The sequence below is a fragment of the Capra hircus genome, chromosome 3 (genome assembly GCF_001704415.2).
Source record: "Capra hircus breed San Clemente chromosome 3, ASM170441v1, whole genome shotgun sequence".
Classification (NCBI taxonomy): Eukaryota; Metazoa; Chordata; class Mammalia; order Artiodactyla; family Bovidae; genus Capra; species Capra hircus.
The window spans coordinates 69,140,502-69,386,938 of NC_030810.1; the positions used below are offsets into that span (position 1 = coordinate 69,140,502).

Sequence of the window (246,437 nt, forward strand, 5' to 3'; positions counted from 1 at the left end):
ATAATTTTTTTTTTTTTAAGATTTATTTACTTCTTTGGCTGGCTGCACTGGGTCTTTGGGTCTTAGTTGTGGCACAAAGAATCTTTTTTTTTTTTTTAAGTTGCAGCATGCTCCTGCATTGGGAGCTCAGAGTCCTAGCCACTAGACCACCAGAGAAGTCCTCCTCTATGAAGAAGTGAAAGTGTTAGTCACTCAGTCATGTCCATCTCTTTGTGACCCATGTACTATAGCCCACTAGCCTTCCGTCCATGAAATTCTCCAAGCAAGAATACTGGAGTGGGTAGTTGTTCCATTCTCAGGGATGGAACTGGAGAAGGCACTGGCACCCCACTCCAGTTCTCTTGCCTGGAAAATCCCATGGATGGAAAAGTCTGATAGGCTCCAGTCCATGGGGTCACTAAGAGTCAGACATGACTGAGCAACTTCACTTTCCTTTTTCCCTTTCATGCATTGGAGAAGGAAATGGCAACCCACTCCAGTGTTCTTGCCTGGAGAATCCCAGGGATGGGGGAGCCTGGTGGGCTGCCGTCTATGGTGTCGCACAGAGTCGGACACGACTGAAGCAACTTAGCAGCAGCAGCAGCAGGGATGGAACCTGCGTCTCCTACATTACAGGCAGATTCTTTACTGTCTGAGCCACCAGGGAAACCCTCCTAATTATTCTAAACCTTTTCACCTTCTAAACCTCCTTCTTGCCTTCTCCCATATTCAGTCTGGATTGTATTTTGAACTGTACAATAAACTTCCTATTCAAAATCTCTACCCATGCATCTTACAGGCACCCTGAATTCATCGCATTAAAAACTGCACCAATGCTCTTCCCTCTGTCTCAAATTTGCTCTTCCCTCCTACAATTCCTTTCCCAGTAAATGGTGCATTCCTTAAGCCAGAAACCCCAAATCATCTTTATATCCAATCTAACACCAAATCCTGTGAAATATACTCCCAAATTAATTCATTCTCCATATTTTTCATTCTGCAACCATTTTGTTTTTTAAAAAATAAACACTCAAATCTGGTTTTGTCACTCTCCCTATCCACCCCTACCCTTAATTTAAATGGGATTTTGTCACAGTTCTTAGAAAACAGCAGGATCAAGGGCTAATGTACTCAAAGATAATACACTTTAGAGCATTTTGATATTTTGCACTCATTGTGCTTACTGTCTAGTGGGGAAAATAAGACATGAAATATACCAGTGGCTATATAAGTACAATCTAGTAATAAGTGCTATATAATTAAGTTGTAATGAGAGTGCCTTAAACCGGAAGATACAATCTAGTGGAGGCCTCCTTGAGGAAGTGACTTTAGGTTGACATCTGAGTGTGGGATGGAAGGAAAAGAGAGAAGAGTTCATTACAGAAGCAGAGAGAGAGAGGAAATAAGGCACCTACCAAAAGGAAGCGGCTGGAGATGGGAGCACTGCAGGAGGGGAGGTTGGAGCTTAACATAGATAAATCACATAAGACTTTGTAGTTCATCTTAAGAGTTTTGATCTCTATCTTTAAATAATGGGAAATAAGTGAATGATTTTAAGAGTGTTAACATGATGAGATTTAGCTTTCCTAAAAAAGATCACTCGGTTTCTCTGTGGAGTATGCTTTTATTCCTTCCACTGGTTCTCAGGAGAAGGAGAGCCACAAACATGACAGTGAGCAAGATTTGCACTAAGTCACTCCTGGGTTTTATTTCCTTTGACTTCTTTCTCTTAGCTCTTTCATGGTGATGGTCACACCAGAGGTCTATACCTGGGTTACACCCTAAGTCTTACCTTTTTGCTGCAAGATGAGATCTTTTACAGTAAAAACAAGTATTAAATCTAAATAAAGTAAATGCTGTGGTATTCTCTTCCATACAATTCTTGGTCATTGGGTTATTTGGAAACAAAGACTAAAACAAGCACAAAAAAAAAAGACGACTTTCTTTGAGTAAGAGTCTTTCTAATGTAAAAATGCCTACAATTCTTTATGTTGACCTCTAGTAGTTGTGACTTTCTTGGGAACACTTGGTCCTGATGACCTTTACTCTCACATAAAAGAGACTGAATCTCGTGGAAGTTGTTAATCACCCTCAGATTTACGCTTCAGGAAACTGGAGGTTGATTGGGTTTTGATGGGTTTATCAGACAGTTCTCAGCTGTTTTTTCTCCTCTCCTCCCTCACCCACTCTTCCATCTAGGACTGAATACTAAGGAATTTAGAAACATTGTTTGCAATTGGATCCAAAGGCAACTACTGTGCTGAATACAATTTTTGAATTCACTCCCACAAATAATGAGGAGGTACTGACTGGCCAAGACTCTCAAAATCCAGACTGTCTCCTTACCCAGTTCTTGTGAAATAGATCATTAAGTGCCATTTTAAACCCAAAGAGCTCATATTGGCTCCAATTTCAGCTTTTACCAAATGCTCTGTGGGGTCGCATAGAGTCGGACACGACTGAAGCGACTTGGCAACAGCAGCAAACACTACTTTCAAGAGAATGGAGTTTTGGGGAGGGTAGGAGCAAAGTATAAAAAGCAATGAAAACACAGCAAGTCGAAACTCATGAAACCTCATGACAACAGGAGCTAATCCGTTGCTTTGTTTTGACGGTACACGCCTTTAGGGCGGCGCTCCAACTCCTATATCCTTCGCTCTCTGTACCAGGCCTGGCTCTCAGGAGGAAGCAAGCAGTCGGCAAACTTGCAGTTGGGTGTGTGAACCACCCAGGCCCCAGCCACCCTTCCAGCGGTCTGGAGCCGGGCTGAGTCACGTGACGCGCTCCAGCCAATGGGCCCGCAGCCGGCGGAGCGTCGCGGATAAAGGCGCCTGTCGCTGCCCGCTAGCGGCCGCCATTGTGGTGGGAGCTGGCGGCGACGGACTGTGGAGAACTGCTTCCCTGCACCGCTTCATCTTGTGCAAGCTGAAAGGAGCGATCCGAGAAGTCCTTTCCACAAGGGGTAAGGGAACCCCAGCGGGAAGCACTGCTCTGGGATCCAGGCCCTCGCTGTCACCCTGGGTAGGGAGTAACCGTTGTTCTTTTTTCCCCCATCTCCTCCCCTCCCCCATCAGCATTGTGCGACAGTAAAGGCAGTTAGAGAGGCCATCCCAGTGTGTGGCTGCAGCCCAGGTGAGCTGCCAGTTCCTTTCCTTTGGTCTTACCAGCAGCAAGCTCCTTCCCCCAGTGGACCTTCTAAAAAAAACAACAAAAAAATTTTTTTGGCTATTCTGTTAAACGCTTGGTTCTTTTTTTTTTTTTTTCCCCCCAAGGAAGGAGTGGGAAAAGGGAGGTTGGGCGAGGGGTTAGGGGTCTAGTTGTGCAGCCTCCTTCCATTTTGAAAAACACTCATGTTCTTCGTAGTTATCATAGGTCTTGGATTGGTGGATCGCTGCTTGTACTGTAGTTTCGTGAATGCAGGAGAGAGCAAGGAGCTTTAGATGTAGCTGACGTTTTAGTTGTGTTTATTCTGGGTGTCATCGTTTGGGACAGGAGATTCCGTCCTTGATTCATTAATTCATTCAACTTAACGTTATTAAGTAAACCCTTGGAACATATTAAAGCCTCTGCTGGATGTTGTGGAATCTGGAGATGGGCGGCGGCTTGTGTTAAGAATTAAAATGAGGTATGTACAAGGTGCTTTGGCACCTGTGGGAAGCGCCCCTATGGTTGGAAGGCAGTAGGGGAGGCTTCTGGGTTGGGGATTACTGATCTGGGTCTTGAGACCAATACAAGTTAGTTTAAAGAGTGAGGGGAACTCTGATGAGAAATTTTGCAGAGGCTTGGACATGGTGTGAGTACAGAGTAGGGTGGGACAGTGAAGGGCAGATTTTTGAATGTGGCTGGCACCATGTTGGGAGAGTAGCAAGAGATGAGTCTAGTGAGGTAGGCAAGGGGCTGTAAGAGGATTTGTCTGTGTATCATGAAAGGCTATGGGTTGAGCAGTATGATCTTAAGTGGCTGAACAAAAAAATCAAAACATCCCCATTGGCATTAATTCAGGTGGGAGATTATAAGTGATTGAACGAAGGAAGTGGTTTGGAGATAGAAAATAGGAACACTTACATATATTCTGAATATGTAAATTTATATTCAAATAAATTATTTAGAGGTATTTGATAAACTGCAAAAAGAGAGTAAACAAGACCTCTGGGGGATATTAATGGGTTAAAGAAGATGAGATTATAATTCCTTTGGAATTCTAATCTGACCCACCTACTTGTTCCCTTAGCACCCTCTTAATCTCCATCACAGCAATAATTATATGTATCCTGTTGTAGTTGCCTGTTTATAAATCTTTGTGAAGAGATTACTGTATCCCCATTTCTGCTCAGTCCACCATTGTAGGTGCTTTGTAAATATTTAATAAGTGAACAAACAGAATCTGGGGAAAGTGGTATCCTGGAAACCAGAAAAGAGTTTCAAGAGAATCACAATAGACTGATGACAGATATAGCTGAGAGGTCAAGTAAGGTATAAAATTCAAAAAGTATCCATTGGATTAAACAAGTGAATATGGTAAGTATTAACTTTAGTGTAAGGGCAGTTTTGGGCTTCCCTTGTGGCTCAGCTGGTAAAGTATCCGCCTGCAGTGCAGGAGACCTGGGTTCAATCCCTGGGTTGGGAAGATCCCCTGGAGAAGGAAAAGGCTACCACTCCAGTATTCTGGCCTGGAAAATTCCAGGGACTGTAGAGTCCATGGGGTCGCAAAGAGTCGGACACGACTGAGCGACTTTCACTTCACAAGGGCAGTTTTAGAGGAATGGCAGGAAAAAGTAATGTTTGAGGTGAGGAGTAAAAACATCATTTTTCAAGGTGCTCTGCTGTGAGATACAGAAGAGAAGATAGAGACGCCAAGGAGAGAATAGGATCAAGAGAGGAATTTTTAAAAATTGAGAAAGTTTATCTGGATGGTAAGCTAGTATAGAAATACTTAAGATGCAGGCAAAAGAAAGCAAGTGTTATTCTAGAGTATCTGGGGAAAGAGTTTAGCAAGAAAATTGAGGGACAAGCAGATGAGAAGATTGAATTGTTGTGAAGAATATACATCATCTACAAATCACCTGTTTGACCTTATTAAATGAAGCCTGAAGAAACCATTTTCTCCCTTGAACTGGAGATGTCTAGTTTGAAAGTCAGTATTTGAGCTCATCACAAGGGCAGATTACTTTTGACCTGAGTCCTAGAGGCATCAGGTGTTCAAAATCCAAACTTCGCCCCCCCGACCACCACAATTACCATCACTTTTACTCAGGATATACAGGAGATAAGAGTGTTTGAAAAAAACTAAGAAATAAGCAGCCTTTCACAAAGCTAATAAAGACAGAAAGCCCAAATACAAAAAAAGAATGCTTTGAGGGATATAACACTAGAGCTGTATAAGCAAAAATAACTTAAAATAGGGAAGGAAAGATAGCTTAAATTTAAGGTATACAGTGTAATGATTTACTTTATATACATCATGAACTGATTATCACAATACATTTAGTAAACATCCATAATCTCATATAGGTACAAAATTAAAGCAATAGAAAAAAATTTTTTATTCTCATGATGAGAACTCAACAGAATCCAAGTTTTTTATGCTGTACTGCTTCCTTGCATGTGTGAGATCTGTGAACTCAACCAGAAGTGTCACCATGCAACAAAATAACTTATTCTCTGACATTTATCAAAATTGAAAATATTTTTAAACAATCTTTATTCAAAGCATCAAAAAATTTCAACTCTATTTTAAATTGAGAAGTAAAAAAAAATAAAAATTAATAAATTGAGAAGTAAGTGTGAAAAAACAGTTTCTAAAAGGATACACAAGAAGTTGCTAAGAGTTTAGGGAGGGGCATCTGGTTAACTGGAGGACAAAAATGGGAAACTATTGTGTACTGTTCAAACCATGGGGATGTTAAAATTCAAATAAACTTCATTTTTATGAAATCCATAACATGGTATATTGTCTTAAGAATTTCTCCAGAATTCCCAAGATTATTTTATAATGGGCAAAAGGGATCTGATTTTCAGGCAACTTGCTGATGGAACCATAGGAATGATGGACAAGGTGGTGCTACATTATTTTGTGATTATCAGAGTAAACCAGAATTCATAATCATTGATGATACATTGTCTTTGAGCAGTTGTGATTGGTAGTTGTTAACACTCAATTCTTAGTGATATGGGATTTCATCTGCCCATGCTATCTGTATATCTTTGTAGAAATATATCCATGTTGAAGTATAAGTGATTTTAGAGAAGAGTGGTTACCTTGAAGTAACCAATCTATTTAAGTGACAAATTACTTCTGATACCTTACTGATTGTGACCTACCATTATGTCAATTACAGTAAACCTTTTGGAGGCTATGTTGCTAGACCATTCTGCTGGAATTTTCTGTTTACTCTTGGTTATTAAGAGTAAAAGCTGAAAAGAATAAACGTCTTCAGAGAATGCAAAATAAAATTGACAGCTATCTGACAGAAATTGGCCAGTTATTTTTTAAAGCCACATGAGCTCCTTTTAAAAAGTTTTAAAATAAGGAACAAGATAGGGATTGGCTTCCCCAGTGGCTCAGCTGGTAAAGAACTTGCCTGCCAGTGCAGCAGATGCAAGTTCTATCCCTGGGTCAGGAAGATCCCCTGGAGAAGAAAATGGCATCCCACTGCAGTATTCTTGCCTGGGAAATCCCATGGACAGAAGAGCCTGTTAGGCTACAGTCCATGGGGTCACAAAGAGTACAAGCACACACACAGGGAACTCCCTGGTGGTCCAGTGGTTAGGACTGTCACTGCTGAGGGCTCAGGTTCATCCCCGGTAGAGGCTGAACTAAGACCTCACAAGCCTTGTGGTGTGGCTGGGAAAAAAGAGGATTAACATAACGTTGAACACCAAGACTGGGATAATTATAAAGCAGTTTTATAAAGGGGATAATTCCTAGTCCTCTATTGCTGGATAGTTTCACCTCATACTAGAAACCAGGACCTCCAGCCAAGTAATGCAGAGCACTTCTGAGATAATTATCAGATTACCAAATATTAGCTATTCTTTTGCCCAGTGATGATTATCAGAGCTTTTGTCCATGGTCAGTCCATCTGCAGCATTAAGTCACAATGTACTTTATTATCAAAGATTGCTTATATAGAAAAATGGATAAAATAGTACAAAGGACCCCTGTATAACACCAACAGCTGTCAACATTTTGCTGTGTTTGCTTGTCTATACAGGTTTTTTCCCCAGAATCTTTAAACATTTCATAAATGTGGCTGTTCACACTGAAGTTTTTATTTATTTATTTTTTAATTGAAGGATAATTGCTTTACAGAATTTTGTTGATTTCTGCCAAACATCAGCATGAATCAGCCATAGGTGTACATATGTCCCCTCCCTCTTGAACCTCCCTCCCATCTCCCTCCCCATCCCAGCCCTCTAGGGTTGTTACAGAGCCCCTGTTTGAGTTCCCCGAGCCGTACAGCAAATTCCCATTAGCTGTCTGTTTTACATAAGGTAATGTAAGTTTCCGTGTTACTCCGTACATCTCACCCTCTCCTCTCCCCTGCTCCCAACTTGCGTCCGTAAGTCTGTTCTCTGTCTGTCTCCACTGCTGCCCTGTAAATTTCATCAGTATCATCTTTCTAGATTCCATATATATGCATTAGTATATGGTATTTTTCTTTCTCTTTCTGACTTATTTCACTCTATATAATAGACTGTAGGTTTATTTACCTCATTAGAACTGACTCAAATGCATTTCTTTTTATGGCTGAGTAATATTCCATTGTATATATGTACCACAGCTTCTTTATCCATTCATCTGTCAATGGACATCTAGGTTGCTTCCATGTTCTAGCTATTGTAAATAGTGCTACAGTGAACAGTGGAGTACATGTGTGTTTTTCAATTTTGGTTTCCTCAGGGTGTGTGCCTAGTAGTGGGATTGCTGGGTCACATGGTGGTTTTATTCCTAGTTTTTTAAGTAACCTCCATACTGTCTTCCATAGTGGTTGTATCAGTTTACATTCTCATCAACAGTGCAAGAGGTTTCCCTTTTCTCTACACCCTCTCCAGCATTTATTATTTATTGTTAAAAGTAGACTTCTTGGTGATGGCCATTCTGACTGGTGTGAGGTGACATCTCATTGTAGTTTTGATTTGCAGTTCTCTAATAATGAGCAATGTTGAGCATCTTTTGATTGTTTGTTAGCCATCTATATGTTGTCTTTGGAGAAATGTCTGTTTAGGTCTTTTTCCCACTTTTTGATTGGGTTGTTTGTTTTTCTGGTATTGTATGAGTTGCTTGTATATTTTGGAAATTAATCCTTTGTCAGTTGTTTCATTTGTTATTATTTTCTCCTATTATGAAGGTTGTCTTTTTACCTCCTTTATAGTTTCCTTTGCTGTGCAAAAGCTTTTAAGTTTAGGTCCCACTTGTTTATTTTTGTTTTTATTTCCATTAGTATAGGAAGTGGGTCACAGAGCATCTTGCTTTGGTTTATGTCATCAAGTGTTCTGTTTTCCTCTAAGAGTTTTACAGTTTCTGATCTTACATTTAGGTCTTTAACCCATTTTGAGTTTATCTTTGTGTATGGTGTTAGAAAGTGCTCTAATTTGAGTCTTTTACACGTAGCTGTCCAGTTTTTCCAGCACCACTTATTGAAGAGGCTGCCTTTGCCCCATTGTGTATTCTTGCCTCCTTTATCAAAGATAAGGTTCCCATAGGTGTGTGGCTTTATTTCTGGGCTTTCTATCTTGTTCTGTTGGTCTATATTTCTGTTTTTGTGCCAGTACCATACTGTCTTGATAGCTGTAGCTTTGTAGTATAGTCTGAAGTCAGGAAGGTTGATTGCTCCAGCTCTGTTTTTTTTTTTTTTTTTAAGATTTAAAATGTTTTATTTTTTATTTATTTATTTTTTAAATTTTAAAATCTTTAATTCTTACATGCATTCCCAAACATGAACCCCCCTCCCACCTCCCTCCCCATAACATCTCTCTGGGTCATCCGCATGCACCAGCCCCAAGCATGCTGTATCCTGCATCAGACATAGACTGGCGATTCAATTCTTACATGATAGTATACATGTTAGAATGTCATTCTCCCAAATCATCCCACCCTCTCCCTCTCCCTCAGAGTCCAAAAGTCCATTATACACATCTGTGTCTCTTTCCCTGTCTTGCATACAGGGTCGTCATTGCCATCTTCCTAAATTCCATATATATGTGTTAGTATACTGTATTGGTGTTTTTCTTTCTGGCTTACTTCACTCTGTATAATCGGCTCCAGTTTCATCCATCTCATCAGAACTGATTCAAATGAATTCTTTTTAACGGCTGAGTAATACTCCATTGTGTATATGTACCACAGCTTTCTTATCCATTCATCTGCTGATGGACATCTAGGTTGTTTCCATGTCCTAGCTATTATAAACAGTGCTGCGATGAACATTGGGGTACATGTGTCTCTTTCAATTCTGGTTTCCTCGGTGTGTATGCCCAGCAGTGGGATTGCTGGGTCATAAGGTAGTTCTATTTGCAATTTTTTAAGGAATCTCCACACTGTTCTCCATAGTGGCTGTACTAGTTTGCATTCCCACCAACAGTATAGGAGGGTTCCCTTTTCTCCACACCCTCTCCAGCATTTATTGCTTGCAGATTTTTGGATCGCAGCCATTCTGACTGGTGTGAAGTGGTACCTCATTGTGGTTTTGATTTGCATTTCTCTAATAATGAGTGATGTTGAGCATCTTTTCATGTGTTTGTTAGCCATCCGTATATCTTCTTTGGAGAAATGTCTGTGTTTTTTTTATTTGTTTCCAGCTCCATTCTTTTTTCTCAAAATTGCTTTGGTTATTCAGGGTCTTTTGTGTTTTCATATGAATTGTGAAATTTTTTGTTCTAGTTCTGTGAAAAATGCCATTGGTAATTTGATAGGGATCAAGTTGAATCTGTAGATTGCATTTGGTAGTAGTCATTTTGACATTATTTATTCTTCCAACCCAGGAACATGGAATATCCCCATCTGTTATTGTTGTCTCTGATTTCTTTCATCAATGTCTTATAATTTTCTGTATACAGTTCTTTTGTGTCCTTAAGTAGGTTTATTCCTAGATATTTTATACTTTTTGTTGCAGTGGTCATACTAAAATTTTTGAGCATGTATTTAAAGTAAACTTTTTTCCCTTACATAATTGTCCTACTGTTCTCACACCTATTGAACCAATTCCCTCATTGTCCCCCAAAATGTCTTTTTTTTTTTTTTTTTAACTATACCCTACAGCACACAGGATCTTAATTTCCCAACCAGGGTTGAACCTGTGCACCCTGCAGTGGAAGTGTGGAGTCTTAACCACTGGACCTCCAGGGAACTCCTCAAAAATGTCTTTAATAGTTGCTCTCAAACCAAAATTTTATATAGGGTAGTAACTTGAGTTCTGTTATTATGTCTTAATTCAGAGCAGTTCCTGATTTTCTTTAAGTCTTGAGTTTTTATAAAAAGATGGGCCATTTGTCTTATAAAATATTCCATATTATAAATTTGTCTCATGGCTTTTGTTTTATTCTAGCAGTGTCAAAAAACTTCTCTGCTGTGATGGCAGTGTTCTGTAGCTGCACTGTCACATGCAATAGGCACTAGGAATATGTGGCTATTAAGCACTTACAATGCAGTTGAATTTTTTTAATTAATTAATTTTTTGGCTGCACTGGGTCCTTATTGCTGTATGTAGTCTCAGTAGTTGTGATACATGGGCTTAGTTGCCCCAAGGCAAGTGGGATCTTCCCCAACCAGAGACTGAACCCATGTCCCCTGCATTGTCAGGCAGATTGTCAACCACTGGACCACCAGGGAAGTCCCGAGGCTAAATTTTTAATCTTGGTAATTTTGGTTAATTTAAATTTAAAGTTGTACCACAGCCTTGTCTAACTCAATGAAACTAAGCCATGCCCGCGGGGCAACCCAGGGCAGGCGGGTCATGGTGGAGAGGTCTGACAGAATGTGGTCCACTGGAGAAGGGAATGGCAAACCACTTCAGTATTCTTGCCTTGAGAACCCCATGAACAGTAGGAAAAGGCAAAATGATAGTATACTGAAAGAGGAACTCCCCAGGTCAGTAGGTGCCCAATATACTACTGGAGATCAGTAGAGAAATAACTCTAGAAAGAAGGAAGGGATGGAGCCAAAGCAAAATCAGTACCCAGCTGTGGATGTAACTGGTGATAGAAGCAAGGTCAGATGCTATAAAGAGCAATATTGCATAGGAACCTGGAATGTCAGGTCCATGAATCAAGGCAAATTGGAAGTGGTCAAACAAGAGATGGCAAGAGTAAATGTCGACATTCTAGGAATCAGCGAACTAAAATGGACTGGAATGGGTGAATTTAACTCAGATGACCATTATATCTACTACTTCAGGCAGGAATCCCTCAGATGAAATAGAGTAGCCATCATGGTCAACAAAAGAGTCCGAAATGCAGTACTTGCATGCAATCTTAAAAACGACAGAATGATCTCTGTTCATCTCCAAGGCAAACCATTCAATATCACAGTTATCCAAGTCTATGCCCCAACCAGTAACGCTGAAGAAGCTGAAGTTGAACAGTTCTATGAATACCTACAAGACCTTTGAGAACTAACACCTAAAAAAGATGTCCTTTTCATTATAGGGGACTGGAATGCAAAAGTAGGAAGTCAAGAAACACCTGGAGTAACAGGCAAATTTGGCCTTGGAATGCGGAATGAAGCAGGGCAAAGACTAATAGAGTTTTGCCAAGAAAATGCACTGGTCATAGCAAACACCCTCTTCCAACAACGTAAGAGAAGACTCTACACATGGACATCACCAGACGGTCAACACCGAAATCAGATTGATTATATTCTATGCAGCCAAAGATGGAGAAGCTCTATACAGTCAACAAAAACAAGACCAGGAGCTGACTGTGGCTCAGATCATGAACTCCTTATTGCCAAATTCAGACTTAAATTGAAGGAAGTAGGGAAAACCGCTAGACCATTCAGGTATGACCTAAACCAAATCCCTTATGATTATACAGTGGAAGTGAGAAATAGATTTAAGGGCCTAGATCTGATAGAGTGCCTGATGAACTATGGAATGAGGTTCGTGACATTGTACAGGAGACAGGGATCAAGACCATCCCCATGGAAGAGAAATGCAAAAAAGCAAAATGGCTGTCTGGGGAGGCCTTACAAATAGCTGTGAAAAGAAGAGAAGCGAAAAGCAAAGGAGAAAAGGAAAGATATAAGCATCTGAATGCCGAGTTCCAAAGACTAGCAAGAAGAGATAAGAAAGCCTTCTTCAGCGATCAATGCAAAGAAATAGAGGAAAACAACAGAATGGGAAAGACTAGAAATCTCTTCAAGAAAATTAGAGATACCAAGGGAACATTTCATGAAAAGATGGGCTCAATAAAGGACAGAACTGGTATGGACCTAACAGAAGCAGAAGATATTAAGAAGAGGTGGCAAGAATATACAGAAGAACTGTACAAAAAAGATCTTCATAATCCAGATAACCACGATGGTGTGATCACTCATCTAGAGCCAGACATCCTGGAATGTGAAGTCAGGTGGGCCTTAGAAAGCATCACTACAAACAAAGCTAGTGCAGGTGATGGAATTCCAGTGGAGCTATTTCAAATCCTGAAAGATGATGCCGTGAAAGTGCTGCACTCAGTATGCCAGCAAATTTGGAAAACTCAGCAGTGGCCACAAGACTGGAAAAGGTCAGTTTTTATTCCAATCCCAAAGAAAGGCAATGCCAAAGAATGCTCAAACTACCGCACAATTGCACTCATCTCACATGCTAGTAAAGTCATGCTCAAAATTCTCCAAGCCAGGCTTCAGCAATACATGAACTGTGAACTTCCTGATGTTCAAGCTGGTTTTAGAAAAGGCAGAGGAACCAGAGATCAAATTGCCAACATCCGCTGGATCATGGAAAAAGTGAGAGAGTTCCAGAAAAACATCTATTTCTGCTTTATTGACTATGCCAAAGCCTTTGACTGTGTGGATCACAATAAACTGTGGAAAATTCTGAGAGCTGGGAATACCAGACCACCTGACCTGCCTCTTGAGAAACCTGTATACAGGTCAGGAAGCAACAGTTAGAACTGGACATGGAACAACAGACTGGTTCCAAATAGGAAGTATGTGAAAGCTGTATGTCACCCTACTTATTTAACTTATATGCAGAGTACATCATGAAAAATGCTGGACTGGAAGAAACAAGCTGGAATCAAGATTGCCGGGAGAAATATCAATAATCTCAGATATGCAGATGACACCACCCTTATGGCAGAAAGTGAAGAGGAACTAAAAAGCCTCTTGATGAAAGTGAAAGAGGGGAGTGAAAAAGTTGGCTTAAAGCTCAACATTCAGAAAATGATGATCATGGCATCCAGTCCCATCACTTCATGGGAAATAGATGGGGAAACAGTGGAAACAGTGGCAGACTTTATTTTGGGGGGCTCCAAAATCACTGCAGATGGTGACTGCAGCCATTAAATTAAAAGAGGCTTACTCCTTGGAAGAAAAGTTATGACCAACCTAGACAGCATATTCAAAAGCAGAGACATTACTTTGCCAACTAAAGTCCCTCTAGTCAAGGCTATGGTTTCTCCAGTAGTCATGTATGGATGTGAGAGTTGGACTGTGAAGAAAGCTGAGCGCCAAAGAATTGATGCTTTTGAACTGTGGTGTTGGAGAAGAGTCTTGAGAGTCCCTTGGACTGCAAGGAGATCCAACCAGTCCATTCTGAAGGAGATCAGCCCTGGGATTTCTTTGGAAGGAATGATGCTAAAGCTGAAACTCCAGTACTTTGGCCACTTCATGCGAAGAGTTGACTCATTGGAAAAGACTTTGATGCTGGGAGAGATTGGGGGCAGGAGGAGAAGGGGACGACAGAGGATGAGATGGCTGGGTGGCATCACTGACTCGATGGACGTGAATCTGAGTGAACTCCGGGAGTTGGTGATGGACAGGGAGGCCTGGTGTGCTGTGATTCATGGGGTCGCAAAGAGTCGGACATGACTGAGCAACTGAACTGAACTGAGAGGCTATCATACTGGACAGCACAGCTGTAGCCACTGAATTTTCTGTTACAAAAATGTTAAATCTACAAGCTTGTTAAACATTTTTGGCAAAAATTCTTTATAGACGCTATGTAGACTGTATTTTGTCTTGTCTGGACATATATGTATGTGTGTGTGTGTCTTTTATCCCAATACATAGTATTTAAGTTTTACTAGTTAGTACTGTTTTCCTAAATAATACAAAAGCCTCAGTTTTGGATTTGACTGATTTGGTACAGATGTCTGATTAAAATACCACGATTAAGAAGATGTGGACAAGTGTTGAAATAAAATGGTCATATGAGGACGTGGTATGAGTAGTTATGTGTGCATTGGGTGCTAAAGGGAACAATTTTAAGAGTGTTGCTAGCCATTGCAAATACTACAGAGTCTGAGGAGATAGCTGAGGAAGGCCAGTGAGGGAGTTGGAATATTTCAAAATACTTTAGTGATCTTGGGAGAGCAATTTCAGAAGAGAGCTGGAGAAAGCGGATGGATATATTTGACCTTCACAAAATTTTTTGCACACCCAAGGGTTGGTTTTTTTTTTTTTAAGAGCAGCTTTAGGTTCACAGCAAAATGGAAATGTACAGAGGTTTCCCATGTATTTCCTGCCCCAACACATGCATAGTCTCTTGTTAGGAGCATCCTGAAACAAAATGGTATATTTGTTACAATAGATGAACAATTTTGTTCATCTCTATACTTTCCAATTTTGTTGACACAACATTGTAATTTAAAATCTGTTGTTTGCATTAGGGTTCACTCTTTGTGTTATTCTTCCTAAAGATTTGGACAAATGTATAATGGCATGTATCCATCATTATCGTATCATACAGAGTATCTTCATTACCGTAAAAATTCTCTTCTCCATTTTTTTCATCCTTTTCTATCCCTACCTCCTGGCAACCAGTGAGGTTTTTACTGTCTCCATAGTTTTACCTTTTCCAGAATGTCATATGTTGTTGTTGTATTTAATATTTCTTTATGTCTTTTTGTGGCTGTATAAATCATATCTTTTTAGCACTAAGTAATATTCCATTGTCTGACTGTTGCTTCACAGTTTATCCATTCTCTCGCTGACGAACATCTTTATTGCTCCCAAGTTTTGGTAAAAATGAATAAAGCTACTATAAACATCCACATACAGATTTTTGTGTGGAAAGGTGTTTTTAAGAAAAACAATTTTAAGATGCTGATTAGAACATGTTTGTAGGCAGAGATATCAGCAGAAGTTAATAACAGATAAACACAGAAAATGAAACCTTACGATAAAGCAGGAAGCAGAACCATGTGTTGCATAATCTTTATTTAAGTAGAGGAAAACCTTCATAAACATAATTTAAAAAGAAACATACAATAATGGAAATAAAGAAATACTGAAACAATAGGTTTCTGGAAAAAGGGAAAGAAGACCCTTATGGAAGAGAGGTGAGGGACTTATGAAATAAGAGGAAATAGACTAGGGAATAAAAGAAACGAAGAGGTTAATGTTTAAATAAAGTTTCTTATAAACTGAGATCATTTGCAAATGGGTATAATGAGGCTGAGGTGTTTTTTTGTTTGTTTTTTACTGTCATGTCCCAGCTGTAGCATGTGGGATCTTAGTTCCCTGACCAGGGCACAGACTCATGCTCCCTGCATTGGGAGCCCAGAATCTTAGCCACTGGACCGCCATAGAAGCCCTGAGGCTGATATTCTGAGGAGTGGAACAAATTTGAAAATGGTGTTTTATAATTGATATACATTCATTCATTCATTATTATTATTTTTTGAAGACAGATTCCTGAACAGCAGGAACTAACTTAGATGTAAAACATTCTTGATTTCTCTCCCCACTTCTCCCCATATAAACAAGTCACATCTGGTCTATCTCTAACATAAAATTCAACCTGAACACTTTAATTCAGCGTATGTGGGCTCTGTCTTATGCATTGAATCAATGCAAACAAGGTCCATAAGCTGAAACAGTATTTACATTTTGGGGATTAGGGGGAGGGTTGGATTGGAAGACTGACAGTGACAAGTAGGTAAAAATAATAGTAGTGAAGAGGGTATTAGCTGATAAATTAGAACTGGGGAGAAGCTAGTTAAGTATGCCTATTTAAAATGAAAATGTGAAGGAAAAGTCACTCTAAGGAGTTGACAGTTTTGAATAGGATCTAGAAGAGCATTTCAAGCAGAGTGTAAAGGCCCAGAGACCAGAACTGGCTTGATGCAAAGAACTGAAAAAAGAGGATGGCTGGTGTGAAGTGATTGAGCTGGGAGAGTAGGAAAGGAGGTGGAAGGAACAATGAACCAGACCTTGGAAGGTTTCAGCTCAGTCTGGCGGTGATGGTGTTAGTCTTTGTTAAAGGATGATCACTGGGGCTAGGGTCATAGTGGTGGAAGAAGTGAGAATTTGAGATGTGTTTTAGAGGAGGGATCATCAGAGAAATAAGAGAGATAAAATCAAAATCACAGTGAGATGCCATCTTACACCCACCAGAATAGCTAAAATGCGAGCTGTCCATAATACCAAATACAAAGATATGGAATAACTGGAATTTTTAGACTATTGTTGTGTATATAAATTGGTACATTTTGGAAAACTGGTGATATCTACTAAGGTTGAACATATACATAACCTTTGTCCCAACAAAGGGTTTATACCCTTTGTTAAACCCTTCTGGGTTTATACCTAACATAAGGCATGTACATGTACACTAAAGGATTTCATGGCATTATTTGTCATAGTTAAATATTGGAAAACCTAAAAGTCCCAATAGGAATGGATAAATTTTGATATGATTTTTCAATAGAATACACAGGCAAAAACATAGATAAATCTCAAAAACAATATTGGTAAAAAAGACAGACACAGTGTAACACATAGTAAACAATACTATGCTGCTAAGTCGCTTCAGTTGTGTCTGACTCTGTGCGACCCCATAGACAGCAGCCCACCAGGCTCCCCCATCCCTGGGATTCTCCAGGCAAGAACGCTGGAGTGGGTTGCCATTTCTTTCTCCAGTGCATGAAAGTGAAGAGTAAAAGTGAAGTCGCTCAGTCGTGTCCAACTCTTAGCGACCACGTGGACTACAGCCCACCAGGCTCCTCTGTCCATGGGATTTTCCAGGCAAAAGTACTGGAATGGGGTGCCATTGCCTTCTCCAAAACAATACTATATTTATGTAAAATTCAAAAAAACAGTCACAATTTAATGTATGGGGATAGAAGTCATCCTAGTGGTTATCTGTGGAGGAGGAGGATGCAGTGATTTGGATATAGGTAGGCTATATTTGGAAAAGGTAGGCTACCTTTAAATAATTGCAAAGCCAGGATAAGAGCCAGTTTCAGTTGCAACACTGAAATAGCACCTTCTTTCTTCTCAATGACTTTTTATTGAGTTCTAGTGCATATTTGTATAAGATGAGAAAAGTGAAATGATGAGATAAAATTGTAAGACTGATAATCATCTCCAAGTTAATTCATTTTAATGTAGTGGTTCTTTTGCTTAGTGGCTCAGTTGTGTCCGACTCTTTGTGACCCCATGGACTATAGCCTGCCATGCTCTTCTGTCCATGGGGATTCTCCAGGCAAGAACACTGAAGTGGGTTGCTGTGCCCTCCTCCAGGGAAACTTCCCAACCCAGGGATCAAACCCAGGTCTCCCTCATTGCAGGCAGATTCTTTACTGTCTGAGCCACCAGGGAACCCCTAGAATACTTGAGTGAGTAGCCTATCCCTTCTCCAGGGGATCTTCCTGACTCAGGAATCAAACTGGGGTATCCTGCATTGCAGATGGATTCTTTATCAGTGGAGCTACCAGGGAAGCCCCAGTAGTGGTTCTTAATCTTAACTATACATCAGAATGTCCAGGGAACTTAAAAAAGAAAACTGATTCTCAAGCCATATCTCCAGGGTTTGGGACCTAGAAGTGGGTTTATTTAGATACACATTCTGTAGACAGTGATTCTCTGAAAAGGCAAGATGACCTTGGGAGAAATACACTCCACAGACAGTGGGTGGGCTATCTCAGAAGGGCATTGGTATTTTTTTAAATGATCCACAGTGCCTCACACCCATTACAATGGCTGCTATTAATCAAAAGAACAGAAAATAGCACATGTGAGGATGTGGAGAAATTGGAACCCTTAAATGGTAGGAATGTAAAACAATGCTGCTGCTGTAGAAAACAGTATGAGATTCCTCAAAAAATTAAAAATTTCCATACGATCTAGCAATTCCACATCTGCACTTGTGGGGATATACCCCTATGAATTGAAAGCAGGGCCTTGAAAAGGTATTTATTTGTTGTTTAGTCACTAAGTCATGTCCAACTCTTTTTGTGACCCCATGGGCTCACCGGGCTTCTCTGTCCATGGGATTTCCCAGGCAAGAATACTGGAGTGGGTTGCCATTTCCTTCTCCAGGGGATCTTCCTGACCCAAGGACTGAACCTGCATCTCCTGCATTGGCAGGTGGATTCTTTACCAGTGAGCCACCTGGGAAACCCATATATTTTTTTTTTTGTAGCAGCACTATTCATAATAACCAGAAGGTGGAAACTACTCAAGTGTCTGTCAGTGAATGAATGGAGAAACAAAACGTGTATACATACAATGGGATATTAAGATGAAGGAAATTCTTACACATGCTACAATACGGATGAACCTCAGACCTTATGCTAAGATAGATAGTGAAGTGAAAGTCACTCACTCGTGTCCAACTTTTTGCAACCCCATGGACTATACAGTCCGTGAAATTCTCCAGGCCAGAATGCTGGAGTGGGTACCCTTTCCCTTCTCCAGGGAATCTTCCCAACCCAGGGATCGAACCCAGGTCTCCTGCATTACAGCCGGATTCTTTACCAGCTGAGCCACCATAAGCAAGTCACAAAAAGACAAATACTGTGTGATTGTACTTATATTGTACAAATACTTACATTGTACAAGTACTGTTTGATTGTACTTATATGAGATTGTACTTATATAAGATTACTAGAGTAGTGACATTCGTAGAAACAGAAAGTTAAACAGTGGTTGCCAGGAGCTGGAGAGAGGGGAGATTTAGGAATTGTTTAATGTGTATAGTATGGAATTTCAGTTTTGTGAGATACACAAGTTCTGATAAACAAGATGAGATAAGTTGCTCAAAAATATGAAAATACTTAATGCTTTTGAACAGTATGCTTAAAAGGAGTTAAGATAGTAAATTTATACTGTATGTATTTTGCCACAATTGTACAGCAAGAGTTGAAAACACTGCTTTAATGCAATATGTGTGTGTGTTTGTGCATATACTGGCTAAATGTTAACTCTGATCTCTGAAAATGGACAATTTATTTAATTATCATACTTTTCATTTTGCTGATACACTTGGTAGTACCTTTGCTCTTTTATCCTTAAAGTAATAATGTTGTCTAGGGATGTTACATGGGACTTGCCTGGTGGTTCAGACGGTAAAGCGTCTGTCTACAATGCGGGAGACCTGGGTTCGATTCCTGGGTTGGGAAGATTCCCTGGAGAAGGAAACGGCAACCCACTCCAGTACTCTTGCCTAGAAAATCCCATGGATGGAGGAGCTTGATGCAGGATACTGTCCATGGGGTCGCAAAGAGTCAGACATGACTGAGCTACTTCACTTGGTCACTTGGTCACTTGGGATGTTACATACCATCTCTCTGAAATATTTATGAAACTCTAAACTATTCTTTGTTAGTTTTAGTAATATGCACTGAACAGTACATTTTAACATTAGTCATTTTTCTTCCTAATATTTCACTTTTAAAATAAATCACTTTAAATTAGCCAGAAAAATTCCTTTGCCTTTCTCCCTTCACTAATTAATAGTTGTAGAATAAACTGTATACTCACATTACCTTTAACATTCCCTATTACTTCTTTTTTTTTTTAAACCAGGAATTTATAGACTTTTCCTGCTAAGACCTCAATTTGTGTTTAAGAAAGGCAGAAAGAAATTACTGTAAAACATTGGAGTAACTTAAATCACCCAAAACGAAGGCATACATAATGAAACAACTTTTAGTACTTATATAGAAAAAGGTTCGTGTTTGTTTTTCAAATTGAATAATTTGTGTTTTTTTTTCTCTTGCTGTCCTAATCATGATATGCTTTAAAATATGAAATCTACTTTTGAAGGAAACTTTTCTGTTCCGATAGAAACCATTTTAAAGGTGCTTTGAAAATAACTCAGTTTTTGTTGTTGTTCTGTTTTGTTTTGTTTTTAACAGGATATGTACCTGTAGACAACACTAGAATATAAGGATTTGAAGCAGTTGAGAATGTCTCTGCCAAGTCGACAAACAGCTATTGTTAACCCTCCACCACCAGAGTGTATAAATACTAAGAAAAATGGGCGATTGACGAATCAGCTGCAGTATCTACAGAAAGTTGTCCTGAAGGCTTTGTGGAAGCATAGTTTCTCCTGGCCTTTTCAGCAGCCTGTGGATGCTGTCAAACTAAAGTTGCCTGTGAGTGTGTCTTATAATTATGTTTGTTTAAAACAAATAAAGCCCTGTAAATGTCCACTGACAGACTAATATTATGAAATATATTTAATAAATTATTCGGCACCACTAAAGAATATCCCAATGAATATTTTTTCCTTAGCAAAAAAACTTATTTTTCTGAGGATTGAAATTCTCATTTTAGCAATTTCTGGTAAATTATAAGTATATGGTTTCTTGTTTATAGCATATGTTCTTGATTTTTGACGTAAGGTTGTCTTAAATGTCCCCTTCACACACAGAATTCAACTTTAGGTCTTATATTAGAAATTTTTGTGCATGCTAAGTCGCTTTAGTTGTGTCCAACTCTTTGGGACCCTATGGACTGTAGCCTGCCAGGTTCCCCTATCTATGGGATTTTCTAGGCAAGAATACTGGAGTGAGTTACCATGCCCTCCTCCAGGGGATCTTTCCAAGCCAGGGTTCAAACTCAGATCTCCTGCATTGGGAGGCAGATGCTTTACCACTAGCACCACCGTTTAGCCATCTGATAGTAGAATGCTTAAGAATTTGTAATATAACTAGTAAACTGTGGAGCCGAGATTGTACTCATAAATCCTAGTTTCTTTTTCTTCATGCCGTTTACTTGTTATTTTCCAGGATGGTTCTACTCTTTTATTATTTTGTTATGCATTCTATTTTGTTATTGGCTTTTGATTTTCTTCTCTCTGAAGAAAAATGTCATGGTAATCGACTTTGTTTCTAATCACAAAAGGTTTTATTTCCATATTATGGCTTTTAAAGGTAATCAATTTCTGTCTCTAATTACAGGTGTATAGTTTCTTAAAATTCTTTATGTACCAATTGTTGTGAATTCATTCTTACAACTAACATTTAGAATTTCTTCTTATACCATAGGATTATTATACCATTATAAAAAACCCAATGGATTTAAATACAATCAAGAAGCGCTTGGAACATAAATATTATGTGAAAGCTTCGGAATGTATAGAAGATTTCAATACAATGTTCTCAAATTGTTATTTATACAACAAGGTCTGTAAGCCTTATGCCATACATGCTAATTCTTTGCTCTTACATAGAGGAGATGTATATAAATAAGTGTGTTGATTTCAAATTTCAAGTCTTGATTTGGGGTACATTACATATTTGTCAAAATACTGTTTTTTACTTGATTTTCTAATTTTCATGTAGCAGTATTTGTCCATTTTGCTATAATTTTGTCTGAATAGCTGTAATGGCTTATTATGTTTTTAATCTGTGAGTAAAGCGTTATTTCAAAATGTTCTCATCTGCATTTCTGCCATTTTAGTTATAAGATGAATGATAAATCTTATTATACACTAAACTTAGTTAAATTTTTATGGTATGGATTGCTAGCTATAACCTAAGAAGCCAAATGAATGATGTACTTCTAAAATTCATACAAATTAACTTAAACTTCAGACATGTTCTGTTTTCTCCCAGCAGTAGTATTTGTATTTGTGTTAATGTGCTAGCCTGTATGATAATATATGTGGACATTGTGAGCTGAATCTTCACTTTTATTTTCATCCATAAAATTGGATTTGTGTATTCAGTTTTCCTCCATATAGGATTCCTGTTTCCCTGAGTACAGCATCTTTTTCAAATGGTCCTATCATATCTAGAAATTTTTAATTTATATCTCATTTATTCAGAATCACTAGTGACACTGAAATGTAATAGAAATGTTGGTTTGAAAAAAAAAATGTTGGTTTAGTTTCCAAGGTAATCATCAGTGCCACCTTATATGTAATAGATTTAAGACTATAGTCAGTATGAATTTTTAAAAAAATCATAACTAATAGTGTTCTGACAATACCATTGGTAAATTCATTTTAACAATTCTAAAGAGTCCACTTACATTTAATTTTTTAAAAGAAAGTTCAGTAATTTTCCTTAACTGTTAATAGCTAACTTAGAAATGTGTCTCCACTTTAGGCTTTTGCTTTGTAATTTACTTTTTTCTCAGTAGTCAAGTAAAGCAAGTTGAAGACTTCTAAGCAGATAGTTAAGATTTAAAAACTTAGTTCTACAGTGTCACTTTATTGCTTAGTTAATTGAAAATTGAATCACATCAAGTCAAACCATGAGGTACTTTCCACAGCCATGAATATGTTTTGTTTGTAATGTATTTGTAAGGTGGAAATTAATACTTTTGTGTATAAGTAAGATTGGTTGGATTATAACCCTCTAGTGCTCAGAAAGGCATCCCCAGTCCTTTTTAGAAGTTAAAGGGGTAGGATGATAGAATTTTAAGCGTGAGCCGCTGTACTGTTTTCTAAACTTAATTTAGAAGCAATAAATACTGTTTAGTAAATACTGGCTAAGAGTACTATCAAATTTGATACAGTGGCCATACTGTGTAAACTTACATTGCATTTTGTGTATTTTCTAGCCTGGAGATGACATTGTTCTTATGGCTCAAGCTCTAGAAAAGCTGTTCAGGCAGAAATTATCTCAGATGCCACAAGAAGAACAAGTTGTGGGTGGTAAGGAAAGAATAAAGAAAGGTAAGCAAGAAAAAGTTTATGTTCTCTTTCTTTCTCTGTCATATATATTTGAATGCTTGTGTGTGTGTGTATAAGTATAATGACTGGAACTAAATAGTAAATCCCTGGGAATTCCCTGGTCCAGTGGTTAGGATTTGGTGCTCTCACTGCCAGAGGAATGAGTTTGATCCCTGGTGGGAGAACTAAGATCTTGCAAGCAATGCAGTGCTGCCAAAAGTAAATAAATCCCTGAAAGGAGATAGACATCTAGAAGTCCTTTTACATCCCCTTATATTGGTATAAAATGTCCCTTTAAACAATCTGAACCTTGAGCACAAAGATGGCTGTCATAATGACTGTCATACGAGATTAGGATTACATAGATTATGGCCTTGCAGCCAGGTTTCCTATAGAATAGTGCCATTCACATTGTTATTGTTGTTGGTTAGTTGCTAGGCTTCTTTGTCCATGGGATTTCCCAGGCAAGAGCAGTAGAGTGGGTTGCCTTTTTCTTCTCCAGGGGATCTTCCTGACGCAAAGATTGAACCCACATCTGCTGCATTGGCAGGTGAGCTTTACTGGGAAACCCTATGCCGTTCACATTGTGGGCACCAAATAAATCCTAGTTGCAATTGCTGTTTCAGTGGATCATGTATCTGTGTTGTATTAATTAAGAGGGCCAAAATTGCCAATAATTTCTGTACCAAAAGATCCCCGAGCTAAGAATGAAAAGTTGCTGTTGGGTTTGAAAATTCTCATTTTCTAATTCTTAACTCAAAACTCTAGGAGGGAGGGGAATTTCCCTGGTGGTCCAGTGGTTAAGACTTTGCTTTCCAGTGCAGCAGGTACAGGTTTGATCCCTAAATGGGGAGCTAGGATCTCACATGTCTTGTGCCCAAAATAACATAAAACAGAAGCAATATTATAACAAATTCAATAAAGATTTAAAAGTGATTCACATAAAAAATTTTTTTAACTTTAATGGGAAATGTTTTACAGCTAATATCATAATATTTAAATAAGAAGTTATAAAATTAATCTTAAGTGTTCAGAAAGGTTATTGAAAGAGGTAAACCAAGATTGTCACAGTTCAAATGTTGGTTTATCTTTGGGTCACTGAAACTATAAATCTTGGTTAAGTTCTGTAATCATTCCATGTTTCTTCATCTATGATATCTGGAAATGATTTAGTTTTCATTTTTATAAATATTTGTAAAGTATATGTTAAGTGACTGGGACATAGGAAACTTGTTTCACTTCAGAGGACGGTTGCGGTTGTTTTATTGATAGTATGATATACTTTTTTCCTAGTTGTTAATAGATCTTTAGGGTGGATCATAACTTATAGCTTACTTTGGTCCATCCTGTGAGATAGATACTTACTGATTAATAACTTATTATTTTATTCTTCTTTTTGAAGATTGATCTTAAGTCTTACAGAATAAGCCTAAGCATTATAAAACTTCTTAAAATAATAAGGCAGTGCATTAGAAAAACCATCAGGTAAAATTAGACATAGCATGTGCTGTGGTTCGAGTGAGAAATTGACTTGCACTGGAAAAGCTGCAGAAGGCTTTAGAGGTGATAGAACTCAGGTTTGGGAAGGTGTAGATTTCCAAGTGACTTTCAGTAGAAGCTCTCTATTGCTTAAGTCATGTTATTTTTTTTTAATGCATGTTGGTAGGTAAACTGCCATATGATGGTAGCTAGTCTAAATAATGTGATTACATGTTGATACTTTATGGCAAAGAAAAAACTTTGCCATAATTGAATTGGTGTTGATTTATTGATTGAACAGATATTTAGGTACTTCTTATGTACCAAAACACTATTCTGTATTAGAGTTTACATTTTAGTAGTGAAAGAGATACATACATGATAGGTTCAAAGAACATTCCAGACAGAGGGGTCAACTAGGGCAAACTCCTGTAGCACAATCCTTTTCTCTTTTGTTACTTTGGGCCATTGCCTTCATTTATGATCTGAATCTTGCTTCCCTCCTTACTTTCTTAAGGATTTTATTGCTTTGGTTATCCTGTTTCATGCATCATTAATCTTTCATGCTCTATCAGGTTAGTTTTATTATGCTATAAATATGCTCTAGTATTTTATCTTTAAAACTCACCTTTTCCCTGTATCCTTCCTGTTTTTTTGTTTTCTTCTTACATACTCATGAACACACTTCAGTATAGGTTCTAGCCATACTACATACATCACTAAAAAGGTTCTTATCAGTAGTCTTTATGTTGTGAAATTTAAGTAATATTTTTCTATTCTCATTTGTCAGTGTTTGCTTTAGAAGGCTACTGTCTCTTGAAATGCCTTTGTTTCTTGGTATATATTAGTTCTGTGGGTTTGCTTTCCATTCTGTAGTCCTCTTGGCCTTATCAATCTCTATTGAGGTATTTTTCAGGGCTTGGTATTAGGTATACTTTTCCTAAATTCCATCTGTGTTCTATTAACTCCTAGATTTATAGGATTTGGGGAGTTAGAGATTCTTATATATTGTATGTCAAATATGATAATAGCATGGAAAAAAGTGAACTAGCGACTGGTGGAATAGAGAAAGGGGGTTGTTTTATATAGGTTGGCTGGAGAAGGGAAGGTCATATTTGAGAATTTGAGTAAAGCCTGAAGGAAATGTTGAAGTGAACCATAAGGCTGTCTCCTGACCGGTGGAACAAATAGTCTGCTTATGCTTACCAAACTTGAGGACAGCAGGCCAGTAGTCCGGAGTGAAATAAGTGAAGCGGGTAGGATGATAGGAAAAAGAGGTTGGAAGGAGAGCAGACATATGGGGAAAAGGGTAGAGAGGTCTTATGGGGTCCTGAGAAACCATTGTGAGGACTTTAGCTTTTAGTTGGAGGAAAAGTTAGAAACCAGTGGGCATTGAGCAGAAGTGTCTCAATCTTATTTGAATTTGATTGTTATTTTTGAGAATAGAATACAAGATGTAAAAAGCAGAAGGAAAGAAGGCCTCTTAGGATGCTAGTGCAGTAATGCAGGGTTATTACCACCTGTAATACTTGAATTCTGGATAAGAAGATAGAGCAAAAGTTTGCTGATGGATTGGAAATGGGGTTTGAGAAAGAGAGTGGAGTCACAGATGACTCCAGTGTTTCTGACCTGAGCAATTAGAAGAATAGAGTTAATCCTGATGGAAGGATGGGCGTTTGAAATATAGTCATGCCTCGAAATCATGAGGGACAGGTTCCAGGACCCCTCCGTGGATACCAAAATCTTTGGATGTTTGGGTTCTTTATATAAAATGGCGTAGTACAGTGGTCCTTCATATCCATGGGTTGCATCTGAGCATTGTATCCAAGGAGGCTTGAATCCGCATGTGCGGAACCTGTGGATCCTGGGTACTGATTGTAATAGATTTCAGAGCAATGTGATCCAGATGTCTCCAGTTAGCACTCTTTGGGAACATACAGGACAACAAAACATGTACAGATATTCCTTTGATGAGAGAATCATGTTCACATCCGTTCTGTGTCAGCCAGTGATGGACTAACATGCAGAGCATTCTGAAGACCTCACACAGTACCATGTAGTTGTCTCCAGTGTGTCTGAAATTTTTGCTCAGGTTTACAGCTACGTAAAGCTAAAATCACAAAAGTTGAACTAAATGTATTAACGTAGGATGCTAAGAGAAAAATTGCTTTATGTCTTACTCAGATACTGGCTCTTGTTCACATTTTACTAGGTACTCAACAGAATATGACAGTTTCTATTAAAGGAAAACAGTCCCCCAAAGCGCTGGGAAAACTGCTTACACAGCAAGTAATTCCTTCTGTATTTCCTGAAATATCTGTTTCTCCTTCAAACCTGGCACAAGGTGCTCCACTCAACACTGTCTCACAAACAGTCACCCAGGTAAGTTTACTTTCACTTTAAAATGTTTCAGCGTAAGTTTTTTTTTGTGATCTATACCATTTTTTGAAGTTTATAGAAAAATTGGTCTTAAGCATATAGCAGTTGGACTTCCCTCATAGTTCATTTGGTAAAGAATCTGTCTGCAGTGCAGGGAGACCTGGGTTCAATCCCTGGGTCGGGAAGATCCCCTGGAGAAGGAAATGGCAACCCACTATAGTATTCTTGCCTGGAGAATCCCATGGACAGAGGAGCTTGGCAGGCTATAGTCCATGGGGTCGCAAGAGTCAGACACGACTTAGCAACTAAAGACAGAGAGAGATACAGCAGTCAAAAGTCTTTTTGTCTGTACACATTTTGTAAACAGAGACCTGGGGTGCAAACCAGATTCTTAGGTAGAATCTGAACTGATTTATTATCTCTGTAGTATTAGTATCAGTTGTCTAGCTACTTTTTGGTGTGTGAGGGGTGTAACTTTTATTGGTTCACAACTTGGTGAGTTAACAATTTTCTTTTTAAAATTGTGTACCCTAGCTGATTTCAGGTATTCAGAAACTTTTTTTTTTTTTTTTAATATAACCATGACTTTTCCCCACCTTTCATTGGTCTCAGAGTTGACCAGACAATTCTTTGGGATGTGGGAAGGAAATATTTGAACTATTTATTTTACCTGTGAATGAAAATTAACTTTTCCTAAAAACATAGATGACCTGGTGCTAAATATCATTTCATTTTTTTAACTGATAAGGGTAATGATCATAGTTTGAAAACTGTTGCTCTGAATGTCACCTTAAATATAATCTTGTTTTCAAATTGTTTCACTTTAGGTTACAAAGGGTGTGAAGAGGAAAGCAGATACAACAACTCCTACAACTTCAGTAGTTAAAGCAAGTGGTGAATCTTCCCCAACACTTACAGAAAAAAAATCAGGGAAAATGCCACCTATAAAAGAAAATATGCTAAAGAATGTTTTGCCGGATTCTCAGCAACAATATAAAGTTGTAAAGAATGCTAAAGTAACCGAACAATTAAGGCACTGTAGTGAGATTCTTAAAGAAATGCTTGGAAAGAAACACTTGTCATATGCATGGCCCTTTTATAATCCTGTTGATGTTAATGCTTTGGGACTCCATAACTACTATGATATTGTGAAAACCCCAATGGATCTTGGAACCATCAAGGTAAATGCTGTCTTAATAAGAGGAACTTCTTTTCTTGACTATAAAAGTAATCTTGTCATCATAGAGAAATTTAAAATTCAGAAAAAGATAAAAAATCACCAGTCATACCACCTGAAGTAAATGATGGGAACATTTTTAAATAATGGGAACATTTTAAAGTGTGTCTTCTTATTTTCTTCAGTTCAAGCACATTCTTGGTTATTTTACCACAGTGTTTGAGTTATAGAATGTAATATAACTCTGTACCCTAAACTTTCACTTTGTAGATATTTTATTGTTATATATTTAAAATATTTTTAATTTGCATAATTATAATACAAAAAAGTTTTTTGGCAAGGCATTTATGTAGTTTCCAATTCTCTGCCAGGTAAGTTTTCTTTATTGCTGATTTGGAAACTTTAAATTACTGGAAAAATTTAGTTTTTAGTTAGTATTTTAGTTCGTATTTTAGGGAAACTACTAAAAGAATAGAACTATACCATTTTCAAAATGATGCATTATCTCAGTGTTCTTCCTAAATAACTACTCATTGTACTCCCTGTTCTTTATTATTATCTGGAAGTTTGGTTCTTCTTTTATTAAATAAACACAGTTTTATTTTATTTCATCATCAACATTTTTTGTGAACATGTTACTAACTTTTGTGCTCACCCTTATTTCTTGCTTCTTACTCTTTGCTGTCTTGGTTTTTCTTTTTGCTGAAGTGCAAGCTTTAGTGGTTCATCCATGAGTATTTATAGGTAGTAAACTCTTAATAGTTTTTTCTCTGAAAGTATCTGTGCTTTGTCTATTCTTGAATGGTTCCTTAACTATGACATTCTAGAACTAGTTATTTTCCCCAGCACTAGGACAGTATCTTTTGGCATGTATTGTTGTTGTTAGGAAGTCTGCTATCAGTCTGCTTGCATCCCTTTGTAGATAATCTCTTTCCTCTCTCCAACTGTGTGTTTAATTGTATTCTTCTTGATTGGAAATTAGCACTTTCAAGATGAAGCTCATTTTTTAAGTTCTGAAAAAACAACTAACCATTCAATTCAGTTCAGTCGCTCAGTCGTGTCTGACTCTTTGCGACCCTGTGAATCGCAGCACACCAGGCCTCCCTGTCCATCACCAACTCCCGGAGTTCACTCAGACTCACGTCCATCGAGTCAGTGATGCCATCCAGCCATTTCATCCTCTGTCGTCCCCTTCTCCTCCTGCCCCCAATCCCTCCCGGCATCAGAGTCTTTTCCAATGAGTCAACTCTTCGCATGAAGTGGCCAAACTACTGGAGTTTCAGCTTTAGCATCATTCCTTCCAAAGAAATACCAGGGCTGATCTCCTTCAGAATGGACTGGTTGGATCTTCTTGCAGTCCAAGGGACTCTCAAGAGTCTTTTCCAACACCACAGTTCAAAAGCATCAATTCTTCAGCGATCAGCCTTCTTCATAGTCCAACTCTCACATCCATACATGACCACAGGAAAAACCATAGCCTTGACTAGATGGACGTTTGTCGGCAAAGTAATGTCTCTGCTTTTGAATATGCTATCTAGGTTGGTCATAACTTTCCTTCCAAGGAGTAAGCCTCTTTTAATTTAATGGCTGCAGTCACCATCTGCAGTGATTTTGGAGCCCCAAAAAATAAAGTCTGCCACTGTTTCCCCATCTATTTCCCATGAAGTGATGGGACAATTCAAAATACGCTTTTCTACTTTCCCCTAATACTTTAGCTAATTCAGACTGAAAGGTCATGAAACAGTACCTGAAATAGGTAAACCTGAGCTGTCTTAACGGGTAAGTAGGACTTAGTAAGTTACAGGACATTTCAGGCAGGGGAAGCAACTTGGAATGCCCTGAGGTAATTAAAAAAAAAAATTCCAGAATACAATATTTAAGCCAACATGAATGTAATATAAAAAAGTGATTAGGAGGAAATGAGTCTGGAGGGAAACTGGGACTTGAACATGAAAAGCCCTCATCGTAGAGGCCTAGAACTGGCATTAAACGTGAGGGTTATGTCCGCATATTTGTTTCCTATAATGACTTCTCTAGTAACAGTGTGAAGACTGGGTGATGAGGCTATTAAAGAATTCCAGGGATAAGAAGATAGTGACTTTAATTTAGTTCTTTGAAATCATTCCAAATTGCCAGTGATCTGAGTGGTAGAAAATTATGCTTCTTGTTTAGTTTTGTGTTTTTTAAATTACAAATAAAGTCTGGCACGCTATATTTGTTTATTGGCCTTTTGTATTTGTTCATAGATTTTATGTTAATATACACTTATTTTTCCCAGCAGTTTATAGGATTTTCTTATCTGATCATTTTCATTTTATAGTAACTGCCTGACTGGCTACTCTACATCCTCACTGTTCTATCCACTTTATATGCAGCTACCTAAAAATGTAACCCATCCTGATATTTCTCCTGTTCAGTTTTTAATGTCTTTCCATCCCCAGGAGAATTTTAATATTATAAACCTTTCATTTAGATGTTCAAGGCTGATTTAAGGAGTTTATTTACTCATTGTTTTGCTATAATCAAACTAGTCTATCCTAGATTATCTGGAAACACTCCATTTTCCCCCTGCTTTTGTGATTTTTGTTTCTGTTCTTTTCTTTACTTGGAATGTCCTGCTTCATCTCTACTTGTCAAAATTCATTGGATCTTTTTCAAAGTCTAAAAATACAAAACATGTAGCAGAGTTTTAATTTTGTCAAATCTGGATGGTGGGTATCTGGTTTTGGTATTACCTATTATTCTATTCTATGTTGGAATTATTTTATAATATAAACACTTAATATAGGTGCCCAAAATTCTGTAATTTTTTAATTTAGGCAAAAATGGATAACCAGGAATATAAAGATGCATATGAATTTGCTGCAGATGTTAGATTAATGTTCATGAATTGCTATAAGTACAACCCTCCAGACCATGAAGTGGTTACAATGGCAAGAATGCTTCAGGTGAGTTTTTACTTGCGTTCTGAAAGTGAGTTTCCTCTGAACATAGCTTAAAATGTTTCATAACTCAAGAGATAAAAAATAATACCCCTCACCCCCACCAAGTAGTAAAGCATAATTTGTACTTTTAAAATTGTGGGGGTGGGTTGTTTGCTTTATGAGGTATAGTATCCATTAGTAGTGAATGTTTTAATGAAGCTGCCCTATATATAGAAGACATTGGGGAAATACTAGTGAAGAAAGGACAGTAGATATCTGAGACAGAGTTGACTGGAGTCAGTGTCCCATTCAATGAGCCTGAACAGAAGGCTCAAGGACTTTTGAGGCTGAGTCATTGGGAATTAGTAGAATGATGCAGTCACAGGGCAGGAGATCTGAAAAGAAGTCCCCCAGTTAATCTGAAAGATCTGTCTTACCTGGAAAAACACAAAAGTTGCTAAGATTGGTAGTCAGGGAAGCATGAGGTCTTAACTATATTTCTGGTAAATCTTTTTTTTCCTCCACTTTTATAGGGGTATAATTGACACTGCATTAGTTTAAGGTATATAAGATTATGGTTCAGTATATGCATACACTGTGAAATGATTACCACAAAGAAAACAGAGTTCTCATCAACATATGACACTGAGGGAATTCCCTGGCAGTTCAGTGTTTAGGACTCCACCACACTTTCACTGCCAGGGGCTAGAGTTCAGTCCTGACTGGGGAACTGGGATACAGCAAGTTGCACAGTGCAGCCGAAAAAAGTGACACTGAAATGTGCATTTTCTTAAAAGATGTTCTTGCTGCATTAAATCAGAAATGCAGAGCCCTTAACAGTGTCATTTTCCATTATAGGATGTTTTCGAAGTGCATTTTGCAAAGATCCCAGATGAACCTGTTGAGAGTATGCCTGTATATTACATCAAAACAGATACCACAAAAACCCTTGATAGAGAAAGCAGTAGTGAACCTTCTTCTGAAGATAACTCTTCTGGTGATTCTGAAGATGAACGAGTTCAGCGTCTTGCAAAGCTTCAGGAGCAGGTAGTTCACTTTACTGATAGAAGTTTTTATATTCTTTCTATGAGCTGCTGCTGCTTGCTGATGATCTATTATAAAATCCAGTTTGTAGATTAAAAGTAGATTAAAAGCTGTTATATCTAGATCGCTTAGCAACTGTGACTTTACTTATTGGCATATACTTAATGTTTAATAGTTTTTTCTACTAAAAAATCTATACATCTTAAAATTCTGTTATTTATATTACTAACCACAATGAGTTGATTCTTACTGAAACATTTATATGACATAACCTTGATAGTTTATGGGTGGGATCTTTATTTAACATTTGTTACCTTTCATGATAAAATGTTAACCTGCTATGAGTTCAATCCTGAAAAATCAGTGATTTAAGACTTAAGACTACCTGGAAAAATAATGATTCTTTGTCTGTTTTTAGATGAATATTTAAGTTTATGGGTTAAATATATAATATTCTTTGAAACACACCCTTCAAAATAATGAATTTCTGAAATGAAATATCAGTCTGAAGTAAATGAATTTCATAAAGGATACTGTTGACTTTTGAGTGCCTTCATTTTTTTCTCCTCTCTTTATTTAGAATCATTAATGCTTAAAGCATTTTTCCTTTATTAGCTTGAAGCTGTTCATCAACAGCTACAGGTTCTGTCCCAAGTACCTTTTCGTAAGCTAAAGAGAAAGAATGAGAAGTCTAAAAGGAAAAAGAAAAAAGAAAAGATTGATAACAGAGATGAAAATCCAAGGAAAAAGTTTAAGCAAATGAAACTAAAGGAAAAACCCAAGCGCAAGTAAGTATCTTTAAATGATGCCTTATTAAGATAACATTTCTGAAATACTTTTGATTAAATTTAACTTTTGTTACAGTCTGCCAAAGAAGAGGAAACCACAGGTCTTCACTATGAAATCTGAAGATGAAGATAATGCAAAACCTATGAACTACGATGAGAAAAGACAGTTGAGTTTGGATATAAACAAACTCCCTGGAGATAAACTTGGGCGAGTCGTTCATATAATACAATCCAGAGAGCCTTCATTGAGAAATTCCAGCCCTGATGAGATAGAGATAGACTTTGAAACACTGAAATCGTCAACACTGAGAGAACTGCAAAAATATGTTGCTGGATGTCTAAGGAAAAGATCACTAAAACCTCATGGTATGTATTAGGAAGCAGTCTAGTATTTGTGTTGTACTCACTCTTTTGGTTGTACTCACTTTTTTTTTTTCCTTCTAAATCACATAGGTAAGAGAACAATGAAGTCAAGAGAAGAACTTCATTCAGAGAAAAAACTAGAATTGGAAAAGCGGTTACTGGATGTCAATAATCAGTTAAATTCTAGAAAACGTCAAACGAAACGTAGGTATCTGTTTTTTGCTTGTTTGGTTTTTTAATTTACTTATTTATTTTTGGCTTCACTGGGTCTTAGTTGCTGTGCATGGGCTTTCTCTAGTTGCAGCAAGCTAGAGCTGCTCTTCTAGTTGTGGTGCATGGGGCTCTTATTGCAGTGGCTTCTGCTGTTGTGGAGCACAGGCTCTAGGCACGCAGGCTTCAGTAGTTGTGGCTCATTGGCTCTAGAGCTCAGGCTCAGTACACAGTTGTAGTACACAGACTTTAGTCACCCCGCAGCATATGGAATTTTCTGGAACCAGGGATTAAACCTGTGTCCCCTGCATTGGCAGGTGAATTCTTAACCATTGGACCACCAGGAAAGTCCACGTAGCAGTTTTTAAAATGTTCCTGTGACAATTTAATATCTGCCATTTTTAATGTCTTGTCTTCTTTTGTAGCTGAGAAAACTGAGTCATCCAAGGCCATTGGAAGTGGTTCCCGACTGAGTGAAAGTAGCAGCAGTAGCAGCAGCAGTAGTTCATCAGAGTCTGAAAGTAGTAGCAGTGATTCAAGTTCTTCAGACAGCAGTGATTCCGAATCAGGTTAGCTTACTTCTGCTTGTGGGAAAATATTTCTCTTGTAATATTGAGACTTATAGTGTGAAAAAATGTTTGTTACTTAACCCAGAATCTATGGTGGGATGCCACAATTATTTAATTGCATGTTGACAGTCTTACAACTTTTTCTTAAAAGAGATACTGTGTAAAGTGAAACTTCTTATTATACATATGTGACCTACAGGCTTGTAATATTGCAAATAGGCTTGTACTGTTGAAAATAATTTACTAAAGGTGGGATAATATCAATATATAATTCAGATCTTAATACCAAAAATATCAAAAAATAAAATGCTGATCTTCTTTTAATAAAATATTATTTGAGGACATCTTTTATTTTGCTATATCAGATCACTCTAATGTTGCAAAGTGTGCAGTGTTGTGACAATACATTCTGAATTGGATAATCATTTTGAATTAAGAAACCAGTCATCCTAGAAGTGGTGTAAAGCAGATTTTTTTTCACTTCAGTGTTTTCTTCACTGTAGGTTATCTTCTATTTGTAGAAAAATATACCTTAACTTCAGATTCTCAGTTATGCTAAAGTATGATATTACCTTATAGAGTTTATCATCAACTATACCAAGCTTAACTCAAGCTTAATTCATGTTTTGTTTGTACTCTTTCATTGACAGTTATGTAGTTGACAGGTAATTGTTGCCCTCAGGATATGGTCTTGGCAGAGGCATTCCAGCATTGTTCACCAAAAGGCATATTCAAATATAGGACACTTACAGGCCTCAAATTTTGCTTTATGTTAAATAAGACATTTCTCGTTTGTCATGAGATTCAATTCTTTTTAAAACATCCCACACAAAATGTTGTCACATCAGGAATTCTTAGCATTTGTAAGAATATCCTTCTTATTTTGGTCTGGTATTAAGAGTCTGCTGCCTTGCAGTACATTGTTTCACTTCTGGTTCTTTTTAGTTTGTAGTGCTGATGGCCTCATGTTGTTTAAGATTTATCAAGTATATAGTGGTAAACATTTTTGTTAGAATAAACAGAATTTTTACTTTTATTGAAATTTGTCATCCTAGAAAATTTTTTAATAATTTAGGACTCCGTATACATTATTTCCTTGTAGTTGACTTTTAAGCAAAACATGCTGGAAAACTCTTTAAAAGTATTTTAAATTGTGACTAGCATTTGTAATTTCATCTAATAAAGCATTTATTGCCTAAGAAGTTAGAGCACTTTGTCTTTTATTTATAGGATAAAACTCTTATTAAATTATCTAATTTTATATTGACTACTGATCAACAAAGACTTGAGTATTAGCAGACAAGTACTTCAGAGTGCTTCAGTGAAGTACTTTAATTTGAATTATCAGTTTCTAATAGAATCTTACAATATGTTGCTTGAAGGAAAGAATGTCATCTACTGTGTTCTTAAAATAGTATATTATGTGTTTTCCTAACTTTCAAACAGGATAACTCAGCCTCAGAATTCTAATTTTAAAGCACTATTGAATTTTTATTTTATGACTGACATTCTTGTTTGATGTCATCTTTTTCAAATAACGAAGTGTTTTTAAAAACACCTGTTAAAATCAAAGAAGCAAATTTTTACATTTCAGTCTACTGTATGGAGAGTGTATAGATTTATGACACTAAGGTCAGTTTGTCTTCTAAAATGATAGGATAATAAGAGTTTTTGTTTATGTTTGAAATTTTCATTGTTTTATAAACCAACTATGTACTTCATTGGAAAAACATATATAAGTTGCAAATGCAGTGCTTAACTTATGCAGTAATTAACTTTGCTTAATAAAATAGTAAATGAAGCAATAGGACCTTTTCTCCTTTTAACTTCAGTTGTACCCTTAAAAATACTGTAAGACTCTTGATTTCTAGTGTATAGGTTAACATTTTCTTTTAACTTTCCTGAGAACAACAAAAACTAAGTAAAAGCACTGCAAATTGTGAAAAATAATTAATTCAGGCTATATCATTAGCTATACCTATTATAAAAATAAGCAAAGCATCTGTCATTCTTAAATTATGCACATGATGTTATCAAGAAACAGATGGACAAACCCCAAGTCTTAAGTTTCACGGTGAGGGGAAATGGAGATCTAGAAAAAAAATAATTTGTGAAAATTGGGTATATTAGTAAAAGTTAACTGAAAATATAAGTAAGACTTTGTAACTTTAAAATTTATTGTGATTTGTCAAGAGCTGAGACTTTAAAAAGGAGTATCTCAATTATCAGAACTTGGGTTAAATAAGAGTTTGGATTATTCAAAATAGGCCATATGCATATAATTTCATTTCTTCAAAATTTTAGTAGTGGCATCTTTTCTGAAAGCTTTTGTGAGAAATTCTTCTCTGGTCTACGGCCATACCACCCTGAATGCACCTGATCTCATCTGATCTTGGAAGCTAACCAGGGTCGAGCCTGGTTAGTACTTGGATGGGATAATTTCTTCTCTGATAGAAGAATATTGATCTCCAGTAATTTTTCTTAATCTATTTTTTAATACTTGTCTTTCTGGATTTTTATAGCAACTTCAGACCATATGCAGTTTTCTTAACCAAGTCACAATCAATTTGTTATCAAGGACAGATTTCTAAATTAATAGATCTCTAAATTAGATCTCTAATTTCTAAATTGCTTAACAGTATTGACTTAAAGTTCTCCTTATAGCTTTCTTGTATTATTAGTTGCTTTCTTTACTGCTGTATTATTCTGTTCTAGGTATATTAAAATGTTTTAACGGTGACATCTGAAAAACATTTATATGTTATAGATAGTGGTAGAGCTGTTTATTCCACATTAAATTGTTACGTTCTGCTGCTGCTGCTAAGTCACTTCAGTCGTGTCCGACTCTGCGACCCCATAGATGGCAGCCCACCAGGCTCCCCAATCTCTGGGATTCTCCAGGCAAGAACACTGGAGTGGGGTGCCATTGCTTTCTCCGTGTTATGTTCTATGTAATCTTAAATCTTATTTTATGCATGTTTGAAAAAATGGACTAATTCTCCTTGGGCTAATTAAATTGGATTAATTAAATGGAAGAGGAGTAAGTTACAAGGAAAGATTTAATAATTCTTTATTATTTCAAATGAGATATTAAATCAGTTCTAAGAGCTGTCATGAAATTCCGTATCTTTGAAAAACGTAAGCAAGAAATCTGTTGGCTGGAAGCAGTACTTAATTGCAAATTTCAGTGTGACAATATTGCCATTTAAATTATCTTCTTGAGTTACATTGGCATATGCAAATTATCATGTGCTGATAAGTCAAGAACAATGACGGGGAATTCCCTGGCAGTTCAGTGGTTAGGCCTCTGCACTTTTCACTGCCAAGGGCCTGGGTTCTATCCCTGATCAAGGAACAAGATCCCACAGCCATGAGGCATGGCCAAAAAAATTAATAAAATCCTATCCTATTTATATTTATGCCAGTGATTAAACATTGGCATAATATAAAACTTTTCTATTTTTCATTACCCAAAATATCATCAAATGGCAGATCAAAAGATACAAATAGGCTTGACAATATAAATGAATTCCAGATGCATATATCCTGTGTTAACTAGGCTGTACTAGAATGTACACACAAGCAATTGAGTTTTTTTAATATTCAACAAAGATTGGCTATCTTGAGTGATACAATGAGGAGTATTAACAGATTTAATAATACTGAGAAACCATCAGATGGAGCAGCTCATAGATAATACTGCTTTTTTTATTCTAACTTTGTAGGAAATAGCTTCAGGAACTGTCCAGATGTTAGCTCAAATACCTGACTAGCGTGGAATACAATACTTTTCAGGAATGATTACCATTTCAATTGTCAAAACAGTTATATACAAAGAAATTGAATGGTTATGGCAACAGTTCTTTACCTGATTAAGACAAAATGAATCTGTCACTTCATATTTTGGAATTTTTGCTTTTATTGGCTTTAGTGTAATGTTCTGAAAGTGAAATTTATGAAATTCCTTAAGTAACAGTTGTTCCTTTTTTTTTTTTGAACTTTCTTAGTTACACTGACTTAAAAGTAGGAATAAAAGAATCATTTCTCATTTTAGCTATATAAGCCAGGTCTTCTGTAGGAGTGACAATGATGCAGTTTTTTTTTTCATGCAAGGAAGAAAGGAAAAACTTGATTAAAGTTTAGATTTTAGTTTACCTTTTAAGGGGGAGGATGGTTTAGTAAATATAGGAAGTATGAAATGATGGATTCTTTACGAGCTGAGCCACAAGGGAATACTGAAGTGGGTAGCTATCCCTTTCTCCAGTGGATCTTCCTGACCCAGGAATCAAACCAGGATCACCTGCATTGCAGGCAGATTCATTACCAACTGAGCTTCAGGGAAGCCATGAAATGACAGTTTGGAGTAATTTTTCACCATTCAAGCTAGAAAGTTTAAGAGAAATGATTAGTATTCATCATTTAAGTATTTTAAGCTTTCATTAATTTCTTATCAATTAAAGTGTTTTTAAAGCCCCAGAAGGATAAATTCAGGGACCCAGACTTGCTTAAAAACTTGTACATATTGAGGTCTGTACTTGAGCCAGGAGTCTTAGAAATAGGACAAATTGTCATGTGCATTTTAAAAACTGGGTCTTACTGAATAAACAGGCTGTATAGAATAATGTTTTTCAACCTTGGCAGCAGTACATTAGAAATCACCTGTAAAACTTTAAAAACAGTGTCCAGATATGAACTGGAGAGTGGGACCAGATAAATACAGTGTCAAAGGATCCATGTGACTATAAAGTGCTGCCATGTTTGAGAACCATCAATCTAGGTGGTTTTGTTTGTTTCCACTTTCTAACTCTAGTTAAAATGACTTTGGTAAAAGGAAGAGATAGCTTATAATCAGTTTGTTCTATATTAAAATAAGTACCACACACTTAGATGAAAATGCTCAAAACATTCTTTGAAAGGGGCAAAATTTTTTTGTTCAAAGTGCTTGATTTTTATTTGTAGAACATTAGATGATAAACTTGGGTAGATTATTTAACATCTCTGGATATGCTTTCTTTCCAATAAAATAAGGAAATGACCTCCAATCACTTTTCTGTACCCAGTCCTTTATAACAGAAGTGTGATTTGTTTTTCTAATTTAAAAATCTTCAGTAGTTTTTTTCTGCTATAATGGTATTACATTCTGGTTTTATATTATGTATGGTATTATATTCATTTTCAGTTTATCAAGTTTTTAAGTCAGTATTGGCTTGCTGATAATATTTGGTATCTCTGGAGCATTGATCTCAGTGCTTTGATAGATGATGGATATTATTAACAACTCCTTCAATCAAATAGTTAACTCCAGATCTCTCTTTTTGATTCTGTGATTAAAATTTGTTTAGTTGGAAGTGAAAACTTTCAATCAGTTTTATATTGAAGTTTTTAGGGAAATATGAAAATAGCACACATTATATACTGTGCAAAATATTCATTTGTTCAGTAGTTAACATATGTTATCCAATTGGATCCTTATAAGGTAGGTATACATGTTATCACAGTTCCCTGGAGAAGTTAGTTGACAAACGGATATGTTGTCACTGCAGTGCTTGGTTTTATTAAGACCTGACAGGGCTTCTTCATTTATTGAAATGTGGTCTTAAGCTTGATAGTGAAAATATATATATTTGCCTTTTAATTCCAAAGGCCAGGAACTTATAAACAAACAGAAATATGCCCTTTTGTTTCTAGAAAGTCAACTATGTAAGAATAGAAGGAGAAGCAAAATACTGAGTTTTAGGCTATCATTATTCATGTATCTATAGTCTGTAAGACTTGTTTGAGGCATCCTATACTTGGTGTTGGGTTTTTTTTTTTTTAATTAAAATTCTTTGATGCCTTTTGCTCATGTTTTTAGATTTTGAGGTGATAGTTTTTTAATAGTTGTGAGCTTTAGTTTTATATCAGAAAACTAAGATAATGCCCTTAAATTTTTCATCACAACACTAATGTATTTTTATTATAGGTAAGAGTTTATATCATTGAATAATTTGTTTAGGTGCATATTTGGATAATTAAGATAGATATATGGATGTATGTATATGATCATATTAATGAAGTCTATTTTTTGTTTTTGTTATTTTGTTCAAAGCTGAAATCATAATTTCTCTCCTAAATGTGAAAGCTACCTGAATCTATACCCTCAGTCTTTGCAGTCTGTCTTCTTGCCTTCCCTTTCCACCTAACCCCTAACACTTAAAATAATATTTAGTGGAGTGACATTAAGATGGTTCATGTCATTTTAAATACTTAAAATTTTTAAATTAAAGCACGTCCTTTAGCATTTAGCAATTTTAACAATGTCCAGCATCAAACATTTTAGGAAAGAACAGTAACACATCCAGTGGAAACTGATGGCATTTCAGGAAGCAGAAGGTAACTATTAAAATTAGAATGTTAAGCTTGAATAAGATTTGGTGTTGACCAGCTTTGGTGCTCTGAAGCCTGAAGCAGATGATGCTGAGGTGGCTCATGAAAGCTATCTTGGAGAGATGGATCAAGGCATTAACTACCAGTTTGGTGCTTTACTACATGACTTAGGCTTGTGATTGGGGAGGATAGCGCCAGAGTGAATTGTAGGATCAAGAAAGAGGAACCTATGAACACCATGTCAGAGAGATCTCTCTTAATATCTACTCTACTGCCAGTGTCACCTGTAAAGGTATTTCTAAAGGTAAAGGAGGTACTATCAAACCCATTTGTTGCTGTGTAGTTGAGGCTGTCAAATAGCTCAGAAGTAAATAGAGTATTAATTAGATGGGATCTTTCTTATAATGCTTAGCAAGCAGAGCAGACTTTTATCATGCCTAATCAAATAGCTTCACTTTTAATAAGACTGTATCCTCTCAGATACATTCCTTTCTCTTATAGTAAATTCTTAATTAAGCCTCTTAATGGCTATTTGGTAAAAGGTGGTTTTAGTATAAATGCTACTGCTTGTTTAAACCCTTATCTCTGCTGTAACTTGTTTCTTTTTAAACTTTCACTTATTCAAGCGGTTTACTCTAAAGTAACACATCATTCTTTTTGCCTAATAATCCAAGTTGAAATTTGTGAGGAGATATTTATTCCATTAGGTAGAAAAGAAAGTATCCCTTTTCAAAGCAAGTATCTCTTTAGAAATTTTGACTGATTCCAAGAGGGCAGAAACCTGGTAAGTGTAAGAATTTCTTGATTTAAGAAGTTGACCATTTTCTTAAAATCACTTTATTTCTAATATGCAAGACCTACAATTTAAATGATTTTTAAGTTGGCAAGTATTAAAATATTTTTATATACATTTGCAGAAATGTTTCCTAAATTTACTGGAGTCAAACAGAATGATTCTCCTAAAGAGAGATTACAGGTAAGTTAATTCTTCATTTTACCTTAGAATTTTAAGATTATATGGGTTATAACTAAATGGTTATAATTGTTTGATTTTATTTAAATGAAGAGTTGTCACTCATTTTTTAAAAAGATTTTTTCTTATTTTTTTGTGTTGTCACCCATTTTTTCACTTAGATGTTCATAGATTTCTTCATAAAAAAAGATTGAATAGTGAAATGATTTGGCTGCATTTTTCTAATAGATTTTTTTTTTTTTAAGTCAAACTGTAAGTAGAACAAGTCATAGTTTTGGCTAAGTCTTAAGGCTCTAAATACAGGAAGTCTTGGTGTTCCCATATGCATGCAGTAAGGTGTGCACAGTAAAGTGGAATTTCTCCCCCAAAAGTAGTAGGGCGGTGGTAGTCAGAGTTTCTAAAGCTTATAATTACCATTTATTGATTTTAGCACATCTATGTTTGATTTGTAGTTGCCATGCTTTGCTTTGAAAATGGTAAAAGTAATTTTATCTTTTACTACTAATTCTAGTTGTCATCCTCATAGAACTTTTAATCCTTTGTACCCATTTCAAATACAGAATTATAGGTATATACCTTTTATTATTCCCCTGGAGAAGAGAATGGCAATCCACTCCAGTATTCTTGCCTGGAGAATCCCATAGACAGAGGCACATGGCAGGCTACAGTCCGTGGGGGTCTCAAAGAGTTGGATACAACTGAGTGACTAACACACACCTTTTATTAAGGGCTCCTGGTAACTCAGACAGTAAAGAATCCACCTGCAATGCAGGAGACTGGGGTTCAATCCCTGGGTTAGAAAGGTCCTCTGGAGAGGGGAATGGCTACCCACTCCAGTATTATTGCCGGAGCATTCCATAGAAAGATGAGCCTGGTAGGCTACCGTCCATGGGGTTGAAAAGAGTCAGACCCAACTGAGCAACTAGCACAAATACCCCTTTTATTAGATCATAAGCTTATGTAAGAACATCTAACTCCAAGGGGAACACAATATAATACTATCTTGAAGGACCTCTTAAGAAGAGAGATAATCACACAGTTAAAGAGATTGGATGGCTAAGTGCTGTAATCATCTATATTCATAATTTATTGAGAAAATGAAGGAGGAATATATATCTATATATACACACACACACTACATGAAGGAGGAAATGGTTAAAATGGGTTTTAAATTACAGAGAAAGGGAAGAAATGGTTAGGTATATTGACATACTGATTAGGGACTTTTTTAAACAGGTAGTAGCATGAAGCGAGTCAAAAAGCATAGGTGTGTTCAGGGAAATATGGTAGCAGATGGTGTTTGTATGGGATTAGTTGTCTTTGGAGATGTAATGGGGGGGCTTTGTACACCTAGATAAAGTGTTAATATTTAATTTGCTAGGTAAGCATTAACTCTCAAAGGTTTTTGAGTAGGAAGAAGATCCAGATGATCTGTCTTGCCATAGGTATTAGTGGAAACAGAAAATTATGTCAAGTTATAAACAAACTTTGGAATAATTCTCAATATAGCACATAGAATCCTATCTTTATGATCTGTTTGTGACCAAGTTTTTCTCAGTGTCACTCACTGAAGAATTTAATGCTCATTCAAGACATAAGAAGAAAGTATATTTATAGAATAATGAATAAATGTACATACTTAAATGTTTCAGAAAGTAATGTTTTGCTGATTTAAATCTCAGCATTTGACTTTAAAACTTTGGGCTTGGGTCTCTATTATTGTTGAGATAAACATTCCTATGGCCTTAATTTTATTCAGGCTAGCCTAAGTATTCATACACTTCGATTATGCCTTATCAACTGATAATAATCCTAACCCTTTTATTCAGTGGAGGGGTCTGTAGTTTAGCAGATAAGGTACCTGGGCTTGGGCACTGTAACTTATCTTGCCACTGAATAAATATGAAAATTTAAGTTACATCTAAGTCCTGTTGTCAACTATGAAAATGAAAGTCACTCAGTCATGTCTGACTCTTTGTGACCCCATGGACTGTAGTCCACTAGGCTCCTCTGTCCATGGAATTCTCCAGGCAAGAATACTGGAGTGAGTAGCCCTTCCCTTTTCTAGGAGATCTTCCCAACCCAGGAATCAAACTCAGATCTCCTGCATTGCAGGCAGATTCTTTACCATCTGAGCCACCAGGCAAGCCCTCTGTGAACTATAAGTGGGGATAATAACTATATCAAACTCATAGGATTATTGGAGAAGGAAGTGGCAGTCCACTCCATTTTTCTTGCCTGGAGAATCCCGTGGACAGAGGAAACAGGTGGGCTACGGTCCGTGGGGTTGCAGAGTTGGAGACCACAGCAACTAACATAGGATTATGGGCATTCCTAGTAGCTCAGCTGGTAAAGAATCCACTTGCAATGCAGGAGACCCTGGTTTCACTTTCACCTTCTTTCTTTTCATAGGATTATTGTGAGAATTAACTATATAAAAGGCTCACCCAAGTATTAAATAAATATTTATTATAATACAGTTTTTCTTAATAAGTAGTTAGTGAAGTGAAAGTGGCTCAGTCCTGTGCAACTGTTTGCAACTATACAGTCCATGGAATTCTCCAGGCCAGAATACTGGAGTGGTAGCCTTTCCCTTTTCCAGGGGATTTTCCGAACCCAGGGATTGAACCCAGGTCTCCTGCATTGCAGGCGGATTCTTTACCAGCTGAGCCAAAAGGGAAGCCCAATGAATAGTTAACAGAATACTCAATCAGAATTTGTTGATAATCTGTGGGTCAACCACCATGTGATTTTTTTTTTTAATAAACACACCCTCCATTTATATCTCTAATTCACTAAGGAAAAGGAGGTAAAGAAAGTGGATTAGTCTCTAGATTTGGTATAAAAGCTCAGTTTTTATTTTCAGTAAGTCACAGGAAAGCATTTGAAAATAGACAGCACTGTTTAATAACATATGTGTTAAGTCTGTGTATGCTAGTAACTTAAGACCATAGACTTTGATGACTGACTCTACTTAAAAGCTATATAATGGCCAAGTTGTTTAATCTTTCTAAACCTTTTCTCATTTGTAAGATAGCAATAATTATACCTTATGAATTTGTGACTTTAATAACATATTCAAAGACAGTGTTGTTATATTCTGTTCTCTTGTATTTTTATTTTGTCATACTTATTCTGTGATTAAAGCTCTGAAAGATTTGTTTAACTCTGTCTTAACAGGTAAAATCTGTGCAAGATATAACCCCTGGGGTAACTAGCCTGGTTCATCAGACTGCATGTCCAAATGGAACACCACCAAACCACCACCAATTAGTATTTAATCATCAAGAACCAGAACATTCACAGAGTGTGGAAAACATCTCACCTTTACAAATTCTGCCTCTTTTAGGTAAGAAATTAATGAGTAAATAGCTGTGATTGAACAGTTGACTTCTAAATGAAAATGCCAAGGTCATCCTAAATATTATGTATCTGAAATACTGAAAATCATAACTAGTAAATTCCAGGGTAGAAATAATCCCTGAAGCATATTCCTTTATGCCCAAAAGTATTCATTACATTTGAATGAAAGAAAATTGTATGTATAGTTCACACACAACTTACTTTCATACAGAGTGTATACACTGGCATATGGACCATACACAAAAACCTGTCACTGCTGTAGTTCATGGGCTTCCCTGGTGGCTCAGAGGTTAAAGCGTCTGCCTCCAATGCGGGAGACCGGGTACGATCCCCGGGTTGGGAAGGTCCCCTGGAGAAGGAAATGGCAACCCACTCCAGTATTCTTGCCTGGAGAATCCCATGGATGGAGGAGCCTGGTAGGCTACAGACCACGGGGTCGTAAAGAGTCGGACATAGCAAGCTCTGAGCAGACTTGTGAAATGTTGCTCTAATTTCCATGATGTTTTTGTGGGTTGGAAAAGTAGACTAGAATGGGGAAAAGATTGTTAGAGACTCTAGAGGTAGAGAACTACTTAGAAACATTAAAAACAGTTTACAGTTAAAGAAACTTGAGCTAGAAATACTTGCCTAGTGGTAGTTCCCATTTACCAAAAACATCTTGCAAAACTGGAAATTTTTATAGTTAGATTCATTTGACTTTATAAATGTCTCATTTGTTACATCTTGTCAGAAGTGAAGGTATCACCTTTCTCACCATGGTTCTCCCGGGGATGTATGACACAGGGAGATGCTTCTCTGAGTGGTAAGCCCACCTAATGGGGTGCCTGAACCTTGACACAACACAAGGCCTAGACTAGGAGCAGATGTGAACATACCATGTCCAGGTCTCCTTCTGTCTAGACTGCTCTCTGGTTTCCATTTGACCTTCCAAGGGCAGAAGTTTCTCCAAAACAGAAGAAATTTCTAAGATGTTTTACTGAAGCACAGATTAGGAGGAACACGATGATCCTCCTTTATTGCTTCCAGTAAAAGCTCCCTACTATTCTGTGTTAGAATATTCCATTTTGTATTTAACTTGAGTTACAACTCTTGACTGGAGGAGTGGAGATAAGGGAGAAAATATCAGAGGCAACACTGGGATGTATCCCAGGAAGAAGAATAAATAAAGATCCAAAATATGAAATATTTATATCCATTCTTTTTAGAAAAAATATTTTTAAGGTCTTCAGGAGAGTAACTGAAGATGTAGTTGTTCTAAGTCATATATTGTCTTAAATACCATTGCTACATTTGGATCTTTTATTTTGCACACAATGAGCAGGTTCAAACAAGAGCTTGACAAAATCAAATTTTACATTAGGAAGAGATTGCTGCTTGCTATATAGGGGAAGAACTAAGATGAAGATGCTCTGATATAGTTGGGACCAAGTAAAGAAGCTGAGTGCTGTAGTCTAGGAAAGAAACTATGATGACCAAAACTAAGGCAGTAAGTACAAAAAGGATGTGGCTAAATTAGATATTTCTGTGGCAGAATTACTAAGCTTTATTAGAATCAGTGTCTTACCCAGAGTATTATCCAATAGCTGGCTTGAAAATAAAAGGGATTTTTCATTTTGGACATGTTTGTGTGCTGAGTCGCCTCAGTCATGTCTGACTCTTTGTGACCCAATAGACTGTAGCCCACCAGGCTCCTTAGTCCATGGGATTCTCCAGGAAAGAATACTGGAGTGGGTTGCCGTGTCCTCAACACTCCAGGGGATCTTCCCCACCCAGGGATCAAACCCACTTAAATTTAAGTCTCCTGCATTGGCAGGCAAGTTCTTCAACACTAGCGCTATCACATTTAAGATATTGCAGAATATCTAATTGGAAATATATAATTAGAAATAGTTTTCTGGAACTAACAGGATGTAACAAGAACTACATTTAAGAATATATGGAAGCTGTTTGAAGCCATAAGAATGAAGGAAAAGATGCAGAGCAGGAAGAGAAAGATCAGTAACAAATTCTAGGTAACCAGACTCCCTCAGTAAAAGTAGAAAAAATGAATAAGTTAAAACAAGACGTAATCACAACCTAGAGGAAAAGGGAAAATGGTATAATAGAAACCCAGCAGATACATTTTAGGAGGAAATCATCACAGTTATCACGTCCTTGTACAAAGCATTAAAGTACTGTGAGGAATGAGGAGAGAAGGTTATAATTGGCAATGTGATATGCTGGGTTTTTTGTTTTTGCGTTTGCTTTTTTTTTTGCTTTTACAAAAGCTTCTTTTGTGGCCATTGTGATTGGGCAGAGGCAGATTCTTGTAAATTGAGAAGTAACGGAATCTGAATGTAAACCAGTCTACTAGGAAGTTTGTTGGTGAAGAGAATGGGAAGATGGCTGTGGCTTTAAACAGGAAGATAGGTATTTTGTTTTTGTAAGACTAGAAGAGAGATTGCTTTGTTTTGAATTTTGAATGTGAGAGATTTGAATATGTCTGAATGTCAGAGGGATAGGGAAAGGTTGTTTTCATTATAGCAAATTCATAGAGAATGGTGGGGATAGCTTTGAAGAAGAACAGACACTGAAAAATAATGGAAAGAATGCAGTCTAAATGGTCTTTGGAGACTTCCCTGGTCGTCCTGTGGCTAAGACGCCATGCTCCCAATGCAGGGACCTGGGTTCAATCGCTGGTCGGGGAACTAGATCCCACATGCTACAACTAAGACTTGGTGCAGCCAAATATATATATATATGTGGCTGTGGGTGTGTGGGTATACATTTATATTTAACATTTATATTTTGTTCCTATTTTAACATCCTATCTATAAAATGTCAGGCTTTGACTAAGTCTTCATTTGGATCAGTTTCTAGTATTTTCTTCAATTTCTGCTTTTTTGTGATTGTTTAGTTCCGTGGCTCAGTCGTGTCCAACTCTTTGCAACCCCATGGATTGCAGCACGACAGGCTTCCCTGTCCATCACCAACTCCCGGAGCCTACTCAAACTCATGTCCATCAAGTCTGTGATGCCATCCAACCATCTCATCCTCTGTTGTCCCCTTCTCCTCCCACCTTCAATCTTTCCCAGCATCAGGGTCTTTTCAAGTGAGTCGGTTCTTTGCATCAGGTGGCCAAAGTATTGGAGTTTCAGCTTCAGCATCAGTCTTTCCAATGAACACCCAGGACTGATTTCCTTTAGGATGGACTAGTTGGATCTCTTTGCTGTCCAAGGGACTCTCAAGAGTCTTCTCCAACACCACAGTTCAAAAGCATCAATTCTTCAGTGCTCAGCTTTCTTTATAGTCCAACTCTCACATCCATATGTGACTTCTGGAAAAACCATAGCTTTGACTAGATGTAAAACCATAAAAACTAGTAAAACCATAGCTTTTACTTTGTTGGCAAAGGAATATCTCTGCTTTTTAATATGCTGTCTAGGTTGGTCATAGCTTTTCTTCCAAGGAGCAAGTGTATTTTACTTTCATGGCTACAGTCACCATCTACAGTGATTTTGGAGCCCAGGAAAAGAAAGTCTGTCACTGTTTCCATTGTTTCCTCATCTATTTGCCATGAAGTGATGGGACCAGATGCCATGATCTTCATTTTCTGAATGTTGAGCTTTAAGTCAACTTTTTCACTCTCCTCTCTCACTTCATCAAGAGGCTCTTTAGTTCTTCTTCATTTTCTGCCATAAGGGTGGTATCATCTGCATATCTGAGGTTATCGATATTTCTCCCAGCAATCTTGATTCCAGCTTGTACTTCATCCAGCCTGGCATTTCACATGATGTACTCTGCATATAAGTTAAATAAGCAGGGTGACAACATACAGTCGTGACGTACTCCTTCCCCAATTTGGAACCAGTCTGTTGTTCCATGTCCAGTTCTAACTGTTCCCTCTTGACCTGCATACAGATTTCTCAGGAGGCAGGTCATGTGGTCTGGAATTTTCCAGTTTGTTGTGATCCACACAGTCAAAGGCTTTGGCATAGTCAGTAAAGCAAAAGTAGATGTTTTTCTGGAACTCTCTAGCTTTTTTGATGTTTCAGCAGATGTTGGCAGTTTGATCTCTAGTTCCTTCTGCCTTTTCTAAATCTAGCTTGAACATCTGGAAGTTCTCAGTTCACGTACTGTTGAAGCCTGGCTTGGAGAATTTTGACCATTACTTTGCTGGAGTGTGAGATAAGGGCAATTGTGCAGTAATGTGAACATTCTTTGGCATTGCCTTTCTTTGGGATTGGAATGAAAACTGACCTTTTCTGTTCCTGTTGCCACTGCTGTATTTGCTGGCATGTTGAGTGCAGCAGTTTCAGAGCATCATCTTTTAGGATCTTAAATAGCTCCACTGGAATTCCATTCCACCTCCACTAGCTTTGTTTGTAGTGATGCTTCCTAAGGCCTATTTGACTTTGCATTCCACGATGTCTGGATCTAGGTGAGTGATCACACCATCATGGTTATCTGAGTCATGAAGATCTTTTTTGTATATTCTGTGTATTTTTGCCACCTTTCCTTAATATCTTCTGCTTCTGTTAGGTCCATACCATTTCTGTCCTTTATTGTGCTCATCTTTGGTATAAAGTAAAAATATTTTGCCCTAAAAGAAATGAAAGTAAAATTTAAGGAGGTGAAGAAGGCGGAAATTACCTGCCTTGAAAGATGAATATTTCTGTATTTGTTGTTGTTTAGTCACCAAGCTGTGTCTGACTCTTTTGCATCTGCATGGACTGTAGCCCACCAGGCTCCTCTTTCCATGGGATTTTCCAGGCGGGGCTACTGGAGTGGGTTGCCATTTCCTTCTTGAGAGGATCTTCCTGACCTAGGGATGGAACCAGCACTGGGATTAACCTGGTCTCCTGCATTGCAGGTGGTCTCCCCACCATACCAAAGACCAGTCTTCATCCAGAGAAGGTGATGTTGTATATGTGGTGGGATTGGAAGGGCATCCTCTATTTTGAGCTCCTTCCAGAAAACCAAATGATTAATTCCAAGGAGTACTGCTTCCAGTTAGACCAACTGAAAACAGCACTTGACAGAGTGTCTGGAATTAACATATAGCACACACGTGCATGTGTGTATGTGCTCAGTTATGTCTGCCTCTTTGCAATACGATGGACTGTAGACTGCCAGGCTTCTCTGACCATGGAATTTTCCAGGCAAGAATACTGGAATGGGTTGCCATTTCCTACTCCGGGGGATATTCCCTACCGAGGGATCAAACCCTCATCTCTTGAGTCTCCTGCATTGACAGGAATTCTTTACCACTGTGCCACCTGGGAACCTCAGAAAAGACATGATCTTCCATTTATTTTGGTCTTTACAAAATTCTCTTAATGGAAAAAATTTCAATTCCCTGTAAGACTATAAAAATAACCTGGAACAGTTCATTGTTCCAAAAAGATAAAAAGTTTTGGGAAGATGAAATTATGAACTCACCTGAAAAATGGTAGAAGGTAGTAGCACAAAATGGTGAATATGTTGTTCAGTAAAATTCATGGTGAAAATGGAAAATGTCTTCTATTTTTACTTGAAAACCAAAGGAACTTTTTGGACAATAGATTAGGTGCAGGTCATAAAGAACCTTGATTTCTAGAGACCTTGGACTTAATTGTAATGGTATAGTTAGTGGGGAACCAATGAAGGTTTCTGGAACAAAGTCTGTGCTTAAGTCCAGTTAATCTGCCAGTATTGTGTTGGAGGGATGGGGAATAGAGACCAGAGAAGAAGGCTAAAAATTAAGCTATTAAAGTAATAGAGAAAAACTAAGTGATAGAAAAAAGGAAAAGTTGAAAGAAAGCACAAAGGTTGAGTGAGCAGGTCTTCAAAAGATGAATATATGCCAAGTTTTAATAACTAAACTTGTATATGCTTTGGGGCTCAGTCCATAACCCAAGACTGGATATGGGTCCAGTTTGAGAGACCTGGAACACAGATGAATAACAGATGTCTGATGAAGGATGAGTTTTATAGTGTTTTAAGGTTCCAGAGGGCATTCCTATGAAGTTGTTTTTCAGTCAGATCCTTGATATACTTGGCTTCTTTGACACTGTTCTCTTGATCATTACATCTCTGAATGTTCTTTACAGATACCTACATTTATCTGCCTGCTGTATATATTGATAGTACTCTGAGTTACATCCTTAAGCCTTTATCATTTTACTTTACTCCAGGCTTTTCTAGCCAGATTCTGAAGCACAGGCTTACTAAAGTAGGATCCCCTCTATCCTCAGCTTTCAGCAATAGGCTTGGAGCAGACTTCCTATTTACTCAGGTATGCCATACATTGATCATCTTCCACTTATTATGGCATGTAAACCCCTTCATGGATCACAGCCTTGTCGTGGCGAAGGGGCTTGTGTAACTCAATGAAGCTATGAACCATGCCGTGTAGGGCCACCCAAGACGGACAGGTCATAGTGAAGAGTTCTGACAAATTGTGGTCCGCTGGAGGAGGAAATGGCAACCCACTCCAGTATTCTTGCCCTGAAAACCCCACAAACAGTATGAAAAGGAAAAACGATATGACACCAGAAGATGAACCCCCCCAGGTCAAAATGTGTCCAGTATGCTACTAGGGAAGAACAGAGGCCAATTACCAATAGCTCCAGAAAGAATGAAGCAGCTGGGCCAAAGTAGAAATGATACTCAGTTGTGGATGTGTCTGGTGGTGAAAGTAAAGTCCAGTGCTATAAAGAACCATATTTCATATGAACCTGAAATGTTAGTCCATGAATCAAGGTAAATTGGATGTGGTCAAGCAGGAGATGGCAAGAGTGAACATCGACATCTTAGGAATCAGTGGACAAAAATGGGCAGGAATGGGCGGATTTAATTCAGATGACCATTATATCTACTGCTGTGGGCAAGAATACCTTAGAAGAAATGGAGTAGCCCTCATAGTCAATAAGAGTCCGAAATGCAGTACTTGAGTCAATATCAAAAATAACAGATGTTTTCGATTCATTTCCAAGGCAAACCATCCAAAATGTCAGCTATACTTTATGTTTACTACCCCCCACCCAGCCAAAAAAAAAAGAAGAAGAAAAAGAAATACAGGGAGGTAAAATTTCAAGTGAAAAATGTTTATTTTACAGTGTTACAATTCTCCAACTAACGATACCCCAAAATTAAGAAGCATAAAAAAACTTTGTTTTCGTAGTTTCTAACATAGAAAGGGGGGAAATGTCAAATTGTGTAGAATCAAGATGAAATATATTAACTTGACTGTACTGTTGTAAAAATGTGTGCATCTAGATGATTCTGAACAACTGCTGAATGGCCTAACGGTGATGCCTCAGTCCAGTGATAATGACACAGTAGTGATAGAATCAGAGTATCAAGGTCAAGTTCCAGTGCAAAAGGTAAGAATGATGTTATTTTTTTCTCACAGATCTTGAAGAAATTTACAATTGAATATAGAAATGGCACAGAGGTATTTTAAGTGCTAATTTGAATGAATTTTGGATCTCTTAAGACTAAGTTTTGCCTATTTGTTAAAAAACAGAAGTTAAACTGTGAGCAACACCTTTCCCCACCCTCTACCATCAGTCCTCATATTTGTGTTTAATTTTAAATTCTAGAATGCTGGTATTTGCCAGCTATCCTTATTTTAAAACATGTTATAAAACTAGCTTTTACAATCTATTGTAGGTGATTTCCTCATGGAGTCTTCTGTGCACTTAATCTCAGACCACACATTGATCAGTCTTTCAACAAGTATTCTAGATGTTTGGGATACATTAGATACATCAGGTACTATTCTAGACATTTGAATATAGTTGTTGTTTTCCAGTCACTAAGTTGTGTCTGACTCTTTGTGATTCCATGGCCTGTGGCACGAAGGCTCCCCTGTCCACTATGCCCCGGATTTTACTCAAATTCATGTCCATTGAGTTAGTGATGCTATCTAACGATCTCATCCTCTGCTGCCCTTTCTCCTTTTGCCTTCAATCTTTCCCAGCATCAGAGTCTTTTCCAGTGAGGTCGGCTCTTCACATCAGATGACCAAAGTATTGGAATTTCAGCTTTAGCATCAGTCCTTCCAATGAATAGTCAGGGTTGATTTCCTTTAGGAGAACTGGTTTGACCTCCTTAAAATCAAAGTGACTCTCAAAACTAATTGTCAGAAACTGACCATGAATGAGATATTCACATATGCCCTCTTTTTCTCTCCCTTCCTTCCTTCCATTATTTCCTATTGACATTTTGGACTGGATAAGTTTTTGTTGAGAGTATGGTCTATACATTGTAGGATGCTTCACAGGGACCCTCACTTCTACCCACTAGATGTTAGTAACACCCTTTTCTTCACCCATATGTGACAACCAAAAACTTTACTGACATCACCATATGTCTTCCCTGGGCAAAGGAGAATCACCCTCAGCTGAAAAGCAGTGCCTTAATTTTACCTCGAATCTAGCTATTGCCCCATCCCTGTAATTTGCCCTATCAGAAGAACCAATGATGTCTAAAATTGCTGCATCCCTCCAAAAGTGTTGATGGTGTGAGGAAATCAGGGTCTACTTCTGAACTACTTCTCTGAACATCCACTGTGGTGATTTCAGTTACAGTCTCTCTGCAGATGACTCAAATATATACTTCTAGACCTGGCATCCTGTGAGTTTTAATCCTTTTTGATTTCTCAGTCTCCTGAAGTCAAGAAATTGCTAAACTCTGGGTTTTATTTTCAAGATGTTTCCTTTTCCACTTCTACCTCATAGACCAGGCCTTATTGCCTTCAATGTAAGCTCTCCGTAATATTTATAACTGCAGACAAATTTGAAACCCTCCTTGTTTGAATCTGTTTTTATTTATTTATTTTTGGTTGTACTGGGTCTTCATCGCAGTGCCCAGGCTTCTCATTGCATTGTCTTCTCTTGTTGTGGAGTACAGACTCTAGGCACATGGGCTTCAGTAGTTCCAGCATGCAGGCTCTGTAGGTTACGGCATGCAGGCCCTAGGGCATGGGCACGGTAATTGTGGTACACGGCTTTAGTTGCTCTGTGGCATGTGGAATCTTCGCAGACTAGGGATTGAACCCATTTCCCCTGCATTGCCAGGCAAATTCTCATCCACTGTACCACAGTGAAGTCCCCATTCTGCTTTTAACATTCTTTAAACTGTACTTTTTGATGTACTGCTCTGATCATATAATTATTATAAATGAAACTTTCAATAGTTTCTAGCTTTGACTTCAAAATGAAGATTAAGCACCTTTACACTGTGACTCCGATTTAGCTTTTCAGTCTTAAGCATATGCCTATGTTCTTCCTTCAGTGAGGAATGCTTTCCATTCTCACGTCAAAATCGTATTCTTCTCTGTAATATCTGAAAAACTGTCCCATACTCCAAGCCCAAATATGAACTTTCCTGTTTTAGGATCTGCCAGAATTTTATTACAGTTAAATAGACATTTTAAGGACAAAACCAGAGACCACGGTTTCATCCTCCCTTTATTTCCTACTAAGAAACGCTGGACTGGAAGAAACACAAGCTGGAATCAAGATTGCTGGGAGAAATAAATAACCTCAGATATGCAGATGATACCACCCTTATGGCAGAAAGTGAAGAGGAACTAAAAAGCCTCTTGATGAAGGTGAAAGAGGAGAGTGAAAAAGTTGGCTTAAAGCTCAACATTCAGAAAACGAAGATCATGGCATTCGGTCCCATCACTTCATGGGAAATAGATGGGGAAACAGTGGAAACAGATGGTGATTGCAGCCATGAAATTAAAAGATGCTTACTCCTTGGAAGAAAAGTTATGACCAACCTAGATAGCATATTCAAAAGCAGAGACATTACTTTGCCGACTAAGGTCCTTCTAGACAAGGCTACAGTTTTTCTTGTGGTCATGTATGGATGTGAGAGTTGGACTGTGAAGAAGGCTGAGCACCGAAGAATTGATGCTTTTGAACTGTGGTGTTGGAGAAGTCTATTGAGAGTCCCTTGGACTGCAAGGAGATCCAGCCAGTCCATTCTGAAGGAGATCAACCCTGGGATTTCCTTGGAAGGAATGATGCTAAAGCTGAAACTCCAGTACTTTAGCCACCTCATGCGAAGGGTTGATTCACTGGAAAAGATTCTGATGCTAGGAGGGATTGGGGGCAGGAGGAGAAGGGGAAGACAGAGGATGAGATGGCTAGACTGCATCGTGGACTTGATGGACGTGAGTCTGAGTGAACTCCGGGAGATGGTGATGAACAGGGAGGCCTGGCGTGCTGTGATTCATGGGTCGCAAAGAGTCGGACACGACTGAGCAGCTGAACTAAACTGATACTACCATGTATTACCTGTTAGGTTTCATGTCCCTATCTGAAGGCAATATTCTTTAACTGACTCAGTAGAAAAGTGAAGTGTGAAACTAGTATTTAGCCCATTCCATGGGTAGGAACAAAAACAGGCTTTATTGGCAACATATAAGAAAGACTTCATAAATACAACTGGGTGACCAGTGGTAAAGGTGTGTGTGTGTGTGTTAGGGGTGAAGAAGGATGTTTGACTCCTTTAATAAAATAAATTATTAAAAGTTTACTTTTTGAAAAAACTGCAGTACCGGAAGATTTTCAACTGCATACATTTCTGTTGGTCAGCCACTGATCTTTACCTTGGCCTGTCTCAGTTAAGAACAGCGATCACAAGCAGTTAATTCTTTTCTTCATACCAAAGAAGGGAAAACAAAGCTATGTCAGAGGGTTTTCAACAAATACTGTACCATTCTTCTTACAGTCTTTTTGCCATCATCTTACTTTGCCTCTGATTAATCACTTGTATACCTGCTTTTATTTTTTGCATAGAATTATAATTTTTTTTAAGATTGTAACTTAATTTTTGTATTGAAATATAGTTGATTTATAGTGTTGTGTTAATTACTGCTGTATAGCAAAATGATTCATATATACATATATATATATAATACATACACACACACATTTTCCATTATGGTCATAGGATATTGATTATAGTTGTCTGTGCTATGTAGGTCCTTGTTCATAAATGTCTTGATTACAGTGACCAGTTAATTTTTATATTCCTTATAGATTTCATACCCTTAACATATGTTTCATATTAAATTGAAATAACTGTCAAGCATGCTGTTTTAATTTGGTCTTAGATGAATAACTGAATTTAGCTAATCTATTATCCTATTTTTTTCTACGTTAGTAACCTTTAACTTTAGTAAAATTACCTAAAGCTTTTGGAATCTTTATTTTTAATTTTTATCAAAAATAATATTTTTCTTTCAAATAGTTGACATCTTTAGATGTATACTGAATCAAATATTTGTTTTAGGATATAAAGATCAAGAATGCAGATTCTTGGAAAAGCTTAGGCAAACCAGTCAAAACATCAGGTGTACTGAAATCATCAGATGAGCTCTTCAACCAGTTTAGAAAAGCAGCAATAGAAAAGGAAGTAAGAGCTCGAACACAGGAACTAATACGGAAGCATCTGGAACAGAATACAAAGGAACCAAAAGTATTTCAAGAAAATCAGAGGTCTGTAATTATTTGGATTAGTGTAGATTTTGGGAGATACAGACATGTATTTTAAATATATTAAATTTCTTTTTTGTAAGTGACTATATTCAGCTATTTAGTAGACCACAGAGCAAATTATATTTAGAAAAGTGAATTTTTACTGATTTTTAAAAAATTAAGTAGTAATACCTATTTTAAAGGGGATATAAATAATCAAGTGATTAAAGAAGCTATTAAAAATACTAATATTACTAAATTATAATGGTATCATTATTTTCCAGAAATGTCTTAATATTGTTTCCATTCTATGTATAAGAAGATAATGGTAAACTTTGGTCATAATTTTCCAAAACCTTCTCTTTGTTAACATATATTGCCCTATGTAAAATCTGACTTCAGAAATATTAAAAAATAATGTCATAACATATGAAGAAGGACATCTAGAACACTGCTTTATATTTGTCGTTTGACAATGTATCTTCATTATAAAAAGTTTTAAGGAACTTGAAACCTACTTTTCACTTTACTATTTCTTAAGGGACCATGGCTTCACTCTAGAATCTTCTCCAAATAAAATGCAAAACAAGTGTCTTGGAGAAGAACAAAAAGAAGATCAGCAGTCACAGGAAGCTCAAGATAAAGGCAAACTGTGGCTTCTGAAAGACCGAAATTTAGCACGAGAGAAAGAGCAAGAGCGGAGGAGAAGAGAAGCAGTAAGTGAATTTTAGTTTACTGAATCTAACAAAGGAAAGATTTAACAGAGCAGTGTCTTTACATGTTCAAAGATGTATTCTAGGTGGTTCTTCAGTAACAATTACCTCTTCAGTGTGAGGAGTTAACTTCTTTAGTGAGGATCAAGTTCATTCTAAAATTAAGAGAGTAAAATTAAAATCTCATAGTCAAATGACACAAGCATAGTATAATAATAGAGTATCAATCCTCAAGCCTTTGGGTTCAAATCCTGGTTCTTCCATTAAATAGACCTCAGAGCCTGGGCTATTCATTTAACCTCCTTGTGCCTCAATTTCCTTATCTGTAAAGGTAAAAGGTGAAATGAATTTACTTGTATTAAGCACATTTGAAAATGCCTGGCACAAAGGTAGAATCACTTACTGTTGTTATTCTTGAAAAACCTATAAACTACCTGTGAATTGTGGCCAAAAGATATGCCATCTTAGTCAGTGTTTAGTTCAACTCTGCATCAAGTTATATGTCAGTTATACCTTGATGAAACTGGAAACCAAAAAAACCAAAATTTCTGTTTAAGATGTCCTTAATATATAAAAAGTGTAGAATTCTTCCTTTTATCTGTGGATTATTTAGAAGTGTGTTATTTAGTTTTCCAAATATTTGGAAATTTTCTAGCTAGTGAAAATAATAGAAAATTAGTGATTTCTAATTGAATTGCATTGTGGTTAGAGAACACACAACATCTTGAATTGTTTTAAATTCACTAATAAGACTTGTTTTATAGCCCAGATTACGATCTACCTTGGTAAATATTCTGTATGCACTTAGAACAATGTGCATTCTGCTTCTGTTGGGTAGGGCATTAAACAGGACAAATTGGTTGATAATGTTTTTTCAAGTCTATTGAATTCTTGCTGAATTTCTGCCTGTCTGTTCTATCAACTATGGAGAAAGGGCATTGGTACCTATGATGATATAATTATAGGCTTGGCTTTTTACCCTTGCAATTCTATCAATTTTATTTCCTGTATTTTGAAGTTGTTCTTAGGTACATAAACATACAGGACTGTTATATCCTCTTGATTAACTGACCCCTTTTCATTATAAAATGACTTTTTTTATTCCACATAATATTGTTTTCTCTGAAATATAACAATTTCACCTTTTTTAAGACTAGTGTTGGCATGGTGCAAAATTTTTTTCCTTCCTTTTAATTTATCTGTGCTTCATATTTTAAATTATTTTCTTGCAACCTATAGTGTAGTCTTGCCTTTGGAAAAAAATCCAATCTCTGCCTTTTACAGGAATGTTTAACCAATTACACTCAATACGATTATAGATATGGTTACATTTGAGGCCATCATCTTATTTTTTATGTGTCATCTATTCTTTTTTTCTCCGCACTCTGTTAGATTAATAAGCATTTTTATGATTCCTTCTTTTTCTTTATTGGCTTATTATAACTCTTTGTTACTTTAGTGGTTGCCTTATGGTTTATCATATATATTGATGGTTTTGCTTGTCACAGTCTTCTTTCAACTTATATTACATCACTTCACATTTAGTATAATATCCTTAAAATAGTGTAGTTCCACTTCCTCCCTCCCAGCCTTTAGGCTGTTGTTTAAGCAGTCAAATTATCTCTCAAATTTTAAATGACATTTTAAAAAAACTTGTCTAGTTACCGTTACCAGTGTTTTTCATTCATTTAGATCTAGATTTCCAAATGGTATGATTTTCCTTTTCCTTTAAGGACTTCCTTCTAACATTTCTTGTGGTATAGGTCAACTGGTGATGAATTTTTCCAGCTATTTTACATCTGAAAATATCGTTATTTGGCCTTTGTTCTTCATTAATTTTGGTAATTAGTACTTTCTTTTTAAAATGTTTTAGATTGACAGCAAAACTGAATGAAAGTAGAGTTCCCACGTTTCCCCTTTCCCCTACCAATACACAGTCTCTCCCACCGTTAACATCCCACATTAGTGTGGTACATTTGTTACACAGTCTATGAATTAACATTGCCACACCATTGTCAATCTTGGTTCACCAAGCAGAGTCCATAGTTTGCATCCGAGTTCACTCTCTGTGTTGTAATTTATGGGTTTTGACAAATGTATAATGACATACTGTTCTCCTTATGTTCACCCCTCCCTCCTAAACCTTTACAGCCACTGATCTTTTTACTGCCATAGTTTTGCCATTTCCAGAATGTTGTATAGTTGAAATCTTTAGTGATTCCAGTTACTTTTGTGTTAGACCACTTGAAGTTGTCCCATCTCAGACATTATAGTCATCATATCTAGAAGTTTGATTTGGGTATTTTTAATGTTTTTAGTTAACTCGATTAATCTTTTGAACAAATAGAATACAATTATCATAATTGTTTAATGGGTTCTCTGCTAATTCTAATATTTGTCACTTGCATGTTGGTTTCAATTGATTGATTAATCTCCTTTACAGATAATGTTTTTCTCTTTCTTTACCTAACCTGGTAACCATTGATGCCAGATATAAATTTTATCTTGTTGACTGCTGGATATTTTTATAATCCTGGAAAGGTCATGTGAATTCACAGGTCATACAGAAATACTAGTTCCAGAAGAAAAAAGTCATTGGCTTTTGTCTGTAGTGTTGACTGGGCTTACCAGATGGCTCAGTGGTAAAGAATCTGCCTGCCAATGCAGGAGACACAGGGTTTGATGCCTGGGTCTAGAAGATCCCCAGGAGAAGGAAATGGCAACCCACTCCAGTATTCTTGCCTGAAAAATTCCATGGACCAGGGGAGTCTGGTGGACTGCAGTCCATGGGGTCACAGAGTCAGACATGACTAAGTGACTGAGCACACAGGCACACAGGTGGTATTGGTTATGATACAAATGAATTTCCTAGGAAATAAAACACAAGTTTTATCGGTTTATTTATAACGTGAAGACAGAAACAAACTGTGTTGACCAGTGTTGTAACATATGATGGAGTTTGCTTTAGAGCAGTATGCTCTTATACAACAGCAGTCCCCAGTCTTTTTGGCACCAGGGACTAGTTTTCTGGAAGACAATTTTTCCAGACTGGGGTGGGGGTGGGATGCTTACCAGATGATTCAAGTGCATTACACTTACTATGTACTTTATTTCTATTATTATTACACTGTGATACATAGTGAAATAACTGTACAGCTCACCAAGATGCAGAATCAGTGAGAGCCCTGAGCTTGTTTTCCTGCAACTAGATGATCCCATCTCAGGGGATGGGAGACAGTGACGTCTGAAGTGTGTTGCTTATGTCCAGTCTACTCCATAGTCTCCAGTCTGTGACCTGAGGGTTGGGGATCCCTGTTACAGAACTTTCTACAATTATAGGAATGTGCTTTACTCAAGCAACTATAATAGCAGCTAGTTACATGTTATTAAGGGCTTAAAACGTGGCTAATACAACTAAGGAAGTTAATTTTTCATTTTATTGAATTTTAATTTAAATAGCAAATTTATATATATATTTTTGAAGTTCCTTATTAAAATTTAAGTAGTACTTTACTAGAAGTATTTCTCTAGTGACCTAGGAATTTTTCCTTTTGGTATTCACAAGAGCCTGACTGTAGCTACCCACAAGTGATATCTCAGCAACCTTCCTGCTACCCAACAACCCAACTAGGTAATCTGGTATTTCTAAAATCCAAGCATTTTTCTGGAACCCACTGAAACGTGACTAGAAGTGCCACCTCTAGCAGCTTGACAATTAAAAACTTGACTTTGGAGCTACCTACTATCATTCTTGACACTCCAGACTCTTAGGCTGTAGCTTCTGGACCAGACTGGTGTGTAAATGGTAGCAATAACTTGACATCTAGCATAAGCTCCCTAGGAGAGCCTCTCCTCTGCCAGTTCCCTTGACCCAAGTTTTGATCTTAAGTTTGAATGGCTGAAGTGTATATTAGGACCACCGAAAAAGGAATATCCAGGTTATAGAGTCAGCTGCAGAAAGCTTTAATATTTAAATTGTGGTATCTAAGGTTAATTGGTACAGGCAGTATCCAGTTTGACATCAATCAATATCCACAAATTCAGATTTAGTCAAGATGGAAGATAATCTAAAATAAAGTGCTTTTAAATAAAACAAGTTTCATTACATATTTTTGGAACTTTGTGGTAAGTCTGGATACTTAGAGATAAGAGTATCAGTGATATTTAAACCAGGACAGTGTATCCAACATTCACTGGAGCATTAAAATAGAACTTCTGAGGACTATTAGCTTGGGCTAGACATTTTGTATCCTAATAGCTGGCACTAGAAAAATAGCTGGGGTTAAGATCTAAGAATTTACCCTTGCCTCTAAATCATATTTAAAGACATTTTCATAGTTTTTAAGAATCACACAACTTATTATTAAATAATATACTTTTGGTAGCCAAGTCATAATTTCAAATCTCCCACATAATCAAAGAACACTGATTCTCATCCAGGATGTCAACCAGCTGGTTACAAACTGGTGCTACTACTGTGAGCTGTTACTGTTCACTGGTGTTAAAAAAAAAAAAACTGAACTTTCATAGTTGGTGTCATTTTACATGTGGCAAAAACTAACTTGTGTCTCACGGACATTTAGAGAAGTCTTCAGAGTATAGTAAGAAAACATTTGTTTCTTTTGTCTTAATTTAGCTTTTCCTATACTTTAGCTTATTTTATTTAGTTTTTTAGCATTTAATAAACAAAACTGTGCTGAATGTTATACATTCAGTCGGGTTGCTCTTCATAAATACCTGTATATTAAATAAACTTGGTTAGATAATTTGCCTTAGGTTACACAGTATTAGGCAGAATCATGACTTTAACATTACATTATTATAGTTCTTTCACAGGGGTAAGATACTAGTTCATTCAGAAAATAATTCTGTGTGTCTAGTCCTGTGTTGGTTAGAGAGATACATCAAACCATGTAATCTTAGTTCATGTGTAGATTAACACTGAGAACTTTCTTACTTGGAGAGATAAGTTAAACTTGTTCTTTGTGCTCTTGTAAGTTTTAATTTTTATTTATCATGTGAAAGATATTTTAACAAAAATCAGTAGTTGAACAGAAATTAGAAGTTATGTACAAACTCATTATGTTAAATGAAGTACATTCATTTTCTGTGTTCCAAATATTGCATTATCATTTTCTTATATAGATGTAATACAATGAAGGCATAAACTTTTTAAGTAACATTTATATTTTCTCTTCTTTTCTACAGATGGCTGGTACCATTGATATGACTCTTCAAAGTGACATTATGACAATGTTTGAAAACAACTTTGATTACAACTCAGTTTTTTGATTAACGATCAACTTAAATGAATTATAAAAGATTAAAAAGCAAATGGTAAAATGATTGCTTTCCAACACCAAGATACCAACTTATATTGTATTTTGACTGCTCTAAGATGATTAAACAATTTTCACTTACATTTTTTGTTAACTATACGTTCATTTTTTTAATGACATAATTTATAGGAAATTTTATAGTTTGGGATACCTAAAAATTGAATAAACTCCCAAATGTTATTCATTTTACCAATATTCTACTATATATTATAGGTCCTATCTAAGCAATGAAAATCCCAAAAGATGGTCCCTTCTTGTTTCAAAGATGGTCCGTTCTTGTTTTGATATAGAGATCAAAAAAAAGTTCTTGTTGAGTTTCTAACTTTTTTTTTTTTTTTTTACAGGGAGTTGTCCTTTAATGGAGTTCAGGCCTCTTTTTGGAGTATAGGACCCTTTTGTAATGTAAATAATGTTTCAATGAGCCATGATTCTGCCTGGGTTTCTTTAAATGACTCTGGGTGGCAAAATGTGGGGCCTACAAGAGGGGTTGTTTTGTTTTGTTAATTTATTATTTTATTTACTTTTTAAAATTGAAGTATAATTAATCTGTAATACTGTGTTAGTTCCAGGTGTACAACATAGTGATTCAACATGTCTGTATATTACAAAATGATCACCATGAGTTTGTAACTTTTAAAACAGATATTTGTCTGCCTTCAGAAATATTTAGAACCTCTAACAAATAACACCTGGTTTCTTTGAGTGTCAGATTTCATAAGATTCTCTATTGGTTCTATATTCAAAATTTATATTTATTATCTATGGTTTGAAAGATGTTAAATTTGAGACAAAATAACAGTGAATATTAATTATGTATGTGTCTTTAAGAATCTATACATTTCTTAATATGCATGTGATAGCAATGGATGTCTAAATTTTTACTTTACTAAGTATTTAAATCTGTGAAATATTTTGTTTCATCACCCTCAAGTTGGAATTATGTATAAATTATGTATATCAGCTTCATGTATTTTAAAATTTGGACTCTTGTAACATTCAGGCACTATTCCAGTATCATCTAAAGTAAAAATTCAAAGTGTATATGTATTATAGAGAGAAAGAGAAAGTTTTCTTGGCTTTATTTATTTTTATAATCAATATGATAATTTCTTGAAATATCTTTAAGCTGTCAACCATTTTAAAAATACGATTAACTAGAGGCTGAAATGGTGGTGATACCTTCATGAAACAGCCAGAATAAAAGTCATAGTCATACATATTATACTATATTTTTAAACAAGAAATTAGTATGTATATATTAAACAGTATGCATTGTTATTTTCCTAAAAGAGCATATGGACTTATCTATATATTCTAATTTATATTTATATATAGTCTAATTTATATATATATATATTCTAATATATATATGTAGTCTTAGATACATCAGAAATGCATAGTGGTTACCTCTAGGTGATGGGGTTATAGGGTTTTGTTTTGTTTTCTTTTCTTTTTCTTTAGACCTTTCAATATTTTCTGGTTCATTTAAATATTTATTATGTAATGCTTTTAAGATCTATGGGAAATTTTCCATTTTTAAGAGAATAAAAATACTAAATACTAAATAAAAATACTAAAGAATTTACTCTGTCAAATACACATTAACTCTTTCAACAACTGCCTTTAAATAATAAAACTGCTCAGTGAATGATCTTTGTCTACATCCAAAAAGAAAGTTCAGCTTCATTAATATCCTTTTACATTAAATGGTTTACTTGAGGTTTTTCTATAAACCTTTGGAACATCCCTTACAGAGAGCTATGTTATGGTTATCAGTGTTTAGTTTAACCAATTTAACATTTTAACCTTTGCTCAATCAGTAAGAGATCTGGCACAATGTGGATAGTCAACAAAATTTTGGTAGGCTTGTTTAAGTCAGTTTTGCAGAGAAAATACTGATGTATAACTGATCCTTCCTCAATTTGTACATTACTTCTTAGTAAAAAAACGCTTGACTTCTCTTAACTTCTTGCATGGATTTTACTTGTTAACAACATTATCTATATAATCAACCTTTTTGCCTTTTTTTTCTTCTTTTTTTCTTGAGTTGTTCTGGAAGAGTGGTCCATGGACCAGCTTCATCAGCACCATTTGGGAACATGCAGATTCTCAGACTTAAGACTCACTAAATCAGAACCTCTGGTATGGGGGCCAGCAACCTATAGTTGAACACTGAAGTTTGAGAACCACTGCTCTAACTGAATCCTGGGTGTCTCCTGCAGGCTCTCACTATTAGCACCTATTTTTTCACTAACAGTTTTCTTGCCTTTGTAGTGCTACTATTCTTTCCTTCCCTAAATACCCCAGGTTTTAAGTTTTTCATGATCATCCGACAGTACTACCCATAGTCACTTACCATCCCTGGTTCACTCCTCCTTATTCCCCAGAGATCTTAGTCTCTGTTTCACTGTCACTCTCTTAGTTGACAACTTCTCAGTCCCTTGAGTTCTCTGCTAATGATCTTGATAGCTCCTCAACTTTAGCCACTCCCTTGTCATTGCCAACAACTGTAACTCTTCTTAGTCTCAACTTCAAGCATCCTAATTCCTCAATAATTGCTCTTATCTCTTCTTACTTTGGATAGGCTGTGACTCTAGCAATAACAGTCCTTTAATCCTAGTGCCTTTCATAGTATTTCTCCCCCTCTCTCCCTCACTTACCCAGAGTCTATAGTATATTATTATTAACAATCGCTCCCTTGCATATACTCTCAACTCTGTTGCTCCATTCTTTGTTGAATTACTTGGCAAAACTCGTCTTTATTAATCTTATTGCCTGCTCTGCAGCCACGAAGTTGGTTAGAGAAAGGCATAAACCTCCAAGAAAAAGGCACAAATCACTACAGATCCTACAGTCACTAAAAAGATTAAAGGGGATACTACAAATAACTTTATATTCATAAATTTGAAAAAACGGACCAATTCCTCAAAAAACATAACCATCAAAGCTCAATATGAAATCATCTAAATAGCTGTATACCATTAAAATTTTTTTAATTCATAATTAATAGCTTCTGAAAAAAATCACCAAGCCCATATGATTTCACTGAAAAATTATACCAAACATTTAAAGGATTAGTACCAATATAAAAGATACTCTTACAGGAAAAAAATCTATTTCAGAAAATGTCTCTTCCAGAAATAGGCCTATTCTTTATTTTTGTCAATAGGACAAATTCTATCAACAAGGATACTTCCCGAGAAGGAAATGGCAACCCACTCCAGTGTTCTTGCCTGGAGAATCCCAGGGACGGCGGAGCCTGGTGGGCTGCCGTCTATGGGGTCGCACAGAGTCGGACACGACTGAAGCGACTCAGCAGCAGCAGCAGCAGCAGCAGCAGCAGTGAGGCCAGTATTACCCTGACAGTAAAATCAAAGACAGTACCAAAAATAAGTAAAAGCTGCAAACTGTTATCTCTAATCTTCAGCAAAACACTAGCAAACCAAATCCCACAATGTATGGAAAGAATTATCAACCCCCAAACCCAAGTCATACAAATTGGAAATGAATAAAACTCTTGTTTTTGGTGTGGTTTTTTCCTTAAATTTCTTTAGCTTAAATTTTCCAAAATATTGACTTTGGTGGTATGTACACAAAGCTACATAATACATATATGACATAAATAAAAGCGAAAAATACACTGGATAAAATATATGCAAATTCTGTTTCTCTTATGACGATATGAATACTCAAAACTAAAAAAAAATAACACTGTGGTAATCATTTCACAATATATACAAATACCAGGTCATTGTGTTGTACACTTAAAACTAATACAATGTTATATGTCACTTATATCTAAATTTTCTAAAATTGGGGAATCAGGCTTCTACTTGGGATCTAGAAAATGGAAAAAAGCACTTCTCACATCATTACAATGAATTAAAAAGCCAGAAGTCTTTACATTTGCAACTTTTCTTACATTAATCTGAGGGCTAATACTGCAGGGTTACCTGAAAGTTAAGAAGATAAATGCACCAAAGGAGAGACATGACATAAGCACTGGCTTACCTGAGGTCAGTTCAGTCGCTCAGTCGTGTCCGACTCTTTGCGACCCCATCAGTCGCAGCACGCCAGGCCTCCCCGTCCATCACCAGCTCCCGGAGTTCACTCAGACTCATGTCCATCGAGTCAGTGATGCCATCCAGCCGTCTCATCCTCGGTCGTCCCCTTCTCCTCCTGCCCCCAATCCCTCCCAGCATCAGAGTCTTTTCCAGTGAGTCAACTCTTCGCATGAAGTGGCCAAAGTATTGGAGTTTCAGCTTCAGCATCAGTCCTTCCAAAGAAATCCCAGGGCTGATCTCCTTTATAATGGACTGGTTGGATCTCCTTGCAGTCCAAGGGACTCTCAAGAGTCTTCTCCAACACCACAGTTCAAAAGCATCAATTCTTCAGCACTCAGCTTTCTTCACAGTCCAACTCTTACATGACCACTGGAAAAACCATAGCCTTGACTAGACTGACCTTTGTTGGCAAAGTTATGTCTCTGCTTTTTAATATGTTATCTACATTGGTCATAACTTTCCTTCCAAGGAGTAAGTGTCTTTTAATACCACCAAATGCTACATAACCTGGCAACAACAACAATAACAGATCATCTGAAAGTTGTAACAAATTGCTAAAGTCTGGGTGTGTACTAGCTTGAGAATATAAAACCTTTGGGAGCACAACAGAAATTTGTAATCACTTTCAGGCTCTTCTCCACAGACCTCCTCAGTACTTACAGAAAAGATTTAGGAGGGGACAGGACAGGATGAGGGTTCTGAGTAAGCCATCCTCTTGATGCAGGCCTAGAAGAGCAGAGCAGCAGATGCAGGAAAAGCACAAAGACTGCCCAGAACCTTTTCCCCCATTTTCCCTAAAAATTATAAAGCTTAAGCTTCTGGAGGAAGACTAGCAAACTCTTAACAATTTTAAGGCATATATGAAGACTCCCTGCAACTGGTGGAAAGGAAATAGAATTAAAACTTGAAATCTTGGGAAGATGTGCAGGAAATCCATTGTGGGTTCAGACCATTAGAGATATCCTATCACTGAGGGCAGGGAAGGATCACTGAGAAGGCATCACTGATATCCAAAGACATAGTACCTGCAGACGTGGCTTAATTATAGGACAGCAGAGAATGCTCCTCACTTCCCTGTGCTTCTTACCATTAGGATAAAATGCACTCAGTAACAAGTAAAAGCAGTCTACTGCAATCAGAGGTGCAAGAGCATAGAGTATAACACTAAGCATAAAGACTTAAAGGCAAGCATGTAGCAGCTGTTGAGAAAAAATCACTGGCAAACCAAGATCTAGCCTCATGGTACCACCAGAGACTATTAAAAATCTGTGGTGTGCTTAGGATAACTGTAGCAACAATAAAATTCAATTCCAGCTCAACTTCTGACTCGACTGATTTCACCTCCACAGTTAAGGCTAGCAAAAGAAAAAACTGTCCCTTTCCAAGCTTAAATATATATATACTTTTGTCTCTTGCTTTATACAAAATGTCTTTCAACAAAAAATTATGAGGCATTAAAAAGAAGCAAGGAAAAAAAAAATCCTACTGTTAAGAGACAAAGCAATCAACAGAATCAGACTTAAAGATGACACACAGTTGACTAGCAGAAAATTTTAAATGACTATGATTATTACAAGCTGTAGAGGAAAAATAGACAATGTGTGATCAGATAGGTAATTTCAATAGAAATTATAGGAAAAAGAAAACACAAGTGCTAGAAAATAAAAAACATGGTAATAGTTATGAGGAATGACTTTGAAGGCCTCATCAATAGAATCAACACAGCCAAGGAAAGAATCAGTGAAGCTGAGTTTAGACTAAAAGAAATTACTCAAACAAAAAAGCAAAGAACCTAAAAAAGTGGTGCATGGTAGGACCAACACAACAGAATATCCAAAAGCTGTTGGGCAATATTAAAGTCTAACATATGTCTAACTGGAATCTCAGAAAGAGACGAGAGAATGGGAATGGAGAAATATTTGAAGGGACATCAGCTGAGAATTCTCTAAAATTAATTTGTATTGAGAAAAAAGAAAAACTAGTTTTTCCTTCTCTTTAGTAGGGAGAAACCCTTAGCTCTTCCTGCTGTGTGTCTAATCACCAAATGTGTGTGGGATTCCCTACAAATGAACAATTCTCTGTGACCTCGTCCAGGTGTCCTACAATTTAACTCAATTCTTAATGTATTGATATCCACCTGGAGATAGTATCAGATTCCATGGGTTAAGGGCTCAGTCCCACAAGACTGATACACATTTCAGATGCCAATCATAAGTAGCAGATCCCTACATTACCCACAGCTTGTCTGAGGTAGACAAATCAGATTCCCATGGATTCAGATATTTGCTAGAGCAGCTATAGAACTCAAGGACACATTTATGTTTACCAGTCTATAGTAAAGGACACAAATGAAGAACCAGATGATGAGACACACAGGGCAAGGTCTGGCAGGGCCCCAAGCACAGTAGTCTCTGTCCCTACGGAATTGGGGGTGCATCACCTTCCTGTATGTAGATATGTTCACCAACCTGGAAGTTCCCCAAACGCCTTCATCACAGAGGCACGATCAATTATTAGCTCCATTTCCAGTCTCTTTCCCCTTTGGAGGAGGGAGATAGAGCTGAAAATTCCAAGCTTTTCATCACATTTTGATCTTTCTGGTGACCAGCCCCCATCTGGAGCCATTCCGGAGCCCACTCAGAATGTCCTCATTAAAACAAAAGATCCTCCTGGGGCTCTTATCACTAGAAGTTTACAAGGGTTTTAAGAGCCCTGTGTCAGATACGAGTCAGAAACCAAATATTAGACTAACACATGCTCTTAGTGCTCTTATCACTTAGAAAATTACAAGGGTTTCAGGATTTATCCGTCAGGAACCAAAGGCAAAGACCAATATATTAATGTATTTTCTATTGTCTAACATAATGACAGGCTCAAAAGCACAAATTCAAGAAGCTCAGAGAATGCTAAATAAGATTTAAAAAAAAAACAACACTAGATATATCATATCTAAACTGCTGAAACCAAAGACCAACAGAAAATCTTGAGGCACCCAAAGGAAAAATAACACAATAGAGAGGAAAGAAGAAAAGAATATAGCAAACTTACAAATTTCATCAGAAATTATAAAAATCATGAGTGGAGTAACGTCTTTAAAGTTCTAAAACAAAACCCTGTCAACTAGAATTCTATATCTATTGGAAATGTTATCAAAATTGAAAGAGAAATACTTTTTCAAGCAAACAAAAAGTGAAAGAAATTTATTGCCAGCAGACCTTCACTACAAGAAATGTTAAAGAAGGTTCTTCTGGTGAAAGGGATGTGATTCTAGAGGTCTCACCTGTATCTGTACAATGAATAAAGAACACTAGATATGGCATTTGTTGTTGTTCAGTCACTAACTCATGTCTGACCCTGTGGCCCCGTGGACTGTAGCATGCCAGGCTCCTCTGTAGTCCACTACCTCCCAGAGTTTGCTCAGTTTTAGTCCATTGAGTCAGTGATGCCATCTAACCATCTCTCATCCTCTGCTGCCCCCTTCTTCTTTTCCCTTCAATGAAAGTAATTATTAAATTCATTTTTATTGTTTATAAATGCTCCAAAAGATAACTGGCTAAAGCAAAACCGGTAGCACTGACAGAAGAGAAATGGGCAAATCCACCATTACAGACAGATTTCACCATTCTTCTCTCAGCATTTGATAGAACAGTAGGCAGAAAGTCAGTAAAGATCTAATGGTCCTGAACAACACTAACCATCTTTAACTAACTGACATTAATGTTACACTCTCACTAAAAACAGCAGAATACACTTTTCAAATGCAGTTGGAACATTCACCAAATAGACTATATTTAGAGGGATAAAGCAAACCTTGACAAATTTACAAGAATAGGTAGTTCATAAGCTGCTGCTGCTGCTAAGCTGCTTCAGTTGTGTCCAACTCTGTGCAACCCCATAGATGGCAGCCCACCAGGCTCCCCCATCCCTGAGATTCTCCAGGCAAGAACACTGGAGTGGGTTGCCATTTCCTTCTCCAATGCATCACACCAGATTTAAAGTAGAAATTAATACTAAAAAGATATCTGCAAAATATTTGGAAATTAAGCTTTTCTAAATAACCCATCTTAAAAGAAGAGAAAAATCACAAGAATAATTAGAAAGTATTTTGAATTGTATGAAAGTTAAAATGCAACACATTAAAATTTATGGGATGCAGTGACAGTGGCATTTAGAGGAAAATTTTTACCACTCAGTGTTTATGTTAAAACAGAAGAAAAATCTCAAATCAGTTACTGAAGTTTCTACTTTAAGAAACTAGAAAAATCAAATCCAAAGCAGAAGCAAGAATAGGAAGAGGAGAAATCATTTACATTTAAATTTAAATGAAATCTTAAGCAAAAAAAAAAAAAAGAGAGAAATCAAGGAAACCAAAAGCTGTTTCTTTTTTTAAAAAAGATAATAAAATTGATAAGCCCTCTATCCAGACCTCCCATATAAAAATGAGAAGATGCAAATTGCAAATGTCAAGTGTGAAAGAGAATATTACAGATACACACACACACAGATCTGCAGACATTCAAAAAATAACAAGGACATATTATGAAGAACTCTATGGCCAGAGATTCAACAACTTACAAGAAATGGATAAAACTCTTAACAAATACAAACTGTCAAAGAGGAAATAGATCGTATGAATAGTTCTGTAAGTATTAAGTAAATTGAATTGTATTTTAAACCCTTTAAAAAAGAATTTAAACAATAATAACAACTCCAGGCCTACATGCTTTTTTGCAGAATTCTACCAAATATTTAAGGAACAAATAATACCAATTTTATATACATTATTCCATAATATAAGAAAAATATAGATGCAAAAATCAACCAAATATTAGCAAGCTGATTCCAGCAATATAGTAAAAATACACTATTTCATGATCAACTGGGATTTATCCTGGGAATGAATGACTGGTCCAACATAAAAAACTTATAGGTAACCACATCAGTAGATTAAAAAGGAAAAATTATGATTATCTCCAGAGAAACAGAAAAACCTTTTACAAAATTCAACCCCCATTGTGGGGAGAAGAAAAAAAAACAACCTCTCAGAAACTAGAAATAAAAAGGAACTTCCTCAATATGATAAATAGCATCTTAAAAAAAAATCTTCAGGGAATTCGCTGGTGGTCCAGTGGTTAGGACTCCCTGCTTTCACTGCCAAGCGTGCAGGTTCAATCCCTGGTCCCAGTACTAAGATCCCAAAAGCTGTGCAGCATGGAAAAAAAACAACTTAAGCTAATAGTCTGCTTAATAGTACATAACTGGTTTCCCCTTATGACTGAGAACAAAGTAAAAATTAACTGTTTCTACTCAGTATTGTATTGGAGGTCCTAGTTAGCATAATAAGTGAAGAAAAATAAAAGGCAAACATATTGGAAAGGAAGAAATAAAACTGTCTCTATTCACAAATGACATGATGATATATATAGAACATCCCAAAGAATTTTTCAAAAAGCTACCAGCACTAAAAAGTAAATTTAGCAAGGTCCAGGATCTAAAACCAAAAAAAAAAAAAAATCATGTAAGTACATAGAATTAGTAAGTAACTGGAAATTGATAAAATAACATTTATAATAATATATTTTTTAAAAGAAATACTTAGCTATAAATCTTACAAAATATGTCCAGTATCTGTATGTTTAAAACTATGAAACACGGATAAAATAAATCAAAGACGATTCTAAATAACTGCAGACATGTATGTACATGGGAATCCTGGCGAGCTGCAGTCCCTGAGGTTGCAAAGAGTAGGATATGACTTAGCAACTGAACAACAATGTTCTGAATAACTCAATATTGTTAAAATATTAGTTCTCTCAAAATTGATTAACAGATTCAATGGATTCCATCAACAATTTTTGTCAAAATTGACAAGCTAATACTAAAATCTGTATGGAAAAGTAACTAGTCAAAACAATTTTGATAAAGAAGAACAAAGCTGAAGGACTCATACCACATGAGTCGTAGACTTACTATATTACTTTACTACTTTTGACAAGTGCATATTAGGATTTCCCTGACAATCATACCTGTCCCCCAATGCAGGAGGCACAGACCAGGTTATTAAAACCCTTCATGGCTCCTCACACAGCCACAAAAAGGCAACTGTATACTGCAGAAGAAGACCCTTGAGAGTCCCTTGGACTGCAAGGAGATCCAACCAGTCCATTCTGAAGGAGATCAGCCCTGGGATTTCTTTGGAAGGAATGATGCTAAAGCGGAAACTCCAGTACTTTGGCCACCTCATGCAAAGAGTTGACTCATTGGAAAAGACTCTGATGCTGGGAGGGATTGGGGGCAGGAGGAGAAGGGGACGACAGAGGATGAGATGGCTGGATGGCATCACGGACTCGACGGACTCGATGGACGTGAGTCTGAGTAAACTCCGGGAGATGGTGATGGACAGGGAGGCCTGGCGTGCTGCGATTCATGGGGTCGAAAAGAGTCGGACACGACTGAGCAACTGAACTGAACTGACTGATACTGCAGAAAATATAGACATATAGATCAATGAAACAGACTAGAGGGTTCAAATATAGTCCCATATATAAAGTGATTTTCAACAGAGGTGCAAAGGCAATTTAATAGAGGAAGAATATTCTTTTCAACAAATGATACCAAAATAATTGGATATCTACATGGGAAACATTAATGTCAACCCATACTTTGCATCTTATGCAAAAATTAACTCAAAATGAATTATAGACCTAAATACAAAACATAAAATAAATTTTTTAGAAGGAAACACAGGTTGGGGGGCACTTGCTGACCTTAACTTAGGTAGAGATTTCTCACATGCAAGACCAAAACTACTACATATCAAAGAAAAGTGATAAATTGGATAAAATCAAAATTAAGAAATTGTGCTCTTCAGAAGTCCTTAAAAATGAAAAGACAGACTAGGAAAATATTTGCAAATCACATGATGTATGATAAAGCATTTGTATCCAAAATACGTAAGGAACTTTCAAACTCAGTAAGAAAATAAGCAACTCATTTTTCTAAAAAATTGGTAAAAGATTTGGACAGTTGCTTTGATAAGAATAATATATTCAAGTGGCACGCAAGTATATAAAGATTCCCAACATTATTATTATTGGGGAAATGTGAATAAAAATTTCAATGAGATACCACATTACACAACTCTTAGAATGGCTAAAATCAGGAATTTTTTTTTTTAACACTATTAAGTGCTCTCAAGAATAGGACCTAACAATAACTCTCACACATTGCTAGTGTGAATTAAACTTGCAGCCACTCTGGAAACCAGTTTGATAGTTTTCTATAAAGTTAAATGCATACCTACCTGACCCAGCAATCCCACTTCAAAGTGTTAACCCAAGTGAAATGAAAACTTACATCTTCCCACCAAAAACTTTACATCAGTGACTTTATTCATAACCACCAAAAACTGGGAAAAAACTCAAATATACCTCAACTGTGAACTGTTCCGTAAGCAAGTATGGTACATCCATCTAACAAAAGACGAATAATAATAATAATAAAACAATATATGTAACAGTATAGTTGAGTCTCAGATACATCATGCTAAAAGAAAGAAGCCAGAAGCTAGAAGTTGAATAGTACATGACTCTATTTACACAATCTTCTTGCAAAGGAAAAAACCAGAGGGACAGAAAAAAGACCAGGGATTGCCAGAGGCTTGACTTTATAACCAGACACCTAGCTGGTCAGATAACGACTCAGAACCTACTTGGAGAATAGCAACACCTTCAGATGAGCTTTGGGAATGAATGAAGAAATGTCTTTCGGGTGGTATGAAAATCGTTTACTGCTCCCCCTCCCCCATGCGCCCCATAATTCCACGATCCAGAAAGAAGGCCTTAAAGTGGGGGTGGGGGGAGGGGAAGCAAGAAGAGGATATGAACACTGGTCAAAATGAATGGCTCTTCCTCCCACAGTATCTAGGATGGATTGGGAAAGTCTCACCTTCATTTCCCCCACAGTTTATCTGTTTTGAAATGGGGCTTTACTCCTTGCGGAGGAAGGTCGGCTCTCCACCCTTGCCTACCCGGTGCGGACCTCGCAGCGCTTGGGGTCCGCGGCGCGCCGCTCCGGGGCTGGGCGCGGCCGTCCCGAGCGCTCACCGTGAGGGTGGTAGACCGGGGCTGTGACAACGGACCCGAGCCGGGCGCTGCAGCACGGGGACCCGCGGGGAGGCGTGCGCGGGGCAGGCGACCGCGGACCGGCTGGCGGGTCTGACGCACCGCCGCGCTCGCAGTCTCGCTCAGACTCCAGAGTGCGCGCCGCTGCTTCCCGTGCCTCGGAAGCGTTGCGTTGCGTTGCTGGCCGCGCCGCTGCCGCCGCCCGATGGCGAAGCTGCGGGATTGCCTGCCCCGCCTGATGGTCACGATCCGGTCCCTGCTCTTCTGGTGCCTGGTCTACTTCTACTGCGGGCTCTGCGCCTCCATCTACCTGCTCAAACTTTTGTGGAGCATCTGCAAGGGACCCACGCAGACCTTCCGGCGGGTCGCTCGGGAACACCCCCCCGCGTGCTTGAACGACCCCTCTCTGGGTACCCACTGCTACGTGAGGATCAAGGTGAAGGCGGGCGCGGGCCCGGCGCTATCGCGAGGGAACGTGACGGCCGTGAGAGCAGAGGCTGATCTTTGCATGACGCCCAGCCCAGCGTGCCCTAGTGTTCTCGCGGCTAGTAGGGCGCGCTGCAGGGACGGAGAAGATGCCCGGGGGTTGCTAGAGGGGCGAGGCGCCACGGGAGAGGGTCAGGGGGTTGTGTGTGTCGTTATGGTCCTTGCGTGTGTGTGTGTGAGAGAGTCTAATAATCTGGGTCCTGTTATTACTGTCCCCTACTCCTCCACCGCAACAACCTTCTCCAACTGTAAGGGGAAGCGGTCGTCTGTCACCTTTTTGCCCTTTAGAGCTCAGATAAGCTGTAGGGAATTGTTTTTGGTGGCGCCCTACTGTCTCAGGAGACGGTCCTTGCCCAAATTTTAGAGATTGGAACAGTAAATAGAATAAGTCATTGCAAATCAGGAGTTTATTCAGATCAGCAGAATGGAGCATTCACAGATGACCTAAGCAACATCAAACAATAAATAAATGGTGCATGTTTGTGGAGAAGGAAGCAGCACTATGATGCCAGAGACCAAAGGAATGGCACAAAAAGTAAATGTCAACTATTCATGCAAACTCGTTAATTGCCCATGCTTGTCCCAAGCTTTCTTACAGCCCACGATTATTCTATTTCCTGAGGCTCCAGGTGGTGAAGGGAGATGGCTTTTTGTGATGCACCCTACAAGTCTGACTCACAGGCCTTTCAAAAATAGCCTCCATGAAGGGATAGTTTTGTCACCAGGTCTGGGGTTCCTGTTAAGAGCTAGATTGCCCTGCAGCTCAGACCACAGAAGTGCATGTCCTTTTTACCCTGCAGTTGACATGAGAATTAAATGAGTCAATATTTGTAAAAAACAAATAAGCTAAAACCAAAAATCTTATAACAGTGCCTGGTACATAGTAAAATGAAATGAAATATTTATTCACTAAATGCAGTCAAGTTCCTACAGCCTTTCATCTTCCAAGACTCACCACCAATAAAAGAAGTTATTGAACTTCCAGGAAGGCATTCTGCAGTAGAGGGTAGAAGTCAGAGTTGTTATGTTCATCCTACCTGAGGGGGAAAATCAGTTTAAGAATCATTCAGAATTCATCACAATGACTCTCTTCTGACTTTGGCCACTTAAAGAGTTTCCCCAGAGACCTAGAACCAAGGAATAGAAAGAGCGTTGTCCTGGGCAGTAGGACAAGATGGAGGTTCTAGCCACAGTCCTGCTCCCAACCATCTTAATGACCTGTAGTAACATCTTTGGACCTCAGTTTCTAACACTGCAAAAATGATAGGGTTGAACAAGATGAGCTTTAAGATTTTTTTCATGTCTGGAAACCCAATTACTTGGGTTATCTGATGTAAAACCCGGTCAGTCTCTGGGTTTTGGTTCTTGTTTTTTTACCTTACTTCCTTCTGAGTTTTTGTGTTTCTTTCTTGCCCCACTTTCCTTTCTTCTATTTGCTTTGTATTTGCTATATTTCTGTCTCATTTCTGTGATTTTTGTTTCCCTTGGGCAATCTTGTCTCACATATGCAGAGCAAAGGTTTGAGCACTCAGAGCATTTGGCTGTTAGACATACACTGACATGACATGAGGAGCAGGCAGCCAGGGGAACTGTGCATGCAACTCTCAACTGAAAATAATGTGGGAGGGAGATAACTAAAAATAAGGAAAGGAGGTGTGAATTATATAACTGATGGCACAGCTCTTGACGGGCAAGCTGAGAAAAGTATATGACTAGGAGGTAAATAATGGCAGGAATATAAATGCAGATCAGAATTATTTACTTGCTCTGCAGAATTTGAGTGAGATGAAGTGTGACACATCACTAAGAAAATTATGACTGTTTCAGAAGCTCATAATATAGATAAATTGACGTTGGTAATAGAAGGTAATGTCAACAAAAGCGAATCTGTTAATTTACCCCGCTGATAAACAGTGGTTATTTTTTCTTTCTGAAAACTAATAATACTTATCTCTTGATATTAAAAATAATGCAAGTGAAATTTTTTAATGGGATGGAAATTGTACTTTTATAGTCAACACAAAGCGTCACTGGAGTCTCATGCACTCTATTTCCTACTGCAGGATTCGGGGTTAAGATTTCATTATGTTGCTGCTGGAGAAAGAGGCAAACCACTTATGCTGCTGCTTCATGGATTTCCAGAATTCTGGTAAACTTAACAATAACTTTTTCTTTTGCACTAAAGATTTGGCTTACCATAGTGTCATTTTCTTGTAGTGATTTTTAATAGACCCCATGCTATGATCAAGTGCTGGCCTAGAGTTATTACTCCTAAGTGTTCCTCCATCACAAGAATGATATTCCTTCTGTTTTAAAGAAACATGCATATTGTTATCCTAAATTTATTTATTTTTGAGAATTAAAACAAGTATCATTTAGTGTTTCAAATTTTTGAAACAGTCAATTGCAAAACACTTTTTAACTTTTTATTTTATATTGTAATATAGCCAGTTAACAATGTTGTGATAGCTTCAGGTGGACAGCAAAGGGACTCAACTATACATACACATACATCCATTCTCCCCCAAACTCCTCTCCCATCCAGGCTGCCACATAACATTGAGCAGAGTTCCCTGCACTGTACAGTAGGACTTGGTTAGTTATCTATTTTAAATATAGCAGTGTGGCTCAATGTTGTGTGGCAGCCTGGATAGGAGGGGAACTTAGGGAAGAATGAATACACATATATGTATGACTGAGTCCCTTCATTTTTCACCTGCAACTATCACAATATTGTTAAAGACTAAATTAGTATAGCAGTGTGTACATATCAATCCCAAACTCCCTGACTATCCCTTCTCCCTATTTTTCCCCCTTGGCAATCATAAACCAGTTTTTATAGTACCTACTGATGGACATGAGTTTGAGCAAGTTCCAGGAAATAGTGATGGACAGGGAAGCCTGGCATACTGCAGTCCATGGGGATGCAAAGAGTCCGACATGACTGAGTGACTGAGCTGAACTGTGGACAAAATGCAACACTGGGTGGTAAAGGAGGTTCGAAAGAAACCAAAGAATTAGAATGCCTGTTACCTGGCAGCCTTTGGTAAGGCTTGGGTGAGGGGAAGGCAGGAGGAGAAGAGGGCTCATGGAAACTGAAAAAGGACTCTTTCCTATGTACATAGTAACAGGCTCAGATGAATTCAGGACAAATTAAGGATCAGAATATTTCATCTGGAGAAAAAACCTACAGCCAAAAATACACAGTTGCTAGTTACCTACGGGAAAATACTCGGTTCCCCTTTGAACCCCACAGAACCAAATAAGTACAGATGAAACAACACATGATGAAACTTTAAAAAAATGAATAGCTTTTAAAAGATGGTAGATATTAAGGTGGTAAAAAGAAAATCAGATTTTTTGCTAGCTTAGGGTTATGATCTTGGAATGGAAAAATGGACCAAAAAATTATATTCTCTAAACTGACTTAAATGTAGAATGTGTGGTATGTTTTTGAAGTTCTAGGACAATGCCCTGTCCCCAAATTTCTCCTTTTCTTTTGCTCTTAACACCTAGAATTCCACATTACATATTCCTCACTTCCTTTAGAATTTTAAAGATTTTGTGTGATCTGAATTCCTAATTTAAAATGCATCTAGCTCTGAAAAAATATTTAGTTAATACTTTTAGAGTAAAAGCCCTTTATTATAAATACTTTGAGATTGCTAGTGCACCAGGAAGTGTTAGGCATTGAAGAAGAGAATGGAGGAGGGCAAAACCCCATCTAGCCCATCATTTTTCTAGAGCAAAAAGTCTATGACATGCAAGCATGCTAAGTCGCTTCACTCGTGTCTGACTCTTTGCAACCTCATGGATGGTCGCCCACCAGGCTCCTCTGTCCATGGGATTCTCTAGGCAGGAATACGGGAGTGGGTTGCCCTGCCTTCCTCCAGGGGATCTTCCCGACCCAGAGATAGAACCTTTGTCTCTTACATCTCCTGCATTGCAGGCAGGTTCTTTACCACTGGCACCACCTGGGAAGACCCTACGACATGACTGGCTTACAGATAAAATGTTAGTCTAAAGTATTAATCAAATCTGCATAAAGTGATGTGGGCAGTGAATTGGCTCAGCCGCTTAGTTGCTGAGACTTCTGTTTGTGTAAGTCATACCCTAAAGTGAGATCTCTATGTTGACATTTTGTCTTTCCTTCCAAATTACCACTGTTACTCGTTATGCAATCTAGTCAATTCCATTCATGAGCTCCATTCAGGAAAAAGTCAGTTCAAATCAGAATTTAGGATAATGGTGTTTTGATTAAACCACTTCAATCTCTCTCTCTTAGACTTTCCTTTTTCTGTCCCCAAAAGCCCTTTCTCTTGCACTTTTCCCCTTTTATGCTTGCATGCTCAATCTCTCTGTCGTGTTCAACTCTTTGCAACCCTGTGGACTGTAGCCCACCAGGCTCCTCTGTCCATGGAGTTCTCCAGTCAAGAATACTGGAGTTTGTTGTCATTTCCTCCTCCAGGTGATCCTCCTAACCCGGAGATCAAATCCACATCTCTGGGGATTCCTACATGGGCAGGCAGATTCTTTACCCCTGAGCCACCTGGAAGGCCCTCCTTTTATTTTCTTTTAGAGCCAAAAAGCTTTGGCATTTTGAACCAATTTCAATTTATATTGCCCATGAAATATCCCTTTATTAATCAAGTTTTGCCTAAATGCACATCAGTTTATAATATTATAGATCAAGCAGGTCAGATTATTTGATACAGTGAAAACAAAATAATCATAAACTGGCAATGTATGTAAAAATGCTTTTTAAACAGAAAATCATTATACAAATATAAGGTATTATTTGCATTTATCATCATTAACTAAGAACAGCAGTTGAGATTTGGTGAAATTTAATATATACTATTAGATGTTACACAGAAACAATAAAATTCTGGGTCTTCTTAAAATATAGAGGAAACATCAAACAATATACAGATCTAAATTAGTGCCAAATAAGGCTGTCACAGATGATTTTCTCCCCCTCTATCTCCACCTCAATTTGCATTTCTTTTAAAAATATTTTGAGCTGATGCAAGCAGTTTCTGGCAATAACACCAGCTGTATGGGACACACTCGTCATTACTCAAGTGCTGAGGCAAGTAAGGGCTCTTCATGCATACAGCTGAGCACGGAGCCTGATGACTGTGGCTTTTTCTCCATTGTAAAAGGGAAGAGTATATTCTGCATCTCAAAGAGGCTAGCCTGGTAAACTAGGAGCCCTCCTTGTGTTAAGAATAGCTAAGAAAGAAGTTGCTTTTTCTGAAGTGTCCTCTGCTTGAGCTTCCCAGGTGACTCAGTGGTAAAGAATCTGCCTGCAATGCAGGAGACTCAGGTTCAATCTCTGGGTGGGGAAGGCCCCCTGGAGAGAGAAATGGCAACCCACTCCAGTATTCTTGCTTGGGAAATTCCATGGACAGAGGAGCCTGGTGGGCTATAGTCCATGGGTTAGCAAAGACTCAGACACGACTGAGCAACTAAACAACAAAGCAACTGGGTGGGGGAGGAGGGGAACAGTGTGGATGAAAATAGCTAGTTTTGTTCATTTATGATATTTTCAAGAGTTACTGATTTTATGTTTCATTTTTGTATCAAGGGAGTTATTTTGTTTAATTCATGTGAATGACAAGCTCATCAGTCTATCACTGGGGTGATTTCTTTTTCAGTTTAGAGTTGTGTAAATCAAATATGCTTTATTTATGAACTCTAGGAAGATTACATTTAAAAATTATTTTGTAATTTATTAAGATAGCAGTTGCAGCCTTTAAATATTCCTAGAAATGTTTAAGATATTGTTTGGCTCCACTCATTGATAATAGAAATAGTTGAATTTATTTGGAAGGCAATGTAAATTATTAATAGCATAATAACATGCAGGTATTATGTTTACATTAAATGTAAAATGCTATAAGATTGTACACATTATTTTGAGTCAAATTTCTACCTTGACATCTCTACTTAAATGAATTCTAAACAAAGACACAGGTACTTAGGATATTAAAACAATGCATATTTTAGTAGAAATTGAATATAAATTCTCCAAGAGGAATCTGGGAACTTTAGTTCAGAGTTGTCTCAAGGTTTGAACTGGGACAGAGTTTTACTAAACAACTGGTATTTCTAGCACTATCATAATTCAGTGCTTTCCTTTTTCCATTGTTTCACTCAGTCAACAAATCTTTATTGAGCACCTTCACATCTGCCAGGCAATTCAAGGAGCTCACAGTCAAGTGGAAATGCCAGGCACTCACAGATTAGTATAAAGCACATGCCCAGTGCACTGAAAAGTGTGCAGACAAATCGAAGAATATGGAAGGGGCCACCCAACCCACCTGTGAAGGAGGGAACCTGGGAAGTCTCCAAGAAGAGAAGATGCCCAGCAAGAGAAGTTCAGTGAGGGGTGAAAAGACAGGGGTTGTGGGGAGTAGGGAAATGCTGAGGAGCCATGATGTTTCAGAAAAAGGAAATTATGTAAACAAAGTCATAAAAACGAGACCCATGTTTATTCACTGCAAGCAGATAAGTGCTGCAGGGGCAGCATAGCATGGATTCTCAGGCCAGACCACCTGGGTTTGGATCCTGGCTCTGCTATTTGCTAACTCTGTGACTTTCAGCACGTCCACAAACCTTGGTTTCTTCATCTGTAAAATGGGGATAATAATAGTACTTACCTTATACTACTATTTTGAAGATCAGCATCACTATATGTGAAGCACTTTAGAATTGTGTGCCTGGCCTGTAATAAGACAGATACAGATGTTAGCCCTTTTTTTATTATATAGCAAATGACAGAGGGTATAAGGTAGTTAAGCTGGAAGATTAGGAAGGTCAAATCTTAGAGGTTTTATCTGCCAAAATAAAGTGCTTGGGCTTCATGTTGTGAGTAACTGAGAGTCAAGAAAGTGTTTGTGTTTTTATTACGTCACTCTGGTTTTATAGAAGATAGAGCCAAGGGGAACGAAACAGACACAATTAGACCAATCGATGGCTGCTGCATAAATGGATGCCTGGATGAAGGTAAGGATATCAGGGATGGATAGGAAAAGTGATTCAGTTCAGTTCAGTTCAGTTCAGTCCTCAGTCGTGTGCGACTCTTTGCGACCCCATGAATCGCAGCACGCCAGGCCTCCATGTCCATCACCATCTCCCGGAGTTCACTCAAACTCACGTCCATCGAGTCGGTGATGCCATCCAGCCATCTCATCCTCTGTCGTCCCCTTCTCCTCCTGCCCCCAATCCCTCCCAGCATCAGAGTCTTTTCCTGTGAGTCAACTCTTTGCATCAGGTGGCCAAAGTACTGGAGTTTCAGCTTCCAAAGAACACCCAAGTAAATATTAACATTTAAGAGGTTAAATTTACCGAACTTTATTGATTGGGTATGAAGGATTATAAAGAAGAAAGAATTAGGCTTCAGTTACAAAGACATTAAAAAAAATCAATTCAAAATATTAAGTAAGGCTATGAGAAAATAGGCGGGAGTGGTTCAGTGGTAGAATTCTCGCCAGCCACGTGGGGGGCCCAGGTTCTATTCCTGGCCCGTGCAGCCACAGCTCCCCTTTAGGGCTTCCCTGGCAGCTCAGAGAGTAAAGAATCGACTTGCAATGCAGGAGACTGGGAATACAAACTCCTGGAGATGGTGAGGGACAGGGAAGCCTGGTGTGCCGCAGTCCATGGGGTCACAAAGCATCAGGCAAGACTGGGCAACTGAACAACAACAACATGGAAAAATAAAATCACATGTGTTGACAGATGAGTATCTTTTAAGGAATCAAACTGCTTCTGTTGTTTATTACAACCCGGAGAGATTATCAAGATTGTTAAGAAAGACACTTTTGTTAAAGTTTTCAAATCCATGTTCATTGGCAATGCTTTTGCAGATTTTCACAAATCATAGATATCCTAGTAACAGACCAAAGACTCTATCTATCCATTCATGAATCCTAATGTGTGTCTGACACCTTTCCTGATAATCTAGCTGTTGATGTAAAGTGGTCGATTTGTTTCTTCCTTTTCATTGTTTTGTGTTATTGTACATTGCAGTCTCCCTTCATTATTGGTTTATAATCTCAGATCACTCTGTTCTCCTTCCTATTATGCTCCAAAAATCTTTCCAGACAATGATCTACCATTTGTCAGATAATTTTATACTGTGTTCCCATGAACAGATGTGCACGTAGATGCTTTCAATGCATATTCTGAGTTCTATAACACAGGGAGTCACTTTGAAAAATCCAAGTCTCTTTTTCTGTTATCCGTAATGTTTTTGCTTCTTAGAAGAAGGAACTCTCTTGGAGCTCTGTGTTTCAATTAATTCTGCAGTTTTATTATCAAGCATACGGGGAACACCTGGTCTAGCAAGCTTCCAGGACCTGGCTATCACTGTGGCCATTCTAATTGATCAGTGCCTGGGCCATTTTGGTTGTTAAATGTTTGTTTGTTTTTTAGTTTTTTATTTTTTTAATTTTAAAATCTTTAATTCTTACATGTGTTCCCAAACATGAACCCCCCTCCCACCTCCCTTGTTAAATGTTTTTAACCACTCACTTGCATGTCTTTTTAATTCGGGCTCTTCTCCTTCGAAGAATTTTGTTTTAGCAAGCAGAGGTTTATCTTTTTTCTTTTCTTTAAAATTCATATATTTATTTTTGGCTGTGCTGTGTCTTCATTGCTACGCGTAGGCTTTCTTTAGTTGTTGTGAATGGGGGCTGCACCCTGGTTGTGGTGTCGGGGCCTCTCATTGTGGTGGCTTCTCTTATTGTGGAACACGGGCTTAGTTGCCCCTCAGCATGTGGAATCTCCCCAGACCAAGGATTGAACCTGTGTCTCCAGCACTGACAGGCAGATTCTTTTTTTTTAATATAAATTTATTTATTTTAATTGGAGGCTAATTACTTTACAATATTGTAGTGGTTTTTTCATACACTGACATGAATCCACCATGGGTGTACATGTGTTCCCCATCCTGAACCCCCCTCCCACATCCCTCCCCATCCCATCCCTCTGGGTCATCCCAGTGCACCAGCCCCAAGGACCCTGTCTCATTTACCACTGGCTCTCCAGGGATGTCTCAGAGATTTATCTTAAGTAGTTGTTTTATTGGAGAAGGCAGTGGCACCCCACTCCAGTACTCTTGCCTGGAGAATCCCAGGGACGGGGGAGCCTGGTGGGCTGTTGTTTATGGGGTCGCACAGAATCGGACACGACTGAAGCGACTTAGCAGCAGCAGTAGCAGTAGAAGCGACTTAGCAGCAGCAGCAGCAGTTGTTTTATTGGATTCTTCCAATTATCATCTTTTAAAAAATCATCAGACTTTTTCATCCATGAGTAACTGTTTTTATGAATGAAAACATTGAGTCCTATTTGACATATAGCAAGCTGAGTAAAATGCCCCTTCTAGGAAAATACACTTTCATCTTGCAAGTTTTTTGAAAGAATCAAATGGTACAATATACAGAAGCACTTATAGGCACAGACTAAGTGATAGTGGTAAGCATTATTTAAGCAAAGCTTAGAAAATTGACTTCTTAGGTACATTTCTTAAGGTTTTAGTATCTGGTATTTTGTAGTTTCAGTAAATCCTTGCCCTTTGTTACATTCCCACTGGAGCTGGTAAAAAAAAAAAGTCAATTTCAATAATGTGAGTGCTTTCTTTTCAAACAGGTTTTTTCTTTCCTGCCCACACATGGCTACATAACCTTTCTCAAAAATGAGAAGCTACTTACAGTTTTCCACTTAGACAATCTGTAATGGTATTCTTTATATTCGTTACTGTGGTATTTTTAACATATCTTATTTTCTGCAGGTATTCTTGGCGTCACCAACTAAGGGAATTTAAAAGTGAATATAGAGTTGTAGCACTGGATTTGAGAGGCTATGGAGAAACAGATGCTCCTGTTCATCGAGAGAATTATAAATTGGACTGTCTAATTACAGATATAAAGGATATTTTAGACTCATTAGGTAGGTTTTAAACAAATAGTATTAATTATTTTTAATGGACTGACATTCAACAAATTGTGAATTGATAACCTCATTTCTCGGGAGGGTGCTTCCATTTACCTGAGCTGTTATCTGGATCCTGTCATTTGGTGTATATCTATAGAAGGAATTTAAAATAATACATCCAGAATAACTATTCAGTTACCATCCAAAGTGACTCTCAAAATTTGGTTTTAAAAATTGACTTAATGTATACTATTTATTATTTTCAGAACTAATTATTAGAAATTTGATTCTTGTTCTCAGAAAGTTTATTTCTTCAGAACCCACACTTAAATATTCATTTAAACATATTGTTAGATGCAGAAACACTTGCATTATCTTTTATTGACCAGTTAGTGCCACAATAATATTGTGTAACAAACCACCCCAATCTCAGTGACGTACAGTCAAAGGCATTCATTCCTGTGCTGGATCTGCAGGTCAACCTTAGGCTGAACTCTTCTGGGTCTTAGCCTCAGGCCACAGGTCCAGCTAGGACTGACTTCTCAGAGTGAATTGGGTTGCAGCCCCAGCTAAAGGAGAGAAGCTACCTGGGGGAAGCTCTTCTTCTCACTGTGGTTGAAGTGGCAAGAGGATGAGCCCCATAGCAAAACACATTTCAAGTTTCTGGTCACTGCTCATTGGTCAAAGCAAGTCACATGACTGAGCCCCCAGATCAAGTTATACAGCCACCAAGAAACCAAAGCAAATCACACTGCCAAGTCTAATATGAAATGGATAGTAAAAAAACTTCCCTGGTGGTCCAGTGGTTAAGACTCCATGCTTCCACTGTGGGAAGCATGGGTTCTATCCCTGCTGGGGAAACTAAGATCCTGAATGCCTCAGGCCGAAAAAGGTGGGGCGGGGGCGGGGGCGGGGGGTGGGGGTTGGTGGTAAAGTATACTACCTCTATGCATTGGGAAGAGGGGAAGAGGGAGTAAATATTTTTTAGCAATAATCTAATCCACTACATCCCTTTTGACTAAAACCCAGTGTTTATAGAGCCAGTATAGTGAGAAACCCATGAAATCAAAGACCCATTTCTACAAGAGTCTAATGAGAGCATAGATCAGGTCAATATTTTTAGAGGAGAAAAAATGGATGCAGTTAGGGGGTGTCAATGCAGCATTGTAATTTAGTGTGATTACAATAAAATCAGAGACACTGATTTCCAACAGCCATATATCATATTTTGTGGTAATTCAGTCAGACTTGGCCTAATTTTGTCATCATGCAATTTTCTGGTCAAGTCAATATGTAATCTTGCTTATGACCTAGGTATGTGTAGTCTTTACCATGGTTTTTCAAACTCAGGTTTATGTAACCAGAGCTGAACTATTTCAGATTTTTTCTTTAAGTATAAATTCCCAAGAGAAGTTCTGAATCTTTAGGTCTATAATGGACCTGGGCATCTAAATTTTTGGAAAAAAAAAAAAAAACTACACTAGTAGATTCAGACATACAGGTTTTGGAAACACCAAACTCAATATCTGCAGAAAGTACATAATTATGGTAGGAGAGTAGAAAGGTTAGTTTTAGAAACATATCTAGTACATATGCGGTAATGATGCACGCACCTGTTTATTTTCAGTGATGTCAACATTCATTTCTCAACTACAGGGTATAGCAAATGTGTTCTTATTGGCCATGACTGGGGAGGCATGATTGCTTGGCTGATTGCCATCTGTTATCCAGAAATGGTGATGAAGCTTATTGTTATTAACTTCCCTCATCCAAATGTATTTACAGGTGAGTTTAAATTTCCATTAAGACATCTTTGATAGTATGACAACTCACTGTTGTCACTGACACTTTGGATTAAAAACAGTAAAAGTCAATTAATGTAATATTTTTTAAATTAAGTGACTAAACTATGATATTAGCACACAATAATATCAGTTATCTTGGCTTTAAATGTTCCTGAAGAGTCAAAGGAAGTATAGCTTTATATTTGCTTGCATAATCTTATTTTTTTAGAAGACATTTTACTGCTAACTTGGGGAGAGTTAAAGGAAAAATGCAGTAACATTACTTTGACAGTAAAGAATCTTGACAGCCTAGAAATAAATTTTCCTCTTGCTTGACTACTTTGAATATCAAGAATGGCAGCATTCTTTAAAGCAGCAGTTCTCAAATTTTTGGTCTCCTTTATACTTTTAAAAATTATTGAAGACCCCACTGAGCATTTATTTATACGAGTTATACCCATATGCATTGACTGTATTGGAAATTAAAAATGAGAAATTTCTAAATGTTTATGTATTCATTCATTAAAAAATAATTAATCCAGTACATATTAACATGTATAACATTTTATTGAAAACTAACTACATCTTCCAAAACAAAATTTTAGAGAGAAGAGTGTCATTATTTTACATTTTTGCAAACCTCTTTAATTTTTGGCTTAATAGAAGACAGCTGGATTCTCAGATCTGCTTCTACATTCAATCTGTTGCAAATGTTTGAATTGAAGTATATGAAGAAATCTGGCCTCACACAGATTTGTAATTGGAAAAGGGAGGAGTATTTTAATAACCTTTTCAAATAAGTGTGGATATTCTCCTTTAATACTACACCAAACTCAAAAATTGGTGATTTCTGAAAGGTTAGTAACAATGTGCAATCTGATGTCATATTAATGAACTTTTCATATTCTGTCACATTAAAATCCATTGGTCTCTCTAGCCCTTTGAATGGATTTTTTTAACCTATGCATGATTTTGCAGTCATCATGCATTGAAAGATATTGGTTCATTGAGCTATTCAGGTCTTCCATAAATTGACACATTTCATTATATGATATCAAAGAATCACTTTCATTAATATCACCCCAGTTTCATCAAAAAAGTCTTTATAGAAAAGCTGTCAAGCTCACAGTAGCAGACACAAGTTTCCAAAATTCTAATTTTCATTTGAAAGCTTGAACTTGGTAATTGACAACAAACACTGATTGTTTTCCCCCAAGTGACAGGCTTGCTTTGTTCATTTTCAGGAGACTATCTGCTCAATACCCAAGTCTGACTGATGATAGTTTGTTAGTCATTCTCTCAAGTAAAAGAGATATTTTATTAAAAAGGCAGCTAATTCAACTTAACAGCTGAAGAATTGCTTTTCCTCTAGATAATCGTTGATTTTGGTATTCAACAGAACTGCCTTATATATATTTTCTAACTGCATCACAAGACACATACAAAAGGTAGAAATTCAAGAAAATTAATAATTTTGTCTATTTCATCAAACACATTCATAAGTGAAACTGCCACTTCATTTTATGTATTTATTATTTACAGCAAGTGTGTGGTGTGAGGAATACGATGGATTATAAACAGTGTGGTATTGTTTAGTGCCACAGCTTTGATGTGTGCTCAGGCATCAATGGCTTTATCTACTGTTGCCTTTGCACCATATGTGCAAATGTCAAAAAAATGAGAAAAACTAATAGTATTGTCTTGAAATAGTTTGACCACCTGGATCTTTTGAAAGGGTCTTGAGGATCCCCACGGGTCCACATGGGATATGTTTCAGAACCTCTGCTATAAACAGAACACTTAAAAGAATGATTTAAAACAAACAAGCAAACAAAAACAAAACAACAAGCACCTGTGGAAATGGCTAGGCACATTTTTATTTGGCTTTGACATGTTATGATTTCGTCCTCTTGAACCATGCTTGTCAAATTTTCTGAGGTTCAGTACTGTCACAATCCACAGTAGTCCCCCCAAGGAAAAAAACTCAGACCAACATATTTTTATTTCTTCTTCAAAATTGGAGAAGGTGAAGGAGAAATTGAACATGACTACATAAATATTGTATGAATATGTATAAAAGTTAAATTTTAGATACATATCCAATTTTCCTCTCTTGGTAATATCAATCTGAGGTTCATCATATTTCTCTCAGTTGCGTTAGGCAATAGAAGTTGTGCTACATGCTTGTTTAGTAGATCAGGACCCTAGAGTAAATGTTATTTTGGTGGTACTGCTATACGGGAGCCTCCCAGGTGGCACTAATGGTAAAGAACCACCTGCTAATGCAGCAAACATGAGAGATGTGGGTTCGATCCTTGGGTCGGGAAGATCCTCTGAAGGAGGGATGGCAGCCAACTCCAGTATTCTTGGAGAATCCCATGGACAGAGGAGCCTGGCAGGCTACAGTCTATTGGGTCGCAGAGTCAGACAGGATTGAAGCAACCCACGTACTGCTATTGTCCATACTGTAATTGATCATTTCAGTAAGAAAATACTTGAATATTTCTGGAACTATTAATAATAGGTTCAACCCTGGTCGGGTCAATATGAGGTCTTCAAGTAATATGAATACATTTTCCCCTTAATGGTATTGATATCTCTTAATGCAGGGCTAAGTAAATCTTACTCAATGACGACTTTACAAAAAGTATGAGCATAACAGTGCTCTACTTATCTGAGAAATATAATTTTTAAAACTCCAACCATTTTGAGTACAGTTACAATATTAGAAATGAGGGGAAAAAATCACCTCTATAGTGAGGAAAATTTAGTACGCAATACACAAGGATGCACATTTAATGTGTGTGTGTGTGTGTGTGTTAGTCGCTCAGTCGTGTCCAACTCTTTGTGACTCCATGGACTGTATCCTACCAGGTTCTTCTGTCCATGGAATTCTCCAGGCAAGAACACTGGAGTGGACTGCCATTTCCTTCTCCAACATTTAATATGTATGATCACATTATTCCCTAGTTTTAAAACTTCAGTGTCTTCCCAAAGCACTTAAAATCATTATCATTCTGGCCTTACCTAACTGGGCTTCTGCTTTTCTTTCTGACTCCTCTCATACCATCTCCTCTCCTCATTCACTACACACCAGCCACCCTGGCCTTCTTTCTGCTTCTTTAATGTGCCAAGCACAGGACCTACTTTCTGTTCCTTCACACTCTTCCTACATCCCCAGAGAAGCGTATTTCACCACCTTTACTAAATAATAGTTCCTCTTCCACACCACCGAACCATTGCTTTCAATCAGATTACCATGTTTAATTTTCTTTATGGCATTTTTGCTAACTAAAATGATCTTTTAAATATTCATTACTTATTTATTATGTAAGTTCCTGGTAAATGGGAACCTCTTTTCTCTTGTTCACACTAAATCCCCTCACACATAGTAGATATTCAAAAATTCATTAAATGAAGGCATTTTCTAGATACATGAATGAATTTAAAGGAAATGCTTTGGTTTCTGTTGAGGCCAAATGAATAAGATAGTTAAATCAGCCTGCCAGGAAAATCTTTTAAACAATAGACAATTATTTCCCCCATGTATCCTTAGGGAAGGTATTAAGTCACTGATAATAACTTTGGAGAAGAGGCAGTGTAGTTTGAGTTTTCTTATTCCTTTTGAGTCCATACTTCATGAAGTGGAACTTTCTTTTTATTCAAAGTGCTATAAATATTTAAAATACCCAAAATATCCAAAATAAAATGTAAGAACATAGAAATTGTTCCCAAGAGAAATATACAGAAGCCTTATTTGTGAATACTTTCATGGGATCATCTCAAAGGTGAAATTGTCTTAAAAAGAAGTTACTTCAGTAGTAATTCATATCACTTGGATAAGGTCTAACATGGCATTTTAATTTCAGAATATATTTTACGACACCCGGCCCAGCTGTTCAAATCCAGCTATTATTACTTCTTCCAGATACCATGGTTCCCAGAGTTTATGTTCTCCATAAATGATTTCAAAGTAAGTCAAATATGGTGATGGATATTAACCAGACTTATTGTCTATGATCTTATTGTTTATTATTTTGAAGTATATACAAATATTGAATCATTATGTTGTACACTTGAAACTAACATAATATGATATGTTAATTATACTTCAATTAAAGTAAGAAAAGACTGGTGCTCAAGAGGATAACAAATTAGGAAGTTAAGAATAAAACAAAGATAGACTAAAGCACTGAAAACAAACCAAAAACCCAACAAAACCGGTCCTCCTTATGTTGTTCTGATTTTAAATAATCATTTATTGTATATCTGTTATATGTTATGCACTCTTAGGCCTCTCCTCCGATGCAAAAAAAAGAAATGTCAAACAAATGTATTGTATTAATGTAATATAATGTAATAATGCATTATTATTAATGAAAAACCTTTTAAATTAAAATCCATCTTTAAGAAGAAAAACAGACAAATGCTAAAACTTGATAAATGTTTCTAAGGTTTCATTTATAGGCATACACATTTATTTTTACAGTCTGTTTATATGGTTGAATGCCTGGCTGTTAATTCAAATTTTTGTGAGAGCCTGTGCCCCTAAAGGCACATCTCTTTCTAGAGAACATTCCATGCAGAGATAAATGATATGAATGCCAGATGAGAGAGGGTGACAGTAGTGGAAGCGGAAGCCCTTGGGGGTAATGAAACCCCAAGACAAAGTCAAACCTGCAGGTGTTGGTGCACCATGTCCAGTGACACCAAGAGTCAGGTGTAGTGTCTGTTTCTTCAGTTAATTGGGTGCTTATTTGTCCAACATGGTGTTAAGTATTTAGGGAGGTTAAAAAAGACATAGTATGTTTTAACTGGAAATGATTCTGCATATACCTCTGACGATAAGGACTTTAAAAGAAAACATAACTCTATGCCATTTTCAAACCTAAGAAAATGAACAACTTCTTAATATCATTTCAGTTCAGTTCAGTTCAGTCGCTCAGTCATGTCCGACTCTTTGCGACCCCATGAATCACAGCACGCCAGGCCTCCCTGTCCATCACCAACTCCCGGAGTTCACTCAGACTCACGTCCATCGAGTCAGTGATGCCATCCAGCCATCTCATCCTCTGTTGTCCCCTTCTCCTCCTGCCCCCAATCCCTCCCAGCATCAGTCTTTTCCAATGAGTCAACGCTTCGCATGAGGTGGACAAAATACTGGGGTTTAAGCTTTAGCATCATTCCTTCCAAAGAAATCCCAGGGCTGATCTCCTTCAGAATGGACTGGTTGGATCTCCTTGCAATCCAAGGAACTCTCAAGAGTCTTCTCCAACACCACAGTTCAAAAGCATCAATTCTTCGGTGCTCAGCCTTCTTCACAGTCCAACTCTCACATCCATACATAACCACAGGAAAAACCATAGCCTTGACTAGATGGACCTGAGTCGGCAAAGTAATGTCTCTGCTTTTGAATATTAGTATATATAGGTATATCTAGGTTGGTCATAACTTTTCTTCCAAGGAGTAAGCATCTTTTAATTTCATGGCTGCAATCACCATCTGCAGTGATTTTGGAGCCCAAAAAAATAAAGTCTGGCACTGTTTCCACTGTTTCCCCATCTATTTCCCATGAAGTGATGGGACCAGATGCCATGATCTTCGTTTTCTGAATGTTGAGCTTTAAGCCAACTTTTTCACTCTCCACTTTCACTTTCATCAAGAGGCTCTTTAGTTCCTCTTCACTTTCTGCCATAAGGGTGGTGTCATCTGCATATCTGAGGTTATTGGTATTTCTCCTGGCAATCTTGATTCCAGCTTGTGTTTCTTCCAGTCCAGCGTTTCTCATGATGTACTCTGTATATAAGTTAAATAAGCAGGGTGACAATATACAGCCTTGACGTATTCCTTTTCCTATTCGGAACCAGTCTGTTGTTCCATGTCCAGTTCTAACTGCTGCTTCCTGACCTGCATATAGGTTTCTTTAGAGGCAGGTCAGGTGGTCTGGTATTCCCATCTCTTGAATTTTCCACAGTTTATTGTGATCCACACAGTCAAAGGCTTTGGCATAGTCAATAAAGCAGAAATAGATGTTTTTCTGGAACTCTCTTGCTTTTTACATGATCCAGCGGATGTTGGCAATTTGATCTCTGGTTCCTCTGCCTTTTCTAAAACCAGCCCGAACATCAGGAAGTTCACAGTTCACATATTGCTGAAGCCTGGCTTGGAGAATTTTGAGCATTACTTTACTAGCATGTGAGACGAGTGCAATTGTGCGGTAGTTTGAGCATTCTTTGGCATTGCCTTTCTTTGGGACTGGAATGAAAACTGACCTTTTCCAGTCCTGTGGCCACTGCTGAGTTTTCCAAATGTGCTGGCATATTGAGTGCAGCACTTTCACAGCATCATCTTTCAGGATTTGAAATAGCTCAACTGGAATTCCATCACCTCCACTAGCTTTATTCATAGTGATGCTTTCCAAGGCCCACTTGACTTCACATTCCAGGGTGTCCGGCTCCAGATTAGTGATCACACCATTGTGATTATCTGGGATGTGAATATCATTTTTGTACAGTTCTTCTGTGTATTCTTGCTACTTCTTCTTAATATCTTCTGCTTCTGTTTGGTCCATACCATTTCTGTCCTTTATCGAGCCCATCTTTGCATGAAATGTTCCCTTGGTATCTCTAATTTTCTTGAAGAGATCTCTAGTCTTTCCCATTCTGTTCTTTTCCTCTATTTCTTTGCATTGATCACTGAAGAAGGCTTTCTTGTCTCTTCTTGCTATTCTCTGGAACTCTGCATTCTTAGTAATTTAATGTCCTCCAAATTCTCTTAACTGTCTCAACTGTCTTTATACACTTTATTTGAATCAGGAATCAAATAAGAACTAAACATTGTATTTGGTTGTTAAGGCTTTTAAAATCATTTAACAGTTCTTGTCTTCTTACCACCACTTTTTTTTTGTAATGAAGAAATTTGTTGTTCATATGTCCTGAGGAATGGTTCATATTCTGGATTTGACTGACTCCTTCATCATGGTATTATTTAACTAGTTCTACCAACCCTTGTCTTTCCTACTTCATAGGTGCTACTGCTCTAGAGGCTTGCTGGTTTAATTTGACAAGAATTATTTTATAGGTAGTACTGTATATTTCCTAATGCATTATGTCAAAAAAGCACAAAATGTCTAGTTGTCCCAGTTTTAGTAATGCTAATACTAATCAGTGGGCTTACAAATTGTCGGGCTATCCTAATTGCCTAACAACATTTCACCAAATAATTCTAGCAGACCTTGATCATCACTGCCTAGGTTCATTTAGAAAATAGTGATTTTCTAGTTCTTTTAGTCTTTCTGCTTTTATTAACTGGAATTCTTCTATAAAGAAGAGTTTTCCACATTCGTATTTGGTTATTCTGAAATATAGTTCCCACAAGAATGGCAGGATAAATGCTTCATAATTTCCCTTTATAAATAATGCCCAGAGTAAAGAGTTGGTGCCCTCGAAGCCCCCAATGATGACCAATGCAGGTTTTTTTCATATTATTATGAGTTCATGATTTTTGAAAATCTGTTTGCTATGGATGGGCATCACCAACTCGATGGACACGAGTTTGAGCAAGCTCCCAGAGTTGGTGATGGACAGGGAAGCCTGCCGTGCTGCAATCCCTGGGGTCACAAAAAGTCAGACATGACTGAGTGACTGAACTGAACTGAATTGATATATCAACTGATCATAGTCTTTATTTTCTTTGATATCCAGATTGTTACAAGTCTGTGTCCCCATGACACAAGAGCCCTTTAGTCAGTAGTAGCTTGCTTCCTTAACGTCCTAAGTTCATTATTTATGTTCTGTTCCAGATCTGGAATCAGTCATTTACTGAAGGAGCTCTAGCTCCTATTAGCAGGATATCGTATTTAGAGACCATGATTTAGGTAATCCTTGTTACTGAGTTTTCATTGCTTCTGGATCTTTCCATTGGACGTGATTTGGACATACATATTTTTTAGACAGAAAAAAAATTATGAGTTCTTATCCACAATTCCAAAGCAAATTTAAGACTACAGAATTTTTACATAACTTCTGTGATGTTATATGAAACATACATACGGTTTTAAGTTAAAAGTCTAATAAAACAATGTACATTCAGAGGAGTCTTACTTATCTCTGTTTCTCTATCTCCATCCTATTTCTTCTTTCTCCCATAGAAAACCATTTTGGCTAGTTTTGTTTCATCTTTTTATTTTTTCTATCAAAAACATAAGCTAATGTGCATATATTTGTTTTCTCCTTTTTTCACAAAAGATAACATACTATTAATATAAACACTGTTCTCCACCCTTGCTTTGTTTTGCCACTTAACGATATATCCTGCAAATTACTCCATCATCATCATACAGATTGTCTCCATCTTTTCTTAGAGTCCTAAAAACTCTAATATGCCATTGTGTGGCTATGCCATGGTTTATTCAACCACCACTACCCCACCCACTGATAAACATTTGTTTCCATTCTTTTTCTGTCACAAATAACGTTCCAATGAATCACTTCCTGCACATGTCATTTAATATTTTTGCAAGCATGTTTTGGGGTTGAGGGTCTAATTTTAAACTAGAATCCCAAATAGCCAGTGGAAATCTACTGTATGACTCAGGGAGCTCAAACCAGTGCTCTGTGACAACGTAGAGGGGTGGATGAGGTGGGAAGTGGGAGGGAGGTTCAAGAGGGAGTGGACATATGTATACCTATGGCTGATTCATGTTTTTATATGGCAGAAACCAACACAATATTGTAAAGCAATTATCCTCCAATTAAAAATAAACTTTTTACAAAAGAATCCCAATAATTCTGATTTAGCTAGTTAAGAGACACATTTTGAGAAATGCAAGTATAGAGATTTCAGATTGTAGGGGGGACCCATTTGTGAGTCATGATGTAAGTTTTGCAATTCAGTAAAGTGACTTGCAATTTGAATTCTTAAATATAAAGTAGAACAGAACTGAAGATATCACTACATGCTGTAATAAGTATAAGAATTATTTCTTTAAACTTTTGTTTTAGAAATATATATGTAGATCTATGAACTGGATCACGATATAAAATGTGTTTGTTACTCTAGGTTGTGGTCAAAAAGAAGTTCAAACAGGAGGTGGTGATGGATTGGTTGTCAGTAAACAGATATAACAGTTGTTAGCTGGAACATTAGGGTAGGCTTTAGGATAGAGATAGTACTTAGCTCAGCAGAATGTGAATAGACACCAAGAAGACAGGATACTTTTCATAAAGGTGAAGTGTGGGGAAAAAAAGGTGAAGTGTGCATGGGGGACTAAAGGGAAGAATATCAAAAATAAAGCCAGGTCGGCAGAAATGTATAAAATGTGCTTGTAAACAATGAGGTCTCCAACCTGGCTACAGCAGAAGTTGGGAGCAATCACTGCACACTGACCATCATTCTCTTTCAAAAGCCAAATATTTAGTTACTGTTAAGTAGCTGAAAAGTCTCAATTATTCTTTTCTCACTTACCAGGCTTTGAAACATCTGTTTACTAGTCACAGCACTGGCATTGGAAGAAAAGGATGTCGACTAACAACAGAAGATCTTGAAGCTTACATTTATGTTTTTTCTCAGCCTGGAGCATTAAGTGGTCCAATTAACCATTACCGAAATATCTTCAGGTCAGTATAATTTGTTCTTTTTAAACAAAATATTCATTCCACACAGAGCCAATATTTGATTTTTAAGATTAAGTTCACCATTTATCCAGATACTCAAATTATTTTGGTTTTTATAAGTTGCATAATCTTTTTTTATAGAATATTAAACATATGGAAAAATAAAGAGAATAATACAGTAGCTATCCCATGTAGGTGTAACTTGTTTTATCCATAACTCTATCCACATCTGTCCCCTTGGATTTTGAATAGATGTATATTTTTAGTTATATTTTTAAATAATCATTTAAAAAATATCTGTTAAGCACTTTCTATATTCTGGACTATGCCAGCACTCAGAATACTATAATGAGCAAAATGAGACAAGGTCCTTGATCTCACAAAACTTGTAGCTGAGTAGAGAAAACAGCATCAAGCAAACAACTGCAGTAATGAATGTATGGTTATAAACTAACATAAAGACTTTGAAAGAAAGGGATGAGAATGGAACAAATAACGCTTGAATGAGGAAATTAAGGATGAGTTTGGTATTGACTGGATAGTTTGGGGTAGGGAGACTGGCATTCCAGAGAAAGGAAACAGCCTCTTCCAGGGCTTTGCAGGAAGATGGAAGGCCATGGTTTTAAGTAACAAAGTGGCATAGCCAGAAAGTGAGGATGTAGAGAAGAGAAGGGAATGAGAATGAGTCTGAGAGGTAGGCAGTGGCTGGTCAAGCAGAGCCTGGGAGACCATATTAAGAGCCGTGAACGTGAAGCCAGTGAACGAGAGTTTCAAGCAGAAAAATGATCCGATTTGTATTTGGATATAGTCACTCAATATGGAGAATGCGTTGAGAGAATGAATGTGGTGAAACTTCAGAAATCCAGGCTGAAGAAGATGGCAGCTTGAACTATTCCAAAAGCAATAGAGATGGGGAGAGTGGGTAGATTTAAGAGCTATTTAAGAGAAAAGTTGACACAGTTGGTAATGGGTTGGATGGGGAACTGAGAAGGAGAGAGATGTCAAAGATAACTCCTGAATCCCTGCCATGAACAACTCTACAGATACTCAGGCCAATCACTGAGACAGAAAGTACTAGAAAAGAACTCATTTTGAGGTCATAAATTGTATTGACCTTAGACTAGTTGGGTTTGAAATGGTGCCTTAGATTATTCAAATAGTCAGTAGGCTACGAGGGTCTGGAATTCAGAGGAGAGAATCTGGGGTGAGGATATGTGATATCTTGGAGTCACTAACAGATAAATGAGGCTTTTGTTTCAGAAGATATTGTCTAGAGAGAAAATATAGTGTGAAAGATAAGACATGGAAATTTGTTTGAGTTTGGACTCTACATAGGAGAAAAAAGATTCTCTTTCAGTATTAGCAGCCACAGACTGCCTTAAAAATGTTTAGGGGTTTGAATTTATGCTACTACCATAATACTAGAAGTCTTAGGGGAAAAGTTCTATTTTAACATCATCATAGGCTGGTAACACTCCCTAGGAAACCTAGCAGAAACAAAGACAGAATCTCTCTGGAAGATACACCTCAATTCAGGCTCACAATATCCCCACAGATAAGGTCCACTGAAGATGAGCTGATAATCCAAATTACAAAAAATACCAACCCATCAATAGTGAGTCAGAACACAATTGTAGCAGAACTCCTAAAAATTTCCAATAATAGAAGTAATAAAGACTGTAAAGTAAGTTTAAATTATTAAATATATGAAAGAATAAAAATATGAGTAAAGAATAAGAAAAATATCATGACAGGGTGGAAAGGGCTGGAAAAGAACAGAAAGAACTTCTAGAAATCAAAAGTATGTTATTGAAGTCTTAAAGTCCATAAGTAAGTTAAAGAGCAGGTCAGACAAGCTAAAGAGCATTATGAATTGGAAGGCAGATCTAAAAAGAATTACCTAGAATATAATTTAGAGAGATAAAGAAATGAAAATATAAAAGACAGGTTATATTTGACATGTATAATAGAATTAGAAATCATATAGATAGATAAATGATAGCTAGATAAAGTTGGAAATCACTCACATATAATATATATGTAATAATTTGTTTTCTAATAAAATAAAATAATAGAAATAGAATGTATTGTTTCCAAGCCAGTAGAAAGGGACTAGAAAACTATCAATTCAAAAGAAGGCAGGAAAGGAGAGAAAGGAAGCAAAGCAGGGTAAATAGAAAGCACAAAATAAGATGTCAAAAACAATTTCAATATGTCAATAAACACAATAAATATTAATGTGTTACACCTACCAGTTAAAAACCAAAATGTCAGATTTGATGGAGACACAAGTAAATCACAAAGACACAAAAAGGTTGAAAGTAAGAGGATAGAAAAAAGTTGTAGCAGGTGTTACTTTAAATGAAACAAAATCTCTCAAAGTCTTTGAATATGAAATCCATGAGACTATATGAATGAAAAGAGAAGTAAATCCCATCTTCTTTTTTGACTAACAACAATAACAAAATATACAAGTGTAAAAATATATGTGTATTTTTTGCAAAATAGAGACGTTGATTTAAAAGGTACTTGTAATAGTCACTCAGTCGTGTCCTGGACTCTTTTTGACCCCATGGACTGTAGCCTGCCAGGCTCCTATCTCCATGGAATTCTCCAAGCAAGAATACTGGAGTGGGCTGCCATTCCCTTCTCCAGGGAAACTTCTCAACACATGGATCCAACCCAGGTCTTCTGAGTTGCAGACAGATTCTTTACCCTCTGAGCCACCTGGAAAGTCCCAAAAGGTACTTGTAGGTAATAATTTATCAAGCAACGTAGACAGACATTGCAAAGGCTACAGGTTACATTTTATAGGATATAGCAACATTTTCTGAAGTTCATGTTTTGTCATTTGCTTTTCACAAATAACATTTAAGAGAGTTATTGTGAGAGAAAAATACATTTTCACACAAGTCTAAATTGTGGACAGGAGATATGAATGCTGGTTTTAAATGTTCTCAATTTATCCCTTTATCAGAGGGATAGCTTTGTGATGCAAAATAGTATGTTTTAAGTAGCTATAAGGAAAGAGGGAAAATATTCTCATATTTTTGAGATTCTTTTACTAACAATTAATCATTCATTAAGGAATGGCACCCCACTCCAGTACTCTTGCCTGGAAGCAGTCCATGGTGTTGCAAAGAGTCGGACACGACTGATCGACTTCACTTTCACTTTTCACTTTCATGCACTGGAGAAGGAAATGGCAACCCACTCCAGTGTTTCTTGCCTGGAGAATCCCAGGGACAGGGGAGCCTGGTGGGCTGCCGTCTATGGGGTCGCACAGAGTCGGACACGACTGAAGTGATTTAGCAGTCATTCATTAGGAGGACTTGCACTCCCAAGAGTAAGCTCTAGAATCCTGTTAATTAGCTTGGAGAGAAAAAACAAAACAAAACAAAATGGAGGCCTGTGAAGTTCAAAACTGACAGTTTTACCTAAAGGCAAAAGATAATTTTGAACTAGATTGTTATAGATTAATGTTAGTTGCTCGGTCGTGTCTGACTCTTATGCGACTCCATGGACTGTAGCCTGCCAGGCTCCTTTGTCCGTGGAATTCTCCAGGCAAGAATACTGGAGTGGTTTGCTGTTCCCTTCTCTAGGGTATCTTCCGGACCCAGGGATGGAACTTAGGTTTCCTGCACTGCAGGCAGATTCTTTACTGTCTAAGCCACCAGGGAAGCCCCTGGTGTAGGTTAAATCTAGCTCAAACCTTCTGAAAGCTCAACTGATCCTTGACTCTTTTTACATACAGTAATTAAGGTAATACAAAAAAGTAATACAAAAAAGATCTTCATGACCCAGATAATCACAATCGTCTGATCACTCACCTACAGCCAGACATCTTGGAATGTGAAGTCAAGTGGGCCTTGGGAAGCATCACTATGAACAAAGCTAGTGGAGGTGATGGAATTCCAATTGAGCTATTTCAAATCCTGAAAGATGATGCTGTGAAAGTGCTGCACTCAATATGCCAGCACATTTGGAAGACTCAGCAGTGGCCACAGGACTGGAAAAGGTCAGTTTTCATTCCAGTCCCAAAGAAAGGCAATGACAAAGAATGCTCCAACTACTGCACAATTGCACTCATCTCACACGCTAGTAGTAATGCTTAAAATTCTCCAAGCCAGGCTTCAGCAATACATGAACTGTGAACTTCCAGATGTTCAAGCTGGTTTGAGAAAAGGCAGAGGAACCAGAGATCAAATTGCCAACATCCGCTGGATCATCAAAAAAGCAAGAGAATTCCAGAAAAACATCTATTTCTGCTTTATTGACTATGCCAAAGCCTTTGACTCTGTGGATCACAATAAACTGTGGAAAATTCTTCAAGAGATGGGAATACCAGACCACCTGACCTGTCTCTTGAGAAATCTGTATGCAGGTCAGGAAGCAACAGTTAGAACTGGACATGGAACAACAGACTGGTTCCAAATAGGAAAAGGAGTATGTCAAGGCTGTATATTGTCACCCAGCTTATTTAGTTATATGCAGAGTACATCATGCGAAATGCTGGGCTGGAGGAAGCACAAGCTGGAATCAAGATTGCTGGGAAAAATATCAATAACCTCAGATATGCAGATGACACCACCCTTATGGCGGAAAGTGAAGAACTAAAGAGCCTTTTGATGAAAGTGAAAGAGGAGAATGAAAAAGTTGGCTTAAAGCTCAACATTCAGAAAACGAAGATCATGGCATCCGGTCCCATCACTTCATGGGAAATAGATGGGGTAACAGTGGAAACAGTGGCTATTTTCTTAGGCTCCAAATCACTGCAGGTGATGATTGCAGCCATGAAATTAAAAGACGCTTACTCCTTGGAAGGAAAGTTATGACCAACCTAGACAGCATATTGAAAAGCAGAGACACTACTTTGCCAACAAAGGTCCATCTAGTCAAGGCTATGGTTTTTCCAGTGGTCATGTATGGATGGGAGAGTTGAACTATAAAGAAAGCTGAGCACTGAAGAACTGATGCTTTTGAACTGTGGTGTTGGAGAAGACTCTTGAGAGTCCCTTGGACTGCAAGGAGATCCAACCAGTCCATCCTAAAGGGAATCAGTCCTGGGTGTTCATTGGAAGGATTGATGTTGAAGCTGAAACTCCAATACTTTGGCCACCTGATGTGAAGAGCTGACTCATTAGAAAAGACCCTGATGCTGGAAAGATTGAGGGCAGGAGGAGAAGGGGATGACAGAGAATGAGATGGTTGGGTTTGGGTGGACTCAATGGACATGGGTTTGGGTGGACTCTGGGAGTTGGTAATGGACAGGGACACCTGGCGTACTGCAGTTCATGGGGTCGCAAAGAGTCAGACACGACTGAGCAACTGAACTGAACTGGACTGAACTGAATCAAGGTCAAGTACATCATTAAAAACAAGGTTATACAAATATAATGACTACAAATAAAGTATAGTACATTATACTCAGATATGAAAATCACCCTAAGGTCTCCCCAGGACCATACTTGCATCCAAGGACTCTCCAAAATTTGGACCCAAGGAATCATAATGAACTTGGAATTGGACTAGTTATAGGAATAGCCTGCAAAAACATCTTTGAAAGTCTAACTTATAACAAAGCATCACATAACAAAGCAAAATCTGACAGACTTACAAGAAAAAAAATGGCAAATCCACAGTTACTATTGGAGATTTTCATCTACCTCTCTCAGAAGCTGATCAATCAAGCAGAAAATTAATAAGGATATAGATTTAAACAATCCAATTAACATCTTTAATGTGATGATCAACTCTAGAATCCCGCACCCAACAATGAGAAAATACACAATATTTTTAAGCACATATCATATTTATAAGGATTGATTTTTACATACTGGACCATAAAACAAGCCTTAACCAAAGGATCAGTATCATATAGATTGTGTTCTCTGAACACAGTGAGGTGGGAAATTGACAGCAACAAACTTTTAGAAAACTCAATACAGTCAGAAAAATTTCAAACTTCTATATTACTTGTGGATCAAAAAAATTACATCAGAAACTAGTAAACACAGAAAAAAGTATTACAGCCTGTAGAATACAGTTAAAACAATATTTAGAAATCATTTATGGTTTTTCATGCTTATATTAAGGAAAGAAGATTTAAACTAGGGAGCTAAGACTTCAACCCAAGATATTTGGAAAAGAAGAAAATATAAACAAAAATAAATTAGAAGGAAAATAAAATTAGGTAAAAAGCAGAAATTAACACAATAAATAACAAAGACACAATAGAGAGAATCAACAAAAGCAGATTTTTTGAACACTATTAATATAATTAATATATTATCCTTCCCTGGACTTCCCTGGTGGCTTAGATGGTAAAGCGTCTGCCTACAGTGTGGGAGACCCGGGTTCAATCCCTAGGCCAGGAAGATCTCCTGGAGAAGGTAATAGCAACCCACTTCAGTATCCTTGCCTGGAAAATCTCATGGACAGAGGAGCCTGGTGGGCTACAGTCCACGGGGTTGCAAAGAGGCAGATACAACTGAGCAACTTCACTTCACTAATATAGATAAACTTTGGCAAGATTGGCGTAAAAAAGGCATGAGCAAACTATATCAGGAAGGAGAAAATAGACATAAATACAAACATAACAGATATTAAAATATAAAATTTATGTTAATAACTTTGAGAATCTTGTCAACATGGGGAGTTTTTAGGAAAAGCTTAACACACAAAACTGACTCATGAAGAACTAGAAAACCTGAATAGATATACACATTAAAGAAATTGGGTTATTAATTTAAGCATATGTACAAACTACATATAAATACACACCCATACAAAGAGGCCTAAGTGGTTTTACACATACATTCTACCTCAGAAAATCCCACTTTTTAAAAAATTATTTATGCATTTTTGATTACACTGGGTCTTCGTTGCAGTGATGTCTTTCTGTGGTTGCAGTGAGCGGGGGCTTCTCCTTGTTGCAGTGCGTGGGCTTCTCATTGTGGTCACTTCTCTTGTCACGGAGCATGCACGGGCTCTAGAGTACAAGGGCTTCAGTAGTTGCAACTCATGGGCCTCATAGCAGGTGCGCTTCAGGAGTCATGGCTTATGTGCTCTAGAGTATGAGCTCAGAAGTTGTGGTGCATGGGCCTAGCTACTCCACGGCATGTGGGATCTTCCTGGATCAGAGATCACACCCATGTCTCCTGCTTTGGCAGACAGATTCTTCACCAATGAGCCACCAGGGAAGCCCCAGAAAATCCCACTCTTAAACAGACTCGGCTCTTTCAGGCATTATACAAAGAAGGTATATACTTCAGCTCATTTTCTCAGGTTGGTATAACTTCCGTAACAAAACAAGACAAGGACTGTATAACACAGGAAATTAGATCAAGTTATGTTGTAAATATAGATTCAAAATAAAATACTATCAAACAGAATCTAGCATGCATTAACAATTACACCTAACAGCATTAAAACCCATTAACTTACCACATTAACAGATTAAAGGGAAAAATAAGATCATCTAGGTAAATTAAGAAAAAGCATTTATTAAAATCCAACACATCTTCTAGCTACTATGTAGACTAGAAACAGAGGATAGAAGGAGGACCTCAGATAAACCTGAATTGCCTGAAGGGATATTTCTGGGGAAAAGACATTTGCTTTATTCAGTTGTCCAAGAAAAAAACTCAGGGGTTTGTACTGGTTATTTGTACCTGGGGCACTGGCAGGCATATAAAAATATATTCCGGGAATCGGCCAAGAGGATCAGAAACCTCCACGAAAAGGGCAAAATACTTTGTGGTACTGTTCACAACTGTATTTTCATGGGAAACTGGGGGACCTGAGAAGTCCTAGTTCTATCTAAGAGAATAATACATTATTTCCTGCTTTATAAAAGCATCTTTGTAAGTCTTCTTCTCAGTTGCCATTAAACTTGATATTCTCTATGTCTATTAGTGTCTTTCTGTTAATCATATTAGGCTTCCATGGTGGCTCAGATGGTAGAAGAATCTGCCTTCAATGCAGGAGACCAGGGTTTGATCCCTGGGTCAGGAAGATATCCTGGAGAAGGGAATGGCAATCCACTCCAGTATTCTTGCCTGCAGAATTCCATGGACAGAGGAATTCTGTTAATCATATTATGGTTCCATTATGACAACAATCCAGAAGGTACTTCTACCAGAAACCTGTAGTAAACATCATACCTTGTGATGAAACACTGAAAACATTCCCTTGAAAAATAAAGACTAAACTTGTCTGCTATAACTGCTTCTCTTCTCTTCACCACTGTATTGAAAGTCTTAGCTAGCACATTAAAAAACAAAACAAAACTGAAGTTTATGTATAGATAATGTAGTTATATGGGCTTTCCCAGGGGCACTAGTGGTAAAGAACCCACCTGCCAATGCAGGAGACATAAGAGATGCTGGTTCAATCCATGAGTCAGGAAGATCCCTTAGAGAAGGGAATGATAACCCACTCCAGTTTTCTTGCCTGGAGAATCCCATGGACAGAGGAGCCTAGCAGGCTACAGTCTATGGGGTTGCAAGGAGTTAGACACGACTGAAGCGACTTAGCACACACACACACACACACAATGTAGTTATATGGGCTTCCCCGGATGGCGCTAGTGGTAAAGAATCCGCTGGCCAGTGCAGGAGACTCGGTAGGGAAGATCCCCTCGAGTAGGAAATGGCAACCCACTTCAGTATTCTTGCCTGGGAAATCCCATACACAGAGGAGCCTGGCGAGCTACAGTCCATGGGGTTGCCAAGCGTCAGACATGACCGAGCAACTGAGCAGGCAAGCATGCAATGTATATTATATATTTAGAGAAAGGGAAAATCTACAGAAAAAAATTATTAAAACAAAAACAGTTCAGCAAAGTTGGCATACATAAGGTTACTATATGAAAATTAAAATCTTATAAACCAACAATAGTTATAAAACATTTAAAAAATAGATATACCTACGATAGCAACAAAAATATTAGGTATAAAGGAATGACTCTAACAAAAGATGACCTTTATGGATTATCAAAATGTATTGGAAGCAATAAAGAATATGAACTAGGGGCCTTGTCTATTTACTAACCCATAGAGAAGTATTTTAATGTTTTAACATTGATACAGACTTGCTGATGTAAACTACTGAAAATAACCCTCGTTTATCATCTTTACAAGTGGAAAACTTCAATATCATAACATTGTTGATTTTTCCCAAATTAATCTATAAACTTAATAAAATTTCAATCAAAACTGTCAGAAAGTTTTTCATGAAACGTAACAAGCTGATTTTAAAATTTGCATGGAGGAGCACAAGGCTGAGACAATTTTAAAGAATTCAGTTTTAAAGAAAAGAATAGGTAGGTAACTAACCCTGTCAGGAGGCTTCCCTGGTAACTCAGCTGGTAGAGAATCCACCTGCAATACAGGAGACCCCTGTTTGATTCCTGGATCTGGAAGATCCCCTAGAGAAGGGATAGGCTTCTTCCGGTATTCATGAATTAATATTATCTAGAGTTTATAAAGAATGTCTCCAAATCAATAAGAAAAAGACAACCCAATCAAAAATAAGTAATGGATTTGAAATGGCAATTTGCAGAAAAGGGATCTAGGGGCTTCCCTGGTGGCTCAGTGGTAAAGAATCTGCCTGCCAATGCAGAAGACACAGGTTCAATCCCTGGTCCCAGAAGATCCCACATGCCTCGAAGCAGCTAAGCCCATGTACCACAGCTGTTGGGCCTGTGCTCTAGAGCCCGGGAACCACAGCTACTGAGCCCACTGCTGCCACTACTGAAGCCCATGTGCCCTAGAGCCGTGCTTTTCCACAACAAGAGATGTCACCACAATGAGATGTCCTAACACTGCAAAGAAGAGTAGCCCCTGCTCACTGCAACTAGAGAAGCCTGGGTACCAACAAAGACCCAGCACAGCCACATATATATATATATATATATTTTAAAGGGCTCTGTCAGTAACATGAAAGATGCTCCACCTTAGTAGTGGGACATAGGTTTTACTGCTTGCGATAGAGACCTAAAGTAACAGTGGCATTAAAAACGTTAATAGTCTAAGGCTAATATGGTGGCTATATTGTATGCAGTCATCAAAGCTGTTAGGTCACTCTTTGGTCAGAGATCTTGGTCTTTCTATTTTGTTATTCTGCCATCCTTCATATATTGTCCTTATCTGTGTGGTTCAAGATGGTTTAATAACACATCTGCATTTCAGTGAGTGGAAAGTGAGAAAGGGAAGGGGCAGGGATATTGGACACAACTTAGATGATGCCCAAATCATTTCTCATAAACCACATACCTTCAGCTTGCTGCAAGGACCCTGGGAAACATAGTCAGTCTTCATTCTAGATAGTCCTTTGGCCAGCTAATAATTGGATTTTCTATCACTGTGGTAGAAGGGAAGAAGTTTGGGAAGCAGTCTCTACCATAACAGGTAAACAAAGTATTTTACACTCATTTGATTGGAAAAAAATTAAACTTTTGAGAACAAGTGTTGGCAATGATATGGTACAAAGCAAATTCTTATATGCTGAGAGTGGAGCATATGGTCAGTTTGGAAAACAACTTGTAATATTGATGACGTGCATATTCTCTGAGGTGGCAAGTCTGTTTGGGGAATATACTGAAAGAAACCTCTCCCACATGGGCACAAGTGGATGGTTACAAGAATGAGCTCAGTATCATTTAAATTATCAAAATAATTGGAAGTTTTAAAATGTCCAACCAGAGAATGAATCAATTGTGATCCATTGTACATGTAGTCATACAATAGAATTGTACACAACAGTGAGAGTAAATGAAGTGGAACTACATGTATCATCAATAGACGAATCTTAAAAATATAATCTTAAGGCACAGAAGCAATTTGTGAAAGGATATCTGCAATCTGACACTATTTAATAAAGTTTTAAACATGGTGCCTCTATGTACTGTTTATAGAAATACATCTGCTGTATTTGGGGGGACCTGACAAATAGCATCCCTTTTTCCTGCCCAGTTTCTGAACCAGTTGAGAAATCACATAGGAGTTAGCAGATGAAAACCAAAATATGAACTTCATGACCCATAAAGGATAGATGGAAGACTGTGGCCCTCATATTAAATGAGAGCTGAAATGGTCTTGATAACTGTTGCCAGTCTAGACTTTAGAGCAGTTCACCTGTGGGAAAATTTAAAGGGTAAACTCACATCTCCTCAGCCCCTCAGTCCATCAGCTCCCTCGAATCTGATAAGAGAGGGAAGGAAAAAGAGAGTAAATCTCACCTCAGGACATATTATTTTATATACTCTCTTTAGTCCAGAACCCTGAATCAACAACTATCACTCAGGAGCCAGGGATGGGGCAAAGATCAAGGAGGGTTTAAGGAAAATCTCTCCTAAAGGAAACTAAAGAAATGAATGAGAAGTATCCTAACACTTATAACCATCTCATGGGGATGGTAAGAACCAAATTTGACCTAGTTTTTATTCCTAAGCCCTGTCTAACTCCCCAGGGACTGTAGCCCTCCAGGTTCTTCTGTCCATTTACCTATTCACAAAGAATTTAATTTTTAGGAGCATTACAACCAAATGATGGCCACTTGCATGGAGTCAAAAGTTGTCTTTGGTGGACATATATGATATCCTGCACATTTTTTTTAAAATCTCTCAATAGTATTTTATTTAAAAGTTCACAATTAGAGCACTTGTAAAAACACAAAAAGTTTAAAAGTGACAAAGGCTGCCCTGTAGCAAAGATTTTTCTTGTATGGAGAAGGAACAAGGACTTTGTGCCTAAAATGTGTAAAACCTAACATTGCATCAGGGGACTCAGTAGATCAACAGAACCTGTCCTCTGAAGGGAACGAACATAACTTCCAAGTTATTCCAAAGTGGACAGAAAGGAGTGTGCAGGACATCTTCCTGCATCCTGTCATTCCTAGGTTGATAGCATCCTATCAACCCCAAATAGACACACATTAGGGCTTTTCTATAACTAGTGAAAATATAATCCAGTGCTGGAGAGTGTCTAGTTAAATGCTCATTCTCATTCTAAGTTAACAGCGGTGAAATTAAGACCATCCCACCTTTCTGAAAAACAGCTTAGCAGAAGGTGTCAAAAGCTTTAGAAATATGGAATTCCACTTCTAGGGCTCTGGCCTAAAGAAGTTAACTGAAATGCCAATAAAGATTTGGACACAAAATGCTCACTGTAGCATGTAGCTTCACATAAAACATCCTCTTCTTTTAACTGATGCTATCTTCTAAATATTCAATTATACAGGAAGTCAAATCATTTATCGGTTATTATGCCATAAAGTAATGTTTTATAATTATTTTTGAAAAACCTTGTGAAATAAGAAAGTTATAATTTAATATAGAATTTATATATGTATATTGTGTATAAACTGTATATTTGCTGTACTTATGGTTTCAACTATATGCATAGAAAATGACCATCTTTTAAATGATGCAGTTATGTTATGCATGATTTTATTCTTTATATTTTTCTGTATTTAAGAAAATATATAAATATATTTTAAAAAGAATCTCCCTGAAAAATAAATATAGTATCATGTAATATTAAAGCTCATTCCATATATATTTTCTGTCTTTTCAGTTCTAATTTTCACATAAAATGCATTAGATTATCCAACAAATGATTAAAATATATTTAAACTAACACTGTTTAAAAGCTCCCTTTTATCACACCATTCAGAAATTCTGGTTTCCTTTTAAAATAAATTATTCTTCAAGTGATGAATTTCATATTTAATTTATAGCCTTCATTATCAATTTTGCCATTCTCATCCAATTAAAACTTTCATTGGGCCCTTTGCTAAATAGACCTTTAAATTTTTTATGATACGGATTGATTGCCTGATGCAGTGTTTCTCAGTAGTGTATTTGTTTATTATCTTTCTCTGAGGCACACAGGGTTCACTCTCGTGGCGCAGGCTCAGTAGTAGCAGCATATAGGCTTCTTTACCCACGTTCCTTGCTTTGGAAGGTAGACTACTAATCACTGGACCACCAGGGAAGTCCCCGCAACCATTTTTTGTCATCACCTCCCTTCAGAGCCTTTTTAGACATTTTTCCATAATTGCCCCCACCCCATAAAATTTTAATATCTGTTTATGTACTATGTGTATATTCATGGTTTATATCTAAAAAGTGTAAATTTTTTCACTCTCCCAAGAACTAATTTTCACCCCTTTGGTGATGATACTGCCCTCCTTAAAACTGTGTGGCCTAAAGAAACATTTTGGGAAAATGTTATTTTAACTCTTACAATGAGTCTCAAGCCCACGTCTTTTGTTTTTATAGCTGCCTGCCTCTCAAACATCACATGGTGATCACTCCAACACTGCTGCTGTGGGGAGAGAAAGACGCATTTATGGAGGTTGAGATGGCTGAAGTCACAAAGATTTATGTTAAAAACTATTTCAGGCTAACTATTTTGTCAGAAACCAGTCACTGGCTCCAACAAGAACAACCTGACATAGTGAACAAATTGATATGGACATTTCTAAAAGAAGAAACACGAAGAAAAGATTGACTTTTTCTATGAGGAATCTATAATGGAATCTCCAAATAATTTTTAAAAATTGTTCATCAACTTCTTTAAGCTTCATTAGGAAAAAATTGTTTTAATATGCTTTATTATAAATAAGTATCCTGACAAATGATATTGAAAAAAATCTGAGAATGTGTGAACTTGTAACATGTTGATTTTCTTTTGTTGTATTTTGCACAGAAAAGCATTTGCCTTAAAATGTATACACTTGGACAAAAAGGAAGTTGGAGAATGTGGCTCAATTTTGTTTTTTTTTTTGCATTCTTTACCTTGTTAATATATGGTGCCTTTTACAAATGTATATTAAAGATTAGCTGTGCCATATTAAAAGGCAAATGTGCAGTGGTATAAATTTTTATTTTATTGTTCAAAAGTTCTTTTTACTATTTTTTAACCATTAAAAAATTCTGTTATCAAATATCTTGGATTTATAGTATATTTATTAGTTTGAAAGCAAATATGACAAGGTGAATGTGCATCTTAAAATAGGCCATAAATACTACTTACACTGGGAAGTGTAACAAGAGAGGATATGAAGATTCTTACATTTACATACATAGTTATTAAACATTATAGGGAAGCAAGTCCATTAAACTGTTTGCCTTAATTCTCTAGCTAAATGGGTGAGAGATTTAGGAAAAGGATGAAAATGTCCTTTTGCCCCATTTAAAGCAAGAAGAAATGAATGCTATACTTCCTATGTGCACTAGAATCTCAGCTCCACAGGGCAGAGACTTTTGTTTCATTAACTGACACAATATCCAGCATCTAAAATAAGAGCCTGATTCTTTGTGTGAACTCAAATATTTGCTAAATGAATAAATAAATTATCTTATACACTGTTAGGCACTGTGGGGGAAATATGAAAGAAAAGTAGTATCATAACATTGATCTTTCCCTTAAGAAATATACACAGAATGCATGTGTGCATGCTAAGTTGCTTTAGTCATGTCTGACTCTTTGCGACCCTATGGACTATGGGCCGCCAGGCTCCTCTGTCCATGGGATTCTCCAGGCAAGAATACTGGAGTGGACCACCATGCCCTCCCTTCAGGGGATCTCCTTGACCCAGGGATCAAACCTATGTCTCTTATGTTTCCTGCATTGGCAGGTGGGTTCTTTACCACTAGCACCACCTGGGAATGCAGTTAAATTAAACAAGGGTTCAAAAGAGTAATGAACATTACAAATAAGAGTGAGAAAGGAATTCCCTGGCCCAGTGGTTAGGACGTGACCCTTTCACTGCTGGGCCTAGGTTCAATCCCTGGTCGGGGAACTAAGATCCCACAAGGGTGTGGTGAAAAAAAAAAAAATAGGAAGAATTACAAAATAGAGGATGATGCCAACTTAAGAGATTACTACTCATTCTGTTGGGTTGCTCTCATTTGGAATGGGAGACAACCAGTAACAATGCCAAATCATGGCTTTTTTAGAGTCTACAACTGTGTTCCTGTTTCCCTCACTAAGCATAGTTCTGAGAAGTGACAGAAGTAAGTGGAATGTCTCTAAATATTCTTATTATCGTATCCTAGCAACATGTGTTTACCAATAAAAGCCCAGTTTTCTATATACACTGTGGTATATGAGGTACTTCTACCTCCTAACCTTGCAAGGTAGGGAGTATCACCACTTTAGAGATGTAAAAATGAGATTGATCACTGCCTACAGCATAAGAGTCAGAACCAGGATCTGACCTAGATCCATTTGGTTGTAAAGTCCATAATCTTTCCACTTAGATCACATTCTGTTTAACAGTCTTTGGTATCCATACTGCTCTTCCTATTTTATGGGTAACCTGGTATATTCCAATAATTAGAAACATCTTTCAGAAACCTACAATTTGACTTTGAATTCTGAAGGAATTTAAATTAGCAAATAGCAAACAGGAATATTTGATACAGCAGATGCAACAAACAATAGCAGAGAGCCTGTTTCAACCACCTTTGATTATGCTTCCCTCTTGATCATTTTCAAAGGGCAGCAACTAAGGAAGGAACAAGACATTACTGACCATGTGTCGTGACACAATAAAGTAATCCTAACTTATTTTAACGAAAGCCTGTTTCTGACAAATGTGATTTTAAGGTTTCTTGTTGTTACTTATGTCACTTTGGAATGCTGACCAGTTCATCTGGACTAATATTAAGAATATGGGTCGAAACGTGCCATGGCTGATCCTGGCCTATGATAATGGTGTTTTCTAATTTTCATTGGATGTTTCCATAGAAGAGTGCTTGCAACAGATATAAAGCCTCAGGGGTGCCATCAGTTAAACATAGTATAAAGAGACAGTCCTGTCTCTGCAGAAATCAATTTGTAGGAAGAGTAAATAAATTTGACTTACCAATTGCCAAAGCATCTCACAATAAGCAAACTTGACTGGTAAAGCCATTTAAATTAAAAAGTTGGGATTAACACATATTCATCTATTTGATAGGTCCTTAGTAGGTATATAATAGACAATAGAAGTTGTTACGTGAAAATAATTTACTAAGCATATATGTCAAAAGGAAGCCATTTACAAAAAAGCAGAAAAGATTGTACTGTTGATATGGTTCTAATTCTGTTACATCATTTACTATTTTTGATTCTTCTGATTTTAAAGGTAATACATCACTTCCTATTAACTCACAATTGCCTCAAACCGTTCCAATTCTGTGCAAACAGAAAGAGCACTTAAATATAGGGAAGGGGTGCACTCCGGGGGCTGCCCCCAGATCCAAGCTACAGGCGTCCTGAGACTACGGAAAAGTCGGCCTCATGGCACAGCCCACCTTGGACTTCAAGCCTGCGAAGTTGGACTCGGAGCCTGCGGTGTTGAGCTCCACATCTCTGCCGTTGGACTCCGAGGCTGCGGTGTTGAGTTCCTCGTCTCTGCCGTTGGACTCTGAGGCTGCGGTGGTGGACGCCAAGGCTGCGTTGGAATCCGCCTTCAGCCAAGAGACGAACAAGTCCCTGTTCCCGCCGGCAGTGGACAACCCCTTCATGCAGCACACGCATTTCAGCGCGTGGCGCTGGGCCTACATCGTCCTCATGGGGACCGTGTTGGTGCCCGTGCGGGTGTCTTGCATTGCTTTCCTCATCATCTTCCTCTGGCCCATGGCTGCGCTTTCCACCATAGGCCGTCGTGCTCAACCAACCGAGCCGGCCAAGAACTGGAGAAGACTGGCGCAACCAACTCTGAAGTTCTTCTTTCAGGTGACTTTTTTTTTAGCAGGGTTCCTGGTTAAAGTGAAAGGGAAAAAAGCAACCCGAGATGAGGCCCGCATCTTCGTGGCAGCCCCGCACTCCAGTTTCTTTGATGTGATCGCCTGTGTCGTGGCAGGTTTACCCTCGGTGGTCTCTGCGAGTAAGAACGCGAATATCCCGGTGGCTGGGAAATTCTTATTGTCAACGCAGCCGGTGCTTGTGACCCGAGAGGACCCCAATTCCAGGAAGACCACCCGGGAGGAAATCCTGAAGCGAGTGACATCTAACAGAAAGTGGCCACAGATCCTGATTTTCCCGGAAGGAGTGTGTACCAACCGCAGCTGTCTGGTCACTTTTAAACTAGGGGCTTTCTCTCCAGGGGTGCCTGTGCAGCCCGTGCTGCTCAGGTACCCAAACCCCCTGGACACGGTGACCTGGACCTGGCAGGGGTTTACAGGCTTCCAGGCCTGTATGTTGACCCTGAGTCAACCATTCACCAGGGTAGAAGTTGAGTTTATGCCTGTTCATATTCCAAACGTCCAAGAGAAAAAAGACCCTGTCCTTTTTGCCAATACAGTGAGGATCATCATGGCCAATGCTCTTGGGGTGCCCGTGACAGACCACACTTACGAAGACTGCAGACTGATGATTTCTGCGGGTAACCTTCAACTACCCATGGAAGCTGGTTTGGTGGAATTTACAAAAATTAGCCAGAATTTAAAGTTAGATTGGGATAATATTCATCAGTACTTGGATAAATACGCTGAAATTGCAGTTGCCTCCAAAGGAGGGAAGGTAGGAATCGAGGAGTTTGCAAATCATTTGAAACTCCCAATTTCAGAGCCCTTGCAACAACTTTTTGCCCTCTTTGACAGGAATCACGATGGCACCATAGACTTCAGAGAGTATGTGATAGGTCTGACCGTCCTGTGCAATCCTGTCAACACTGAAAAGATTCTGCAAATGTCATTTAAGCTTTTTGATCTTGATAAAGATGGTTTCATAACTGAACAGGAATTAGCGGCTATACTTCGGGCAGCTTTTGGAGTACCAGATCTTGACGTTTCCAGACTCTTTCGGGAGATAGCTGGACCAAACTCAGACCACATTTCATACAGGACCTTTAAGAAATTTGCCCTGAAGCATCCAGTATATGCCAAGTTATTTAGTTCATACTTAGACCTCCAGGCAGCCTATGTATATTCATTACCACAGCCAGTACAGGCTTGATGATTGCATTCAGATGTTAAAGTCAGCCCTGAAAATGGTGAAGTAACATCCAAGCTGAAACTATGACTGGAATAAAAATTATCCTTTGAGGAAAAATACAATTGTTTTTATTCTAAGTGGTCTGTGCACTTAATTATGATATTTAAAGTTTACTTAAAGAATGTATATTTCAATTTGATTTTATAGTACCTAATTTTCTTCTTAAGATAGTTTGTTTCAGTGTGGTCTAAAGGTAGAAAAATAAGAAATCTGCTTATAACTTTGTTCACTTAGCATGGTGCCTTTATTATTCTGCTTCAAGTAGGTAAAATAAGTAAATAAGTAAAAATGAAGTGTCTTCTTTTGCTAAAGTAAAGCCAGAGGAACATTATAGCCCACCACCTCTCCCTCATTGTTGCAGAGAAAATATCTCATTAAGAGCTCTATTAGCAATAAATACATTGTTGCCATCATTATTCTCTCCAAAAGGGATTGGATCTGCTGCATAAAGCCTTCTTTGCTCTTTCTCAGAGTGGACAATGTCCATATTTTACAAGACAAAATAAAAATAAACATCAGGAAGATATAGTACTGGTAGTACCACTGAAACAGTTATAAATGGCATAGCTGCCTGTATTTTTTTTTTAAGCTATGAAAGTGATTATTGAGAATGTGAAAAGAAATCACAAGAGACTGCAATATCTGGAAAGCTAGCTAATATAATAGACATAGTTGTTATAAATACAGAAATTCTGAGAAATTCTGTTATGTATGATTCTCACCGAAAGTGGAAAAGTTTATAGTTGCATGTTCTGCATTACTGAGAATATTCCTTCCATTCTGACTAGGCACTCATGAAAACTGAGGCTTCTGCTTATTTTTTGTACTTTCTTCATTATCCACATACTCCCAGCATCCTTTGCTATAAGACATCTTCACAGAGTGATGTGATCTCGAGCCCTAACCCTTCATGTCACTTTGTAGGACAAATCAGTGAAGTATTATTAGAAGCCATTCCTACACCAGGACACGGAACTACAACTTATCCAGATGTAGAAGTGATTTTGAACCAATAAATATGCCTTGCTAACTCAAACTACTGTATTCACAACTCAGGTTGTGGCTGAATCCCCAGAATGCCTACAGCCACTTAATGCCACCAGATATGAAAGGACATTTGACTAAGGAGAGTCTTGATCACTTGTAGTCAAAATCTCTTACTTTTGCAAACCTTACAAAAACATACTCAAGTAGACACATTCCTAGGGCTTTGCACCTACTAGAGCTTTGCAAGGGCTTGTGCAAGTGGGGTCCCTAAAGCTTAAATGTTATTAGTTAGCTTCCCGGTCCACTCCAGTACTCTTGCCTGGAAAATGCCATGGACGAAGGAGCCTGGAAGGCTGCAGTCCATGGGGTCACTGAGGGTTGGACACGACTGAGTGACTTCACTTTCACTTTTCACTTTCATGCATTGGAGAAGGAAATGGCAACCCACTCCAGTGTTCTTGCCTGGAGAATCCCAGGGACGGGGGAGCCTGGTGAGCTGCTGTCTATGGGGTCACACAGAACTGGACACGACTGAAGTGACTTAGCAGCAGCAGCAGCTTCCCAGTATTTTGAAAGAGTAGAAAGAAGAGATAAGAATGGGAGAAAGGTAAGCAGATGGAGAAAGCTGAAGGGAAAGAAAAAAATCAGATTTTGAAATAATTTCCATGCAGTTCAGATTTGAGAAAAGAAGATGGATAAGTGACGTTTCATAATCCACACTATTTTAGTCCATTTGGGCTGCTATAACAAAAATACCATAGGCTGGGTGCCTTAAACAACCAAAATGTATTTCTCACAACTCTGGAGGCTACAAGGTTTAAGATCACTGCACTGGCAGATTCAGTGTCTGGTGACAGCCTGCTTCTTGGTTCGTAGATGTCTTCTCACTGTGTACTTACCTGGCCGAAGAGGCAGAGGGAGCTCTCTGAGGTCTCTCATTTATTTTTTCTAATTTTTATTTTTGTTTGTGCAGTATAGCTTGTAGAATCTTATTTCCTCTAGAAGTGCTTGAACCAGTGCCCTAGACAGCGAAAGCACATAGTCCTAATTACTGCACCTCTGCAGCATCCCCTGGACACTAATCACTCTTAGGCAGGCTCTTTCCTTGAGACATAATCATCTCCCCCTTGGGGATGATCCTCCCTATCTCCAAATACTATCACATTGGGGATTAAGTTTCCACATATGAATTTTGGGAGGACACAAATATTCATTCTCTAGCACCCACCCAGATTGATAGTCCCATGAAAATAGTGCACACATATGTAATTAAAATGCAGTAATTTTGTTTTAATTTTTATTTATTTGGCTGCACCGAGTGTTAGTTGTGGCATGCAGGATCTTTAACTGTAGCATCTGAACTCTTAAGATGTGGCATGGGGCATCTAGTTTCCCGATCAGGGATGAAATCTGAGTCCCTTGCAACAGGGGCCAGGAGTCTGCTTAACTACCAGGGAAGTCTCTGATGCTGCTGCTAAATTGCTTCAGTTGTGTCCGACTCTGTGCGACCCCAGAGACGGCAGCTCACCAGGCTCCCCTGTCCCTGGGATTCTCCAAGCAAGAACACTGGAGCGGGTTGCCATTTCCTTCTCCAATGCATGAAAGTGAAAAGTGAAAGTGAAGTCAGTCAGTTGTGTCCAACCCTCAGTGACCCCATGGACTGCAGCCATCCAGGCTCTACACCCATGGGATTTTCCAGGCAAGAGTACTGGAGTGGGGTGCCATTGCCTTCTCTGAGGGAAGTCCCTACAATGATCTTTTTAAATTGGAAATTACTCACTTAAATAAGAGATTTCACTTAAAAAACGTTACCAAGGTATATTTTTATTCAAACAATGGTATTATAACTGAAATATTCAGTAAACTTTGAAATTATTTCTAATTAGATAGTGAGCTATACAAAATATGGGCTTTCCTGATGGCTCAGAGGTAAAAAAATCTGCCTGCCAATACAGGAGACATAAGAGATGAGGGTTCACTCCCTGGGTCAGGAAGATTCCCTTGAGAAGGAAATGGCAACCCATTCCAGTATTCTTGCCTGGGAAATCCCATGGACAGAGTAGCCTGTGGGCTGCAGTCCATGGGATGGCAAAAGAGTCGAACACGACTGAGCGACTAAAAACAACAGACAAACTATCAGAGTCGTTATTTCATTATACTCTACAAAATGTTAAACACAGCTTTATCGAAACTCTCTTTAACACATAACATTTTTTACTGAAGTATATTTGATATACAATATTATATAAATAACAGGTGTACAGTATAGTGATTCACAATTTTTAAAGGTTATACTCCATGTATAGTTATTATAAAATATTGGTTATATTTCCTGTGTTATACAATATATTTTTGTAGCTTATTTTATACATAATAGTATACCTCTTAATTCCCTACTCCTATTTGCAACCCCTGTCTCTCTCCCCTATGGTAACCACTAGTTTGTTTTCTATCTCTGTAAAAGGTAACACTTAATCTTTTTATTGTAAAATGCATACAAATTAAAAACTATATCAAACAAATCTGTAGCTAATAATTACATGAGTATATTATATATTATAATCTATTTTAAGATAAACACTGTTGCAGCTAACTCAAATCAAGACATTAAAACTTTTCAGCATACAAGTTCCTCTATGCCCCCAATCATAATTACAATCTCTTCCTTCTTCCCCAAATTAGATTATTTTCTTGATTTTTTATAGTTTTAGTTTCTGTATCTCTTTACATTTTTATTACCTAAATATGCATACTTTGATACTGCGATGGTAAATTAAATATGTTGTGAAATAACAGAAAATATGTATTGGCCTTTGCTCCAGTTCCTAACACAAAGTTCCTAAAAACTCTAGTATTTTCCTAAGTGATAAGAGGATTAGGTTTCCCAGGTGGCAGCTAGTGGTAAAGAATCCACCTGCCAATGCAGGAGACATAAGAGATGAGGGTTCAATCGCTGGGTTGGGAAGATTCCCTGGAGAAGGGCATGGATATCCACTCCAGCATTCTTGCCTGGAGAATCCCACAGAGGAGCCTGATGGGCTAGAGCCCATAGGGTCGCAAAGAATAGGACACAACTGAAGCAGTTTAGCACACGTGCAAGAGCATTAGGAGCATACTTAGTTTTAATATTTGGTCTCTGATCCCCATTCTTGACCTAGGGTTTCTAAACCCCTCAAGATTTTGTGAGTGATAGGAGACTCTTGTTCTTTTGAGGTGACTCTTGGGCTTCTGGATGGGGGCTAGTCACCAGAAAGACCAACCCATGATTAGAAGCTTGAAATCTTCACCCCTTCATTCTCTAGATGGGCTGGAAAGAGAGTTAATGATCAGTCAACTTATGTGATGAAGCCTCCATAAAAGTCTTCAAAGCATAGATTTTGGAGAGCTTCTGGGTTGGTGAATACATGGAGGTGCTACCAGAGTTGCACAGTCAGAGAGGACATGGAAGCTCTGTGCCCTTTCCTATATACCTTGCCTCTCTCCACTGGATGCTTACTTGTATCTTTTATCATATCCTTTTATAATAAACAGGCAAACAGGAAGAAAACTGTTCCCCTGGGTTCTGTGAGCTGCTCTAGCAAATTAACTGAACCCAAGCAGAGGATTATGGGAACCTTCTATTTATAGGTGATTGGTCCGAATCACAGTGACAACCTGGACTTGCAATTGGCATCTGAAGGAGGGGGCAGTCTTGCGGGACTGAACCTTTAACCTGCTGGCTCTGATGCTGCCTCCACGTAGTGTCAGAGTTGAGTTAAACTGTCTGGCATCCAGCTGGTATCACAGAATTGGTTGGTGCGTGTAAAACACTCCATGTATTTGGTGTCATAAATGTTGTGAATGTGGTGGTAGTGTGGGAGTAAAGGAGAGACACACCAGAAGAGAAGAGTGAATATTTTCTAAACATATGTCCACTTGGCTAGGCCATGGTACCCATATATCAGTATTGGGTCAGTCATTATTCTAGATGTAAAGGTATTTTTTAGATGAGATTAACATTTAAGTGAGAAGACTTTGAGTAAAGCATATTACTTTCTATAATATGAATAGGTCTTTCAGAAAGGATAATTTAAATAAGATAATTAAACATTTATTCTGCCTTGGCAGTATGAAATGTATATCTGAATATCCAGTATTTCTAATAGATGAGGGAGAATTCTTCTTTACAAGAAGATTTCCAGCAAATTTCTATCAAATAAATGTACAAAGAGTGATAGAATTATAAAATGATTTTACTCCACAGTTAACTGATTAAAGTGAGTCTTCCATAGATAAAACTATCAGATGAAAATTAATGGTATATTTTAGCAACATTAAACTGGGGATAACTAAAAATTATGTGCCTTCTGATTTGATTCAAAATGAATTACTTCTTGTAGAAGGCTGAATAATGCCTGCTCTGCTCCCTCTGCCCCGAAAGATGTCCATGTTCCTAATTCTAGAATCTGTGAATGTGTTAGGTTACATGGCAAAGGGGAATTAAGGTTTCAGATGGAATTAAGGTTGCTAATTAGGTGGCCTTAAAGTCGCTCAGTCGTGTCCGACTCTTTGAGACCCCATGGACTGTAGCCCACCAGGCTCCTTCATCCATGGAATTTTCTAGGCAAGAGTACTGGAGTAGGTTGCCATTTCCTCTCCAGGGGATCTTCCCGACCCGGGGATTGAACCCGGGTCTCCCACATTGCAGGCAGATGCTTTTACCATTTGAGCCACCAGGGAATCCCAAAACAAGGAGATTCTCCTGGATTATCCACTTTGTCCCCAGTAATCACAACAGTCCTCAAAAGAGGGAGAAGGAAGGAGACTTCAGGATGATGCCATGTAAGAAGGACTTAGCCTGTTAGCTTTGATGATGGAGAAGCAAAGCCAAGAACTGAGGAACATAGGCAGCCTTGAGAAGCTGGAAAAGGCAAGGAAACTCTGCCCTAGAGCCCTCAGTAAGGGATGCAGCCTGGCCCAAGCTGGATTTTAGCCCAGTGAGATCCACATGGGACTTCCAACTTATAGAATTGAAAGTAAAAAATATGTATTGTTTTTAAGCCACAAAGTCTGCGGTGATTTGTTAAAGCAGCAATAAAAAACTAATATACCACTTATAAAATTGTTTTTACTAAAAAGTTGAACTTGAATAAAATGAACCAGAGATCAAATTATCAACATTCACTGGATCATGGAGAAAGTGAGAGTTCCAGAAAAGCATCTACTTCTGCTTCATTGACTACCTAAAGCCTTTGACTGTGTGGATCACAACAAACTGTGGAAAATTCTTAAAGACATGGGAACACCAGGCCACCTTACCTGCCTCCTGAGAAACCTATATGCAGGTCATAAGCAACAGTCAGAAGTAGACATGGAACAACTGATTGGTGAAAAATTGGGAAAGGAGTACGTCAAGGCAGTATAGTGTCACCATGCTTATTTAACTTATATGCAGAGTGCATTCTCCTGCGTGCTCAGTCGATCAGTCATATCTGACTCTGCGATGCTGTGGACTGTAGCCTGCCAGGCTCCTCTGTCTATGGGATTCTCCAGGCAAGAATACTGGAGTGGGTTGCCATGACCTCTTCGAGGAGATCTTCCCAACTCAGAGATCAAACCTGATTCTCCTTTGTCTCCTGCATTGGCAGGTGGGCTCTTTACTGCTATCACCACCTGGGAAGCCTGTATATGCAGAGTACATCATGTGAAATGCCGGGCTGGATGAATCAACCATAAGCTGAAATCAAGATTGCTGGAGAAGTATCAACAACCTCATATGCAGATGATATACCACTCTAATTGCAGAAAGTGAAGAGGAACTAAAGAAACTTTTGATTAGAGTGAAAGAGGAGAGTGAAAAGGCTGGCTTGAAACTCAACATTAAAAAACTAAGATCACAGCATCCGGTCCCATCACATTATGTCAAACAGAAGAGGGAAAAGTGGAAGTAGTGACAGATTTTATTTTCTTGGCTCCAAAATCATTGTGGATGAGGACCGCAACCATGAAAGATGCTTGCTCCTAGAAAGGAAAGATATAAAAACCTAGACAGCATACTAAAAAGCAAAGGCATTACTTGTCTGACAAAGGTTCAAATAGTCAAAGCTATGGTTTTTTCTGTAGTCATGTATGAATGCGAGAGTTGAACCATAAAGACGGCTGAGCGCCAAAGAATTGATGCTTTCAAATCGTAGTGCTGGAGAAGACTCTTGAGAGTCCCTTGGACTTCAAGGAGATCAAACCAGTCCATCCTAAAGGAAATCAGTCCTGAATATTCATTGGAAGAACTGATGCTAAAGCCGAAGCTCCAATACTTTGACCACCTAATGGGAAAAACTGACTTATTGGTAAAGTCCCTAATTCTGGGAAATACTGAAGGCAAAAGGAAAAGGGGCAGCAGAGGATGAGATAGTTAGATAGTATCATGGACTCAATGGGCACGAATCTGAGAAAATTGGGAGACAGTAGAGAACAGAGGAGCCTGGCATGCTACAGTCCGTGGGGTTGCAAAGAAGAGACACAACTTAGCGACAGAACAACAACAATAAAAAATAAGCCTCATTTCTTTTTTTACAATTTCCATTACAGGAAATATATGGGATAAATGAGCATACCAAATGATGCTTGCAAAAAGCAGTCAAATGTAAAATGTGGCATACTCTACAGCTCAAATTGCTTACGCTTCTGCCACAATGTCAATGTCATGAGGGAAAATACAGGAGAGGGAACTCTTTTAAATTAGAAGAAACTCGGGAGGCAAAAGAACCAAATATAACCCTGTATCTTGTTTGAAAACTGATCCAAACAAATCAACGGTAAAATATAGTTTGTATAATAGTTGGGAAAATTTCACAATGGGCTATATCTTAAATGGAATTATTGTCAATTAATAAGGAATACCATTAGTGGTTTGGTAATGTAAGACAATGGCAACCCACTCCAGTACTCTTGCTTGGAAAATCCCATGGACAGAGGAGCCTGGTAGGCTGCAGTCCATGGGGTCACTAAGAGTCGGACATGACTGAGTGACTTCACTTTCACTTTTCACTTTCATGCATTGGAGAAGGAAATGGCAACCCACTCCAGTGTTCTTGCCTGGAGAATCCTAGGGACGGGGGAGCCTGGTGGGCTGCTGTCTATGGGGTCGCACAGGGTCGGACACGACTGAAGTGACTTAGCAGCAGCAGCAGCAGCAGCAGCAGCAGCAGCAATGCTATACAAGAAAATGTACAGCTTTTTTAAGAGATGCAAACTGAAGTATATAGGAGTAAAATGAAATGATGTTGGGTTTTTACCTGTAAAATTTTTAAAAGAAAGGGAAGAAAGAAAGAGAAAGAATGGAAAGAAGAAAGGGACTGAAGGAGAAGGGAGAAGGAGGGAGGAAGGAAAAAAGGAAGGAAGCAATAAAAGATGAAAAAGGAAAGAAAAATTGGTACAGCATATATACTCAAATCTTCATAATTGCTGATTTCTATTTATTTGTTAATAATAGCCACAGCCTTGTCTAACTCAATGAAACTATGAGCCATGCCGTGCAATACAAGTCTCTGCCCCAACCAGTAATGCTGAAGAAGCTGAAGTTGAACAGTTCTATGAAGACCTACAATATCTTCTAGAACTAACATCAAAAATGTCTTTTTCATTATACGGGACTGGAATGCAAAAGTAGGAAGTCAAGAGATACCTGGTGTAACAAGTAAATTTGGCCTTGAGGTACAAAATGAAGCAGGTCAAAGGCTAACAGAGTTTTGCCAGGAGAACGCACTGGTCATAACAAACCCTCTCTTCCAACAACACAAGAAAAGGCTCTACACATGGACATCACCAGATGATCAATGCCGAAATCAGATTGATTATATTCTTTGTAGCCAAAGATGGAGAAGCTCTACACAGTCAGCAAAAACAAGACTGGGAGCTGACTGTGGCTCAGATCATGAACTCCTTATTGCAAAATTCAGACTCAAAGTGAAACAGTAGGGAAAACCACTAGACCATTCAGGTATGACCGAAATCAAATCCCTTAGGATATACAGTGGAAGTGACAAATAGATTTCAGGGATTAGATCTGATAGACAGAGTGCCTGAAGAACTATGGATGGAGATTCGTGACATTGTACAAGAGGCAGTGGTCAAGACCATCCCCAAGAAAAAGAAATGGAAAAAGGCAAATGGTTGTCTGAGGAGGCCTTACAAATAGCTGTGAAAAGAAGAGAAGGCAAAGACAAAGGAGAAAAGAAAATATATGCCAATTTGAATGCAGAGTTCCAAAGAATAGCAAGGAGAGATAAGAAAGCCTTCCTCAGTGATCAATGCAAAGAAATAGAGGAAAACAACAGAATGGGAAAGACTAGAGATCTTTTCAAGAAAATTAGAGATACCAAGGGAAATTTTCGTGCAAAGATGGGCACAATAAAGGACAGAAATGGTATGGACCTAAGAGAAGCAGAAGATATTAAGGAGAGGTGGCAAGAATACATAGAAGAACTATACAAAAAAAACCTTTATGACTCAGATAACCACAATGGTGTGATCACTCACCTAGAGCCAGACATCCTGGAATTCGAAGTCAAGTGGGCCCTAGGAAGCATCACTACAAACAAAGCTAGTGGAAGTGATGGAATTCCAGTTGAGCTATTTCAAATCCTAAAAGATGATTCTGTGAAAGTGCTGCACTGGTTATGCTGGCAAATTTGGAAAACTCAGCAGTGGCCACAGGACTGGAAAAGGTCAATTTTCATTCCAATCCCAAAGAAGGGCAATGCCAAAGAATGTTCAAACTATTGCACAGTTGCACTCATCTCACACGCTAGCAAAGTAATGCTCAAAATTCTCCAAATGAGGCTTCAACAGTACCTGAACTTCCAGATATTCAAGCTGGATTTAGAAAAGGCAGAGGAACGAGAGATCAAACTGCCAACATCCGTTGGATCATCAAAAAAGCAAGAGAGTTCCAGAAAAACACTTACTTCTGTTTTATTGACTATGCGAAAGCCTTTGACTGTGGATCACAACAAACTGTTGAAAATTCTTCAAGAAATGGGAATACCAGACCACCTGACCTGTCTCCTAAGAAATCTGTATGCAGGTCAGAAAGCAACAGTTAGAACTGAACATAGAACAACAGACTGGTTCCAAATCAGAAAAGGAATATGTCAAGGCTGTATACTGTCACCCTGCTTCTTTAAATTATATGCAGAGTACATCATGCGAAATGCTGGGCTAGATGAAGCACAAGCTGGAATCAAGATTGCTGGGAGAAATATCAATAACCCCAGATATGCAGATGATACCACCCTTATGGCAGAAAGTGAAGAACTAACGAGCCTCTCTAAAGAGCCTCTTGATGAAAGTGAAACAGGAGAGTGAAAAGTTGGCTTAAAACTCAACATTCAGAAAACTAAGATCATGGCATCCATGATGGCAGTAGATCCAAAGTGATCTGGATGGATGATCTGAAGTGACTGTCCCATCACTTCTTGGTAAATAGATGGGGAAATAATGGAAACAGTGAGAAACTTTTTTGGAGGGGATCCCCAAAATCACTGCAGATGGTGACTGCAGCCATGAAATTAAAAGACGCTTGATCCTTGGAAGGAAAGCTATGATCAAGCTAGACAGTGTATTAAAAACCAGAGACATTACTTTGCCAAGAAAGGTCGGTCTAGTCAAGGTTATGGTTTTTCCAGTAGTCATGTATGGATGTGAGAATTGGACTAAAGAAAGCTGAGCACTGAAGAATTGATGCTTTTGAACTGTGGTGTTGGAGAAGACTCTTGAGAGTCCCTTGGACTGCAAGGAGATCCAACCAGTCCATCCTAAAGGAAATCAGTCCTGAATATTCATTGGAAGGACTGACGTTGAAGGTGAATACTTTGGCCTCCTGATGGGAAGAACTGACTCCTTGGAAAAGACCCTGATGCTGGGAAAGATTTAAATCGGGAGGAGACAGGACTACAGAGGATGAGATGGTTGGATGGCATCACGGACTCAATGGACATGAATTTGTTCTGGGAGCTGGTGATGGACCGGGAAGCCTGTCGTGCTGCAGTCCATGGGGCCGCAAGTAGTCAGACGTGACTGAGCAACTGAACTGGAGTGAACTGATTTGTTTGTTTGTTTGAAATGCTTCATATGAAAACATTTTTAAAGAAAGAAAAAACACTTCCAAGATAATTGCTTTTTCATGAAATCATAGTGCTTGGAGTGCTTTTTTGCCTTCCAAGGCAGTTTCACCACATGAGGATCACGTTAAGGCCAACCCTAAATAAAATTATGAGTTTAGTTTGTTTACACTCAGAGCTCCTGTTACAGTAGGACTTTCTAGTGTTTCTGATCATAAAGCCTCTGAGGGAAATTTTTTGATAATTTCACTCCTATTAAGGTATAAATGACTACATTTGTAAATATACTAAAATAAGAATAATATTTTAAATAAAAAATTTCAGATTGTGGAATACATAGCACCATTAACACTATTTTTGTTTTGTTTTGAAAGAGGGTACTTTTTCTTGAATTACTTTACAAACTTGACTAAGCTGCCTAAGGCAGTTTAAGATAATTAAATTTACAGGGACCAGAAACTATGTGTTTATCCATTCCCAACCAGAGAGTAGACTAATTTTAACTTCATCAGCTTATAAAGGGGCATGGTAGAGATGTTAGGGGACTTTGAACAGAAAGGATCTGATGCTGAACTGCCTGGTTTTAATACCTGTACCACCACTTACTGGCTGTGTGACCTGGGCTAAGTTACCTAGCATCTCATGCCTCAACTTCCTCATCTGTAATGGGGCTCATAGCAGTACCAACCTAAACAATGGTTGTAAAAATTAGTTAATACATAGAAAGCAGGTAGAGACGTTTTCTCACCTAAAAAGCACTCAATAAATATTAATCTATTATCTCTGACACTCCTTTCTACAGAAACAATTAAGAATCAATTAGCCACTATGTTTTTCAGAAATAAGGTGTCTGAATAATTGAGACGGTCATTATTCTGAGAAATGGCTACTTCTTGGCTAATATTATGGTACAAGATGCATGTATTTTCCAAGCAATTAGTACCTACTTGTTATTACTTGTTACCTTGTGCAGAGTTTCTGAATGAAGCAAAAAGATCGAAACGTCTTCCTTTGGAAGAAGTAACCAATTAAAAAAATACCAAAAAACTTTTAAAGTGATTTCGATCTAGCTCTTTTCTTCACTCCAACCTATTCAAAACTCTGTAGCTCATCAATCAACCCACTTCCCCGTGAAATTCAAGGCTCTGCTCCTACAATCTTACTTCCTTTTCCCACCTCATACAATTTTACAGGTTTATACGCATACCTCTGCAATATTACTGACATTGCTCAGCTAAAGTTCAAGGGCAGTTATATGAGCCACTCCCTGGATTAGAAGGGAAAGGAGTCTTCTAGAGGCTGTACACACCCTTTGTAGGGAGCTCAGGAGTGTTGCAACTCCTGTTGATTTTGTGAAGTTCTTTCCTCAACACACTTGTGACCCCGTGGACTGTAGCCCGCCAGGCTCCTCTGTCCATGGAATTCTCCAGGCAAGAATATTGGAATGGGTTGCCATTTCCTTTTCCAAGGGATCTTCCCAACCCAGGGATCGAACCCAGGTCTCCCACATTGCAGGCAGACTTTTTACAGACTGAGCCAGGGACGGCTTCCTCAACACTCACACACCCAATTTTTCTTGCCCAAAGCAGGTAAATAAGGGAGTGTGACTCGCCGCCGGAAACTCGCCGCCAGTGAACTTGTCTTTCCTAGGGGGAAAAAGCGCTAACATCCAGGAAGATGAAGTGCTGAGAGACTGCACTGGCTGATTTGAACGCTGCTCGCAAGCATTTACTTACACGACTGGGTAGCACCAACCAGAAAGCAGAGAGGCAGGGATAAACGGCAGAACCAGTGAGTCCCGGAGGACAGTTCGCTCCCTGGGCAATAGGGGTCGGAGTGCCTGCTGGCGGAGGTAAACAGAGCTACCACGCCTGCGCACACCCTCCCAGGTCACGTGCCGGCTCCGGCCTGGCCACTAACACACCCTTGGATTGAGAGCTGGCGGCCCTAAGGGACCGTCAACAAACAGACGAGAGGCCGTCAACCTTTTCCTTTAGGGGGCGGATTCCGGGTAGAAGCCGGGCGTTCGGTTGAAAACGCCCCCTTCTTCTTGAGGCGGGGAAGTGAGACCTTGTCCTGGGCCTGCGGGGTGCCGCCGTGCTTCTTTGGGACATGGCCCGCTGCGGGGAGGATAGCGCGCCCCCCGGGGTACCTCTGGGATCCCCCGGAGTTTGCAGTAAGGGGTTGCAAAGGAAGGGACCCTGTGAGCGGCGCCGGCTGAAGGCGATGGTGTCGGAGCAGCTCAGCCAGGATCTGCTCAGGTAGGAGGAGGCGGGAACTCAGCCTCCTTCAGTTCTAAACGCTCCCCTCTCTGGACCAGAAACTGTGGCTCCTTCTCTCTTTCTCAATCCCTTCCTTCTTTGTTCTCCTCGCCTCGAGCCACCGAGGGAGGCTCTATTGTCTTTTCACTAACTGGCGGGTTCGCTCCCCCTATATAACCAATCCGGAGGCCACGTGCCAGGTTCAAGAGGAAAACCAAAGTTACTATCATAGTTCTGTGCAGCATCAGTTGATGCCAAAATACTCCCAGCACGGGCAGACTTAGGTCTTGAGAGGCTTTCGCTAATGTCGGGGTGGACCCAGGTTTTGGGGTCCTGAAACGCAATATAAGCTTAAACGGTTCTAAGAAAAAATGATAAAATTAGGTAGAAGGGTGAGTATTTACAATGAGTAAAAATGGAACAACTCACCTGAGCGTTGGAGGTATCCTTCTTATATTTCTTTAAACGGTTTAGCAGAAATGGTTACATAGAAATACTTCCTGATTCCAACCTGACTTCCCCTCTCCTCCTAGAGTACTCTATGGCTCCCGGCAACTCCCAGCTCCCATGAGGACTTAAGCAAATGCAGAGTTGTTGTGAAGCTTAACTCAGGCTGTGATGAATCTCGGGAGAGGCATCCCTGTCTTTAAAGAAAATGAAGCTCAAAAATATTCCGTAGTTTCCATTTCTACCAAAACATTGATTCTTGAACTTTAGTGTGCATCAGAATCACCTGGAGGGCTTAGCTATACTGGGGCCCAGACAGTTGGACTGGGATGAGGCCTGAGATTTTTAAATGTCTAACAAGGTCCTAGGTGACTTTTGCATTTTTAACAGGGTCCCATAGGGTCGCAAAAGTCGGACATGACTGAAGCAACTTAGCAGGCACGCACCCCAGCTAATGCTGATGCTGCTGGCCTGGGTCTCTGGTTGAGAACGACTCAGACAATGTACACCTAATTACCGTCAATACTAATAACTAACAGTTGTGCAACATTTAGAAGTACTTACTGTGGCTCACAGTTAAAGCTCCAGAAGCTATTAATATAAACTGAACTTTATAAAGCTTAAAAAAAAAGTCCTTTTAATGTGGGCATTTCCACGAGAGATTCTGCCTTGTCTCCACCACTGGGGGAATTGATGTAAAAGACAGGAAAAATAAAAGAGTGATTCATCTGCTCCTAGGATGAATCTCTAAGGATGAGGCATGCCTTTTCTTAAGTGGCTTTATTATTCTGGCTGTATTGTTAGCCTTGAAGTTGTCATGAATTTAAGGAAGGTAATACGCCTAATTTATATAAAAATGAAGTTAAAAGTATAGCAGGTGATGGATATTGCCCTAGAGTTACTATAGCATTTATGGAGACTTAGTTGTACTTCCCAGTAGATAGGAACCAACTCCAACAACAAATTTGATAATAAAGAAAGTATAGCAGATGAACAATTTATCCTCATCCTTGCAGCGAATAAGGATAGGATCCTGAACTCCCAAGTTCTTATTACAAGCAAAGGTTTTGTTTTAAAAACAACAAAAAATTTTCATATGCTCACCCAGCCACCTTGAATGCTATGTTAAATTCATCTTCAAGCACAGCAATATCATTGATTTATTCTACAAATATTAATGAAATAGCAAGCACCCATGTACTTAACACTGTATTACGTTTTAAAGAATCAAAGGTTAGTAAGATATGACTTTGATATTATGCTTGCACTCTAGTGAGAGAGATAATAGCCAAAGAAAAGGAATGGGGAAGGGGGTGACTTGGGTGAGGCTTTGTAGGTGATGGTTGAGTGATCTTTTAGGGATTGATTAAAATTTTATTAGGTAGAAATTAGGAAAGAAGTTGGAGAGTATCTAAGAGAGGAGAATGGCTTTTATAAGGGCATAGAGATTTGGAAGAGCTTGATTTATTTTGGGGAAAGCAAGTTATATTGGGTTGTGCCAAAAAGCAAGGAACAGAGACACCTCTGGGTTATCTGAGGCAATGGGATATATGGAGAAGTGAGGAAAAATGGGAAACAGTTTCAGTTGTCAAAAAGCTAGATTTAAGGTAGGATTGGAAAGTTGCTTGGGATATGACAACAATTCTCTTATAAGACTTCATTGAGATATGGATGATTGTTCAAGACAATTGTAATAAAAATACCTAATACTTATTACCATCCTACTGGACACTGGGCTGACATGCAGTGTTTTATTTATTCCACTGTGAGGTAAATCTTGTTGCTGGCCCCGTTTAACAGATAAGGAAACTAAGCATCAGGTTCAGTTCAGTTCAGTCGCTCAGTCGTGTCCGACTCTTTGAGACCCTATGGATTGTAGCACGCCAGGCTTCCCTGTCCATCACTAACTCACGGAACTTACTCAGATTCATGTCCATTGAGTTAGTGGTGCCATCCAACCAGCTTATCCTCTGTTGTCCCCTTCTCCTGCCTTTAATCTTTCCCAGTGTCAGGGTCTTTTCAAATGAGTCAGCTCTTTGCATCAGATGACCAAAGTATTGGAGTTTCAGCTTCAACATCAGTCCTTCCAATGAATATTCAGGACTGATTTACTTTAGGATGGACTGGTTGGATCTCCTTGTAGTCCAAGGGACTCTCAAGAGTCTTCTCCAACACCACAGTTCAGAAGCATCAATTCTTGGGCACTCAGCTTTCTTTATAGTCCAACTCTCATATCCATACATGACTGCTGGAAAAACTGTAGCCTTGGCTAGATGGACCTTTGTTGGCAAAGTAATACACTATCTAGGTTGGTCATAGCTTTTCTTCCAAGGAGTAAGCGTCTTTTAATTTCATGGCTGCAGTCACCATCTGCAGTGATTTCGGAGCCCAAAAAATAAAGTCTGCCACTGTTTCCACTGTTTCTCCATCTATTTCCCATGAAGTGATGGGACTGGATGCCATGATCTTAGTTTTCTGAATGTTGAGCTTTAAGCCAACTTTTTCACTCTCCTCTTTCACTTTTATCAAGAGGCTTTTTAGTTCCTCTTCACTTTCTGCCATAAGGGTGGTGTCATCTGCATATCTGAGGTTATTGATATTTCTCCCGGCAATCTTGATTCCAGCTTGTGCTTCATCCAGCCCAGCATTTCTCATGATGTACTGTGCATATAAGTTAAATAAGCAGGGTGACAATATACAGCCTTGACGTAGTCCTTTTCCTATTTGGAACCAGTCTGTTGTTCCATGTCCAGTTCTAACTGTTGCTTCCTGACCTGCATACAGGTTTCTCAAGAGGCAGGTCAGGTGATCTGGTACTCCCATCTCTTTCAGAATTTTCCACAATTTGTTGTGATCCACACAGTAAAGACTTTGGCATAGTCAATAAAGCAAAAGTAGATGTTTTTCTGGAACCCTCTTGCTTTTTTGAATATCCAGCAGATGTTGGCAATTTGATCTCTGGTTCCTCTGCCTTTTCTAAAACCAGCTTGAACATCTGCAAGTTCATCTGGAATATGCCAGCACATTTGGAAAACTCAGCAGTGGCTACAGGACTGGAAAAGGTCAGTTTTCATTCCAATCCCTAAGAAAGACAAGGCCAAAGAATGCTCAAACTACTGCACAATTGCACTCATCTCACACGCTAGCAAAGTAATGCTCAAAATTCTCCAAGCCAGGCTTCAACAATATGTGAACCGTGAACTTCCAGATGTTCAAGCTGGTTTTAGAAAAGGCAGAGGAAGCAAAGCATCAAGAGAAGTGGTTAAGTCTGAATAAGAACCTTGGCAGTCTGGTTCCAGGGACATTAAAGTGATTTGCCCAAGGTCTCATGGCCAGATTATAGATCCAGTCAGTCTTCTTTCTCTAAAGTATGGTAGTTATGTGAAATGATCTTCCAGTATCTTTATTCCTTTATTTCTGATTCTCTTCTTACCCATTCCCTTTTCTTACTATACCTTGGATTTTCTTTAAAGCTCCCTTAAGAGTTCCGTCAGTTGGCTCTTGATTATTATAGAATATCTCTGCTAGAGTTCACTTGTTTAACTACCATATTGGCGAGTGGTGAACCTTGGCTCAGTCGATTGTCCATTCAGAGGTGACTAAGAGCTTCAGGGACATGTGGCACAACTTGGTAGCTTTATTTGGGAGGGGATTGTGGGTATGGCAAGCAAAGTGACAGTAGATGAGGCTGAATGGGTAAAACTAAGACTAGATCATAGAGACCTTTCTTCAGTGAAGAATTTGGAATGTATTCTAGAAGCAGTGGAGAATCATTCATATTTTAAAAATATAGGATTTGCATAATTAGATCTTGAATTGAGGAAAGAAATTGGAAAAAAAATAAAAGGAAACCAACTAGATTTTGTGATAGTCAGGGGATACATAATGGCAGTGAAAAAGGAAAAGATAAAATGGATTTCTGTGTGCAGTTCATGGGCGTGGTGACCAATTACATGTGGAAACATAGAGAAAGAGAAACACATGATGGTGCTGAATCTTAGGACATTCAAAAGGAAGGAGGATGGTGAATGTTCAGGAAGCCTTATCCAGGGGACAACTGAAAATATGTCTGGAGTTTAGGAGGGAAATTGGCATAAAAGATAAAATGGCTGGTGACATCACCAGCACCCAGCTGTCTAAGCTAATTATGAGAGAGATCCTAGGTTATTTCCTTACGTTCACCTTCTGCATCCAGTTACCAACTCCTGCCATTTTATTACCTAAATATATTTTAAGTTAATCTGTCATTTTCTATCACTGATGTTTCTCTCCTGGCTCAAGCCATGTACATCATTCATTTGTGTTGGGCAGTAGTTTTTCTCCCTCTAGTCTCATTTTCCCCTGATTCCTTTTCTACACAATAACAGATAATGTTTTGAAATATAAAGTTGCCCATGTTTTGAACCATTTGGTCATTCCCCTTCACCTGTGAGATAGAGTTAAGCTCTTTGCCTCTTACCCGTCTTTATCCCTGCAGCTTCACCTGTCACGTCTTGCCTCTCAGTACTCTATTGACCAATTTATAGCTCCACACTCACACAAACCTTTGTGAGGAACATGGAGGCAGGAATCCCTTCTACTCTGCATTGCTTTCTTGACCAACTCCTACTCAGTCTTTAAAATTCCGTATGGTTTTCCTGTCCTCTGTAAGGTCTTTTCTTATAACTGTCCCTGAAAAAATTTTACTAGTGTGTCCTATTGAATCTTTCATGCTTTTTATTTTTCAGACCTGGCCTCCATCTCTTCTATAAACCCCTTGAGGGCAGATACTACATTTTAGTCATCTTTGTGTCCCCAGTGCTTAGTTCATATTACACGCTCAATAAATTTTTAGTGAGAAATTTGGTTTAATCAGTGGACTGAAATGCTTTTGATAGGTGAATACCGTACTTGACAGAGAAATAAGATGCAAGAAAGCTGGGTCTGGACACCACTGAGCCTTTACTCCAACCTGTCCTTCCACTAGGGTTTATTATTAGATGAATCATAAACCTCCCCTTAGTCAAATATTGTTACTTCTAACAGATAACAGGGGCTTCCCTGGTGGCTCAGTGGTAAAGAATCCTATTGGTAATGCAGGAGACTCAGTTTGATCCCTGGGTCAGGAAGATCCCTTGGAGAAGGAAATGACAACACACTCCAGTATCCTTGCCTGGGAGATCCTATGGACAGAGGAACCTGATGGGGTACAGTCCATGGGGTCGCAAAAGAGTCAGACCCAACTTAGCAACTAAACAACAGCAACAGCTAACAGGATTTACTTGTAATTGATCCAAGTGGTTTTATAAAATAAAAAGCACTGCATTTTCACATTAACATTTTTAAAAACACATTGACTTTTTAAATTTGACAAATACTCCTGAGCATCTATTATAAACAAGACAGATTGCCTAATGAGCTGTATGGCTGTCAGCTCCCCCAAGTAAATGCTTGTTTTTTTTTTTTTTTGGAGAGGAGTAGGGGAAGGGTAGAAGATGGGTGAATAAATGAGAAAGAAAGAGAATAAATGGAGTATTTGTACAATTTGAGTTTTTGTTAATGTTCGGAAAATCAATACATTTTTGTGTAAATTTAATAGTCACTTATGAAAATAATTTATTAAAATATTAACTAAAATGCATCTTGTTTGGTCACTGTTTCCAAGGTTCTAAAAGCTTTGTACTCTGAAACATTTGTTTTGTTTAGTGTAAAATACAACAAAATCCAAAAAGCAGATATTGAGCTATCTAATGAAGATACACAGTTTTTGCCTTTAGGGAGTTCATTATCTGGTAGGGAGAAAGATATACAAAAATAATAATGATGCGGTGACAGAAGTGCTATAAATAGAGGTATGTACTGAGGGACCAGAGGAAGGAGCCATTAACTGAGTCTTGGGGGAGTGTGTCAATGGCAACATGCTGAGCTTTCACTGTAATGATGTCTTTATCCATACTTGTGCCTCCTGTCATGTTTTAGTGTGATCACCAGTTATATCCTGCAATACAGAAGTCCTCTGAGAATGCATGCCTTGCTGATGATAATGTTATGTAATATGAAGTATTATTTAATGTTGCAGAGTAAGAATACAGAGTCAGCACACAGGAAAAGAGATTGTCTGACAGCTTTCTCTTATGATGCTGGTCTCTGTTCTTCTGTCACTTTACATGACAGCTTTACCATAACTATGTCTGCACGTTAATTATGTCCACATTGAATGGGCTTTCCACATGAGTCCCTCATTTTGATAATAGAGATTAGAGCATGATTAGTTCTAGTTTTTTTTGGGGGGGTGGTCAATGGAAAAGGACTTCAGTGTCACATTCTTGACAGCTAAGCCTGCATTTCAGACTTGTATTTAACAGTGGAACACAATAGTGTACCAGTTTCTGGTCTGAATTATCTATTACCACATCTGGTTTGCTGTTTACTTTTTTGGCTTCAGTTTTAGTAAGATTTTTAAAAGTTGATTCAGTAGTCAATGAACACATTACTTTGTGTTATCTTTCCAAAATAAATCTAAAGTGTGTACATTTTAAAGGAAAATCAACCTGCGTAGAAGATAACTTTATTGTTAGAAGGAATTAAAAAGAAAAGATATTTTTTGAAAAAGCAGTCTTACTCTTTCAGTGTAATTACCTTTTTTTCACTATAAATTTTAGAAAATTGCATTCTAAACCAACATTAAACAATATTCTTTGAATGAATTGAGAATAAACTCATTTTCATATTATGTTATCTGTATTTTTAGTTTATGTGTTATTTTTAAAACTTATTTTATGAAAATGAGTGTATTATATATTTCTAAGCATCACTAATTAAACTGTGGTTCCTTTTTATTCCTATAGGCTTCTAAGAGAAGAAGTACATACAGATGTTACTTTCTCTATAGGTTGTACTTTGTTCAAAGCACACAAAGCAGTCCTTTTAGCAAGGGTTCCTGATTTCTATTTTCATACTGTTGGACATAGAGATAACTTAAAAAATCATGAACATGTCGCTGTGGAGAACTTTGAAGCTTCAGAATTTAGAACATTTTTACAGTAAGTGCTTTCTTTATCTTTTTTCCTCTTATTTAAATCTAGTATGTATTTGTTTATTTTTTAAACATATAGATGTGTTTATTTCATATATTTTCATAGCTGTTTTATAGCCTTCTAAGAAATCCATTCATTTAAATTCCATATTATCGTAATAATTAGTGTTAGTAGAGTCTACGTATTAGGATTAAGAGTTTTTAGAGGATTAGTATTCAGAAAGGCTAATTTTTCATTTGAGATTGATCCTGAGAGAAAGGAAATGGTACCGCTGTCCAGTAATTTGAATGAATTACTCTATGCTGAGGTTTCTTAACCCTGGCGCTATTAAGTTGGGTAATTCTTTGTTGGGTGGGGACTCTGCTGTGCATTCTGTGTAGCAGTATCTCTAGCCTTCGGCCACTGGCTGTCATTGGCCTTCCTGAGCCCTGACCCCAAGTTGTAAATACCAAAATGTTTTCAGAGATTGCCAAATGCCCTCTGTGAGGTAGAATTGCCCCCTGTTGAGAACCATTGCAACATACTGACTTCTGTATTATTGTTATGTAAAGCATTAAATTCAGAGAAGGCAATGGCACCCCACTCCAGTACTCTTGCCTGGAGACTTCCATGGACAGAGGAACCTGGTAGGCTGCAGTCCATGAGGCTGCTAAGAGTGGGACACGACTGAGCGACTTCACTTTCACTTTTCACTTTCATGCACTGGAGAAGGAAATGGCAACCCACTCCAGTGTTCTTGCCTGGAGAATTCCAGGGACAGAGAAGCCTGGTAGGAAACCGTCTGTGGGGTCGCACAGAGTCGGACACGACTGAAGCGACTTAGCAGCAGCAGCAGCAGTGAGGTCTAAGTATGCACTGATTAGTGATTCTTGATTTTAGTGTTTAATAATGATGTTATGTAAATGTGGAACTAAGTTTTGAAGCCAGTACTAGGCAGTTGTGTCATTGTATAGTACTATAGGTTTGTCAATTACTGGTTTTTAAAAGCATCTTTATTGAGGTATAATTCATATAGCTCAGATGTTTCACTTGTATAATTCAGTGATTTTAGTATTTACACAGAGTTACGATCACAGTGTAATTTTGGAGCATTTTCAATACCCCCAAAAGAAACCCCTTACCCATTAGCTATCACTGTACACTCCCTCACCTCTTGCCCTAGGTAACACTAATCTATTTTCCGTGACTGTTCTGGACTTTTCACATAAAGGAAATCATGCAATTTGTGGGGTTTGAGCCTGGCTTATTTCATTAAGCATAATGTTTTCTGGGTTTATCTATAGTGCTGCATATATCTACTTCATTTCTTCTTATTGCCAAATAATATTTCATTGTATGGCAGTGCCACATTTTATATGTCCATTCTTTTGTTGATGGACATTTATGTTGTTTCCACTTTTGGTTAATGTTTCTATGAATATGCCTGTGCAGTTTGTGTGTGTGTGTGTGTGTGTGTGAACCTGTTTTCATTTCTCTTGAGTATATACCTAGGAGTGGAATTGCTGGATCAAATGGTGCTGTGAGGGCTTCCCTGGTAGCTCAGCTGGTAAAGAATCTGCCTGTAATGCAAAAGACCCCAGTTTGATTCCTAGGTTGGGAAGATCTCCTGGAGAAGGGATAGGCTACCCACTCCAATATTCTTGGGCTTCCCTGATGGAGTAAAGAATCTGCCTGCAAAGCAGGAGACCTGGGTTCTGTCCCTGAGTTAGGAAGATCCCCTGGAGGAGGGCATGGCAACCCACTCTAGTATTCTTGCCTGGAGTATGCCCATGGACAAAGAAGCCTGATGGGCTACAGTACATGGGGTCACAAAGAGTAGGACACAGCTGAGCACCTAAGCATAGCACAGCACATTGTGCTATGAACATTGCTATGCAGTGTGTGTGTGTGTGTGTGTGTGTGTGTGTGTGTGTGTGTGTGTGTGTGAGAACCTGTGTTTTCATTTCTCTTGGGTCAATATACCTAGGAGTGGAATTGCTGGATCATATGGTAATTCTATGTTTAACTCTTTGAAGAAATGCCAAACTCTTTTTCCAAAGAGCCTATACCATTTTACATGCCTTCAAACAGTGTATGAAGGTTTCATTTTCTCTACATCCTTGTAACACATGCTGTTACTTTCTGTCATTTTTATTATATCCATCCTAGTGTATGTAAAGTCATATCTCATTGAGGTTCATTTGTGCTTCCCCAGTAGCTAATGATTTGGGCATATTTTCTTGTGCTTGTTATTTGTATATCTGCCTTGGAGAGCTGTTTATTCACATCCTTTGTCCATTTTTCAATTGGATTATTTGTCTTTATATCATTAAGTTATAAAACAGTTCATGTATTCTAGATACTAGGCTCATATCAGACATATGATTTGCAAATATTTTCCTCCATTCAGTGGGTTGTCTTGATGATGTCATTTACAACACAAAAGTTTTAGATTTTTAATGTAGCCTAGTTTTTAATTTTCTTTTGTCACTTTTGCTGCTGGTATTATAGATAAGAAACCATTGCCTATTCTAGGGTCACAAAGATTTATTCTTACACTTTTTTCTACAAATTTTTGGGGTTTATGCTTTTAGCTCTTACATTCAGGTCTATGATGCATTTTGAGTTAATTTTTGTATATACTATAAGGAAGGGGACTGACTTTATTCTTTTATATGTTGGATATCTAGTTGTCCCAGTACTATTTTTGAAGAGACTGTTCTTTCTCCATTGGATTGTCAATATATCCTGTTGAAAATCAGTTGCCTACTGCTGTGGACTGAGTTGTTTCCCCTGAAAATTCATGTGTTGAGGCTCTACTGCCTAATGTGATGGTATTTGGAGATTGTACCTCTGGGAGGTAAATTAAGATTAGATGGGACCTCATGATAAGAACTGGAGAAGGCAATGGCACCCCACTCCAGTACTCTTGCCTGGAAAATCCCATGGACGGAGGAACCTGGTGGGCTGCAGTCCATGGGGTCGCAAAGGCTCAGACACGACTGAGCGACTTCACTTTCACTTTTCACTTTCATGCATTGGAGGAGGAAATGGCGACCCACTCCAGTGTTCTTGCCTGGAGCATCCCAGGGATGGGGGAGCCTGGTGGGCTGCCGTCTATGGGGTCGCACAGAGTTGGACACGACTGAAGTGACTTTGCAGCAGCAGCAGCAGCATGATAAGAACAGTACCATTATAACAAGAGACACCAGAGAGAGAGTTGTTCTCTCTCTGTTTATGCCATGTAAGGATACAGTGAAAAGGTGACTAACTGCAAGCCATAGCCAGTTCTCACCAGAACCCCAGCATGGTGGCACCTGATCTTGATGTCTAGCCTCCAGAACTGTGAGAAATAAAGTTCTGTTTAAGTCACCAGTCTGTGATTTTTGTTATGGCAGCCCAAGGTAACTAACACATAGACATTAGGGTTTATTACTGGTCTCTCAATTCATTTCCTTTGGTCTGTATGTCTATCCTTAATACTAGTACCAATTATCAGTTTAACTTTTATGAGAAATCAGAGTTGGATTTTTGTGTTGTTATGTCCTGAGTCCTAGGTATTTTTTAGATTCTAGTCTTTTAGTTATTTGCTAACATACTTTTTGCCTATAATAAAAATGTTGACTTTAGTGTAGAAAATTCTTTTGGATAATTAAACTTTAAATATATGTGTGTGATTTGGCTTATTTTTCTTCATTTTATGCTATGACAGTTGCTTAAATGATCTGTTTTTATTATTTCAGAGTTTTTTCATATGAAGCTACAATAAGCATAAACAGAAAATTGTCTAACTTTGGCTTTCTGTTTGTAAGAACAGTATGATATGCTGTAATTTAAACAGATATTTTAAGTGTAATTTAGAAAATCATTATCAGTTTCCAGTATAGATCATTGGTTCATTGTTGAGTTCCAACCTTCAGTTGTAAAATACTGTATACACTTTTGTTTTTCTAGTAGGTGGTGGTATAGTGGCTTTGTTGTAGAGTAGGCTCTGTGGCTTTGTTGTAGAGTAGGCTCTGTGGTGCGTTCTCCTGGCAAAACTCTATTAGCCTTTGCCCTGCTTCATTCCGTATTCCAAGGCCAAATTTGCCTGCTACTCCAGGTGTTTCTTGACTTCCTACTTTAGCATTCCAGTTCCGTATAATGAAAAGGACATCTTTTTTGGATGTTAATTCTAAAAGGTCTTGTAGGTCTTCACAGAACTGTTCAACTTCAGCTTCTTCAGCGTATTGGTTGGGGCATAGATTTAGATGACTATGATATTGAATGGTTTGCCTTGGAAATGAACAGAGATCATTCTGTCATTTTTGAGATTGCATCCAAGTACTGCATTTCAGACTCTTTTGTTGACCATGATGGTTACTCCATTTCTTCTAAGGGATTCCTGCCCACAGTAGTAGATATAATGATCATCTGAGTTAAATTTACCCATTCCAGTCCATTTTAGTTCGCTGATTCCTAGAATGTCGATGTTCACTCTTGTCATCTCCTGTTTGACCACTTCCAATTTGCCTTGATTCATGGACCTAATATTCCAGGTTCCTATGCAATATTGCTCTTTATAGCATCGGACCTTGCTTCTATCACCAGTCACATCCACAGCTGGGTATTGTTTTTGCTTTGGCTCCATCCCTTCATTCTGCAGTTATTTCTCCACTGATCTCCAGTAGCATATTGGGCACCTACTGACCCGAGGAGTACCCCTTTCAGTATCCTATCATTTTGCCTTTTCCTACTGTTCATGGGGTTCTCAAGGCAAGAATACTGAAGTGGTTTGCCATTCCCTTCTCCAGTGGACCACATTCTGTCAGACCTCTCCACCATGACCCGCCCGTCTTGGGTGGCCCCTCACGGCATGGCTTAGTTTCATTGATTTAGACAAGGTTGTGGTCCGTGTGATTAGATTGACTAGTTTTCTTTGCTTATGGTTTCAGTGTGTCTGCCCTCTGATGCCCCCTGGCAACACCTACCGTCTTACTTGGGTTTCTCTTATCTTGGACGTGGGGTATCTCTTCACGGCTGCTCCAGCAAAGCGCAGCTGCTGCTCCTTACCTTGGACCAGGGGTATCTCCTCACTGCTGCCCTTCCTGACCTTGGACATGGAGTTGCTCCTCTCGGCCGCCGCCTCTAGCCTCAGGCAGGGGGTGGTTCCTCCTGGCCACCGCCCCTGACCTTGGGTGTGGGGTATCTCCAACAACGAAAGAGAAGACTCTACACAAGGACATCACCAGACGGTCAACACCAAAATTAGATTGATTATATTCTTTGCTGCCAAAGATGGAGAAGCCCTATACAGTCAGTGAAAACAAGACTGGGAGCTGACTGTGGCTCAGATCATGAACTCCTTATTGCCAAATTCAGACTTAAATTGAAGAAAGTAGAGAAAACCACTAGACCATTCAGGTATGACCTAAATCAAATCCCTTATGATTATACAGTGAAAGTGAGAAATAGATTTTAAGGGACTAGATCTAATAGAGTGCCTGATGAAATATGGATAGAGATTCGTGACATTGTACAGGAGACAGGGATCAAGACCATCCCCATGGAAAAGAAATGCAAAAAAGCAAAATGGCTGTCTGGGGAGGCCTTGCATATAGCAGTGAAAAGAAGAGAAGTGAAAAGCAAAGGAGAAAAGGAAAGATATAAGCATCTGAATGCAGAGTTCCAAAGAATAGCAAGGAGAGATAAGAAAGCCTTCCTCCGTGATCAATGCAAAGAAATAGAGGAAAACAATAGAATGGGAAAGACTAGAGATCTCTTCAAGAAAATTAGAGATACCAAGGGAACATTTCATGCAAAGATGGGCTTGATGAAGGAGAGAAATGGTATGGACCTAACAGAAGCAGAAGATATTAAGAAGAGGTGGCAAGAATACACAGAAGAACTGTCCAAAAAAGATCTTCACAACCCAGATAATCACGATGGTGTGATCACTCACCTAGAGCCAGACATCCTGGAATTCAAAGTCAAGTGGGCCTTAGAAAGCATCACTACGAACAAAGCTGGTGGAGATGATGGCATTCCAGTTGAGCTGTTTCAAATCCTGAAAGATGATGCTGTGGAAGTGCTGCACTCAATATGCCAGCAAATTTGGAAAACTCAGCAGTGGCCACAGGACTGGAAAAGGTCAGTTTTCATTCCATTCCAAAGAAAGGCAATGCCAAAGAATGCTCAAATTACCACACAATTGCACTCATCTCACACGCCAGTAAAGTAATGCTCAAAATTCTCCAAGCCAGGCTTCAGCAGTACGTGAACCATGAACTTCCTAATGTTTAAGCTGGTTTCAGAAAAGGCAGAGGAACCAGAGATTAAATTGCCAACATCTGCTGGATCATAGAAAAAGCAAGAGAGTTCCAGAAAAACATCTATTTCTGCTTTATTGACTATGCCAAAGCCTTTGACTATGTGGATCACAATAAACTGTGGAAAATTCTTCAAGAGATGGGAATACCAGACCACCTGACCTGCCTCTAAAGAAACCTATATGCAGGTCAGGAAGCAACAGTTAGAACTGGACATGGAACAACAGACTGGTTCCAAATAGGAAAAGGAGTACATCAAGGCTGTATATTGTCACCCAGCTTATTTAACTTATATGCAGAGTACATCATGAGAAACGCTGGACTGGAGGAAGCACAAGCTGGAATCAAGATTGCCGGGAGAAATACCAATAACCTCAGATATGCAGATGACACCACCCTTATGGCAGAAAGTGAAGAGGAACTAAAAAGCCTCTTGATGAAAGTAAAAGAGGAGAGTGAAAAAGTTGGCTTAAAGCTCAACATTCACAAAACGAAGATCATGGCATCTGGTCCCATCACTTCATGGGAAATAGATGGGGAAACAGTGGAAACAGTGTCAGACTTTATTTTCTTGGACTCCAAAATCACTGCAGATGGTGACTGCAGCCATGAAATTAAAAGACGCTTACTCCTTGGAAGGAAAGTTATGACCAACCTAGATAGCATATTCAAAAGCAGAGACATTACTTTGCCGACTAAGGTCCATCTAGTCAAGGCTATGGTTTTTCCTGTGGTCATGTATGGATGTGAGAGTTGGACTGTGAAGATTGCTGAGCACCGAAGAATTGATGCTTTTGAACTGTGTTGTTGGAGAAGACTCTTGGGACTCCCTTGGACTGCAAGGAGATCCAACCCAGTCCACTGTAAAGGAGATCAGTCCTGGGTGTTCTTTGGAAGGAATGATGTTAAAGCTGAAACTCCAATATTTTGGCTACCTCATGTGAAGAGTTGACTCATTGGGAAAGACTCTGATGCTGGGAGGGACTGGGGGCAGGAGGAGAATGGGATGACAGAGGATGAGATGGCTGGATGGCATCACCGACTCGATGGACGTGAGTTTGACTGAACTCCGGGAGTTGATGATGGACAGGGAGGCCTGGCATGCTGCAATTCATGGGGTCGCAGAGTTGGACACGACTGAGCGACTGGACTGAGGCTCTGGTCAAGCAAGTCTACCATTTCTAACTGTGTGAATATGAATCACTCTAATCGCTTCACATTAGTTTTATCAGCTTAATAAAATGGATATAATAAGAATACCTACCTCATAATGTTGTTGCGAAGGTTAAATTAGATGCTTTTAAAGCACTTAGCACAGTGACCTGGCATATAGTAAGCATTGAATAGTTTTTAGTAAGTGTTATTCCTAGTAGTCGCCCTATGAAATTATACATTTCTCCAGCTACTGAGTGTACGTTTAGAAGAAGATGCTTGGGAAAGGTCAAATTTTGTATATTAGAGAAAGAGAAATTATATTAATGCCACCCTTTATTTGTTGTCATTGAAGTGTTAGGGAAAAAAGATCAAACGAGACACAATATGGTAGAGTGGAGGAAGCACTGAATCTGGCAACAAGGCAGAGCTGCCTTTTGCCTGTGCATTACCTTGTTTTATGATTTCTTTGAGTCTGTTTTCTCATATTTAGAATAATAAAGTTGGAGTAAATGACTTTGTGCTTCCTAGCACTTCACAACCCTCTATTTTAAGCCCTTAATCACGTCTGTTTCATGTTAGATTAGTGATGAATGTCTGAAGTATGTTAGGTAAGCTCCTTGAGATTGAATCTGCTCATCAATGTGAACATTCCTAATGATATCTCATCAGTGTCTTGCATATAGAAAATTCTTGTAACATACCTCCTCCCCCCCTTTTTTTTAATTTATTTTTTTATTGAAGGATAATTGCTTTGAAGAATTTTGTTGTTTTCTGTCAAACCTCAATGTGAATCAGCCATAGGCATACATATGTTCCCTCCCTTTTGAACCTCCCTCCCATTTTCCTCCCCATCCCACCCCTGTAGGTTGATACAGACCCCTCTTTGAGTTTCCTGAACCACACAGCAAATTCCCATTGGCTATCTCTTTTACATATGGTAATATAAGGTTCCATGTTACCCTTTCCATACATCTCACCCTCTACTCCTCTCTCCCTATGTCCATAAGTCTATTCTCTATGTTTATTTCTCCATTGCTGCCCTGTAAATAAATTTGTCGGTACCATTTTTCTAGATTTCATATATATGCATTAGAATATATTTATCTTTCTTTTTCTGACTTACTTTACTCTGTATGATAGGTTTTAGATTCATCCCACCTCATTAGGACTGACCCAAATATGTACCGTTTTATAGCTGAGTAGTATTCCATTATGTATATGTACCACAACTTATTTATCCATTCATCTGTCAATGGACATCTAGGTTACTTTCATGTTCTAGCTGTTGTAATTAGTGCTGCAATGAACAATGGGATACATGTGTCTCTTTCGGTTTCCTCAGGGTATATGCCTAGGAGTGGGATTGCTGGGTCATATGGTGGTTTTATTCCTAGTTTTTTAAGGAATCTGCATACCATCTTCCATAGTGGCTGTATCAATTTACATTCCCACCAACAGTGCAGGAGCGTTCCCTTTTCTCCACACCCTCTCCAGCATTTATTGTTTGTAGACCTTTGGATGATGGCCATTCTGACCGGTGTGAGGTGATATCTCATTGTAGTTTTGATTTGTATTTCTCTAATAATGAGCTATTTTGTGCATCTTTTCATGTGTTTGTTAGCCATCTGTATGTCTTCTTTGGACAAATGTCTGTTTAGGTCTTTTTCCCACTTTTGATTGGGTTGTTTGTTTTTCTGGTATTGAGTTGTGTGAACTGCTTGTATATTTTGGAAATTAATCCTTTGTCAGTTGTTTCATTTCCTATTATTTTCTCCCATTATGAAGGTTGTCTTTTCACCTTGCTTATGGTTTCCTTTCCTGTGCAAAAGCTTTTAAGTTTAATCAGGTCCCACTTGTTTACTTGTTTTTATTTCTGTTACTCTAGGAGGTGGGTCATAGAGGATCTGCTTTGAATTATGTCATTGAGTGTTCTATGTTTTCCTCTAAGAGTTTTATAGCTTCTTGTCTTACATTTAGATCTTCAGTCCATTTTGAGTTCATCTTTGTGTATGGTGGTAGGAAGTGTTCTAATTTCATTCTTTTACAATTTTCCCAGCACCATTTAGTGAAGATGCTGTCTTTGTCCCATTGTATATTCTTGCCTCCTTTTTGTCAAAAATAAGGTACCCATAACTGCATGGGTGTATATCTGGGCTTTCTATCTTGTTCAGTTGGTCTATATTTCTGTTTTTGTGCCAGGACCATACTGTCTTGATGACTGTAGGTTTGTAGTAGAATCTGAAGTCAGGAAGGTTGATTCCTCCAGCTCCATTCTTCTTTCTCGAGACTGCTTTGGCTGTTCAGGTCTTTTGTGTTTCCATGTGAACTGTGACATTTTTTGTTCTAGTTCTGTGAACAATGCTGTTAGTAATTTGATAGGAATCACATTGAATCTGTATTACGTTTGGTAGTATAGTCATTTTCATAATATTCTTTCTACCCAGGAACATGGACTATTTCTCCATCTGTTTATGTCATCTTTGATTTCTTTCATCAGTGTCTTATAATTTTCTGTGTACAGTTCTTTTGTCTCCTGAGGTAAGTTTATTCCTAGATATTTAATTTCTTTTTGTTGCAATGATAAATGGGATTGATTCCTTAATTTTTCTTTCTGATTTTTCATTGTTAGTATATAGAAATGCCAGTGACTTCTGCGTATTGATTTTGTATCCTGCAACTTTGCTAAATTCACTGATTAGCTCTAGTAATACCTTCTCTCCTTTTAAAAAGAAGATTGTATTGAAATTTGTCTGTGTTAATATAAAGCATAAGGAGAGGAATATAAAGTATTGAGATTATGATATTTTTAGTAAAAATTCTGATCAAAGAGTCTTCAAAAAAAATTTTTATATATAGCGACTTCAGATATGGCTCAAATGATTAGCAGTGGAAAGTACTGATAGTTTTTTCTTTATGACCTAGTGATAAAAATCTTTGATTTCCTAAGACTGACCGCACTATAGTTGTCTGAGAATGTGTGTGCATGTTTATGTGTGGGTAAAAAGGGAAGACCTTTAAGTTTTCATTTTAACATAAATGCTAGGATAAAATGTCAACCAAGTAAATACATAGAACAGCAGCACAGCATGAACGATTCCATTTCCCCTACAGCTTTCTCAAGTGGCGGCTGTTTTCTTTCCCAAATCCCTTATACTAGTAGGGTCGAAGTGGGTGGAACAGGTACCTTGTAATATTAACTATGTGTATAGACAGCATGGCAGCCCACTCCAATATTCTTGCCTGGAGAATCCCATGGACAGAGGAGTCTAGTGGGCTGCAGTCCACGGGGTAGCAAAGAACTGGACACGACTGAAGCAACTGAGCACAACAGAACACATATATATATCTTGGACCCTCACTGACTGGGGAAAGACTGCCCCTCTCAGAGTTAGCTAATTCCCAGAGCATGCCTTTGATATGCAAACCAAGTAATCGTGAATCCATTCCTACACCCACCTTTCCCTCTGGTTCTTACACTCCGGAAGAGAACACTCCTCTGCCCTAATCATCCCAGAGCCAGATACCAGACAACCAGAGACCACCTTTATAGCTCAGAGCCCCCTCTTACCCAAATTATTCAAACTCTTTAGTCCTAAACTTGCTCAGCTGCTTACTTTGCCTCACTCATTCCTTCCTCCAAAACCACTTTTGCTCCCTCCTTTTTCCTCCAAATCGATCCTGTTGCACAATTCTACCTGTTGAGTACTTTGCTTCTGACACTTCCGGTCACGAGATTTGTAGTTTTTTCCCCTCACCAAGCAATTCTCAGGTTCTCCAGATATCAGTTGGGTATCCTACAGATTTAATTCAGTCCTGACGCTGTCTACCTGGAGATTGTTACCTGTGCTTCTGACCATCTGAATGCAGATTCCTATGACCCCTCCCTCAGGTTCAGCTCATTTGCTGGAGCAGCTCCTAGGACTCAGGAAAATATTTTACTTGACGTATTATTGGTAAAAACAGAAACAGCAAGATGGAGGTGATGCATAGGGCATGGGTTATGGGAAGCAGCTTCCATGCCGTCTCAGGGTTCACTACTCTCCCAGGACCTCCATGTGTCCACCAACCCAGAGGCTCACTGAAACCCATCTAAAGATGCAGGCTTCATTACATAGGCATGATTGATTAGTATGTGTTAGTAGCTCAGTCATGTCCAAATCTTTGTGACGCCATGGACAGTAGCCCGCCTGGTTCCCATGGAATTCTCCAGAGAATACTGAAGTGGGTTGCCATTTCCTTCTCCAGGGGAGCTTCCTGACCCAGGGACTGAATCTGGGTCCTCCACATTGCAGGCAGATTCTTTACCATCTGAACCACCAGGGAAGCCCAATCATTGGTCTTTGGTGGTTAATTTAGCCTCTCCCCTCTCCAGAGGTGGAGGGAAGAGCTTAGTTCCAACCTTCAAAGCACTTGGTTGGTTTTCCTGGATTTCAGTTCCCATCATTATGGGCTTTCTAAAAGTCACCTACCTCACTAATGTAAACTCTGGTGTGGTTTAAAGGGGCTTGCTATGAATAACGAAAGACGTACATTTCATTTTTATCCTTCTGGAGCTATTTCGTGAACTGGAAATAAAACTAAGTGCTGTAATAAAGTCTATACCCCAACCAGTAATGCTGAAGTAGCTAAAGTTGAGTGGTTCTATGAAGGCCTACAAGACCTTCTAGAACTAACACCCCCAAAAATGTCCTTTTCATTACAGGGGACTGAAATGCAAAAGTAGGAAGTCAAGAAATACCTGCAGTAACAGGCAACTTTGGCCTTAAAGTACAAAATGAAACAGGGCAAAGGCTATCAAGAGTTTTGCCAAGAGAACGCACTGGTCATAGTAAACACCCTCTTCCAACAACACAAGAGAAGGCTCTACACATGGACATTACCAGATGGTCAACACTGAAATCAGATGGATTATATTCTTTACAGCCAAAGATGGAGAAGGTCTATACTGTCAGCAAAAACAAGAGCAGGAGCTGACTGTGGCTCAGATCATGAACTCCTTATTGCCAAATTCAGACCTAAATTGAAGAAAGTAGGGAAAACCACTAGACCATTCAGGTATGACCTAAGTCAAATCCCTTACAATTATATAGTGGAAGTGATAAATAGATTCTAGGGATTATATCTGATAGAGTGCCTGAAGAACTATGGATGGAAGTTTATGACATTGTACAGGAGGCAGTGATCAAGACGATCCCCAAGAAAAAGAAATGCAAAAAAGCAAAATGGTTGTCTGAGGAGGCCTTACAAATAGCTGAGAAAAGAAGAGAAGCAAAAGGCAAAGGCAAAGGAGAAGAGGAAAGATATACCCATTTGAATGCAGAGTTCCAAGAATAGCAAGGAGAGACAAGAAAGCCTTCTTCAATGATCAATGAAAAGAATTAGAGGAAAACAATAGAATGGGAAAGAAAATTAGAGATATCAAGGGAACATTTTATCCAAAGATGGGCATAATAAAGGATAGAAATAGTATGGACCTAACAGAAGCAGAAGATATTAAGAAGAGGTGGCAAGAGTACACAGAAGAATGATACAAAAAAGATCTTCATGACCCAGATCACCCACAATGGGGTGATCACTCACCTAGAGCCAGACATCCTGGAAAGGGAAGTCAAATGGGCCTTAGGACATCACTATGAACAAAGCTAGTGGAAGTGATGGAATTCCAGTTGAGCTATTTCAAATCCTAAAAGATGATGCTTTGAAAGCACTGCACTCAATATGCCAGCAAATTTGGAAAATTCAGCAGTGGCCACAGGACTGGAAAAGGTCAGTTTTCATTCCAATCCCAAAGAAAGGCAGTGCCAAAGAATGCTCAAACTACCACACAGTTGCACTCATCCCACACGCCAGCAAAGTAATGCTCAAAATTCTCCAAGCCAGGCTTCAGTTGTACATGAACCATGAACTTTCAGGTGTTCAAGATGGATTTAGAAAGGCCAGAAGACCCAGAGATCAAATTGCCAACATCCATTGGATCATTGAAAAAGCAAGAGTTCCAGAAAGATACCTACTTCTGCTTTATTGACTATGCCAAAGCCTTTGACTGTGTGGATCACAATAAACTGGAAAATTCAAGACCACCTGACCTGCCTCCTGAGAAATCTGTATACAGGTCAAGAAGCAGCAGTTAGAACTGGACATGGAACAACAGACTGGTTCCAAATCAGGAAAGGAGTACGTCAAGGCTGTATATTGTCACCCAACTTATTTAACTTATATGCAGAGTACATCATGCGAAATGCCGGGCTGGATGAAGCACAAGCTGGAATCGGGAGAAATATCAATAATCTCAGATATGTAGGTGACGCCACCTTTATGGCAGAAAGTGAAGAAAAACTGAAGAGCCTCTTGATGAAAGTGAAAGAGGAGAGTGAAAAAGTTGGCTTAAAACTGAGCACTCAAAAAACTAAGATCATGGCATCTGGTCCCATCACTTCATGGCAAATAGATGGAAAAACAAAGGAAACAGTGACAGACTTTATTTGGTGGGGCTCCAAAATCACTGCAGATGGTATCTGCAGCCATGAAATTAAAAGATGCTTGCTCCTTGGAAGAAAAGCTATGACAAACCTAGACAGCATATTAAAAAGCAGAGACATTACTTTGCCAACAAAGGTCCGACTAGTCAAAGCTATGGTTTTCCCAGTAGTCATGTATGGATGTAAGAGTTGGACTAAAGAAAGCTGAGCCCTGAAAAATTGATGCTTTTGAACTGTGGTGTTGGAGAAGACTCTTGAGAGTCCCTTGGACTGCAAGGAGATCCAACCAGTCCATCTTAAAGGAAATCAGTCCTGAATATTCATTGGAAAGACTGATGCTGCAGCTGAAGCTCCAATACTTTGGCCACTTGATGTGAAGAACTGACTCATTGGAAAAGACCCTGATGCTGAGAAAAGTTGAAGGTGGGAGGAGATGGGGATGACAGAGGATGAGTTGGTTGGTTGGCATCACCGACTCAATGGACTTGAGCTTGAGCAAGCTCTGGGAGTTGGTGATGGACAGGGAAGCCTGCCCTGCTACAGTCCATGGGGTTGCAAAGAGTCAGAAATGACTGAGCAACTGAACTGAATTAAACTGTAATAAGAGATAGCCTATGGCTTTTACATAGGAAGTTAGAAGGGTTTTGGAATCTATGTGCTGGGAATGGTGTACAAAGTTCATATTATAAATCACAATGTCACAACACCTTTGTCAAAAATCAGTTGCCTATAAATGTATGTTCTAGACACTCAATTTGGTTCCATTGATCCATACATCTGTCCTTATGCCAGTACCACACAGTATTGATGGCTGTAGCTTTGTAGGAAGGTAAGAATTCAGAAAATGTGAATCTTCCAAATTTGTTCTATTTAAAGATTGTTTTGGCTATCCTAGCATTTCTATTTGAATTTGAGGATTAGTTTGTCAATTTCTGCAGAAAACTAGCTGAATTTTGATAGGTGTTGCACTGAATCCATAGATTAATTCAAAGAGTATTGCCATTTTAAAAATATTAAATTAACATTCCACATTCAATGGAATGTGTTTCCATTTATTTAATTGCTTTCAGCATTATTTTGTAGCTTTCAGCATATAAGACTTGTGCTTTTTGTGAAATATCATTATATTCCTAAGTATTTTATTTTTTTGATGCTGTGTAAATGGAGTTATTTTCTAACTTAATTTTGGATTGTTTGTTATTAGTGACTTTTGCATATTGATCTTCTGTTTTGCAACTTTGCTGAACTTGTTTAGCAAACAGTTTAGGGATGAATTTCCAATGATTTTCTATGTATATGTTTGTTATTTGTAGTTCAAGATAGCTTTACTTATTCCTTTCCAATCCAGCTGTTTCTTTTTCTTACTTAATTGCTCTGGCTAGAATCTCCATTTAAATGTTGAACAGAAGTGGTAAGAGCAGATAGACATCCTTGCTGATCTTAGGAAGAAAGTTTTCAATTGTTTACCATTAAGTCTGATGTTAGCTGTGGGTTTTTCATAGGTATGCTTTATCAGGTTGAGAATGTTTACCTCCATTTGTAGTTTGCTGAATGTTTTATGACAGGATGTTGGATTTTGTCAGTATATGATTGTAGGGGATATAAACGTTCACACTAGAGCATATGGTGTATGACATTGATTTTCATATGTTTAATTACCCTTGAATTCCTAAAATAAAGCCCAGTTGGTCATGATGTATAGTTCTTTTTATATGTTGTTGGATTCATTTTGCTATTATTTTGTTGATTTTTTCTCTACATTAATAAGAAATATTGGTCTGTAATTTTCTTGTGATGTCTTTGTCTCCTTTTGATGCAAGATAGTACTGGCTTCACATAATGAGTTAGGTGTTCTGTCTTATATTTTTTGGAAAAGTTTGTAAAGTAAATGTAAAGTTTGCCATTAATTAATTTTCTTTCATTGGGTAATATTCACCAGGGAGGCCACCTGGTCCTGTGTCCTTCTTTGTGAGAAATTTTAAAATACTAATTCAATCTCTTTACTTATTATTTGTCTATTCAGATACTCTTTCTTCTTAAATTAAGTTTCGTAGTGTGTGTCCTTCCTAGGAATTGTCCATTTCATTTAGGTTATATAATTTGTTGGCAATTTCACACTCCTTTTTAACATTGCTTTTTTATAGCTTTACAAACTTCCTCCTATTTTAGATGGACCTTTCTTTAGTGTAGATTAAGAAGATTTTCCAACCATGTGGCTGTTATCTATGAAAGCCACACATTGTGAAACTAGGTTTTAAGAATAACCAACATTATTTTTATTAATATTTTGCATTTTGTCTTTTAGGATTGTATACTCATCAAACAGAAATATAAAAAACTATGAAGAAGAAATTCTTAGGAAAAAGATAGTGGAAAGTGGAGTACCACAGAAGAAATGTGACTTCAGTGTTGGAAATTGTACTGACAATGATAGAAGGTTATCTGTAGAGTTCTTAAGTAAAAGATCATCTGATCATTCTCTTCTGAAACATGAAATTCCAAAAGAGATCAACAGCAAAGAGGAGAATGTAATTTCCACTGGTGAGGTATTTTTTGTGGATTTTTATAAAATTTTATAGCCATGAAAGTAATTATATTCTAAACACTTAGAGAAAAACATACTTCAAAAATCATCTCTATTGAACATTTTTTTATAAGTAGATGAAAGTCAGTATAAATCAAAGTAAATAATTTATGAGTAAATGGAAATAATAATATGGCCGACTCCCAGTTTTCCCAAGTAATTAGAGATGGAGTTATTATTAATTAATAAATACAGACATAATTCACAGTTTTCCTTTTAAGCTTCTATGTATTTTCATACTTATTCTAATCTACACCAGCAAAAGCTTTAGCAGACTGTAGAATCAGTTCTAACACCATATATGCGTTCCTTAAAAAACTCCACGCAACACAAAAATCACCAATACATTTTGTCATGACATAGTCACTGAAACTTTTGTCAGGACACATTTTTAAAAGATAGGAACCTGAAAAAACTAGGAGCATAGTTTTATCCATGTTAAATGATTCAGCAGTACATAAATACTACAATAAATATGGCATTTGACCTTGAAAAAGAGCTCTAGTTTGTTTGTAGAAGTGGGTGTCAAAACGTTTGCAGCTTGTGAATTGCTGTGAATTGGTGGAAGGAGGATGTTAAGGATGCAGATAGAGATACAGTAGATATTCCAACAGGAGACTCAAGAGCCTTGGATAAGAGAACAAACTGTTCATTACTTATAGAGCATCTCAGAACCACTTCCTAACCCTCAGTCCCCATGAGGGCTTAATGTTACCTGCTGTTCACATGCAATGGGGTTGCATCTTAGAAAGGGAACACCAACTTTATGAGACTCTTATAGGCTGCTGGCAGACCTGCTCATCCTCCTCCACAGAGGGAGAGACCTTTACTTTGGAAGGTAGATAAATCTTGTCTGGTGAGGGGAAGGTAGTAGTGTAAAGAAATGATTTTGAGGAGAGGATAGTCTGAATCTTTCTGGAGCATCTCATTATCTCTAACTTCCAAGATGTGTTTATTGTTTAATCACCCTTTATCCAAGTTTGCCAGTGCTCTGCTCAGAAAGGACAGACCATACAAAAACACAAAAATATTCATAGAAAATGGTCTCCCAGCAGTTGTTATCTGAAATCAGATGGAAATTTGTAACACTAGAAATGAGTAGTCATGGGTGAACAGAGGTTTCTGGTAGGTGTCTTAGGTATTTATGTTTTATGTATATTCTTTCATGGCTCAGTCCAACTGAGCAATACAGTTCCTTGCATTGACTTAGTATTTGTCATGGATTACCTAGCACCTAAGGAAAGGAAAAATTCCCATTATGCAAAAATTGTTCCTTAATATGTCAGTTGTGTTGGATCAAACTCATGTTTTCAAAACATGTGTTACAGTTGAATTGACTGTACATGATAGTATCTGTTAACTAAAAGATTTTTATTACTGATGTTTAGTGCAGCAGCAATAAAAACAAACTGATTTAAGCTCAGTTAGGTTTCTTTTATATATGTTCACCATATTGTATTATGGTAGATGCATGCACGCATGCATGCATGCCTCTTCTAGGCTTGAGATAGATCTGTTCATTTTTTAAACTATCTCATTTAGTCTCAGCCCTACAAAGAAAGTGGTTACAGACTGATTTTATAGATGAGGACAATAAGGCTCAGAGAGTATAAGGGACTTTCCAAGGCCACAGAGATGGAGCAGTTGACTGAGCTGACATTCAATACCCATTTTTCTTGCCTCTAGTCTAGAATTCTGCCATGGGCCCGCAATAGCTGATTAAAGTGGCCAAACAGATTTTTAGTGTAAATGGAAAGAGTTCATTTACCCCTCAACCCCTTGCCTCCATCTATTTTCTCCTCCATCACACCATGGAACTCCCACCCCGCCGCCAGCCCCATGCTGACCAGTTGAATAGACACTTGTTTGCCACATCTTGTAAAGTCTTTCGCCGTCCTCCTTACTGTCAGTGCCACCCTCCTTGAAACTTCCTCTGTCTTCTCTGACACTGTGCTGTTGGGATTTTCCCTCTCAGTCACTGCTCAGTCTCCTTCATTGGCACTTCCTCTTTAATTATTTTTTGAGCTTCATATCCAACCACTGACCAGACATATCTGTCTAAATATACCTCTAAATATAAATATCTCAAAATTTAACCTGTGTCAGACTGATCTAATCACCTGCCTTTCCCAGCCTGCTCTTCTCTTAAATACTGTGTAGTGTGAATTATATTAATTATATTACTATCTTTCTTTCTTCCTTATTTTTTTTATTCACTCTTTTATTTATTTTAGACCTCACCATGTGACATTCGGGATCTTTGTTCCCAGCCCAGGGATCAAATTCATGTGTTATATTGTTTCCCACACTTCTACCAACCCAAATTTTGTGTTGGAAAAATGTATATAAAATATTTAATGTTGCAGGATGTAACATTAAATTGTAACATTAATTGGATGTTAATGTTGCAGGCTTTATGGTCATATCTTTTTGCCTTGTCATGCTGTTCATGGTGTTCTCAAGGCAAGAATGCTGAAGTGGTTTGCCATTCCCTTCTCCAGGACGTCATATACCTTCCAGTTATATTCATTTATTGATGCTTTGGCTTATAGGACCAAAAGTTAGTAAACAAGACTGATATCTCCAGAAAACATTTTAATGGCATTGGAAGTTTTATAATTCCTTCCTGTTATTGCACTGTAAGTATTAAAGGGGGGTAGATTCTGCCACCACGAATATGCACCTTTGGCATAAGGTTTATCGTGCCCCCTGCAGTGGAATCATGGAGTCCTAGCCACTGGACTGCCAGGGAATTCCCTATATTAACTATCTTTCTTCTCAGTTACCCTTTTACCCTTCATTCAATTCATGAGCATGTCTGTTGATGTGCCTCCTAAATATTCTTAAATACTTCTCTCCTTTATCCTCCTGCCATTTCTTTATTTCAGTAAGTTGTTATTTGCCTTGAGAATTTGAACCTCAGCTGGTCACCTGACTTCTTGTGCCACCCTCCATTTCTATTGTATAGAACAAAATTTGTTCATTGCAAGCCTGACCATGGCACTTGCCTTATTAAAATTCTTTAGTAGTCTCCCACAGCCTTAATATAAATCCCTGCTTCTTTCCCATGGTATAAGGGGATTTGGGGAACTGACTGCCGCCTAGTACTCTACTGCCTTCTATCTTCACAACCCCTCACACCCCCTGAGCTGTGCTCTTACTGACTTGGCATTTCATCTGAAAGAACTGTATTTTGTTACTTCTGTGCTTTTATACTTGCTGTTTGTTCCTGGAATGCCATTCTTATCATCACATTATTCAAATACCAACTTTTGAAGATTTGATATTGAACAAAACAGATGTTACTGTCCTGCAGTTTAGCAGGAGGTATAATCAGGTTGGTTATGTACCAGGTGTGTTAAGGACTCAAATAGGGCACATTAACCTAGACTTAGGCTTTCAGAAAAAACTACATGGAAGGAATAATAGGCCTTCAGAGAAAGCTGCGTAGAAGGAATAATATCTGAACTGAATCCTGAAGAAGAAGCAGATGTTGACCAGACATAGAGAGTTTAGGGAAGAAGTATTCCAGGCAAAGGAAACGATACTCCTGGAAGCAAAGAACCAGGCACCTAGCAAATTTGGAACACCACACATGGTTTGTGGGTCTAGGGTAAAGGAGGGGATAAGAATGGTCACAGTAAGGGATGAACCTGGACGTATAAGCGGAAGACAGCCAATGAAGAGCCTTATTATATAAAGGATGACTTTATATTTTCTGGTCCAAACAAGGATTCTTTTGAAAGAGTAACAAGGATTCTTTTGAAAAAGTAAAAAATGAAAAATTATCATTGCTGTTGAATGTTATTCTGGGGCAACAGGCATTAACTGGGCTGCCCCCAGGCAAACCAAGAGATGAGGTAGCCTTATTCATAAGCTCTTTTAAGGTATTTAAGTGGTACTATTTTGCAGCCTTAAAGAGTATGAACAGAGGAAGTTTAAGGTAGAATGGAATGATGGCCTCAGGTTGAGGAGCAGTGTTGGGTTTCTGTAATTGTGAGTTGTTTTTGTTTTCTTTTCTGGGTACCACTTCTGACTCCACGTGTCAGAAGAGTGTGTGTGTGTGTTTTTTTTTTTCCCCACACATAACCAATTCTCCTAACACCAGCAGGGCATCCAACAGTTCAATTCTAATGGTAACTATCCAGAGTTAGCTACAGATAAATCCCACAGGTTTTAAGGGCTTAGTGCTGCAATATTCTCCCCACTTCAGATGTTAAATGCAAGTCAGGTGCCTAGGCTACTGTTGGGGAGGAAAGAGTTCTTTCTACCCTCTTAGGTTCTGTGACTGGCTTAAGAATTAAATTGAAATAAGACAGATTAACAGGAGGGGGGAAAATGGTTTTCATCACTTATTTTTGCACCAGGAGTTTCACCAAAAAGGAGATTCAAGAAGATGGCTAGATAATCGAGGATTATATATCATCTTGACTTTCCCTGGTGGCTCAAGCAGTAAAGAATCCTACTTGCAATGCAGGGAACGTGGGTTCAATCCCTGAGTCAGGAAGATCCCCTGGAGAAGGAAATTGCAACCCACTCCAGTATTCTTATCCTGGAAATCCCTTGGACAAAGGAGCCTGGTGGGCTACCGTCCACGGGGTTGCAAAAAGAATTGGATGCAATTTATTGACTAAACAACAAAATTGTTATCTTAGGCTAACTGAAAGAAAGACATTCTGGGCTACTAGATGGTGGAGGCAAGTTATGGGAAGGTGAGAGGAGAAAATGTATGGTGAATAAGGGTTGTCTTCTTACACAGATAATAGTCAAGTGAAGAGAATAGTTTCTTCCTAGGAAGGAGATAGCTTTGCACATGGAAATTTCCTTTACAAAAGGGAAATTTTTTACTTTTATTTTTAGGCAGTTGAGGGATGTAAATAGCTTTCCCTGCATCTGCTCCTTCTCAAGTACCTTTAGCTCAAAATAATCCTCATGCCAGAGTGGCATGTTTCGGGGTGACATATCCCCATTACTACCCACGCTTGTGCCCAGCGACTACAAATTCCAGAGTTCCCATGACCACCCTCCTTCAAAGTTCAATAATTTGCTAGAATGACTCACAGAACTCAGGAACACATTTCACTTATATTTACCTATTTGTTATAAAAGATATAATTTAGGAACAGCCAAATGAAAAAGATACAGGGCTAGATATGCAGGTTGGGTGGAGAAGGGAAGGTATACAGAACAAATATCCATGCCCTCTCAGGGTGTGCTATCTTTTCAAAAGTCAGTGTGTTCACCAACCCAGTAGTTCCCTGAATCTTATTGTTCAAGAATTTTTATTATTCAGTCTATAGCCCCCTTTCCCTCCCTAGAGGTATGGGGAAGGGCCTGAAATTTCCCCCCTCTAATGACATATTTGTCCTTTCTGGTGACCAGCCCCCATCCTGAAGCTCTTTAGGAGACAACCCAGAGTCACCTCATTAGCATTCTGGTTTCTAAATATATAAATTTGTAAATTGGTTACTAGGAATCTGTTCCCAGGGACCCATCCTCACCAGTTATACTAACAAAAATTTCCAGACTGATAGAGCTATAATATACAATGTAGTGTTTTTCTTTTTAAATATATATACATGTTTTATATTTCACTTCCCAATGCCTAAATTGTGAATCTTTTGAAGTAGGGGTAGTTCTTAAAATATTTTCTACAACTCTCTATACTGTATACAGCACTAGACTCATAATAAGTGCTCTATAAGTCCCATTGGTTTTAGTTGAATTTCTGTTGGTTCACAGATCATCCTAGCCAGAAATCCATGAACAGAAACAGGAAGAAACTAAGTGATGAAAAAGAATATCAAACTTAGGAAATCTTTTAACTTTTTAAGTCAGATGTTTGTGAAGTGGCTTCAATTTTGGTGTATAATTTGTAATAGTATTACTATATTTAAATGTGTATCTATATTTAAGTAGAAATATATATTTCAGAGCAGAGAGAATGGATGATTTTAAAGTTTCATTTTACTTTGAATTTACCACTTAAAGGTTTCACTCACTGTTACTTTCTTTCAGTAGCTAATCAGGATAACCATGTGGAAAAACATTTTGCTAGTATTAGAATACAATGGACATGAGTTTGAGCTATCTCGGGGAGATAGTGAAGGACAGCCTGGCGTGCTGCAGTCCATGGGGTTGCAAAGAGTTAGACACAACTGAGTGACTGAGCAACAACAAGAATACAAAATTTTGAAACATATATACTATTAAAAAAACTATTTTATGTCTTGTTTTTCTCTTTTAAAGATATTTATGACTTGGAACCTGCGTCTGAATTGGGAGAAGATTTATTGAAGCTTTACGTGAAACACTGTTGCCCAGATATTGATATTTATGTTGATGGAAAAAGTTTTAAAGCTCACAGGTAAATAGGCTTGTGATTAATTTGGTATTCTGGTTGTGACAGTAAGTGTCAAAGGGTGGCTGTCTTTTTATAGCACAGTGGTTTTCAAGATCTGATTCACATAGGCTGCAGAGGTTCCATGGAGATGCCTCAGGAGGTCTCTGACAGGAAGAGTTTGGACCATAGACAGGATTTTCTATGTGCAGTTTCACACATGCACAGATGACCCACTGAGACATGTGCACATGCTCAGCTAGAGCAGATCTGTGCTGTGCATTGGGCATGAACCTAAGATTTCATTAGAAGAAGATATACTGTTGCCTAAAATAGATTTGAAAGCCACTGAAAATGTCATTAAATGCAGTTTTTAATTTCATAGTCATTATGGTATTGAAAATGACTATTGCTACATGAATGACATGTATTTTCTCTGAATGCATTTTGGCTCAAAGTCTTTAATTCTAAATAGATGATTCTCATGAATAGCATTGATTAGGAGGTTTAATTTTTCAGTGTACTTTTTAAAAACCATTATTCTGTAGAACTGGGTTGCTTAGGCATTCCAGGCTTTTAGAGTTTAAATTAAAGCCTGCTGCCTGTTTAGGTCAGGCTCTTTTTTTGTAAGTAACTAAAATCTGCTTAAAGAAAGAAAAGATGTTAATAAGAAATAGAGATTTTTTTTCTTGGAACTCAAGGGAAAGAGGTACAGCTGGGCCTCACAACAGACTAGAATTGGAAAGCTGAGGAACCCAGAGTTACCCTCCCTGCCTCTTTGTGTTTCAAATAGAATGTTAAGTTATTCTGGTACTGCGGAAGAGGAAGAAACAGACTATTTTTGCAGAGGCTAGAAGCAGTCTTGTAGGTTCAAGGGTGCACAGCCCTTATGAAGTTAGCAGTGGGTTTAGATTACAGAAATCCAAGCCAAACAGTAGCGATGTTTGTACTGTCATACTGGTTTTGCCACTTAATTGACTGAAGTACATTGCTAAACTCTTGAGACTGCCAGTTTCCATCAGACTGCCATTCAGACTTTGAACTTTCCTTTCTGAAAACACATATTTTGTAAATATATATACACATTTTACTATTTTTTTATGAAATATATATACGCATTTTACTATGTTTTAGTAAAATACAGAGTGTGATAGAGATTTATTTATATATTTTCCATATTATGGATCTGTATTTTCCATATTTGGGAATATAAATATACGTATTCCCAAATGGTATGTGTGCGTGCCTTTCCTTCTTCTTGGTTAGTGTAGAGGGACAACACAATTTTACTTTTAAAATTAATTTGCTTTGGGTTTATTTTATGCCAGATTTTTCTTGAAACTTATGGAACCCTAGGACTACTGTTGTCATACTGGGAAAGCAGGACTCTGACCATTTGCAGTATGTTTCCCAACAGTGTCTATATTTGGCTTCTCCCTGTGTACTGCCTGACAGTGGACTGTTTTAATAGCTGGATCTAGAAGATTAGGTTTGTATTTTAGGACAGCTCTTGCTACATTTCTGGCTTATTTTGTTCACCTAGCGATAAAAAAGAAATTTATGTTAACTAGAAAGGCAATTTGCTGAGGATATGTTTCAAGAAGATCTGGCTTAAGTTCTCTTACTTGGTTGGCACCCTTATATGAGTTAAAGTGACAGATTCTAAATCCCGAGATTACATTCCTATTCCCAACTTGAATGTTTTTCTGTTTGTACCTACAATTTTATTATTCAGTTCAACGATTATTATATCGGTAGTTCAGAAAACACAGGCATACTTCGTTTTCCTTTATTGCACTTTGCAGATAATTGTGTTTTTTACGACCTGAAGATATGTGGGTGGCAGCTCTGCATCGAGCAAGGCTGTCAGCACTATGTTTCCAACGGCATTGGCTCACTTCATGACTGAGTCACCATTTTAGTAATTCTCACAGCCATTTCAGACTTTCGCTTGATCCACAGCCCAGTACCTGGAGTCCTTTATTTGCTGCAAGATGATCTGATGCCAGTCACTTGCTTGTGGTGGCACAACTAAGCTAAAGAAGTCATTTATAACTGGGTAATAAATGTGTGTGTACTGTGTTGGAACCTGTCTGCCTGGGTTTGAATTCCAGCTTTACCATCTTTAGCTGTATGAATTCGGGGAAGTTATTTAAGTTATTTAAGCATTCTGTGTTTTAGCATCCTCAGCAAAGATGGAGATTATAATAGTATCCATCTTAGAGAGTTATTACTGGGTTTCCCTGGTGGCTCAGTGGTAAAGAATCTGCCTGCCAATGCAGGAGACTCAGGTTCAATCCCTGGATCAGAAAGATCCCCTAGAGAAGGAAATGGCAACCCACTCCAGTATTCTTGCTTGGGACATCCCATGGACAGAGGACCCTGGTGGGCTACAGTCCATGGGGTCACAAAAGAGTCAGACATGACTTAGCAACTCAACAACAACAACATATAGGGTTATTATGGTGATTAAATTACTAAAAGCGTTTAAAGTACTTTGAACAATGCCTGGCACGTAGTAAGTACCATGTAAGTGTTTGCTGTCATCATCCAGGTAATAGGCCTTTGATATGAGCTTTTGTGTAGACAGTAGCAACAGCTTGAGTGTCCTTTATTTATGTGGGACATGCAGAGAAAGGTGATTTGAATCACTTGCATTTCTCCCTAATCCAAGGAGCAAAGGGATAGCAGTAGACTTCCTACACTGTTCTGTCTCTACACAGGCCTTACCCTCATCACAGTGTTACTTCTCCACCCTTCCCACATCTTAGTTCTTGCTTATCTCCAAAGGAGATAAGAGAGCTTTTTTCTCCTGCTCAAAGGAGAAAAAGAGAGCTCAGTTTATTTGCTGGCAGAGAGGTTATAGTAAAAGGACTCATTAGAGTTCATGGATCCCATTTGTTAGTTACTGCTTTTCTCAGTGTTGCTTCCTGGAGTGCTACAACACATTACTCCTGTTGTGGATTTCTGTAACATCACTTTTCTGCCTGAATTGCTGTCAATCACCAGATGAATACCATCTGTATACTCCGCATTTCTCTCTACATGTATCTCCTCCTGTCATCTTTCAGCTCAGTTCAGTTCATTCACTCAGTGGTGTCCGACTCTTTGCGACCCCATGAATTGCAGCAGGCCAGGCCTCCCTGTCCATCACCAACTCCCGGAGTTTACCCAAACTCATGTCCATTGAGTGAGGCCATTCAGCCATCTCATCCTCTGTCGTCCCCTTCTCCTCCTGCCCCCAATCCCTCCCAGCATCAGGGTCTTTTCCCATGAGTCAACTCTTCGCATGAGGTGCCCAAAGTATTGGAGTTTCAGCTTCAGCATCAGTCCTTCCAATGAATACCCAGGACTGATCTTTAGGGTTTAGCCTACCTCAAAGTATCCACCTGATCTCTCATTTTATAGTGTTAATTGTTATCCTATTATTTTCTTAATGAAATTTAATCTATGTTTTTAAACTAATTTATTTGTTATACTTCAGTATTCCATAATTAAGATTCTCTCATATTACTTTATTGAAAAAGCAGGGCAGTGATTCCTAATTTTAGCTTTCTAACACTTAAGATCCTATATCCCTTCCACATACCTTTTTTATTTTTTTCTTCAGTGCCTGATATTGTACCATCAGACTTTCATTGGTGGGGTTAAGATGCTGTCGAATCTCCCTTTAAAATGTAGATTCTCTAAGGCTTCTCTGCTGGGTCAGTGTTGAAGGGTCCACCTGCCAATGCAGGGGACATGGGTTCGATCCTTGGTCCAGGAAGATCCCACAGGCCATGGAGCAGCTGAGCCCATACACCACAGTTGTTGAGCTTGTGCTCTGGAGCCTGGAGCTGCAACTACTGAGCCCGTGTGCCACAACTGCTGAAGTCCCTGTGTCCGAGAGCCCGCGCTCCACAGGAGAAGCCACCGCAGTGAGAAGCCAGCACACTGCAACTGGAGAGTAGCCTGCTCACCACAACTAGAAAAAAGCTTGCGCAGCAACTAAGACCTAAGGACAGCCAAAAATAAATAAAATTATTATTTTTATTTTTAATGCAGATTGTCTGAAACTACAATTTAGTAAGTCAGCGCTGAGTTAGGAGATCAGTGTCCTTCAGTCAGTTCAGGACACTAGAGTTGCTCAGTAGTGTTCGACTTTTTGCAACCCCATGGACTGTAGCATGCCAGGCTTCTCTGTCCATCATAACTCCCAGAGTTTGCTCAAGTTCATGTCCATTGAGTCAGTGGTACCATCCAACCATCTCAATCGCTGTCATCTCCTCCTCCTGCCTTCAATCTTTCCCAGCATCAGGGTCTTTTCCAGTGAGTCAGTTCTTCATATCAGGTGGCTAAAGTATTGGAGTTTCAGCTTCAACATCAGTCCTTCCAATGAATATTCAAGACTGATTTCCTTTAGGATTGATTGGTCTGATCTCCTTGCAGTCCAAGGGACTCTCAAGAGTCTTCTCCAACACCACAGTTCAAAAGCATCAATTCTTCAGCGCTCAGTTTTCTTCACAGTCCAACTCTCACATTCATACGTAACTTTGACTAGACGGACCTTTGTTGGCAAAGTAGTGTCTCTGCTTTTAAATAGGATTGGTCATAGCTTTTCTTCCAAGGAGCAAGCGTCTTTTTATTTCATGGCTGCAGTCACTATCTGCAGTGATTTTGGAGCCCAAGAAAATAAAGTCTGTCACTGTTTCCATTGTTTCTCCATCTATTTGCCATGAAATGATGGGACCGGATGCCATGATCTTGGGTTTTTGAATGTTGAGTTTTAAGCCAACTTTTTCACTCTCCTCTTTCACTTTCATCAAAAGGCTCTTTAGTTCCTCTTCACTTTATGCCATAAGGGTGGTGTCATCTGCATATCTGAAGTTATTGATATTTCTCACAGCAATCTTGATTCTAGCTTGTGCTTCATCCAGCCTGGCATTTCACGTGATGTACTCTGCATGTAAGTTAAATAAGCTGGGTGACAATATACAGCCTTGACATACTCCTTTCCTGATTTGGAACCAGTCTGTTGTTTCATGTCCAGTTCTAACTGTTGCTTCTTGACCTGCATACAGATTTCTCAGGAGGCAGGTCAGGTGGTCTGGTATTTCCATCTCTTGAAGAATTTTCCACAGTTTGTTGTGATCCACACAGTCAAAGGCTTTGGTGTAATCAATAAAGCAGAAGTAGATGTTTTTCTGGAACTCTTGTTTTTTCGATGATCCAGCAGATGTTGGCAATTTGATCTCTGGGTCCTCTGCCTTTTCTAAATCCATCTTGAACATCTGGAAGTTCACAATTCACATACTGTTGAAACCTGGCTTGGAGAATTTTGAGCATTACTTTGCTGGTGTATGAGATGAGTGCAATCATGTGGTAGTTTGAACATTCTTTGTCATTGCCCTTCTTTGGGATTGGAATGAAAACTGACCTTTTCCAGTCCTGTGGCTACTGCTGAGTTTTCCTGATTTGCTGACATATTGAGTGCAACAATTTAACAGCATCATCTTTTAGGATCCTTAGTCTATGCAATATTAACTATTATAGACCTGTGTGTGCATGCTAAGTTGCTTCAATCCTGTCTGACTCTTTGCGACCCTGTGGGCTGTTACCCACTGGCTCCTCTGTCCAACGGATTCTCCAGGCAAGAATATTGGAGTGGGTTGCCATTGCCTCTTCCAGGGGATCTTCCTAACGCAGGGATTGAACCCTCATCTCTTTATGTTTTCTGCATTGGCAGGTGGGTTCTTTACTACTAGCACCACTTGGAAGCCTAGTCTGACTAACTAGCTATATAATCCTGAGTTGTTGTTTAGTCACTAAGTTGTGTCTGACTCTTTTGCAACCCCATGGATTGTAGCCCGCCAGGGTCCTCTGTCCTTGGAATTTCCCAGGCAAGAATGCTGGAGTGGTTTGCCTTTTCCTTCCCCAAGGGATCTTCCTGACCCAGGGATCGAACACGAGTCCCCTGCATTGGCAGGTGGATTCTTTACGACTAAGCCACAAGGAAGGCCATATTCTTGAGCTGAAAACTTTTAAGAAGTTAATCTTTCTGAGTTTTGATTCTGGTTGCACCATTTAGTAATTGTTGAGAAGTTACTTAATCTCTCCAAGTCTCAAATTCTTCATCTGTAAAAGAAATAATGATAGTAATTATAGCATAGGATGGCTGTGAGGATTGAATCAGGTAATGTACATAAAGTACTTAGCATGGTACTGTGGCACATTGAAGCATTCAGTAAACATTAGTTGCTAAAAGTATGTATTAGCTGTCTGGGAGGCAGGCATTTTGTTGTCTGTTCTACCTTATCTTACAGTGGAGGTTGGCAAACTGGCCCAACCTAAAGAATAATATGCAACAGGGACCTGAAAAACCTAATATACTTATATTCTTATTTACTATCTGGCCCTTTGCAGAAAAAGTTTGCTGTTTCCTCCCTTACTAGGATTGCCAGGGAGCGTTAATGAAATAATTATAATAAAATTACAAATTATCATGCAGTAAAGTGGGTTATGAATCTCTCAGTATTAATTAGTTTATTAATGATAAATGGTCAACCCTATCCTCTTAAAAGGTTTAAAATAATAAATTAGATGTGGGAACAATAGATAGAAAAGAGGTGAGATTCTTTAGTACCATGGGCCTTTGAGAGAGGCTGCAGTGGGGAACCAAAGCCAAAGAGAATGGATGCCTAAAAGAAAAGAAGTCACCTAGAGTAGAAGCTCCTTAACTGAACATGACTAAACCTGCTCTTCACATGGTCTCTGCAGAACATGCTGACATGGTAGGCAGAACTCTCAAGACTAGGATGCCATTCTCCAGTATATCTGTAACATTTCCATTCCTATCATTGAGTTTGTGTCTCTTGAGTCACTTGGGTTTATTCCCAGACCTGTTTGATGCCATTTGAATTTCTTATTTTGATAGCATGACTTAATGATGTATCATATAAACCAATGATACATGAAATATAAAAGAATTGTTGTTCCAGTGAAAACTAAAGTAAATGTTTTAGAAAGCTTAATAAGGGAGAGGCATTTAAAAAATTGTTATCGAATTCAGTTTAGATGAAACAATACAAAAACTTGACGGGAAATTATGAAAATCTTAAATGACTCTATACTTCAGATTGCTTCATAAAAGTTTTAAATTTCTTTCTTCATTTCAGAGAAGTTTGAATTAGAAATCATAGACAAGGTGTACAAGTGTAGTTTTTGCAAGACATAAGAGGCTCCAATCAGCGAATTCACATTAAAAAAAAAAAAGATTGGCTTTATGGTCAAAGATTTGTGAATAAATGCATACTTATTTCCTAAGTTAGAATAAAATGATTATGATATAGACAAATCATTTTTAAAATTCTCTCCTAATTTTTTGATTAATCAGACAACTATCAGTCTTCATTGTACTAGATACCAAGGCATCCACTCTATTTTTACAACTCACTTTTAAAACTTAGGTAATCCTATGAAAGCTGTAGTCAGTGTATGTTAAGATGAATGTCTCAAGAGAAAGCTGACTTACCATTTTTAAAGTTTACATTCTCTAAAATATTTGCAGAGTGTCATGGGTGATAGTGACTGGAGAAGGTGATGGCACCCCACTCCAGTACTCTTGCCTGGAAAATCCCACGGACAGAGGAGCCTGGTAGGCTGCAGTCCATGGGAACGCGAAGAGTCAGACACGACTGAGCGACTTCACGTTCCACTTTCATGCATTGGAGAAGGAAATGGCACCCCACTCCAGTGTTCTTGCCTGGAGAATCCCAGAGACAGGGGAGCCTGGTGGGCTGCCGTCTATGGGGTCGCATAGAGTCGGACACGACTGAAGTGACTTAGCAACATGGGTGATGGTGACAGCTCCAGAAAGTTTGGATTCACTGACGTGGGTTTAACCCTTATTCAGTTATGTGGAACTGATAGGAAAAAAAAAAAAAAAATATATATATATATATATATATATATATATACACTTTTTTTTTTCCTTGGAGCAGGAGTACTTAAAAAATAGTCCTAGTGAAAAATTCTGTATTTAGAGTTTCTCTGAGTAATCCAGGCCGTTATTATGCCTGGAGTAGTGAATCTGGTTGAGCTAACATCAAGAAGTATTGAATAGCAATGTACTATAAAGCAAGAGGAAGGGGGAAATTAGGGCACCTCTACAGAGAGAGCCAGAAGCAGCCTTGTCAGTTGAGATTACATTTAGTCAAAAGGAGAAAATAGTTTTTGGTGTGTTGGAAAATAAAAAATCTGCTAAAATTTTTAACACATGTATCTACAACGTATTTTTTTTTAAACTGAGGCTTGACTCCAATTAAATAGGAATGTTTTCATAAGTTTCTATCTTAAGAACAGTGTAATTGTTTAAGCCTCAGTCGTTCTTCGTCTTACTTAAATGGAAATGGCCAGCATGCAGCATTTAGTTCAAGTCTTCCATTTAACTGATTTTTTTGTGTACTTGTCCTGTTAATTACTGAGAAGAATGTTGATGTCTCCATCTCATCCTCTGTTGCCCCCTTCTCCTCCTGCCTTCAATCTTTATACTCTGTGACAACCTAGAGGAGTGGGAAGGGGAGGGAGGTGGGAGGGAGGCTGAAGAAGGAGGGGACATATGTATACCTAGTATCGATTCATGTTGATACATGGCAAAAACCATCACAATATTGAACTCTGTATGGAACAACTAATTGGTTCAAGATTGAGAAACTAATATGACAGGGCTATCTGCTGTCACCCTGTTTAATCTATATGCTGAGCACATCATGAGAAATGCCGGGATGGATGAATTACAAGCTGGAATCAAGATGGGTGGGAGAAACATTAACAACCTCAGATATGTGGATGATACCACTCTAATGGCAGAAAGCAGACGAACTAAAGAGCCTCTTGATGAGGGTGAAGGAGAAGAGCGAAAGAGCCATCTTAAAACTAAATATAAAAAAAACTAAGATCATGGCATCCGGCCTCATTACTTCATGGCAAATAGAGGGGGAGAAGGTAGAAATAGTAACAGATTTCCTCTTCTTGGGCTCTAAAATTACTGCAGATGGTGACTGCAGCCATGAAATCAAAAGACATTTGCTCCTTGGCAGGAAAGCTATGACAAACCTAGACAGTGTGTTGTAAGCAGAGATATTACTCTGCCAACAAAAGTCTGTATAGTTAAGTCTGTGGTCTTCTCAGTGGTCATGTACCGTTGTGAGAGCTGGACTGTAAAGAAGCTGGAGCACTGAAGAATTGATGCCTTCAAAAACTGTGGTGCTAGAGAAGACTCCTGAAAATCACTTAGACAGCAAGGAGATCAAACCAGTCAATCTTAAGAGAGATTAACCCTGAATACTCCTTGGAAGTACTGATGCTGAAGCTAAAACTCCAGTTTTTTGGTTATCTGATGCAAATAGCTGACTCACTGGAAAAGTCCTGTTGCTGGGAAGGATTGAGGGCAGAAGGAGAAGAGAACATCAAAGGATGAGATGGCTGAATGGCATCACCCATGCAATGGACACAAACTTGGGCAAACTTTGGGAGATGGTGAGGGACAGAGAGGACTGGCATGCTGCAGTCCATGGGATCCCAAAGAATCAGACACAACTGAGCGACTAAACAACATCACAATATTGTAAGGTAATTATCCTCTATTTAAAAAAATGAACTCAAAAAAGAATTCATATACAATCAAATGCACACAACTGAGAGTCTAATTTGATGGGTTTTGACAAATATATAAACCGGTGTAACTCCCACCACAATCAAGATATAGAGAATTTTTATTACCTAAAAAACTCCGCCGTGTCCATTTGCCATTAGAAACATCCTTCTTTCTGTTGTTATTTAGTTGCTGAGTTGTGTCTGACTCTTTTGGGATCTCATTGCCCACCAGGCTCCTCTGTCCATGGGATTCTCCAGGCAAGAATACTGGAGTGGGCTGCCATTTCCTTCTCCAGGGGATCTTCCCAACCCAGGGATTGAACCCATGTCTCCTGCATTGGCAGGCGGATTCTTTACCACTCAGCCAGCAGGGAAGCCCTCCCTCTCTCTATCCTCAGGCAAAAACTGAGTTTCATATGCTTATTTTCCATCTGTATTTCTTTGGTGAGTTTTCTCTTCATATTGTTTGCCCATTTTTAATTGGACTTCTTTTATTTTCTGATTGTCGTGTTTTCTAAATTACAGTTTATTTTACCTGTCCTAGAATTTCATACAAATGATCTCAGACATATTATTGAACTTCTTTTGCTCAGGAAAATCTTTTGGAACCTCATCCTTGGATATTATGTATATCATATTTCATTCAGTTTTTATTGCTGAGTAATACTACATTGTGAGCTTCCCTGGTGGTTAGTAGTACAGAATCCACCTGCAAATGCAGGAGACATGAGACACGGATTCAATCGCTGGATCAGAAGATCCCCTGGAGTAGGAAATGGCAACCTGCTCTGTTCTCGCCTGGAAAATTCCATGGACAGAGGAACCTGGTGGGCCACAGTCCCTAGGGTCACAAAGAGTCAGACACGACTGAGCAGCTGACACACACACTGTATTTAGGCTAGGTGTAGATCACTTTAATCCAGCCAAGGATTGAGCTCATTCAAAGCTGGACTTCAGTTCTAAAAAAGGCTTGTCTATTTCCTATTCATTCTTCTTTCAAAGGTGTAGTCCTTCAGAGTCCAACTTAAGTTCTGGAACATCCACCAAAGTCTCTCCTCTTTTTTGTTGCTGTTTTTCAGTCACTAGGTCCTGTCTGACTCTTTGTGAACCCATGGACTGCAGCATGCCAGTCTCCTCTGTCCTCTACTATCTCCCAGAGTTTGCTCAGACTCATGTCCATTGTGCTGGTGATGCCATCAAATCATCTTATCCTCTGTTGCCCCCTTCTTCTCCTGCTCTCGGTCTTTCCCAGCTTCAGAGTCTGCCTGTGAGTCAGCTCTTCACATCAGGCGGCTGGAGTATCAGAGCTTCAGCTTCAGGATCAGTCCTTCCAATGAATAGTCAGGATTGATTTCCTTTAGGAGTGACTGGTTTGATCTTCTTGCAGTCCAAGGGACTCTCAAGTGTCTTCTCCAGTACCACAGTTTGAAAGCATCGATTCTTCAGCACTCGGCCTTCTTTATGGTCCAGCTCTCACATCTGTACATGACTACTGGGAAAATCATAGCTTTGACTGTATGAACCTTTGTCATCAAAGTGATGTCTCTCCTCTTTGCTGAATCCCAAATTCCAATTTGTGTGCCTCCAAGCCTGTAAAGATTGCCAGAAGCAATCTAGATTCAGCTTCTTAGCTTCTCAACCTTACTTTTGCTTTCAGGGGTGTGTGTGTGTGTGTGTGTGGATTGTGTGTGTGTGGATTGTGTGTGTGTGTGTATTTTGTGTGTGTATGTGTGTATTTTTTTTCCCCCTTATCTTCCAAGCTATTCAGCAGGAGGATTAGTCTGAGACAACCTAGTAAGCCATTGCCAGAAATGTCTTTTTATTCTTCTTCTCCCCTTCCCCTCTTCCATCCCAGCCCCTGCTAGAATATTCACATTTTTGCTGTATCTAATTTACTGTTATAGTCCCTAGACTAGTGCCTAGCACAGACTAGAAGTCAGTAGGTTTTTGTTGAGTTAAATAATGGATGAATTAACATTTTATCTGAGGAGATAGAATGGACATTCAAAACAAAATATTTTTCCTATAATTTTTCAAATTTAAGAGAAAGGTATCCATGAGCATATTTATGCTGAGTTTTGAACTGGTACTCAGGACTTTTAGAGTTCTAGTCTCTTATTGATATTTCCTCAAGGTCTTAACATCATTTGGTCTTTATTTCTCCATTTGTAAATGACCTGTTATTCTCTCACTCATGAAAATTGTTATTAAAATCTAAGAGTTTTCAAGAGAAAAAATTAAATGGGATTTCCCTGGTGGCCTAGTTGTTAGGATTCTGGGCTTTCACTGCTATGGCCCAGTTTCAGTCCCTGGTCAGGGAACTGAGCTTCTGCCAGCCACATGGTGCAACCAAAAAGAAAGAGAGAGAAAAAATTAAAAAGATGAAAAAAAAACAAACACTGGAATTAATGTTCAAATGAAGCAATTAAAATACTTTGGTATAAATTTAGACTTATAATTTCTATTATTAAAATCTACCGGTGAATACAAATGACAGGTAAATTGTTATCAGTTTTAAGAGGTAAAGATGAAAAATTTCATAAAAAATGCTATTTTGCAATTGTGCACAAATGTTTGTCTGTGTTTTCTCCCCCTCTTCCTTTAGAGCCATTTTAAGTGCCAGATCTAGTTATTTTGCTGCAATGCTGAGTGGCTGTTGGGCTGAAAGCTCCCAGGAGTACATTACTCTTCAAAGGTAAGCATAATTTTTACAAGGAAGCTTGACTGCCAATGAGTGCAAATAATACTTCATACAGAGCACTTTTTATGAATCTGATTTCCCTATCTGTTCATGTTTCTCATGTGATGGAATTCAGCAAGTGCACTTTCTGAAAATGAGAGGAAGTTGGGAGCATTTAGTGATAGAGATAATGTGTTACTCTTCTCAGACATCCATAACAGAATACCACAAACTGGTTGCTTTAAGCAACAGAAATTTGTTTTCTCACAGCTCTATAAGGGATCAACCAGCAAGGTTGGTGCCTGTTGAGACCTCTTACCTTAGGTCCTTTGAATGTGGATAGGCACTTTCTGCTGTATGCTCCAGTGACCCTTTTTTTAGTGCATGGGGCTGGGGGGCCAGAGAGGGGAAAGGAAGGTGGAGGGACAGAACTCACTGTCTGGTGTTTTTATAAGGACACAAATCCTATCAGATCAGCTAGGGCCCTACCCTTATTACCGCATTTAACCTTAATTATTTCCTTAGAGAGCTTCCCTGGTGGCTCAGATGGTAAAGAGTCTGCCTGCAATGCAGGAGACTGGGTTCGATCCCTAGGTCTGGAAGATCCCCTGGAGAAGGGAATGGCTACCCACCCCAGTATTCTTGCCTGTGAAATCCCATGGACAGAGGAGCCTGGTGGGCTATGGTCCTTGGTATTGTGAAGAATTGGACACAACTGAGCGACTAACACACACACGCACATTTCCTTAGAAGCCCTATTTCCATATAGGTAAATGGGGGTTAGGGCTCCAATATGTGAATTTAGGTGTATGGGGGAACACAGATTTTCAGTCTGTAACAGGTAGTTTCTTTGTGAAAGAATAATTTGGATAGGTGTGGATTTCAGTGACCTATGATAGTGCATTGGTGAATCTACACAATTGGGGCAGTTTATAGCAACTGCTGAGACAGTTATTAAGAGATGAACTACTTCCTTACATGGTGAAATGGAGTATTTTTTGCTCACAGATGATCTCTGTGAGAATCTAGAGTGTACAGTAGTGGGGCGGGCTTTCTCAGTAGGAAAACTGCCTGGGAGTTCTGAGGGAGAATTCCCAGCTTTCATCATTCTCACTGCGGATGCTTCCTCAACTGGGTCAGTCTTGGCTAGAAGCTTGGATGTAGAATGGTGGTAGTGATGATTCCATAATAGTGGATGTGTGAAAAATATTGATAAACTCTCACTGTTTTTCACAATAGTCTATAATCTTGAGCCTTGTTGGTTACAGCTGTCTGGTTTCCTTTCCAACTAAAATCAATCCCCAAATGACTCTCATTTGTAATTTCTCACTCTATTGAAAAATGGAAAATTAAAACATTATTTTTAATAATATTTATATGTTTTTATCTCTTTTCATGTTTCATTTATTTAATAGAAATGAGACATATGCAGAAGAACCTAAACCTCTTTCCTTTCATACCAGGATTTCTAGAGTTACATTTTGGTTATATCACCTACTGTTTTGATCTGGCAACCACCAGGTAGTTCTTGATTATGGAAGACTTTATATGCCAAGCAAATAGTTTATTAACCTATGAGTAAAAAGAATGTGTAGTTGAGTCAGTCAGTGAAATTTTTATCATCACTGTTGAAAAACAGCCTGAAAAATATGTTTCCTGCCAATAAGATCTCTTCCTTTATGGTAAATTTAAAATATCTGCTGAATATTGGAAGAGACTTAATGCTTGCAGAGGCCAGAATTTCTGTAAGTGTGTCAATTCTAGGGATAATCATCATTCTAGTGTAATTTTGGAAATGTGTCCAGGGATTGTGTTTCGGATGTTTTAGATATCTTTTATAAAAACTATCTACTCTTATTAGAGGTGAAGTCACTAAAAATTTAAATGGAGAGGTAACCATGTGATTCTGTGTAGTGAGATAAACGTCAAAAGAAGTGTATGATTATTGGACCTTATTTGACAGCAGGGGAAAGTAATTTACAGAAAACACTTGTCTAATTTCCTAGAAGTCTTAGTTGCTTATAGGTTTAGTGACAGTGTTTTTACTATCTGATACCAATTGCATACACCTTTGTTCCTCTTTCCAAATAGAGTCTGTCCTTAGCAGTGATAATACCTTACAATAACATCATATATTTTCCCTGTTACTTCCAGAGTTACTTGTTCTATAATTTTTAGATTCAGTCTTTGAGAGAGCTGGTGTATTCACAGATTACAGATGAGAAGAACAAGATCAGATAAATTAAATCTCTTCCAGGGGTTCCCTGGCAAATAAGTGCTGTGCTAAATATAAGTTACATGTCCTGTAGTCACTGAAGAAATTATAAGTTTCCCATTGGTTTGTGTTCTTGAACTAATTCAGACTGTTCTTTTCCACTGTTTAAATCAGTGATTTTTCCATAGGAACAGAAAGTTCCTGGTAGTTCCTTAGGGAATACAAGGCATGGGGTTGGGATATGGGCACATCTTCTACCAGAGCTGCTCTACTATTACCTGTTCTTTATCACTCAAAGCAACTCTGTATTTAGCTATGGGAATAAAGGCAGTCTTTAATCAATACTCCTGAGTGATCAGATTAAACTTTCAAAACACAGGCTTTTAAAGGTGGAGTCTGTTTATTACAGGTTAATAGATAAAGAAGTAGTAGCCTAACTATTGGTCTGTTCCACTACCTGTAATTTTCCATCTTCTATTATGATGGAGGTAATGGATAAATATCTCCTCTTATAATATGGCTCAACTGCTGCTGACCAACTTTAGTGGTTTGTTCAAGGGAAAACCAAATAGAAGTAGCCAAATTTGTTTCAAACTGTCGTTACAAATAAGTAGACTGTACGTTGTAGCAGTGCCAGTGATCATCAGGCTCTCTCCTCTACAGTATGTTCCCTTTACTTCTGTTGTAAGCTAGGGTCTTCTCCTTACTGGCTCATCTTACACAGAGCTGCTGTTTTGTCATTGGAGGCGTATTCCTAATTAGCTCATTTATTTCTAATGCCGTTGTTGTTGTTTAGTTGCTAACCTGTGTCCAACTTTTTGCAGCCCCATGGACTGTAGCCTGCCAGGCTTCTCTGTCAGTGGGATTTCCCAGGCAAGAATCCTGGAGTGGGTTGCTATTTCCTTCTCCAGTGGATCTTCCCAACCCATGAATTGAACCCATGTCTCCTGCGTTGCAGGCAGATTATCTACCACTGAGCCAGCAGGGAAGTCCACTTCTAATATCAGCACATCAGAAATGAAGATACATTTCTTTTTGACTCTTTCGTCTTGCTTGATATAACAAGGCTTTCTAATGCCTAAACAAAAGGAGGATTTCCTAACAGATTCTGGGTTTTATCTACATCTTTTATTATTATTATCATCACACAATATGTTTTGCTTTCCCCTCTTGTCCTTGTTGTTCAGTCACTCAGTCATGTCTGACTGTTTGTGACCCCATGGACTGCAGCATGACAGACTTCCCTGTCCTTTGCCCTCTCCCGGAGTTTGCTCAAACTCATGTCCGTTGAGTCGGTGATGCCATCCAACCATCTCATCCTCTGTCATCCCCTTCTGCCTTCAGTCTGTCCCAGCGTAAGCCTTTTCTCCAGTGAGTCAGCTCTTAAATAAATAAAAATAAAGCAGCATTTTTTATTTCAGGCAGCCAAAGTATTGGAGCTTCAGCTTCAGCATCAGTCCTTCCAGTGAACATTCAGGCTAGATTTTCTTTAGGACTGACTGGTTTGATCTCCTGGCTGTCCAAGGGACTGTCAAGAATCTTCTCCAACACCACAGTTCAAAAGCATCAATTCTTTGGCTATCAGCCTTTTTTATTGTCCAGCTCTCACATCTGAGAACTTTGACTCTACAAACCTTTGTTAGCAAAGTAATGTCTCTGCTTTTTAATATGCTATCGAGGTTGGTCATAACTTTCTTTCAAGAAGCAAGCATCTTTTAATTTCATGGCTGCAGTCACCATTTGCAGTGATTTTGGAGCCCAAGAAAATAAAGTCTGTCACTGTTTCCATTTTTTCCCCATATATTTGCCATGGAGTGATGGGACCACATGCCATGATCTTAGTTTTTTGAATGTTGAGTTTTACACCAGCTTTTTCACTCTCCTCTTTCACCTTCATCAAAAGGCTCTTTAGTTCCTCTTCAACTCTCTGCCACAAAGGTGGTTTCATCTGCATATCTGAGGTTATTGATATTTCTCCCGGAAATCTTGATTCCAGCTTGTGCTTCACCCAGCCCAACATTTCATATGATGTACTCTGCATATAAGTTAAATAAGCAGGGTGACAACATACAGCCTTGACGTACACCTTTCTCAATTTGGAACCAGTCTGTTGTTCCATGTCCGGTTCTAACTGTTACTTCTTGACCTACATACAGGTTTCACAGGGGGCAGGTCAGGTGGTCTGGTATTCCTATCTCTTGAAGAATTTTCCACAGTTTGTTGTGATCTATACAGTCAAAAGCTTTAGCGTAGTCAGTGAAGAAGAAGTAGATGTTTTTCTGGAATTCTTTAGCTTTTCCTATGATCCATTGGATTTTGGCAATTTAATCTCTGATTCCTCTGCCTTTTCTAAATCCAGCTTGTACATCTGAAAGTTCACAGTTCACATACTGTTGAAGCCTAGCTCGAAAGATTTTGAGCATTACTTTGCTAGCAAGTGAGATGAATGCCAATTGTGTGGTGGTCTGAACATTCTTTGGCATTGCCCTTCTTTGGGATTGGAATGAAAACTGACCTTTTCCAGTCCTGTGGCCACTGCTGAGTTTTCCAAATTTGCTGGCGTATTGAGTGCAGCCCTTTCACAGCATCATCTTTTAGAATTTGAAATAGCTCAGCTGGAATTCCATCACCTCCACTAGCTTTGTTCATAATGATGCTTCCTAAGGCCCACTTGACTTCCCTTTCCAGGATGTGTGGCTCTAGCAGAGTGATCACACAATGGTGCATATCTGGGTCACGAAGATCTCTTTTGTACAGTTCTTCTGTGAATTCTTGCCACCTCTCCTTAATATCTTCTGCTTCTGTTAGGTCCATACCATTTCTATCCTTTATTGTGCCCATCTTTGCATGAAATGTTTCCTTGGTATTACTGATTTTCTTCAAGAGATCTCTACTCTTTGCCATTCTACTGTTTTCCTCTATTTCTTTGCATTGTTCACTTAAAAAGACTTTCTTATTGCCTTGCTATTTTCTGGAACTCTGCATTCAGATGGGTATATCTTTCCTTTTTTCCCTTGCCTTTCACTTCTCTTCTTTTCTCACCTATTTGTAAGGCCTCTCTGCTGCTGCCGCTGCTGCTAAGTCACTTCAGTCGTGTCCGACTCTGTGTGACCCCGTAGACAACAGCCCACCAGGCTCCTCTGTCCACAGGATTCTCTAGGCAATAATACTGGAGTGCGTTGCCATTTCCTTCTCCACAGATAACCATTTTGCCTATTTGCATTTCCTTTTCTTGGGGGTGGTTTTGATCACCGCCTCCTATACAGTGTTTTGAACCTCCATCCCCTTCAGGCACTCTGTCAGATCTAATCCCCTCTTGTATTACATATGAAATTGACTGTGTCAAATCACCACCTAAAATGTTATTAGTATATCATGGTGTATAAAGCTGTCTAAAACAAATTGCCTTTTCACATTAACTTGTAAACCTGAGTAGATGTTTCAAGGGGTAGTGTGGTATAGTAAAAAGATCATGGACTCTGGTGTCCTTTAAGGAGGTCCTACATCCAGGCCCAAACTGTAACATGACTTTGGGACATTGCTTACCTTCCCTGAGGTTGTTGAAAGGAGAAACTTGGCATAGTGTTTGGTGTATAGTCTGTAGTGCTGATTATTATTTACCTTTTTTCTTTCCCTAAATGATGTTGTCTTCATTTTTCTAGAGAGTAAAGGGTTCAAGTGAGGGCCATTTCCAGGACTAGGACAGCAACACCTGCTTTGCTTGGTCAGTAACCTCTTTTGGAACTGTGCCCCTGTTGCATATCTGTAGGATGTTTTCTGCAATAGATTAAAACTGAAATCTTGTCTGCCCTTACGGAAAAGAACCAATTGTTTTTGGGTTCTTTTTTGAGTTGGTAGCTCAAAGATGTAATGCATGTGACATTTTAACATGAGACAGCCTTCAATAAATTAAGGTAGGAATAGTGGAATCCCATTATCCTAGTTTTAGGGCTTCCCAGGTGGCGTAATGGTAAAGAATCTGCCTGTCGATGCAGGAGATGCCAGAGACATGGCTTCGATCCCTGCATCAGGAAGATCCTCTGGAGAAGGAAATGGCAACTGGCTCCAGTATTCTTGCCTGGAATCCCATGGAACCTGGTGGGATAGGCCACGAAGAGTGGGACACGACTGACCAACTGAGCACACATGTTTAATCCTAGTTCTACCCGTGTCCCAGAGTTGGAAGGTGGGAGGATAAAGCTGAAAGGAAGTTCCCCTGGTGGCAAGGGAACGTTTTCCACATCCAGTACTGGAAATTGGACAGCCAATATTTCCATAAAGAAACACCATGTGTTTCTATTTTATGTAAACAAAAGTCTTCCGGTGTTGGCTTGAGACTTTAGAATATAAATTTGGATTTTTTCATCTCCCTTCAGAGACTCCTGGCTTGCTCTGAACCTTCAGGATGACCTTTTCAAATGTAAGTCAGGTCATATTTCTCTTCTGGTCAAAATTCTTCAATGCCTTCTCATCACAATTAGAATTAAACCCAAATCATAAGCTATAAGAACCTGTATGATCTGACCCATAAGATTCTCCCAGACTTCCCCACCTAAAGGAGCTACAGCCCAACTCTTCAGTCACTCTTTTCTATGTTATTCTGTTAGATTGTCTTCACTTTTCACTGTTAAAATTATCTTCATATATTTGTTGACATGGGCTTCCCTGGTGGCTCAAACAATAAAGAATCTGCCTGCAATGCATGAGACCTGGGTTCGGCCCCTGGGTTGGGAAGATCCCTTGGAGGAGAGCATGGCAACCCACTCCAATATTCTTACCTGGAGAATTCCGTGGACAGAGGAGCTTGGTGGGCTACAGTCCATAGGGTCACAAAGAGTCCAACTTGACTCTTGAGTGACTAAGCACACACGTTTGTTGACACATTTATTGTCCGTGTCCCCTCTGTAGAATGTAAGGTCCAGAATAGCGCCTATCATTCAGTAAATATTGAATGTAAATGAATGATGAATGAGTGAATGAGGCCCTATGTGACCTTAGCCCACATATATAGAAACTTGAAACTTTAGGAAGTACATATATAGCACAGAGGTTTCAGACTGGGTGCATGTTATCTCTGAGCCTGGTGCTGTCCTCTCATGGTCTTTTATTTTTTCTAACTGTTGAGTGTATGTAATATTTTCATCTCCTATAGGATTTTATTCGGATTACATTTAAATGGGAATAGTGCTTTAAATCTTTCCATTTATTTAAACTGTGGGTTATTGCAGTAATTTTTTTTTGGTGAGTCAGTTGATCATGTCTTTATAAACACTTTTCATAAAAATACAGATGACTTACAATAATGAGGCTGCAGTTTAATAAAACAGCTGTTAAGACAGCAGGAAAACAGTTTCTTGCTGTTTTTATAGCTATCATATATATTGATATATAAGCTCAAATGTCCAAATTTTGCTGTTTTTAAGTTTCATTCCTACCTAATCATTTTTTTCCTTTGCTTAAATATGTCGTCTTAGAAGAAACTATTCTTATAACATAAATATTCAATCCTCATTAACATTAATAAGAATGGCTCTTGAAATTTCAAGGAAAAGTGCATGGAATGTAACTATTATGCTATTGTTTTATATGAACAAACTACAGATAATATAGCGTAATTATACTGAGATCAACTCTTGTCATATCCATGTATATAAATGAGTATATTTAGAGATTTGACTTTTTTCAAAGCATTAAAGAAGAGTTGTGGAGTTTTGAATCAGCAGAAACCAGTAGAAACCATTGTAGAAGCCAGTAAATATATATTAAGTAAATTTAAAAATATTTCTATGTTTTCAACTCAATATTCCTTCTGAAGGTTTGGGAGATGCTTGTAACTACCCTAATAAGCCATTCATTAAATATTCATTAAACATTTATTCAGCATATATTATTTAAGGCCATAGAATCAAAGCAAACACCTTTCTGAGTCCTACCCTGTGGAACTCCCTTTCTTTTCTTCTTGCCTTTCTCCTTGTCTCCCTTTAGCAGACATTAGATACTGTGCCTAACAAACTGTGAATGTCTTATCAGCACTGTCCCCAGCCTGGTTCCATGCAGAGTTCCAGTATTATGCAGGGAAAGGAAATTTTGATCCTGGGGATATTGAATCAATGCTGACATTGTGCTTCTACTAGAGATGCAAGGGTAAATAAGACACAAATCCTGCCCACACAGAATTCAGTTTAGAAGGAGAAACAAATATGTAAACAAAGATATTATAAGTCAGTTTGATAAATGTGATAATGGAAGTGTGTGTGTGTGGGTGTGTGTGGGTGTGTGTGGGTGGGTGGGTGGGTGTGCTATACTGCTTAAGAGCCCAGGCATTGGAGTATGGATTTAAATTGCAAATTCCAGTGCATCACTAGCCATTTGACTTTGGGCAATTTATTTTTTTCCCAGCACCCACCTCCATGGGCAAGTTACTTAATTTCAGTTTTTTCATTTATGAGACTAATAATAATAACCTCCCATTGAGTTGTTATGATTAAATGAGCTAATTGCATTGAAAATGCTTATTAGCTCAGTGACTAAATCATAATAAACGCTCAATAAATGTTAGTTATTATTTATGTTTAACATTCAGTGATTTCCCTTTTTTCCCTCTTGGGAGTGTTAAGGAAACAATCAGAAGAGCCACATGTCTTGTATCTAAAAGATGAAATAAATAGAGAGGGAGAGAATTTTAAGCAGAGTGAACAGTATGTGATAAGGAACTGATGTATAAGGAACTCTAAGTTGTTCAGATATAGGAAATGGTAGTTTGCTTATCTTGGAACAGCTGCTAGAGAAAGAACCAGAGATCATATAATAAAGAACATTCTATGCCAAGCTAAGGAATTTGGGCTTTTTTTCCTAGGTCCTATGGAGAATAGCTAAAGGGTTTTAGAAGTCAGGGACTGTATCAGATTTACATTTTAGCAAAGTCACTCTGATTGCAATGTGTGAAATGGGATGCGAGGAGGTAATTTCAGTCAAGAAGCCCACACAAGAGTACTATGATGAAGTATAGTACAGATGAAAGAAACTGAGAGGCTAAACCAGGGCAATAAAAGGGGGAAATATATAGCAAAAGGGCTTCCCTGGTGGCTCAATGGTAAAGAATCTGCCCACCAATGCAGGGGACAAGGGTTTGATCCCTGGGTTGGAAGATCCCCTGTAAAAGGAAATAGCAACCTACTCCAGTATTCTTAGGTGGCTCATTGATTAAGAATCTGCCTGCAATGCAGGAGCCACAGGAGTCCTGGGTGCCAACCCTGGGTCAGGAAGATCCCCTGGAGGAGGGCATGGCAATCCACTCCAGTATTCTTGCCAGAAGATCCCTTAGACAGAGGAGCCTGGCAGCCTACAGTCCATAGGGTCTCAAAGAGTCAGACATGACTGAAGTGACTTAGCACACACCAGTGTTCTTGCCTGGGAAATCCAATGGACAGAGTACAGACCATGGATCACGAGAGTCAGACACAACTTGTTAAACGACAGCAACAGACAGCAGAGGCTGAATTCAAAAACACTTGAAGGTATAAAGTGATAGGATATAATGAGAGAGAGGATTAAGATGAACCTCCAGCTCTGACTGAGGCATCTAGATTATTCTTCAGTCTTCTTTTTGTTATTCCCATTTTGTTCGTAGCACTGTTACAGGACTCCTTGCATCTTGTCCCACCTTCTATTCCTCTGTACCAAGAAGACTGAATTATCTAGTAACCATTGGGCATTGGTCAGGACGAACTCTGACCTGAGAGTTAATTTGATGTTGAGAGGTAATTTGATTTCTTTTCTCCTTTCTTCTCTGCTGAATCTGTGGAAAGAGGTGATGGGAAGAAGGGTATCTGCTATCCATCTTAGCTACCTGTTGGAGTTCTGAGGGGGGCCCAATAAATAGTATACTTTCTTCCTGCTCACAATAAGACAAAAGAAGCAACAGGTGAAATTAGAAAACATTTCCTTAATTTTTGATAAGGCAGTAAAATATGCTTTTATGCAAAAGCCAAAGTTGATTTGCTTGCTATGTCTACTCTAAGACAGCCCACTTGAGAGAAAGTCTGAATCTGGATAGCAGTACGCTTCTCCCCCACCACCTCTTACCGCTGGTTCAGCAGCGAAAAAAGGAGAAAAGAAATCAGTTTACCTCTCATCTAGAAAGCTGGGCACCAAAAATTGATGCTTTTGAACCATGGTGTTGGAGAAGACTCTTGAGAGTATCTTGGACTGCAAGGAGATCAAACCAGTCAATCCTAAAAGAAATCAATCCTGAATATTCATTGGAAGGACTGATGCTGAAGCTCCAATACTTTGGTCACCTGATGAGAAGAGCCAACTCATTAGAAAAGATCCTGATGCTGGGAAAGACTGAAGGCAGGAGAAGAAGGGGATGTTGGAGGAGGAGATGGTTGGATGGCATCACCAACTCAGTGGACATGAGTTTGAGCAAGCCCTGGAAAATAGTGAAAGACAGGCATGCTGCAAGCCAAGGGTTGCAAAGAGTTGGACACTACTAAGCAACTGAACAACAACAACAAGTTCCTCATGATCAACAACCAGTGGTTGTTGTCCACCAACCAGATAATTAATCTTCCTTGATACAGAGGAATAGGGGAGCAGGGGAGGGCCAAGATGCAAGAAGTCCTGTAACAATGCTATGAACAAAATATAAGAGTAATAGACTGAATCTGGGGTGCTGGGAGAAGTCATGAACTGAGAGTCTGAGATCTAGTAGTCAATGAAACATAAAGATTATCACTTTAGACTACTTCTTTAAGTCATGTTTTTTAAATCTGTGAAATGAGGATGTTGGCAGAGCTAGAGCTGCTGGATAGGTATTACAGATTAAGAAATATCTATGGCACAGCAAGAATCTAGTGAATGGAGTAGTTGTACATCCCAGGCTTTAAGCAAAATGAGAGGCCATTTTTCAAAGATGCTGAAGAGGATTTCTTAATGAGCCAGAGGTTGAACTATGACCTCTAAAGTCCTTTCTAACTTTGTCTATCATGGAAGATGCCCAACAAAGAATTAATTATTTTATCATATACTAATCACCCTTATGGCAGAAAGTAAAGAGGAACTAAAAAGCCATTTGATGAAAGTGAAAGAGGAGAGTGGAAAAGTTGGCTTGAAACTCAACATTCAGAAATCGAAGATCATGGCATCTGGTCCCATCACTTCATGGCAAATAGATGGGGAAACAGTGGAAACAGTGTCACACTTTATTTTGGGGGGCTCCAAAATCACTGCAGATGGTGACTGTAGCCATGAAATTAAAAGATGCTTACTCCTTGGAAGGAAAGTTATGACCAACCTAGACAACATATTCAAAAGCAGAGACATTACTTTGCCAACAAAGGTCCTTCTAGTCAAGGCTATGGTTTTTGCAGTGGTCACGTATGGATGTGAGAGTTGGACTGTGAAGAAAGCTGAGCACCGAAGAATTGATGCTTTTGAACTGTGGTGCTGGAGAAGACTCTTGCAAGTCCCTTGGACTGCAAGGAGATCCAACCAGTCCATCCTAAAGGAGACCAGTCCTGGGTGTTCATTGGAAGGACTGACGCTGAGGCTGAAACTCCAATACTTTGGCCACCTCATGCGAAGAGTCAACTCATTGAAAAAGACCCTGATGCTGGGAGGGATTGGCGGCAGAAGGAGAAGGGAACAACAGAGGATGAGATGGCTGGATGGCATCACTGACTCAATGCACATGAGTTTGGGTGAACTCCAGGAGTTGGTGATGGACAGGGAGGCCTGGAGTGCTGCAATTCATGGGGTCACAAAGAGTTGGACACGACTGAGTGACTGAGCTGAACTGAACTGAATAACATTTTACAATATATAAAAACCCATAGCTGCAGTTATAACTTCATTTTTAAATTAATGGCATTACCTCATGGATGTTATTTGAAAATTGTATTCTTCAGATAAAAATGAGATTAGAACTTTATCTTGACTGAAAAGTTATGGGAAAATAGAATGTATCATTGATATCAGTTAAACCTTAATTATTTCTGGATTTGAGTTTAGTTTTCTTTTATTTTTCAGTATAAGCCATGTAGAAATGAATGTTATGATGCACTTTATATACGGAGGAACTTTGGACTTTCCAGTCAAAGCTAATGTTGGGTAGGTATTATTTTTTAATGATTTTAAATATAAAAATATTGATATTTTGTGGCTTCTGCTTTTTGAGCTATGTTTAAAAGTGTCAGTGAAGTAGAAGTTTCACTTTTATTATTTATTTTGCTGTATGTTGTACATATTTTGGCGATATCTAAAAACAGTAAGTCACCTTATTTAGAAGAAAAGATGATCTAGCGATTCACAGTAATAAGATTAAGAAAAGTCTTTATTAGACTTAAATAGAAGGAAATGGCCACCCACTCCAGTATTTTTGCCTGGAGAATCCCATGGACAGAGGAGCCTGGCAGGCTACAGCCCATGGGGTGCCAGAGTCGAACACAACTAAGTGACTAATTGCTGCTATGTAATGAAAAACTTAATATTTGTTTTGGAAAATAAATGACAGATTTTTATAAAGTTAATTTAACTTTAGTCAAATTTGGAAATTGATCAATTTTTTTGCTACTTTATTTTTAAATTTTAGGATGTCAAAAGAAAAAACCCCTAAAAGTAATTTGAGAATATAGGCATACTAACTATCAACAATGGTATTGTTCTTTAGCACGTTTTGGCAACATGCCATCTAAGCTGCTGAAATCCTACTAGAGAGTGAAATCTATCTTGCTCTTCTAATTTTCGGGATGTTCTCTTCTTTTGTTGCTATTCTAACATCACACAAATGAAGACTGCTCTTTTAATTTTAAATATTTATTAGTTCCTTTAGTTATAAACTGAATGAATATGATTTGAGGGTGAAAGTATCCTGAGTCACAGGGGTTAAGTACTAAAGTTTTGCCCCTGGAAACCCATATGAAATTTTACCATCGAATTGAGACTTGTAGGTTTCCTAAGTACCTAGTGTATGTGTGGGTACTTAGAAATACTTGCCAATTGAAAGAAGCAACAGAAACCCTCTGAGTCATTGGATGCTACCTCTAATCTCATGGTGCTCTGTAGGCATTTTCAATATGATAAACATCAATTAGTTGCCCTCCCCCTCTATTTTTATTTATTGTGAAGAGTTGTAACTTGTATAGCCTTTGAAGCAGTTTCTTGGGCCTTGTTGTATATATCACTGAGAATATGAGGGGAAGTTGTAAAACATCTCCAAATTTACTTAGTGTTATTCTCCACAAATCAAATCAAGTTACAGTGCTTTCAACTTTTGACCTCTGTGCTTTTTATAATCTGTAAAGAGTACTATGTAGGGCAGAAAGTTAGAATTAAAATAGTTAAGATTATTATTTTCTCTAAACAAACTTTATCATTAAGAAATTATTGCGTATTGTGCCTTGGTATTTAAATTGAAGAATTAACAGTGCATTTGTTTTTATTTTAGTCAGATACTCAATATGGCTGATATGTATGGACTAGAAGGATTAAAAGAAGTAGCAATCTATATTTTAAGAAGAGATTACTGTAATTTCTTTCAGAAGGTAATTATTTGAGTTTCAGAAATCTTTTACTTAGTACCTAAAGTAATCTGTTATTACCTCCTAGATTCTTAACTCTGTTAGTATTATCATTTTAACTAATGGTAACTCTACTGAGAAATAACTCTTAGGATGTGCTTGTAGAAAACAGAAATCAATTCAGATCATTTTAAATAAGATAAAACTGAGGTGGGGGTTTACTGAAAGGATATGGCAATATCCTATATAATTCAAAAGTGGAGTACACAGTTGGGACTTCAGTTAGTTAGGGTTTGAAACTGAAAGAAAGGAAGCTGGCAACTAGGGTTACTTTCTCCATTTATCAAAGAGCACCACAGTGCTTCATCAGTTTTTTTCCCCAGAAAGAAAACTCCTCCTTCCTACCACTTCTGTTTATAGCATGTACTTGGAGTGAGATATAGTTCTTGTCTACTTCTCCAGGTGCTATATGAATACTGACTTTTTAATTTTAGTTTACGCAAACTTAAATTTGTTGTCTAAAGAAAGGTATTGTACTATTTATTTCAAAGCCATTTGTACATTGTTTTAATTTTCTCTTATTTTTTATATTCTTATTTATGCTTGTCTTTGTAAACAATGGTCATGTATTATGTTTATCATCATCAAAAAACAAGTATTAAAAGGATTGTTTACATAAATAGTCCTCTCTTATTGGATACTTGAACCAACAATATGCATTGTAATGAGGTAATTTTAATAATTTTAAGCATATTTAAATTTAGATTTTTATGTTGGGTAGGACTTTTCCTCTCTCTTTATAAGTTCTATCTGAGATATCACCACATGGGTTAAAACAGAGGCATAAACTGGGTCTACCACCACTACCAACCCTTCCTGTTTTGCTGAGAAACAGTTAAACTCCCCAGGTAACCTTTATCAAGCCTTTAATCAGTTACTGTTCATTCCAGCTTTTATAAGGAAGGGAACTAGAAGAAGGGGCATAGTCTGTGGTATCCTCAGCACTGTAGAAAGTAAAGAATCTAGTAAAAAGACTTTTCCTTCTCTTTCATCTTTTTTCCTCATCTTCCCTACCAAGTGGAAGTTAGCAGGGAGATCCAAGACTATCCCAAATAAACATTAAAGATAGGGATATTTGCAATGAGGATACAGTGTCCTCTCAGCCCTGCGATGGACATCTGCCATGGACATCTGTATAACCAAACCACTCTGGGACTTCTATCAAAGAAGAAAATACTAAGAGATTTCTTGGAAGAGCCTAGAGTATGTCTTAGGAACCAGTGAGAATATACCTGAATATGGAGATTTCTAAAAGGAGAAGGAGTTACTTTAAGTAACTAACCAGTGACCATACCCATCCACAGCCCTATTCCAAAGGAGTTAGACCCACAAAATGGAGGAGCAAGGGATCATGCTCTACTCTGCATTCCAGATCTCCCCAACTAAAAGTGTAGTCAGTGATGGGGAACAAAAGAGTTAAATTAAGTGTGAGATAGGTGTTAAAATAGTACCATACTGATTTTAAATACCAAAAGTAACCAGAAGGTACTGGAATGTGCCTGTAATCATTAAAGGATGGAAAAAAGGTGAATTTGACACAGCTTGGTTGATAGCACTAACTGGGGATAAAAAGTTTTATGTTAGTATCTGCTTTAAACTGAGATTCCTCAATAAACCAGTTACATGAAACATTTTAAGACCAATCTCTATTGTGGATTATCTTTGGACCATTGCTTCTACTTTTTAGTATGTTCAAGAGTATACATAGGTTACGTGCAGCTTCCTATATTTTACTTTTAAAATTCCACTTAATTTTTAAAAATACAACATATTTGTTGCCATTAAAAGAACAGAAGGTGAAATTCTTTTGAATTATCAATATGGTGCTTCGTTGAAAACTTTTTTATTCCATTTTAATATAGTCTATATTACTGTGGTGACAGATATTTAAGAGCAAACTTTTTATTGATCTGATCTTGAAATTGTTTGCTTTACTACCTTGACTATATATGTTTTAATAAGTATATTTTTGAATATGCAATTTTTAACTTCTAGATCTCAATTATACAGTTTCTTGGCAGTGACATAAATACAGTAAATCTATAATAGCTCATCCCACAGTAATACATGTTGGGTATAATGTGGTGGTGAACCTGGCTCCAGAACTCTCGGCAAGCTAGCTTCAGTCATTTCATTAATGTCACAATCTTGCCTTTATTCAACTAAATTTTAGAACTTCATTTTTTATTATAGTGGGTTTTACATTACATGCTATTTGCCACTGACTTACAAATATATTTTAGGTTATGATTTAAATAGATGTCTTCCCAAATTTTATAAGCAGGTTTTGTAAACGACTATAAGATCTGTCATCCTATTACAAAAACACTTAGGAAATCAGCATTTCCATATAAGTAAAATTCTCAGAAAGCTAAAGTTATCCCTTTAAGCCAGGGGTCAGTAAACTTTTACTGTAAAAGGCTAGATAATTAGTATTCTAGGGTTTATGGACCATACAGCCTCCATCACAGCCACTTGGCTTTCTGTTGTAGACCAAGAGCAGATATGGACCATCTGTAAATGGAACAGCATAGCAGTGTTCCAGTAAAACTTTATTCACAAAAAGAGTGGTGGGCTAATTTTGGTGCACAAGCTGGTTTGCCAGCCATTGCATTTAAGCAGCGAATTATTTTGCAGTTTAATATTTTTTATGGAATATTATGGAAATTGTGGAATTTTATGGAAATCCAACATCTGTTGGATCATAGGAAAAGCAGGAGATTTCCAGAAAAACATCTACTTCTGCTTTATTGACTATGCCAAAGCTTTTGACTATGTGGATCATAACAAACTGTGGAAAATTCTTCAAGAGATGGGAATATCAGACCACCAGACCTGCCTCTTGAGAAATCTGTACACACGTAAAGAAGCAACAGTTAGAACTGGACATGAAACAACAGACTGGTTCCAAATCAGAAAGGAGTACGTCAAGGCTGTATATTGTTACCCTGCTTATTTAACTTATATGCAGAGTACATCATGTAAAATGCTGGGCTGGATGAAGCACAAGCTGGAATCAAGATTGCCAGGAGAAATATCAATAACCTCAGATATGCAGATGACACCACCCTTATGGCAGAAAGCAAAGAGGAACTGAGGAACCTCTTGATGAAAGTGAAATAGGAGAATGAAAAAGCTGGCTTAAAACTCAACATTCAAAAAACTAAGATCATGGCATCACCCATCACTTCGTGGCAAATAGATGGGGAAACAATGGAAACAGTGACAGACTTTATTTTTGGGGACTCCAAAATCACTGCAGATGGTGACTGCAGCCATGAAATTAAAAGATGCTTGCTCCTTGGAAGAAAAGCTGTGACCAACCTAGACAGCATATTAAAAAGCAGAGATATTACTTTGACAACAAAGATCCATCTAGTCTAAGCTGTGGTTTTTCCAGTAGTCATGTATGGGTGTGAGAGCTGGACCATAAACAAAGCTGAGCGCCAAACGATTGATGCTTTTGAACTGTGGTGTTGGAGAAGACTCTTGAGAGTCCCTTGGACTGCAAGGAGATCCAACCAGTCCATCCTAAAGGAAATCCATCCTGAATATTCATTGGAAGGACTGATGCTGAAGCTCTAATACTTTGGCCACCTGATGCAAAGAACTGACTCATTGGAAAAGACCCTTATGCTGGGAAGGATTGAAGGCTGAGGAGAAGGGTACAACAAAGAATGAGATGGTTGGATGCCATCGCCAACTCAGTGGACTTGTGTTTGAGCAAGCTCCAGGAATTGATGATGGACAGGGAAGCCCTACGTGCTGTAGTCCATGGGGTCACAAAGAGTTGGACGCAACTGAGCAACTGAACTGAATTAAACTGACTGACTGAGGTTTAATATGAAGAGCAGTGACTTTTCAATACTTGTGTCTACATTTTATTTATTTATTGTTTTAGTTCATTACTTCTGTATATGTACTTTTTAAAATATGTTCATATAATCATGATCTAATTAAATTCTGTCATTTTGCCTGAGGTCAGCGTAGGATCTCCCATTGCACATGTACTTATATTTCTACTTTAGGAAGCAGATTAGACCCTATGGTTGTGTTGCAGTGTGATGTGCTAGGAATTATTATACTACATTTAGTCTAGAAAATATTTATGCTAAAAGAAATTAGAATAAAAACTGTACATTCTGGCAGCTAAAAGAACTCAAATGCTATAAAAACTAAAGGTTATCAGTGATACTTAATTTTAAAAGAATAAATACTTTTGTATTACATATATTTATTCTGTAGTTTAGGTATATAAATCAGATCATTTTTATGAACCAAATACTTTTATCCTTATAAGTTGATAAAGAGTAAATGTAGTGTTTTCTGTCAATTTTAGCCTGTTTCCAGAAGGTTGGCATCTATATTAGAATGCCTGATTATTGCTCATTCAGTTGGAGTGGAAAGTCTTTTTGCTGACTGCATGAAGTAAGTGATCTGAAGTAGTACTGATACTATTGATTTAGGGATTTTGTTCTTCCATTCTCCTAAGTTTCTGGGAAATTTTAGACTTGGCCTATTTTCTTAAGCACAATGTAAATAGCTTAATGCTCTACTAGTTACAACAATTAAAGAAGAAGTATTGACTTAGATATTACTCAAGATGCTTGGGATCGACTTTTTTAGCTGAACCATGGTTACTTACGTTAAAATCCATGCACATAACCCAAAGTGGGTTTAAAATATGTGTTTACAGAAAAGGAAACATACTTAAGTCCATTACAGCACTCACAAAATTAACTGTTAGGGTTAGTTAAAACATACATATTTAAAATTTATATCATTGAAAACCAAAATGTTATTGAATATATTATAATGAAAATTATTTTCATTTCTTTAACTTGAGATTCTTTGATTTTCAATAGGTGGATTGTAAAGCACTTTGCAAGGTTTTGGTCTGAGAGAAGCTTTGCAAATGTACCTCCTGAGATTCAGAAAAGTTGTTTTAATATGTTGATTCATTCTTTAGTAAGTATAACCTGAATACTTTGTGTTTGTCATCAAAAAGTTTACTCAATTTTATGTAAGTACTTTCTCAGTGTTTTAAATACAAAAGTAAAATTGTGTTACAAAAGCAAGATGGAAGAGCCAATTCCAGATAACCCAGAACCAATTCTCAGAACCTGTCTTTAAGACTGTTCCTCCATACCAAATGGAGAATTCGATCAGAGAAGCATAATTACTAGAAAGTATATGTTTGTTGATGAATAAAAGGGGCAAGGGGCATTGGCTCAGCAATATGGACCTCCACTTACTAAGGTAGTTTAGGGTACAACACTGAAGCAGCGGCACCATTCTCCAAGAGGTGGCAGATTAATTACATTGGACCACTTTTCTTCATCATGGAAAAGGCAGTGCCTTGTTCTTAGTGTAATGGACATTTTCTCTGGATATGGATTTGCCTTCCTTACTCACATTGTTTCTAGTAAAACTGCCGTCCATGGACTTATTGCCTTTTTCACCACCGTGCTATTCTACACAGCATCATTTCTGACTAAAAAACTCACTTCACAGCAAATGAAGTGCAGCAGTGGGCTCGTGGTTACCAGTTTCACCTGCCCTACCGTCGCCCTGTCACCCTGAGGCAGCTGGCTTGAGAACATGGAAGAATGGCCTTTTGAAGACTTGGTTACAGTGCAGCTAGGTGGCAGAGCCTTGTAGGATTGGGGCAGTGTCCTCCAGGAGGTTATATATGCTCTAAATCAGTTTTTTATTTATTGTGCTATTTCTTGACATAACTAGGATTCACAGTCCAGAAGTCAGGGTGTGGAAGTGAAAGTGGCTTCATATATAATTACTCCTAGTGATCCACTACCAAAATTTTTGCTTCCTGTCTCTGAAACTTTAGGATCTGCTGGTCTAGAGGTCTTAGTTCCAAAGAGATGAATGCTTCGACCTGAGGACGCACGTGATACCACTGAAGTGGAAGTTGGGACTGCCTCCTTATGGCCACTTTGTAAATCAACAGATAGAGAAGAGGAATTATTGTTAGATGGGGCCTATTAGGGAAGAATTGGGTTGATGCTATATAATGTGGGTAAGGAAGAGTACATCCGGAATGCAGTACTCCCCTGTCCTGTGATTAAATCAATTAAAAACCCCAATTTAAATAGCACTTCAGGAATAAAAGTTTGGGCCACCTTACCAGATAAAAGAGCTATAAATAGCATAGGTACTTGTTGAGGGCAAAGGAAACATGGAATGGTTGTGGGAAAAGGTAGTTACAAATACTCAGTATGACCACGTGACCAGGTTCAGAAATGAGCATTGTAGTAGTTGTGATATAAACATATTCACCCCCACTGCTCTTTTTTGGCTGTGCTGGGTCTTCATTGCTACATGTGGGCTTCCTCTAGTTGTGAGTGGGCTGCTCTTTAGTGGGGGTGCATGGGCTTCTTATTGCAATGGCTTCTCTTGTTACAGAGCCCGGGCTCTAAGTTCTTGGGCTCAGTGGTTGCTGCTCATGGGCTCTAGGGCACAGGCGCAGTAGTTGTGGCACACAGGCTTAATTGCTGCGAGGCGTGTAGAATCTTCCCAGACCAGGGATTAAATTCATGTTCCCTGCATTGGCAGGAGGATTTCTAACCACCAGGGAAATCCTCATTTCCCCTTTTTATATAAATGTTTTTGTATATATTAACCAAGTATTTTTGTTTTCTCCCACTGTCTCATTCCCCTACCATTTAATATAAGACATGTTAATAATAGTTAATTTTATATATCTTGGTATCTCAGGATACCAAGGGGGAGTTTGGATCAGTTTGAAGAACGTGAACATCACCCAAAGACAAAACAGGAGACTTTGTATCCTATTTTAGGGAAAGGGTTAGCATATTTGTTGTATAGTTGTATTTGTCAGGCTTTAGCACGACTTTTTGTCTCCGTTTAGGAGTTAACTATGATTTAAAGAAATTGTATGGGTGCTTAGTTAACAAGGGATGGACTGTGGTGTCTCTGTAGTATGTCAGCTTGGTTAGGATGAACTGTGCTGCCCAGAATTTCCTTCTTTGCACTGCTTCACTTTGCTCCCTATCCTCTTTGCTTTCTCTTACCCCTGGGCCAGGGACATGTTTAGCTCTGTGATGGAGGGTCCTAGCATCTCCTGAAGGACACTCATTGCATCCAGGTTGGAGGCCGTGAGACCTGAAATGAGCCCATCCATGTGGGTTATAGCTTGTGCTCTTGGGTGTCAGCTTGTCCTTATCCCTCCATCATCCTTTCTCAGCTGCTTTCCCTGTGGACTTCAAACTACATCATCATACACAAAGATTGCTCAGCCAGCTCCCATAATAGCATATAGTCAAACCCCTTTAATAATACTTTATTTATATATATACCTCCTAGTGTTTCTGTTTCTCTGTTGAACCATGAACAGTGTGTCATACTGGGTTACATAGAAGATGATATCTAAATCTAAGAGAAATAGGTTTAGGCCATCAGCTGGTGAGATACCACTGTAAAAAATAAATCTAAATCTGTTTTATGAAGGACTTTATAGTTTTGTTACTTAATGTTTTGCATCATTTGGTATAATTGTTCTGCAGTTTGTGGGTCTTCTGCTCAGCAGCTCTGTGGTGGGGTTAATGGCAACCTCCTCCAAGAGGGCTTTTGCCACATGCTGTATGATCCAGGTCTGCTGCACCCAGAGCCCCTGCCCCTGCAGCAGGCCAGTGCTGACCCGTACCACCACAGAAGACATCCAGGCACTCAAAGGCAGGTCTGGCTCAGTCTCTGTGGGGTCTCTGGGTCCTGGTATGCACAAGGTTTTGTTTGAGCCCTCCGAGCATCTCTGGTGGGTACGGGGTTTGATTCTAACACAATTTCACCCCTCCTACCATCTTGCTGGGGCTTCTACTTTGCCCTTGGATGTGCAGTATCTTCTTTTGGTGGGATCCAACATTCTCCTGTCAATGATTGTTCAGCAGCGAGGTGTAATTTTGGAGTTCTCGCAGAAGATAGGTGCATGTCCTCCTACTCCGCCATGTTGTTTTTTAAAGAACAAGAACTATTTTTGAGCTATTTCAAATCTTAAAAGATGATGCTGTGAAAGTGCCGCACTCAATATGCCAGCAAATTTAGAAAACTCAGCAGTGGCCACAGGACTGGAAAAGGTCAGTTTTCATTCTAATCCCAAAGAAAGGCAATGCCAAAGAATGTTCAGACTACTGTACAGTTGCACTCATCTCACATGCTAGCAAAGTAATGCTCAAAATTCTCCAAGCCAGGCTTCAACAGTCTATGATCTGTGAACTTCCTGATGTTCAAGCTGGATTTAGAAAAGGCAGAGGAACCAGAGATCAAATTGCCAACATTCTTTGGATCATTGAAAAAGCAAGAGAGTTCCAGAAAAACATCTACTTCTGCTTTATTGACTATGCCAAAGCCTTTGACTGTGTGGGTCACAACAAACTGTGGAAAACTCTGAAAGAGATGGGAATACCAGACCACCTGACCTGCCTCCTGAGAAATCTGTATGCAGGTCAAGAAGCAACTGGACACGAAAGCACAGACTGGTTCCAAATCGGGAAAGGAGTATATCAAGGTTGTATATTGACACCCTGCTTATTTAACTTCTATGCAGAGTTAAAATGCAAAATGCTGTGCTGGAAATAAAACACAAGCTGGAATCAAGATTGCCAGGAGAAATAACAATAACTTCAGATATGCAGATGATACCACCCTTATGGCAGAAAGTGAAGAAGAACTAAAGAGCCTCTTGATGAAACTGAAAGAGGAGAGTGAAAAATCTAGCTTACAGCTCAACATTCAAAAACCTAAGATCATGGCATCTGGTCCCATCACTTCATGGCAAATAAACGGTGAAACAATGGAAACAGTGACAGACTTTATTTTGGGGCTCCAAAATCATTGCAGATGGTGACTGTAGCCATGAAATTAAAAGACGCTTGCTCCTTGGAAGAAAAGCTATGACCTAGCTAGACAGAATATTAAAAAGCAGAGATATTACTTTGCCAAAAAAGGTCCATCTAGTCAAAGCTATGGTTTTTCCAGTAGTCATGTATGGATGTGAGAGTTGGACTATAAAGAAAGCTGAGCACCAAAGAATTGATGCTTTTGAACTGTGGTGTTGGAGAAGACTTTTGAGAGTCTCTTGGACTGCAAGGAGTTCCAACCAGTCCATCCTAAAGGAAATCAGTCCTGAATATTCATTGGAAGGACTGATGCTGAAGCTGAAGCTCCAATACTTCACCACCTGATGCAAAGAACTGACTCACTGGAAGAGACTCTGATGCTGGGAAAGATTGAAGACAGGAGAAGGGGATGACAGAGGATGAGATGGTTGGATGGCATCACCAACTCAATGGACATGAGTTGGTCATGGACAGGGAAGCCTGTCATGCTGCAGTCCATGGGGCTGCAGAGTGTGACACAACTGAGCGACTGAATTGAACTGACTGATTTTGCATTAGTTTCTTTAGTCATTGAATAGTTAATCTCTATTCATGAAGGCAAATAAATGGCCCAGTTGTAATTCAGTTCAATAGAAGTGAAAATGTCATTTATTACTATTGCAACTATTATTATTATTTAGTGGATTTTTAAAGGACCTCTATGGTTCAAAGTATACTTTTTATTTTTTGAAATTATGTATAACATAGATACTATTACCTCCATTTTATATATGAAAAAACGAATCAGAAAGGTTAGTGCTTTATTCACATTCACAGTGTCAGTAAATGACAAAGCCAGGTATTAAAACCAATTGCTGCCATTCTAAAGGTAATATAATAGATGTTCAACATGGGCAAAGAAGCTTTTTTTGGAAGTGTGGGCCCTGACTTCAAGGAACTCACAAATCTCTGGAAGAATAGGCACTTAAATAACAATGCAAAGTACAAGTTAGACTATGATGAATATGAACATTAAGTTCCATGTGAGTCTTATTTACCTTTGTAGCTCCAGCCTTAGGGCAATGCCTAGCACACCGTAGGTACTTGGTATATGAAGTGAAGTGAAGTCGCTCCGTCGTGTCCGACTCTTTGTGACCCCATGGGGTGTAGCCTATCAGGCTCCTCTGTCCATGGGATTTTCCAGTCAAGAGTGCTGGAGTGGATTGCCATTTCCTTCTCCAGGGGACCTTCCCGACCCAGGAATTGAACCGAGGTCTCCCACATTGCAGGCAGACGCTTCACCGTCTGAGCCACGAGGGAAGCCCTCGTGGTATATATACCGATATATACTTGGTATATATTGATAGGTAGATAAATGAATAAGTATAATTTATAATTCAGGTATATACATGGAATCACAGAAGTAAAAAACAATTGATTCTGATTAGAAGGATAGAAGTAACATGAGATGAACCTGAAGATAGAGGACAATTTCAAAATTTAAAAGTATGTTAGGGCATTCCTGACAGAATATTAAAATGTGACCAGGGCCCTGGAGACCAAGCAGTGCCAATATTCTGTTGTAACTGAAATAATGAGAGATGAGTCTGGGGAGAGACTAAGGCCAGATTGGGAGGGATCTTAACTGACTGTCTCAAGAAGTTTTTTTTTTTAAGCAAGTGGTAAGTATATTTGAAGAATAAGCTCTTCATACTATGTTTCTCCCTCTCCTACAATATTTTATTTTGGTTTTATAGCTCTAATCAGTTTCTTGTAAGCTTTGTAAATCCTTGATTTTTCCTTTTAAGACATATAAGAATGAGCATCAGAACAACCAGACATTCCATATGATTAAAAGCCTTTTGACATCACGGTGATTACAATGAAAATGTAAACTTTTGTCTTTGTGGATATTCAAACCTTAACATAATCTTCATATGTTATTATATAGATAAAATATATTTTCTTGTTTTAATAAAACAGAATATTTTTAATTTTTCAAATTAAAATTTATAATATGTTATCCAAAAAAATGAAAGGTTGACTGAGCGGTTTTCTTTTCTTTGGCTCTAATGCAGTTCAATGGCAGGGACATTACTCTATCAGTAATACGCCAAACACTGTCCTATACCAATGGAAGTAAGAAAGTGCTGCATTGGACTATTTATGGAGAAATTTTTTTTAATTTTAATATGAGGGACTTCTTGGTCACCATGTTGCAGTTCAGTAAGAAATGCCTGCTCCCTCCTACCAAGTGCAAACTATTGCTTTGGGGAGGAAGAGACAGCAGGGTAGAGAAGTGAGTAGAAGGAGAAAGGTGTTAGTTAGGGCTTCTGACTACTTGAGCTATTTCAAAGCATGATTAAATTTTCTGTTTCAAATGTTTTATTTAAGCCTTTTTTAAAAAAAAGCAAATCATGAATCATTCTTAAATATAGAAAAATTGAAATAAAAATAGTTACTGGGGTAAAACTAAAGGTGTGTGTATGTGTGTGTGTAAATATATATTTATATATGAAATGCCGTTAGTCCTAAGACCAAAAGGTAACTGAAGGCTATTTAATTGACACAGTATCAAAAGACTTAAATAGTATGAGTCATAGTGTTTATTCAGTATATGATGTTAGGATAACAACCAGGAAGTTTGCTGCAAAAAAGCTGGACTTATATATCACATCCTGGTATGCCAGTATACGTTCCAAATGGATCAAAGATTTGAAAGCAAAGAAAATGAGGCCATTAAAATACTACAGTAAGCCCTGGAAGAATTAGTTTATAACTTTATTAGGGCAGTGAGGATACAAAATTTAGAAGTCATAAAATAATTTAGTTCCATAAAAATACAAAATTTCTATATATTAAAAATTATCATCAGTTCAGTCACTCAGTCGTGTCCGACTCTTTGTGACCCCATGGACTACAGCTCGCCAGGCCTCCCTGTCCATTACCAACTCCCTGAGTTTACCCAAACTCATGTCCATTGAGTCGATGATGCCAGCCAACCGTCTCATCCTCTACAAAATCAAAGGGCAAAAGACAGTTTATATCATAGTCTTACTCTAATTTTTCTTTTACAGAGAGTTCCTACTAGTTGATTTTTTTTTAATGGCTAAATGTAGGATAAGATTAGGTAGTTCACAAAGCAAACACAAATGCCTCTTATTTGATGAACAGTCCTCAACTTCATTTAAGAGAAATGGACATTAAAATTACAGTGTCTCAACTGCCCTGGTAGTCCAATGGCTGTGACTCCATGCTCCCAATGCAGGGGACCCAGGTTCAATCGCTGGTCAGGGAACTAGATCCCACATGCTGCAACTAAGACCCAGTGCAACCAAATAAATACATTTTTTTTAAAAAACTACAGTGTCAGACCATATTCTATCGGTACATTTTAGTAGGGAGCAAAAAAGAGGAAGTTTGTACTATTTTAACAAGGATGTAGGAAAGAAGTACTCCATTCCTGGAAAGGGAATATATTGGCACAACTTTTCGCTGTTTTTTTCAAACTTTTTTGACAGACCCAGAGCAAGTTCTTTTTATATTATAACCCAGTACACTCACACATATAGAACTGAAACGAGTTTCAAAAATGAATACATACCATATTAAATATGTTCTGATATTTTATATTTTTCTCCTTTCTTTCTTGTTTTCTAATGATGATTGTAAGCCACTAAATATATTTCTCTAGGTTGCTAGGGGAGAAAACTACAGTTTGGAAAACAGCACTCCATTGAATATGTGCTAGCAATGTTTTATATCTTTCTGGTGCCCCACCTCATGTCCTCTTGACCCATGTGTGTACTTCCGCCATCGCTGCAGCAGGCAGCTGCACGCGGGTGTAACCTGACAACACTTTCCGCAGCCACATCACACATACTTCTCACTTTCTGTTCTGAGGCTTCACTGCTGCTCCACCCCGGGTACCCACAGTTACGCAAACCTGGAAGTGAAAGGGAGTATACCAGGGCACAAACCTTGACCAACAGGAGACGGGAACCAGTAATTAAGCATATCCCTGATCTAGCCTTTTAGGTGAATAATTCAAATTGTATGCTCTGTAGCTCTTCAGGGGATACCCAGCAAGACTGATCCCCTGGTGCCTGCAACAACAATTACTATATATCATTGCTTCTCAAACTTTATATACAGACACTTCAGGATCAGGAATTCCTTGATGGTCCAGAGGTTGGGACTCCATGCTTCCATTGCAAGGGGCACGGGGTTCAGTCTCTGGTTGGGGAGCTGAGATCCTGCATGCAGCATGGCACGGCCAAAAAAAAACCCGCTTCAGAGTATTGGTCAAATGTAGATTCTTAATCAGTAAGTCAGGGGTGGAGCCTGAGATTCTACATTTCTAAAAAACTTCAGGTGATGGTTATTGTGGATCACACTTTTGTTAGCAATGAGCTAGGAAGCATATCCTTCCATTGACTTTCTCTCCTTCCCTATTTCACTCTCTTGGAATCACTGGCATCCAAGCCTATTCCTTAGGCTCAGTTATTAGGCAGTTCCTAGATAAGACTTGTATTGATCCAGCAATATTGACCCAGCATATTAATTTTATCCCATAGATATACTCACATTCATGTGAAATGATGTTATCTACATGGTTCTTCATTACAACATTGCAATAGCAAAAACTGGAAACAACATAAATATCTACAAGTAGAGGACTGGTTGTATCTTATATCCATATTAGGGACTGTTCTGTAGATGTTGAAATAATAATCAGGCTCTTTATATTTTGTTATATGATAACAAAAACATTCAAGGTGTGCGCTCAGTATAAAAGCAAAGTACAGAGTACTGTGCATATTAATTACCTTTTTTATTTGTTATACATAAGATAACTCTGAAAAATACAGAAAATAAATAATATTGATTGGGACCAGAAAAAATAGGTGGCTCGGGACAGGAAAGAGTGGGAGACTTCTTACTGATGCCTTTTATGTACTGTTGAAATTTGAACCATGTGGTAACTATTGAATTTAAAATTTTATGTTTGGTCTAGAAGTATATTACATTTCCTTCCTTCTTTGAACCTCAAGCTACTCTTAACATTTAATGTTATTATATATTCAGATCAGTATGGAATAAGATGACATACCATCTGTTATCATTTATGCCCATATTTTAGTTTTCCAATAAATTTCAAGCTAAATTATGACAACTGTACATCTATATTTTTTAAAAAGATTACTGTCAGAGCACATAATGTTATGAATATAGTAAGCACTTCATAGATACCTGCCAAGTTTATTTGATTAGCTATACTTGTCTCTAATACTAGAACAGTCCCTATAGTAGAACAAATTTGGTTTATTGCGTGAAACTCTTAGTAACTGCACAATTACTCAGGAAGTCATCAGAGGAGGAAAGGACAACAGTAAATTATAATAAATATATAAATTTTTTAAAGACTTGAATTATAGCATAGTATAATTTTTTAATACTCAGATAAATAAAGCAGGGGAAGTATATGTTTTAAAACAATTCTTAGTAAATGGGTGAAATTTTTAAAGTTTTGATGTTCAAGGCTTAAACTTAATTTAGCTTAAGAATTCACTTACAGACTCTAAGTCTCTGATGTGCTTAGAAATCAATAAACATTTGAGTGTCTGCTATGACCCTCTTCTATACTAGGCCCTGTGGATATAATGATGAGCCAAAACAAACATGTTTTCACATTCGATAGACATACAGTCTGGTGAGAGAGATGAGTATTAATCAGATAGGTATTTCATCATTGAAAAATTACAAATAATGTAAATGCTTTAAAGAGAAGGGACAGATTCTCTGATGACATGTGTAAAAGGAATCTGGTGTAGGTGTAGAGATCAGGGAAAATTTCCAGGTTTTCTAGTTATTTATTGCTGTGTAGCAAATTACCCCAAAACTAAGTGGCTTTAAACTATTGATAAAATTTATTCTCCTCTTGAGAAACCTATTATTCAGGTCAGGAAGCAACAGTTAGAACTGGACATGGAACAACAGACTGGTTCCAAATAGGAAAAGGAGTACGTCAAGGCTGAGTATTGTCCTGCTTATTTAAATTATATGCAGAGTACATCATGAGAAATGCTGGGCTGGAGGAAGCACAAGCTGGAATCAAGATTGCCAGGGGAAATATCAATAACCTCAGATACAAAGAAGACATCACCCTTACGACAGAAAGTGAAGAGGAATTTAAAAACCTCTTGGTGAAAGTGAAAGAGGAGAATAAAAAAGTTGGCTTAAAGCTCAACATTCAGAAAATTAAGATCATGGCATCTGGTCCCATTACTTCATGGCAAATAGATGGGGAAACAATGGAAACAGTGTCTGACTTTATTTTTTAGGGCTCCAACATCTCTGCACGTGGTGATTGCAGCCATGAAATTAAAAGATGCTTACTCCTTGCAAGGAAAGTTATGACCAACCTAGACAACATATTAAAAAACAGACATTACTTTGTCAACAAAGGTCCGTCTAGTCAAGGGTATCGTTTTTCCAGTGGTCATGTATGGATGTGAGAGTTGGACTATAAAGAAAGCTGAACACCAAAGAATTGATGCTTTTGAACTGTGGTATTGGGGAAGACTCTTGAGAGTCCCTTGGACTGTAAGGAGATCCATCCAGTCCATCCTAAAGGAGATCAGTCCTGGGTGTTCATTGGAAGGACTGATGTTGAAGCTGAGACTCCAATACTTTGGCCACCTGATGTGAAGAGCTGACTCATTTGAAAAGACCCTGATGCTGGGAAAGATTGAGGGCAAGGGGGAGAAGGGGACGACAGAGGATGAGATGGTTGGATGGCATCACCGACTTAATGGACATAAGTTTGGGTGAACTCCAGGGGTTGGTGATGGACAGGGAGGCCTGGCGTGCTGTGGGTCATGGGGTCACAAAGAGTTGGATACGACTGAGCAACTGAACTGAACTGAACTGAATTCTCTGTGAGTCGACTGGATGATTGTTTTGCGTATCTTGCCTGAGCTCAGTCCTGAAGCTGCTTTCAGCTGATGGTCAAGTTGGAGGCTGGGCCTCCTGCACCCTTGGTCTTTCTTACCAGGCTTCTTTTTGGCTTTGTGGTCCCAGAACCAAGAGGGTAAAGATACAGGCTACAAGGGTATTTGAGGCCTAGGCTCTGAAACTTGCACAATATCTTTGTTTGTGCCAGCAAGTGAACTAGCTAGTTTAGAATCAAGGGATGAGGAGTCAAGTCCACCTCTTGAAGAACTGAGCTACAAAGAATTTGTGACTATGTTTTTCACTCTACTGCAATTGTTCAGATAACTATTTATTCAGTAAATAGGTATGTCCTAAGGATTGTTTAAGAATTAAAAATGAAACATGAATAAAATACAATAATTTATAAGTTGCCATTTTTCCTTTTCCTTGGAGCACATGGTATTTGTGAATTGTCATTCCATTTTTTTCTTAGAGACAAATATTCATAATATTATTTCCTATGGTGTAAAAATGAATCATTATTAAATAAATAAAATATAAGAAGAAGAATCTTACCTAATTAGGAAAAAGCAAGTCACGGGTTTAGAAGTAATTTTTACCCTTTCTAAATTTGTAATAAAGAATATGTATTTTATAGTCAGAAAAGAAATAATACTGTGTCAGTGTATCTCCATGCAGCTATGAATATCTGTAAGCACAGAAGTTAATTCAGTAGTGAAAAATCTCGGGGAAGTCAGGCTTTTCTTTGTAGTTATTTTGTAACTTTGCTCTCATGTTTCTTTTAACTATGCTTTAAAGGTGATTTGTCTCCAGCTCAAAAGTTTGCCCTTTTAGGATAATTTTGAGTGAATAAATAAATATGTAAAGCTAATGACAAAGATATTAGCTATCTGGAATTTGGGTTTTTTGAAAGAAGCATCACAAGAAAATGAAAGTGTTTAATTTGCTTGAAAAGTTTTTTTTATGAGCAGTAATCTAACTTTTCCCCCCAATATTTTCAAAATTATAAGAATGATAAGAATGCTGCTTTTCTTCTGATGGAAAGTGACAGGCTAATCGTCAGTTTACCCAGAGTGAAGTGGACAGAGTCAGCATTGATCATGGCATCTCAGCTCCAAGAAGAATGTATTGCATTTATTATAGAAAATTTCTCCAAGATCATTCAAAGTGAAAATTTTGCTCTTCTCTTACAGGTACTATGTCTAAAATTATATCCTATATTTAGTCCCATCTTTGTGTTTTGATTATAATTATGTAAGAGTTTTCAAATGCAGGTTCCCTTTGATTAAATTAGTATGACTTAAGTAAATTCCATACCAGATGGCATGTTTGCCTAGGATTTAGGGCAGTGATGGACAGGATTTTTGGCTCATACATAAGATGATGAAGGGAGGAGGGGACAGGTTGGAGTGCCCTGGCAAGGACCAATGCAATTATAGCCAACTCCAGTCCTCAATCAGCTAAGCCGTACTGAAGTCATAAAGATGTTTTGAGCAGTAATACAATTATGGTCCATGAAAAATTCTCTGTCTTACTGGGACCCACATTCTCTAAATTTAGTTACTAAAGAACTTTTATTACTTACTTCTAGGCTCTGTCTTAGCACTGTTTTGGTTCTTAAGAAGTGTGTGTGTGTGTGTGTGTGTGTGTGTGTGTCTGCACACGCAGATATTTTAACAGAGGAAAGGGGTTAGTATAATATTTATTATAATGATAATAGTTACTATATTATTATTAACAGAAGAAATAAGTTTTCTGATTGAATTCATACAGCCAGTTATAATGAATGGCTAGATGTATGCCAGACTTCCACATTTCTTACACATATTCCTATTATATGTCAATTTCTGTGTTTTATAGTCACAAGCAATGAGTAGCACATCTGATCTGTTGGACAAAATTTTTAAAGCTGTTGAAGAAAACATTACCACTGAGAATAGTTGCTCGCTCCTTATGGCTCTGGACACATTACTGAACTCTGAGAGTACAAAAGAAATGGTATTAAATATCATAAAAATTAAATAAATGATGGAATATTTAAAGTATTATAAGATTTTGAAATATATACATATTTTAAATGTTGCATGAGTCATTAAAACTAAGTGTTTGATACCTGGGGGTTGGCTATGGTCTGTAGTTTTATGTATATTTGGGATTTCTTGTAATGCATAATTTTAAAAATTTCATTTACCTCTAAATGGACTTACTATAATTACAGAAGTTTAGAAATTTAGAAGTTTGGCTGGCTAATTCCAAGCATAGTTTGGTAGCAGTATTAATTGGTACAGCATAACTTTAGTATTTCCCCCCCGTCACTCCATTAAATTTCCTAAATATAAAACTTAAAGAATTGTAAAGGATGTTTTAGAGTTTTAATCATCAGTGTCTTTTAACTTTATAATATATTTTTTAATTCCTTTTTGTCTTAAAAAAATCATTTAAAGTTGGATTGACTGGGAAAAAACAAAATTAAAATATATTTTATTTTTAAACAATTCATGAATGGTAATAAATAAGCTAATTGCAAATATTGACAATTTGTTCAACAAGAATGACAAAAAATTGTCATCATATTTATTATTACTGCATAGGGCATTTGACCTTGTAATGTCATAGTTGATTTGAAAAGGATATAGGAGGTATTTATATAAAGGTTATTGGTAGTTTAAAACAGTGTTTGGTTAAAAGGACAAGAGTGAAAGAATAAGGTTTGTGTTCACTATAAAATTCTGTTGTTGAAGAGTAAGCCTTCATAAATAACTTGTACCCTACGATCTTAAAAATCTAAGTGATGACATCATTGATCTAGCTTAGGAGTAAGTAGATTCGGAAAGGAATAATGACTGGTTGCTATGACAATGTGGCTCTCACCAGCTGCTGATTTGTTGCCTGAACACAGGGTTTTACGTGCAAGATCCAGGCTCTGCGTGATAAGCTGTGGATCTTCCTGGTTCAGTCTTTCTATGCTGTTCGTCACACAGAAAGCTGGAAGCTGATGAGCACAGATGATCAACAGAAAATCCAAGCAGGTATGTTAGCCTTGAGATTTTTTATTCCTGTAATTGTGACAAGGGATATTTTAAAGGAATTCCAGTAAGTGGTACGGTTAACGTTTATTTGCTTCTGTTCGATAATAGCCTGCTAATTGAAACTAGTGATAGTATGTTTAGGCAGTTTTAATAAATCATGCTTTTTTTGTTGTTGTTCTTTGAAAATGAAACTCATTTCCTTTATACATACATATATAATTCTACTTTGTATTAGCAAGTATTCTAGCAAATTTGCTTAAAAGCATTCTTGTAGAGAGATTAGAAGTATAGAAAATGTAACCCTTACAGAACAGATTACCAAACATACTTTCTCTCCCTTTCAATATTATTTTTCCATAAAGCTTTTCCATCTTCTTTTGCATAAGATACCCTTTCTTGTGGTTTTGCTTAGATTAGATGGCTTTATTTCACGATCGATTGGTTCAGTGATATGATGTGTGCTATTGCGGAGTGTCCCTCAGGAGCTGCACAGTGGTCTTTGACATTTAATAGGTACCATTTGAAATATTAGCATTAAACAAAGGAGGTATACTGCTCAGAATGTGTTCAAAATGTTACAATAGAAAATTGAGGGTGTGGAACTAAAAATGGCTTCATGACTATTCTTGGATTAAAGCAGGTACCTTAGGAAAAATATTGACAGATTCAGTAAGTTTATTTTTTAAAACATTTTAAGAGACTGTATTTTATGAAGCAAACATTTCTGTACTATAAAACATGGAAGACATATATGATATAATATATTCTTGATAATACGTGGATATATTAAATTCTTTAATGGTTTAGTCAGAATATGATTTGCTCTGTCTTGTGTTAGGAGTATAACATGCTAGTCTAGATAGAGGTGATCTCAGGAATACTTTGCAAAGAAATCCAACAAAATCTATGAAACAACAAAAGTCCTGAGGTCTTTAGAAATTGAAATTTTTTTCCTGTGACTATTTCTGTTCTGATTTTTAGATGACAGTTCATCTGTATGATTCAGTGTGAAAAAATAAGATCAGCATTCCATGCGTAGGTGTCAGTCAACTCTCTTCTGTTTGAGAGTAAACTTTGTTTTTCTCCATTTTTTAAAAGATTTCATAGTTAACTTGGGTCCCGAACAAGCTTCTTTATCTTAGTTCTGCAGAGTGCTAATATAAAATACATGTAAATACAAACACTTATATACACATATCTACAACAAAATGTTATTGGCATTCCAACTAATTGTCAAAAAGAACTTTTCAATCGACTACATCAGTGTAAAAATAATTTTTAAAATCTTAAATATGTTGAATTATAATGAGTCCTGACCTATGCATAATTACTGCATTGGGAAATCCCAGATAAAGGAGTAATTCTGGGTTCTTTTTTTTATAACATTTCTTATGTTCTAGTTTGAGTTACTGGTCTTTGGGAGAAATCTTGTATTAATTTCTACCTGTATATTTTTGTGCAGTCATTTGCTGACCACAAACCAGTCCTTGTAATGCTATTTTTAGGAACCTGCTTTGTCTTATAACATAATTCCTATAGAACAGAGATAGTAGAAGGTGTATGGTAGAATTACAGATAATTGTATTTTTCATCAGCTGTTTTAATAAAAATAAATTTGGAAATTATATATATCTCTTCAAAATATATTTTAAAACTACATAACCTTCAAAAGGCAGAAACCCATTAGCTAAACTATATTTATAGCTCTTGTATCATTATTCCTATATTTTTCCCTGACGTCATTTAAATTCTTATTTGAAGAATATCAACTGAGTTCTCCAATAATTCCCATATAAACCTAAGTCTATAAAGTGAATTTCTATGTAATTCTAAAAAGAATGATATAAAGTTTAAGGATTGTCTTATGTTTTATTTTCAACAAAACCATATTTTTTTCTCTTTACTCTTTCCTCCTGACACACCTGCAAAATTAGAAAATTTTAAGTGTTTTTATATTTTTTAAGATAGAAATTTTCTCATGTTTAATAGTTTATAAAGTATTACATTTGCCACAATCTGTAATTTTTTTAAATTTGGAAAACCAGCTAAAAGGAAGTTATCTCTAAAATTTCACAACTTGAGAAAATTCTAGGTTTTTGTAAGTGTACAAACCTTTTCCACAAGGCTATATGTTTCTCATGTATTAATTTTAATAACATAAAATCCATAGGAACAAGAAAATAAGATTCAAAGTAAATTTCTTTAAGATAACTTCTAAAGCAGATAGTTATTTAGTGTATTAGATGGGTTTCAGCTTTTTAAAAGTTATTTCCATCAAGATGTAACTATTTTCTGCTGATATAGTATTATCCCTTTACTTCTGTGGTATGAGTGCTTCCTATAAAAATAAATTGCTTTTTTCCCCTACAGCTGCATTTGACAAAGGTGATGACCGAAGACTTGGCAAAAAGCCTATTTTCAGTAGCTCTCAGGTAAACTTTTACAGTTTTATAAGCCCAGATGAAAAATAATTTAAATTTTATGTATTATAGTTCAGAATAATTTTAAAAAATTTATTCATTAACTAAAGCTGTTCCTGGATGGAAGTAATTTTGACTCTTTTAAATCAAGTAAACCATTTAAAATTTTTAAGTGATATGCATTTTTTATATCCAGTTGACATGGGAAGTGAAATATTGTCTACCTTTTCTATTTCCTTGAAAACCTTTTTGGCAACTAGCATATTGGAACTATTCCAGCTCAGAAATTTTCCAGAATTCTAAATTCATTTCCATGTCTATTTTTCTAATTAACCTACTTCTTAAAAAGAAGATTTCAGTTGTCCCAGTTTTCTCTAAACTAAGATTTTAATCCACATAAGGTATTTTTGGTGTGAAAAAGGCAATTAACATCAAGAGTACAGTTGTTTTCACTTTAAAATTACTTGGTGTACTTACATGAGGTAACCAAAATAGTCAAACTCTTAAAAACAAAGTAGAATGGTGGCTGCCAGGGTCTGGGGAGAGAAGGCAAAGGGGAATAATTCAATGAAGATAAAGTCTCAGTTTTGCAAGGTGAAAAAGTTCTAGAGGTTTGTTGCACAGCAAGGCATATATAGTCAACCTGACTGTACTGCCCACTTAAAAATAATTAAGATGGTAAGTTTTATGTTATTTGTTTTTTAGCACATTTACACATACACACATTATTAATGATGGTTAGAGTTTCAGTCTAGCTAACTTAATATATGTAAAGTACAAAATTATACTAACCTAGACATGTATTCCAATGATATGGAGACATACACTGAGAGTTCCAGTTTGAAATGCAAAGAATATATTGCCCTTGCAAGAATGGAATAGGGAATCTTTTCTTCCTTATCAGCTAGTAGCTGGGAACTCATACAACTCCAAGCCACAACCAGTAGCTCTCATGACTGTGGCAGAGGTCAAGCTCTAAATGTCTTGGGTGAAAAACTGTGGGACACCGGAACTTTTTGCTAGTACACCTCCTAGGACTATTTCCCTCAGTCTATTTCATAACATACTAGCTCCATCATTTAAAAAGTTGAAATATAGTAAAAACAATGTAAAGGAATAGTACTAGACCTGAAAGTGTCTAAGAGGAAGGCTTTAGAGGGCTACTCTTTTTCTTTATCACGTGGTAAACATTCCTAATTGGTATAAGAAACACTGTATATAAGAAACGTGTAAACTTTGTAGATATAAATCACAGATTGTCTAAAAATGCATATACATTGAATTCTCACCATGTAATGTTAATGCTGAAATTTCTAAAGGAGTACAGTTACTCCATATACTATATAAACACTTTAAAATAGATAGACTCCAGGATAGAGTAAATTAAGTAAGATTAGTTTTAAAGGTGGGAAGAGATCTAACATCAGAGTTTTCCTGGTCTTAAGTATTAAAAATAGAGAAATTTATTTTTTGAGCTAAGATTTGATCAAGAAAACAAAATCAAGGACCAAGCCTATTTGAAGTTTACAAGTATTACAGAATCCTAGTACACTCCACTGAATGGGACCAGTCTCTACCCCTAAATATGCATAATCCGAGGCCCAGAGACATTAATAATGAGTTTTTAAACATCTGAGGTTTTTTTCTTCAGTTAGTAGTAAAGTTAGAATAGGAATCTATTATTCTTTATACCTTGCTTTTTGCTAACTAGCTTATTTATTATTTGCTTAACTAGCTTTATTATTTATGTATATATGTATGTATGTGTGAATATAAATACACACTTACCAATACATTGTTTTTATCGTAAACAAATTTTCATTTTAAATAGAAGCTTTCTCTATTAGAAATAACTAGACCTTGAACTGTATCCCAATATCTGCTCAAGGTTGATAACCATCATCACATGTTCTTTGAGTACCCAGCGTGTGATGGGCATGGTGCTAAGGAATCAAAGAAGACAACACAGGTTCTGCCCCATACCTCTACAATCTCATAACAGCCTTCCAAAGGAGGTGGGGGGCAGTATTTACATTAAAAATGGCAATATATTCTTAAAATTTTATTCTATAATTCATACCAGTTATTCACTTCCATACAAAGTTGGTTCTAACCAAAATGATAAAGAAGGTGAATTGTCTTTAGTGCCCTTCTGTTTTCCTCTTTTTACCTATTTCATTTGTTTTTAGGACCCCTTTTCTTTTCTCCAGACAACCAATACTGTATTAAGAGGCTGTGGGCGATGTTTATGGGTTTGGGGTTTTTTTTTGCTTTTCCCCTGCCCCAAAAACCAAATTTTTCAAATGTCAATGTGTTATTTCCCAGGAGCTTCCCTCTGGCCCTTGCCTCCAGAGGACTAAATATTTAGTGATAAAATTTCTGGCATTTGGTATATAGGATTGAAGAGAGAATTTTTGGTGAAAAATCATTATAATGTCCCTCAGAATTTACCATATAATGACTACCTGCTTTAAAGCAGTAAATCTTGAGCTCAAGTCCTAGTTCAATCCCTTTTCATCATGTGCATGCATGTGAGTGCTAAGTCGCTTCAGTCATGTCTGATTATTTGCGACCCTATGGATTATAGCCTGCCAGGCTTCTCTGTCCATGGGATTTTCCAGGCAAGAATACTGGAGTGGGCTGCCGTGTCCTCCTCCAGGAGATCTTCCTGACCCAGATACTGAACCCTTGTCTCTTACATCTCCTGCACTGGCAGGTGGGTTCTTTACCACTAGCGTCACCTGGGAAGCCCGTGGCCTTGGGTAAATTACATACCTGCTTTAAGCCCCCGTTTCTTGTCTAAGAAATGGAGATAGCAGCAGGAGATATCTTACAGAATTGTTGTGAGGAATGAGATGATATATGAAAAGCATTTTAGCACAAAACCTGGGAGTGGGCCCTCAAAAAATGTGGGATTCTATCATTTACCCAAGGCATCCTAATATCATTAAATGTTAATCTCTACCATAATTTCACAAAGTTAAATAGTATGCCTTTTTAAAAGTAGAATTTCCTATTAATTGTTGTTTGTTGTATTTCAGATTTGATTAAGGTAAGGTGATCAAAGACACATTTAAGTGATCCAAGATAATTCAAGTTTTAAGTGGCCCTAAATCATAATGTGAATTTTGCTGCTTTTTTCTCTTTGAAAAACTGGCTATTGAAACATAAAGCATTACGTGTCAAAGACTTTTCAAAACACAAAGTTTTTTTTCTTTTTTGTAGCAAAGAAAACAGGTTACTGACTGTGGTGCTATAAAAAACAAATCCGCTGGAGGAAGTAACAAGAAAGAGTGTCTGAGTTATCTCTCTGCTCATCAGAAGATGAAATCTGATGGATTAGGAGCCTCTGGACATTCATCAAGTACTAATAGAAATTCTATAAATAAAACTTTGAAGCATGATCCTTTAAAGGAAAAGGATCCAAAAGCAGCATCCAAGGGTACAAAAGAATTAAAGACTGTGGGAAAAAATGTTTCTGGAAAGCCCAAAGCTATCATAAAGCCCAAAGCGGAAAACAGTGATAATGCAAAGTCAACAAAGCTGTCACCTAGACAAGCTGTGGAAAGATCAGCAACAGCAGCAGCAGATGAACAGAAAAATTCAGGAAATGGAAAAGGAGTGAGAAATCAGGAAGAGCAAATTACAGGTGCCAGACCCAAGGTACTCACTGGAAATTTAAATGTGCAAGCCAAAGCAAAGCCTTTGAAGAAAGTGACAGGCAAAGATTCTCCACACCTCCAAATTGCAGGGCCCTCCAGCAGATCTACGAATTCAAGTATGGAATTACTGACTTCCACTGACTCTCTGGATGAACCAAAAGAAAATGGGTCAGTGAAAGAGAAGCTTTCTGGTCATAAACCTTCCTCTTGTGACTCTCGGGGACAGACTGTGAAAAACAGTGTAGAAGGTATAAAAACTTCCACTGTAGGTGAGTTTTAGCACTCTGATAATTTTATTTAGTTTCAAATGCCAAAAAGAATTTAGTTACATATATTTATGCAAACTGAGGAAAAGTTTTTCTCATTCTAACATTCAATTTTGCATATATATTATATGACCAGTGAATTTATACATAATTATTACGTATTTATTGTTCAGTCTCATGACCCACTCATCTCCATTTACAGCAATGAAATCTCGACCTGTTTCAAAAGATACCAATGGAATTTCCAATAAAAAAAGCACTCATGAACAGGAATCTAATACACATAACAGGTAAGTCTTCATTATCTTACCTAGACATTAGCTTTCTCTGGAAGTCAGTCATGTACTAACTTCTAGCTAAATATTTTTAAAATATTTTTCCTTAGAAAATTTAATATATTTATATAATGATACTTTAAAACTTATTATACAAAATGATAGAAGAATAATGTATCCTTGTGGCACCTAAGTATGCATTGCTTTCCCATAGTAGAGCTACAGTTTATAAACTTAAACACTTACAAACCTATGACTTTTTCTATTTTCAGAAAAGAGATATTTTTTACTTCTTTGAGAAAAAGTATTTTTCTTTTTGCTTTAATTGATGTTTAATTGATTTACAGTGTTGTGAAAAACTATATTTCATGCATGGGTCTTTTAAAAAATTATGTTTCAGAGTCTCAGTGTAATACTGAACACAAATAATTTTTCTTAGTGTGCTAAAGAAGATCACCAGCAAAGGATACAGTGATCCAGTACCACAGGCAATTTTAAAAAAAAGAGGAAATGGAAATGGATGTGCTACAGCTCCACAGAGGACAAAGAATGCCACAGCTAATCTTGCTAAAACTCAAGGTAAAGTTGAAATACTCCTAGGTTTTACTTCTTTGTTTTTTTGGTTTTTTTTTAATTTTTATTTTTACTTTATTTTACAATACTGTATTGGTTTTGCCATACATTGACATGAATCCACCATGGGTGTACATGCGATCCCAAACATGAACCCCCTCCCACCTCCCTCCCCACAACATCCCTCTGGGTCATCCCCGTGCACCAGCCCCAAGCATGCTGTATCCTGCATCGGACATAAGACTGGTGATTGATTCGATTCTTACATGATAGTATACGTTTCAATGCCATTCTCCCAAATCATCCCACCCTCTCCCTCTCCCTCTCCCTCTGAGTCCAAAAGTCCACTATACACATCTGTGTCTTTTTGCTGTCTTGCATACAGGGTCATCATTGCCATCTTTCTAAATTCCATATATATGTGTTAGTATACTGTATTGGTGTTTCTCTTTCTGGCTTACTTCACTCTGTATAATCGGCTCCAGTTTCATCCATCTCAACAGAACTGATTCAAATGAATTCTTTTTAACGGCTGAGTAATACTCCATTGTGTATATGTACCAAAGCTTTCTTATCCATTCATCTGCTGATGGACCTCTAGGTTGTTTCCATGTCCTGGCTGTTATAAACAGTGCTGCGATGAACATTGGGTACATGTGTCTCTTTCAATTCTGGTTTCCTCAGTGTGTATGCCCAGCAGTGGGATTGCTGGGTCATATGGCAGTTCTATTTGCAGTTTTTTAAGGAATCTCCACACTGTTTTCCATAGTGGTTGTACTAGTTTGCATTCCCACCAACAGTGTAGGAGGGTTCCCTTTTCTCCACACCCTCTCCAGCATTTATTGCTTGCAGATATTTGGATCGCAGCCATTCTGACTGGTGTGAAGTGGTACCTCATTGTGGTTTTGATTTGCATTTCTCTAATAATGAGTGACGTTGAGCATCTTTTCATGTGTTTGTTAGCCATCCGTATGTCTTCTTTGGAGAAATGTCTATTTAGTTCTTTGGCCCATTTTTTGATTGGGTCGTTTATTTTTCTGGAATTGAGTTGCATAAGTTGCTTGTATATTTTTGAGATTAGTTGTTTGTCCGTTGTTTCATTTGCTATTATTTTCTCCCATTCAGAAGGCTGTCTTTTCACCTTGCTTATATTTTCCTTTGTTGTGCAGAAGCTTTTAATTTTAATTAGATCCCATTTGTTTATTTTTGCTTTTATTTCCAGAATTCTGGGAGGTGGATCATAGAGGATCCTGCTGTGATTTATGTCTGAGAGTGTTTTGCCTATGTTCTCCTCTAGGAGTTTTATAGTTTCTGATCTTACAATTAGATCTTTAATCCATTTTGAGTTTATTTTCGTGTGCGGTGTTAGAAAGTGATCTAGTTTCATTCTTTTACAAGTGGTTGACCAGTTTTCCCAGCACCACTTGTTAAAGAGATTGTCTTTACTCCATTGTATATTCTTGCCTCCTTTGTCAAAGATAAGGTGTCCATATGTGTGTGGATTTATCTCTGGGCTTTCTATTTTGTTCCAGTGATCTATATTTCTGTCTTTGTGCCAGTACCATACTGTCTTGATGACTGTGGCTTTGTAGTAGAGCCTGAAGTCAGGCAAGTTGATTCCTCCAGTTCCATTCTTCTTTCTCAAGATTGCTTTGGCTATTCGAGGTTTTTTGTATTTCCATACAAATCTTGAAATTATTTGTTCTAGTTCTGTGAAAAATAAGGCTGGTAGCTTGATAGGGATTGCACTGAATTTGTAAATTGCTTTGGGTAGTATACTCATTTTCACTATATTGATTCTTCCAATCCATGAACATGGTATATTTCTCCATCTATTAGTGTCCTCTTTGATTTCTTTCATCAGTGTTTTATAGTTTTCTATATATAGGTCTTTAGTTTCTTTAGGTATATATATTCCTAAGTATTTTATTCTTTTCGTTGCAATGGTGAATGGAATTGTTTCCTTAATTTCTTTTTCTACTTTCTCATTATTCGTGTATAGGAATGCAAGGGATTTCTGTGTGTTGATTTTATATCCTGCAACTTTACTATATTCATTGATTAGCTCTAGTAATTTTCTGGTGGAGTCTTTAGGGTTTTCTATGTAGAGGATAATTGCCCATGCACATCTCCACAGACAGTGATGGGACATCAAACTTCTTGCACACTGGGTTCTTCTGTCAGGATTTCTTTAGCCTTCTCGCAGAGGCTCTTAACCTGGGACTGGGACAGCTGCTTGCACTCGTTCAGCTGCTCGATCCACTGGTCCAGCTCCTTGGTGAACACCTTCTCGTCCATGATGCCACCCGCCCGAACCAGCTGCCACTCCGCGCTCCTCCCGCGCCGCCGCCCGCACACGGGCCACATGCACACGCCGCCGCCGGTTCCCAGGGTATTTGTGAGGGTACCGGCGGTTGCTCAACGCTAGCGCTGGCCCTCTGGCTCCCCCTCTGTGCTCGGCCACCGGCCCCTGCCCTCCTCCACTCGCTCTAGCCCCGAAGCTCTGCTCTCTGTAATGGTGGCTGCTGGCGTGGTGACATCACGCCCAGCGTCAGGAGGCGGCAGGGTGCGGAGGGGTAGAAGGGCCAGGACCGGAGCTGCGCTAGCCCAGGTCCGCCGCCAGCCAGACTCGCGCGGTAGGGCTCCACGCGCAGGCGCAAAACCGCCCGCTGGTTACTGAGGCACCTTGGCCTTTAGGGCGTGGTCCTCTAGCAGGGAGGGGCCGAGGGAAGGGAAGTCCCAGACCGGGCAGGGGCCTGGCTTGCTTCTCTACTTCTTTGTTTAAATGGAATAAGCAGAACTCTGATTCTGGAACTTCAGCAACGGATAAGCAAAATATAACATGACTTCACTCATTTTACATTCATTTCATACTTCAGAGACAAGATTTTATTCTTCCACTTTTCAGACTGGTATTTTGGGGTATAAGTTTACTCTTTCTTTTGTGAAAATCATGTTAAGGGAGTCACCAGGTTATCTGCATTTCTGGTCCTTCTATATATTATGCCTGTGTTTCTTCAAAGCTTCATTGATAACTCTAAGAATTCCATCTGCAAAGCCAGCACTAAAGAGCTCTTTAAAAACTAATGGTACCTAAAAAAAAAAAAAAAACTAAACTAATGGTACTGTCTAGAGAGCTGTAATACGTAGGAAGGAAGAATTTTCTCTCTAGACCCTGTGCTGTGCCTGTTGTTTTCCATGTTGTAAGAAAGAGAAGAATACTGATCAGATTGCATATTTGCTAATACAATAACAGATTTTAAAAATTAATTTGCTTCATGCATTAAGCATTCACATATGTAAGAGCAGTTTGTAAAATGCTAAACACAGTTCTGGGGTAGGTAATGAATTAATACTGAAAGTAAATTTTAAAATAAGCCAGAGAAAAATTGTTCATGTTCTAGTAGATAAAAAATAAACATTTAAAAAGATTTGGTAATTCTGTTTGACAGTTTTAAATGCTCAAAATATTATCTCTAGAACTTCAACCATTATAAACAAGTGAATTCTCAAAATCAGTCCTCTTTCCTTCCAGTAACCAGCTTTAGTTTCAACTGCAGATCTAAGTTGTTAACCCTAATGAGCTATAATAATAATGATCTGGTTATGAGAAATAAATTAGTTTTGTTACTGTTGGAAGAAAAAATTACAACAATTTCAACATTTCTATTTTGTATTTAGTTTGATTCTCTTTTTCAACTGTGTGGAACAGTCTATTTTTCTCCCCTAGAACTTCAAAGGGAAGACCCTTAGTACTCTCTTGGCATAAGAAAACCAGGTTTTTCTACCTGTGTATATTTATGCAAATCCAATTCTGGCATAAGGCTCAATGCTCTTTGCTTGAAGAAGAGAGAGCCTATTTTAATAATTTTACTTAAGATGCTGCAATAGGTTCTCTATATTGGTAGTAAAAAATTTTTTTAATTTATCAAGTCATTAACTCCTAATTTGTAATTGTCCATTTGATCTTATGTTACCATTTCATCATGTTATCTTTTTGTTTCTTTTAAAGGATTTTAAAAACCATATTGAATTTCACTCACAAACTGGAAGATATATTTTTTAATTTTCTTTTCTTAGGATCCCAAGGATCACCAGATTCAGTAAAATCTTCATTGTCTTCAAGGCAATCTGATGAAAATGTGACAAAATTGGACCACAGTGCAACTACAGATAAACAAACACCTAAGAGAAAAATTGTCAAGCAAGGACAAACAACTTTGCCTAAGATTAGTGCAAAAAAGGTCACAGTGCCTAAAAACCCAAATCAACCTAAAAAAGGTGAAAATTTGAATAATAAAGACTCAAAACCGAAAACACTTCCTGAACAGGTTATGCTGAAGACTCTGCCTTCTTCTCAGAGACCTTTAAAAAGTGAACCATCTGTTGTCCTGAAAAGTGTGTTTCTTGACGTATGTGATAATAAGAACAAAGGCAGTGTTTCTGAACAGAAGCCTCATGAACCTCTAACTAATCTCACAGCCAAAACCAGTGATGCAGAAGCATTTCAGTCACCATGCATACTCGACTCACAGAAGACACTGAACAATCAAGAAAAAGAGAAATTGGTGTTAGAATGCCAAAATACTTCAAATCTGGATAAATTAATAAAACATGAACTGGAATCAAAACAGATATGTTCAGTTAAAAGTGAAACAAATGTTTCTGGTCACAAAAAAATAGATCACTGCACCATAGCTAAAATACCTTGTCATTCTGATGAGAGTGATAATGTCGATCTAAAATTTTATAGTACCACTGTTCTAAAATCCATGATTTCAAATCCAAAAGAAAACTCTTTGAACTCGAATCCAGTTTGTGACTTAGACTCAGCGCATGTAGAACAACTGCATTCAGAATCAGATAGGGAGAAGCAAGTAGGGAGAAAAGATACAAACCAAAAATTAAGCATTAAATGTGTGAAAGATGTTTTACCTTGGGTTCCTGAAAAGACAAATGGTACCTTAAATTCTGGTCAAGATGACAGAAAATCTAAAATTCATGTAAAAGAAGAGACAATTCCTAGTCAGTTGTCTAATGACTCTGCCATGAATGAAGACAGTCATGCTACAGTAGGTTCACATATTTCCTCCAAGTGTTTTTTGGAACAAATATCAGGGAAAAATTCTCCTAAAGATACGGAAACAACAGAAACTTCAGAGAGCCATGAAACTCCAGAAGCGCCATTCATGAGTCACTGGAATTTGAGTACCAATGTTCTGCATCAGAGAGAGAGTCCTGAATCAGACAGTGGCAGTGCCACAACATCCTCTGATGACATAAAGCCCAGATCTGAAGACTATGATGCTGGAGGGTCTCAGGATGATGATGGGTCAAATGACAGAGGTGTTTCTAAATGTGGCACTATGCTGTGCCATGATTTTCTTGGAAGAAGTAGCAGTGATACCAGTACTCCTGAAGAATTAAAAATATATGATAGCAACTTAAGAATTGAAGTGAAAATGAAAAAGCAAAGTAGCAGTGACCTTTTCCAAGTTAATTCAACAAGTGATGATGAGATTCCTAGGAAAAGGCCAGAAATTTGGTCTCGATCTACAATAGTTCATCCTAGGGAAAAAGAAAATATTCCACGAGGCAGTGTCCAGTTTGTACAGGAAGTAGATCAAGTTTCTTCCTCAGCAGATGAAACAGAAGATGAAAGGTCTGAAGCTGAAAATGTTGCAGAAAATTTCTCTACATCTAACCCAGCTCTTCAGCAGTTTCAGGGGATAATTAATCTAGCTTTTGAAGATGCAACTGAAAATGAAAGTCATGAGTTTCGTGTAACTAAAAGTTTTAAAAGGTCTGTTTTACTTTCTGTAGATGAATGTGAAGAGATAGGATCTGATGAAGGGGAGGTCCATGCTTTCTTTCAACCTTCTGTAGATTCTCTTTCACCTTCTGATGTTTTTGATGGTATTTCTCATGAACATCATGGAAGGACCTGCTACTCCAGATATTCACAAGGAAGTGAAGGTAGTGTTTTAGAATGCAGACAAAAGAAAAGCAATAGTATATATAAAAACAAAAGCTCTCCCTTGGGTCTTAGTAGCATTGACTCGTCAAGAAAAGATAAACAGAGTGCTTCAGCCACAGCGAAAAAGGGCACAACAGATGTCTTGTCCAAAGGAGGCAGACAGCTTCCTCCAGGAGATAAAAAAGTATATAGTGGAAGCAATGTGGATAATGACTTTGAGACACACAGCAAATTTTCAGATAGTGATATAAAATCTCAAGAAAGACCATGTCATTTGGAACTTCATCAAAGAGAATCCAATTCTGACATACCAAAGAACAGCTTCACAAAGTCTCTGGACTCCTGTTGGAGTCAAGTTCTGCCTCAGGAAGGTCAAGTGAAAGAAAGCCATTCTACAGCTACCGAAAAAGCTAATATTGCTTTATCTGCAGGTAATGTACAGAAATAGACATGCTAAATTCATAAGAAAATGAGTTTGTAGAATCTTAAAGTTGTCGGTAGCCCCTGAATGTTATATTTTAGTTAGAATAACTGCTTAAGCAACAGATTCAAATTTTAAATGAAAACTGGAATTTCTTAATAGAATGAAAATTAGCTAGTTGCTCTTAATTGTTCACTTAAAATCTTAGTGAAAAATTAACATGTAATAAAAATTTTGGTTGTTTATTAGAGCTAATCTACTAAGAGATTTTACATGAAAGAATAAAGAGAAAAACATAGTTTGCTATTATTTAGTTATTTATGTCTAATTTAACATAGGAATTCTTGACTATTAGAAATTTTATTATACATTGGATATGATTTATGAACTATGCTAATATATAAGAGGGCTGTGCAATAACTATAGTAATATGTAACTAAAAACACTGAACTATTTTAACTAGATTAATTATTAAAATTTATATACATTTTACAGAGATTAAGACTTTCAAGATCACTATAATTCTGTTCTAAAATTTTCAAGTAAAAAGACAAATTTCCTTAAAGAGATTATATTTAGAGAAATGATAACATATGAAAAAAAGCCCAGGCTTATTTCATATGTATAGATGGTTCCTGTCTAATTGTTTTGTGTTGTTTGTCTTCCTTATTATTGTAATTTGAACTATGACCCACATTTAAAATATGCAATAGTGGCTGATTAAGTAGCTATTGTATACCAGAATGAAGAAAAATACTTACCAATAGTCCCTGTAGAGCAAAATCACAAGAGTAGGGAGCTCATAAAGTTGTACTTTTTTGTTTGTCCTTGCTTGCATCCTCTTTGCATGTGCAATATACTAGTAAGTCTTTAGGTAAAATGTATCGATTCTCCCTTTGAAACTGACTTACCTTAAACATCACCATCAAATAACCATGTCCTTTTTTCTCTTTAAGTTTCTATTGTAGTGAATTAGATATATGTGTGCATTCTGTGTATGTTTAAATAATTTTTGTTTTCTGTATCACAAGCTTTTACATTAAATTATGGAGAATTATTGTTAGTTTCCTATGTTGATTTTCCTGTTAAACATTACCTTCAAGTTTTTTTTTTAAACAGAAAAAGAAATGCCTCAAAAATCTTCTCCATTTTGTATAAATGTTATTTTTCCCATTTTGTGGGGGTTTTTTTGGACTATAACTGTTATATTGTGTTAATAGTTCTACAGAACTCTGAGGGGGTACCAACATGTGCAATTTTTACATTGTGTAGTATTATGAATTATTTCAGGAGACATAGATGGTTGTGACACAGTGGCACAAATCTACATGTATGACCATCGGCCTTCAAAAACCCTGTCTCCAATATATGAGATGGATGTAACAGAAGCATTTGAGCAGAAAATGGAATCAGAAACACAAGTTACAGACATGGATTTTGAAGATGAGCAACACTTTGCAAAACAAGACTGGACACTATTAAAGCAACTGCTCTCTGAACAGGACTCTAACTTAAATATCACAAATTCTGTTCCTGAAGACTTAAATTTAGCACAGTATCTAATTAATCAGACACTACTTTTAGCACGAGACAGCTCAAAACCTCAGGGTAAAGCACATGTAGACACTTTGAACAGATGGAGTGAACTAACATCTCCATTTGATGATTCCTCAGCAAGCATTACCATGGCTAGTTTTTCCTCTGAAGAATGTTCACCCCAAGGGGAATGGACAATTCTGGAACTGGAAACTCAGCATTAAGAGTGTTAACACTTCAGAAAATGTTAAAATATGCCACCTCTTTATTTTTTTGATGTTTATATTATATCCAAATGATAACTGCATTAGCCAGATTTAGTCTATCATTACTACTGAGGAAGTCTTTCCAATTTAGTTTGTTTATTAATATGAGATCATATGTAGAAAAAAGTGTTTTGTTTTTTTTTTTTCTAAAAATCTTGAGCATGTTTTCTATAATTATTGGAGAATTTAGAAGACCTATAAGGAAACCCTTGCTTTAGTTTTCCTTTCCTAACTGGTCAGTTACTTGTTTATCATTCAATAATTTAAACTGTGAATGCACAAGTAGAACAGTCCCTTTTTCTCTGCATATGGTAACAGGAATTTAACAATAAAAAAAAACTTATCATGCTTGTGTCAATTTATGTAGAGTTAATCTGTGACATTCAAACTCAGGTTGGTATGGTTAGACTGATAGCTAGTATTAGGAAGAACCTTCACTTTTCCAGCCATTTAGATCCAGGAAATTATTAAGTAAATGCATCTCAAATTTCATTGACATTTTTACTAAAACAAGAGAAGCAGAATTTCCTGTATCTCTTTTGGGGGATATATCCTGAGAAAGGCATCTGCTATTATCCAAAAGAAGTAGGAAAACTGTCCATCAGTTTTATCTGTACAGTAATTCCCTTGGATGGTGGGATATAATAGAATTGGCATCTCTGAAAGCTTTGTAACTGACTCATAATTTCTCTAAAATATATCAGAAGTAAAAAAAATCTTTTGGTTTAGAATTCCTTTTGTAATTTAACAAAGTTTTGGGGGAATTCCCTGGTGGTCCAGTGGTTAGGACTCAGTGCTTTCACTGCTGTGACCCAGATTCAATCCCTGGTCAGGGAACTAAGATCCCATAAGCCAAGCAGTGCAGCCAAAAATGAAAAGAAATTAATTCACAAAGTTTTCAACAAATGACAACTATAGAGATAATCTATAACTATTTTGAATATCAACAACTGTATAAATATACAATCATTTGGTATTCTTACACATTAGTTAATATTAGCTGCTGCTGCTAAGTCGCTTCAGTCGTATCTGACTCTGCACGACCCCATAGATGGCAACCCACCAGGCTTCCTCATCCCTGGGATTCTCCAGGCAAGAACACGAGTGGGTTGCCATTTCCTTCTCCAATGCTACTAACCTGTTATACCATAAATTCACGATGCTTTTTTTTAACTAGAAGCTCTACAAGGAGCACTCATTCATTCAGTTAAGACACACATTTGTTCTAGGCTCTGAAGTGTGAAGATAAAGTTTGATTCCTGCTCCTCAAAACTGGGTTCAGTTTCTAATGAAGAGAAGAAACCATATAAGGTCAAAAACAGTATTATAAGAACTTTATATCTTAAAAGCTGGATGGGAATTTAGAGGTTAGTTTAATCCCTTCAAATTCCCAAGGAAGATTCTGAAACCCAGAGGAATTTTTTAAGTGCCCAAGGTCCCACACTGATTTGTGAGCCAGAATCCAATATTCCTTAATTTCAGTTTGATGTACGACATACTTCATTTGGTATATGATAGAGTCAGAAACAGCACAGATTCTCAAGACAGTGTGTTATTTTCTTTTTCTCCAAATGTGAAATTATTTTAATAAACTACCTCAGAAGTTTACAAATTTATTACTGAAACTTCATTTCTTTCATGTCATACGTGCAAATAGATAGTAGGGAATGAAATTTGCTTAAGTATGACACCTTAGGTAATTTCAGGAGTATGCTTTCTTATCATGTGCTTTTATGAACAACAGCATATCTTACCAGTCTGTTTCTTGTGGAACTGTGGACTAGTTCTTTATCATTCAGCAAACATATTGAAAAATAATTGCTGAAATTTATTTAGCACTTATTAGATGTTAGACACTGTGCTTGTTGTTGTTGTTCAGTCACTCAGTCCTGTCCAACTCTTTGTGATCCCATGGACTGCAGCATGCCAGGTTTCCCTGTCCTTCACTGTCTCCCAGAGTTTGCTCAGACTCATGTCCATAGAATTGGTAATGGCATCCAACCATCTTATCCTCTGTTGTCCCCTTCTACTCCTGCCTTCAATCTTTCCCAACATCAGGGTCTTTTACCAGTGAGTCAGCTGTTCGTATCAGGTAGCCAAAGTATTGGAGTTTCAGCTTCAGCATCAGTCTTTCCAGTGAATATTCAGGACTGATTTCCTTTAGGATTGACTTGTTTGATCTCCTTGCTGTCCAAGGAACTCTTCAAGAGTCTTCTCTAGCGCCACAGTTCAAAAGCATCAGTTCTTCAGCACTCAGCCTTTATAGTCCAACTCTCACATCCATACATGACTACTGGAAAAACCATAGCTTTGACTATACAGATCTTTGTCAGCAAAGTGATGTCTCTGCTTTTTAATACACTGTCTAGGTTTGTCATAGCTTTTCTTCCAAGAAGCATCTTTTAATTCCATTGCTGCAATCACTGTCTGCAGTGATTTTGGAGCCCAGGAAAATAAAGTCTGTCACTGTTTCCATTTTTTTCCATCTGTTTGCCATGAAGTGATGCGACCAGATGCCGTTATCTTAGTTTTTTGAATGTTGACCTTTAAACCAGCTTTTTCACTCTCCTCTTTCACCTTCATCAAGAGGCTCTTTAGTTCCTCTTCACTTTCTGCCATTAAGGTGGTGTCATCTGCATATCTGAGGTTATTGATATTTCTCCCAGCAATTTTGATTCCAACTTGAGCTTCAACCAGCCTGACACTGTACTAAATGCTTTAAATACCCATTAACATTTAATTCTCACAACAGTTCTATGAGATATGTGTTCTTACCTTTTTTTTTTTTTTCCCAAAACGAGACACCTTGGGAAGCGGCACCTGGCCAGAGAGGAACCCAGGAGAGCTGTTCTCCTCTTATCTTTATTACACCTGAGGAAACTTATGTAGCACCCTTACCTGAGATCAGCTATCCCAGTGGAAGGAACTAAAAGAGAATTACCACGTTACACTGTTGTTTGGTGGATAACAATTGTATATGGTCAGAGTTGTAAGTGCTCAGAGAGAAAAGCTATGAATAGATTGTCAGGAAGGAAAGATTAGAGAAAGCTTCTTAGGGCAAGTAATATTCAGTGAATGACTTTATAGAATTTATTTAAAGAAAGGGTTTGATGGCTGCAATCTTGTTGGAAATGTAGGTCAGATGACTTGAAGATGTACTTTTATAGAAAGTACTTTGATTTTCTTAGATTGTGTGTTACAGTCAATAAAAATATTGAATAGAAATGTTTTTAAAAGATGCTTTTATGCATAGTTTACCTAAGACTCAAAAACTCATACCAAAAAAAATATCTAACTTTTAAAAAATTTGAGTTCTTGGTGCAGGACTGATAAAGATTACCAAGAGAGAAGCAACCCAAACTCATATACTGGCTGTGGGAATGCTTCATTCAACAACTGACAGATATAACTAAACATATTCAAGAAAAACTAGTGCATATGCTCTAAATAAAAAGTACCCGTACTAAATGGTTTGCAGCAGTAATGAGGTATTGCCTCACACCAGTCAGAATAACTATTATCAAAAAGTGTACAAATAAAATAAATACTGAAGAGGGTGTGGAGAAAAGGGAACCCTCATACACTGTTGGTGGGAATGTAAATTGGTGCAGCCACTATAGGAAACAGTATGGTGCTTTCTTAAAAAAACTAAAAATAGATAATGGGAAACAGTATGGTGTTTCCTTTAAAAACAAAAAATAGGCTAACATACAAGGGAGGAAGTGTCCAGAGAGTAGAGTAGCAGGAGGATCGGGTTTGCATTTTAGAATGATCACTCTGGAAGCAGTAAAAGTAGGACTGAGTGGAGCAGGATTCAAGGCAAGGAGACTAGTGATGAGTGTTAAAATAACCAAGGCTTCAACTAGGGCAGTAGCTCTGGAGAGAGAAAGGAGTGGACATACCTAAGAGATTAGCCATTAGCCAAGAGGTCATTAGCCAAAAAAAAAAAAAGCAAGCTCAGGAGTGAGGATGAGTTTAATCTAGGACATACTGAGTCTGAGATGCCTGTGAGACATTCAAGAGGCTTGACAATATACTGTGGAAGTGTCAGAAAAACATGAAGACCAAAAGGAGTATTCAGAAGTAAGAGAACTTGGGAGCCAAGGATAAGAGGAGACAAGTGGTGAACATATAATCACCACTCATCGGAGATGGGCAAATTAAGGCTGAGTTTCTACTCTAACCTATCAAAGTGGCAAGGATTTTAAAAGTAATTTGTGAAAACAAATTCAATGTTAGCAAGAGAATTAGTAAGTTTGGGGTCCTCCGAATGTTACAATGGGAGTGTAAATTACCTTTCCAGGAAGTAATTAGGCAGTCTATGTTAAGAATGTTCATAACTTCATATCCTTAACCTAGTCCTTTCCCCTCATGAGATGGGAAGTTGAGAAATAAGAATTTGAGACAAAATTTATCTACAAAATGTTTATCAGAGAGATCCATAAGTGAAAACTGAAAACCAGCTAAACGCCAACAGTAGGCGAAAGGCTAAATTATGATACAACTATATAACACATTAGGCAATGATTACAATTGCTTTCAAAAAATTATGTTTAATGTCAAGAGAAAAGTACAAGAAAAAACCCAAAGTATTTATTTATAAATAAAATATCCAATTTTGTATACTAACAAGTACATAGAAGGGACTAAGTGTTAACAGTGATTGTGATTAAGTGGTGATTACTATTTTTATGTTTTAACTCATATTTTCCATGTTTTCTACAAGGCACAGAGGAATAGGTAGGGTTTTTGTTTGTGTTTAGGTAAGTTGTAGTGGCTAATAGTGCCAAATGCTGTTTGAAATATCAAGGTGCACACTGAGACTGCTGCTGCTGCTGCTGCTAAGTCACTGCAGTCGTGTCCGACTCTGTGCGACCCCATAGACGGCAGCCCACCAGGCTCCCCCGTCCCTGGGATTCTCCAGGCAAGAACACGAGTGGGTTGCCATTTCCTTCTCCAATGCATGAAAGTGAAAAGTGAAAGTGAAGTTGCTCAGTCATGTCAGACTTAGCGACCCCATAGACTGCAGCCTACTAGGCTCCTCCATCCATGGGATTTTCCAGGCAAGAGTACTGGAGTGGGGTGCCATTGTCCATTGGATTTGGACATGAGGACTTTATTGATAGTTTTTGTCAATTTTCTTTAGAGTAGTAGCAAGTATAGAAACTAGACTACAGTGGGTTGAAGGGTGAACAGGAAGTAAAGTAGAACTTATCTTTTCAAGGAGCCTAACTGAAAAAGAGACAGTGGTAGCTTGAAGTTACTGTTGTTTTTAAAAGTAATTTTAGCACTTTGAAAATAAGAGGTTGAGAATAATCAATGAATCGGGGGCAATCAAGGAAGAGGCAGGAGGAGGTGGGATCAAACACAAAGAATACTAACTGATACAGGGCATTTCAAGGAACTTGAGGTGTTAAAATAAATAAAGCACTGGATGCATGCGGGACAGCAGTGGAAGACAAAGCTGGGGAAGTACAGGCAGGCCAAGACATGGAGCACCTGAAAGCCACGCCAAGGTCTGTGGGAAAGCCATTTAGGCAAAGACATTAAATATTTAAATATTGTCAAAGGCCGACATAGAACTATCTTCTAAAGATTACTCTAGCTGCATGTGTGTGCGCTAAATTGCTTCAGTCGTGTCTGACTCTTTGTGACCCTGTCAGGGGTCTGTCCAGGGGATTTTCCAGGCAAGAATACTGGAGTAGGTTTCCATGCCCTCCTCCAGGGCAACTTCCCCACCCAGGGAATGAACCGTTTTCTCCAGATTCTCCCGTACTGGAGTACAGGTTCTTTACCACTAGTGCCACCTGCTTTGGAAAAATAGAGAGGAGACTGTAGGAAGGAAGAGTCATGCTCTGCTGTGCTTAGTCACTCAGTTATGTCTGACTCTTTGCAGCCCAGTGAACTGTAGCCCACCTGGCTCCTCTGTCTATGAGGATTCTCCAGGCAAGAATACTGGAGTGGGTTACCATGCCCTCCTCCAGGGAAACCTCTCAACCCAGGAATTGAACCGGGGTTTCCTGCAGTGCAGGTGGATTCTTTACCAGATGAGCTACTAGGGAAGCCCATTGGAATAATTAAGGAGAAAAAGAGGCCCAAACTAAGGAAAAAATGGCCAAGTTGGAAATAAGAGGATGGCTTTAAGAGATAATCAGGAGGAATTTTGATAGAATGAACAAGTTCAGTTGAGTTCAGTTCGGTTTGGTCACTCAGTCGTGTCCAACTCTTTGCGAGCGCATGGACTGCAGCATGGCAGGCCTCCCTGTCCATTATCAACTTCCGGAATTTACAAACTCATGTCCGTAGAATGAACAAGAAGTGGTTACAAATTGAGTGTGAAGACCTGCAAGAAGGGATGAAGGGGACCCCTTTTCATATCCCAGATTTTGAATAGGTAAAAAACGGAAGGCTGATGGTTTGTAGTTGGAAAAAGGATAATTTCAACTTGAATACGTCTTATTTGAGATGTAATTGAGATAACCAAGGTATTCAATATGTCTTTCAAAATTCAGAAACCTAACAAACTAGTGGTTACCAGGGAGGGAGAGGAGAGTGGGGAGGGGCAAGATAGGAGTAGAACATTAAGAAGTACAAGCTATTATGTATAAAATAAGCTAAAAGGGCTCTTGGAGGAAAACACGGTCACTGCTGCCACAGCGTCCCAAGGCCACCGGCTCCTGCTCCTGACTCACCACTGTTTGGGCAGCCATGGCTGTTACAGATACTTGCAAGACTCCTGTGGACCCAGAGGTGGCCGTTCACCAGATTAGGATCTGCCTCACCAGCTGCAACTGTGAAGCCTCTGGAGAAGGTATGTCCTGCCCTGATCAGAGGCCTGAAGAAAAGAATCTCAAAAGTGAAGGGATGTGTTCAGATGCCTACCAAGACCCTGAGAACAGCTGCAAGGAAAATTCCTTGTGGTGATGGTTCTAAGACCTCGGGATCATTTCCAGATGAGGATCCACAAGTGACTCATTGACCTGCACAGTCCTTCAAAGGTTGTCAAACAGATCACTTCCATCAGTACTGGATCAGAAATGAGACTGAAGTCACCACTGCAAATGCTCAAATCAACATTTTTAATAAATGAGTAATCAGTTGTTATCCATAATAAGCTACAAGGATACACTATACAGCATGGGAATATAGCCAATATTCTATAATGACTATAAATGGAGTATAATCTTTAAAAATTGTTAATCACTATATTGTACACCTGTAACATATAATATTGTACATCAACTATGAAAAGTGAAAGCGAAAGTTATTCAGTCGTGTCTGATTCTTTGCAACCCCATGGCCTATACAGTCCATGGGATTCTCTAGGCCAGAATACTAGAGTGGGTAGCCTTTCCCTTCTCCAGAGGATCTTCCCAACCCAGGGATCAAACTCAGGTCTCCCGCATTGCAGGTGGATTCTTTACCAGCTGAGCCACAAGGGAAGCCCATACATCAACTATACTTCAATAAAAAGAAGAAAAATAAAACATATAACATATGATACTTTAATATAATCTTATGATAAAAAAGCACATGAAACCCAGAAAAACACATAGAACTCCAAAACAGAAAACATAAAATATGGGGACTTAGGTGGTCCAGTGGCTAAGACTGAGTTTCCAGTGCAGAGGGTCTGGGTTCAAAGCCTGGTCAGGGAGCTAGATCCTACATGCCAAAACTAAAGATCCCGCATACAGATCTCTCATGCTCCCAGCACAGCCAAATAAATAAGATATAAGATTGTTCGTTTGGTTATTTAAACTTTAGAACTAATGTATGTCCCACATATCACAAACAGAATGAAGGGGAAAAAGATAAAATGAGGGGTAATTTTTTCCTTTCAACAAAAGTTACAGGGCAAATGGTTGGTAAATGATCAAAAGATGTTTAACAAGACTCAAGCATCAGAAAAAGAACCATAAAAGTTTTTGAAAATAACTAGATTAATAAGTAATAAATTTGATAATTGAGACTATTATTACTGACTACCCACTAAACATTTTAATTACTTAGGAACTAGGAATGAAAACTAATTAAACACTTTGGCAACATAAAAAATTATTGGAGTTAATTAGATTTAACTAAGCAATTGAAATAAAGTAGAAAAACAATTCTAAGTATTATTATACTATACAAGTTTACATTATTGGTCAAATCAGATACCTTGCTTGCAATTCAATTTCACTTCTAATTTTGAAAATCAAGCTAAAATTCTGGGCAGATTACATTAAAATCAATCCAAGAACAGTATGTGGGGTGTATTTTTCATTGTCAATGAGACAAGAAGATCTACTAAGGAGGAAATGAAAGCATTTTGTTTGGGCTGTTGTGTGTGGCACAAATACTTGAGTCAGTTTGTATTACCACAGAGATCTACTTACAGCATATGAGTTTCGAACAGCTATTACTGCCATCACGGATTTAACACCCTTATTTGCTGCTTTTAAATATTTTTTAGAAACAAATTATAAGATCCTTGTTCAACTCCTTTTGCTATAATTTTTTTCTTAAAAATTACTGTTCACTTTAAACTTTATTTGGACATAATGTTGACTTTACAGCTTAGAAACAATAATGCAGTCAGTAGACCCTAAAGTTAGTAATACTACTGCTAACTGAAGAAAAATATTACATATGTAAGAATTCTTAGGGGAAAAAAATGAGTTTTCTCAAATGCTTCTTTTGGAAAGCTATGACTAGATACCTGACTCATCTGTGGGAGGGATGCTTCATTTGTGTATGAAAATATAAATCATCTCATTTCATCTCATTATCATGTTTCAGTCCCTTTTATGGTAGTCACCAGTAATATGACTGTGTCTTTATCAATTTTTATTGACTATTTACCCTAAGTGAAAAGTTGAAGTATATATAGTTTCTTTTTTAAGTAATTTGTATCCTAAAAACTTCATAAAGAAAAAAATAGGAAAGCAAATTAGGAATATTTACAAGAGATATGACAAAGATTTATCTTCTCAGTATATATATATCTCATTTATCAATCAGAAGAATGCTAACAGCCCAATTGGAACCTAGGTTAAAAGCAAAAAAAAAAAAATAACGAAGAAATAGATGGTCAATAAAAATACAGGGATGATATAATGTATTCATTTTAGTTCAGTTCAGTCGCTCAGTCATGTCTGACTCTTTGTGACCCCAAGAATCGCAGCACGCCAGGCCTCCCTGTCCATCACCAAATCCTGGAGTTCACCCAAACTCATGTGCATTGAGTCAGGGATGCCATCCAGCCATCTCATCCTCTGTCGTCCCCTTCTCCTCCTGCCCCCTAATCTAGCATCAGGGTCTTTTCCAATGAGTCAACTCTTCACATGAGGAGCCAAAGTATTGGAGTTTCAGCCTCAGCATCAGTCCTTCCAATGAATATTCAGGACTGCTTTCCTTTAGGATGGACTGGTTAGATCTCCTTGCAGTCCAAGGGACTCTCAAGAATCTTCTCCAACAAAACAGTTCAAAACCATCAATTCTTTGGTGCTTAGTTTTCGCTTCCCTGGTGGCTCAGAGGTTAAAGCATCTGCCTTCAATGCAGGAGACCTGGGTTTGATCCCTGAGTTGGGAAGATCCCCTGGAGAAGGAAATGGCAACCCACTCCAGTATTCTTGCCTGGAGAATCCCATGGACAGAGGAGCCTGGTGAGCTACATACAGTCCACGGGTCACAAAGAGTCGGACACGACTGAGCGACTTCACTTTTCTTTATAATTCAACTCTCACATGCATACATGAGTGCTGGAAAAACCATAGCTTTGACTAAAAAGACCTTTGCTGGCAAAGTAAAGTCTCTGCTTTTTAATATGCTGTCTAGGTCGGTCATAGCTTTTCTTCCAAGGAGTAAGCTTCTTTTAATTTCATGGCTGCAATCATCATCTGCAGTGATTTTGGAGCCCCCCAAAATAAAGTCTGTCACTATTTCCACTGTTTCCCCATCTATTTGCATGATGTGATAGGACCAGAAGCCATGATCTTAGTTTTCTGAATGTTGAGTTTTAAGCCAACTTTTTCATTCTCCTCTTTCATTTTCGTCAAGAGCCTCTGTAGTTCTTCACTTTCTGCCATAAGGGTGGTGTCATCTGCATATCTGAGGTTATTGATATTTCTCCCGGCAATCTTGATTCCAGTTTGCGCTTCATCCAGCCCGGCATTTCTCATGATGTACTCTGCATATAAGTCAAATAAGCACAGTGACAATATACAGCCTTTACCAATTTGGAACCAGTCTGTTGTTCCATGTCCAGTTCTAACTGTTGCTTCCTGACCTGCATACAGATTTCTCAAGAGGCAAGTCAGGTGGTCTGGTATTCCCATCTCTTTCAGAATTTTCCACAGTTTGTTGTGATCCACATAGTCAAAGGCTTTGACACAGTCAATAAAGCAAAAGTAGATGTTTTTCTGGAATTCTCTTGCTTTTTCAATGATCCAGTGGATGTTGGCAATTTGATCTCTGAGTCCTCTGTCTTCTCTAAATCCATCTTGAACATTTGGAAGTTCACTGTTCACATACTGTTGAAGCCTGACTTGGAGAATTTTGAACATTACTTTGCAAGCGTGTGAGATGAGTGCAACTGTGCAGTAGTTTGAGCATTCTTTGGCATTGCCCTTCTTTGGGATTGAAATGAAAATTGACCTTTTCCAGTGTGTGACCACTGCTGAGTTTCCCAAATGTGCTGGCATATTGAGTGCAGCCCTTTCACAGCATCTTTTAAGATTTGAAATGGCTTAACTGGAATTCCATCACCTCTACTAGCTTTGTTAGTAGTGATGCTTCCTAAGGCCCACTTGACTTCGTGTTCCAGGGTGTCTGGCTCTAGGTGAGTAATCACACCATCATGATTATCTGGGTCATGAAGATCTTTTTTGTATAGTTCTTCTGTGTATTCTTGCCACCTCTCCTTAATATCTTCTGCTTCTGTTAGGTCCATACATTTCTGTCCTTTATTGTGCCCATCTTTGCATGAAATAATACTAGTTATTATAGAGGTATAAAAAATATATTCATCTATTTAATTATAAAGATGAAATTATGAAACCTAATGTCGAGAGTACAGTGAGATTGGCACTGCATTCGTACATGTTTGTGTAAGTGTAACTTGGTGCAAACTTTCTGGAAAGCATTTTGGCAACTGGAATAGTGTCTTAAAAACTTCCTAATTGTTAAATCAGTATCTCACTTTGAGAAATGTAATGAATAATCAGAAATGGTTAAAAATAAGTACATACATGTATATAATATTTTAAAGTCCTAAAACATAGTAATGGATAAGTTATTTTGATATGTTGGGATACTAAGCTACTTTATTAAGTGTCATGTTCAATTAGAATATTTGATGATTTGGGGAAGGCTCCCAATAAATGAAGAGGTTAGATATTAATATGTATGTGATCACTAATCTAGAGCCAGACATCTTGGAAAGTGAAGTCAAGTGGGCCTTAGAAAGCATCACTACGAACAAAGCTAGTGGAGGTGATGGCATTCCAGTTGAGCTGTTTCAAATCCTGAAAGATGATGCTGTAAAAGTGCTGCACTCAATATGCCAGCAAATTTGGAAAACTCAGCAGTGGCCACAGGACTAGAAAAGGTCAGTTTTCATTCCAATCCCAAAGAAAGGCAATGCCAAAGAATGCTCAAACTACCGCACAATTGCATTCATCTCACATGCTAGTAAAGTAATGCTCAAAATTCTCCAAGCCAGGCTTCAGCAATACGTGAACCGTGAACTCCCTGATGTTCAAGCTGGTTTTAGAAAAGGCAGAGGAAACAGAGATCAAATTGCCAACATCTGCTGGATCATGGAAAAAGCAAGAGGGTTCCAGAAAAACATCTATTTCTGCTTTATTGACTATGCCAAAGCCTTTGACTCTGTGGATCACAATAAACTGTGGAAAATTCTGAAAGAGATGGGAATACCAGACCACCTAACCTGCCTCTTGAGAAATCTATATGCAGGTCAGGAAGCAACAGTTAGAACTGGACATGAACAACAGACTGGTTCCAAATAGGAAAAAGAGTATGTCAAGGCTGTATACTGTCAGCCTGCTTATTTAACTTCTATGCAGAGTACATCATGAGAAACGCTGGACTGGAAGAAACACAAGCTGGAATCAAGATTTCTGGGAGAAATATCAATAACCTCAGATAGGCAGATGACACCCTTATGGCAGAAAGTGAAGAGGAACTGAAAAGCCTCTTGATGAAAGTGAAAGAGGAGAGTGAAAAGTTGGCTTAAAGCTCAACATTCAGAAAACGAAGATCATGGCATCAGTCCCATCACTTCATGGGAAATAGATGGGGAAAGAATAGAAACAGTGTCAGACTTTATTTTTTGGGGCTCCAAAATCACTGCAGATGGTGATTGCAGCCATGAAATTAAAAGACGCTTACTCCTTGGAAGAAAAGTTATGACCAACCTAGATAGTATATTCAAAAGCAGAAACATTACTTTGCCGACTAAGGTCCGTCTAGTCAAGGCTATGGTTTTTCCTGTGGTCATGTATGGATGTGAGAGTTGGACTGTGAAGAAGGCTGAGCACTGAGGAATTGATGCTTTTGAACTGTGGTGTTGGAGAACTCTTGAGAGTCCCTTGGACTTCAAGGAGATCCAACCAATCCATTCTGAAGGAGATCAACCCTGGGATTTCTTTGGAAGGAATGATGCTAAAGCTGAAACTCCAGTACTTAGGCCACCTCATGAGAAGAATTGACTCATTGGAAAAGACTGATGCTGGGAGGGATTGGGGGCAGGAGGAGAAGGGGACGACTGAGGATGAGATGGCTGGATGGCATCACGGACTTGACGGCCGTGAGTCTGAGTGAACTCTGGGAGTTGGTGATGGACAGGGAGGCCTGGCGTGCTGCGATTCATGGGGTTGCAAAGAGTCGGACATGACTGAGTGACTGAACTGAACTGAACTGATATGTAGTATAAAATATTTATGAAAAACACTGCTGTGATAGTCTTATGTATCAATCTGGTTGGGATCTGGTACCCAGTTATTTAATCAAACACTAATCTAGGTGTTGCTGTGAAGGTATTTTATAGGTGTATACAATCTACAACCACTTGGCATTAAGTAGATATTATCTTCAATAATGTGAGTAGACCTCACCAATCAATTTAAGGCCTTAAGAACACAAACTGAGATTTCCTGAAGAAGAAGTTCTGTGTTAATATTGAAACATCAACTCCTACCTGAATTTCCATCAGGCCCTACAAATTTTAGACTTGCCAGCCCCCATAATCCTGTGTACCAATTCCTTAAAATAAATCTCTCTGATATATGCGTCCTGTTGGTTCTGTTTCTCTGCACAGTCCTGACCGGTTTAACTGAAAATATCCTATCCTACATGCTAGTTTTCTTTTCCTTCCCAACAGAACCTTGAATTTTGTAGCTGGGCACTTGGCTACTCAGAATGAAGATTAGATTTCCCTGAACCATGTGACAAGATTCTGACTAATGAGGTATAAATAAAAGTGTTGAGTGATACTTCCTGAAAATCTCTCTAAAGTGGATGGGCTGCTGCTGCTGCTGCTAAGTCACTTTAATCATGTCCGACTCTGTGACCCCATAGACGGCAGCCCACCAGGCTCCCCCGTCCCTGGGATTCTCCAGGCAAGAACACTGGAGTGGGTTGCCATTTCCTTCTCCAGTGCATGAATGAAAAGTGAAAGTGAAGTCACTCAGTTGTTTTGACTCCTAGCAACCCCATGGACTGCAGCCTATCAGGCTCCTCTGTCCATGGGATTTTCCAGGCAAGAGTACTGGAGTGGGGTGCCATTGCCTTCTCCAAAGTGGATGGGCAGTCCTCTTCTTTCCCTGAAAATTTCTCTAAAGTAGATGGGCATTCTTCTCTTCCTTTCCAGAACACAAACATATTCTTTTTCTTTTCTAAAAATATGGAATGCTTCATGAATTTACATGTTATTCTTGTGCAGGATCCATGCTAACCTTCTCTGTTTCATTCCAACTTAGTTCATGTGCAGCCCAAGCAGGGCTTCCCAGATGATGCTAGTGGTAAAGAACCCTCCTGCCAAAGCAGAAGTCATTAAGAGACACAAGTTCGATCCCTGGGTTGAGAGGATTCCATGGAGGAGGGCATGGCAACCCATCCCAGTATTCTTGCCTAGAGAATCCAATGGAGAGAAAAGCCTGGCAGGCTACAATCTATAGGGTCACGAAGAGTCAGACACAACTGAAGCAACTTGGCATGCAAGGGCACAGCCCAAGCAAACATGCACAAATGTGTTCTATCAGCCCTTTTTTCTACTAGGAGGATGAGGGCCACACCCTAGAGATGGCAGAGTTGTAACCCAGGTATATGAATACCTCGTGAAACCACTATAGTAACCCTGGACTACCTAGCTCAAGATTGCTATTACATAAGGGAAGAGAACTTTGTATGTCGAACAGTATTTCTAACTACTGTTCATTTGAATTTTCTCTTACATGCAAGCAAACACAAACCTAATTGATGTACTACATTTGAATACACAACTAAAAAGAAATATGTTAACACATTGTTTGTAGTTAAACACATTGTTTGTAGGATTTTGGGATTTGTTGCTGATTTATATATTTACTCTTCTTTCTGTTTTTTACATTAAATATATATTAATTACTCAAATAATAAATTTTCACTAAAAATACTGAAAAAAATTGGAATTATTTTTCCTAACAATTTTTGTAATGATTGTAGATATTGTGAGTGAAACATAAAAAATGGATCTCATTGTATCTTTAAAAGATAGATGATAGCCTTTAATATTATCATTAAGATTTTATACACTCAAAATAAGTCAAATGAGTTTAAAATTAGGAAAAGAACCCATTCATTTCAGTTATTTTCATCAAAGTTATGTACGCATTTGAAGAGTGAAATGGTTCTGCAAATTTTAGTAAAAAACAATCAGTCCCCTGCTCTCCTCCTTCCCAAATCCCACTTCCTATAGCAACCACTTTCAATCGTGTGTGTCTTAGTCACTCAGTCCTGTCCTGATTCTTTGCGCCCCCATGGACTGTAGCCTGCCAGGTCCCTCTGTTCATGGGATTCTACAGCAAGAATACTGGAGTGCGTTGCCATTTCCTTCTCCAGGGGACTTTTCTGACCCAGGGGTCAAACCTGGGTCTCCTGCATTGCAGCCAAATTCCTTACCATCTGAGCCACCAGGGAAGGTACGCTATTACTTGTTTGCTTCTATTTCCCCAAATAACGTGAACCACCCCCACTCCACCCCACCCCAGCTATGACAGAATTGTTATGTTACAAATTGACTTTAAAATTTCAGATGTTATTTATTGTCTCACTCCAGAAAATGAGAATTTGGTTCTCATTTACCCACACCTATTACCCAACATAGTTGTATAGTAATTTTAGTTGTATCAGGATTTATAATTTACATTATTATAATTATGAAGAAAACTACTTACTGCTAAGTAAGTTAGTAATATTATTACTTTTCCTTCCATTTGGCTTTTTTTTCCCCTCTGGATTTATAACTGTTGCTCTTGTTGAGAAGTCTGATGCTATTCTAGTTCTTGATTCTTTATAAGTAGTCTGGAGAAGTTTAGGATTCTCTCTTTGTTCTCAGTGTTGTAGAATAGTATGTTCCTGTGCTCAATGTGGGTATATTTTAATCCATATATTAATATTGTCCTAAGCATTTGGTGAGCCTTTTCACTTTGGAAACTCACATCCTTCAGCTGTAGAAAAAGTTTCTAAATTAGTTGACACTTTCTTCCTCCTCTGTTTTTTCTGTTCTGTGTTTTTGGAACTTTTAGACATGAGAACATTAAATACCTTTTTCTTCATATTAATCTCTCCATGTTTGTGCTTTACTTCTTGAGGTATTTCCTTGTTTATCTCCCAGTCCTTCCATTCAACTTTTCATTTTTCATTATTGCTATAATACTATATTTTTTATTTTGTTCTTTGAAATTTCTCTTCCTAATAGTATTTTGTTCTGAATCTTTGGATGTAACATTTTCCTTACCTATCTGAAGATATAAATTATCTTTTTACTGGAATATAATTGCTTTACAATGTTGTGCTAGTTTCTGCTATACAATGAAGTGAATCAGCTAGTGTATACATATATCCCCTCCCTCTTGACATGCCCCGCCCCCCCGATTCCACCCATCTAGGTCATCACAGAGCCCCAAGCTGAGTTTCCTGTGCTTATCAGCATGTCCCCACTAGCTATCTGTTTTACACAAGGAAATGTATATCTGTCAATGCTAGTCTCTAAATTCGTTCCACCCTCCTGTTCCCCCACTGTGTCGCTATGTCCATTCTCTATGTCTGCATCTCTATTACTCTCTGCACAATGAGTTTCTCCAAATTTTCTTTTTTCTATATATCTGTTTCAGTCTCTATTTTTCACATTAGAGAGGTTCCTGGGCTGTTTGCTCATACTGTAGGGACTCAGAAGCTTTTCTGAAAACTATGTGTGAGTGAGTGGGGTTGCTGATGACAGCAAGCCTCTCTGTGGGATCAGCGATGGGGCTCAATTGTTGTGAAACACCAATGTCAGCATCTTGAGGTCTTTTCACCCAACCTGGTTCAACTCCTCATAGAGCAATTTTCCTATTTCCTGCCTGGAGGAAATGACTTTTGATATGAATATTCTAAGATGTGACTGTAGAACGGCTGGGGTCTCACTTTCCAGGTGTAAATTTTCTCTTATCCTATTTTCGGCAAACTCCACTTCCAGCCTCACCTGTAGTGTCCTGGTCAGAGACCTTCACGTTACCCTGTCCAGAGAAAGAACCTCTGGCTCTGCTGAAGTGAGGGAGGTAGAGTCACCTGGATGCGAGGAGGGCATCTTAGGTTCTAAGTGCTTCTTAAACAGACTTTTAAAATTTTTTCTGAATTTCTGTCATACCTCTAGTACACCAGAACCTCTGGGACAAATGCCTAAGCCTTGGGGATTTCTGAGTCACTTCTTGACTCTCCCCATTGCTGGCCTAGTTTTTAGCTTTCTTGAATTTATTAGGTTAGTTATCATTCCCTTTGTGTCCAGATTCGCAAATGTGGTTATCATCCCCTCTACAATTCTCTTTAGTCTTTGCTAATGTATATTTTTATTCTTATTTAAATATCTTAAACATCATTTATAAGATTTAAATGTATTACTTTTGTCATTTTGTTTTAGATTAGTATGGTTTATGGTTCCTTCTTTTTTTTTTTTGTCTTTTTCTCTATAAGATCAGATTTTATTTGTTTTTCTCTAGTTTTTGAAAAGTCACCATTCTGTTCGTTTTTAATACATTTAATTATTTATTTTGGTTGCACCAGGTGTTCACTGCAGCATGTAGGATCTTTAGTTGCAACATGCAAACTCTTAGTTGTGGCATGTGGGATCTAGTTCCCCACCCAGTGATCAAACTCAGCATCCCTCTTCCCCCCCGCCCCCCACACTGGGAGTAGGGAATCTTAGCCACTGGACCACCAGGGAAGTCCCTCAATATTCTATTTTTAATTCTCCAATCAGTTAACGTTATTTTCCCTAAAATACTCTTGGACTTCTATTTCTCCAATTTACAAGAATCAAATGTGTAAGTCCACTTCTTTAGTTTCCCCTATTTAAGATAAGGAATTAGTACACCTCTCTCTTCATCACTCTCCTCTGTTATGTCCTTTTCTTCTTTCTCTGATATAGAGATATTTTGAATGTTTAGATCCTGATTATCATTCAGAATTTTTACATATCTTTCCTTTTAAGAGTATTTTGACTTGTTTTAGCTCAGCTCCCCAGAAAATAGAAGCTAAGGCAAAGCTTGGGGAATTAATGTTCTGTTGGAGGGTTCAATCCCAGGTAAGCAATAATGAGGGAAAAAGTAAAACAGAGAAGGAAGCGAACAGAAGGTGGCAAATTGTGCTCAGCTTTATGAGAAACAGCTGGCTTCTCAGTTACACAGGACAACTTTGGAGAGGCTAAGGGAAGTTCTGAAGATTGGAACAATCAGGGAAGAAGAGTGAGTAATTTATGCACTCACTCCTCTCTTTTCTCCCATTGCTCAAAATATGCTCAGTGGGGGTTAACTACCCCTCAGTTCTAGATTGTGACAGGGCCCCTACTGGCAGCTACTGGAGCATCCAATTCCTACGTGGATACCACTGGGCCTTACAGCTCCCACTGCAGCATGTACAACAGAGCCCATGACAAAGCTGGCCTGAGAAGGCTGAGCCAGCTGGTGTTGTCAGGAGACCGAATGCAGTTGGAGCAATCAGGGCTTACTACTGAGGGAATGGTGAGAGCCCTTAACAGAGTTGCTTGGGCTGGGAAGCGGAGCACGTGTTTGAGCCTTGGGGGACAAGAAGTGGAAAGGATGTTAAGTTGTGCAGAAGTGAATTGCATTACATTTATGTTTAGCCTTGTGTGGCCAATATTTATAATTCTTTAGATTTATATCTTCATTTAACTTGTCTAGTACCTGTTGTCAGTCCTTCTTATCCCTCAGTTGACAGAAAAATAGCATGTAGTAATTAACTTGGTGCAGCAGCAGAGAAGGGCAAGGCTAAGGTGATTTTTTGTTCTTTCTAGGTATCATCTTTTGTTTCCTTCACAGATGTCTGGACTGCTTATTCTATAGCACTGTAATTTAAAAATCATTGTCAGGCCATGTCTAGATGTAGGTATCTGTCATTTATTTTTGCAAAAACATTGCTATTCCTCTCTGCATCAGTGGGCTTTTTTTCTCATCAGGAAACCGTTCTTCCCATCAGACATTTGATTTTTCTCCCATTTGTTTGGTTTCTTTTTCGTGAATACCAATTATCTTCTCTCTCTTTTCTTGCCTTTATGTGTATCACCTATCTCTGACCTTTCTTTCTTCATCCTGGAGTATTTCAAATAATCCTCATTGTTTATTAAATATTCCACCAAAATCAAGTCTTTTTAAATTTTTAATGGGAGGATAATCACTTTACATTGTTGATTTATGCCATACAACAATGAAAATCAGTCATAAGTATACATATGTCCCCCACCTCTGAAGCCTCCCTCCCCTGCCATCCCACCACTCTTGGTCATCACAGAGCACCAGCCCGATATCCCTGTGTTATATAGCAACTTCCCATCAGCTACCTATTTTACACATGGTAAAGTATATGTTTCAATGGTATTTTCTCAGTTCGTCCCACCTTCTTCTTCTCCCCAGAATCAAGTCTGTCTTTATTGCCAAGGCGGTTTTTAATTCTGTGGTTGCATATTTTTTGTAGCAGTCCAATCTTCCCTTATTTTATTCATAACTTTCTATTGACTTTCCATTTCAGCCTGTTGCTTATTTCTTTCTTCTCATACTCTGGTTACATATCCACAGAACTAGTATGGTTTTTTGTACTTTCAGGATGTTGTCTCTTAAAGTTTTCTTTTGGATCATGCTTTTCCTCTGAGTCTTTATGATGCCATTTCCTTTCCCTTATTCTGAAATATTTTGCCATAGGCTCCATGTTGATTTTTTTGTCTACTCATAAGTAAAAGTCCTTAGACTTAGTGATTATCAGCAGACAAAATATGTATATTTCTCTTAGTCCTGGTCCCTACCCACTTGTATGTATGCCATTTCTTATTTCAATTTCCATGTCTCCTAGGCATTCACCTACTGCTGTTTTGCTCTAGTGACTTTTCCTACCCCACTGTTTGATCATGTTACTCTGAAATGATGGAGCAAGCACAAGAAAAATTACAGTATTCTCAGCCTTACTTCTCTTAGGTTCATCCTCTCTCTGCCGCTACCTACAATGCTATACTAGGTTGGGACACTACATTTCTCAACATGCAGTTCACTCCCTCTTCCCATTCAGCTTTTTTCTTGGAGCTCATCTCTCTGTGATGTAGAACAACAGAAGAAGATAATGAAGGTAGAAGGAGGGAGAGAGAAAGAGGTGATTAATACAATTCCGGCTTCCTCAAATAATGGGGCCTACCAGGTAAAGTGATGACCACAGTATTTTCTAGTTGGTGCAGACCCCTGCTCCGAAGGGCAAAGAGACAGATATTACAATTCTTTTATCCTTTTTCAGACAGTATCTGACTTACATGTTAAAACTTGGCTTTGAAGGGAGGCCTAGATAGGAATTTCTTGTTGTTGTTGTTATTTAGTTGCTAAGTGTCTGACTGCTTTGTGGCCCTATAGACTGCAGCCTGCCAGGCTCCTTTGTCCATGGGATTTCGAGGCAAGAATACTAGACTGGGTTGCCATTTCCTGCTCCAAGGTATCTGGCCAACCCAGGGATCAAACCCGAGTCTCCTGAATCTCCTGCATTGGCAGGCAGATTCTTTACCCCATGAGACACCTGGGAAACACCAGAAATTTCTTTATCCAGCTCATTATTAAACTTAGGAATTTTTATGTTGTCAGACTCACCTGTTTACTGGTGTGTTGAGTTTTCATCTTAGCTTTTTTTATATTATGACTGAGGACTGCTGGCTAAAAATAAGAATCTGTCAAAATATCTAAACCTAAGTCGCCACTGAATTACACTTGTGCTCAATAATCACATTAAATCAACAGCACCATATGATAGACAGCTGAGAACCAGGAGAGATCTAAGTCAAAGCAGACTAATAGGACCAGTGAGGTTGCTGAGTGAAAAATATTTTTCTTAGTGCCTAAATAGAGAATTGAATGTTTTGCTTTTATTATTTAAGTCATACACATTCATACTCAAACTTATTTGGAAATAGAGAAGCTTTTGAAGCCAAACAACCAGGTATTTTTAAAACATCTGATAGTTTCATTAAATTGAGCCTGTTGTTTCCAAAACAATAAATTGTTTAAATCCAGTCATTTAAAAATAACAATTATACAGGGTCTGAGAATATGGTACTATGTCAGTTTTTCATATCAAAGAAAAAACTGGTGAAAGTCAGTTTTCTTTCATCTAACCTTTGTGTGTTGGGGTGGGGGATATATATATGTTTCCTTTTCATGGGCAACAACATCAAGATCAGAACATCAGAAAAGAAGCAGATAACACAAAGAACATGCAGTGGAGCCTCAAAAGAAAATGACTTCGATATTTGCAATTGACGAAAAGGGAAAAATACTGAAGGACATTATTATTTTAGATCTATCAGAGCATTCAAGCCACTAAATAGATTCAAAGGCTTTGTTGTTACTTCAGAAATGGAGGCATCTCACAGAGAACATGAAACTCTTCTTGCACTCTCATAACAGGTTGTCACTGTGCAGCTAATGTGGAAATATGGCATTGCAAGGTTTATGAAATATATATTTCTTATTGATTCTATGCTTTCAAGTTGAATTTTACATTTTCAATCCAGGAATCAATAATTTATGGAATTAATTTTTCATTGTAACTTTCTCACAGCTGCTGAAATAGGAATGTCTGACACTAAGCAGGAATATAAATTGAACATATTTCTGTGTAGCATTCTAGGGAGTAGTGAATCGGGAAGTTGAGCTGTTACAGAATTGCCAAATATATTTGTGTATTCAATTTCAATACATTTGGGCCTGAATCATGAAGACACCTCTAAAAGCGCAACTTAAACAGCTTTATTTGTTCTATAAATGAATGAATTATGGTAATACATAAGCCTCCTGAATAAAAATTCATTAGCAGGATTAACTGTTAAACTTTTATTTCTAGCAAATATCTCAAAAATTAGTTAGCCCTAACCCAGAAGATTAAAGCTTGAAATAAATTAATTCAAGCCTAAAAGTAATAAGGGTAAGAATTTTAATAAAAATAGAGGCCTCCATTGGTACTATTCAACTTACAGCTGCTAACATTCACTGAAATCTGATACGTTAGTATTGAGACATAAGCCCGTTGGGACTTTCTAAGTAAGAGTAAATACTTCAATATTTGACTATACTTATTCTATACTTTTTAGGGCTTTCCCGGTGGCACAGATGGTAAAGAATCTGCCTGCAGTGCAGGAGACCTGGGTTTGATTCTTGCGTCAGGAAGTTCCCCTAGAGAAGGAAATGGCAACCCACTCCAGTATTCTTGCCTGGAAAATCTCATAGACAGAGGAACCTGATGGGGTACAGTCCATGGGGTTGCAAAGAGTTGGACACGACTGAGCAGCTAACACTTTTCATTAGTGCTTAAGAGGTACCAGACATTGTAATAAATGAAAGAGATTCATCAGTGAACAAAAGAGAAAAAAAGTCCTGCTGTTGTGGAGTTTACATTCCAGTGAGAGAACAAAGGCTATAAACAATAAACATAGTAAGTACATGCATTACATAGCATGTTATAGGGTGACAAATGCTATTAAAAACACAAAACAGGCTAAGACAGATCAAGAATGGTTCTAGTTTTAAATGAGCAAATCAGGGTGGGTGGGTTTAACTGGAAAGATGACAGAGCTAAGATTTGAAGGGCAGAGAAAGTGAGTTAAGAATGTATGGTTGGCGGTGGGGGTTGGGCAGGGGGCTGGCTGAGTGGTAAAGAATCTGCCTGCCAATGCAAGAGACACGGGTTCAATGCCTGGTCTGGAAGATCCCATGTGCTGAGGAGCAGCTAAGCCCATGCACCACAACCATTAAGCCTGTGCTCTAGAGCCCAGAAGCCACAACTGTTCATCCCATGAGCCACAACTACTGAAGCCTGTGTGCCCTACGGCCTGTGCTCTGCAACAGGAGAAGCACCACCATAAGAAGCCCGCACTAGAGAGTAGCCCCGCTCTCTGCAGCTAGAGAGAAGTTCACACAGCAATGAAGACCCAGCACTGCCAAAAATTAAATAAAATCATATATATGTAAAAAGAATATGTCTGGGGAGAAAACACTTTAGACAGAAGAGCTGGTGCAAAAGCAGGAGCATGCCTGGTAGGTATGAAGAGCAGGGAGTCAGTGTGGAACAGAAGAAGCAAGTGAGAGAGAGCGTAGTAGGAACGATAGGGAAACTGGATCACATAGGACCTTGTAGGTCGTCATGAGGACTTTAGCGTTAATTCTGAGAGCTGAGAGCCATTAGAGGGTTTTAAGCAGAGAGAAAACAAAATCCATGTTCTGCTTTAACCGGATTACCCTGGTTGCTATATTGAAAAATGACTTTAGGGAGCAAGGCATACATAAACATGGAAACCTGTTAGGAGGCTAATGCAATAATCCAGATGAGAGTTGATAGTGGCTCAGACAAGGGAGGTGGTTGGGCTGTGAATATATTAATATTTTGAAAGTACAGGCAAGATTTTCTGATGAGTGAGATGGGGCAAATAAGAGAGAGGCAAGGTATTTAAATCTAACAATAGGGAAAATGTGAGTTATTAACAGAAATGGGGAAGACTAGGGGTAACATAGGTTTGCAGGGGAAATTAGAAGTTGTCTTGATCATGTGAAATTTGAGATGTCTGTTACTGGAAATATTAAATAGGCAGTTGTTTATACCAACCTGAAGTTCAGGAGAAAAACTAAAGCTGGAGATAGAAATTTGGGATTCGTTAAGTATGATTACATCTAAAGCCATGAGTTGATGAGATCACTGAGGGAGTGAATAAGTGGACTCCTGAATAATACAAGGGTTAGGGGCACAATCAGAAATCTGTATACAACTTTTGACTTCCCCAAAACTTAACTGCTAAGAGGCCACTGTTAACTAGAAATCTTACCAGTAACATGAACAGTTGATTAACATATTATATGTGTGATATGCAATAAACTAAGCTGGGTCTTCCTTGGTGACTCAGACAATAAAGAACCCGCCTGCACTGCAGGAGACAAGGCCTTGATCCCTGGGTTGAGAATATCCCCTGGAGAAGGGAATAGCTACCCAATGCCAGTATTCTTGCCTGAAGAATTCCATGGACAGAGGAGCCTGGCACGCTACAGTCCATGGGGTGTTAAAGAGTCAGACATGATTGAGCAACTAACACTTTCAAAGTAAGCTAGAGGAAAGAAAATGTTAGGAAAATCATAAGAGAAAATACATTTGCAGTACTTTACAGTATTTATTGGTACCATAAGTTTACACCATTTATTTACAAGATGAATCATGTCAGTACCTATATCAATACTGCCTTTTTTGTTGTTGTCATTTCAGTGCTTGGGCTCTCTCTCTAGTTGCCCTGAGGCATGTGGGATCTTGCTTCCCCTGTGAAAGAGTGTCATTTCTGACTCTTTGCAACATCATGGACTCCTCCGTCCTTGCCAGGCTCCTCTGTCCATGGTGATTCTCCAGGCAAGAATCCTGGAGTGGGATCCATGCCCTCCTCCAGGGGATCTTCCCAACCCAGGGAACGAACTCAGCTCTCCCTCATTGCAGATGGATTCTTTACTATCTGAGCCACCAGGGAAGCCCATTAGTTCCCCTATCAGGGATCAAATCCACGTTCCCTGCATTGCAAGGTGGATTCTTAAACCACTGGACCACCAGGAAAGTCTTATGTGATACAAAACACTGTAGATGTTATATGTATTACTAACATTAGGCACCAAAATTGAAAAGATAATGTGAAAATAAATTAATTTTTATTTACAGGTATAACAAGTCATGCATTGATAACAAGGCAGCAATATGATTGCTCTATGGTAGCCTAATGTTTTTGACACGATTACTTCATGGTCGGCCATGGTTCCATGGTGTAATGATGAGCACTCTGGAATCTGAATACAGCAATCCAAGTTCAAGTCTCGGTGGGACCTTTTCCTTTGGGCCACACCGATCGATTTTGGTGTTTCCCAGGTGGCTCAGTGGTAGAGAATCTGCCTGCCAATGTAGGAGCCACAGGAGATTCGGGTTTGATCCCTGGATCGGGAAAATTCCCTGCAGGAGGAAATGGCAACCCACTCTAGTATTCTTGCCTAGGAAATCCCATGGATAGAGGAGCCTAGTGGGCTACAGTCCATGGGGTCACAAAAGAGTTGGACACACTGAGAGACTGAGCATGCACTTCATGGTAGCCTAGCCTATACACTAATGAATGAATCATTATAAACATTTTATGGCATTCTTATTACAGTCATTATAATACAATACTGGAAACATTGTTACTTAAACACACACACACACACACACACGCACACTTACCTGTGATAACAGGCTGATACTGCAGTTTCTCCAACCACGAGAAAGAGGCATACTATATGGTAATGTAATTCTTTGAAAGCAAAGTTATGGAACAGTAAGAAAACTAACGCTATTAATGTTACATTAACTATCACTCTTCTTGGATTTCCTGGGTGGAACAGCGGATGAGAATCCGCCTGCCAGTGCAGGAGACACGGGTTCCATCTTGGGTCTGGGAAGATTCCACATGCCTCGGGCAACTAAAGCCTGTGTGGTGTAACTGATGAGCCCATGTATTGCAACTACTGAAGCCCATATGCCTAGAGTCTGTGCTCTGCCACAAGAGACCCCCTCAACGAGAAGCCTGGGCACTGCAACAAAGAGTAACCCTTGCTTTTTGTAACAAGAGAAAACCTGCGTGTAGCAACAAAAGCCCAGCACAACCAAAAATAAATAAATAAAATATCACTTATGTCTGTGTAAAGATAGACTAGTATTTACATATATTTTATGCATTCATGACATGCCTAATTTTTTTTCTGTATTTCTAGCTTAATGACTTGTGAGTTTCTTCAAATTGTCACAATTCTTCTAAAAATTTTCCAATATTTTTATTGAAAAAAATTTGTGCATAAATGGACCCATGCAGTTCAAGAGTCAACTGGTGAGAGAAGAAACAGATGCAAGGATTGCACCTGGGGTGCTCTCAAGAGTTTGGATATTGAGGAAAAAACAATAAAGAATGTTGCAAAGTGGCCTGTGAGGTTAGAGGAAAACCTTGAAAACTTGGTGTGGGAAAGCCAAGGAAGAACATGTTTCCAAGAGAAGGAAGTGATCAACTGCAACAAATTATGCTGATTGACTAAGTAAAATAGTATTGGAAACTGCTGAATTTAGCAAGGATCTTGACAAGAGCAATTTCTGTGGCATGGAGGAAATTTAAAAAGCCTAATCAGTATGCTTGCCTGGAGAGTCCCAGGGGCGGGGGAGCCTGGGGGGCTGATGTCTATGGGGTCGCACAGAGTCGGACACGACTGAAGTGACTTAGCAGCAGCAGCAACCAGTATGTTTAAAAAAGAATGGGAGAAGAGAGGTTAAGGATAGAAATTATAATCCTTTTCAGTTTTACTGTAAGGAGAGCAGAGAAATGGGATGGTTAGTTGGAGCTGGAAATTGGATCAAGAGATTTTTAGATGGGCAAAATAACAGCATATTTATTTGCTATTGAGAATGGTCTAGTGTAGAGAAGAAAATTGTTATTGTGCAAGATACAGGATAGAATTGCTGGAACTGTGTTCTTGAGTAAACAAAAGATGGGGTCTAGTGTCCACCTGGAGAACTTATCTTATATAACAGCATGAATAGTTCATTTAATATAATTGGAGGGAAAGCAAAATTTGTGGGCACAGATGATGTGTTTATGTGCTTCCATGGAAGTTCGTTTCTGGACAATCTTATTTATCCCATTTAAATAGTAAACAAGAGCTACAGCTGAAAGTAAGGATGAAGAAGAGATCTGTAGAGAGGAAAAGGTATGAAACAGTTATCTACAAGAGTGGGAGAATGAATGGACTGGGCAAACAATACAATTGCCTGATATCATAAGGGAACATTTAAACAATAATGAAAACAGCAGGTAAACCTATTAAGTACTCATGTTTTAAGCACTATTCTAAAAGACTGACATACATCAACCTGTGAACTGGCAGAATTATTACCCTTATGTTAAGATATGAAAACTGAGAAGTCTCATGGCTGAGTAAATGCTGGAGGCATGATATGGAGCCAAGTTGACTCCACAGACTAGGCTCATTCTTCTATGAAATCACATATTTGTTGATTGATTGAATGAAGGAAAAAAGGATAAAGACAGGAAGAACAATCAATGCTATCTCCATGGTATGTGACTGTCTAAGTCATGTTTGCCACACATGTGACCTAAATGTTGTGTTCCAGATCGTCTAACTGGGTCCATATGTGCAGGAGAGGTAGAGGTAAGGATGTGGTCTATACCTTTGAAAGACTTAAGCTTGAACCCCAGCTCTTTTATCACTAGCTATAGTTTCAAGGCCAGTAACTATTTCTCTGAGCTCCAGTTTTTTGAAATAACATATTTTTACAGCCTTTATGGAGAAGATTAATATAATCACTTATGTAAAGCACCTGGTATAGTACCTGGTACAGAGTAGATGCTCAATATCATTAGTTTTCTTTCCCCTCCATATTCTGGTGAGTTGCCCAAAAACTTTAGTACCCTCCCCTGCCCAGACCCTTCTTTGCATTTGTGAGTTTCCCTATCACAACTGGAGTCTCTGCTCTCAACCCAGCTAAGACTCCTTGTAGCATCACAGTTGAAAAGGGAACTGCCATCCTGCACTGCGCCTGCTGAAACCCTCTTCTGTTTAATCTTGGATGTCTCCTCTACTCCTCTGCTATTAGCCTGCTCTGAAACGTGAAGACCTTCCAAGTAGAGTGTCCTCCAAACCCTCCTGCCCACACCAGCTGCTGGCTCAGCTCCTTGAGTTTGCAAACCCAGGGGGCATGGCTCCAGCCAGGTCTTGACTCCTCTGGTATGTCTTGTCATGTCTTAACTGTCCAAAAGAGGCAGCAAAAGAGTGCATCTAATTTTAATATCATTTATAGAAAACCACATTTATTATACAAAATGGCTACCTTAGGGTATAGTTAATCGTATCACAAGAGTTCCACAGAGGATTTTTTCCTGGAGCACTTTCTCTCCATCTTTTATAAAGGAAGACACATAAATCATTTCGTACTCTAGCCATTAGGCTCTAGGCAAGTGGTGGTTTTCCTTTTTCCTTATTTTTGAATTTTTACAATTGTGAGCACCAGTGCCTAATAATTTGTTGAGCTTCATTTAGGTTTGAAACAAAAGAGTCCCAAGAGGAAATACCCAGGTCTCTATACGTTACATTTACAGCCATTAATGAAACTGTATTTTTTTCATAATTTGAATTGGAGGTCACTTTGATTTTATGTCCACAATAGTACTATACGAATTGAGCCTAAATTTAAGAAATTGTGAAAAACCAGTTCCAGGCAGCTAAATCTAACGTGAAAAGTCCCTTGCACACTTCCTCGTAGGAGCGCTCTAAACAGGGAGACACGTGGGGAGTGGTTGTTAGTCTGCGGCTGCGCAGAAGCCCTGAAAGCAGAGAATGCGCCTGGGCCTCCTGCGCCGCCCAAAGGGCTTCTCCTGGAAAGTTCCTGAATCTTG

The 246,437-nt window shown here is 38.1% G+C and overlaps 4 protein-coding genes and 1 non-coding gene across 5 annotated transcripts; all 5 read left to right on the top strand.

The window, feature by feature from the left end:
* Window positions 20,329–62,150, top strand: BRDT (bromodomain testis associated). Its single transcript, XM_005678134.2, has 17 exons — window positions 20,329–20,523; window positions 21,418–21,555; window positions 22,940–23,054; window positions 26,743–26,912; window positions 27,737–28,090; window positions 30,906–31,034; window positions 31,869–32,057; window positions 32,670–32,842; window positions 32,919–33,208; window positions 33,296–33,409; window positions 33,841–33,984; window positions 41,268–41,326; window positions 44,504–44,672; window positions 51,926–52,032; window positions 55,961–56,166; window positions 56,687–56,861; window positions 62,067–62,150. The coding sequence occupies exons 1-17, from the start codon at window positions 20,335–20,337 to the stop codon at window positions 62,148–62,150; spliced, it is 2,805 nt and encodes a 934-aa protein (XP_005678191.2). The 5' UTR covers window positions 20,329–20,334.
* On the top strand, window positions 74,158–110,160 carry EPHX4 (epoxide hydrolase 4). The gene is made up of 7 exons (XM_005678109.3): window positions 74,158–74,820; window positions 76,934–77,019; window positions 84,667–84,824; window positions 86,466–86,594; window positions 90,463–90,566; window positions 96,062–96,210; window positions 109,493–110,160. Exons 1-7 carry the CDS (start codon window positions 74,590–74,592, stop codon window positions 109,722–109,724), a joined length of 1,089 nt encoding a protein of 362 aa, XP_005678166.3. The 5' UTR covers window positions 74,158–74,589; the 3' UTR covers window positions 109,725–110,160.
* Window positions 112,310–114,161, top strand: LOC102178967 (lysophosphatidylcholine acyltransferase 2B-like). The gene has a single exon (XM_005678133.3). The coding sequence runs from the start codon at window positions 112,503–112,505 to the stop codon at window positions 114,159–114,161; it is 1,659 nt and encodes a 552-aa protein (XP_005678190.2). The 5' UTR covers window positions 112,310–112,502.
* On the top strand, window positions 127,195–218,560 carry KIAA1107 (KIAA1107 ortholog). The gene is made up of 18 exons (XM_005678107.3): window positions 127,195–127,548; window positions 134,823–135,017; window positions 151,238–151,473; window positions 157,766–157,883; window positions 170,095–170,184; window positions 182,417–182,497; window positions 183,834–183,930; window positions 188,306–188,394; window positions 188,832–188,934; window positions 200,786–200,968; window positions 201,636–201,773; window positions 202,675–202,804; window positions 205,175–205,236; window positions 208,450–209,155; window positions 209,355–209,442; window positions 209,867–210,006; window positions 214,081–216,408; window positions 217,689–218,560. The coding sequence occupies exons 1-18, from the start codon at window positions 127,400–127,402 to the stop codon at window positions 218,156–218,158; spliced, it is 5,403 nt and encodes a 1,800-aa protein (XP_005678164.3). The 5' UTR covers window positions 127,195–127,399; the 3' UTR covers window positions 218,159–218,560.
* On the top strand, window positions 218,966–219,037 carry TRNAE-UUC. Its single transcript has one exon. It is a non-coding gene; the product is annotated as a tRNA-Glu (tRNA).

Bases quoted from the DNA above. Each gene is read 5' to 3' on its own strand.
- BRDT (XM_005678134.2), top strand. From the start codon at position 20,335: ATGTCTCTGCCAAGTCGACAAACAGCTATTGTTAACCCTCCACCACCA. The intron at 56,167-56,686 runs GTCTGTAATTAT...CTATTTCTTAAG, and splicing joins GTATTTCAAGAAAATCAGAG to GGACCATGGCTTCACTCTAG. The intron at 56,862-62,066 runs GTAAGTGAATTT...TCTTTTCTACAG, and splicing joins AGCGGAGGAGAAGAGAAGCA to ATGGCTGGTACCATTGATAT.
- EPHX4 (XM_005678109.3), top strand. From the start codon at position 74,590: ATGGCGAAGCTGCGGGATTGCCTGCCCCGCCTGATGGTCACGATCCGG. The intron at 90,567-96,061 runs GTAAGTCAAATA...CTCACTTACCAG, and splicing joins TCTCCATAAATGATTTCAAA to GCTTTGAAACATCTGTTTAC. The intron at 96,211-109,492 runs GTCAGTATAATT...TTGTTTTTATAG, and splicing joins CATTACCGAAATATCTTCAG to CTGCCTGCCTCTCAAACATC.
- LOC102178967 (XM_005678133.3), top strand. From the start codon at position 112,503: ATGGCACAGCCCACCTTGGACTTCAAGCCTGCGAAGTTGGACTCGGAG.
- KIAA1107 (XM_005678107.3), top strand. From the start codon at position 127,400: ATGGCCCGCTGCGGGGAGGATAGCGCGCCCCCCGGGGTACCTCTGGGA. The intron at 151,474-157,765 runs GTGAGGTATTTT...TCTCTTTTAAAG, and splicing joins GGAGAATGTAATTTCCACTG to ATATTTATGACTTGGAACCT. The intron at 170,185-182,416 runs GTAAGCATAATT...TTTATTTTTCAG, and splicing joins GAGTACATTACTCTTCAAAG to TATAAGCCATGTAGAAATGA.